General features: G+C 38.4%; 21 protein-coding genes across 28 annotated transcripts in view; 10 read left to right on the forward strand and 11 right to left on the reverse strand.

The window, feature by feature from the left end:
- cfap97 (cilia and flagella associated protein 97) overlaps positions 1-6,324 on the reverse strand; it is an 8,715-nt gene extending 2,391 nt beyond the window's left edge. For both annotated transcript variants that reach the window (XM_005457021.4, XM_005457020.4), the window contains exons 1-3: positions 6,119-6,324; positions 3,571-4,504; positions 2,238-2,518 (exon numbers count right to left, since the gene is read on the reverse strand). In XM_005457021.4, the coding sequence (XP_005457078.1) occupies positions 2,238-2,518; positions 3,571-4,483 (1,194 nt within the window). In that variant the 5' untranslated portion in view covers positions 4,484-4,504; positions 6,119-6,324. The remainder of the gene's footprint in view (positions 1-2,237; positions 2,519-3,570; positions 4,505-6,118) is intronic.
- Positions 6,325-8,088: 1,764 nt separating this feature from the next.
- On the reverse strand, positions 8,089-14,118 carry ufsp2 (ufm1-specific peptidase 2). Of its 2 annotated transcripts, none has more exons than XM_003452247.5 (12): positions 13,982-14,118; positions 13,698-13,779; positions 12,816-12,999; positions 11,979-12,045; positions 11,377-11,531; positions 11,087-11,279; positions 10,687-10,833; positions 10,425-10,589; positions 10,180-10,304; positions 10,022-10,098; positions 9,284-9,408; positions 8,089-9,188 (listed from the first exon to the last, which is right to left on the reverse strand). In XM_003452247.5, exons 1-12 carry the CDS (start codon positions 13,982-13,984, stop codon positions 9,102-9,104), a joined length of 1,410 nt encoding a protein of 469 aa, XP_003452295.1. In that variant the 5' UTR covers positions 13,985-14,118; the 3' UTR covers positions 8,089-9,101. The 2 variants fall into 2 exon arrangements, 1 of the variants encoding a protein (XP_003452295.1); XR_266784.4 differs by having other exon boundaries at positions 8,420-9,188; positions 10,022-10,094.
- Positions 14,119-22,898: 8,780 nt separating this feature from the next.
- On the forward strand, positions 22,899-33,510 carry gucy1a1 (guanylate cyclase 1 soluble subunit alpha 1). The gene is made up of 8 exons (XM_003452248.5): positions 22,899-23,381; positions 23,684-23,751; positions 24,514-24,602; positions 24,708-25,423; positions 26,667-27,152; positions 29,145-29,288; positions 30,946-31,100; positions 31,824-33,510. The coding sequence occupies exons 1-8, from the start codon at positions 23,142-23,144 to the stop codon at positions 31,960-31,962; spliced, it is 2,037 nt and encodes a 678-aa protein (XP_003452296.1). The 5' UTR covers positions 22,899-23,141; the 3' UTR covers positions 31,963-33,510.
- An 847-nt stretch (positions 33,511-34,357) lies between these two features.
- Positions 34,358-53,719, forward strand: gucy1b1 (guanylate cyclase 1 soluble subunit beta 1). Its single transcript, XM_005457022.4, has 13 exons — positions 34,358-34,491; positions 34,820-34,893; positions 37,376-37,476; positions 37,598-37,716; positions 41,049-41,246; positions 42,320-42,550; positions 42,715-42,831; positions 44,977-45,110; positions 46,819-47,016; positions 48,195-48,432; positions 49,091-49,231; positions 51,622-51,776; positions 52,010-53,719. The coding sequence occupies exons 1-13, from the start codon at positions 34,489-34,491 to the stop codon at positions 52,134-52,136; spliced, it is 1,836 nt and encodes a 611-aa protein (XP_005457079.1). The 5' UTR covers positions 34,358-34,488; the 3' UTR covers positions 52,137-53,719.
- Positions 53,720-57,907: 4,188 nt separating this feature from the next.
- On the forward strand, positions 57,908-59,048 carry fabp2 (fatty acid binding protein 2, intestinal). Its single transcript, XM_003452249.4, has 4 exons — positions 57,908-58,042; positions 58,237-58,409; positions 58,635-58,742; positions 58,869-59,048. Exons 1-4 carry the CDS (start codon positions 57,976-57,978, stop codon positions 58,917-58,919), a joined length of 399 nt encoding a protein of 132 aa, XP_003452297.1. The 5' UTR covers positions 57,908-57,975; the 3' UTR covers positions 58,920-59,048.
- A 97-nt stretch (positions 59,049-59,145) lies between these two features.
- On the reverse strand, positions 59,146-85,391 carry usp53b (ubiquitin specific peptidase 53b). Of its 2 annotated transcripts, none has more exons than XM_013275769.3 (17): positions 85,092-85,391; positions 83,918-84,120; positions 83,208-83,368; positions 83,007-83,099; positions 82,730-82,864; positions 82,205-82,318; positions 81,901-81,983; positions 80,177-80,282; positions 78,843-78,989; positions 78,392-78,541; positions 78,120-78,288; positions 68,601-68,723; positions 67,737-68,460; positions 65,417-65,478; positions 64,019-64,097; positions 62,410-63,251; positions 59,146-62,282 (listed from the first exon to the last, which is right to left on the reverse strand). In XM_013275769.3, the coding sequence occupies exons 2-17, from the start codon at positions 84,009-84,011 to the stop codon at positions 62,206-62,208; spliced, it is 3,159 nt and encodes a 1,052-aa protein (XP_013131223.1). In that variant the 5' UTR covers positions 84,012-84,120; positions 85,092-85,391; the 3' UTR covers positions 59,146-62,205. The 2 variants fall into 2 exon arrangements, with proteins under 2 accessions (XP_013131223.1, XP_005457080.1); XM_005457023.4 differs by having other exon boundaries at positions 62,431-63,251; positions 85,092-85,390.
- Positions 85,392-88,913: 3,522 nt separating this feature from the next.
- On the reverse strand, positions 88,914-93,150 carry myoz2b (myozenin 2b). Of its 2 annotated transcripts, XM_003452250.5 has the most exons (6): positions 92,996-93,150; positions 91,921-92,037; positions 90,866-91,032; positions 90,406-90,499; positions 89,544-89,706; positions 88,914-89,461 (listed from the first exon to the last, which is right to left on the reverse strand). In XM_003452250.5, the coding sequence occupies exons 2-6, from the start codon at positions 92,000-92,002 to the stop codon at positions 89,236-89,238; spliced, it is 732 nt and encodes a 243-aa protein (XP_003452298.1). In that variant the 5' UTR covers positions 92,003-92,037; positions 92,996-93,150; the 3' UTR covers positions 88,914-89,235. The 2 variants fall into 2 exon arrangements, with proteins under 2 accessions (XP_003452298.1, XP_003452299.1); XM_003452251.4 differs by lacking the exon at positions 91,921-92,037 and having other exon boundaries at positions 92,996-93,122.
- An 882-nt stretch (positions 93,151-94,032) lies between these two features.
- synpo2b (synaptopodin 2b) lies at positions 94,033-103,668 on the reverse strand. Its single transcript, XM_005457031.2, has 3 exons — positions 102,984-103,668; positions 100,070-102,144; positions 94,033-95,354 (listed from the first exon to the last, which is right to left on the reverse strand). The coding sequence occupies exons 1-3, from the start codon at positions 103,651-103,653 to the stop codon at positions 94,845-94,847; spliced, it is 3,255 nt and encodes a 1,084-aa protein (XP_005457088.1). The 5' UTR covers positions 103,654-103,668; the 3' UTR covers positions 94,033-94,844.
- Positions 103,669-111,049: 7,381 nt separating this feature from the next.
- On the forward strand, positions 111,050-115,605 carry LOC100700121 (solute carrier family 22 member 7). The gene is made up of 10 exons (XM_003452294.5): positions 111,050-111,477; positions 111,721-111,824; positions 113,021-113,175; positions 113,313-113,481; positions 113,573-113,696; positions 113,821-113,930; positions 114,410-114,624; positions 114,808-114,916; positions 115,003-115,209; positions 115,421-115,605. The coding sequence occupies exons 1-10, from the start codon at positions 111,097-111,099 to the stop codon at positions 115,449-115,451; spliced, it is 1,605 nt and encodes a 534-aa protein (XP_003452342.2). The 5' UTR covers positions 111,050-111,096; the 3' UTR covers positions 115,452-115,605.
- A 66-nt stretch (positions 115,606-115,671) lies between these two features.
- LOC100700394 (solute carrier family 22 member 7) lies at positions 115,672-126,891 on the forward strand. 3 transcript variants are annotated; one of them, XM_019359952.2, is made up of 11 exons: positions 118,814-118,886; positions 119,091-119,316; positions 119,408-119,511; positions 120,812-120,966; positions 121,147-121,315; positions 121,427-121,550; positions 121,642-121,751; positions 122,713-122,927; positions 125,922-126,030; positions 126,119-126,325; positions 126,436-126,891. In XM_019359952.2, the coding sequence occupies exons 2-11, from the start codon at positions 119,191-119,193 to the stop codon at positions 126,509-126,511; spliced, it is 1,395 nt and encodes a 464-aa protein (XP_019215497.1). In that variant the 5' UTR covers positions 118,814-118,886; positions 119,091-119,190; the 3' UTR covers positions 126,512-126,891. The 3 variants fall into 3 exon arrangements, with proteins under 3 accessions (XP_025764144.1, XP_019215497.1, XP_019215496.1); XM_025908359.1 differs by lacking the exons at positions 118,814-118,886; positions 119,091-119,316 and adding an exon at positions 115,672-115,932; XM_019359951.1 differs by having other exon boundaries at positions 118,868-119,316.
- A 1,846-nt stretch (positions 126,892-128,737) lies between these two features.
- Positions 128,738-133,340, forward strand: LOC102078086 (solute carrier family 22 member 7). Its single transcript, XM_019359949.2, has 9 exons — positions 128,738-129,269; positions 129,387-129,490; positions 129,561-129,715; positions 130,433-130,601; positions 131,545-131,668; positions 131,883-131,992; positions 132,091-132,305; positions 132,638-132,746; positions 132,821-133,340. Exons 1-9 carry the CDS (start codon positions 128,889-128,891, stop codon positions 133,029-133,031), a joined length of 1,578 nt encoding a protein of 525 aa, XP_019215494.1. The 5' UTR covers positions 128,738-128,888; the 3' UTR covers positions 133,032-133,340.
- Positions 133,341-133,589: 249 nt separating this feature from the next.
- Positions 133,590-138,833, reverse strand: LOC109202510 (pre-mRNA-splicing factor ATP-dependent RNA helicase DHX15). Its single transcript, XM_025907868.1, has 9 exons — positions 138,827-138,833; positions 138,428-138,609; positions 138,111-138,260; positions 137,300-137,408; positions 137,014-137,205; positions 135,418-135,540; positions 134,504-134,694; positions 134,171-134,340; positions 133,590-134,071 (listed from the first exon to the last, which is right to left on the reverse strand). Exons 1-9 carry the CDS (start codon positions 138,831-138,833, stop codon positions 133,954-133,956), a joined length of 1,242 nt encoding a protein of 413 aa, XP_025763653.1. The 3' UTR covers positions 133,590-133,953.
- Positions 138,834-139,342: 509 nt separating this feature from the next.
- On the forward strand, positions 139,343-140,340 carry LOC109202456 (solute carrier family 22 member 7-like). The gene is made up of 3 exons (XM_019359950.2): positions 139,343-139,479; positions 139,568-139,774; positions 139,885-140,340. The coding sequence occupies exons 1-3, from the start codon at positions 139,373-139,375 to the stop codon at positions 139,958-139,960; spliced, it is 390 nt and encodes a 129-aa protein (XP_019215495.1). The 5' UTR covers positions 139,343-139,372; the 3' UTR covers positions 139,961-140,340.
- A 1,837-nt stretch (positions 140,341-142,177) lies between these two features.
- LOC106098904 (solute carrier family 22 member 7) lies at positions 142,178-147,271 on the forward strand. Its single transcript, XM_019359948.2, has 9 exons — positions 142,178-142,704; positions 142,822-142,925; positions 142,996-143,150; positions 143,865-144,033; positions 144,980-145,103; positions 145,318-145,427; positions 145,531-145,745; positions 146,414-146,522; positions 146,634-147,271. Exons 1-9 carry the CDS (start codon positions 142,324-142,326, stop codon positions 146,842-146,844), a joined length of 1,578 nt encoding a protein of 525 aa, XP_019215493.1. The 5' UTR covers positions 142,178-142,323; the 3' UTR covers positions 146,845-147,271.
- A 137-nt stretch (positions 147,272-147,408) lies between these two features.
- Positions 147,409-157,471, reverse strand: LOC100706682 (pre-mRNA-splicing factor ATP-dependent RNA helicase DHX15). The gene is made up of 14 exons (XM_003454188.5): positions 157,288-157,471; positions 154,991-155,333; positions 154,622-154,815; positions 154,362-154,521; positions 153,272-153,490; positions 152,994-153,161; positions 152,253-152,339; positions 151,927-152,076; positions 151,118-151,226; positions 150,832-151,023; positions 149,235-149,357; positions 148,324-148,514; positions 147,991-148,160; positions 147,409-147,891 (listed from the first exon to the last, which is right to left on the reverse strand). The coding sequence occupies exons 1-14, from the start codon at positions 157,350-157,352 to the stop codon at positions 147,774-147,776; spliced, it is 2,289 nt and encodes a 762-aa protein (XP_003454236.1). The 5' UTR covers positions 157,353-157,471; the 3' UTR covers positions 147,409-147,773.
- Positions 157,472-159,088: 1,617 nt separating this feature from the next.
- On the forward strand, positions 159,089-160,617 carry LOC100706952 (superoxide dismutase 3). The gene is made up of 2 exons (XM_003454189.4): positions 159,089-159,239; positions 159,782-160,617. The coding sequence occupies exons 1-2, from the start codon at positions 159,220-159,222 to the stop codon at positions 160,413-160,415; spliced, it is 654 nt and encodes a 217-aa protein (XP_003454237.1). The 5' UTR covers positions 159,089-159,219; the 3' UTR covers positions 160,416-160,617.
- On the reverse strand, positions 160,139-170,117 carry LOC100691566 (coiled-coil domain-containing protein 149). Of its 2 annotated transcripts, XM_003454219.5 has the most exons (13): positions 169,925-170,117; positions 168,582-168,743; positions 168,429-168,467; positions 167,142-167,249; positions 166,808-166,924; positions 165,469-165,641; positions 164,716-164,788; positions 164,526-164,610; positions 164,232-164,379; positions 163,663-163,739; positions 163,512-163,547; positions 163,272-163,346; positions 160,139-163,176 (listed from the first exon to the last, which is right to left on the reverse strand). In XM_003454219.5, the coding sequence occupies exons 1-13, from the start codon at positions 169,973-169,975 to the stop codon at positions 162,632-162,634; spliced, it is 1,689 nt and encodes a 562-aa protein (XP_003454267.1). In that variant the 5' UTR covers positions 169,976-170,117; the 3' UTR covers positions 160,139-162,631. The 2 variants fall into 2 exon arrangements, with proteins under 2 accessions (XP_003454267.1, XP_005458764.1); XM_005458707.4 differs by lacking the exon at positions 163,512-163,547 and having other exon boundaries at positions 169,925-170,116.
- Positions 170,118-171,197: 1,080 nt separating this feature from the next.
- LOC100691835 (leucine-rich repeat LGI family member 2) lies at positions 171,198-177,225 on the reverse strand. Its single transcript, XM_003454220.4, has 8 exons — positions 176,718-177,225; positions 176,472-176,543; positions 176,196-176,267; positions 175,913-175,984; positions 175,709-175,780; positions 175,230-175,399; positions 174,617-174,781; positions 171,198-173,606 (listed from the first exon to the last, which is right to left on the reverse strand). The coding sequence occupies exons 1-8, from the start codon at positions 176,888-176,890 to the stop codon at positions 172,771-172,773; spliced, it is 1,632 nt and encodes a 543-aa protein (XP_003454268.1). The 5' UTR covers positions 176,891-177,225; the 3' UTR covers positions 171,198-172,770.
- Positions 177,226-184,848: 7,623 nt separating this feature from the next.
- On the forward strand, positions 184,849-197,855 carry LOC102077005 (uncharacterized protein C4orf54 homolog). Its single transcript, XM_005458708.3, has 2 exons — positions 184,849-189,271; positions 193,665-197,855. Exon 1 carries the CDS (start codon positions 184,965-184,967, stop codon positions 189,249-189,251), a length of 4,287 nt encoding a protein of 1,428 aa, XP_005458765.1. The 5' UTR covers positions 184,849-184,964; the 3' UTR covers positions 189,252-189,271; positions 193,665-197,855.
- A 7,704-nt stretch (positions 197,856-205,559) lies between these two features.
- On the reverse strand, positions 205,560-219,862 carry mttp (microsomal triglyceride transfer protein). Its single transcript, XM_005458713.4, has 18 exons — positions 219,802-219,862; positions 218,400-218,587; positions 218,076-218,219; positions 215,577-215,684; positions 215,371-215,487; positions 215,134-215,273; positions 214,903-215,053; positions 214,137-214,294; positions 213,068-213,236; positions 212,769-212,876; positions 212,405-212,617; positions 212,115-212,326; positions 211,908-212,005; positions 211,632-211,753; positions 211,316-211,543; positions 210,035-210,159; positions 206,804-206,974; positions 205,560-206,716 (listed from the first exon to the last, which is right to left on the reverse strand). Exons 1-18 carry the CDS (start codon positions 219,860-219,862, stop codon positions 206,569-206,571), a joined length of 2,661 nt encoding a protein of 886 aa, XP_005458770.1. The 3' UTR covers positions 205,560-206,568.
- Positions 219,863-225,522: 5,660 nt separating this feature from the next.
- On the reverse strand, positions 225,523-236,750 carry LOC100707215 (tetraspanin-5). Its single transcript, XM_005458711.4, has 10 exons — positions 236,309-236,750; positions 233,712-233,762; positions 231,622-231,768; positions 231,355-231,525; positions 231,115-231,240; positions 229,672-229,719; positions 228,936-229,052; positions 228,779-228,840; positions 227,174-227,222; positions 225,523-227,087 (listed from the first exon to the last, which is right to left on the reverse strand). The coding sequence occupies exons 1-9, from the start codon at positions 236,390-236,392 to the stop codon at positions 227,210-227,212; spliced, it is 819 nt and encodes a 272-aa protein (XP_005458768.1). The 5' UTR covers positions 236,393-236,750; the 3' UTR covers positions 225,523-227,087; positions 227,174-227,209.
- Between the last annotated feature and the right edge of the window lie 1,331 nt (positions 236,751-238,081).

Consider the following 238,081-nt stretch of genomic DNA (forward strand, 5'->3'; position numbering starts at 1 on the left):
AAGTCACTATTTTATTAAATAAGTCAAACTTACCAGTCAACAATTTACCAGTTGCTGTGCACCAGGACTTTGCGGAAGGTACACAGCAACCCCAACAAAACAGCATGAGGCAAATCAGTGTAGACAAGTGGCTAAATGTCATGCATGCACTCCCATACGCAGGGTCTGCTGTAATCTCTCAGTGAGCAAAATGTCCATATGAAGCAATGTGATGAGGAAAAAGCTCAAGCATCACCAGACCGTCGTGCTGAAGATCAAAAGTCTTCCAGAGGGCATGAAAAGGCAGTACAGGCTTCTAAATACTGCCAGAATTGCCACCTACTATATTTCTAATGTTTGCATTACAGGAGACATCTTCAATGAAAATCTACCCATTGTATTATTATTATCATTATTATTATTACTATTATTGATTAATACTATTATTATTATATCATTTCTTTGAAAGAATACTAAGTGTAGAGTGTAACTGACCAATTCAAATACATAGAAGTGCTACTACTTGTGGTGTCTTACATGTGTGATGTGTGGGGCGTATACACTGATCACACGGGCAGATTCAATTACTAATCTCTAAGAATAGAGAAGGCGAAAAGCACTCCTGACGCAGAGAGATGGGCTCAAGAGAGAGGACAGTCTGTCCTTAAAACCACAGAAACATTCCGCCTCATAGGAGCAACAGCAGGGATTAAATTAAAATATCGAATCATTACTACAGGAAAAGATGAGTAAAAAATATAAGGAGTCAGGTTTTCACTTAGTAACACCAGTGCCTTCCTGGCTACCAATAATTAATACATCTTTACTTCCCCATCTCCTCTTTTGAACCTCTGCTGCACTTAGATATAAAAAATGTGGTCATGTCAGGTCAATATATGGGATGAGAGACTAAAGCTGCAGAGATTGAACTCTGTCAAATGTCAGTCTGTGGCACTGCTGCTGGCTGCCACCTGCTGCCATCTGTCCAAGTCTTTCCATGTACGTTTGCAGAGGTGGCACTCTTGGACTGACGATAATTCAAATCAAAACACATCTCTATTCTTTATTCTCTCTATTCTGTTTTCTACTTAAAGTATTTGTGAGGAAACATCTTTTTTTCATAAAATGTTTTCATTATGTTTCTTCAATGGTTTACTAAAGGGAGTTACCGACTTGAGTAACAAGTCTAGTAACAAGTCTAGTGGAAAAAGTCAACTTCTATAGTTACATGTTGTATTTACAGTCTTTTTAAGAATTTAAAATACAGTAAGAAAAGATTGTTTTTAGAGTAGGAACCCAAAAACACTTTGGACGTCCCCTAACAAAAAATAATGCCAGTGTTTAAAGATTAAATCACTCTGCCTCTATCTAGCAAACTAAAAGTCATTTTTATTCTATTAATTTCACATCCATAGACATTTAGATTCAACAAGAAAAAAAAACAAACAACTCTTTTTCTTTAAACTGTAAAGTTTTAACTTGAATTAGTAAACCTCAAAACCAGTCCTATGGTTTCTATTTGGCACTTATCAGACTTATATCTCTCTGCTCTTTTCCATATCCACTCATGTTAATAATTATCTTTCTTAGTTTTGAGAACTTCTGTGAGGTGTTGTTCTTTTCAGTCTTTCTACTCAAAACCATATGGAAGAAAGTTGCTTTCAAACATGGGCATTTTGAGATATTTGAAAAACAAGCTAATACAAATACTGAATAAATAGCACATATAACAAAAGAAAATACATTTTTTTATCCTTTCTAAAAGTTTGGTGAAAAAAAAAAACCCCATGAAAACAATGTAATAACATGGCTCTAATGGCTAATGCTGCTGTGCAATTGAAAGTCAATTTAAAAATATGTTGCACTAGCAAAAGTTAATTGAGGGTTAGGGTAACCCTAACCCTATTGAGGGAAGAACACTTGGATATTTTAATTTTAGTTTAGATAAATATAATTATATGATTGAAAACTGGCATTTCTTTCTACAGATTATAAGTACACTGCAAGGACACAGGAGTAATTTAGCATACAAGTTTTCCCCAACATTACATAGTTGGGGGGGGAATCATCCAATTCAATACATTGCTGGATGAAGAGTTGTACGCCTCTCTTCTGTTGTTTGCAAAAGACAAAGACACACAGGCAAATAAATTTCTTACCCAGTTTATCACAAATGTTTCTCTTGCTATTAAGACCACCTAATATAAAAAAATTAAGCAAATCAAGGATTGAGTTTTGACCCAAGAAGTGAAACTTACCAGGTTCTCCCGCTCAATCCGTTGCTGTTCTCGTTGCCTGTTCACTGCACTGTGAGTGAGGCGAATTCGAGGAGAGTTACTTGCCCCGTGGCTTTTCTTCACTGGTGCGCTTCCCAATCTGGGACCTGGAGAGAGGCGAGACAGCTCGCGAAGTAGTCGCTGATTCTCTAAATCAATGCGCCGGACCTCCTCATTGCTGAAGGAGTAATTTTTCCTGTTTCTCCCTCCAGGATAGTGGAAGACCAGTTTTCTTCCTAGCTGACTTTCTAAATTGAGAGAGCCTGAAAGGAAAAACAAACAGTTGTATCATAATTATAGTTTCACATTTTGTGCTAGTGGTGGAAAATGCTCTGTTGTACTGATGCTCAGGTCAAGCATCAGTACAACAGAACATCCTCTGCAAGTAGCTAAAAATGAATCTTTTTCAACTTGTTTTGGGGTCTTTTTTTTTTTTTAGGTTTTAGCATTTTTCTTGTGAATTTCTCTATATAAATAAAATTGTACTTACTTCTACTGCTTATGTAACATTTAGTTCTCTGATATGGAAAACTGAATTTTTGAAGAGCCATAGTCTTGAACTACATTTCTGCGACCTCCATCATGTACATTTTGAACAGTCACGAATAAGCGAGGTGGAATCTTTTTGTGCACTTTATTTCTTTGTCAATTTTTAAAAGAGCTTGCTCTGTAATATAAAGAACACTCTGTGCAAACCCCTTCTGAGCTACATTTTGAAAGACGGCAGTATGTTGAAACCAAAAGAGAAAACCTTGAAAAAGATTTTTATGTGAAGCAGAATTCAACAAAAACTCACAAATCTTTGTGTGGACAACTGTTTTTATACATGTTACAATTACTTTGGGGGAAAAAAGCTGATTTACTGAACTCACGGAGGAGAAATAAACTTCTGTTTTACAGAGAGAGAGAAGCTGATATAATGCTTACACTACACTTACCAGATAAAATCTTTAGTGAAATGCATGTTTATGCAACAGTTCCTATTTTTCAGGTTTGGGGCTGAAGTGTTTTTTATAGTTAGACTGCAATTTTAAGTGTAACAAATTTTCATGTCATTTTCACCACATCAATGGACCTTTTTCATAGCCGCTATTCTGAAATGTGTTTGCAGGTTAATTATGGCCTTGTCCCTAGTAATGCATGCTGTCTCACTGGAATGGGTGTGGCGTTATAAAGGAAATGTTACCATAATACCTTTTATCTATTTATGCTTCTATGACATGTCAAAACGACTGCTGTGAAAAGAGGCCTAGGCCATAACTCCATGTGGGCTTAGAAATACAAGTATTATAACGTAAAGCTCAACGGTACTCACACTCATCTACATCCTGATCTGAGTCGTCATCTTGTATGTTTCTAAGACCACTGGAGGGCACACTCTCCCGCGCCTGCTCCTCTTTATGACTTTCTTCTTCAACCTCTGTGACATTCAAGTCCAGTGACTGGAGAGGACTGGTGTCAGGTGAGGAGAGTGGGGTCACATCTGTCACTGTATCATCTGAGTCTGCCGTATGGAGAACAGGCAAGTCCCGAGGCCTTGCTGAGCCTACTCTGGTCCTTCTTATTCCTGGACATGAAGAAGAAGTTGCACTTGGTTTCGGGGGGGCAGGGGACTCTAAGCTGCTCTGGTGACTGCTACTGCTATAGGAGCCCTCAGAGTCTGCATCTGCACTGGTCTCAGTCGATGAAAGAGAAGGACTCTCAGACCTTCTCAGAGGAGCTGAAGGACTTTGGTTGCGCAAATTTCTTATTACTTTTTTAGAAGACTGTTTATTTCTCCTTTCAGAGCTGGCACTGAATGGTAATGCTTCTCCTTTGGTCTCTTTTGGACTCTGGATGTAAACATCTGTATTATCTACCTCTTTGGCTTTAGCCAGTAAAGCCATGAAGGTTCTACTGGACCTTTTAGGTTGTAAATTGGTGCAATCTTCACTATCACTGCTTTCACTGCTGACTTTATCTGATGTACTGGAAAAAGACGATCTACTGCTCCTATTACTGGTCTCCGCTTGCTTTAGATGTTTTCTTGTCTGATCAGTCCTTGATGACAGATCGCCATGATAATTCTCTCTGTGTTTTGCATGTAACTTGTCATGTGCTTTTGAGATCTTCTTCTCAGCCTTCAAGCCTTTCTCCACCTTATGTTCTGCATTTGCGCTGCTTTCAGCACAATCGCTGTCGAAAAACGAGTGATCCACTTCACCTTCCAGTTCACTGGGGTTGAACATGGCAATTTCCCCTCTGCACACCTGTAAGGATGTAATATGAGACACTTAAATAATTATTTGTTTTTTAACCCATTTATTTAACATAACAGCTAACTTAGCAAAACCTGCTAGAGTGACTGCTTTCAAAGACTGAAATGAGTGGCCAGGTGTCCCTCTTTATGTTGGATTGCACAGCATTTTTATCCTTTGTGTCCTGTCCCACATATCAAGACAATGTTCCACATTTTACCTGGTTCTAGCTTACAAACATCCTCACAAGAAACGTGGTTTAAACAGACATGTGCAAACAGGGATCCATACTGAAATACAAAATAAAAGTTTAACATTTTTTTTTTAAGTTTTTTGCAATATAAAACAGGTAACACTGCATAAATCCAAGAAAACCACAACAAGAACAATAAGAAAGTCCAGTGAACTCAGTTAAAACACACGATGGAGAAATGTTGATTTGCACAAGTTACAGAACTTGAATCCATTTCTAAACAATGGCAGATCATCACTTCAAACTGCTGTATGATCATCAAGTGAAAGGAAATTGTGTGAGGATGTTTATTATCAACCCAGGAAACAGCAAAGCTCGAGCCTGCCATGAACTGGAAACTGTTTGACCACCAGTGCCACTGGTGGTCGAACTACAGTGAAGAGTTTTACATCACCATGTACTGAGGGGGCGCCAATGAAAAAAGACGCCCCTGTTCCAAAATCGAAACCTTCAAGTTCTTCAAGGCTTTCTTATTCAAAATTTGTGGACCATGCTTAAAAGTCATGGTCGAATACAGGAAACCAACCAGTTTAAATGAACTCTACTACTTCTGCCAAAAAGAGTGGCCAAATACAAAACCAGAATTATACCAGAAAGTTGCTGATGACTACCAAAGGTGTGTGCTCAGGGCACAACTTGCTAAGGGACACTTAACCAAATATTAGTGGGGGTGCATGTATACTTTTGACTTTGTGTGGATTAGAGAATCTACATTTAATTAAAACTTATGCACCCAATACTAGAGTAATTAAAGATGTAGCTTTATAATCATTCTACCCTGGAAAAAGAACAGTCCACAAAAATTAATTAAAAGCCCCAAATTAACAAGATATTCAGGCCCATGATCTGTATGTGATCCTTTGTGTCAGATACAGTAACGGTAGGTCAATAAAAGACATCTGCATAGTTTGTGGCTGTGTGTTTTTGTTGAGGTTAGATAGTAAATCTTATACTATCTTGTAGCTTTAGCAAGCTTTGTCACATATAAATCAAATCTTTGCCCCATATTTCGCTTGTCGGTCCCCCTAGAGTAGCCTCTTCAATACTTTTCCTCAGTGCAAAGACCGGATTTCATTTAGCTTCAAGTGGCATAACAGCAAACTGTTGTGAAATCTATCCATCAGTGTGCAGCAAGCTTCAACCACTAACACTATTGGTTATCTGTTTACCTACACTTTCAACCTCCATTACTACAATAATATAACAATGTATGTAATAAAGTGTGGTGAGTATAATGCTTTCACGTGTGTTTTAAACCATAAACAACACACGTCAAGCCTTGCAGTTAACTAACGTTAACAGTAACATAGCTAACTTGTCCAATTCGTTTGGTTTAACTAACTTAAGCTCCAAGAATACCTTAGTTATCTTACCTAACGAAAGAAGGCACGAAAGACCGTTTGCAAGTTTCTTCTTCAGAAAGAATGTCAGGAATCTGAATAAATACAGAGCAAACCTGCAGTAAAAAACACATTTAGCGTTAGCAGGCTATAGCTTGAATAACACGGTGCCTGGTAACTACGCGACGTCACTTCCTGGCAACGGTCGCCTTAGGAGATCTCTGCAGTAGTTAAGAGAAGCAGTCCACTCCAGCCTTTTATCGCTATGAGGGCTATTAGAGTTTGATTTATTTAATAAAGACAATCACAGCAAAAATTCAGACGTGGATTTGCTAAATCCGATTATTTCAATCAAAGTAAGTTAAACTGATTACAACAAAATTTATTTTTTGGTACTGAATCTAACAAAAACGCTTTGTGTTATATTTGAAAGTATTTAGGATAAATTTCAATTAACGTACAATTTGCAAACTGCTTTCTTGTTGAGTAATTTTAGGAAAAGTTCATTTTTATTATACTACACTGTATATTGTTTTCTCATGATTTTGAGTGATAGAAAACATTAACAAGATAACTGATGCAACTGATACGCTGGGACAACAGAGAATACAACATATATATGTATGTACTTGAATTTTAATCACCTTTATTCTGATTTGTATTCTTTATTTGTGTTTTTGTTACTTTAGGTGTCACTTGTATTTCTTTTAGCATGTCTACTTAATAAAATATGACTTAATACAATGATGGCACTCCATGATTTTCACCTTTTTTCTTGAGGTTATAAGTTTTGTTCTTTATACACAATAAAATTTACTTTACTTCCAGCAATCTGTCCACCCAACCTACTGTTTTATGCAGAAAACAAACAAACAAAAAAGGAGTTGCCCTGTATAGTTTGTTTTTATCTTTGTGCACACATTTCTAACCTACTCAAGGAACACATCAAGAAACAGATACTGGAGACAAACAGAGGGGAGGTCATTAAGTTTCTCCTGTGGATCCATTATGCCACAGTAACTGCTCCCCATAGGGCATCTCCATTACCAAGAAGGGGATTATCTGGAGGCGCGTCCCCTGAAATCACAATTTGTCATGGTTTTACTCTTAATAACATAATTAGACCAAGAAGTGACACACACCAATGAAATGCCGATGTCCTGGGACAATAGCACTTGGGGGAATCTGTTGTATAAACCTGTGACTGGTCATTGTCATATAATTTACATGCCAATGCAGGATGGGTCGAAATGAGGATTGAATAAGGGGGTTTTCTTTATTTGTCCCATACTCAGACAATGAAGGCATAAGTAACTGCAAATGTAGTATGAAAAAGATGAAAAAAGTTCATAAATCTCTGTTTTCTTTGAAAGAAAACCACTCATTTGACTGTGACGCCTGGCTAATATTGGAACCTCAGTTACAGAGAAGGACCGTTTTCCACAAATAACTTTTTCATTAACCATTTTTTTAAACCCAAGACACGAATACCTATATATCCTACAAACTGAGAGTTCGTTTCAGTGAAATGTACTCTATTCATTAAAAATAGAATTAATTTATTTCTGTTTCAACTGTAAGTTGTTTCCAAATGAATACAGAATACATATCCGCACAATGTGATGTAAGGTTTGTTCTTTAGTCGTCTTATGTAGGAAACCAACTAATTATTTATCATATAAACAATAATATTGTGGCACAGATTCAACAAGGTGCTGGCAATACTCCTAAAAGATTTGGGTCCATATCCTGGAAGCATTGATCAGAAGATGGTTACCCTGAGGTCATAAAGGGATGGACATGGTCAGCAGCAATACTTGGGATATAAAAAAAAAAAAACAAACAAACAAAAAAAAAAACCCCACACCATTACACCACCAGCAGCCTGAACTATTGATACAAAGCAGGATGGATCCATGATTTTATACTATTTACACCAAATTCTTACCCTGCCATCCAAATGTTGCAGTAGACATCAAACTCTTCAAACAACATTCTTATAATCTTCTTTTTTCCAATTTGGGTGAGCCTGCACGAATTGTAGTTTCCTGTTCGTAATTGACAAAAGTAGCACCCAGTGTAGTCTTCTGCTGTTGCACTCCACCTGTTACAAAGTCCAATACATAAAAGATGCTCTTCTGCATATCTTGGTTGTCAACTTGAAGCAGTTTGATCATTCTCTTCTGCCATCAACAACATACTTTCACTCTGAGAACTGCTGCTCACTGGATAATTTTTCTTTTTCCAGACAGTTCACAGTCATCTATAGAGTTTACAGAGAAGGACCAACTTGTCTGGCTCTAACAATCATGGCATAAAATCACTTAAATCACCTTTCCTCCCCATGTTGATGCTCAGTTTGAATTTAAACAGGTTGTCCTCACCATGTCTACTTGCCTAAATTCATTGAATTGTTGCTATGTAACTTGATTAGATATTTGTAATAACAAGCGGTTAAACAGGTATACCTAATAAAGTGACCAATGAGTGCATTGCCCCTTATGGCTTACAAAAACAACAAGAGTAAAAAAAAAAAAATAGTTATAACATTTATAGGTTTTCTGTTCAATTAAATTGTTTAATAAATATAGTTTTTCATCTCAGATTGGAACATTTTAGCAAGGACTCCATCTTTCATGGTAGGTTCATATGTCCACCAGGAACAAAAGACAATGAGAAAACTGTTTGATCTTACTTCATTTCAAACAGCTAATGTATATAACTGAGCATAATTGATATAATTGATGAGTCTTTGTTATATTAAACCATGTCAAACAATGAAAGCACAGTAAACAACTATTTTCTTATTTCAGTACAAACATTACTTCCAACTGTAGCTGCAAGTTAATCATTTATGCAGGACTCAATCAAAACCAAAGCAGTTTACATAACAACACATTTTACTTCAGTTTGCAAAAGTTGACACGTGTTCATAAAGAAGGCGAGTTAGAGTGCTCCTCCATATTTCTGAAGATGATTCACTGAAACGAGACCCATCTAGAAGGCTGAGGGGAGCTCAGATGACCTTCGGCCTCTGAGGCAGACACAGATTATAATACGCAGTTTGATCCCAAAAGTCAGGCCCTTTCCAACCACACCAGCCCTGGAAATATAACAGCCACACCAATATCAGCACCGTGTGTGGGAACCCGCTTTTCAGACTGACAATTGCTGGCAGTGTGAATGCTTTTCTGTTACCTTGTCTGTGATAACCTGCAAGTCCTCTGCTCCAGTGTAATGAGGATCTAGGATGAGGTAGCGGATCTGCCCTGTGGTCTCACTCCAAGCCACACCCAGGATAGTGTGAGCTAAAACGCCTCCTCCTGCAACACAGAGCAAACAGCAATGCAAGTTTGAACAAGCTTTGTCTATGTTAGCCATCAACAGCACAAGCTTCTGAAAATAATCAGCTCCTCCTTTTCCAAATCCATAATCAATAGAGTACAATTCATATTTTTGGGCCAATTAGTAAAATTCTTAAAATGTCGATTGTACACACAAATCCTGGGAATGATAGCAGGCTCTGGTTTTCTTTGAGTTTTTGTGGTGATGTGACTTTAAAAAAAAAAAAATGTTTTAATGTTGCTATGTGGTGTTTATAGTGAGTTTTATGTTGTCATTCACTGACTGACAGCAAAATTCATGACAAATTTCCACTACTTTGCAATGGACATGAAGTTTATTGATTCTGATTTTGAATATGATGAACTCTCTTCTTTACCAAATCCAAAATCAATAAGTTGCCAATTAAAACAAAACAAAACTGGGAATGATAGTGGGCTTCTGCTTCTCTTCAAGTTTTTGCGGTGAGGTAACATTTCTATATTTGGATAATGAATTGTAAAAATAAGGCTTATCATAAACAATATCAAGAATATTAAGTTTCTGCGAGGTCATATAATTAATGTAACTATAACAGTTTGAAAGTGAGCTGACCAATCATGACTGGAGTTCCTTCAGTGAGGAAGTGGTTGGCCAGTTCTCGGCCTTTGGATGCCAGCTCAGCTCCCTGACTACAGAGAAGGCAGATTAGTTGTCAGATATATTAAAATTATCCACAAACACATAATCATTCACAAGAAATGCAATCCCACCTCACAAACAGAATCTTGGAAGTGAGCCCGAGCAAATGACTCAGAACAGCCTGAACCTCAATGGATCCAATCCACTGACGTGACCCCACGAAGGATGCCTGCTTGTCTCCAACATCCACTAAAGCCTGGAAAGCAGAGAACCAGGCAGCTTGGACATGTCTGATAACATTTAAAAAAAAAGAAAAAAAAAAGAGAGGAAATGTGGACATATCTTGTACTCGAATCATATTTTATAGGGCAACTACCTGCTGGATCTCCTTGTGAGTGGGCACAGGCCGCTCTACGTAACCCTGCTGCCGGAACCAAGAGCAGATAGTCTGCAGGGAGCGATAAGCACAGCCCCAGCCATTGTCATCTACACGGTTCTGCATGTAGTGGTGATAGCTGTAGATCCCCTGGACCAAGTACACCTTGAGAAAACAAAAAAAAAAAATCTTGCTATGTTCATCTATTTCTCCAAAAGAGCAGAATACTATTAAGGATTTAAAAATAAGTAATCAAATATACCTTTCCATTGTCCAGAGTCGGGTGTGTGAGAGCCAGATGAGGGTTTCGGAGATAACCATCTTTGTAGGGCTCATTGGGAAAGTGGTAAGCGTTGGCTCTTCTGAAGTAAGGCCTGTCATCTGGTAGGTCAAACTGCTGATGCAGCTCCTATTCAGACAAAATAAAGAAAGAGAGAAAAAGATGTATAAAGTTTCAAGGAAAGGTGATTCTTTTTTTTTCTTTTTTTTTTTCTCAAACAAGAAAGTACAAGTTGAACTCCTTGGTATTAATATATCTACGATTATGTGGTTCTTACTTTACTTTACCAAAAAGTTGATTCTGTTCATCTGGATGTAGCGCTACAACCAGATGAACAGAATCAACTTCTTGGAATTTCCTGAGCACATATTAAGACACTAACCTTACGTTGTGTTACTAGTTGGCTATCGGGCACTCCTGCTGGATAAACAACAGTCACCAGTCCTTTTGGTTCTGGAAGGAGGAAGTGGACCGGTTCAGGAACAAGTAATGTCATTCCCTTCATGTTCTGAAGGGTCACTTTCTCCATCTCACACAACTGATGAGTTAGCGCCTCAATTAGCTGCTCACAGGCACTGCAATACCAGAATAAAAAGACAAAAAGTAATATTACTGTAAAAGACAAGCTTTGGTTAGTGGTATAAAACCAGATGTTTTGTATATAAGACATACTCTTTGATTGTATCGCTGCTGCCAGTGCGGACAACACAGTCTAGTGGAAGAGTCACACTCACAAAGTGGGATTTCAGAACTGTTTTGGTGAGGATGGGGGCTGAGAGGGGGCCTGGCTTTGTCACCTCCGTCATCAGACGAAGGTTTATGACACTCTGCAAGGGAATAAGAGTAAATTTATATTCACAGGTAAACACAAACACCATAAAGACAACTAGACATAAAAAAAAACAAAAAACGTTATGATGAGAGCTGAAACAATTAGTCAGTGTGTGTGTGGTTCAAGTCGCATCTGCAGTGAGCAGCAGGTTGACAAAGACCGAGCATGCCTGGCCTGTGGCAGCAGGACTGAGCCTGCTCTACTGTGTCAGCACTTTCATCATATATCGTCACTGTGAAATGGACTATTGTGATTAGACTGGATCAAAGCATCACGCGGGGCTCAGGAAACATTCCCATTTTCTTCTTTCTTTTATAAACAAAAATTGGTCAGATAATTTGAAGAAAAAAAAAAAAAAATCACTGTCCAACTGATTATAGTCTTTAATACGGCTCCACTTTATTCACAGAACACAAAATATCGCTAATTATTCGATACGTACCGCCAGCGAACTTTTTTTGCTTTTCTTTTTTGATGATTTTTTCCCAGAAGTCTCTTGTTCATCTGCCCTGAAATAAAAAACAAAACAAAAACCCCACACTTTTTAATATAGCCCAATAAAAGACAAAGAAACAGCAATGACAATAAAAGAGGTCCAGGACAGTATAAGGACACACACAAACACACATTTAAAAAACAAAACAGAGACTAAAACAGATGAGGACAAATCACAGTGCCAAACACATCAATGCATTTATTCCTAGAAAGTTTGTGTATTATGGAGTGCATAAAATGTATCACATGACCACAGATGTCTGAAATTTTACATAATATCTGAAATTTGCTGTGGGTGGCTGCAGCTCAGGAGATAGAGTCTACTCTGAAGGTACCTGGTGGTTCGATACCTGGCTGCTCCAGTTTGCATGCCAAACTATCCTCGGGCAAGATACTCATACTAAATGTTCTGCTTCAGCTTTGCATTATTTTTTTTTTTTTTACCTTCATCTATTCTGCTTTAGATTTTTTTCATGGTGCCATTAAAAGATGCAGATCAATACGTCACTAAAGACTGTATTCCTGTTGGTTAGTTGGTAGCAACAGTTTTATTGTGTGGTAGTCGTCATAAAATTTCTGACATTTTTTTTATAATTACGTCCCAAATTATCTGTGGTCCACAACTCTGAACATCTCTCACGGTGCAACAAGGGACCACTGTTCATGAGCCACAATCAAAGATATTGTCACAATTCTTGCATGTTGATCAGCCTTCTTCTTACAAAATAAGATGAAGAATCTATACAAGAGTGAAATAAGGTAGTGTAATAATGACTGTACTTACTGTATCCATTGATGCATATCTTCACATGGTGTACTTGGAGTTATTTCTTCAGGTGTGGCATAAGCATCTTTGTTTGGCCATATAATAACAGGACTGTCGCTAACTGCCAGAACACAGGATTCAGATTTCACCTGGGAGCGAAGCGTCTCAAACGTTCTCGAGATGGCATTTCGCACCAGCTGCTCTGTAAGAAGAAAATAGTGTTTCTCTTTAACATTACTACAGTGTTAGGGTAATAGATTTGTATGGTTTGAGTTTTGGAATTTGTATTTGATCATTTACTGCCACTCTGTTACGGAATTTCCTGTGTGTAGTACACTAAACAGCCACAGATGTAGACATTTTACTTTAGTTAACTAAATTTCTTCTAAATGAGGACAAGTAATGTTTTGGGGTTTTGTCTTAGGAGGTCATCATTACATCAAGCATGTATATTGAAATTATATTCCTGGAAAAATGGCATTTTCTATAATCCACACAGGATCAAATATATAGATAGACCCACACTAATATCTGGTTAAGTGTCTCTTAGAGAGTTGCATCGTGGTAGCCAGCAACAAAATTCTGGCATAATTCTGACTAGATATTTGGTCACTCTTCTTGGCAGAATTGGTAGAGTTCATTTAAACTGGTTTGTTTCCTGGCACGGACGCAGATTTTAAGCATAATCCACAAATTTTAAATAGTCCTTCAGTTGAGCTTGAAGGTACTGATTTTGGAGCAGGGACTTCTTTCTCAGTCTAAGGTGATGTAAAACTCTCTTCACTCATGACAATCATGCGCAAGCTGAGTGGATGTAAAGCACTGACCACGACTGCAGATGTTTTAACTTTACAGGTGTGTACATTTAGACATACTGTGGAAAAACGTTTCTGAACATACCATCTGTGCTGTCCAGCTGACATCTGAACTCCAGCAGACCTTTGACACGAAGAATAGTCGCAGACTCGGAGTCAACAACGACCTGATATCACACAGAACGACAGAAAGTCAGCAGCTGGTTGGGAGATCATCTGACAATCGCAATTGCAATTACTCTTCTAGCGTTACTGGCTAACTGCTAAGCCACGAACTGAGGAACCCACGAGAAAGACTTACTCGTGGGTCTGAATACAGAGGAATACAGACACGACTTCGCTTCGATAATTTAATTTCAGTAACCTTACCATTTTGGAGTTCTCAGCCTAGCAAAGGAACTACACAGTTTATTATCTGTTGTTTCTAAGCACTGGGGGCTGACATGTCTACTAAAGCAAAAGTTCAACGTGTCTCTGGTTGGGGCTTTCTATTGGGCCACACTGGCACCTCCCATTTATGGTGCATTTACAGTAACTCGTAAATTCGGGAACGGTCTCTGGATAGTTCGTCATACACGTCTTCACAATATTCCGTTTTCTTTTATCAGTTTTTTTTTTTTTCATTTTAAATTTAAGACGGTTTTAAATGTATTTTATATTACCACCTATTTCATCTTGAGAACCGAGGAAAAATGCATCTTCTAGAACTTTTGTTGTGATTTCCTGACTCTTAAAAGAGCCCACCCAAACAGATTAGATACCATTGGAAAACCCAGGATGTCCTCCATTAAGCACATAGGGATTTAGGGTAGCTCAAAGAAGTCAAAAGATACAAAGCAAAAACAAATGTCCATTACAGAGGACATGGATGGATATGTTGGGTCTCAGGAGGCTATACACATGGATGTACTTCAAACATTTGTACTTGTCCCCTGAGAGAATCGGCGTTACTTTGTGCTGAACATTGGGATTGGGGGGGGGGTCAAGATCTCTGTCTAAATAAATAAATAAATCTGGGTAAATTCCCAGATTGCTGGTAATACCGGAAATGAGTAAAGAAAATCAACAGCCTATTTATGCAAGATAATTCATAATTTTAGTGAGAGGGTTATATTGGTTGGGTCTGATTATTTGGGGGGGTCATAACCCTCCTAACCCCCCTGGAAATTACACCCCTGCCCGAGAGTCACATTTACTGCATGGAGTTTTGTAGCTCTTCAGATAAACAAGCATATACTCAATAGTTTACCAAAAAATATTAAAAAACAAACACCCAACATTAGTCCATCTGCATCTGGGGTGAAATTAGCCAATAAGTAAAGTAAGGGACTCTTTGGTTCTCCCTTAGAGAATGCAAAATCTTGTGCTTAGTCTCTAATGCACACCTTATTCTATCGAATTAGTCTTGCCTCACCGCCCATGTTTTCCTTCTTATGCAACATTTGACACAATGTGTCAATATTCTTCTTATTATTAATTTTGTTGAGATATTTATTTTGTGTGTGTGTGTGTGTGTGTGTGTTCGGGGGAGGGTATTAAAAAAAGGAAGAAGTGTTTTGAAACACTATAAGTGCTCACAGTTATGACACACAGAAAAGGTTAAAATGTGTTTCTTGGTGCATTGCCAGTTTACCTCAGGATATTCATAAGAGCTATGTGAGTTAAGCCAGCAGTGTAAGTGTAGACAAGGCTTTTGATATTTTAAGTTGCTGTTATGCAGGCTTAAGTCATAAATTGTTCCAAACATCACCACCAAAGCCCTTCTAGTCAAAGACAGATAAATTAAATCAGCATCAAGGCTCTGCTTGCAGATAAATCAGATTTACACTCTCTGATTTATAAAACATAAAGGACAACTTTTGAGCCTAAGAATTATAAATTACAAGAATATCTGTAAAAAGGAGGATCTACTGAAAAATTATTCCCATTACAGGCCTTTTCCACCTCATTTTAAATCGTATTAGCTATTCTTAGCTGCTATGTCAAAGTCAAATAGCACAAATACTACATGCCAGGAAGTGGGGTTGAAAATGAGGACAGCTTCAGGTCACTGATGTTTTGTCCTAACAATGCCTCTGGATAAAATCAAGTTTGTTAGGATTACTGGAAAAAGGAACTGAAATGGTTCCTCTTGTACACACATGCAAAGTCAGTTGTCTACATCTAACAGAGTGTCAGATAAAATAAAATAAACACACCTAACAGGTGCAGTGCGGTGAAAAAGTATTTGCCCCCTTCCTTCTTTCTTTCTTTCTTTTTCTTTTTTGCATATTTGTCACTCTTACATGTTTCAGAGCATCAAATTCTAATATTAGACAGAATCATGAATTAACTGTAATTGACCACATTTTTTGACACTGATTTTAATTCCACCGGCCATACTCAGGTTACTCTGGTCACTGTTGAATAAAGAAATTACTTACTTAGAACCTGTCTGACAGAGTGAAGCAGGCTAATAGATCTCAAAAGGCGACACACCATAACAAGAAACATCTATCAGTCTGAGCTACAAAGCCATTGTAACTCTTTGGGATGCCAGTGAGAGCTGAAAACCACTGCTGACCAAAAGGAACACAAAGGCCTGTCTCACATTTGCCAAAAATTATATATTTTGATTGATCCCCAAGACACTTGGGAAATATTCTGTGGACTGACGAGACAGAGGCTGAACTTTTTGGAAGGTTTGAGTTACATCTGCCTAAAATTAACAGCATTTCATAAAACGAACATCACACCAACAGTCAAACATGGTGCTGGACCTTAAACAGGCCATATATGCTTGAAAACCTTCCCATGTGGTCAAAATAAAACAATTCTGGAAAGAAGAGAGAGTAATGACTTTTTTTCACACAGAGCCAGGTAGGTTTGGATAACCTTTTGCTCTGAATAAACAAAACATTTTGCATTTTGTAAATGTTATCTTTGTCTAATATTAATATTTCTTTGATCTAAAACATTTCTAAAATATTCAATATTTCTTCAATATATACACTAAAGTGCTGGAACACAACATTACCACAGTATTGTACTCCAAGTACCTACATTATTCAACAAGTCTTTGTGCCTAAATGTGGCAATCTGCTCCAGGATGTACCTTCTTATCAAACTGAGTGTGCATTGTAACAGTGTGAAGTCATGGCTCTTGAGTTCCCGTGGACTTAGTGTGCTGAGGAAGATTTGTAATGAGATTAACTATCTTCGTTTGTATCATAAACAGAGCATTAAGATCTTTTCAAGAGTGTGAGCGAGGACTGATTATATGGCAGGCATTCACATTACAAATGCACATTCATCATAGGTCCATAGGCAGAGTTTATATTTGGAGTCTTTTGTTTATGTGAAAAAGTGACAGATGTGCTGGGATGTAAAAAAAAAAAAAAAAAACATAGCAAAAAAACCCAACTTCAATATATATAAAGATTTTTTTGCAGCTGTGATGGAACATATAACTATTTTCAGGGCAGCCCATTTTGGCTTTCTAATGAGAGTCATTTCAGTATCAGCAGCGTGATTTTTTTGCTTATTCTTTTTGCCAAGTGGCTGGTGATTGTACTCGAGGCATGAAGGTTTAAAGCTATATTTTTACAAAATAGAAGCACAAATCTGTCTTGTGCACCTATGTGAACAACGACAGAGAGGAAAATTGATATTATACAAAAAAAAAATCCCCCAAAACAAAACAACTGTAAAACATCCACTATCTTCAGATTAATGTTGGAACATTCACTTGTACCAAATAGCCACTGAACGGAGATTAGGGAGGTTTTATTGACCACTTTGAACAAGAGGAATGATTACAGCAAGAATCTCATGTTTCAGTGCTTCTATGAGAACTTGGTAGTTATTTTAAGGCCCACTTTAAAAAAAAATCCTTTAAGTAATCTTAAAGCCTCACAAGATACTTTTTTTTTCAAGTAATGTCAAGTAGAGAAACATCTGGATTATGTTGTGCTCAGAGGTTTCACAGATGAAAGAAACAACGTTTGGCTTCTGTGTGCTTTCTCAGAGCTGAAAGATTAATCTAGTTCATGAAAACCTTCTAATTTGTCTGTATCGGGCAATGTATGCACTATACAGTAAATACTTTACGTAACTATAATTACATTTTCCAGCCTGGCTTTAGATTATCTGGCATTTAAGGCAACTAGTTGATTTTCTTTCCCAAACCCCATCAGATAATGTCAGAAATAATTTGAGCATTGTGGTTTCTCTCTGCTTTCAAACATTTGTCACCTGCATGGAACACGACTAAAGTCCAAACAGTTATAAATGACAGAATATTACATCTTATTGGCTTTCCCACAAATGTTAGGGAATGCCAGGGGTAATTAACAATAACAAGTGGAAGAGAGCATCGCATGAAAACCTCCTTTTGCTGCAGGATATCAAATGAGCTTCGCTTCACTTGATTGGTCTCCTATTGAGGCATGAGGTTTGCACGCTCATCTCCAGTCATTCCTCAACACTAACAGGCTCACCGCAGGGCAACATCTGAGGGACAAATAGATGCAGGCAACAGTCGAGGAAAAGGAAAGCATACTTTTCTGTTCCTTATGCTGCATTAAAAAAAGTACATATATGTAAATAATTTAATCACAGATATTATATTTATGGATTTTCACTTCATGCTGTGTCCCAGAAATGGTGATATTTGTTTAACTTTTTAGCATAAAAGTTTAATGAGGCCAATAACAGAATAAAAACATAATTTCTCAATAGAATATTCCAGTATATTACCTGATTCATTCAAGGGCACATAAATGGATTTCCCTATATTTATGCTTTGCCTGAATGTACTTGGATCAGCTGGATGTTATGTTAATGTCTCCAAACATGCCTGTTACCAACAGTGACGCTGCAGAGTGCCCTCTGGTGGACAAACTATACAGCATCAATTCTTATAATATGGTTGAAGGGTGTTTCTCCCATCTCTTCTTTACTCTTTAGAATTTTCATTTATTCCCTGTCATAAATTATATTGATGCATCAACACATAGCTAATATCTGGTGTAAATATTGGCTTGCCAATAATCAGCTTCAATATGCAGTAAGGCTAAAATGTAATTATGCTGCCTAATGGCTTTCACATTTGCTGCTATTACAGTTTGTTGATAAAAATGTTTCTTATTTCCACTTGTATGACTTCAGGCTTTAACAGTGCAGCCATAGATGGAAATATCAGAGGATTTCATGCACGGAAACCAGATTCCACAGAATGGAGGAGCTGGACTTTCTTCCCTCTTTTTCCAACCTCTTCTAGGTATTTTTGTTTTATTCTATTAACTGATATCCTAATGACATCATAGAGCCCTGCATGAGCTCTCTCTCCACCTTCCCCAAATTTCTAGCACAGACAACCAGAAGTAGCTGTGAGATCAAGCTCGGCTCAGTTCTGTGATCATTGAGAGGATGAATGAGATGTTGAAGATATTGTGTCATCTCTTATTAGCACCTCTTCTTTCTCTGAATTTGGATCCTCAGTCATAACAACTGCACTTAGACAGAGAACCATTTTCCACTTTCCCCTGTCGCCAAGGTGTTACTTGAGAACAAACAGAGCGAGAAACAGTCCTGCCTGCTGTGTCAGTCAGCGCTTCTCATTTTATCTGAAAGATGTGTTGAAACCTGGTGGTTACTCCCTCAGTGCAAACAGGGCTCCTCTGAAAGAACACACTGATAAGACACAGAGTAAAACAAAGCCGAGATTAACACTGAAACTTTTCAGCCAATCATGACAAAGATGTTTGTTCATGCCAGCGCAGCTGGTGCTCTCTCCACTGGGTCCTTGTGAGAGGCAGCAGCAGCTGTCACCTCTGAGGTAGCAGATGGGTCACTAAGACCCGGGGAAAAAGATCTGCTTCAAGATGTTGCCCTCCAACCCCATATCAGTGCCCCGAGAGGCAAACGCAAACGAGCAATTCACTGGCTGGATAGCTGTGATAGAGGCAATATTATTAACCTAAAGTGAATTAGAAATCGTTGCTTTGGACTTGTTGTAAAGCATGATCTTGTTTCAAGCTAAAAATGTCTGAAAAAAATCACACAAAAGCTGCTTCATGTTAAAATGTTATTCAATTGGTCTCCATTAGAGCTGCCTTTAAGTAAATTTGCTCATAAAGAAAAATACAGTGTTTGAAATGTTTGCCAACTTTTATGAGCCAGCCTTTGAATGGAGTGGTTTTACTCACCTCAAAGCAGTTTTACACAACAGCCTTTATTCTGGCATTCATACAGCAACTTTAACAGAAGGTTAATTATCTTTCCCAAAATATCTTCATCATGAAGATGGAGGAGCTTGGGATAGAAAAAACAAAAACAAAACAAAATTAGGATCTGAGCCACATCCTGAGTCCTGTGGCTCAGGAGACTCATCAGAACCCCACAACTGGATGCAATAATTTTAAAGTTTAAAGTCATTGAAAGTCTTTAGAAACTCCAGATGTAATTAAAAACATTTGTAACTGTAGAGGTCTAAAGGATCAGAAAGTCATAATTTTTAAGAAGTGTTCATTACAGTACCACCAAACCAATGCCTTCAGTAGTTTTAAAGATAGTATGGACATTTAGGACTGTGTGGTTTCAAAATGTTATATTTTATTCGTGAATAAATTAATGATCAATGTTTGGATCTTTGTTAAATGACAGATTTCAGTGTATCCATGACCAAGATTGGGTGACTTACAATTTTTTTGTTTTTTTTGTTTTTGTTTTACAGTTATAATAAAACAAAATCAATTGTTTGAATTAAAAACTTTTAAAATGTGGGCAGATTCAGTGACAGTGTAAACTGAACTACTACATGTACCTGTGGCCATCAAACTCTATGGCTCCTCCCTATGACTAGTCATGATTACAGACTGAAACCTGGATTATTCCACTTTCCATTTTCATTTATATGAGGGAAATAACTTTAATCAACTTTGGAGTATTGATTTACCATATTTTATTAATTTTTTATGCATGTTTATTTTATTTTTCTGCATTTCACATTCTGATTTTGTTTGAGTAAAATGAAAAAAATTAAAGTGATTTACTTTAAAAAGTTGAATAATGATATTTCTGTTCATTACCACCTTTCTGTATTGACTGATAGTAAATGCTACAATGTTAAAAAGATTGACTTTACTTTGTATTAATAGTATTTAACCTTCACACAAGCATGATACTGTGACTCTTAGGGTTAAGAGACACCAATACACAAAGCAAAAATTAACAAAGTGCATTAAGTATACTAATTATGCAAGAGATAAAGAGAAAAATACTCAAATTTGTCAACTTTAGTGGCAGTAAAACCTAAAACATCAGTAAAAGTGATTGTCCAGGGGTTTTAATGGCACTGATTTGCAGCCCGAAGAAGCTGCTTTCAGGTTAGTTAAAATCATCTTAAAATTCACTGACTTTAATTATAAATGACTTATATTTATGACCTGAGATATGAAAAAAAAAAAAATTTTATTTACTAATTTATTTTTATTTTATTTATTTATTTTATTGCATGGCCAGATTTAGCTAATAAGCCAATGTCTCCCTGTATCACTAACCTAAGCTTTCCTTCACAGCATCTATGCTCTTGTCATTTCAGTTAAAGTACTATAAAACTATCACATGTAACATAACATGCACATAGTTTTTTGTTTGTTTTTTTTTTTTAATCTTTCCTCCTCTCCCCTTAGGTTGCAAAGAACTGTTACATTAGTTACTCTAAAGGGGCTCCTGCCCTGCGGCCTGATGAAAGGGCTCCTCCTTTAATCTCTAACCTATAAACCTTTTGTTTTATATGGTACCAACATCTTTGGTCTTGACCTTAAAAGAGGCTCAGGGTTACATAAGAGAGATTCCCTGTGAGAAACAAGAAAAGTCCCATGTGACAATACTATTCATTATTTAAACTCTCGAAATTGATTTATGGTGTTCTAGTGAAATTGCTCTTTTCGGACCAAACATGGCCAACAAGCCTGAGTGTAGCCTCGTCGTAGCCAACAAAATCTATTTTTTTCCACAAATTTTTTTTTTTTTATAAACGATCATCTAACATGTCCAATCCTTTATGCGCCTTTACCCTGACCTTCAATAGAACAGACCTACTTCAGCTCACACAGAGTAACATCTTCCGTGGAAATGTGATCTCATGTTGCGCAGACTTCATATATTTACAAGACTGAAGCACATTTGTGTTTCTGTAAATGTGCCAGTGTTAGACAGCTGCTTCATGAAACCCTTGAGTTATCTGTGGTTGATGTAGCCTCGAGCAGAGATGAGGAGCACTCACTTGTTTTTAACATTAGTCCCCTTCAGCCAAAATGGATGACTTGGCATCAGTTAAGTTATCTGTACAGCTTTATAAAACGTGTAAAGGCATGGGTTTGAGTAAAATAAGGGGACCATCTTTAAATCATTGTGCTGCTCATAAAGCGTGGAGACATAGTGCTTTTCATACAGTCATCAGCTTAAACTAACTTTTGGTTCAATAGTTTGTGTAACGATTGCAAGTTGCGGCACTACAAAATGTTTAAAAAGACTTAAGACCCTGTAAGAGTTGCAGTAGTGACATTCACTCTGTCAAAACAGACCAATCAGAAATTTACTGGACAAAATGTACAAATGGTTTTTAAAGCACTGTTTGTGAATCAAGCTTCAATTCTCTTCAAGGATCTGACAAGACAGCTGTGGAAAGTGTTCTCGGTGAGGAGCTTTAATGCGTTATGCATGATCCTGATCGTGTTATTTATTTATTGATTGATTGATTGATTGATTGAATGTTGGATAGAAAACTATTCAAAGAATTAATTTGTGCAACATCTTTAAGATACAAAATGTTTAGGAAGGCTTAAGTCATGGGCTGCTTGGTTTGAAAAGACTATTGACTGTACTGGCCTGATCCTTATCATAATTAGAGTACAGCCGATGTGAGTGTTTGCGCTCATAGGTAGGATTGTTCGTACAGGAAATACTGGTGAGATTTTGGAATGTATTAAATATGTGCACATGGCACGAGAGACAAATACATTATTAGAGTGAGCTATGCGAGATTTCTAATGCCATATAAGATAATTAAATGTAAAATGAACACCCTTCAGCGCATAGCGGGGATATAACAGAAGTGTGGTTAACCTTATAGGTTACTAGTTTTATTTGATGGTTCCCCGTCGGGCTAAAGTGAAAAAAAAAATCTTTTGCATGCGACGAGTCGTCTGGAAATAATTTCTCATTGCTGATAGGTTGCTTGGCTACACCATCCCCACTTGCGCATGGATTGGCTTAGTGCTCTTGCCCCCCCCTCTAGTTTCTCATTGGCTTTTGGTAATGATAGTTCCCTGCCATCATTTGCCCATGCTGTTTTCAATAAATATTGTATGTGGTCTCTGGCTTTGGTGCTGATCATGTGAATCGGCGGGTTGAGAGGAGGAAGGCATCCTGAATGAGCACATCAGATGATGGAATTTCTCCCAGAGACCACAACTGCTCGTCCACAACTGTCTCCCTCCGAAATTAGATAAGAGAGAAGCGCCAGGAGGTTACAGTCGAGAAGATGTTCTGCGCCAAGCTGAAAGAGCTGAAGATATCCGGAGAGTGTCCGTTCTCTGCCAGCGCCAAAAATAATGAGCTCGGAGACTTTGAGGAGCGCTCAACTGAGACGGCGGATTTACTGCCTGTTTCCAAGGACGTGCATGGAAAAACAGGTGAGGGTGTACCTCGAAAGAAGACAAGCAGAGCCAAAGTTAACCTGCATACACTTGGGGATAGCATCCGAAAACTGGCATGTCCCGAGGTGAGTTATAAATGCATTTCTCATTCACCTCATGCATCTTCTGCAGTGTTTTACTTAGACCTGTGGCAAAAACAAAAAACAAAACAACTATTACTGCATTTGTCGCATCTATTTTTTTTAATTTATTTATTTTTTTTACCGTTTTTATTTTTTGCCTTAACGCATAGACTCCATGCCCCTGTATCCGTTTGAGACAATGAAACAGATAAATCTAATGCTATAAATATTAGAGCCTCTGTAATTGACGTTTAAGTCTTGCCAGACGCTGACCTTTAACTTGCTTTGGACACTCTGTGATACAGTTTGAAAGGCTGCACATTGCCCTCCAACGAATGATGACACTATCAGATCACAGCAGGGACTCTGAAAGGTAACTGGTGTTTTTAATTTCAGCCGCCACCAACACATCAATAAAAACACTGCTCATCCTATCAGTCTCAGTCTGTGAATTATAGGTCTATCCCACAACTTTCACCACAGCATGTATTCCTCATGATAAAAATAGTGAGGGTGAGATGTGTGATTTCTTACAAAATACCTTCTGGCACGCTCACTACGAGACTGATACAAAGAGTTGTGATAGAGACTACGGCTGCTATGGATACCTGGAGAAAAAGAGAAAACCCTTCCAAATGAAGGGCACATTAGACTGCTATAGAAAATGTCACATGCACAGTGACACTAATGCATATTTTCTCAGCAGGGTCACGGTCTGATGAGAAGCTAAAACGATCAGTGCATTAACCAATTAGCTGAAAATTAATTTGGAACTATTTTTGGTGATTTTTTCCCTCATTGTTAATGCATGTGTGCTGATTGTTACCTTGCCACAGCCTCAAATGCAAGGTTTTGCAGTCTTTGTGGTCACATATGTGGATATAGAAATATAAATATGGAAAAAATATCTTTGGCTGTTTGTTCAGACAAAGAAGCATGTAGAAAAATGTCACCTAGGAAGTCATAGCAGACATTTTCCATTTTGTCTGGGATGTTATAGACAGATGAGAAGGAAAATCAATAGTTAAAATGATCTTGTGGAGAATTCCAGCCGAAGTCTGATGTATCTCAGTGACTGTCTACTGAAAGTGTGTTTTTTATGTGTGTCTGACTTTGATATTTGTTGACTTTCCAGTCTAGCAATTTCCTGTACACATCGCCAGAGCTGTAGCAGTGAACCAGAGCATTTATTAGAGATGATGAACATTCATTCTGTCAAAACAGGTAAAGACAAATCTGAATCTTACTGGCCAAAACATGCTAATTTTTTTTTTTTTTTTTAAGCACTGGTTGTGAATCAGATCCCTATCCTCTTCATGTATCTGACAGGAATCCCGATGGAAGCTTTGAAAATTGCTCTTGGTGAGGAGATCTTCAATATGTGTTACGAAGAGGACAGCCACATTTTGACGGTGGTGGGGGGAGCACTCCACGACTTCCTCAACAGCTTCAATGTCTTGTTGAAACAGAGCAGCATGCTGCCCAACACGGATAGAGGGGATTGTGTAAACGAACCTTCGGTGCTCTGCTTAGACAAAGATCCGGGCCTGCTTACTGTCTACTTCTTCAACCCTTGCACGACCACTGAGCTCTTTTTCCCAGGAGTCATCAAAGCTGCTGCCCGCCTGTTGTACAACACCACTGTGGATGTGCTGATGGACCCCCAACATGGCAGAGACACCATCTTGCAATCCAGCCCGCAGCCCAGCCTCCTGTACACAGTTGTAGTTAAAGATGCGAAAAATCTGAGCCCCAGTCCTTTGCGGGCTACCTCAGCTGGGACCCTTCCTACCTCTCTCTTTTCCACTATCTTCCCTTTCCATCTGATACTTGACCAGGATCTGGTTCTGGTGCAAGTAGGACACGGGCTCAGGAAGAGACTGATCAGGAAGGATTTACTCAGACGGTTTAGTACCTTCCAAGACCACTTCTCTATTGTGTCCCCCCAGATCAAATGTACCTTTCAGGGTATCCTCACTATGCTAAATGCACAGTTTATCATTCGGATAAAGCATGGAGTCGCCACCACAGATAACACAGGAAAGGTATGTTGGCACATCTGTGAAATTCCTTGAACAGTGACTAGATAGACTAGAGAGGCTGAAAACATTTTCCCATCATCACCTACATGTTTAAGGGACTTGGGTAGAAGAGGGGGAAAAATGGGCTGCTTATAAGCATCGTAGCTTATTAGTGGTGTACTTGGTTGCACTCGGCCTGAGGTAGAGATCAACATTATACCCCCAGTGGAGATCAGAAGGAAATGTCAAACCATTTTATCCATCAAAGCCACAGCCACGCTCATGCTATTTTTGTAAGGGTGCACAGCCATCGGTCGCAATGACAGGTACTCGGGAGTAAATGTTGTATGCTATAATGAAACTCATTCAAAGATACTTCCACTTAATACCATGCGGTGCTTGTCCTCCAGTGGCAGATTTACAGCTAGTGAACTGAGTCCAATTAAAACAGGTAGAAATCAACGAGTGGGCGAGCCAGAAAGTTTTGCGGCCTCTTGCATCTTGGGTCAGCAATTTGTTACTTTTATTCCAGTCAGTGGAGATGGCACATTAACATAACTTGAATTATCTGATACGTTTAAAAAGGAAAAAAGGCTCCACAAATCAAATTTTGATGTTTATTTATTCAAACAAATATTTAATAATTTATAGTAGAGGGAATAAAAAACTTGAGAAATCACAAGCATTCAGTGCCTTTGTTGGGAAACTGGTCTGTCTATGAAAAATAAAGAATAAGCTGTCATTTAGGGGAGAAAAATTTTAGCGATTTTCAGACACGATGAATTAAATTGGAAAATTGAAAGACGGTGTCAGATCTCTTCAAAGGCAAACAAACAAAAACACACAAACCATACTAACAGCAAAGGTTGTTATTTAAACAACCCACATTTTTATCTCTTGAAGTCTTGACTGTGAGACAGATTGACCAATTGACCGGCTTACATTCCCTACATAAATAAACCTTTCAGCTTTGTTTAAAACTGTGGCTGATTGCAGCTGTATGCAGCTGTCATTTTATTTTACTGGAATATTTACATCTCTTGAGGGAATGAATTGTGTATAAATTTGAAAAAACAGTTTCCATGGATAAAGAACTAATATATTTATTTTTTTTCATTTTGGCTGTGGGAAATCTGTACTTAAAGAAAAAAATGGCATCCTACAATACAAATGTACACAATATTTGAGCTGTAAGGATCTCATAGCTTTAATAACAATTTTGTTAAACATTTCTAAATGTTTCTCATCATTTTTCTTTTCCTTTTAGCACATGGACCTTAAAGGTCAGATGATTTACGTTTCAGAGTCAAACGCCATCTTGTTCTTGGGATCGCCATGCGTGGACAAGCTGGAGGAGCTGACAGGTCGCGGCCTCTATCTGTCAGACATCCCTATTCATAACGCTCTCCGTGATGTAGTCCTGGTTGGCGAGCAGGCCAAAGCACAGGATGGTTTGAAGAAGCGGTTGGGGAAGGCCAAGGCAGCCTTGGAGCATGCACATCAAGCTCTGGAGGAGGAAAAGAAGAAGACAGTGGATCTCCTCTTCTCGATCTTTCCCGGCACTGTGGCACAGCAGCTGTGGCAGGGTGAAACCGTCCAAGCCAAGAAGTTTGACCATGTTACGATGCTCTTCTCTGATATTGTGGGCTTCACAGCTGTTTGTTCAATCTGTACGCCCATGCAAGTGATCACCATGCTCAATGAGCTATACACCAGGTTTGACCACCAATGTGGAGAGCTCGATGTTTATAAGGTAGGTAAATATATACTGCTGAGCTGAGCATTTTTTTTTTTTTACAGTGAACATTCACACATGCTTCATGTCTGCACTGAGAATTAATTCAGAATAAATAGCGAACTAAATTTTTACTTAAATGTAGGGAAACCACTTAGGTGTAAGTGTTATCAATGCTGGATCATTGTCAAGCTTTCATATTTGTTATGGAAAAGTAAGTGACATGGTACAACATTAAGCAAGGCTCAACATCAAGATTGAACATCCTAGCATTTTTTTAAATAACAAAAAATGCAGCTTTAAAGAAAGTCACAATATTTTGCAACATTTTATGGCAAAAATTTCAGATATATAGATAAATGGTAAATGGCCTGTATTTGTATAGCGCTTTACTAGTCCCTAAGGACCCCAAAGCGCTTTACACTACATTCAGTCATCCAGCCATTCACACACACATTCACACATTGGTGATGGCAAGTGACTTCTTTCTTTATGCATAGCCACAACAACAATTGTTATTTTATTAATTAATTTGTTGGTTCATTAATTTTTATGTAAGTAAACTTGATCTTGCTAGGAATGTAAGTGTGCAAGTAGTCAGTTTCTGTCTTATGTAAATTATTAAAATCCTTTTCATAACTCCCGCGTAAATTAAGGTGGACATAACCTTTGTGTCCCCCGTGACCATACAGCTGTGCCTGCAGCTTGAATAACTTAGATGTAATCATACACTAAAATAATATACACATACTATTCACACAAGACTCAAAGACAAAGGACTGCCCCTGTAACTCATTTGGTAGAAGAAGAGCCTACTGAAGCTCTTTCTGCAACATCCTGGGCCACCAGGATAAGTATAATATACATACATTTATATATAAATATATGTATATAAATAGGAGGTTACCAAATGCATTAAATGCTTTCACAACATTTTGAACAAAGTAATACAATTTTGTGTACAAAGGACTGTAACTCAACCAGCTACCCAAGTGTCTTGCATAGGCTGCTAATCTGCAGGGAGGCTGGATAATGTAATCAAACTGTCGTGGAAGCATAACAGAGAGAGGAGCGCGTTTGACAAATATCTCGTAAAACGCTAGGAAGTCAGAGGTTCCTTGAGGACCCTGTTTCCACTCCACATGTGTGAGCCTAAAAATAGTTTTACTTTGTTCCAGCCACATAGCAGCCGAGTGCTCTCCAGTTCAGCTTTACACAGAATAGAAGAAGAATGGGAAAAAGCTGAACTTCTCATAAAGCAGTACAGTATTACAGTTTAAGTTTTATTACACTTACTTGTTTTAGACTGTCTTCTGCTGCACGATGGAGGCAAATTGTTGCAGACTGTTTGATGAATACATTTCCATTACATTACATTTATCACTCCGTCTAAGGCTCATTGCCTTCATGTCAAATGTATTCTTAACAGTTAAATATCATAGTCTCAGATTTAAAAAAACATACGGTCCATATTTTCATGTGATCACACCAACCATAACACCATTGACCAAGTTACAAGAATATCACATTTATATATCAGATTAAGATGGCTCATATTGAAACACTTACTAATGCATTAGAAATGAAAAGAAAGGACTGGTGAGTAAAGTAAGGGTGGGCTACTCCTGCTACTTCTTACCCATTATTCATGGGTCAGACCACACACATCTTTAAAGTTTAAAACTACACACCTAAACACATTCACAGCTATCACATAGCTATTGCTTTAACAAAACGTGCCTGCTTACACATAGATAAACACACACACACGCGCACACACACACACACACACACACACACTGTTAGTGCTACAATAGATGGCTTCAGGTCAACATATAATAGTACGCACCAATGTCGCGGCTCATAGCATAAACGTGATGTGCCACTTTAAATGCAGAATAAAGCTCTTGACTTTGAGTAGGAGAAGACATAAAAAGCACCTAAAACATTGTATGCTGTTTTATATTTGTCTTTGTAGAAATAATTTTAACAATCTTCCGGTTTATTCAGGTGGAGACCATTGGTGATGCATACTGTGTAGCTGGTGGCTTGCACAGGGAGAGTGACACTCATGCTGTTCAAATTGCACTCATGGCTTTAAAGATGATGGAGCTTTCAAATGATGTTATGACGCCAACGGGAGAACCAATACAGGTGAGGGCCAAGCACTAATTACTGTACAACTCTTTATTCAATCAGATTATGTAACTTCCAACAGTGTCAGAGTGTTTTTATTTGAAGAGTTTTCAGAACAAGAAAAAGAGAACTATTGCTACGTTGTTGCTGTTACAAAACGATGTTTATTATAATTTGAAAATAAAGCAGATAATGATTTCACACAGTAAGTAATGCTTTAATGGCTTCCTGCACTTTTACACTGTTGTCACTTTTACTCGTGGCTTTCCAGTAATCGTCCTTATCTGCAGAGAACTTGGCACAATTAACGAACAATGACATTGACAGCCGCTACTGTAACTGTATCAGTGAGTCAGACAATATAGGGTTTTTTCAACATGAGTCTAACCTATCAAAACAAGAATCTGAATCACAAAAGGAAAGTGTAACATCTTTAATTATTTAGAATTTTCACGTACTTTACAGAAGGAGTTTATGTATCAAGCTAGCTTGATTTCTATAACAGAAAAGTGTATTCATGTGTTTCGTCTGGATATGCTACAAAGCATGAAAAAACAGGTAATAGGTAATGCATTTCTATATATTGTGTAAATGCATTATTAATTGAATAGCCTCAGATTTCAGCTAATCCAGCTAATTTGGTTGCATATTAAATTACTGAAGAAGTAAATGTGAATTATTCATCCTTAACTGATTAGCTCTATTGACCTTGAACTAAAAACCTAAATAGATACATATCTTGATCGAATGGCATTGATTCAGGATTCATTCTGCATTAATTTATGTATTAAATATCCGAAATAAAATAAGTTAAGCATTACTTAATTTGTACTCTTCATAAGATGTTACAAACTGCACGACACATTACAGCACAGACTGTATTACACAGAAAGAATTGTATTCATAAAAAGTGAGCTGTCTTAGATATTTGACTTAATACTCTGATATGTAATCATGCATGTCTGATGATGATAAAACTATGTGGTGTTTTTGCCTTAAAAAGTCTTATTTGAATATAATTGGCCTAACAGTTGTCAGAATCAGCCAAACCAAACATGTGTAAAGTCATGTCATTAACTTCCATGAATGCCAGAAATGCCATTCAGGATGTTTCCTCAGTGGTTACTTGGGAAGGTTTTAATCCCTCTGAAAACACCAAAACATTATTCTGTAGCAAAACTATACCCATACAATACTGAGAAAATTTAATGCTGACGAATTAGATTTTTTTTCTAACCTTTCTCTGACTTTAATGTCAGATTTCTTACTTTTTCATGTCAAAATTTTTCAAAAAGGAAGAAGTCAGAGAAAACAAATCATGATCCCATAATGAATGTATACATCCATCTCTCTCTCTCTCTCTCTCTCTCTCTCTCTCTCTCTCTCTCTTTCTCTCTCTCTCTCTCTCTATATATATTTTTTTCTTCTCTTTCAGGGGCCCTAATCCCCATCTACCAATATTTGTAAATCTCACTTTAATTTAATTAAAATTAAATTGGTTTCTTGGAAGGTCTCAACATTTGTTTCTGCATTCAGATGTTACTTTCACCATAGGTGATGAGCATAGCAGCATGAGAATAATTTCAGGAATGGGTGTCATCGTGCACACAACTGCGTGCATGTGTAAGACAAGACAAGCTGAAGCTTGAACTAAAACATCTCATTTTCTTCCTAGATGCGTATCGGCCTCCACACCGGTTCAGTACTCGCTGGTGTAGTTGGGGTTAAGATGCCTCGCTACTGCCTTTTTGGGAACAATGTCACATTGGCCAACAAGTTTGAATCGTGCAGCCAACCTAGAAAAATCAACATCAGCCCGACGACCCACAGGTGATGTAACTCTGCAACTTGGGAACAAGAAGTAGCTCATAGTCACATGTCACTGTCTCAAAATATATAATCTGAAAAATAAGCTTCAAAAACAACTTTCCACCAAGCTAAATATTGTATGTTAAAGTGCCCATATTATGTATTTGTGCATGTAAAAGCTTTGCAGGTTCAAGTAAGTCCATCCCAAAAGGAGGTATTATCTACTACTGAAAATGCTACCCTTTAACTGCTTGAAATATCTTGTTTATCATCCAGACAGTTCTGCTGTGATTTATCTACATCACCAGGTAACACAATGACAATTCCCTCCTACAGACGGACCCACAAACAAAAAGACTGACCCGCTACCTTGCTGGCAGCTCTTACAGGGCCACGCTGCTACTCATAGACTTATGACAGGTGACCGCTGCCTCATTTTTATGAGACAGACTGACCAATCAGAGCAGACTAGCTATTACTGGAGCTAAAGAAAAGCCTTTCAGAACAGAACAATAACTGTTCAAAGTAAACCTATTCAGGCAGAACCCCCAAAATAAAATTGCATACCTCGCTTTCTGCACAGTATAATTTGTTTCCACAAGTGGTTGTTGCAGATAACAAAAAACCCAAAGTGCTCTTGACAGGAAACTTAACATTTGGATGAGCACTGTGTTTCCTCTTGTGTCAAATAATTCGCCACGTTGTTTTGAGATCCATCTTTTATCTGTGTGCTCTTTGTCCCAGATTGCTGAAGGGTCGACCAGAGTTCGTGTTTGTTCCCAGGAGCAGACAGGAGCTTCCGGCCAACTTTCCAGACGACATCCCTGGAGTTTGTTACTTTTTAGAGGCGTCCGTCAAAACTTCAAAACTGAATATGAAATGAAGTCATGCGACAGATCCTAAAAACTTTAGCTATGGAGTAATATAAACCTATCTAGTGAACACAGTGCAACTACCTTGTATATCTTGGTTTTGGTTGAGTCGATGTCGATGATAGTGTCTACGAGTCAAACTCTTGCAGTTGCTTAATTACAGAGATGTCAGTTTACTGTCAAACACGAGTCTTGTCTCTGTACAATTATCCATTTGTACAGTTGTTGTAGAAACTCACTTCATCTTTCTTCCAGAATGAGTCATCTGCGCAAACTGATATGATTTAAAAGTAGCTTTCATTTCTAGCTCCTGCCAGAGATATAGAAGTGCTGTCAAGAGAAGACTTTGGGACTGTTGTTCTAAGACTGTTGTTTGTAAACATAGTATAAAATGTATAGTAAAAGCACCAAAAACCATACAAATTTTTAAAAAGAGTTTTAAATCTTGTAAAATGTGGCCATGTTACAAAAATACATTTTGATATGATGACCTGTAAATGTCTGACTACCCAGACTATGTACCTGGTAAAGCAATGTGTCCCAGAATTACATACAAATAATAAAAATAAATACATAAAAATATATTCTTCAATAACATATAACACAAACAATTAAACTATGTTAAGAGTTTAGGTTTAAACCTTTGAACCAATGAAGCAATGCCGAGCAGATCAAGGTGCCTTATGCAAGCTCTACAGGCAGGATCATATGTTGGTTTACAAATAAATGCTTTTATTTATTTATTTTTTATTTTTTAGTAAAACACAACCAATAATTTCTTTCCGAGTCAGACAAAAAACATATACACTGTTTTTTAGGTGTGCCGTGTAACATAAAGCATTCCTAACTCTCAGTATCAACATAAGTAATGTTTGTGCATATTTTTAGTCTTTTTCCACACCCCACATTTATACTATATTTATTACATGAGTTTCATAGCACTCCTTTGCTACAGAGGGAATATGACACAGCGAGAGTACAATGAATGTCACCCATAATGATGTGCTTTAACCATTATTGTAATGTAATCAAAGTGCAATAAATATTGACATTAACAGTTTTAAATGAATGACTCTGTAGCACATTGCATTGTATGAATAATTGTCATCTTAAGCTTTTGACATATATATGATGCAGTACATGCATTGAAAAGTAACTAGAGGCATTTACTCAATTACTTCTTTTCTGTATCATTTCAGGCACTTTTATTTTACTTGACTGTTTTTAGTTAAAATTTCAGAGTAGAACAATTTACTTTTTACTCCAGTACATTTATATGATAACTTCACACTAATTAATTCCAAGGCAGAAACACATATGAGCTTCCTAAATTTGGGATTACAAAAACCATTTCTTATTATTCAGATTCATGCCCATTTAAATATTGGAATTGTGAAACTGTTGGCTAATACGTATGTTTTAAATAAGACGTTGTCTGATAGCTGATGCTTATACCGCTGATTTTTGTTTATTTTTTTATGTTGCTATTAATCCCTGTTGTGTAAACAAAGAAATTATTATAATAAATAACTATTAAAGTCTTTCAGTCCATTATCATACTGTCTTGAAAGAGAATACATTTTGTTCTATTACTGACCAAACTGCATGTGGGCACTGCATTGATAAATAAAAAATAAATAAACATCCAACCAATGCCATCGGTGTCCTGCTAGTTCCAGTGTTGGGTTGATAAATTGCTGCATCACCGCTTAATGAAATATGAAATATAATGACTTTATAACATTTTTAAACTTTATGTGACCAGCTACAGCATTAAAATGCTGCATGAAGAGCAACAGAAATGTTAGGTGCACATGTAAAGTGAGGACCATTTTAAAAATAAGACCATGAAAGAAATGAATCTGGATGTGTGTGTAGCTGCAGAAAGAATGAACACAACCCTGATGTGTGCTAGACAGGTTAAAATACTAACACCTTTATAAAATACAGAGTTATTAGGAAGTATTTTGCTATAGGCAAAACTTATTATTCTTAATCTTAATATTAATAATGTTAATATTTCTTTACTTATAGCCTTTGTTTAGTAGAAACATTAATGCATGACCTTTATTTTGAAAAAGAAAAGTAGGTCTGTTTTAAAGATATTTATATATAGTTGTGGTTCCAGGTGTATCACCTGGGTACTTCTACTCCTAATATCAATAATAAAGCCTGTTATCCCGTATAGTTTTTCAAAATGACGATTTTAGGTAAGTGTAAATGACAAACTGTCAACATGTGTATCAGAATATATTACCAGGGCATTACGGTTGAACGCTCTTAGCAGAAACTATGTACGGAGAGTGCAGGTTGACCAGCATCACTTGGGCAAGAGCAGCTTCATTGCCATTGGTCAAAGTCTGCTTACGTAACGCCATTGCCGATCTGTTATTGGACAGTCTAGCTGTCAGTAAGAAGCTGACTGAAAAACGGGAGCTGGACCCAGAGACAGTCAGCATCTGTACCAAACGATGAAGATTTTGCTGGATTCTAATAATTTTGCTCAAAAATAAAGAAAACGAGAAACAGCGGACATCATGGTAAGTGTTTAGCATTAATATTTCCGATTGTGTTTGAATACTAATTAAATAAGCAGCATTTTCCACCCGAAACGGTGTATTTGCGGTTGTCGTTTCCTGTTGGAATACCGCTATGTAGCGTTTTTTACAATAATATCCATGATTATCCTCCTATTAAAATATATTAACAGGTGGACAGAACGTACATGAGCATAAAAGTTCATAAAAGGTTTAAGAATATTGAATGTAATAAGCATATTTAAATTTATACATATATTTTTTTTTTAAGAAAATTGCGTTCGTTCCATGAAATATAACTCACGTTGCTCGTGTTTTTGAAAATTTACAGTATGGTTTTGTGAATCACGCCCTGGAGCTCCTCGTTTTGAGGAATTACGGTCCGGAAGTGTGGGAAGACATCAAGTGAGTTTCAGGATGTGTTTACTATTCAGCCATGTTGGTATCAAAGGTTACACTGTAGCAACTCAGACCACAACAAGGACACAGGCCAGGCCTAATGTATACTGTACAGCCAGCAGCATACACTGCCACAGTGTTACCAGCAGAACAGATTAACTTGATTAACCTCCACCCTCTGTAGGCTCATGTAGGTTCAACACCAAAAGTAGTTGACAAAATGTCATTATATTATTTTTTTTAAAAATTTGTTATTTTTTCCCCATTATGGTTGTAATTGTAACAAGTCCTGCAATAAATATGCAGTACAGACCTGAAAAAACTTGTTTGATGAAGTAACCTACTGAGAAATGCAAAAACTTGTCATTCTCCATTCAAAATCTTGCTTATGTAAAAATATGCATAAATAATCACCAATATCAAGTAAATTCAAGTACTAATTATGTATAATATTTGTCTATATTTGAATATGTTATCTAATTGCTACCTATATGTGGTTATATTTAAAGTAAAAATGTAATCTTACTTTTTTCATAGAACTGGTTGAGCTCTGGAACTATAATCATAATTGCTGTTTACTGTTTAGATTATCCACTTCACTAGTGGAGTTTAACATGTTTTTTAAATAATTCCTCTTCTCTAAATCCATCTGCCATTTCTTGCTTTAAATAAGCATTTCTTATCAGGTTCTTCTATTCAGGCCTAGTAAGTTCACTTTAATTATAATTAAAATGTTATTAGTCACTGAATAAAAAGTCTTTTTTACCAGAATGTAACTAAGTGAATGTGTTAATTCTGTTAATTTTTTTTTTTTTTTTTTTTGCAGAAAAAGCTGCAATATCTTTTTGTGATGTTTTTATATTTTTTCAAAGAAAAACTGCAAGTACACCCCCTTTGGACAAAACATGATGACTTAACAGTTGGAGAATCACTAAAGATGCAACTGGAAACATTGCAAAAGATCAGCATTAACCAGACAGTACAACCGCGCAGTGTCACATCAAAAGACAGGAAACTTTATTGCTAAACAGTAACCAAATAAACAATAAGCAGAAGACATTCTGCAATAACAACAACAATAACAACAGAATAAATAAAGATAAAAATAAAACCAGTATAAAAATAACTATAAACTATAAGTATAAAAGAGTGTTCTTTTGTCATGTCTAGAAAGTGAAGATGCAAAGTAGTGGATGGAGTTGGCAAACAACACTATGATAACATTGTGAACAAACTGATAAGTGGGACTCGACCAGCTCTAATATGACAATATGACAATCTGATTGGTGCTGCTGTGAACATAGTGGCTTTAGCTGACAAATGAAAGTGCTGTTTGCAGGTTTCTGCCAGTGAAACCTTGTTTAAGAAAGAGACGCAGTGTTTGATTTAGTGGGATTTGAAACTAAAGCATTCGAGCTGATACTGAGAGCAATATCAAGTAAGCTTATTATCTCATTTTAGACTGAGGTGGTTTTCGAGGCAGTTGCCTCTTAATATGTTTAATATGGACACTAAAGATTGACAAGGATACAGCACTAAAACTAACGAATCCTTTGTTTATTCATATAGAGTAAAGTATAATTCAAATGTGCTCCAATTGCCAAAACCCCGTAAAATAAAATATTTTACACTATATGAGGTTTAGGTTTAATCAACTTTAGGTTTAGTCTTAATGAGTCCTTTCCCCAGAATAATGGCCATTTTTTTCAGCTGTTGAAATATTTGGCTTAAAGTGAAGTTTATTTTTCATCTGTAGTCTTCTATGCCCTATGCATGACCCTGTGAGCAGCAGCTGCCTTTTGTAAATGTTTTCAGAGTGGTCATTTTCCAGCCACCACAAAAAAACATGCTGCAGCACAGCATGTTACGGCTCAGGGTTATATGTTACATCTCCAAATGTAACTCACTGTTACTCAGTGCTCAATTTATCAGGTTCCGTCATGTGCTTTTTTAAAGGTTTTCACGAACTGAGTTATTTATATCCGAATTCTTACTTTTTAAAAGCTCGGTATGTTTTTCCAGCTGTGACACATTATGATAAAATTGTGGTTGCTGGTCAGGTCTGTAAATCATTCTTGTTTACTCAGTTAAATTTTTGCAATCAGAAACTCATTAAGCTTTCTGACAATTTTGTGAAAATTGGATTTTCTAAGATATAAATAGCAAAATGTACTCAGGAGCTTGGAGTGCATTGTATCAAAGGACCTGCAGTAGATCTAAACCTGATTAGCTATCTCTGCTTGTTCAGCAGTGCAATTCACACAAGGATTTCAAAGCAATATCAAAAGGTTTTTTTTAAATGTTTCCAGCTGAATATATATCAAGAAAGACGACCAAACCGTTGGTGTCGAGTTGTTGGTGTAAACAGAAAAGCAATTGCAAAAAAAGCCAAAGCTATTGGTTCCCTGAACAAGTTGCCTACGAGACTGTTTACTTCTGCTGTGACATTTGCTGTAGCTTGTGAGTAACAGCTTCCCTTTGTTTTCAGGAGGGAGGCTCAGCTTGATATTGAGGGCCAGTTCCTCGTTAGAATCATATATGAGGATGCCAAAACATATGATCTCGTTGCAGCTGCAAGCAAAGTTCTTAGTAAGTAACAGCACGACTTTAAATCCATGGATATGAAAAAAATTTAATTTGATGTAGAATACAAATGATGCTTTAGCAGACATTTGCCCGATTTTAATAAGCTTTTTGTTTTGTTTTGCAGAAGTTGATGCGGGAGAAATCTTGCAGATGTTTGGCAAGATGTTTTTTGAATTTTGCCAGGAGTCAGGATATGACACCATCTTACGCGTGCTGGGCTCAAACGTTCGTGAATTCCTGCAGGTAGATTCTTTCCCTTTGCCTTTAGGAGCGAACTACAGATGAAAGGAGGTTTTATTCATCACACTGAGTTTTAACCTGTGAAAACATTTGTATGATATTTTCTGCTGAGTTTTGGAGGGTTCTTAGGCCGGAGATTTGAGGCTTTTTAACAGAAAGCCAGACTTAACACACTGTGGCTGTAGAGTTTGAAAGACACAAAAATTTACTGAGCACAAAATATGTTATGTTGTAATATATCATTTTTTTTTAGCTTAAAGTTCAGCTGGATATGTTACGTTGCATAAATCAGCTTTGGGTGTCCCGTGAAAACACCGGCTTGTTGTAAATCGGTCGTTTCATACTGATAAATACCGTTTGTTCGGGGAGTAGGCGAGATTTGTAAGATTCCACTTTTGCAGTAAATTTAAAAAATAATGTTATACTGTAAAACAAAGAAGAATTTCACATTGTGCAGCTGCATTCTGCTGCTAGAAATCAGCAAACGTAAAGGCCTCAAGTTAAGTAAACACTTATAGCACAGTACTCTGCAAAAGTCTTGGGCCATCCCTCAGTTCTGTATATTGTAATAGTAAAATAGGAAACAGGTGTAGCAATTTATTGAAAGATGTGCAAACATAAATGGAAATACTGTATAAATACAACTTGAAAGTTAGTATTTGCTATGACCAGGTTTATTTTTTAACACAGCCTGAACTCTCTGAGGCAGCCAGTCTTAAAAAAGTAGTCTTCAGTAATAGTTATTTAGGCTTTTTGAAGGACATTCAAAACTCTTCTTTGAAAGTTAGAAGCCTTTTGTTTCATGGCACAGCATCCATCACAGATCACTGTAGACAGTCACTGTGTAAGCCCTGTTGCCACTGATTTTCAGTTCTTTCTCCCTGTTTTCATTCCTTAACAATGACTTCTTAACAGGCTCCCTTCCAGTGACACTTCAGCGAACAGTAGATTGACATCTCTCAGGTCCTGTGTCAGGTCTTTAATAAATTGTTTCCTATTTCTGAAAGACATGGCTTTCAGATAACATTCAACTGCTGTAGATAATTTTTAGGTCTGCCATTTCTTCTTTTGTCCTCGACTTGTCCAGTTTTTTGAGATACCCCAAGTTTTCAGCTTAGCTTGAATCCCCTTGATGGAGCAAAAATACTATTTTATAGCTGTTGTTTTTTTTTGTGGTTTTTGGTTTTTTATCCAAAAAAGTAACTTTAAAGCTAGGGCTGCAATGATTCGTCAGCGTAATCAATCAAGTCGACTATAAAAATTTGTCAACGCGGAATTTTATTTTCACGTCATATACTAATACCACCTAAATGTGTTTTTGTAACTGCAATACACTACAGGAAGCCATGGGGGCAGTATCGTCGGTATCGTCTGCCAAGACTGCACTCAGTACTGGCGAAGAATAACGTAGTGCGACCCGCTAAACAGGAGGATAAAAGAAAATGGAAGCAAAGATTAAAAAAAAAAGTGAACACATTTCACATAAAACAAACAAAGTTAAATGCAGACTGTGCAAAACAGAGCTTTCCTTCCACTACAGCACTACTGCAGTGCACGTCAAAAATGATTGTGGGAATTTAAGCTGTTATAAATGACTTGTTGACCAAAAACTGTTACAAATAGGTCAATCATATCTCTCATGAAGAATATCAAGTAATTTAGAGCCAGAAATAACATTTCTAATACAAAGTAGATGCTGCAATCAGTTTTTGGCAAAGTGACTTTTATATATCCGTTATTTATCCTGGTAAAAAGTGTCATTGACATTAAAAACGTGGTTTTCAAGCGAGATCTAGCCAAGAGGGCAGCTGAAATTGTTAGATATATAACATCACAGTTCTATAAACTTACTTGAAGAGACCTGTTCACTACAGTCTATTTACTAATATATGTAAAGATATTAGATGCAAAAAAACACCCAAAGTTAAGTTAGTGCATCGTGTTGTTTCCATGTTTATGTGAATGTTTGTACAGTGATGCTTATGTTAGCTTACCTATTGGAAACTTCTCAGGATGATGGTTGCTCTTGTTTAAATACTAGTAACACTTTAATTTGTATTATTTCATATTTTTATTTATTTTATTTTTATTCTGACAGTCCTATTGAGTAATGTTAAAAATACATTTGATTATTTTCAAATTTATATGTTTCCTGGGTCATTATTTTAATTTGCTGTGGGACGAGACCACAGGGTGACATTCACAGGTGTGCAGACTAGAGCAGGTGAGCTTAGAACAGGAGGTTTGCCCAGGAAATGGAGATAAGACTTATCGACTAATTGAAGAAAAATTGGCAGATTAGTCGACTACCAAAATAATCTTTAGTTGCAGTCCTATTTGAAACACCTTCAGAAAGCCTGAGGAACTATCAGTCAAGACCACTTTAAAATTTACAAGAAAGTCTGGCTGCCCGGGAGCAAAATATAAAGAAATGAAGGTTGGCTCGAGTGTTTTGCACAGCACTGTTCTTTAATAAAAGGAACAATTTCTCACTGTGCAGCCGCATTCTGTTGTCAGAAATCAGCAAACTTAAGCAATGCCAGTATTCCTTTAAAAGACTTCAAAACCTCTAGAAAGAGTAGATATTTCAGTGAAACAGTGATGCTCTAATTATAGTTTAGGCTGTGTGAAGTCAGATACTTAAAAGAAAGCAAGGTCAAAGCGAAAACAGTCGCTGGGTTATTAGATTTCAGTTTATTACAGTAGGAAGGGTAACAGTGCTGTGTACAACAGGATGATAGAAGACATCATCCACGAGCTTTCCATCCCATGTTCAGTTATTACTAAAATGTATAATCAGCTGTGACAAAATATGCTGATAATAATACTTCTCAGTAAATTGGTGTGCTAGGATGATTATGATGTAGTGCCCTTCATTTTGCATTAAGTTTGTTAGGATTTTTTAATCATATTCATTCAGATTAAGTCGCACTCTGTGAAACAAGCCTATTTTCACCCTGCATAGAAACGAGCCTATCCCTTCATAGTTTGTAAGACATCTGTTTGTACAGCTGGTTCTTGCATGAGGCCCGCAGTCTGCATTTTCACAAAAAACAAGTAGAGGAGGAGCAGCACTTCAAAGGGCAGAAGCAAATCGTGATCTGGGGGAGTGCAGCTTCTTTGTGTAGGTGTATATGTGTTTTCTTTTTAGTAGTGATCACATGATGCGAAGTTAAAGACAACTTACTGCTGTCATATGTGGTCTAATGAGGTTTTATGGTGAACACCCAGCTGAGCTTTTAATTTTTTTATTCACCTTTTGAACTTCTTCTATTTGCACAACATAGAGGGTCGTGTTACAATCGACATATGTTTTCTTTGATTTGAATTTTCAGAATCTGGATGCTCTCCACGATCACCTGGGCACCATTTATCCCGGGATGAGGGCTCCCTCGTTTCGCTGCACCGATGCAGAGAAAGGAAACAATCTGATTCTTCACTATTACTCGGAGAGAGAAGGCCTGCAAGACATAGTGATTGGCATCATTAAAACCGTCGCTCAGCAAATCCACGGAACAGAGATAGAGATGAAGGTCTCCTTTGTTGTTTTTGTTACCTTTTTGTGCACCGTGAAACCCTCGGCTCTTTGGCTCACTCTGTCACTGCTAATGAACGGATATGACTTCTTCTCGCTCCCCTTTAATTTATGGTACAATATTCAAAGGAGCTCTTGTGTCCCTGCGTTGCATTGTGTCAGAATGTGTAAGTCTGTGTCACACAATATAAGTGGCGAGGCTGTAACGTGAAGATTAAACAACAGAAACTTCTCAAATACCCAAATAGGAACGCTGTGACAGCTGCAGTTGAGTAGTGAGTTTTTGGATAATGTCTGTGAGTCACAGGATATTTTTAGATCTAAGATATAGAGTCTCTAGCATAGAGACGGTGGGAATCTTTCAAGGAGTTTTATTCTTGCTCCTCATTTTTTTTAAACTTTTCTCTCACTGTGGCTGAACCAAAAATGACTTCTGATGAGGGAATAGAAGTACAAGCCACATTTAAAATGTTAACCAGGCTAATCTCAGTAGCACTAAATTAAAATTTTCTAACAAACCGGCATTAAAAACTGTTACACTTATTTTTTTTAATTGTAGGCCACCCAAAGCCTCAGCCTTAACCTGTACCAAAATCTGCAGCACGTTATTCCCCTCAGACGTCTACTGTGTTTAGATTGAGCTTTTCCTCTTCATTCAGTCGGTGACATTTTCTACCAAACTTAATCATATTGTACAGACAGGATAATATCTTTCAGCAATTCTATAATGAAAGCACAGAAAATGGCAGACGCTCCAAATGTGACACACAATTTCTGGAAATATTAGCCAGTGTTGCTGTGGCAACAGGGTGCAGAGACACCAGGTTGACGTCAGCATGCCTTATGCCCATAAAGCCACAGGACTCTGTCATTATTACCCGCCTAATTCTATATAATAAATGCGAAATTAACATTGGTATTATTGGTATTAGGTTTATGAAATGAAAATTGCAACGTTAAGGTTCAGATTTCTCTTTAAGGCCATCATAGTGATCTAATGATGTGCAACAAAGTTAGTCTTGCATCAGTGTCGTCAATATGTTATCAATTGATTAACTTCACGTGCTGCAGATGATCCAACCCAAAAGTGAGGAGTGTGACCACATCAAATTTCTGATTGAGGAGAAGGAGTCTGAGGAAGAGGCGTTCTACGAAGATCTCGATGGCTTTGAAGAGAACGGCACGCAGGAGACTCGAATCAGCCCGTACACATTTTGCAAGGCCTTCCCATTCCACCTCATGTTTGACAAGGACCTGATGCTCACACAGTGTGGGAACGCCATTTACCGAGTCCTGCCACAGGTCTGCATTCACATTCAGTTTTCCCAAACTCAGAATTTCAAGAAATTAGCAAATAATTATGTTTTAAATATTTGTTTTTTTCTTTTATTATCAATAATAATGCTGTAGTTTAATATAAAGAATAAATTCCATGTTACTAACATATGGATATTTTTATCATATAGCTCCAGCCGGGTACCTGTATCCTTCCTTCAGTTTTTTCTTTGGTACGTCCTCACATTGACTTCAGCTTTCATGGCATCCTTTCCCACATCAACACTGTCTTCGTTCTTCGTAGCAAGGTATGTATGAGACACAACGCCGTGTTTGTAAGAGTGCTTTTGGCTTTTATGTATTAGTTTAGCAGAGGAAATAGATCAATAAAATACATGAAAGTCTAATTAATTAAAATGCGGTTTGAAGGAATGTGTTAACACTGTGTTAATATTCATAAGGTCACTGATATTTTTAGAAGCTCAATAAAATTTGATGCTGTGGAGCTCAATGAAAAAAAATATAAAGGAGAAGAAAATTGTTGCCATGCAGGGAGCACTGAGCATATAAACAAATATATAGATATAAATAAAAATGTAAATAGAAATAACATGTAAATTCGAGAGTAAAGAGTGAGTATACCATGTCTATATTCTAAGGTTTTAGGTATCAGAACATAACTAAGATAATATGGTCCCTAGCCAGGTTTAGTTGTTGGGTAAATACAACCTCAGATAAATAACATCACCTGACCTTTTACATATATTATTTATTTACAAAAAACTAAACCAGAATGCAGAAATAGTGTGATAAAGTAAGTGTACCCGTGCTGCTTTCATAGTAATTAAGAGGGTTAAGTAGCAGTCAGGTACTGATGATCAAATTCACTTGATTAATTGTTTGTCAGCAAATGAGAGCAAAAGTAGAAGTTGTGGCTCTTTGCTGTTATGGAGCATTCAGGTGTGTGTTAACATAGTGCCCAGCAGGAAAGTCATTAGAAATGATCTCAGAGAAGCAAATGCTGTTGCTCATAACTCTGGGAAGGGATTTCTGGTCATTTCCAAACACTCTAAAAACCATCATTTAGCAGTGAGAAAGATTATTCACAAGTGGAAAACATTCAAGACAGTTCCCAATCTTCCCAGGAGTGGACTTTCCAGCTTATTCACCCTGAGGTCAGACCATGGAATGCTCAGAGAAACTGCAGAAAAAACCAAGAGCTACAACTCAAACTCTACCGGCTTCAGTTTGCATGTTTAATGTTAAAGTTCATGACAGGTCAGTTAGAAAAAGACTGAATAAGTACGAGTTGTCTGGAAGGGTTGCCAAGAGAAAGCCTCTTCTCTCTGAAGAGAAATGACTTTTAGCTTAAATATGCAAAGTTGCATCTGTACAAACCACAAGACCTCTGGAACAATGTCCATCTCCAAGTTAGGTGAAAACCAACAAAACACCTAAATCACCAACTGCCAAACATGGTGGTGATGATTGGGGCTTGTTTTGTAGCCATAGGATCTTGGCACCTTTGAGGCACCATTGGGTCGACCATGAACTCCTCTGTAATCCGAAGTATTCTAGAATCAAATGTGAGTCAGCCTGCCCAACAGCTCAAGCTTGCAACCTCAAATAATGATCCACACAGCAGCAAATCTACATCAGAGTGGCTGAAAAAGAAAAGAATGAAGATGTTGCAATGACCCAGTAAAGGTCTAAGTCTAGACCCCAATCTGACTGAAATGCTATTATTGGATCTTAAGAGAGCTGTCCATAAATGAATCTAAATCTACCACATCATTGAGTGTACTTATTTGTCACTCACTGTTTTATATCAGTTTTTGTTAAATCAGTGATGACAAAATTTATAGAGGCTATACAGTTACTGTACAGTTTTATAATGCTTATGTTTATGCATAGAGCAGAGGGTCATGCAGCACAGTTAGAAATATACCTTTGTTGATTTTCAGAATAGACAAAAAGTTGTGGGAGAAACGGAGAAAAGACTGAGCAGAAAGGTGAAGCTAATTTTATGAGCACAGAGGTCAGTGTGAAGTCAAATGAAAAGTCACAAGGTAAAGATAGAGCAAGAATAGAAAATAGTTTCAAATTTAAAATTTGTGTGGTCTGGTTTCTCATGGGATGGTAGCTGCAGGGCCCGGCCGTTATACTCAGCTAGATTAGATTAATTGTGACAAGACTGATCCTCGACGCTCTGCCACTCTTGGGGCATAAGCTACATGGCTACGTAAGCCCTGACAACAAAAGAAGAGTTTACATTTTTTTTCTTTACACAATAAAATCAAAATTAATTTCATGTAATGAGTGCTGAAAAATGTAACATTTACAATGAAAAGCCAGATTTTAAAATAAAGTGCAAGCTAAACTGACACTCAGTTTGGAAGCAGATTTTGAGACGAACGCATGAAATATTCATAAGAGGGATGTAATCCTGACAGGAGGGCCTGCTGAATGTGGAGACTGTAGAGAATGAGGACGAGCTGACGGGGGTGGAGATCAGCTGTCTGAGACTGAAAGGACAGATGATTTATTTGCCAGAGGCTGAGAACATCCTTTTTCTTTGCTCACCCAGGTAAGCCATCAGTTGCAGAAGCCTTGACTGAATATGCACACCAGGAAAATTTTACTTTTACCCACAGAATGAGAATGCTCAGATTTCAGGTGAAGACATCTTGAAATCTAAAGGTCCAAGGTTTTGACTTATAGCAGAGTATAATCTATCTCTGTAAATGCAGAAATACGACAAACCAATATTTGAAATGAAGCAGATTTTTTTTAAAGGAAGTGTTTTGTTCACTATTAACTGCTCGTATGCATGAAGGTTACTTACAATGTGCTTTTCTTTCTGTGTTTTTTGTTTCCAACCAAAATATACGAAACTAATTTCCATTTTTAAACCTGTAATACTACATGATAGTGTTGGAAAAAACTATACAGTTCTGCAAATTACAGTGAGCTGAGACAAACCAGGATATATAGTCTAACCATAATCTAACACAGCTAATATAACACAGGTGAAGTGGATGCTACTTTGAATCAGAGCTGCTGTCAGAAGGAGTCTATTACAGCGTTAATGGTGGTACTCTGTCTAAGTCCTCCTCCAGATATTCACTGATGATATACTGTTGGACATCTGTATTAATGTTTTTCGTTGTGCATTTAGCATTTCTTATCTGCAGCTGGCGATGCTTATGCTGATGCTAGATGCACTGAGACAAATTAGGTCCCTTCAAACAGCCAGAGTGTTTAAACGCCAAAGTTAACTGGAGAATCTGAGAATAATGGACATAGTGGTCATATGCAAACATTAAAGATTGCAAAAATCACACTTCAGGCAAAAAAAGAAGTTCACCAGAGTCATCAAAAACATCAGTTAGCAAAAACCAAGGGGACAATTATGTGTTTTCACTGTGCTGTATGGGCTCATGAAGTTTAGCAATGCTATATATGGTGGTTTGACACCCCTGGTCTAGATGACTACAAGGCTTATCTTTTAACAGTGTATATTGTAGCATAGTAAGTATTATGAGTAAAATGTCTGTGTAGTTAATTAGAGCAAGAAAATGATTGATGAAAAGTAGAAGAGATATCAACAGAAGATCTCTTTTGGATTTACTTGTAATTTAGATCTGTTATAATTTCACTAATGAAAATGAGGTTATTTTTTCCATGTAGTTACACACTCTGTTAATCAAGCAATTACCCAGAATACTCAGAAGTGTTTTCCTCTTGGCCTTTTGGAAATGACAATGGGCAGGTAGATCGCCAGAGTGTGACCTCCGTTATCCTCTGTAGCTCTTACGTAACCAGTCAGAAATGTTTGGTAAACTGTTCCATCCAGGAGATGGCAGGGTTAAAATGATCTTGTCCCCTTACATTGAAGGCAGTTTGCAGATTTTGGGTTGAGTGTTTTCACTAAAGGTTGTTGCCTTGGAGGACATTCACTGCTACTGAATGAAAACGAGATGCATCCTGACCAGAAAAGATCTGAACAGCACAGCGTCTGACCTCACCAGACAAAAAGCAGCTTTTATCTGGAAACATTACAGTACTCTCAGCCCTCACAAGAGGATGATGATTTCACTGCTCATGCCTCATTTTTTATGCCCTGTATAATTTATAACACCTCTTGATATGAACAAGAACAGCAAGTTTTTTTTTCTACCAAAGACACAAATCAGACGTTTCTAGCACTTTCACTCTGCAAAAATCTCTCATAATTTATGACTCTCACTTTTTTTGCCCTCTCTTTGTTGACCTGTTCCTACTTTTCTGGTTAGTGTTATGAACTTGGACGATCTTACACGGAGGGGACTCTACCTAAGTGACATCCCGCTGCATGACGCCACGCGCGACCTGGTGCTGCTGGGCGAGCAGTTTCGTGAGGAGTACAAACTGACCCAAGAGCTGGAAATCTTGACGGATCGCCTCCAGCACACACTCCGAGCCCTGGAGGACGAAAAGAAAAAGACAGATAGGTTTGACTGTTTTTGTATTTTCATTAAAGTAGTCTTTAATTTAGGCTAAACCAAGTACAGTGTGGGGTCAGATACCACCAATTCTCAATCAGTTTTTTCACATTATAATGTAGCTATTATATGCAGCTTTCCCCCATGCTGTCTCGCTCCCTCATTTTTTCAGTTTATTTCAACAAAGGAAAGTATTAAATGTTGTCATTTACATTTTCTAATTATGTCATCATCTGTAGGTTGTATGTAGTATCCAAATTCACTACTATAAATCTGTAATAGCACTGTCATGATTCATTTGCTAGGAAAAAAATGATTAAAAAAAAAGATTGTTTATTATCAGTCTTGAGTAGGGAGATAAAGAGAAGCCTTAACCAGTTTTCCCTTTTAAGGGCAAACCACTGACAATACAGAAAGACACAGGTCTCAGTACAATAAAGTTGCATTAAGGATGTATGATAGCAGGGCAAGCAGGGGCTGATATTTACCTAAGCTTCTCTTCAGTCCCTGTCAGAAAAAGGCCTGCCATTGTATTTTGTCACAGCAGTGGGTGACAGCTGGAGATGAGCACAAGGGTGGAGTGTGATCTTTATTAAGAGCGCTGTAGCAGTTTATCTTCTCTTAGGAAAAGACTTTCACTCTCCCACTGGATTCCCACGTTATTATTCTGACCATTCTCTGGACTCAGACTGCCTCGGGCTCCAGACATTGATTTGAATTCATGGCTTCTCTAAATTTTAAGAGAACTGCTGCTGCACTGTTGTTGCCTTTTTAGATGCTACATCACTCTTTATTTTTGCTTCTTTTTAACTTAGAGGTACAAGGCTGTGCATAAAATATTAACTATTTTAGATTTAAATATATGTATTTACGTACACGGTGTATAGATATATATATATATATACAATTTTTTCATGAATACATTTTAGAGTTTGCCATCTCTATGCATCATTCATCCTAAGATTATGATGCATCAAGGAATGTATTTTGCTTTTAAGAGGCAGCCATGATCTAACCAGTTACCATAGAAACACCACCCTCCTTTCTGAAAGCAGCTTCCATAGCAAAATGACCAAAAGGTGGTGTCTGTGCAAACAAAATGCTGATCCAAAGGACGGACTTCAGCCCGGCGTCCCCAGCACCACCGTGCTCTCGCTCAGAATGTTCATTTCTCTTCTCCTACTCAGATTGCTCTATTCTGTCCTGCCGCCATCTGTTGCCAATGAGCTGCGACACAAACGCCCGGTGCCGGCAAAGCGCTATGACAACGTGACCATCCTCTTTAGTGGCATTGTCGGTTTCAACGCTTTCTGCAGCAAGCACGCCTCAGCCGAAGGAGCCATCAAGATCGTCAACCTGCTCAACGATGTTTACACACGCTTTGACATTTTGACAGACTCTCGGAAGAACCCTTATGTATACAAGGTCAGAAGCAGGAACTTTACCATCATGTAATATTGCATACTGGTGTAAATTTGTGGTCAATAAAAAGGCCAGAAAGGAGGAAGTTTTGCTTCTACTCTGGAGGTCTGGTTCTGCAGCTTTAATGCACTAAGCTGCTGAATAATATTATGCAATTATGCACATGCAACTCAGTTACAGGGTATTTATATCAGTTAACTTAGGGTAGTACCAACTTCTAAACAGGGTGTAGTTTTACAATGGCACTGCACCATTTTATAGGCCTCGTGCAACAGATTTACTCTCCAGGCTTTCAGACAAGAATGCACTTTAAGAAGTCAAACAGTCCTCTTCCACGAGATTGGCTTCAGGCACTGGGTCACCAAAAAAAGTAATATTTACTCTACAAGCTGAATGGCTAGGTGGTCCAGGGGTTTTAACAGGGCTTAAAGAGTCCCTGAATGTCTTAAAGCTGATGTAAGTGTTTGAGTGTTTATCTCAGGGTGTTTCAGTTTATTTCTGGCTGCACAGCACATTGGAACACCCCCCAACCCCCGTTGCACAGTGGGAACAAGTCATTCTACATAAAGCAAAAGTAAATAGAAGCAGAAAAGAAAAAAGAAGTCATGACATCACTCATGTGGAGAATAAGAAAATGTTTTGGTTTATTTTCTTTATACAGGTGGAAACAGTCGGTGATAAGTACATGACGGTTAGTGGCCTGCCCGAGCCGTGCACACACCACGCAAAGTCGATCTGCCACCTTGCTCTCGACATGATGGAGATTGCTGGACAAGTGAAAGTGGATGATGAACCAGTGCAGGTGTGAGATGAATCTCAGGTTTCAGAATAAAACATTTCTGCATATTATACTTCATTATCTGTGTGGAATTGAATTGCCACTAAATGTGAGCTGAGCAACTTTTTATACTGTACTTTTGCTTGACCCTAAATAATACATGTTGCTGCTGAGAAAATTAGCAGGATATATTTATTTTTCTATAGTTTTAGCTGCTTCCCACACTGATAGATTATAGGCGTGCCTGTAGAGATCTCCTCAAACACTCTTGCCCACCATGTTACAAAAATTGTGAGGTGTGTAACTGGCCTAAACCACACCAGAGCGCAGCAAAGCTGTCACTTTTGTTGTGCCTTAAGGCAGTAATGGCGAGTGTAATCTTTAGGTCTCGCTCACTGATCACAATTATCAACGATGAATCATCACAAGTGAATCAAAGTGTGTTTATGATTTGATTTTAAAACAATTGTTTTTAATAAGAATAATTTCTCCCGAATTTGGGAAGTTAATGCATGTGATAGGAAAGATTCCCTGTATTAGTCCTGGTTTGATTGAGTAGCAAAGGAAAATGTGAAGGTGTAGGAAACATTACCTCCACCCGCTGAAGCTCAGTGTGGCTGTAGTATATTTCTGTCTAGTCTAAAGCCGGTTCAGATGTCGTTCAAATTTATTTGTGGTGGCAGAGAATCAACACACTCAGTCACTCACTGTGGACAGTTTACTGTGGACCTGTCAGCTCCAAGACTTTTATAGTTAACAAAAGCAAAATTAAAAACTAACACTAGATGTGGAAAAAAAACCTCAAATTAAAAATAGACTTTTGAAAAACAACTGAAATGAACTTTGAAAACTAAACTACAAAGTGGATATAGAGGAAACGTGCTTAGTTTGAGAGTTTGAGAGTTTGGAAAAAATCTTATTATAACTTTGATGGATGTGTTTATTGAGACTTTGGATGACTATGAGACTGTAAGTCAAGTGCTTTCAAAAAATTATGTGTTTTTATTATAACACCTGTACTGATTTTCTTAGATCTTGCCTCTGAGACGTCTTCCATACATGAATTAATTAAGTAAAAAGACTAAAATATACTATTATAAACTGAAAAAAAAAATGAAACTGGAAAAAAACACTCTGGAAACTAACTAAAACTAAACTTAATTTTTAAAAAAAGTACAAATGAAATGAAATAGAGAAATTAATTAGAAAATGCAAAACTATAACTCCATTCCATTTTTACATACAGGCTGTAACAGTTAAGAACGTAACAGTGCACAGAGGATTTAAAAAAAAAAAAAATTAAATAGACCAAAAAACGGACTAACTGGAAAATAATGTCATTGCATGTATTTCATCTTGTCTCTCTAACATGTCTGTTATATAGCTGTTGGATTATCTCTGTGTGGTGATGCGCGCTGAGTGTCTAACTGTTTTCCTTCACATTTAATTATTTTTCAGCTTCTAAGCGCTCCATCTGTTATTTTGGCACAGATGATTTTTTGGAGCACTGTCGGCTTTCTAATATTAGTTTGAAAATTCTCATATTAGAGTGCCATATTAATGTGTCAGGCATTTACTCTATTAAACTTAATATATAAACACATTTTTATTTTAGAATAATTATACCTGCGCATCTGGGAATGTATTTTCGTGCTGAAGTAATGAGCAATGAGAAGTTGTTTAAGTGAGTGCTGGAGATTGTTATTGTATCAATGACTGTTGAGACTTAACTTTGGAAAATCGTGTCTGGTTAACAAAAGACTGTTTATTTTCAGACATGGCACTGGCTAAAGAGGGGCCTGGCTTAGTAGCAGAAACAGACTCAAATCATTTCACGATCCTGCGGCTTAAAATAGATTCTCATTTGTCCCAAACACTCCTGGCATGTTCATGCTCTGATGGCAGCATGTGCTGAAGTGCCTATAAGATTAAGTGTATATATTAGTCTCTTGATTGCCGAGGATTTCTTTTGGAACTGTTTACTGCAAATTTGAAACTACAAGGAAATTTAAATTTTGTGCATGGAGACATCCCAGGCAAAGTCAACCTTATATTTACCAACCAAATGTCAGTCGATGGCTTTAAGAATCTGTGCCAACACACAACTTGCAATTTATTTCTATAAAGCATAAATTATTCATTCAAGTCCTCGAGTTATCATGTACACGGGATTTAAAGTAGGAAATTTTGTTTACATAGTTATTAAGTAAATAAATAAGGTGTGTTGTGTGCTGTTTTACAAATAAATGTACAGCAAATAACTAATGATCTGTGCTGCAGAGATGTATTTAAAGTTAAGTTTGCAAATTTAACAAGAAACAGGAATGTCTTTAGATAACTGCAGCATTTATTTTGCTTTGGTTAAAGTGTAAACATGCACTTCGATCACATGTTTTCTTCTCTTTTCTTTCCAGATTACCATTGGGATCCACACAGGAGAGGTGGTGACTGGGGTCATTGGGCAGAGGATGCCCAGATATTGCCTTTTTGGAAATACAGTCAACCTCACAAGCCGTACAGAGACGACTGGTGAAAAAGGAAAAATAAACGTATCTGAATATACGTACCGGTGAGCAGCAGCGTCTCCTTATTTTTCAGGATCAGTTGTACTGCTAGAATTTTTTTTATTCTTTTGAAGTGATAAATTAGAGAGCTTTCCAACAATATAAAGTGGAACTTTTAAGAAAATACCAATTAATAGACATAAAACATGAAGTATATACAAGGAAAAACAAACCTAGTTACTGTGGATGTGAGCATGGCAAGTGTGCAGCTTGTGTGATATGTAGCGTTGTATTGCAGGTGTTTGCAGTCTGCCGAGAATGCCGACCCTCAGTTTCATCTGGAGTATCGGGGCCCGGTCACCATGAAAGGAAAGAAGGAGCCAATGAAGGTGTGGTTTCTTTCCAGGAAGCCCACAGACGGTTAAGGATCATCGAAGGATTGCATTAATGCGGTCATGTCCCGTCACATTTTGACACAGGGACGGGTTGGATCAGGTGACACATATGCAGATATTTTTATTATGATGAAACACAGTTGTCTATCCGAACACCCGCCTCTCTCTACGTACCCATGGTCTGCCATTACCTCACTACATTTTATAGCTGTGCAGCGTTTCATCGAGAGGTCCGTGATACAGTATTTGGTGCAGTCAAGTTTGCTACGTTTGATACATACAAAGTGGTGTATTAGACTACACACTAAAGGTTTTAATAAACAAAACAGTTTCCATTTATTGATTTTTTTTATTTCAGTTTCCATTTTTGTCTGCCGTGTTTGTGTAGTGTGAAGCGTGCCAAAAAAAGACAATTTATAGCCAAATTAAGTAATTTCAGAATATACTTTATTTTATTATCATCATATTAAATTTTACAGTTATAGAATATATGAATTGTAAGAAAAATTTGACTAATTAGTTTAATGAAAATGACAGTAGAGCTTACATTATTGTCCTTGTTCACCAAATGTGAGAATTTATAGTTTTACACTGAATATATTACACTGGCTTCAAGATTATTATAACTCGATATTATTATATATATAAAATACTGATGTCAAATCTTTGTCATAAAAACTACTGTGCCAACTACATTCATATACAGTATTACATTACAAAGACTTGCTTGTATTTTTAAGAGCCACAAATCATAAAGCATTTGAGCCATTAGTTCTTTTCATGTACCCATCACTTAACTATTAAAATACCCTTAGTATTAAAAGCACTTAACACTATTTTATATATTTATGTTACCTCTGTACACATTGCACAATCACTTCATGTCTGCTTAAATGATATTGAATGCTATTTTCAGTTCTACTGTATGTTACTGAGATAGAGCTACATATTTATTGTGTCATGTTATTTTGTATTTATTCCTTTTTTGAGAAAAGAACTGTTATTACTTTTAGAAATGAAAAAAAGAAAACATATGGTAAATTTAGCTATGTATGACACTACTTTGTGCCTCCATCACATGTTGGATTAATCTCACTTGAGTATATGTACTGTACGGTTTTTCAACATATTTTCCAAATTCACTATTAATAAACTAAACACAGTGTCCTCCGAGGTTTAATGTGTGACAACAAACAGGTGCCTCTTGTGTTATAAGAGTGCATTTCTGTGCTTGTAGGACATCTTGTTTTATCTGGTGTTTATTTTGGAGGTAACTAATAAATAATGTGGACTAGTGTGGATTACTTGATATAGATATTTTATTTTGTACTGCATAGATTTTTTATATATCAATCAGGAGATTTAGACTGAACCATGTAGCTGTTTAAGTATTTTATGGTCTTTATTTTTGACCAAAGGCTGAAGTATGGCACACAAAAAAATAGTCTTACAAGTATGTTTATGTTTTTTTTTTTTACAAGCGCTCCCTCTAGTGGTGTTTCAGAAAATTGCAGCCCTTTTCTGTGGTAATGGACACATACAGTACTGTGCAAAAGTCTTGAGCCACCCCTTTTCTTTAAAATATTTTGCTTTTTGAAGGTCTTTAATTCAGACAGTGGCTGCTTTTCACTCATTTTCAGTCCAGTCCTTGTACCTGAACGTTTTCAGAGGAATGCTTTTTTTTTCGATTTGTCAACGCTGAGCTATGAATCATTCAAGCATAAAAAAGCACCTAACTCAAGCGACGAACCACTGTGGTGTTTTGTTTTGTTTTTTTTACAAATTGCATCTTTAGGGATTTTATTACAAGCAGCCTTTTGCAGCCAGTGTGGTAACACACTGCCATTGTAGTAAAAGCATACCTGGATAGAAAAACACACAATAGAACATTATTAGTCACAGATTAGCCTCTCCATAGTCTGGATCTCAACATTACTGACACAGTGTGGGATCACCTCGAGAAAGAACAAAATAAAGTGGACTTTCATTCACATTAGAAGTGTACAAACTCAGTTTTTGCCTTATATACAGCATTTCCATGTATGTTTTCACGTTTCAATAACTCACTGCAATCGCTGTTTCCCATTTCCCAACAAAAGCTATAAAGGAATGGCTCAAGACATTTACACATTACTCTACCTTCAAAATCAGGTAAATTGTTTTATGTGTCTCTTGTCCTGCTTATCCATTCAGAATAAACTTTCTATTGCGATACAATACAAAAAAAATTTGGTCAAGACAATTTTCTTTAAATAACCAAATGTGAATTTTGCTTAAAATGAGATTCTTACTCTCATATGTAAGAGGCTGATGGGGTCTTGGGCTGGCAGGCAGAGAATGTGGACACCCAAGTTTCTGAATGTGATAACTCGAAAATGAAGCAATGTAGGTGTTTCAAATTGATACCACGTGTATGTACTAAAAATCTCAGATGTAAATGCAATAACTTGACATGATGTAGGATTTTGAAATTGATACCATAGGTATCAATAGGCATCCTGTCTATGGTGTACCCAACCTCTCGCCCTAAGGTAGCTGGGATAGACTCCAGCCCTCCCCCTGCAACCCTGATAAGGATAAGCAGAAGAGAATGGATGGACGAATGGATGAGCGGTACCACTGGCATAGGCAAGTATCTTTCAAATTACAGGTATCGTCCTTAAATCTAATTTAGAATGTGGACCTATCAACCAATCCCTTGATGAATACCAAATGGGCCCAACCTTAAAATATATAGTCTTGTTGAATGAAATGCTCTTAATTATCTTTAAAAGCCTCAACAAAATGACGGGAGCTTGCTACCTACAGCTAACCCCAGTGTTTAGGTGCACCTTGTTCTCCTAGAAAATTTTAGAGACTGTGGAAAACTCTAAATAACTATTCAAAGACACATTTACCATGTTGCTTCTATGGTTGTTTTCAAGCAATGCAACAGAAGCTAATACTAGCAGCTAATGGTAAAGTAAGGGAGATTAGGGAGTAAACCTGTAGCTAAAAAGTCTGTGTAGGTTCTCAGTCATCCAGGCCATTCCAGTCTAAGGAGACTGAAAATGTGGCAACTGGACTTGTTTAAGGTTTTTTTTTTCAAGATGTTTTACCTCTCATCCAAAGAGCCAGTTGTGTTTAATTAGATACCAGATATTGGAAAAAGGTAAACTGGATTTTCATTTCACTTTCCTGAGGTAATATAGCATTTTAATGTTTCACCCAGTGACCACAGCTGTAGTAAATAGTTACAATGACTCCCTCATCAAATGGAGCACTAAGGAACTTAAACAGAGGCATCATCTGCATCAGTTCTACTATAGACTGTGATCAGCGTTAAGGGGTCTGGCCATGACAACAGTCTGGTCAGTGAGCCACTCTGGAGAATTAATAAGCTGTTAAGAGTCTTGCTCAAGTCTCTTTCACTGTTATTAAAGAGTGAGGGACAAGTGCTCTTATCTTCTGTACCCAAATTTATCTTGCTAGGTCAAGGACCAGCATGGAACCGCATTATCACGAGCTTGCTTGTAAACTTCTGGTAGCACAACAAATGTTAAACAGTTAGGTCCATAAAGTTTTGGAGTTAATGACCCAATGTTTGGAATTTTGCCTTCGTACACCAAAACAGTGGATTTTAAATCAAACAAGACCCTCAGCTTTAATCCCAAGGGTTTCGCATGAATTGTTTAGGAACACAGAACTAATTTTTAAAGGCTCAAAATTCATTGAACAAACAAACATCAAGATTTAAAGTTCAAGATTGTTTTTCATATTTCAATGAAAATCCTTTACAGTCAATGACTGCCTGAAGTCCCGACCATATGGTCATCACCAAATGCTATGCTTACCCTCTTGAGATGCTCTGCCAGGCATTTACTGCAGCCCCATTCAGTTACACCCTATTGTAAATCCTCGGTAGTTACATTAATGAAACCGTCTTATGATTGTAGACTTTGACAAATACATGCGAAGTTCCTAGAGGGTGTTCTTGGTTAGACCTCTTCCATGGTCTTCCAGGCCATTTGATCTTGCTGCAAGTGCATTTCTCCTAATTTTTTTTTATATCTTTCTGATATATTTATTTAGGTTTTAAGCCTACTGATGGCCTTCTTCACCTACATTTCTTTAAGCCTCATATCAATTCTGCCAGTGCAACAATAACTAAAATAAGCTCAACACTTGGAATCAACTCCAGATCTTTTGCCTGCTTAGTTTGTCATGGGATAATGAGTAAACAGCCCATGTCTGACCATAAAAACTCCTTGGCAATCAATTGTCCAATTACATTACATATTGATTGCCTGATTTAAAAGTCACTGTGGTAAAGTACGCAGACAAAATTATGAAAAATGCGTCACTGTCCAAAAACCTACGCACCTGACTGTACTTGGATGGATTTGAAAAAGACGGTAAGTTTGTTATCAGCATTTGTTTAGTATTTACTAAAATGGAGTTCACCGAATCACTAATTCAACCCTTTCAGTCTATGGTCTCATTTGTCACGTGCTTTTACGACTTATACTACAACCTGCACAAACCTCAAATGATATAATTATGTTATAAAGAGTGTCCACCAGACTTGATCAACTATGGCTCCAGCTCACCTGTGAATTTCATCACAGCAGTCTTGGTAGAAAGGTCTTTTGTCTGATAAGATGCAGTATTATTGAGGTGGGAGTGAAGGTCAGGCAAAGGTCTCTTGTGACACATAGAATGACAAGAAACTTTGATGAGAGAGAAGACATGCTCTACATGTTTTATTCATCCCATTCATCCACTTGGTTAGGTATAGGTTAAAATATTTTTAATGCATATTTTAGCATTTGTTTTCTTTCTGTTAAACTTAAATATTTCAATTTTAATAGTGCAGTTAGTTGTGGGTTAGTTAATAGTTTCATGTTTTTGATGCCCTGAAATTAAATTAAATTAAATTAAATTAAATTAAATTAAATTAAATTAAATTAAATTAAATTAAATTAAATTAAATTAAATTAAATTTCCGTGGTAATTTAATTACATAAAATTACTAGATGGTGGTAGACAAGCAGAAAAAGACGACCGTAGTGATAGATGTAGCGATACCAAATGATATATATATCATTTATATCATTATATTATGTAGATATATATATATATATATATATATCATTATATAATATATATAACCTTATATAAGGTTATATACATGGTTTTATGATGGTTTAATGACTCAAAAAAAATATTTTTTTCTTTTGTTTTGTATAACATTAACTTTAGATGTCAAAGGTCTGGTTTATTAGCAATGGGCAATTAAGGACAAAGGTATCCCATATAATCAAGTATAATGATCACCTCTGTATTGGAAGAAAGAAATTACAACTAGTACACCGATGCAGTATCTTGGATGAATGATAAGATTAAACCTGCATTAGCTACATACAGATTTGTAAGAGTGCACATGTGCAATGGATCTGTAGTAATAGTAAAACAGATTTACAGTTTTAAAGTAAAAAAATTCAAATATATTCCTCTTGTACCAAATAGTGCAGGCTTAAATGGTGCAGTTCTGCACTGAATATGATTAGTGGTTAAGCTGTGACCAACACTTTTGGCAAACAGATTCAGGATGACGTGGCTATTAACCATTCAAAATTGTTGTATAGAGCGCTTTGAGTGCTCCAGTACAGTAGAGAAGCGCTCTATAAGCTTGAGTCCATTTACCATTTAACTATTCACTGTCACACAGTTAGGATATTACCTTGGAAAAAAAATTATGAGCTTTAAACGGCCACATCAGCAATCAGATAGATGACGAGATAGGAGGGTGTGTGGTTTAAAAGGAGCGGCAGAGTTTGAAAAGGGCACTCCTTGCTGCAGAGTCCTCCAGCTCACCCTCACCGCCACCATGACTTTCAACGGCACTTGGAAAGTTACTCGAAATGAGAACTATGACAAATTCATGGAAAAAATGGGTGAGTGCTGGAGCTGTCTTGTAAATCTTCATTTTTTTCTTAAATAAAGATGCATTAATGCCTAAGTATAATCTTTGCACCAAACTGATAGTCATGCATTTTTTTGTGACTGCATTATAAGTGATTAGCCTTTAGACAGGAAAAACGTCCTGACATTGTTCAATCTATTGTGACCTTATTGTGTCTATCCACAGGAGTTAACATGGTGAAGAGGAAGCTGGCTGCTCACGACAACCTCAAGATTACCATCACGCAGGAGGGAGACAAGTTTAACGTCAAGGAGAGCAGCACTTTCCGAAGCATCGAAATTGACTTTACTCTCGGAGTTACCTTTGAGTACGCCCTTGCAGACGGAACAGAACTATCAGTAAGTTAAAGTGGCTCCTGGTTTCACTCACTTTAGACTTTCAACCTTTGAGTCCCTGTTAGCTAAATCAACAATCCATACATCAAGCGTCGACTTTGCCCTTTGTTCACTACCGCAACCATAAAACTGTCAAACAGCCAAGTCAGCTTTGGACTTCTGCACAATATCCCCTCCTTGCCTGTTCTCTATTTCATTAATTTCCTCATCATTGGTTTCAACTCTCAGGGTGCGTGGACCTTGGAGGGAGACACGTTGAAGGGAATTTTCAAGAGAAAGGACAACGGAAAAGAGCTGACGACAACCAGAATAGTTCAAGGAGATGAACTCATACAGGCAAGACAGAGTTCCTACAAATGCATAAAAAATAGAGATTATACATTCAGAAATATAAATACTTATCCCGACATAGAAACTGTGAAGTTAAATAACAACTGTATTTGATTAATCTTTCTTCAACAGAGTTACAGCTACGAAGGTGTGGATGCAAAGAGGATTTTCAAGAGGAGTTAGACCAAATCCATCTAAAGAACCGAAGTGAAATATTTTCAGGGTTGCATACAGTTTTGTGTCAAGTCATCAACAACATGTAATTCATCATATTTTGATAGCTGCATTAATAAAGTCACAACTGCCTATTAATTTGTGTGCTTGTTTCCTCTGCTTTTCCTCTGTCCAAATGATATTCTGTGGAAGCTCGTGCAAAGTTAAACACACACACACACGGTCAAGTGGCTAATTTAGTAGTGATACAATAATTGAAACTTTATTCAACAATGAATAAAAATAAATATATATTATCTACAAAAATATAAAGTGTAGACAGGTTTGACATGTTTCTTTACACTGACTTGTACAGTCATGAAGCATTCGCTGAAATGTCAATAAATCAACTCAGCAGAGCAAATGCACAGGGCCAAAACCAAACAGACGGCAGGATTCAGGGAGGTATCCCGAGCCTACTTATCAGGCCTCATTATCTTATAACTTCTTATAACTGATAAGATCAGTGACATGATGCGGAAAGCTTTTCTTTGTTTTGTGGTTTTACAGCATAATTAAGTTGCTCCATTGTACGGGTAGCCCGAAATAAAAGAAACAGATTGATGCAATGCCAACTGTGACATTAAGTGACACAGGAGAAAACCAGTCTCATCAAGCAGGCCTTGAGAGCAAATTCAAACTTTAACCGAAGACTACAAACTGTGGATGCAAGACATAATTGCATTTGCACAATTGCAGCAAATACTGTTAGTTTAACAGAGGGAATCGTTTTTGAACTGCTGAGTTTGCTGCCTGCAGCAGTGATTGTTGCATCGAAGTCTGAAGGAGCCGCTAAGAACCCCAATCCAACCTATAAATAACATTTTCACATACAGGAGTGTCAAATACGTCACCGGTAGCATTGCCTGCTCCAAAGTTTTATCGCAACATCGCCTATTTTCCTTCATTCATCATTTTTATTCTCTAAATGTGGTTCACTCACAAAGAACAAAACAACAACAACAAAAAAACTGAATTCACTCAAAGTGTCAAGGCACTGTTGATACAACTGAAGACACAATGTTCAGAATGTAAAATTAAACTTGTGAGGAAACAAGAGAAGAGTTATCTTTTTTTAAGATGAAGGAAAAAATAAAAGACATAATCATTATGAAGAAAAAACACTTTACAGGTGAATCAACGTTAAGGTAATCTGGTTATTATTCTTGGACTGAGCTTCAGTTTATCGGTAATTTAGATATTTAGTTACTTTTTCCATTAAATATATAGGAAGTCTTAAAAATAGCAGGGATTTATAATTACTACAGCACAATCAAGTTGTTTAAAGGCAGTCTAGTGTATATCATTGTGTACTGTATCAGTGAGAGATAGACTGGACTGCCTGTGAAGTCCAAGTCTTGTTTTTCTTATATTTAAACAGTGTAAGTAAACCATGACAAATACAAGTAGAAACACACAAAAATCGAAATGACCAACACAAATTGCAAATGTCTGTCGGGTCAAACACGGCATACATACACAGCTAAATGTGTTCAGTGGGAGGAGTAAATACCTGGACAAAGGTTGCTGTGATAAAGATGTAAGGTGAAAAAAATATGTGTATATGGCATGATGGTTATAAAGAGACTTGGCAATCTAGTGAGTTGAAAAAAATATATATATATTGAGATTTGAAAAATGTGCATATAAAAAAAGGATCTAAAAACACCAAAACCTGCTCTTAAAGTAATTTTTTTTAAAGTGAATGCATAGTATGTCTCGGACAGTTTGTTTTCCAGCACATTGTTTGCATCATACATTTAGATTCAAAAACGTATGCATAACATAATATTATGTATTCTAGTGTGAGCAAGAGAACAACATTCAAGTGTTTAAAAGGTTACAAATTGCTATTTGATGACTTTGTTTTATTACAATTGAATAAAATCAAACAGAATGTTATGTTTGCTGGAGACAGTCCAGGATTATCATGCTCATGCTCAGGCTGTACAAACAGCTAGTATGACTCTGTAAAGGCCACATGCAGGTTTCAGAATATTAGTCTTACTATGAACAAGGATACTTGTGTTATGTTAAGTAGTATGCTTAATAATTATGTCAGTTATATCAATTACATTGGCATTATTATGAAAATACCTGGAAATACAGACCTGCATTTAAATCTGCCTACTTTAAGAGGAAGACTGGGAAAAAATGGTTTTGACATCACTGGGAATTACAAAAAAAGGTTACAAGAATCAGCACTGAAGACAAGAAAACACAAAAAGGTTGCACGACTGTAAATGGTGGTTACTAAATAGCCCGAAGGTTGCCCTATAGACTGAATGACAATGCCAATAAAACCAACCACTAAACCAAGTTACACATTTTTTTCAAGGATGACATAAACTTGACCTTTACTGGGGGGGTTTTCTCAAGTAAATGAACAATCGATCATCTTTTCCAGTACACTTTTTTTTTTTTTTTTTAGCAAAAGACTGACTGGTACAGGGCAGCCCACAGTCATTCATTAACAGAATAATGTTGTAAAATAACTGCTAACTGATAACACTTAGAACACCTCAGTAAATAAATAAGAGTCATTGTTACAGTGTCTGTCCTCTGGTGACCTAAAGCCTCCAAAATGTGCATAAAACTCTTGAGGTGCTCAGAAATCATGAATAACTTTTCCAATCTTACTCCTTTGACGGGGTAATTAGATTAACTGCCTTTAACCTGCTGTCGATGAGGCCAACCTTTGATTTTATTGTGTTGTGTAGAATGACATCATAATCAGATAATGTATCTTTAGCATATCTTTTCATGTTAGCATGCTCTCATTTGTGATCACACTCCATTCTTTTACCGTACAGACCACAGCACATCATCTGTGATTCACCTTAATCTCTTTTGCCTTACCCTAAATATATTTGTATAGTTTAATTTCTGCAGCACTAGTGCACAAATAAAATATGTGCACTAAAATACAAATATTTTAAAACAGACATACGGTGATAAAAAGAATAATCTAACCCTAAAAAAATTCTTAGTGCAAACTGAAAACAGGGTTTGGTTGAAACTAAATCTTTGTGCAGCAACGCTACAAAACAAAGGAAGATACACGTGAAAGTTGATAATCCGTCAAGTCATACACAACAGCATTTAGAAATAGGTTTTATTTATGTGACAGGCTTGCATAAATAAGTTCCTCTCGGTTTGGAGATGCCGTGGCTTCCTGACATATTTCCATTCTGTAAACTCTTTGGCATCCAGTTAATACTGCCCATCCATGTAAACAAAACTTACCAAGTTACACTCATAAAAAACCACGTTCATCCAGTCCTTTGGCTGTCACTGGGTTCCATTTTGCAGTGGGTTTATTGCTATTATGGCCTGTGAAGGAAAAAAAAAAAGAGTTTCCTTTAAAAAAAAAACTTGTTTTTACGACAGTCATGTGTCACTGACACACCAACAAAGAAAACAATACGATATTGTCATTTTGTCCTTTCCAGTAACTTACTGGTTTTGTTTGGAGGCTTACTTGTTTCTGGTCTGGCTTTTGGCACATCTTGTGAATGTGTATCACTGTTATCTCTCCGCTCACTCGCAACCGCTGTCCGTGGCACCGTGGCAGAGAGGACAAGAGGCCTCTGGTTGTGGTACTTGAGACGGTATGTTTCCGTCATGCAGTTATCCACATTGAAGTATGTTGTCAGAGAAACCTCTTGAGCAGGCACTGCCTGTTCCATCCTGCATCCAGCTGCTCTTTCCTCGCTTTCACACGATGATGGGGTACTCCTTTCTGGGTCGGACCCCGACTTGGAGCTTGCATCTGAGAAGGTTCGGAGGCCCGACATGTCGGGCTTTCTGTGAGGACTGACGTAAGATGCGGGCGAAAGACGAGGACTTGATGGAAAAGGTTCTTGGAGCATCCTGGGACGAAACACTGGGTGGCCTGTTTCTCCTTGGTGAGGTGTCCGTTGGCTGGGTCGAAGGTGAGGCAACCCTGTTGTACCAAGCTGACGCTGGCTGTTCAGTTGAAGAGGTTCTGCCGTCACATTGCTGGGAGGGTGGTATGGCAGGCTTATATGGGGACACTGAGAATCAGAGGCTGTGGCCTCGCTGTTACTGGAGAGGTAAGTGCTTTCTCTGTCCTCTGGCTCAGAGAGAGCAAGATCATCAGAGCTGTTCCATTCTGAGCTGCTGGTTTTTGTAATGTGCCTCAGGTTTGTACTTTCTCCAGTGTGCCCTCTACAGTTTGTCATCTCCTGCTGCTCACTCTGCCTGCTATCCGAGCCAGACGAGTTCCTCTCAGAAGACCCTGCTTTTCTGGAGGTACTAGACGTGTACTTTGATTTCCGTCTACAGAAAAAGGAAATTAATTAAGATGTAAAAACTTAAAATTCATGTATATTGTCTTAAAGCATTTTTGCTATATATTATTGCTATATTACATTTCAGTGTAATAACTTGGATTTATGCAAAACAACACACGTTGGGGTGCAAACTGAAGCAGCGCAAGTTTCCGACAACTTTTCAAACATCCAAGATCTACAACTCGTTGGCTGGCCTAATCACCGTAATCCAAACTACTCTGACATGTCACATGTATTTTTTTTAAAGACATATTATACAACTGTACTTTTTCTCAAGTATCACTGATTTTCACTGAATGAAATGTCCAGGAATGTTCAGGAAGGAAGCTCAGCATCTGGTCTGGTTTGCTTTTTTTGTCAGCTGAATTTTGGGGAGGAGAAATTAAAGTTTCCATGACAGCGGTGCTGCAAAACATCTTCCGGTAGTTATGCACACATCTATTTTTGATGTGGAGGGCACTGATTGCAGGAACATAAGTTTCCAGAGGTACATTGTGTTTTAGAATCGCAGTGTTGACTTTCTGGCTCCATCCTTTTTAGGTCTCCTCTTCCATTTCGCGTAGCTCTCTGTCTGTGTTCTCAGTTTATACTAATTATGCAATTTATTAATTTATCCAATATGACCCATTACACACTATAACCACAGTGCGAGTCATCCCTATATATACAGGTGGATTAAGTCCATCAACTTGAATTATTTTTTAAAAACTGAAGCCATTTTTATGTAATTCAAGAGAAACAACAAGAAACTACCTTGAACATGGACTGCTCTTTTGATGTGAATGTGAAACTTGATCATGGTTCTTTCCCTGAGGTTTAGGTTGATGTTTGCCTATAAAACAAAACAAAACAAAAAACAGGATCAAAACAAAGCAGTAAACTGAATAAAACAGGAAAGATCCAAAAAAGATAAATCCATTTTTTATATATATATTTTTTAATTATTACACAAGAAGAGCTATACAAATATTAAGACATGGAAAATCACAGGCTACTAAGAAACAATGAGAGGAAGTACCAGAAGAAACAAAGAAAAAAACCCAACAAATTTATGTAGTGAGACTTCTTTTTTCCTCAGACAGTGCACACAATCATGCACTGTTGCATATGTTAAAAAGCAAAGCCAATCGAAACTCTAAACTAAGAAGGCAGCTGGGAGAAAATCATCTATGTCTGACTCTAAGGCTGTTGTCCTCTCAGGACACAAGGTGGCAGCAGCAGCAAGTTAATCTCACAAGACTTTCTCACAGCTGGATGAATCAGTCAGCAAGCTCCCTCCATGCACCAGCGCAGCAAGAGGCAGTGTGGTGCTGAATTCCTTCCCTTTAAAAATAGATGTGTTATTTTTTTCTTTGCTGTTGCCCAGGAGAGGTCCATGCAAGGATAAAAGCTCTAGCTGTTGGTTGGAAACACTGGCTCTGAATGCACATAGCCTCGATTAAGTATTGAGTGCAGCACACTCCTAAGTACAGCATGCAACAGAAAGATATTTATGACAATGCCAGCAGCCACGTCCAGCTGTGCTATCTGAACAAGCTTTGTGGGATTATCATCAGATTAATGCCTGTGCAGGACTGACTGGGTGAAGAGGTTAAATAAGCCAGTCCAAACTCAGAAATCAACATAGCCTATACAAGACAGCTTGCAGAAAGAAAGAAAGAAAGATGAACTTTTGAAAGTTCTTTACACACAGATCTAATCTAAGTTTATTTTTTCCTCGTAAATCTTTTCATGTAAGTATTGCAAATATGTTAAAAAACATAACTGAGACCAAAGTCCTGTTTCAAACGTCACATTATATTACTTTCATTTTTTTACATGTTATCCTTTTTTTGCTTCCAAATCTACATTTAAAACATCCACATCATGTTTTTAAAGCACATATGACTTTGTTTTTGGGGGGAAAATTACATCCACCCACAACTTTGGTTTCCGTGCATACCTGTTATATAAAGTGGACTTGTTACATAGACTATGGCTGTTACAAACAAGTACATGCATGTTAACATTTTACCAAAAACTGAAAATTACTAATAGCAGGTTACAATTACGCACTGTGCTGTGGTTACTTCACACACTGCATTTATTACCAGCTAATTCTTTTACTGTGCCAGGAAAACCTGAGGAAGCCTTTAAAATCGTGGAGCTTACCGTTGTGTGGAGGTGAGGACATTATACTAGATTTTGCATCGCCTCCTTTTTGGTGCTGCTGGCTGAAAATAAAAGACAGCAACTGAGTGTGTTTTCAAGTGTAATACATAGCCAGCATAAAAACAAACAAACCCTGAAGCATCAAACTTTTACTCTTTTTCTGGCAAATAATGCACATCAATCCAGAAAATACCAGTAGTATGGCAGGACCAAAGACATATTCAAGGTCTACTGAGACTCTAATGCTCCAAAAAAGTCATTTTAAGACTAGAATTGACTTTAGATGGAATTGACTGTTTAATTGTTGTTTTGAATCTTGTCTAGTTGACCCAATATATCGTCGAGCCTGTAAAAACGTATGATTGTTTTTAATTCTTACATTACATTCAAACTTTCATGTAGTTCTCAAGCTGTGCCATGTATTGTTCTACAAAATGACAAAAAAATGTGCATAAAAAGGCTGAAAACAGTAGTAGTCCATGGTACCCTTTCCTTTAAAGTTAAGTGTTTTTATTTTCAGCAGACATCTAAGGTAAATAACCAACCACTGAAAATGTCTACCGTTATTACCAAGTTAAAGCTGATTATTAATAGCTACATTCCTTCAGACCATTACAAAAATAATGCTTTGATGAGTACCACCATCATTGATAACAGTCATGATATTTCAAGGATACCTTTGTAATATGATAGTGACTAAATGCGGTACTCAATAGGCTGTAAAAAATGCAGCTTTTATTAAAAAAATTATTATTCATAAAGATGCTTATTATATTATGAATCCTCCCATAAACCATACTCACTGATTTTTAAACCATAGGCAAAGACTTACAAACTGCAAATCGAACAATTATGGAGACATTTTTCATAATATTAATTTACAAAAACCAGATGATTTCCTACCTTAAATACCTTTTACTCAATATAATTACATGCTTAAATACAAGTATTTTAATAGTTTGCTTTTACTTGCATGAGGCATGTTCATATTTTAATATCTCCGTGTACAGACTGCAAATTTAGAGAGCATTTACACATGCATTTCTTTTTAAACTTTCTTTCTAAACATTTCTTTTTAAGTCCTTTTTAACCATACAATTTTGGGTTGAATGCGACCTTTAAACAATCAATATTTATGTCAAATAAAGTTATTAACTGATGGATGATTTGAAGCTTCCAGGTTTGCTTATGTATTGTATATATGTGCATTTCTGTGTCTGCTGCTGGCGTCCTCCACACACTCACCCTTTAAAGTGTACATGGGAATAGAGTATTAAAATAAACTTCCCTTTTTTAGATTCTGGGAAACTTTTATAAATATAAAATGTCAGAGAATAAAAAAAAATAATGGAAAATGTCCTGTGTCCTGTCAAAGGTTTTTAAGGTGTCTCTTTTATAATTATGGCGCTCACTGTGGATCCAAATGGATTTAGCTAGACCTACTCCAGCTGGACTCAGTCCAGGTACACTGCAGTGAGCGGCGTCCATCTCAGTCTATGGAGAAAAAGCTTTTTTGTCCACAACACAAAACGTGACCAGTGGACAAGTGGAAAAAAATTAGCAAGCGGCGGAATATATCCAGCTCTCTTAAAATAACCATAGATGCAAAAGGAAAAAAAGAGTGCGCGTGACTATGAAGCAAAAATGTGCAGAGCAGCATTTTTAAAACACATAAGCTAAAAAGATGGACAACACAAGTTTGTTTGTTTTTTCTGTTTACATTGTAACGCCAATTGTGTGTTTTTCATAATAGTTAACAAATAGAAATGCTAGTTATTGTCACTGACAAAGAACTTAACATATTCTCAAGACTAATAAAGGTTATCTTATCTTATCTTATCTTATCTTATGTCTATTAATGAAGGTTTTTATCCATAGTGTATTATTGCCACGGTAACGAGCTGAATCGAGAAGAAATCGTCTTATTAGATTCACACATGGTACACATTTCGCAGTGCAGGATGAGTTATAAACTTCTTTTGGTTTTCCAGGAAAAGATAGGCCTTAAAATACATTTTTAACATATACAAAACTACTTTTTGTCATTGTTAATATAGACTTATTGGTGCTTTTAGAAAAAGATATCTGAAAATGTGATTTCTGGGCCAAAGTGTTCTAGGTCATCAAAATGTTCTTTTATCACATGTACTATTTTAATGAGAAAATTCATAACAAAAGATTCACTTAAATCTTACTCTATTTCAAGAGATCTTATGATGTTGCCTATTTAATAAACTATTTATGTACACGGCATGCTGGCGATTTGCCGCAGGTAAAATTAAAATGACAGTATCTGTCATAGTCATCACCTGAGTCTTACCTTTGCAGCGGTACCTCCGCTGTTGATCTCTGGTCTTTAACAGCAAAGCCATCGACCCCAGGAGAATCAGGATTGGTGGAGCCACTGCTGAGTCTATCACTGCTCTCATAGCCAGACTCTGTCCTTTGAATGGTCCAGGTATCACTACGCAGAAGAGTCTTTGGGCCCCCCTTTAGTTTGCTGCCCCTCTGGTAGTTTGCTCTGCTTTCTGACTCTACAGAGCTGTGGCTCTCAGTCTCAAGCCGCTGCTCGTCCTCATAAATCGTCATTAAACATTTCTGTTTCCGATCCTCTCTGGTTCGGGCATATTCCCGCTCACGATCTCGGCTTTGTTCTGGGTGCACCCTCTCGTGCGACGGAGGCTTACTGCACCGCGGGCTGTCATGTTGCTGCTGACGCCGCTGCTCTAGTTCATTCAATACTGTGTCCACGTTTAACACCTCCCGAATAGGTCTCCAAGTAGACTTAGACTTATTGCGACTTCCTCCACTCCCACCTTTTTCCCATTGTTCATGGGTGCCATCCTGGTCATTGTGACCTGGGAAATTATTAGTTTTCCGACTATGTCCACCACTCTGTGCACCAAAGGACTGTCCATGTGGCTCCTGAGATCCTCTGCTTGAATGGTTTAATGGCTTCTCATTACGTGGATAACTTTTTGATTTTTCCACAGGAGGCCCTGGACCATTCTCTGGTGGAGATGAAGGTCTTGCATGCGTCATATCTAAGAACAGTGAACACAGATTATTTGCAGAATATCTCATGTAAAGCCCATGCAGTCTGCAAATTTGTCTTTGTCCTCCCAGATTTACACTGTTACCCTTATAACTAGAGAACATGTGCTATGTGCACACAGCCCTCTACCTTTGTTTTGTGATGGTTCAGTTCTTCGATGACCTCTGTCTTTTTTTGATGTTTCACCTGGCCTCTGCAAATTCTCCATGAAAGTTTCCTGAAATTTGTTAGGACTGCCAAGAGGATGTTTTACTGTTGAGGAAAATAAATTAATCAAATGACAGGACTGTGGTTTCTCTGCAACACAGAAATTATACTGTTTTTGACAAATAATTTGGAATATTTCTGGCTCTCGAACAACTAAAAGAGTGTTAAATAATTACTCTGAGCCATAAACTACCTTTAGCAGGGTTAGTTCCCATGGCCCATATTTAAAAGAAAGAAAGAAAGAAATAACAACTAAAATGAAAAACTTTAAAGATTTGTATATATTTTAACTCAAGACTACAGTCTATACAAAAGACATTATTATGCTTTTGACCAACAGTATGTATGAGGTAACCACAACTCTCCAGCATCACAAATATTTTGGCAAAGAGACAATAAGAGTACCTTACTCAAATGTGCATTCGCACTTTGAGTAGGGTGCTCTATCTTTTTATTTCTGCCAGGATGTTGGGGATGTAGCCACTGGCCAGTGACTACAGATGTTTCTCATGTGGTCACATTGATCGAACGTCCATATTGGTCATGAAACAACCACCGACAGCGGGAGAAAAATGTAAATCCCTGAACTGGTTAACAAGTGGTTTCTGGATTTTGCCGGCTATTACTAGGTGAAACTGGTCACAAGAGAGTGCTGCTTGTCAATTGTTTGATTGTTACCAAATGGCCACAGTCGCCTGTGGTTTGCATGGAAAATGTCTGCATTGTCTGCAAGCACTCACAAGCTACTAATCTACTGCAGTCTACATGCTCCAGAAGATGCAACATTGATTTTGAAGGCAAATGTTTCAATACAGCTCCAAGAGTAGCCGGGGAACATCTGCCAGTGTGTCAGTGTGCTCAATGCAAACTATGGGTAACCAAAGCAATCTTAAAAAGGTTTTTGCCAATTACTCAGGAAATACACATGGTTGCTAGGTGGTTACAGACCAGTTTTTAGACCTGCGTGATTTAGGCCTGTGGGCTATTCACTTAATCTATGATCGTCATCATGACAGTCACATGTCCAAAGTGGGCAGACAAGTCAACATGACGTAATTAGCAGTCATGTATCTGCAAAACCTCAATATCATTTTTTGATCTATTATCCATAAGATGTGAAATCCTGTGCAAACAATTATTCAACAGCAACTGGACAAACTGTCTGGTTAAACAAAAACTGGTTGCCTTATGGTCTTAGTACACCCTGAATCTCATGATAAGACAGCAGTGTTAATCTGTTTGCACAATTAGTGGCTGTAAATTCATCCATGGGCTATGATTTACTCATAGAAATGACTCCTTTTGCATTTTTTCCTATGCCATATAATTATAAGAATTAGTTATGAATCAAGTAAACGGTATTGCATGAGAAAAATGTTAGAAGGGCTACTTTCATTATTAAATCATAGTCCATATAAAGTACACAGTAGATGCACCATTCTGCCGTTGCTTCTTGCCAATGGGGAAAGAGACAAAACAAAGAACAGATGCTGCATCATTAACTTTGGTAAAATACACAACTGCTGCCATGGCTGCCCACCCTGTGGTGTTTCTTTGCCTTTTGTAGCAAATGGGTCACTGTGAGAAACAGTGCTGATGTGAACTGCGAACATCTGGCTTTTTAATGAGCATGATCACCTAACAGCTTCCACTGTCTTTTACTTTTGTAACTCAGCTCTTCTCTTAGTTACTTTGCTTTTTGCAGCACTGTCTCTTTCTTTGTATGTGTACAGCGCTTTAAGCAGAGGCTTAATTTTTATTTTTTATTATAAGATCTACATTAAAACATAATACAATTATTACACTACAAATATTTATAATGCGGTGAAGGAAATATTCTGAGGATTATCTGAAACGTGAGGTGAAATATTGCATAATACTGTGTGCATGCAAAGCTGGATGTTACAAAAGTGGTGAGTAAGAGCAGTGAGTAAACTGTCATATACTGTTCATGCAGCCCAATGTTGGCATTGAAGGACTTCGACTGTTCCAAGCATACTATACAGTATATGCAGCAAAGTGCTGTTTAATTTAATAAAGCAACTTTTATCTTGTGTCTTGAAATGATAGAGCAAATTTGTAATGAAAGCATTAAACCACAAAACATTTCTTGGTTTGCTGCTTTAGTTTGAATGAGCATAAAGTACTGTACAGGACTGAAAACTCACTCCTAAAAACTGCACATCAAATTAACAGGACAACAGACAAAATATGATCACATTCAATGAAAGGATAATAAAAAAAAAAACTGAGCCATCTGAGTGTGAAGCAAATGCATCAACGACTTACTTTGAATGTCATAAAAACAAAAATCCTGTCCCATGCCAAAATATCTGGGCTCCACATTAAAGCAAAAGAATCCATCTAAACAGGAATGGTGCCATTGCCAAAACCCCAAGCTTATAAATTAATGGAGGCAAATGTTGGAAATGTCCATGGGAGGAGTGAGAACTGTGGAGCAGGGGCATGAGTGCGTTTGGCCACAGGAGCGGGGATTAGGGAGCGAGGCGTGGGTGGTAATCTGCGTGCAACAGAGGCATCATCCTCATGTCAAGCTCAAGCCAGCACATAGACCAGGACAATCTTTCCGCCTGGGGTTTAACGGCATCACCCCGACGCAAACCATAACTGTAATTTGTGATTGAATGAAATCACCACTGTCATAGATACTGTTAAATTTTACCTGATGATACTTTCACAAAGACAATTCAAATGCTGAAACAGACTAGGCTTTTTGGAAAAGAAATTACTAACAAATTGAAATGGATCAGCATTCTGATCCCTATCATGCTCTCTTATGTCGCAGCTTCATTTCACTTTAAGTTCCCGGACAAGCCAAGGGTAATCTCTGTGATTGCAGCCTGGTGGACACTAAACCCTATTGTTGCACAAAACTCATTGTGTAAGTGTAAGGTTTGCTTAGATAAATCATACGCACACAGCAAAAAACACACTGCAGTTTTTTAATCTAAGCTAACAGAGAGAGTACACTGCATTTTACTCTGAAAATAACACTGAGCTCAACATTATGTAACTAAAGCAAAATTCAAAGAAACAAAATTCCTTTAGCTGGCTAAAAATATTACGTATTACTATGTCAGAGGATTATTTTACTCCTTGCTGTATGTCCAGGTAGCTTTTAGAAAGCTAATGTTAGCTGTCTGTTAGCAAGCTACTGTAGTTAGTTAAGGCATTTGCAAACATAATAACATGAACTAGAAAGCGAAAATTTCAGAAGAAATTTTATGTGTGCCTATGCCGCTGCTAATCTGTGTAGTTTTCCATTCATACGGCTACAGACAGCAAAACTCAGAAGAGCAGCCATTCTCCACCATGAATTATGGTAAAAACAAACACCGCTCGCGCCTCACAGATGACAGCTTACAGTTTTGGGTAAAGATGAGGTCACTTTGTACAGCCCCGATTTGCAGACGCTGTGCACACAGGTTCATAAGCAGAAGTCCCTCTGTACCACGGCAGACCCCGACAATGTTTGCACGAACACACTTTGAACCAGTACGTTATGGACCACTTTTCACACATGGTTGGTGTACCCTCCCAGCCAGCTGTAGCTTTTCAACTCACAGCCCGACACACACCCAAAAAACAGCCGAGAGAGCACAGACTACGCCCGAGAGGTGTGATTGCAGATGCCCCTCAGGTGGGTCCACCTCCCCTGCAGCGGCACTGCAGACCACGCCCCGCCACACATATCAAACACGTAAAATAAATATTTATGCACTTTTGCATTCACTTTTTGTTTTTTGTTATTTTTACACAGTGTTCTGAATGATGAACAATGGTCTACAGCCAATCTTGTGTATTATTATACAAACTTTGGTTGTAAGATTCAGATAACTATTTAATAAAAGCTAAATATTTTATACAGGGAGTGCAGAATTATTAGGCAAATGAGTATTTTGTCCACATCATCCCCTTCATGCATGTTGTCTTACTCCAAGCTGTATAGGCTCGAAAGCCTACTACCAATTAAGCATATTAGGTGATGTGCATCTCTGTAATGAGAAGGGGTATGGTCTAATGACATCAACACCCTATATCAGGTGTGCATAATTATTAGGCAACTTCCTTTCCTTTGGCAAAATGGGTCAAAAGAAGGACTTGACAGGCTCAGAAAAGTCAAAAATAGTGAGATATCTTGCAGAGGCATGCAGCAGTCTTAAAATTGCAAAGCTTCTGAAGCGTGATCATCGAACAATCAAGCGTTTCATTCAAAATAGTCAACAGGGTCGCAAGAAGCGTGTGGAAAAACCAAGGCGCAAAATAACTGCCCATGAACTGAGAAAAGTCAAGCGTGCAGCTGCCAAGATGCCACTTGCCACCAGTTTGGCCATATTTCAGAGCTGCAACATCACTGGAGTGCCCAAAAGCACAAGGTGTGCAATACTCAGAGACATGGCCAAGGTAAGAAAGGCTGAAAGACGACCACCACTGAACAAGACACACAAGCTGAAACGTCAAGACTGGGCCAAGAAATATCTCAAGACTGATTTTTCTAAGGTTTTATGGACTGATGAAATGAGAGTGAGTCTTGATGGGCCAGATGGATGGGCCCGTGGCTGGATTGGTAAAGGGCAGAGAGCTCCAGTCCCACTCAGACGCCAGCAAGGTGGAGGTGGAGTACTGGTTTGGGCTGGTATCATCAAAGGTGAGCTTGTGGGGCCTTTTCGGGTTGAGGATGGAGTCAAGCTCAACTCCCAGTCCTACTGCAAGTTTCTGGAAGACACCTTCTTCAAGCAGTGGTACAGGAAGAAGTCTGCATCCTTCAAGAAAAACATGATTTTCATGCAGGACAATGCTCCATCACACGCGTCCAAGTACTCCACAGCGTGGCTGGCAAGAAAGGGTTTAAAAGAAGAAAAACTAATGAAATGGCCTCCTTGTTCACCTGATCTGAACCCCATTGAGAACCTGTGGTCCATCATCAAATGTGAGATTTACAAGGAGGGAAAACAGTACACCTCTCTGAACAGTGTCTGGGAGGCTGTGGTTGCTGCTGCACGCAATGTTGATGGTGAACAGATCAAAACACTGACAGAATCCATGGATGGCAGGCTTTTGAGTGTCCTTGCAAAGAAAGGTGGCTATATTGGTCGCTGATTTGTTTTTGTTTTGTTTTTGAATGTCAGAAATGTATATTTGTGAATGTGGAGATGTTATATTGGTTTCACTGATAAAAATAAATAATTGAAATGGGTATATATTTGTTTTTTGTTAAGTTGCCTAATAATTATGCACAGTAATAGTCACCTGCACACACAGATATCCCCCTAAAATAGCTAAAACTAAACACAAACTAAAAACTACTTCCGAAAACATTCAGCTTTGATATTAATGTGTTTTTTGGGTTCACTGAGAACATGGTTGTTGTTCAATAATAAAATTATTCCTCAAAAATACAACTTGCCTAATAATTCTGCACTCCCTGTATGAGAGTAAGAAAGAAAAGTATATCTTTGTGTCCACCTTTCTCTGTTAATGCCCTACCTGGCCCCCTGGCAAAAGCTTTGCTAGATCCGCCCCTGCACAGTTACCAGCTGTCAGCTAAATAAAAAAAGGAGCTTGGTGTTTATTTCTCTCAGAAACAGTTCATAACTTCCCTTCAACTCATTCATGTCACCTAAAAAAAAGGTAAACCTGTTTCTCCATCACCAGTTCAGCTCTGATGATTCAGTAAGGTCATCTCCTGGTTTCGACCAGCCGCTTCTACAGCTGTGGCTCCAGCAAACATCAGCTGATACTAGAAATTAAAATCAAATGAATTCTAACAACAGCTGATCAAGCTTAAACGTGCTGCTGTTGTTTAGCGCGATAAACAAACAAGAGAGAAAAGCCGATCATTGATCAGTTTCATGACTGAAGTTTGAACAGGCGAGAGAATGACAGGGGAGGCTGTCATAAAGTTCAACATCAGTGACTTAGCGCGCACACAGCTGTATAGAAACTCCATCGTGCTAGCTACCACGCAGTACGAGTTATTATAACTGATTGTAAAAAGTCAGCACAACGAAAATAAACTACACCTAAACTCGGTTTATATCTGACCCAAATAGAGTGCAGGTCATAACTTCTTACCTGAAATTCAGTTCACCTCACGCTCCGACCGGCAGCCGCCTGCTTCTCCTGCCTTCGGTTTCCCTGATCCACGATCTACCACCGGTCGATCGGCGGTCGCCTCGCCGCCTCGTTCCCCGCATGTTCTTTCTGACACACACCGGTGGATAGCTGCCCTCGGTTGTAGCTCCGCGTCAGCGACTACCAAACAACTCAGTTATTTTTTCCACATCGACCAGCATCTGGACAATCCACCGCCTTTCACTGTTTGTACCGTTACTAAAAAAAAAACCCTCATCGGCTCATAAAAACGAAAAATAAGTCCAGCTATGACCCTGAGTCAAAAAGACAGCCAGCTCGGGTTAGCTAGCTACCTGTCTAGCTCTTTGCAGGCACCGAAAACATCAGAGCTAATATGGGATGTCTTGGTAACACGAGCAGATATTTGAAGTTTACATCGGGCCAATCCACCACCTTTCACTGTTTATACCGTTACTAAAATGAATAAATAAATAAATCATCGGTCCATATAAACGAAAAATAAGTCCAGCTAAAACACATACTGTCGGCGAGCGACCGGGTGCTGACACGAGTTTCACCCGCCTCAATATAAGCCAAGCCTGGGTGCTTTTTCACGAAGGGTCGCTAGCGGTGCTAGCTAACTATGCTAGCGGCGCTAGCTAGCTAGCCGGCTATCAGCAACACATAAGAGAACTGCTGCTAAATAAACTACACCTAAACTCGGTTTATATCTGACCCAAATAGAGTGCAGGTCATAACTTCTTACCTGAAATTCAGTTCACCTCACGCTCCTGCCTTCGCTTTCCCTGATCCACGATTGACCTCCGCGTTAGCAAACACCGGTCGATCGGCGGTCGCGGCATGTCCTTTCTGTCATACACCGGTGGATAGCTGCCCACTGTTGTAGCTCCGCTTTATAGCACCACCAAACAACTCAGTTATTTTTTCCACATCCAGCTGTAACTCCGATTCTGTGCGAGCATTTGCGAGAGACCGGGGAGGTGAAACGACAGAGAGAGTCCCCTCGCTATCCATTTGCAGCCAAGTGCGGCAGCTAGCTAGGTAGCCGGCTAGCTGTCAGGCAGGACCAACGTTGTCAGAGCACTGTCGCTAAATATGGGATGTCTTGATAAAACAAGCAGATATTTGAAGTTTACACACCTACATTCTCGCCTGAAAATATCTTAAAAGTTTATTTTGTGACCTAGAAACACGAATAAAAGACATATAAAACGAAGTGGTGGCCGCCATTGTTCACTCTGTAGAGGCGTGCTATGAATTGTGGGATATGGAGTTTTCAACACAAGGATAAATCTTTTCGGCTGTACTACTCCCGGTATACCACTAGAGAGAGCCAAGACACCACAAATGAAGTCTGTTTATTTGGCGCCAAAAGATGAATTGGCCTAAATTTGTACTAAAATATTAATATTTAAAAAACTATAAAAGTCATAAACACCAAAAGTCACAACATAATAGTCCAGCTCCAGCCGCACAAAATGATCTAACATATGTAATCCTAATGTCAAAACTGTTTGGCAGAGGAGCGCGGGAAAATTTTCACTAAAATATTAATATTTAAAAAACTATAAAATTCAACTGCGGGGCGTGATACGTGCCGAAATTTAGGCGGAAGATGGAGAATAATAATAATAAGAATAAGAATAATAAATCCGACGAATAGTAATATGTGTGCCTCTTTCCATAGGCACACATAATCATAGTTTTTTTTTAAAAAAACAATCCAGAGTCCACTATTAGCGAGTTACATATGTGTTACCTCACTTCAAAAAAATAGCCTCACACTTCCATTTGAATATCACTGATAAAATACACGATGCTAAAATAGACATAGGTCACATCAAGTGTCAGGATCCCACAATTTTTCTATTCTTTCTTGTTTATACAAAAAAAACTGTGCATCCCACTCCACAGCATCTATTAGGCACTTATTAAATTAATCAGATAGAGTTGATATGGAGGCGTCTTTACACAATCAGAACTCAGTGTAGAGCCATGAATTGTTGTCTCCTTCTGTATGGGTGGGAATTAACTTCACTCTATGCTATATGAGAGGACATTTGAGTTTGTGAATGTGTGCGCACATGTGTGAAATTTCACATACCCCTTTTATAGTGTGAAGAATCAGTTAAGACTCACCCGGATATTAGCTGCCTAATATTACCTCATTCTTTTCACACTAGTGTTTCAGTAAAACCACCATTCCTTTTTGGAAAGTTTGTATGTCTAATCTGAGGTCACAAAAAGTTGTATGGTCATTTATCATGAATCTCCTGTTCCACCACGCGCTTTACTAGATTGAGATCTGGTGACTGTGGAGGTTATTTGAGTACAGTGAACTTAATTTACTGTTCAAGAAGCCAGTTTTCAATGATTTGAGCTTTGGGACATGGAATGTAGTGGAGGTAGCCATAAGAGGATGGGTACAGTGATGGGTACATTTGGTGCTAAGGGGTTCAAAAAGTGTGCCTACACCATTACACCACCACAATGATGGTTCACTGCTTTCATGTCATTTACACCAAATTCTGAGCCTACCATCTGAATGTTGCAGCAGAAATCAAGACTCATTAGATCAGGCAAAATGTTTTACATTTTCTATTGTCCAATTTTGGTGAACCTGTGCAAACTGAACCCTTGAGCTCCTGTTCTTAGATTTTTAGATACTTTTCTGCATACCTTGGTTGAAACTTGTGATTATTTCACCGACTGATGTCTTCCTGTTAGCTTGAAACAGTCCTCTGACATCAACAGGGCATTTTGTCCCAGAGAAGAGCTGCTCACTGTGAATTTTCTTTTATTTGTCATTTTATGTAAACAGCAGTTTTGTACTTGAGGAAGTAAAATTTATTGTAAATAAAAATTATGTCAGTAACATTTAATGCTTTGATTAATTACAGGTAGTAATCAGGATTTAACTGCAGATTATCCCTAATCTGACTCGGGGTAGGCCATTAATTAATCTCACGAATTTACTGACAGTATTTGCCAACAGTCCAATAATCATTAATACATTATTTAGTTTCTCAAGTTAGTAAATGCAGGATAACTGATTTTAGGCATTAATGTATAACCAAACGATCTTGATGTAGAAAAATGAAGGGATGAACTGAAAGTAGGTCTATACTATTCAAACCATAAATACAAGCATTTCTGAGGCAGAGTTGAACATGTTTAGAATGGGAAGAAATAGTTGACAGTAGAAAGACATCACCTAATATATATTGTGGATTATCCCCCTTATATATATATGTGTGTATATATATATATTTACATATAATTATATATCTATGAGAAGTTATAATAAGTGGAAGGCTGTCTTACTGTTCATGTCACCGTTTACTTGGGCTTTGTAGCGGGGACACATGGTGGTCTGCCTTGGTGCATCTTCATTAGATACAGGACTGCCCTCGGGGTTGGTGTAAAATAAAAGAAGCGGCTGGAAATGTCCTCTAATACATTTAGAAGCAACATCTTTCCATTTGGACCCAATCTGAAAAAAAAAAGTGAAAATAACTGAGTAAGAGCATGTAACACAGTAGAAGGTAATACACTTTTGAAAAAAGGTAAGGCGGATTAATGGCAGACATCCTAACCTCTTTCACAGTAGCATCATCGAAAAACATCCATTTTGAAGATTTGGTGTGATAGGCAAAAGCTGAGTAATGTTTACTCGCAAAACAGATCATCCCCACCAGATGTAGCTCACTCCGTTTAGCATTTTCATCAGTGACTCGGTTGAAAAGCTGAAAGAGAGCAAATTGAAGTTTGATGGTTTTGGGCCAGATTCTAAATCCTATGAAAATATCAGTTATTTCTGTGACTTCCATGGCCAGTTTAAAGATTACAGCATGCTGACCTTCATTTATATGATATTAAATGATAAAATTGGCAAATATCTTTTGATATGTACATTTGTAACAAGACTTTTAACACACTGGACAAAAGTACAAAAAGTACAATGTTTTTTTATCTATAATAATCTAATGGATTTCCATTTGTTATCAGGTTACTGGTAACTCCATTCAGCCTTTGACTTGGTCTTACCCCACACAGGTTCAAACGTGGGCTAAGGGACCTAATGACATCATCTGTAAGATCAGACTGCTCGGCGTCCCATACGAATCCAATCGTCACAATCTCTGGACAGTTCATTAGGACGCGACGGATCTTGATGCTCTGACCACAGTTACTCTGCATAACAAATAATGCATTTAAGGATAAAAACAACTGGGCATAGCAATTTTTCATTGTCCAGTAAAGTCCAGTAAAACTATATAATCTTTCTATTAGAAAAAAAATGTATGTTAGCATTTAAGATATGCAGTAATGGGGAAATGTGACTTTTTAATGGGCTACTAGTTTAGGCAAATATGCTGTCATTTCTAACTCTGAGAAAAACCCACTCTATTGGATGTTTTGTAATGAGTTTTTTAGTGATAAAGTTGTAAAGTTGTAATAAAGTTGTTTATAACAGACTTTACCAAAATTGCAAAATACTTTAAAACAGCAAACAATAAAAACAAAGATGCAGACACTGGTAAGGGAAATGGCAAAGTTCTTCACTCAAAATAATAAAGGCATTAAATAAACAAGACAAGAATGAATAAATAAGACGCACGATAAAAAAAAATGAAATGACTGTGTGTAAATAAAACACTTACAATGTGGCTGAAAGTTTTGAATTGTTTTACAATTTGATTGAGGCTAGCTGTTCTGCTTATATAACCCTCACTGAACACATCTCACTGTTGGAAACCAACATAAAAAAGCAAACATGAACTTTTCTTACTAACTTCTTTTAAGCAAATTTCCCCAAATGTCAGAGTCATAGGTTGTGTCTTTTTGAGGTATAAACAAAAAGATGAAATAAACTGAAACGAAATTAAAGTGACTTAAATATCATCATTAGAATATTGCAAAGGCATAAAGCAGCCAGAGAGCATGGGAAGAGTACGGGTTTAAGGGAACACAGCACTGTGCTTTAACTGATGCACACTGAAAAGGAAGACAGCGGTAGCAAATACAGATGAGAGAAAAACAGTGGATAAGCCCTTACCGCTATTTATATCCTAACACTAGTCTGGCATCGTCTCCTTCCGGTCGCTTCAAGTGCAGTGTCACAGCAGAAAGCACAGAGTGTACTCTGCACAGTTGCAACAGTCATTTTTGTGTCCATTTTAAAGTATCATACTATCTGTTAAACTGAATGCCTAAATTATTCATTTATAGCTGCGTCAAACAAATCAGCATTTGCTAAAGGTTAAATTAAGACAGATGTTCTTACTAAATAGCAAAACAGGGAAAAGGTACTGAGCCACCAATTTTCTAAGAAATATTACCACAGTAAAAGGAAAAGTGACAGCAAATATGGAACATACCGGGCAGCTTCGGAGGTCACCTGTGTTGTTTGCTGCCTGCAGCAATTCTCCAAACATGTCTGACCTTAGCCGCTCGCTCTTCCCCAACATGCGATCAACCTGTTGGCTGGGTGCAAAAACAGAAAATGCATCAACTAATATTTTGTTCCCATCCGATGTATAACATTAAATACCAAAAAGTGTGAATCAGAAAATGTGATCCAAACAATAAATCTGATACAAATTCTGTATTTAAGCAGATAATAAAAATAATTTATGCTATTTATTATTGAGGTTGTGCATTTTATTATTTTTTGTCTTTGTAAGGTAGAGTGTGCAAAGCCCAGGAAACACCTACTGATAAAATGCAATAGACTACAGCTAAAAATCCCCTCTGGACAAATTTGAAGAAATATGAAAATACCTTTCCATTAAAAAACTGTGCAAACTGTGACTGTGCAATTATTTAGCAGGTAACAAACCATCTAATACATCTCTGAAAGAGTAATTGACTCTGCAAACAATTTAAAAATTCACAAATCCTGCATGAATGTACACACTTAATATTTAATGTTGTTGAAATGGGAGGTTCACCAACCTCTGAAAGTGAGTAAAGCAAATATGGATCAAGACATATTAAGTTTTGTTATCATTAGTATATGAGTACTGATTTTTTTGACAACCCTAGACAAGGTCAGTCACTACTAAACATTTTTTATCTTTATGGATCAACAGTTTGACGTGGGCAGCATTAGAGTTGTGGCCACCAGGTGTATATATTCATTCACTAGGTGTATATAATTAGCAGGGTGTTATTTAGCATCCATTTTGGGGTCTTAAGAAACAAAAAGATTAACACAGAAAATTTCAAACAGGGATAAAGTGATTGTAAAAATTCTTGGGCAATGTTTGAAATTTAGCTAATATCAAGTTAATGCAGATGTCGATATCTATACATTTTTATGCATTTATTCCCCAATAGGTGGAAAAGAAGCGAATTAATTTTCTAAACAACTATTACTTTAATAAATAACGATTTTAAGTCTTTCAGCTTTTCATCTCACCATCTTTTAAAATGAATGTGGCAATATGAGTGAGCTAAGCTGTTCAACCTTTATTGCTATATGTCTTCTATCCATCACGTTTTGTTCCATAACGATTTAAAAGCACAAAAACATTTATAATATATTAATTTCAATTTAATAACGCTAGCTTGGAAATAAATGAATGCAAAGACACTATTATTGATTTCTCACACCATTAAGATGGTGTGAGAAATTGATGGAAGTTTGTTTCTGCCACTGAAAGTCAAACTTTTTGGTTATTATCTTTAAATTTCAACTTAATAATTCGAAATTATGGTTAGGGTTAGGTCTGAGACTCAGTAATTCAAAATGCTGAAAAAATAAGAAAATAAATTATTACGTTTCAATTTAGAGATAATAAGCTAGAATTTCTTTTTTGTCAGGTGCAGGAGAAAAAAGTCAGAAACAATCTTCAACATATTTGAACTAAAAATTGTGACTATAATAAACCACAATAGACTTGCTGATAATGACCAGCCTTGGATTTGTAATGTGATGACTTGATTAAAACTTGTAACCATCATAAAATCAGGTGATTTTAGTATTTTAGCATTGGTAGTATTTTGACATTTAAATTGGGTTTACTGCTTTGGCCTGATTTATTTAATTTCTAATCAATCAATATCAATATCAATATTTTTTTATCAATCGAGTACTTACCATAAAGCAGTAGTGGAGACATAATGTACTAATTCTGTGAATGGGTGTGGGTCTGACGATGCACCACAACAGCGACACACAAACTGCAAAACAAAAGCTGTGCATCATTCTACTGTTTCAAGTTTACAGTCTAGCATGTTAGATGCATATTTCTAACAAGAAACCAGCTGTATGACTCTTTTTATTATTTCAATTTATTCATTTAAAACTGACCAACTTAAAATTATGCCCTTCTTTTGCACAAGGCAACGCTATTGTGTAGTTTTTTTTAATAACACATAGTAGTTTTTACAAGATTACTCACTTGCTCATAAAGCATCATTGCAAACTTCTGATGGGTGATGCAGGATTTGGATGAGCATGAATCAGTCGCCGTGTCTGAAACTATGTGTAAATGAATTCGCTCCAAGATGTTCTCCTATTATGTATGAGAGCAGATACAGAGGCAACGATCAATACAAAGAACACAGCACAGGTGCGTAATTGTAAACACAAAAGTTGACGCAGCAAATGAGAACCACTGAGTAACACTTCACGTAAGCGTGTATTTAATACTCCTCAAAAACGTAACTATGGTGATCATGTACCAACATTTGGACCAAAAATAATAAAGGATGATAATTTGCAAGCAGGTGATAACATTTTTTCTCAAAAAACTCTTAAAGTTAAACAGTTTTGATGTTTAATTTAAAAAAAAAAAATCCCCAACCAAAAAACTGACAGTCTTTTAATGTTCCTATTTCTTCTTTCTTTTCTTCAGTAACACAGTAATACTCTTTAACACTCAGTTAGTGTGGAAAGGCAAGCTGAATGCACGGTGTCAACGTACAAAGCACTCAGCAGCATCATCCATCAGCCCAAGCTGGAAGCGTTGCTCATCCTTAAAAGTTTCAGCAAGGGCGTTACGCAAGCTGTCGGAGGGAAGCACCCGCTCTCTGCTCTGCTGAAACTGGCTGAATATACTCTGAAAAAAACATCATTAGTTGCATAATTAATTATTAGTTTGCAATGCAGATATTGCATGTATGATCAGACAAGAATTTAATCATGGACAAAACTAATTTAAAAAGAAGAACAATGACTTAATGAATTAACACTAAATGTACCTTTAAAGCGCAGAAAATGCAGGCATCACCGAGACAAAAGTGACCTGAGAGCTGCCTCAGACTTCTCCTGAAAATGTCCAGCTGCCAAAGCACCTGTGGGGGTCCAATCAACCACACACACGTGTTCAAACAAGGACATAAACTGAAAAAGAGTGTTAGAGTTACCCAGAAATCTAAACCTAATTAAAACACGGTGCGCACCTGAACAGCGCTGTTTAAGAAGCAGCTATTCTGGCCGGGCTCATTCAGCAGGCCTTTGGTGAGTGCGAGGGACAGCATGCTCCCAGGCTGGTAGGATTTCTTCAGGCCTCCTCCAGGTTTTTTGAACATCTTCACCCATGCCATGGAATTATTGCCTGCAGCTAAAGGAAAAGAATAACTTTTTAAATTAAAACTTCCCAAAGTTATTCTCTCTATACAAATCAACTTTTGACTTACTTTTTGTTCTTATTACCAAGCAATGATGCAACTCTAAGCTATACTTTTTAATAGGTAATCAGTAATTAACAAAATACTAGATCAATTTAGCACCATCTACATTCTTATCTCCTTATACTTTGTTCATCTGCCTTTGTCCCATGTACTTATAGTTGGTGCTCAGTAGGTTTAAATATAATATATTATAATAGATATTATATTTTGTTGTATTTTTTTGGTGGTAGTGTTGTAAATAAAAAAAGTACCTTGAAAAAGAAACAACTGATGTCAACTCAAAACACACCACCACCCAGATTTCTGTCAATTTAAATGCAGTTGCAGCTAAACTCTAGTATACCTACAGTAATAATATTTATTGCATACTGTAATGGAGGCCCTGCTTGAAAATTCAGTTAATCTTGGACACAGTGTTCATTACATCACTAATGCAAATGACTGATTTGGTCAGACGCCAGATGAATCCTGTGAACTACCTTCTCCAGAGTTGGGGGGAGACTTGCTGCAGTTGGACATGTTGGGACGAGGGAGATAGTGAGTTGGTCTGGCCATGGGCTCCAACCATTTCATCCCCACGCGCCTCCTGAGCGGTTTGTGGAAAGCATTGTCAGCATCAGCCACAAGGCAGCCTCAGACATGTGCTGCCCGACATTGAGTGCTACTGGACAAAGTCTGTGGACTGAGGAAGGGGGAGAAAAGGTGTAATATTTTTAACAGGCTGAAATATTGCCAAATACTGAGAAAATATTTTATTATGGAATTCTTTAAGCTTAAACACTAAATAAAATACAGATATAAGATAAAATAAACAACAATCCAGAGACACTTTCTTGTATCTTACTTACATGATCCGACTTTACTCCTTTCATGTCTCTGGAATAGTTTAATTTCTTATGACTATAGTATGAAATTACAATGAATGGCTACAGAAGGAAAGTAGTAAATAACACTGTGGTTGTACATTTTAAAAAGACAAAACATTTCACTTTAAAGCTACATCCATACATGCATAAAAAAATCAAAACACAAATAAATGAATCGTGACTTGTGCAAGATCCCTCATTTACATGTCTATACACAGGCGAATAAGTTATTATTTTAAATAGTATATTATTGGTAAATGCTATTGTAAAAGTGACATAGCCAATATGAAATGCATGCTGAAACAACATTGATTCCAGGACATTAATTTCATCCTGAAGTCAATGTTTGGTAACAAACTCAACAGTGTCATCATATATTCTAACGTTTCAGTGGCCACATGTGTTTGTTGCAACCCTCTCTGACACCATGTGATGCCTGTATAGGCCTATACGTGTACATAAGCACCCATCTTTTCTGTCGGGTTCATGAAGAGGGCATGCATCCTCCTTCACTGAACGGGATTTGTTGACCTGATCCTTGGTCCTGTGTTTCCCTGCGATAACAACCTACCCACACTACACCCACCACCCAGAAAAATAAATAAATAAATAAATAAATAAATAAATAAAGCTTCGACGTTCCCACAGTAGAGACACGTTGCCAGTGTTACACAGTCTTACGCTGTAGATTTTACTGTATATGGGAGCAGCTCCCGGTCTGCCACTGTATCATTATGCCGCAACTTGCATTCATGCAGTGGGAAAACAAGCGCTCTTCCACACTCACCTTAAAGGGGAGTCGGATATCGGATAGTTGTCTCTCCTCTGCGCTGAAGGCGCAGAGCGGTCCAGCTGTCAACGCAAAAAAAAAACCCCAAACAGCCCACGATTGGTCGGTGAATCCTGCAAATAAAACTGCCCAGAAATGACTGCAGATAGGTCCACGTAACGCTGTGCAGCATTCCCAACCCCTCCGACACGCACACGAGCGGCAGCCCGAGCCCCTGCTTCCCTGCTTGATAGCGCACTCAACGCAGGACAGTGTTATTTCACTGGAATTAGTCCCCCCCCCCCCCCCTCCCCCGCGCCCTTTTTTTTTTTTTTTTTTTTTTTTTTTTTGTAAAACGGGGCCGATGATGGCCTGTACCAGAATGTCCGACGCGGATTAGTGATGTTTTGAGACTTGAGAGGTCAAACTCCGCCCCTAGTGTAGCCTCAAGTGCACTGCTGCTGTATTGCAATCTTCAATCCCTGCATGGCAAACTGTGTGCTGGCGGAAGGTCAGACTTCCAACTTGTCATGATGATGATGAGAGAAGACATCACATGACTGCACTGGTTTCATAATCATGCAGCACTGTGGGGACTAACCCCTGCCTGCGCTGTGCAGCACAGGCTCTCATTCAAGTAAATTAAAAAAAAAAAAAAGAGTAGCATGTCTTTGCTGCTGTTTTATGTCTTTGTTTGGAGTCCAGGTGAAATCCCAAATGCGTAAATATTCCACAGGTGTCTTTTCAAGCAACGCCAGATAAAGGACTCCGTCCCCGTTCTTATAAAATATAAGCTGGCGGAGAAAACTGCGCCCAATATTGAACATTTTGTCAAAGGGGCTTTGGAGAAATTGTAAACCCACAGTCTCTATCTGTGTAAGTGTAATGCTGCAGTAAACAGCACATGCAGTCGCTAAAAGAAATCGGGGCAGATGGAGGGCCTGGCAGGGGAAAAACTGCCCAGCTGAGCAGGTTATAAGTGTACACAGGAAGACTCAAAGAGACTGATGGTGCATGTAAGCTGGAGTCAGCAAAAGTGCCACTAATTGGTTGTGTCTTTCCCACATAGGTTACAGTGCATCTTTCCTGCACAGGAGAAAGTTTTGGCGCTTAACTGTAAAGCAAACTAAAGGAGAAAAAAACTGACTTAAAATCTTGCCAAGTGCTCATGCTGTTTTCCTACTCTGAATATTTACATTTGTGTATGTGAGTGTATACATGTTTGTGTGTGCGCGCTTGTGTATCCACAGCATGAGGTGCCAGCCTGTGGAAAAACAAGTGAATCACTGTTTATGAGCTGTTACACTGAGGAGTCCTTGTTGATTCTGAGTCCAAGAATGAAATCTGTTCAGGAATATTAAACAGGCACTTTGTCCTGTGGCTCGCAGTCACACGCAGAACTATCCCAGTGACTCACTGTAACGCTCACTGTAAGAATCGACACCTTCGGCAGTGATATTTCAAGTTTGACCCTGGATGCTGTGACGCAAATCAGGCATTACTACTTTTTACACATGATCCTGAATATATTTAGCTCCATAGTCCTAAACAGATATATAGATAGAGTTGTGCAATCTTATCTGAAAATACCTTTAAGACATTATGTGTATTCTTCCAGTGAAATAAATTCTGCTGTTAGTCTTTTCCAACATTAGCACTGAAACCTCCCATGGGAGACATGAAAAAGTGTTATTTATAAATACATCTGAAAAAACCCAACAACATAGGCTTCAAATTTATCCTGCTGAATGTTAGTTTGCTGATTTCGGCTCAGATGTGCAGTCAAACACATCTTAAATGTTCTTAAGGTTATTTTTGGAGTTGGATGAACCTATTTTTCTTTCTTTTCCTGTTTTCTGCATGTGGTGTTATAACACAGCCTTCCTGCAGCTCTTAACTCTGTAGCATTGCCACCACAATGAGTGGTTATTAGAGGGAGTTGCGTTTTTGCAATACTTGTAGTTTTTTCCCATGACAGTCAGGTTTTGAGAAACATAAAGACTGGTCAGCTGAACCAGATTTATAATTTCTAATCAACGTCACGCATGCTTACACGTGTGTAACACTTTTTGCTTTGTTTGTACATGTACATACATGCTCAACCATGACAACAAAACATCACTTTTATTTAAAACACAAAACATGCACAGCGTGTGTCATTTCAGGAATGAAACAAGATTTCAAAACTTGCTTTAACAAATTCATTAGACCACCATCCAATCTAATTACCATTACCAAAACCATTTTTATGTTTCTTAATAATTACTGTTGTTATCCATTGATTTTCAATTTTATTGTTTTACAAAAGAAATCACAGTTATTTGCTTGCATTTCTGGACAGAAACATTTTAGTGGTTGAATGTTATCTTTGATTAATGTGTGAGCTCTCATAGAAATCCAGTGATATAAAAATGTGAAATCACAATTTTTTAGTTGTAAACAAGTTTTTGATAGACTTCTAAAATATTTGTATTTTCTTGTTTTTTTATAAGAAGTGGTCTAATAACTTTGTTAAGCACTGTAAGTAAAAGATTCTGATGGGATGAACTGCTCGCACATCATTCTGCAGAGACCATTCGACCTTCTCTGGAGTTCTGAGATTTTAGAGAAACCTTGTGTGATGTTTCTTCTTGTTTTCTCACCTCGCTCTCTTCCATATATTTTGCAGTTGTCTGGAAGACACCGCTTGTTTCTGTTTCTTTTCCACTTTGAAATTAATTAATAGCACACAATAATATTCTTTGGAGTAGTTAATAACTATAGAATAAATAAGGAATAATGGTACATGTCTGATTCTTTGGCTCAGTATCAAACACCTGTACAGTGATTCATTGCATTACTATATGTATTTGTACAGTATATGTTACGATGCTGTAAAGTTACAACTTCTGTCTCTTCTTTCTATGATGAGAAACAATAAAACACAACAAATACATTTTTTCCTTTAGTGTTTTTTGTTTTTTCCCTTCAGGCAAGGTAGATATAACTATGTGTGTGTGTGTGTGTGTGTGTGTGTGTGTAAGAGAGAAGAAAAGTGTAACTTTTATACAGTAGTTACAATCACAGAAAAAAATATGGAATTCAAACAGCTTAAATATTTTTATACATACACTCAGTACTTTTTTTTGGATGAAACTTTTGGATGAATTTGGATTAGACCTCAGTTTATTTATAACTGTTGATTTATAATTGTTTCCCTAGTGGATTTTTTTTTTTTTAAATCTAAATTTACACTCACTCTGGCCTTTAAACAATGCTCAACTGATACTAAGGAACCCAAAGTATGACAACAAATCTCCCACCATTACCATTCTGATCCTAACCCTGGTCCTCATAGTGTTCACACCAAATTCTGACCCTACTATTCACATGTGGAAGCAGACTCATACGTACCTTGGATGCAACTTGTGACTATTTGAGTTATCGTTGCTTCCTATCATCTTGAAGCAGTCTGTCCATTCTCCCTTGACCTCTGGCATCAGCAAGTTATTTTTCCCAGAGAACTGATAGATATTTTCTCATTTCTGGACAGTTCGCTGTGAACCCTAGAGATGGTTGTGTGGGAAAATCTCAGTAGATCGTCAGTTTCTGAAATACTCAGACCAGCTCATATGGCACCAATAACCATGTCACGTTCAAAGTCACCTTTCTTCTCCATTCTGTTGCTCAGTTTGAACTTCACCAGGTTGTCTTCACCATGTCTATGTGCTCATGTGTGACGAGTCGCTGCCATGTGATTGGCTATTTAGATATTTGTGTTAAAAAACAAATGAACAGGTGTACCTAACAAGAAGAATTATGAATATTACCTAAATAACTTGTTGCATGGCCATTTTTTTCTTGCACCACCAATAAATATATTTTTTTTATTTACAATTTATATTCATCACTTCATTCATTTTTCAAAATCTTTGTAATTTACAGATATATTTTCAGTATCTCTAGAGACTCCAGAACATGTAGGGGTACATTCCTTTTACTATTTACATTGTTTTCTTTGACACATGTCTTTAAAGACAGTAAACATTCTAGTTAAAAGGGTGTCAAACACATGAAACCCTCTCTGTCCATTAAAATCTCTTTAAAAAAAAATCAGTGTTACTAATTGGCTGTTTTCTTGTCACAGGCAGCACCAAGCTGGCATCATTTTGCATGAAATCATCTACAGGTCATCAGACTCTGGCACTGAGATGGGCTCCAGGGTAATAGTGGGTAAAATCAGATGGGTGCCCTCAGATATCCATCCTTGGGCTGTCCTGTTGAAGGTGGGTCGCTTCAACCCCGCGTCCTGGAGCTCTGGGTATCTGGGGGGGTTCAGATCCACCTCAGGTAGTTTAAATGTGATTCCTCTGGAAACTTTCTCAAATCCACCAAAAGGAGTGGCAACCCTGTAATTAAGATCAGTTTATGAATGTCAGTCTTTGTTGTGCTCAGCTCTAATTCATTAAAACAGACTTGTAGTTTTCTCACCGGTTGAAGCATTTGTATTCAGGAAGCTCTGGCCGTGGGTCTGCAGCCGGCATTTTTAGTTTGAGAGTTTCAGCGAGGGAAGGGTCACGGAGCAGGGCCTCCTCCCATGGGGAGTGATAGGACTTGTGCGTAGCTGTGGGATTTAACTTCTCAGTAGTCGTTACTGTGAAGGAGGAAACCAGAATCAGTCAAGGGCGATCATAATCTGGGCTATTGTTTGAACAGAATGATCTGTCAGCCTGCTTTGCTTTTACGTGTTAACTCTGAGCTTTTTTCTTGAGCCTTAACTTTTTAGAGTGGACAGGTTTATGAATAGATACTGTGCTTAGACAACACTTAACACAGGCACACTGAGTTGTCCATCAATATGATCTGAGGGCTTAAAAATAGCACATAGTTGAAGCGTGTGCTCATCATGTAATGTGTCGACATGAGATGATATTGTGCTCAAGGGTTTTTAGAGGAGGCACAGGACTCTGTTTGCTATCAAAATAATAAAATTAAATAACGCTTTTAAAGCTGCCCATAATTAATCATAGTTACATTTAGTACATGGTGTCCTGTTCTGGAAATCGGTTGCCATAAGATAAGACCAGCTGTTATGAATCTATGATACCAGTTGTTATTATTATGACATCATTACATAATCAGTAGCTTTTATTTGACTGTGCAGTCTTATCGACTGAATTTCAGACTCATGTACAGCGGAGGAAATGTAAAACAGAGGAATCCATCTCAAAACTACATCTTTGATTATGATTGTTTTATTTATTAATTTTTTTGCATTACCATATTTAGATCCTTATTTAATTCACTGTTGGATAAAACAAGAACAGCCTCACTTACTAAGCTGAATAATTACCTGAATCTTTTTTTTCAGCATTAGCAATATTTCCATTGGCTGGCGGCTCCACTTTTATTTCCACAGTGTGTGTATTCACGTTCAAAATATCATTCTGCAAAACAGAATAAAGTGCATCACTGGGTTAAGATATCAGTTGTGTAGCTACATGTTGAACTGCTAACATCTATTGCTGCTTTTTGTGTCACGCACATTAACACACACCAACATGCACTGAAATAAAGGGAAGCAGCTCCTCAGTAAAGTGCCCGAGCAGCCTCTCAGAAGACTTGCCCGCAGGATGCAAAAGGCACGAGGCACATGTCTCTGTTATCATCCATGTCTTACTACACTCTTTGTTAAGAGCAAATATCCTGATAAATGTGTGCAGGCACCTTTACAGATTTTCTTTAAACCAAATCCCGGAACTTCAGAGAGAGATAATGAATAAAATGTAAGTAAAACAAACAAGTCGACTTACACTGAGCAGCGCATTTGCTTCGTTTTGAATACTTTCAAACGTGTATTTGTCAGATCTTCTCTGGCGCATTTTGAAAAGCCGAGAACCTCTGTTGGAAAGCAGAGATAACTCCTCCAACATGATGTCTTTAGGAGTGCTGAGCTTCTTTCCAAGGTCCATAACGTAACCTGCCCAACAACAAAGTTGAAAAGACGGGAAAAAAAGCAGTCTGTTGTGTAGTTAAATGTATTCATTACATTTTGCATAATAGTGATGAGGCAATACTTGATATTTGATATTTCAGTATTTTACTGTATGTACTTTAAGTTTCAACTTTGAATTTTAATTTTCACTGATAACTGATGTTTTGCTATAAATGAGGGAGTGCAGGCAAAGGTTCCTGGTTTATGTCAATGCCACAATAAAAACTACATTCATGAGTACATAAATAACAATATTAGTTTGTATCTATGTTAGATGCATATTCCTGCAGACATCTGTGTACTAAAGTGGGAATGGGTGGGATTAACAGTGGCCACTATCTCGTTTTCCCATAAACCCGTCCAGTAGATCATTGCAGCACTGGTTTTAAAGGTGAAAATGTGGGACCAAAAGTATAAATATACACAACGTAATGTCATGCAGTATCAGTTTATCGGCCTGGCTAGGATTAGGCAAGCTCATAAGATAACATTATATGAGTCACAAAATGTATAATTTCAATTCTGTGAGCTCTGCCATGGAAAACGAGTGGTCCCCATTGTGCTTGTACTTGTACAATAGTTTTGGCTGTACGTGATGCTCCGTCATCCACGTGTACAGACAGAATGTACCCCAGCTGTCACAGACCTTCACGTTTCCCAAGCAGCAGTTGGCCCTCACAACCTCCCTCCCCTCTGACACCCACCCAAAAATAGACCTTTGGAAATGACAAAGACATAGCCACCATAGGTATAAATCATCCCATTAGCTGATTTATGGCAGTCACTGGAGAGCAGCCTTGACATTTTGAACTCTGATAACAACGAATTTTCTCTTGTGTTTTTGTCTGCCGAGCCTCAGCTCTAATATCATACCGCTGGTACCCTGGACCTCTCGGCATATAGCTGTGGCACACTTCTTCCTCTCTCCAGCAGGCATTGTACAGAATTGTGACATTGTGGCTTTGGCGAGATGGGAAGAACTCAGGAGGACTGGAAACACATACAGGACACAGGATATAGTTGTTCTGCCAGAATCATAAAGTTTTATTTTTTGCTCATAGGTTGATGAGTTTATAAATATAAGGCCACGTATGAAATGGAGAGTATTTAAAGATCTCTAAATAAAACTCAGAATATATTCATTCAGTGTTCGTTCTGTTCCTGTTTTGGTACATAATAAAATTCACAGACATGAGACGTGTATAGTTTTTGAGTCTCTAACGTCTGTGTCCCATTTGCTGTTTGCATATCGATGATTTGAACAGTATACTGCACGTCATTTTATAATAAACTCTGAAGGTCTCACATTTAAAGATTACAGCATATTGCATAACCTATAAAGCTCCATTGTACATCCATTAGTGCCATACACGCAATTCTTAAATCTCTGGTGGTCACTGCACCAGTTTTTCAGTATGTGAGCTAACATTAGTGGCATCCCTTTTAATGCTGCGTAAAGGTCAAGGATGAATATGTGTCCTAAGTTTGCATGCGTAGCTGGACACAATCATTGTCCCGCAGAGCCAAATAAAACTGCTCAAACATGAGACCAAAAATATTTTTCTCTGTAGCTCGTGTTTTGTGTATTTTTAGGTTTACTTTGTTGTTAAATTCAGAATGAGATCAAAGATGGTACAGCTCTAAAAATACTTTTTAGAAACTCTGAAATGTTGAATAACTCCGCTGTGCCCTATGCTGTTGACTTTGGAAGAACTGTATTAAAACAAAATGTTAAAAGTAAAAAGAAAGACGATCAATGGGATTCGCAATGCAAAAATATAGCCAATGCTCTGATAAACTCATAAACACACATGCAGCCATTTAGAAAACATAAATGTTAGATGGTGTCAAATTTAATTTTCCAAGAAGTGCTGTGTTAATGTTATTACAGCATAATTAAAAATACATCACATATTCACAAAATAAGCTTGATAAGGCTTGTCCATACCTGTGATGGTCGTCCTGTATCCTTGAAGAGGAGACACGGAGGCTCAGGGGTCAACCTACAGTAGGTAGTTTGATCTTCCCTGATCTTCACACTCCTGGACACTAAAGCCAAACTGTGAGTGTGTCTCTGGGTCTGTTGTGACTGGAATGCAGCTTACATCAATAGGCTAAATTTAACCTGCCAAACACTCAAAACCAATCTCAAACACCATGGGGCAAGGATCGCTATCATAGAGAGAGGGGGGAGGATGGACAGCACACACACACCCACTCAGTGAGATTTTGTTTGGTGCATCTCCTGTCTCTCGACGCCTTATATTCGACATGTCTCTGTGGGCTGACATAGCCTCTGAGGTACCATGCCTTCATGTTAGGGAAGCTGTTAATGCTGCGTGTGCACTTCTGTCTCCAAACTGAGTTGTGTTACTATCATTATGTGTAATTACTGACTCTGGATAATGATAAACAGATAAGAGAGGGGAGTTAAAGGGGTGATGGTGTTTTGCCAAGAAGGGTTTTATATCAAAGTCATTATTCTGGCAGTTGAAGCTGTTGCAGTGCTGCAGATATACTGACCGTTAAATCTTTTGCAAAGTCTGTGAAGTTTAAAATAGGAATAAGGCTGAAACCCTGACAACTCTGTATTTTAACCCTTTAAAGCCTGAACCATGAAATAATTGCCAGAAAATTCTAATCTAAAAATGGAGAGTTTATTGAACCATCTGACAAAATTGTTTAAAAAATTAATTACATTTTGTTTTCCATATATAAATTTGTATCATATTTGCTAGATCTGGCTTTAAAAAAAAAAATGCTTAAAAATGTATCTTGCAATTTATACCATTTTTTCAGGGGGAAAACCAGCATCAGCTGCGTGTGATATTATCCTATAATCTGAACTTAAAAAGGCAAAACAGAGAAATGAAAAATACTATATCTATTCTTCAAGAGTCAAATTTTACAATAAAAGATTGATATCAGAAACTACAATCTTCTCAGAAATGAATTAAATTCAAATAACGACACTTAAAGTGTGTTTTTAATCTGTTTTATTTCTTGTGTTTCAAAAGTGAAAACAATGACATTGTACATGGTAAGAGCCCAACTTTAAATTTGCACACGTCACGTGGAAACTCTGGCACTCAAGGACAGCATCTGCTTCTGTTAACACTTAAACACCACACAGTGTCTGATCAAAGGTGGGAAACTTTGTGAATTTATTCATGCATGCAGGATTCATTCCTATTAAAAGATCAACAAAATAAAAGCAAATAAGCCAACACACAGTTTGTCACTTTAAATAACACTTTCCTTAAGGCACACACACTGATTGTAAGCTTACTACTTTTCTGGCAATGCATGGCAAAAGATAAAATAGGAACCATATGACATCTGAAAAACACACAAGTCAATAAAAAGTGAATGAAATAATTGGAAATGTTCACTTGTGTAATTGCCACTGCATTACTACTGAGAAAAAATCTGATTATTATAGGATGAGTGATATAATACTGTTTGGATGACACTCTGGTGGCACAATAGCAAAATTTCCCATGGAAGCTGAGCTCATATCTCACACAATCGTCACAGTACGTTCTTGCTTTAAACCAAATGATTTTTTCATGCAGTCAACATAATTATCCATCCTGTCATAAATGCAAAACCAACATAACAAATGGCTTAAACTGTGCCAAAGCCTTACCCTCATTTTTCGACATACAGTACTCCATCTCCTAGTGACAAATACAATTCTCTGCATTTCATGTTTCCTATACTCTGAAGGAAAATCTGTGCCTTACAATGTTAATATCGTTTATTACTTCTCTTTCTCTGATATCTGACTTCATCTATTAACTTCGCTGAAATGCACTGTACACAGGAGAGCACTTTGTTGGACTGAAGCCTTGTGCCATTTGCCCAATACTGGCCCTAAGAGGCTGGGCAGGTCTGAAGGGAGGCCCATAGAAGGCTGGTTTCTCAGGTGAGAATGTCCTGCTCTTGGTAAGAATGTGAAAAGCTGGGGTCTCATGATGATAATGACTCTTACTGACAGGTGCAGGATCAAGAGACACCCTGCGTTTCCATTCTTCTGGAGGCTCTGGCAGAGATCCCCGGTGCTTTGCAGCTTTGGCATTAGTAGCTGCAGATGAGGGGAGAAACAAAAAGGCGTCATCCACAGAGCCAATAGGGCTTCTTGATGCTGCCTCCCATGGTGTAAGTGGTTTGCGGACTTTTTCTTGGAATGATGTTTGCCTCTGTATTGGCAGTACCCCGGGTGTGCTCACTGGTGACAGATGTCCAGGAGAAGGCATTGAATTCAGTCTCTGAGGCAGGCTCAGCGAACGACTTCTACCAAATCCCTAAAAGAAAAGCACAAACTTGTTGGCTGGAGTAACAGCAGTATGCAGACTCTGCTGCCACCCTCTGGCTTCTCTGAAACCTGGAGAGCTAATATTTTTGAAGTGTATTCATATTTTAAGTTTAATAAAATGTGCGGTACTCTTCTCTAAAATAAAAAAAGACTGCACTACTTCATGTGCAAAAAGAAACACTGTAAAAAATATCTTCTTTTTTTCAGTTTTAATTGTTTTTCAATTTTATTTTGAAAGCCTTTAATGCTTTCCAATTCCAAATTAAATATGGCAAAACAATATCCAAATCCAGGGACTTAAGCTAGATTTGGAAACATAATAAAAGCCCTTATTTTACTGGTCCAAAAACACTGAAAATACTGTGTTGAACGCAGTGGTGGTTGTTCCTATGTAGAGCTTACTGAATAAAGATTATCCTTGAATTGTCCTATGACAAAACATTACCATTATGTGAATGTTTGAGCCCTAAGAGTGTTAGGTATTGAAACTATTAGTTTCGATGCTAGAGGTGGGAATACTATCAAATGCCTCAAATAAAGAACATCATGTAGGATTGAGTTGCACCAGTTACCCTGGTATAAAAGTCTAAATAAGGACTTAGACCTCTGATATTTCTTAAGTCACTACCTTTGCTCGAAATTAGGAACCCCGTTTTTGTGATTCACTTGAGTTGACCTATAACGCTGTCTTTCATTGTTGTATATTTGATATTGTTGTGGCTTCACTCTAGCTGTTCTGTTCTGAGTCGTTTTAAACCTTTATATTTCTTGCGTCTGTCCTTGCTTAGAAAAGTGTTTTAACAGCCCATGAGAGCACTTTGTACTTCGTGGGTGATGCCTCAACAGAAATTGTTTACTCAATATTGCCTGTAGAGGCTAAAGAAAGCGATGCATGTATTTGATGTTGCACACCTGTGGTAAGTGTAGCTATAATTGCTCTGCTGGTATATTTGTGTCTCTGCACACAAAAGAAGGAATACATTGATGCATTTGAAATCTTGTTCATGTTAATGTCTTTATCTCTGTGAAATAAATAAAATAAAGATCCTTTATTACTTTACCAAATCCATCTTGACTGCCAGTTCTTTGATTTTGATTTTGATTTTTTATGTCATTTTTTTGTCATTTTATTTCATTTTCCTTTTTACACTTCCACAGAGCAAGGGCAGATGGAGGGCAGAAGTAGTGTTGATGTTTTGGGGTTTTTTGTTTTTTTTTTCATTTTTTCCATCTTGTTTTGATTGATTAAATATGCCTTACATTGTCTTTTGAAAAGTGCAGATTCCACATTACAAAGCAATTTCAGATTTGTAGAATATTTTGAGGTTTTATTTTTTTTTTCTGTGAATCCTGTTAAAATGTTTTAGTAAAAACAAATGGACATGGAAAATATCAATATCAGTAGCAAACTGACAATTTCCCTTGTGTGAAAGTCATTTATCTGAATTTTAGGAATTATTCAGACTAAATGAAGAAGATTTCCGAACTTACCTGCTGCTGGTTCAAGCACCTTGAAACAAGTACAGTGTTAATGCCATTGAAAAGACAGGGAAAAAAAACTTGGAACTACTGGAACTATTTCCTCTGCCTCTAGAATTTGCATAAGAATTGCAATTTTTTTTAATTACTTATTTTATGTTTTTATTTTATTTTTTTTTAGTTTGAACAAGTATTTATGTTATGGGTCTATTTCTAAAGGCACTCTAAGAGCATTTTTAATGCAATAAAAACAAACAAAACATTTAGCTACATGTAAGTATTTCAAAATTTCCATTTACTAACTTTTCTGGAAAAAAAAAACAACAACTTGAAACTGAGAAAATAACTTGAAATTTTAAGTTATGAAATCAAAATTTTGAGATGATAACCTGTAATTTTGACTATAATTTTTTTTTTTTTGAAAAAAAGTAAAACTACTTTGTTTTTGCTTTTTTCAGTGGCAGAAACAAACTTCTATACGGCTCCCATCAGATTAAAGGTAGACAGAGTCATGCTGTAAACTGTGTGACTGGATAACTCTCTAACTCTCTTTTTCATTGTCACAAACTCCTGAAGTCAATTGAATGTAGCATTTTTCATATTGCCTGTAATCTGCATACTATAGTATTTAGCAAGTTTGCGAGCTTATCCCAATACACTTTCCCTCTCACACACACAGGACAAGGAAAAAGAAAATTCTTAAGAGAAAGAAATGTAAACTTAAATGTGCAATTTTACATGTGACCTGTAGAGGTCCACAGAATTGGGATGAGCTTGGAAGCACTTTAAAAACATCAATATTTTTCAGTATGTAAACGAACTTATATACAACAGCTGCTACTAAAAACTGTTTGATTCTGAACCTTGTATAGCAAGGATCTTTAAAAATCTGCAATAGCACTATATTTTAAGTTCATACTTTAATAAACTACTTACTTTATATACTTTAATACTATTATCATGTGCCACTGTCTACGTGTGTTAGATTAGTGTTACTAATATGACGATATTTGAATTAATAAGACATCGTATGTTAGAAGGTCGTGTTTGCTTTTCATGATCTTTTATTTATCCAGGTAAAAGTCTCATTGAGATTAAAATTTCTTTTCCAAGTGAGACTTGGCCAAGAGGACAAATGTATATTTTTCATGCATATCATCTGATGCCTGGGCCACTATTTAGTCCAATTTCATAAATAACTATTTTACATGTTATCTTTTTTTTACTTGTATTTTAAGCTGACTTGTGAATAAACTAAACTGAATTTAATTTAATTGAACTGGTAACTATAATAAAGGTGTTTGTTGCATAATTATGGCTGTAACTAGACTAAGTGAGAGAGAGGGAGTGATGTCAGTCAAATGTTATTTCTACATGAAATAAGCAAAAACAGTTTATTAATGTGTATAGTTTCTCAATAGAAAAAAGGGAACACTAAAAAGGTAAGGAAATGTTTTGTGATTGCTGTATCTTTGAATACGTTATCATTCCAGTGATAAAAAGTTAGGGGTATATGAAACCGCTGAAAATGCTCAAAGCTTTAGTTAATTCTACTCTGTCTCTAGTTATACATTTGAAAAAAATGCCTCTTTGCTGTATACAGATAATATATTATTTATCATGACGGAAGCTAATGACTTGCTGTCCATGAATGTTTAGAATAGCAAAATTGAATTCTGCTTCCAAAAGTGTGCAAAAAATATTTTTGGGGCTGAGATTATAGTTCCAGACTTTCAACATTCAGAGCTTAAGATGGAAAAGCTGTGACACACAAATACAGTTAAGTTTGAAAGATGAGGCCGTGATTGCTAAAAGTGCAACAAGATTGAGCCACTTATGTGCGAAAGTGTGAGGCAGTGAGAAAGACAAAGGAGAAAGGAAATAGGGAAATTGTTCACAACACACATATGAAATACACAAGTAGGAGGAAAGAGAAATTTAATAGCATGATAGTGCCGAGTACAAGAAGTGCAAACACTGACATGTCAGAAAGATGAAGGGATAAAGATTTGCAGTAGATGGTTTCATGAAACCGTAGCAGAACATTCAAATTTCTATGATATTTTGCTCATTTTTTCCATCAAGGATGAGAATATAGAATTTCTGATGAAATTTCTGACAGTTGAATAACTGGCCATAATGAAAAATATCCACATAAAAACATTTTTAGAACATTTTAGTCATCAGGTCACAACCAAAATTAATGCTTTTTGCTGCTCTAATACCATCAAAGTCTGGAATGAGGCTGAAGCAAATGCAAATTGTTTCCCCAAACACACAAAAGTATTATAAGTATAAGTTGTACAAGTCAGTTATCATTATCTTGAATAAAAGATGAAACAATCTAATTTGATAAGGGTAAACTTATCTAGATAGATAGATAGATAGATAGATAGATAGATAGATATAATAAACATTATGTGTTTGTTTTGTATTGTCTGGGGTTTTATGGGTTACAATCTCAACATACAAATTTGCAGGTGATATATTTGCTTAAAAAACAAAAACAAAAAAAACTAGATATTGTGGCAGAACAGGCCTCTCTGCACACATTATTGCACATGACATAGCACATCACGAGAATCTACATTATTTTGTTTTGCTTTTCCTTTTTTCTCCAATTGTCAGGGGCATTATGTCATGTGCTAATGTGTTTATTTGTTGTACTTTATGTTGAATTTATCTCTCACAGTTTTAAAAGAGCTTAACTGTATCTTGAGTTGTTTCCTTACATTGCCAGCTAAACAGATCTCTATAGCTGCAAATTATTCCAGTTGAGGCCTACATTTAGTGCAAAAGACTCTATATTTCCACCTGTTAAGACACATTAGAGGCTGCCAAGTTGCAGATAACTATGTAATTACTGTCTCAGTCAGTGTTGACTATACCAAAAGAAGACCATATACAGTATAAGAATTAATGTAGCATGGCTACAGGCTTCCAGTGCTTGCTTGTCACCACTGGCTTCTTAGCAGAAAATTTTGGCCAAGGAGCCAATTGACGTGCGCCTCTAGCAATAAGAGATGCAGGAGAGAAAGCTGAAGCTATGCTGTCAGCAGCAGATGGCTGCTGGGAGGATGTGCTTGCAGGTCTGGCGCTGTGTGCTGGCTTTTTGGTTAAGTGATGGGCTGCAGGTGCTGCAGTGTGCTTTTCATCCACGTGCTTGTCAGTTGCAAGAGGTTCAGCCAATCTTGTGTTTTGGGCAGAAGAACTTTGGGAACTTACCGATCCAGGTGACTTAGTTGGGACTTCTGCCTTGCTTTCAACAGCAAGCTCAGAGGAATTATAAGGAGAAGTGGCAGAGGCAACTCTAAGTTTAAGGTTTTTGGTAACCTCAAACTTTGACACTGGGGCTGGTTTGGGACTGGGGCTGGGGCTGGGGGTGGGGCTTTTGGTTCCAGGGACCACATTATATTTGAACAGTGATGAGTTCAACTGATAAGGCTGATGTTTCATTATATCTAAAGAGTTGAGTTGCTTGGGAGCTGATTTAGATTTCTCTTTGGTCTTGACTTTTGGGCTTGTGGAAGGGGGTTGTTTGGCTGCAGCATAGAAAGGAGAAAGAAGGGGATTGTAGGATAATGGAGGCGGGGCACGAATATTCGATGAATACCTCCAAGAGTTGGGGAGGGACGAGGTCGGGGAGGGGGATCTGGTTTTGTTTGCTTGCACTGTTTCAGCATCAACAACGAACTTCTCCATACGGGACTGTCTTTTGGCAAACAATTCTGCACCTTTTCCAGTCATAGCTGGACCATCACCAGCCCGACTGGTACCTCTGTCTGAGACCCGACCCTTTGGAGAAAACTGTGGTGCTTTTGACAAGTGGATATATGACTTCCCTGCTTGTGGTGGGCAAGAGGCAATTGAGTGTGAAGTGCTGTCTGCCTTGTTCTTTGAGCGTGAAGTTGGATACTGTGGTCTGTAAGTAGGACTGTGGGCCTGCATACTCACAGGGGATCGTTGCTGCTGTTGACTCCAGCTATTTGTGGTTGGCTGCAGATGAAGCTGAGAAGAGCTGTCCGGAGCCCAGGCATTAGTAGGTGTTTGAAGTGTTGCCTGAGTTTGATCTGGTGCCCAGCGGTTGGCCATCTGTTGAAGCTGAGCCCAGTCTTGTCGCTGTAAGTAATTCTGACTATGAGGACCCACGGGACTGTGCGAAGGTTGTGAAACCGGACTTCTTGGCGGAATATTGGGCTCGCTGGAGGGGCTCCTTCTCATCCACGGTGGACAGTTTGGGTTGATGGTGGGTTTTGGGGCTACTGGAGGGGGATTCTTGAGTTTTATTGTTCTGGGTTGCATGAAATTACAAGCTTCAGCACCTAGACTAAAACAGTCCTCCTCCGACTCAATATAAGACCTCCTTTCCCCCTTGTTTTGAGTGTGAAGATCTGAATATTGTGCCGGCACAGATGACTGTTTATTAGTGGCTTTCCGTTTTGATTCTGGTAGGATGCCAGTTTTGATGGCTGGCACAGATATTCGCTCATCTCTTGAGGCTATGATGTCTCCAGTTGGAGACCAAACCTGTGGGTTAGTGTTAATAGGCACAGGTACTTTAAATCTTGTTTCATGTTTCTTTGTAACTGGAACAACACTCCCAGGTATGGGGGTAGAACTTGGGCTATCTTGAAATCCTAGAAAAGGCCTTGCAGTTCTGTTTGGTACCAAGGGTTTTGGCACATTGGACACATGGTTCATGTCCTGGAAATCTTCTTGGTATTCTCCATGCTGCTTGAGATTTGCATTCATATAACTCTGATCTGCCTGATCAGCATGCACGTACATTTCCTTAGTGTTGTAAATATTCTGTGCTTGTCCACATTCAGGTTCTGTTAATACTTCCACAGGTAATCCTTTACTCCTCAGTTTTTCATGCTCGGACACAATTTCATCTATTCGTTTGCGCCGCTGAGCAAACATCAAAACTCCCTTCCCTTTTGTCTCTGGTAGAGCATCCATTTCTCGAACACTTCCCCAATTCAGACTCAAATTGTGCTGCTGCTGATAAAGAGAATACTGCTCCTCTAACTCTGAATCACTGGTGGCCACAAAGTTATACCCGGCTGATCTAACTTCTTCAGTCCCCTCCTCTATTTGGTCTTCACTGTCAACCTTGTTGTCACCAGTTCCGTAACTCACAAGCGTAAATTTCTTGACTCTCTGCCGGCGTTTTTTGAACAGCAGGGCTCCCTTATTTTGGGGGTTTGGTGCATCGGTTAGAAGCCGAGCAATTCTCTTGCATTTAGACTTGGTCTCCTTGACATGCCTTTCTGACTGGCTCTCACTGCGACTGAGCCCTGAGACAAAGAAAAAAATGGAGGGAGGGACAGAAAGAGAATGAGGGTGAGAGGAGAAGGAGGAGGAGGAAGGAGAGAGATTAAAACAAGAACTGAAGCATAAAACATAGGGAAATGTGGATTGTAATGTTTTTAGTTTACACGGTACTTAATTGGTCAATTTTCAGTAAAGTAAAAAAAACTATGGGACTGATAATGCCATTAGTATAAGCAACTAATGCAAGCATGACAGGTAAGACACAATTTCAGATCCCCCTGCTGAAGCAAGCACACTAATAAAAGCATCATATTTACTTACAGCTAACTTAGGGGGCATCCATAAGGCAAGAAAAGTGAGGAGCTCATTTTCCACTGCAGTCAAGGCTTACGATCGGAAAAGGGATCGGGTGACAGGCCAGGGTGACACATGCTGGTGTCTGTCAAATTTGTTTCTGCCAGCCTCATCATATGGTCATATTTTATTCTTATCCTGCTCTGACTAATAAAGCCATGGGTATTCTCCCTGTAAGTCCACTTCAAATAGACCCTGTGTTACAGCATGAAAAAACAGCAGCACCCATTGTGCTTTGTCAAAGTTATTTATCAATTAAGTTAGGTCTTTTGATTCACATACCAACTACAGTAAATACAGCCAAAGGTAACTTTTTAAAAACTTTATTCACTGACTGTAACGTGTGCCTCAGCTGGCTGAATTTAAAGTAACCAAAGTATATCTTAACTGTTCACAAATCTTGTTAAATCAATTTAAATCTTGGACAAAAACAACCCTTCTGCTGCTGTGCAGTTTGCAGTACTACCTTGACTGACACATAAAAGGAGGGTAGAAGATCGATACTTACGTGTGTACCTTGCCCTCTGCCTGTCTGGTCTGCACAGATCTGTGTCAGACTCCGAGTTCCACTTCTCTGCCTGCTCAGCACCCTCATCTGAAATTCCAAAGGAGACAGAAGCAGGAGGTGCTTCACTGCTCCCTCCTTCCTCTGAAGATTCAAGCTTGCTGTTTCCAGTCTCCGGGCCTTTTCTATTACTGGCTCCCATGGGCTGTCCTGTGGTCAGGGTCAAGGCCATGGTCATATCAGCAGCACAGCCAAGAGAGGAGAAAGAAGACTGGGAATGTGGCCGTGATATCTTGCCAGCATGATCCTCTGAGTCTGTGCACTCTGGATGCAGGGATGTTTGTGAGGTTTGGATGTGAGGAGACTCTCTCGACTCACTAAGGTAGATGTCATCCTCTTCCTGATATGAAACTTCTTCTTCACTTCCACTAAGTTCAGGCGGGGACTGTTGCTCACCTGCAGATTCCCATTCTTGAAGGTGTTCTGGGGAGTCAGGGTCATACTTGGAGATATAAGTACTTTCTGGCTCTAACGGGTACTCTGCTTCGCTGACTTCATCTTCATTGTGGGACTCTACTACAGACCCAGACACATAAATCTCCTGGGAACCATCTGAACCTGACCAGGGGGCCAAGTTACCACTCTGCTCCTGGTCTTCCGTTTCTGGTTCCATCTCTAGTAGTGTTTCACAATATCCCAGGTTTCACCAGCAATACCTTCATTAAGACAAGGACAAACAACTTAAGGCTAATTAATCTTTTCCCTTTAGGTATATATATCTCAATATAACAAACTATTTCAGCACACATATAACTATATAGCATGCCCCTGAAGGTCAACCCTTGGCTACAATTCATGTTTTCTGTTCAGCTCAAGAGATTTTTAGCATTCAGTGACCTTTGTGACATTAGTGGTTACCATGTTATTTCCTAAATTATTCCTATCCCCAATAGGAAGTGCAGCTCTGCTTTGGCAGTTTCAACAGGGCTGCCATTGCTGTAAATGGAATGGTATGTATTATCATGAGGGAAACAGCATTCACATCCAAGAGCATAAGCAAAACAATTGGTGGCTGTTTTCCGTACTTGTGTTTATACAGAGATTTCTTTTCCCTCTGCTGCCGTCATCTGTCACAACAACCGAAATCTCTGTCAGCCTCTCCATGTAAGAACTAAATCCAAGACACCAGTCCTCCTTCCCTTCCTTCAAAGACATTGTTTATTTTGTCACATGCTTTTTTTGTTTGTTTGTTAGCTTGTTTTTTGGTAATCAGTTGTTATATCACAACTGAGAAAATGACTATGAAGAAAAATCTGTCCTTTTCAAAACAGCTGTAAAAGACAGTCAGAGCAGGGCTCAGACAGGGGGAGAGCTGTTTGTAGAGCAGGAGGGAGCACTAAAAATAGTTTTTTACTGAGAATATAAATCTTTTATTGTAAATTAAAACATTTCCTGACATCCACCAAGAGGTGGCACTCTAACACTGTGACTCAACATCCATACTCTTCAATAAGCCTTTGTTTATTCAAATTAAAGTCAGTACGAGCTGTAGAAACTTCACACTGTGTAGTCCCACGCTGTACACTATGCATCCAGTAAGTGGCGTGTTCATCTAAAACAAACAAACAAACAAAAACCACCCAGGTTCATTCATAATAATCTCGTTACCATATATGTCACTATAAGGAACCCAACTTTCTCTTATATACAGGAAGAGTTTATATGAAAGGGTATAAGGCTATAGAGTACTGCTTTGTTTATGTACATTTAAGTGGACCAGGCAAACCAGAGTTTTTGCCATTATTAAAATATGGTGTTAGAGGAGATAGATGTCTTGCTTAGTACAAGAGATGGTTCTCCCAGGAGGATAAGGTCAGTAAATCTTACATCAGTCAGTTAATATTACCATAATGACCCAAGGATGACACCAGAGAAAAAATTATGTAGTCTCCAAAAAGAATTAACTCTTTAATCTTTTTTGGTTTTGTGGGTTCTTTGCTTGTTTGTTTTTCAAACACTTCTCTACACTTTTGATTTTAAATAAATGTATATTTTGGTTTGATAGCAGCTGTGGAGAAATGATCAGGTCATCACTAAAAAAACATCAGTATCAAAAGATAATAAATGTCCAACTCAAAGCCTTTTGGAGCTGGCTAAGAGGACAGGTAAGTCTATTACCTGATCTATTACCGGGGCGATCGTGGCTCAAGAGTTGGGAGTTCGCCTTGTAATCGGAAGGTTGCCGGTTCGAGCCCCGGCTTGGACAGTCTCGGTCGTTGTGTCCTTGGGCAAGACACTTCACCCGTTGCCTACTGGTGGTGGTCAGAGGGCCCGGTGGCGCCAGTGTTCGGCAGCCTCGCCTCTGTCAGTGTGCCCCAGGGTGGCTGTGGCTACTATGTAGCTTGCCATCACCAGTGTGTGAATGTGTGTGTGAATGGGTGGATGTCTGGATATGTAAAGCGCTTTGGGGTCCTTAGGGACTAGAAAGCGCTATATAAATACAGGCCATTTACCATGTGATAATGACTATGACATTAGCCTAAAGCTGTGTTTGCATATGGTGTTTCAACTTTAACTCATTTTCATAGTGATGTGACAGAGATCATATCTTTTGATTTTTCAGTTGATTAGCTTTGAATTGCTTTAAACATATTTCAAGTACACCCTCTCCTATGAAGACAATACAAGCTGAAAATTGATGATTCACTACTGTCATTAATTATTACTTTTTCTTGGGTATTTGCATGTGTTAGGGGGGACCTTTATCGTTTCTTCTGTTTACTATAACATTTTATTGCTTGTGGTTGCTAGTAAGTACAAATGGAAATTCTGGAGGAGGCCCCAAAACATGCTGGAAATTATGTTTCCCAAATGGCTTGGGAACACCTCTGTGACCGACTCGATGAGCTAAGGGAGGTGGCTATGGAGAAGGGAGGTCTGGGTATCTCTGTTTAAACAGCCGCCTCCATGACTCAGACCTGAAGCAGAAAAAAGGCAGACAGATGGATGGAACTGCACCATCCATCCATCCACAACTGGTTCTATCAGAGTTTAGTTTAGTTTTCAGATACAGTACACATACACTAATCATTGCTTTAAACTTACTTAAACTTTAAACTTACTTACTTTGTAAGTTTAAAGCAATTGTTTAAAAACCAAAAATTGGGTGCACAAGCTTGAATTTATTTTGTTTTTTCTCCAATTCATACAGGCTCAAATATATACATATACTCACTTAAATCTGCTTTAACCTTGACATGACCAAGGCCTCCTAAATTCTCAGCAGTCATCAAGATTGATGACAACTTGTAGTTTCTCTTTGCCAGCATAAAAGCTGCAAGCAGGAATTCAGTGAAGGTCTGGGAAGGGATTGTAGCTTTACATTTACTTCAAACAGTTGTACATTAGTACCAATTATTCAGATGTGTCTACACTTTGCCAACTTCTCTAAGAGGACCCAAACTGTCACCTTCAGATGAGACGAAATTGATTCAGATGTTCAGGAAAAACCTAGCAACAACCAAGACTGAAGCGTGCCATGAACTGGAAACTGCTGGAACACCAGTGTCACTGTTCACATGTTTTACATCGCCATGGACTGAAAGTGTGCCATCCAAGAAACACCCCCTGTTCCAAAATCAACACCTTCAATCTCAACTGAGATTTATTTTAGCTGCCCACCTGGATGAGCCAGAGGCTTTCTGGAGAAAAGCTTTATGATCCAATGAGACAAAGACTGAGCTATTTGTTCACACTGACAAGAGGAATAATTGGATGAGTAAAGGTGAGGCTTTCAAACCTAAGAACACTGTACAAGCTTTCAGGCATGGTGGTGGTAGCATCAAGCTCTGGGACTGTTTTGCTGCCGGTGGTAATGGTGCATTGCATAAAGTGGATGAAACAATGAAGAATAAATACCTGCAATTTCTTCAACTTCACCTTAAATCAACTTGCATGAAAACTGGAACCTTGGAATGATAAAGCAAGATAACATTAGGGTCTGCAATGACTTTCCCAAGGCCCTGACTTTAAACTCCCTTTTTTGTCCATGATTGAAAGCTGGCTCTGCAAATACGACTGGTCAAATATCGAGCTAGAACAGTTCAAAGAAATCATTAAAAGCCCCAAATTATTACAACTTTCATGCTCATAATGAGTGGATGTAAACCTCTGACCACATATGCAGCTGCGGGATTACTAAAACTGAAAGACCTCTTGCACACTAGCCACGTTTTGTACAAACACTGTCGCATGCCACTGGCTTATCTTCACACTTGGTTCCACTCTACCACCAGCAAATCTGACTGTGCTGCAGCAGGGGTTTCTTTTTCCAAGTATGGCAGTAACCTCAGTCTGTTGACTTATTGCCATGGAAACAGAGAGTCAGCATCCTTGACAAAGGAGTGAACTCTTGTTCTGAAGGGCAACCCCCATGAGGACTGAGCTCTAGCGGATTAGATGTTTCCATGTTCTTACATAATTAGACAGTGTAAGCTCAACCATAAGAAACATGTGGACACATTTTCAGCAGTCTCTGCACACAAAGTTTTATTGCTCATTCCAGGGGCCTTGTGACAGAACAAAACCCACAGAACCCACAAAAATCAAAATCAACCTGAAAATATATATTTATTAATTCAAATATATATTTTAAACTCATGCCACTGCATTTAGGAAACTGTAGGTTTCTCGAGCAGTTTCTGGTGCAGAAAAGCACAGAAATTCAAGCAAAAGGTAAAACACTTCATGACATGATAATAAATTACACTTTTTGTATTGTTATCAATAGAGATGTTAATCAAAGTCAAAGCTAAAAATGAAATGAATGAAATCGAATCAGTAAGAGTTAAACATCTGTAAGAGACCCTAAAAGAAGATAATTTGCCAAACATCAGGTACTTACATTAAACATCTCTGCACTTGATATCCAGCACAGGCATCTTCACATCCGGTCTGTTAAAACAAAATGATCCTGAGTGTTATCCCACTAACTGCTCATATGTAGCCTTGGTCATTCATGTATGCAGCTGTATTTAAAGAGGGAGAAGAAGAGGTGTTCCTAACCCATCCCCATGTGCCACCTACACAGTTCAGCTGATGCAGGGGCAGTGAGTTGATAATGAACATGTCCTTTGAGAAGCTTCAAAACATTTTTAGATTCATTTGAAACAAGCTTTGAATTTAGTATCTGTGTTTGGTTTTGATTAATTACATAATTAAAATACTTCACCACTTGAAAGAAACTAACTGCAATAATAGTAACAGACTCTTATATTCAGATTCGAGCAGATATATACTACATAGTGCTTTAAAATACCTATACCTTTATGGTGATTTGCTCATCATAATGTACCTTTAATTAGGGTTAATATAATTAAAAAATTTGGAGGAAACTTGCTTATCTCAGCAGAATGGTAAACCGGTTATGTAAGACTGCTGTTCTCTTTGAGGGGATGACCGTAAATGGAATTCAGTCTGGTTTTGAAAGTGCGGTTTGCTGAAGTAAAGTGAAAAGGGATAACGTATCACTCGGTTAATCTTTAAGAAAACAATGTTTATTATTAGGAGTAAAAAAAAACATATTAAGGTCTTAAACTCTGTTGGAAAGCAATTCTGGTATCACAGTATCTTTTTTTGTGTTTGTTTTTTGTTTATTTTACAGTCATGGTGACAGTTTCTCCATATATACTGTCATGTGGGAAAAAAAGAGTTTTAACACAAAACTATGTAGCCCTGTGAAGTTATCATGTTAAATGTTTTGGAAGGGTTGCCAAGAGAAAGCCTCTTCTTTCTAAAAAAAAATAAAAAAAAAAAATGGGGCAGCAGGAAAAGGGGTTACAGACATTTTTATATGCAGTCCCCATTTTGGGAGGCTCAAACAAATTGGACAAACTACTGTAATATAAATTTAAATATAAGACTTTTTAAAAAATACTTGGATACTGAAAATTCTTTACAGTTGTTTGTGGGCTTTTCTGCCCACAGTTTTGTATTTAATAACTGAAACACATCCTCTGTTCGATTGATATCAGATGAGTAACTTGGTCATTGAAGAGTATATCTTTGCCTTGAGAAACTCTTAAGTTGCTTTTGCAGTTTGCTCTGGGTGATTGTCCATTTGCACAGTGAAGCACTGTCCAAGCAGTTTTGCAGCATTTGGCTGAATCTGATCAGAAAGTATACCCCAGCACACATCACCAATATTCTTGCTACTTCTATCAGCAGTAACATCATCATGTGACCCATTGCCTCCACCACGTTTGACCATGATGATGTTGCATATTTTGTGCTCCATTGTATTTTTTCTTCGCATCATTAGCATTAACTTTAGCAATGACACAACTACTTCCTTGAATTAAAACCGAAAGTCTGCATTCTCCCTCTTTTAAAATCCACTGCGGTGGTATGTAGAGGAAAATTTACAAAAAAATGTTTTCCTAGTGTGTCACACTCACTTATGGTTCATTTTTGTGCTACTCAGCATACTCTTTGTTTCTTGTCTCCATTAAAACACAAACACTGAAGTCTTATGTGTCACTTGGTGTCACGGTTAGCGCTGGCAGACCGTGGGGATGTGGGGAAAGGAGGACCTAAATGCTGGACTCTGTGTGGTGAACAGTGCGTTTATTTACAGTGCAGTAAATATTCACACAAACAATCCCCATGCACTCCCCTGACTCCCGTGCCGTGTCTTCCTTAAATAGCTCCCCCGACGAGCCTGATCAGCAGCAGGTGTGTGGCAATGGTCTTCAGGTGTGGCCAGCCCCCTTGCAGGGCCAAACCCACCAGGCCTGAAGGTACCTGTCACTTGGCCTACAGGAAACAGCTGCACATACACGCACACCTGCCTACATACAAATGTGGACACAGAACAGCAGCACAGTGCAGCTAAAACACATATAATATAATAAGAGTTCATACTGCACGGTGGCACGGTGGTTAGCACTGTTGCCGCACAGCAAGAAGGTCCTGAGTTCAATTCCACCATCAGGCCGGGGTCTTTCTGTGTGGAGTTTGCATGTTCTCCCCGTGTTTGCATGGGTTCTCTCTGGGTACTCTGGCTTCCTCCCACCGTCCAAAGACATGCAGCTTGTGGGGATAGGTTAATTGGATAATCCAAATTACCACTAGGTGTAAATGTACGAATGGTTGTCTGTCCCTGTGCGTTAGCCCTGCGACAGACTGGCGACCTGTCCAGGGCGTACCCCGCTGTCCAGTGGGAGGACGTGCTGAGCTTGGCAGACATCTGTAAATGACTTTAACTAACATCGTCATTGTGCCAAGGGAAGCCACCTCAGTGCTATGTTTCCATAGCACAGCTTTGCCAAATATTAAACCATATCTATCTGCAAAAGGTTTGTTAATGATAAAATCAGTTTAGTTTTTTGTGGGGGGTTTTGTATTGAAAAATGTTGTAATTATGTTGGTTCTGTTGTAAAGGGAGCTCTTGCTTCTGTCTGCCAAATTTTCAGAAATGCTTTTATTTGTTATGTTCTCATCCAAGTTTTTATTGTGCAGATTGTAGCAGATTGGTTTAGTCTTCCTATAGTTCATCTCATCTTTGTGGCTGTTTATCTTGGTGCAGTTGCTACATGAAGAAATCCTGCGTGACTGTATATTTCTCTGGGCTGTGTACATGATACAGTGCTAAAATGTTAAGTTGCCTGTGGGTGTGATGTGTTTGTTATTAAATTTAAGTCCTGCCAGAGCTGATGTCTTAGAACTTTACATTTGTAAAATAAAACATTACAAAACCATCTGATTCCTTTGCATGTTGCACTGCAGCTGCATTGTGGGATAAGAGTGCTTTCTTGAGAACTGAGATCAATTTTAGATCACATTCTTGCTTTCTCTACTATGAGTGCTAATTTTCAATTATAAATCCTGACTATTAGAGCATTTGAATAAACATATCAGCCTTATAACTGATCAAAGCAAAGCCAGTGTTTGATTGAGTAACTGGGTACAGTTAAGTTACATTATTAATACATTCTTTTGGTATTCATTTTAATTATTAACATTGTGCTGGTGAATGTGTCCTTTATAGTGAGTGATACTCTACTTCACTTGACTTTTAGAGCATTTGTCCTCCAGGAGATACAGGAAGCACAGCAAAATGAAATTTGACAACATTCTTGCAGAAATCAATGGATTTGGAAAATTCCAAATTGCTCTATTCTTGATTCAGATCCTGTCTCGAATTACTCTGCCATGTCACTTTCTGCTGAATAATTTCATGGCAGCTGTTCCTTCGCATCACTGCAACATCGATGCTCTGGATAATGGAGCTGTCTTTGGAAATTTAACTTTAGATCAGAAATTAGCCGTTGGTATTCCAGCAGAGCGGGATGGGACTCCAAGCTCCTGTCAGATGTTTTCAGAGCCCCAATATGAATATCTGTCAAGCTCAAACAGTAGCAAAGGCTCACTTACAGTTCAGTGTCAAAACGGATGGGTGTATGACAAAAGCACCTTCAAATCTACTTTGGCAACAGAGGTATGTGAGAATCAGTTATGTTGATCAGAGACATTTTACACAGTCATTTGGATTTTTTTTATGAGAACAAATTTTCTTTTGCTAACATTAAGGATATAATTTTCTATCCAGTTTATTATCTACAGAAAATAATCCAACTAGCTAAATGTAATTTCCCAGGCATCATTCATTTAATTATTATTTATTTTCCAGAAGATGCTGGTGTAAAATCACATATTGTAATATTTTAACGATTATTTGCAGTGGGATCTCGTGTGCAGCAGAAAAGGTATGAACAAGGCAACTGCAACCATTTTCTTTATTGGTGTTATGGTTGGAGCCCCAGTTTTTGGGTTTCTCAGTGACAGGTAAGGGTTAAATGGTTAAAAATACTAGTTCTTCTCATTTACACTGTACATTGTGAAATATTTTAAACCATTTATGTAATAATTTTGATGATTAAGGCTTAAATCTCATGAAAATCACTTATCCAGTAAGTCTGAGAAAATTAGTATTAAATCAGTATAAACACAGTGCATTTCTCGAATTATTTCAGTACAGAGATTCACAATGAGTCGACTGAGGCTGTTTCAAGTGCATTTAGAAAATGATTTTCAGATTTCATCTGTAAATCAATGAATCTGAAGAAAAATTGGAGGAGCTCAGATTTCAAGATGTTTGAAGTCCTTAGTCTGTTGATTTGAGACGCTGTATCATTGGCTCGTGCTGGTGGTGCTTGGTCATCTGCAAGCAGATTTTAGAGTACTGCATGCTTCCTTCTACTGAGAAGTTTTATAGAGATGCCCATTTTCTTTTTTCCAGCAGGACATAGACACTGCACCTGCTACGCACTTTGATTGGGCAACCAATTTACTGATTGATCTGAACCCCACATATAATCTGTGAGGTACTGTCAAGAGGAAGTTGAGAAATACTCAATTCAAAAACACTAAAGCAAAGTAATCTAAACTTCAATAACATCTCAGTAATGCCACAAGCCGATCACGTCCATGCCAAAAGTTGGGCATTCCTGTCTTGTCAGTCCTTTTTTGTGGTTGGTAGTAAATATGAGATACTAGATTCATCATTTTCATTAGATAATAAGCTATAATATCACACATTTTTAAAAAAAGAAAGAAAGAAAAGAGGAAGACCTGAAATATTTCCCATCACCTGTAATGGATATAGAACATGGTTGATTTAATTCAAAAATTTTCCTGCTTTAAATGAAATTATATTCCATAATATTCCAGTTTTTTTTTTTTAATGTACTAGTATAGTGGACAAAATGACCAGAAATTTATTATTTTCTTTTTATTTTCCAGGTCTGACTTGTTTCAATCTCTACCAGTACCAATGCCAACAGACATTATATATATATATATATATGGATAGATAGATAGATAGATAGATAGATAGATAGATAGATAGATAGATAGATAGATAGATAGATAGACATAGACATAGACATAGATATAGATATATATAGATATATAGATATATAACAGAAAAAAAATAACAATGAGAAAAAATAAAATAAGATGCTTTTTCTGTTCATGACCAGGTTTGGGCGACGTCCTCTTCTGCTCGTGTCTTATCTGTCATCCTTGATATTTGCAGTGCTGAGTGCATTCTCCACCTCGTATGTAATGTTTGTCATCTTGAGATTTTTTACGGGCATGTCACTCGCAGGAATAAGCATCATCTCCATTGTTTTGAGTAAGCAGGATATTGTTAAAACTATGCTAACCTATGACTGAGACATTATAGCCTGGTTCATGTTTACAGGCATATTCTGTTTCTCTTTCAAGAATTTGCACAATTTTTTTTTTTGACCTGTGCTAATGTTTCTGCAGATGTTGAATGGTTTAGCATTGAACACAGGACTTTCTCTGGTGTGATCATAAGCCTGGATTGGACAATTGGGAACTGGATCCTGGTTGGCATTGCATATTTTGTAAACGAGTGGAGGAAGCTGATTCTAGCAGTTACCTCCCCCCTGATTCTGTCTATCATTGCTTGGAGGTATTTAAGTTTTATTTGCTGACTTTGCAAGATATCCTTAATCTCATTGGATTTTGATCAGATGCTAAACTCACCATGTTTGTTGATTTAGGTGGCTTCCAGAGTCTGCTAGGTGGCTTGTAGCCAAAGGAAAGACAGATGCTGCTCATCATTACATAATGAAATGTGCCAAGATGAACAACAGATCCAAGTGCATGTCCACCATCACACCAGCGGTACATCTCAAAATGTTTTTGTTTCTTTTGTTTTTTTATTAGCCGACAGTCTTACTGTAAAATAAGACAAAAAGGGTTCTTTGTAAATGAACATTCACATTATGTTTCCCTGGCTTTCTCACAGACATTACTGGAATCTGCAGAAACTGAACATGGCGCTAAGAAGTACACTTTTGTAGATCTTTTCAGAACTCCAAATATTAGAAAACTTGCTATAAACTCAGGAATGCTATGGTAAGTTTCGGTTTAATGGTTTGGTGTTAGGAGATAGTCAACTTTCTGGGAAAAGGCAAATTGATTTCTTCCGGATATTCATCATATGTGTGCATTTTCTACCAAAAGCACTTTAAAAAGAAATAACTGACTTTTCTCTGTGTGTGTGTTTGTGTGTGTATTTTTGCTATCTTAAGTGACAGTTATGGGTGGATTATTAAATAGACAAATGGGCCAAATTGTATTTGGGACAAAGATGTTAAAGCCTTTGAGCTATCTCACAGATATAAAGCAATTGTTATTTTTATAGCTATCATTTTTGACACTGGGAAATTTACACAGCTTTTGATTTTGTTCTAGCATATAGTGTGAAAAATCCTGTCATGTGATATGATATTTAAATGAGAGTTGCAATCATGTTTGGGGTTTTTTGAGGAAATTTGTATTTACCCCTTTATTTATCAGCCTAAGTTTAAGTGTTTCTTCTCCCCCTTTTCTAGGTTTGGTGTTGCATTTACATACTATGGAATAAGTCTGAATATCACAGGATTTGGACTGAACCCATACCTAACACAGTTCATATTTGCATCCATTGAAATGCCCATGAAGATTGGCGTCTATTACTTCCTGGAGAAAGTTGGGAGAAAGCATGGCCAGATGGGTTCCATGCTATTAACTGGTCTCTGTCTCTTCATCAACATCTTTGTTCCAAAAGGTCATTTCTCTTACATTTCTCGTACATCTAGCAGTTTATTTCTGTCACCGAGAGTTGATATGAATGAATGCGTTCATTTCTGGTGGTAAGCAGGATCGCTCTTTAGAAATTATAAGATACAGCATTGGTCTTTGGTGGATGTGTTCTCTCACCTGAAAATTTTCTTTATCCTGTTCTCCTTAGATAAATGGACTGTTCGTACTGTTGTGGCAGTTCTTGGAAAATCTATGTCAGAGGCCTCGTTCACTATCATGTATCTTTACACAACTGAGCTTTACCCTACGGTCGTACGGTTAGTCCACAAAAAACTTTTTTCTGCCTCGTTTTGATTATTCGTATGAAAGGTTTGCATTAACCTCAGTGGTTTGATCTTTTTAGACAAAATGGCTTAGGCTACACCTCATTTCTGGCACGACTGGGCGTGTCCATTTCTCCACTCATTGTACTATTGGAAGATCTGTGGCATCTCCTCCCTGCAGCCACTTACTGTGCAGTGGCAGTTGGAACTGGTTTAGTTGCTTCACTTCTGCCCGAAACATTAAACACCCGACTGCCAGAGTTCATCGAAGATATTGAGAAACCAAGGTAGAGAGAAGAGAGTGTTAAAGCATCACAGCATGTAATTCAGTATCCAAACTAAAGCTAAAGGATTAACCATTAACAGAAACTCCCCACGAAACAATAATCCAGTAAACTGCAGTTTACTGTTTATCAAAGTCCAAAATACACATTACATTCTGTCCTGTTGTCTGCATGTAAGGTCAAATGACTAACTGAAGTCTTATTTATATTGCAGGAGACAGTCACCAAGGAAGGAGATTCAGTAAGGAAAACACAGTCATCAATAAAAAGACTGTTATAATGACTGGATCATTATAACACTGATTAACTGATTTTTAAATAGTAAAGTTACCATGTTACAACTTCAAAGATCACCATCGTTGAAATGCTCAACGAGTGTCAATAAACATAATGTTAACACCACTATTACTCACTTGATTTTTGTTTTTGTTTTTTCATTTTTGTAATGAGACAGCTCGTAGCAAAATGCTTTCTAGTCTTGTCATGTTTCACTGTATACGACACATTTCATTAGCAAATGAAAAGATAGGCTGGTATTGATAGTGAATCGATGGTGATGCTTACTTTACTTTATTAAGTTTATTTACTTCCACGGGCATGCTTTTTTTTTTTTTTTAATTTGGATATTTCCATCCTACCATCCTCAGTATGAAGTAAATGTTTGGCCTGTTAGGTGCACACAAGTTATTGGTTTCCACCACCTTCAAATCTACTCTGGCTACAGAGGTGAGGTTCAATATTTCCATTTAAAAAGCAGGAAATGAATACCAGTCCTAAATCAGCTAAAGTTCTTCTTTTGGCCATCCTTCCTTCTTAGTGGGATCTGGTTTGTGATAAGACACACACAGCTACCATTGTCTTCTTTGGGGTCATGGTTGGAGCAGCAGTTTTTGACCATCTTACTGACAAAATAGGTTGAAGATGGACTCGAGGTGGGTTGTTCCTGGTGACTGGGATGTTTGCATTCTGCAGCATGTTTATCCATCCAGTTATATGATCCTTTCAAGTACCTTTGATGAAATTAAGAAGTATTATTTTTAGTTTTCTATTATTATTATTATATTTTTGTTTTGTTTTTGCTTCTGTTTAGCTTTATTGGTTGTCTAAATATATTCTAATATTAGGTCATTTTTCAGGTCATGTGTGTTTTGGAAGTCATGTAGGTATTGCAATATCCAGCTCAATACACAAACAGTACATAAGTTGATGTGAACAAACTAACAAAGAATAGAGATAAAATTATGTGTTAGTACACAGCATCATTTCATACTCATTTTAATTCATGTCTAGTCCAGTTCCTTTTATTATATCAGTGCTGTTACATCATTTTTTCATACTTTTTAGATACATGCAATAACCTTGCAAAAACTTTAGGTAAAAAACGACATACATTTCCATAGTTTATTTCTAAGAAGAATGAAGTACATTTCAAAGCAACCTTAACTCTGCTCTACTTAGATGCTACATTTTAAACCACACTTGTTAGAATTATAGTTTCTATGTTATACAGCTTTTTGTCAGTTCATCTACAGAACTGAAGAAGACTCTCCAGGTGGGTAAAGTCTGCACATAAGCATATTAGGTCATGATAGGTGCACTGCTACAAATGCCTACATGCCTAAGAATTATCTGTATGTCACAAGTAATTTGTGTTATCACAAACTATTCATTGTCAGCTGGCCTTAGATTGTAACCAGTCATTCTCATTATAATTAATAACATGACTTCACGTCTGTATATGTGTGCAAGTGTCATTTTGGCAACTTTCACTGATCGAGTTGCTGAATAATTCATCAGTCTAGAAGAAAGAGGCCTACAAGCAGCTGGAAGCAAACAAAATGTCAGCTCTGTATCAAGTTTTGTCAAAAGCATATATGTAATTTTAGACCTTCTGTTCTGTGAGTTTGTTGAGAAGGGTTAGGGAATGTATGTATACCTATATACAAGCCCTGGTATCTGTCAATTTGTAAAAATATGAGCTAATCAAAAAAACAAAAAAAACGAGGCATTAAATAATGCAGATTTGAGGGCTTTTTAAATGAAAATTCTAGTTTGGCTTTATATCATTTAGGAAAAATATGATTTGTGGATATAAAAATTATATAATCACAAATATTAGCATTGCTGTGTTTGGTAATTAAACTATGTCTCAATAAATGACTGAAACATTAATGAGCCTTTGTTTCATATATCTCTGTTCACATTAAATTAAGAGGTCTCTTAGGCATCCTCTCTTGTAATTTCTTTCAATAATCTTCAGGAATAGTTCTCCAGGCTTCCTGAAGGACATTTCAAGGCTTTTCCTTGGATGTTGGCTTCATTCTGTTTCATTCTCTGTTAATTCAATTCAATATAGTGTTATTTATATAGTGCCAAATCACAACAACAGTTGCAACAAGGCATCTTATACTGTAAGGTAAAGACCCTACAATAATACAAAGAAAAGAGAAAAAAACAAAACAATAATCATATGACCCCCTGTTGATGAGCAAGCGATTTGACAACAGTAGGAAGGAAAAACTCCCTTTTAACAGAAAGAAAAACATCAAACAGTTGATTAAGACAGGAAATAAGGCATGCTGTGGGAAGAAGGCAGAGATTAATAATAATTCATGATTAAATGCAGAGTGGCATATAACACAGAAAAAAGGTGAGTGAAGAAGAAACACTTCATCATGGGAATCTCCCAGCAGCCTAAACCTATTCCACCGTAACTAAGGGAGGATCCAGGGTCATCTGATCCAGCCCTAACTATATGCTTTAGCAAAAAGGAAAGTTTTAAGCCTAATGTTAAAAGTGGAGATAGTGTCTGTCTCCCAAATCCAAACTGGGAGCTAGTTCCATAGAAGAACCTGAAAAAAAGCCTGAAAACTGAAGGCTCTGCCTTCCATTCTACCTTTAAATACTGTAGGAACCACAAGTAAGCCTGCAGTCTAATGGGGTGAAACAGTACCACGAGGTCATTAAGATGTGATGGGGCAAGATTATTCAAGACCTAGTATGTGAGGAGCAGGATTTTAAATTAAATTCTGGATTTAACAGGGAGCCAATGACTCAAGTCAATATAGCAAAAATATGCTTTCTCTTTCTAGCCCCTGTCGGTACTCTTCCTTCGGTTTGGATCAACTGAAGTGTTTATCAGGACATCCTGATAATAACGAATTACAGTAGTCCAGTCTAGAAATAACAAATGTACGAACTAGTTTTTCAGGGTCACTCTGAGACAGCATGTTTCTAATTTTAGAGCTATTGTGCAAAGAAATGTGCTCCGCTCACATCATTTTTTCTCCTGATCCAAACAAATTCACTTCTTAACTTTAAATTCTGGTTAAGAAATAGAAATTTTCTTAAAAGCTAGATCAACAGACATAAAGATGTTACAGGTATTGACCAAAAGGGAAAAAATAGAATGACATTTTCCCCACTGGAAATTTCTTGTATTAAACTCAGCCAATACACATTTCTTTAAACTTTGGACCTCGGTACTTTATCACTAAAGTTACAGCTTTCTTTGAAAATTATTTATTTACTTCTATGGTTCACTGAGTTCAGTTTATTTTTTTCATACTGCCTAACAACAAATTAACACATTGAACATCAGCTGACCATTAACCAAGAACACTTAATGGAATAAAAGCAGCTTGTGGCTCACTATGAAAATATATTTTGTGCTCCCGAAGGTATTTGCTTCAGGTTATTCTCTAGTTTGTGTCTCTTTTGTTTTCCAAGATGAAGTTTGACAATGTGCTGGCAGAGATCAATGGCTTTGGAAGATTCCAACTAAGAACAATTTTCTTGTTAGTAATTCCACGGCTGACTTTACCATTTAACTTCCTGCTGAATAATTTTATTACATTTATTCCCTCTCACCACTGTGACATCAGGTCTCAGAATAATGGAGGTGTTTTCAGGAATTTATCTTTGGAAGAGAGGCTCAATGTTAGCATTCCTTTTGAGCAGGATGGGAGTTTGAGCTCCTGTCGGATGTTTGCAGAGCCTCAGTATCAACTGCTGTCAAACTCTTCCAACTTAACCTACATACCCACAGTGCCATGCCAGAATGGTTGGATATATGACACCACCATCTTCAGATCTACTCTGGCTACAGAGGTGAGGATCAATATTTCCATTTAAAAAGCAGGAAATTAATACCAGTCCTGAATTAGCCAATGTTTTCCTTTTGTCTCTGTTCCCTTTATAGTGGGATCTGGTTTGTGACAAGAAAAAAATGAACAGAGCCACAGCCACCATCTTCTTTGTGGGGGTCATGTTAGGATCAGGAATATTTGGCTTCCTTAGTGACAGGTGAGTCCACGTCATCACCTTTAAAATCGAGCACAAATACACTGAATAATAAAATCAACTATGCTTAACATTTTCTTGTACAAGTACAACTATGGTGACAAGTCTGTATTGATCTGGGTGTGCATTGCCAAATATTACAATGAGTCCTAGATAGTAAAGAACAAAGTTGTATTGCCAAAAGTAATCATTCACAGGTACTTTGCAAGTAGGGTGGAGTAAGCCCCTCTATTAGGTGAACAGTGCAGAACATTACTGAGGTCCTTTATCTAGAGTACTGTTTATATTTAAAACAACCTTCTTTGAAATACTTCAGGTCACAGGGATTTCACTTTTTTCTTTATAAGAAATATTTCAGTTATGTAAAAGTACACTACACTGACAAGGCATTAAGCCCACCCAAACATTACCCATACAGGAACTGCCCAAAAAGCAAAGCCGTAAAGTTCCAGCTCCAGGTTGATGCTGGAGAAAGTTTGGAGCTTTGCAGTTCTTCTATCAGTAGTGTCCCTTTTTTCATGTGCTATGGCCCTCAGCACTTGGTGCTCTGGAACCTTATGCGATGTGTGGTCACTTCACGGTTGACTTGTTGCAACAGTGGCATCCCATTACGTCACACTCAAAATCAAAGAGGTCTTCTGAATGACCCATTCATTCACAAATGTTTGAAAAGGCAGACAGCATGGCTAGGTCTGCCTTTTTGATACATCTGTGACAATGGGACCAGAATTATTTTAACTTTTTTTATTTTCTCAGTAATTTTTATTTTATTTCATTTTGACATTTAGTTTTTAATTCAATGTATTTTCAGTTCATTTCTAGAGAGGATTTTTTTTTTGTTTCAGTTTAGTTTGCCTTGTTGAAAAATGTTGAGTTTTAGTCTTTTTCATTATTACTATATGGATGGTACAAGCCAAAGGCAAGATTTAGGATAGCCATTACAGGTAGTACAATTAAAATGACACAATTTTTTGAAAGCAGTTGACTCACAGTCTGGTAGACATTTAGAGTCTTAATAAAAAATGTCCATCGATACCTCATTGGTATGTAATAATAGTTTTGCCAAATTAACAAATACTAAAACAAATATTATTTGCTTACTTCCCTCCTTTATTTTATTTTAGTTATTTTTCCAAGTGCACAGGATTTTGGTTTTTTTTTTATTTTAGTTAGTTAAAAAAAACATTCAACTTCAAAAATAAAGAGAAAACAAAGTGTTCTTAACAGTTGTTAACAGTTGTTTCATTTAATTAAGTGTTCCGTAGATTCTTTGACTGTCATTTTTTTTTAATTTGTTTTACAGGTTTGGCCGGAAAAAAACACTTCTGTTGTCATACATGGCAACTTCCATTTTTGGGATAGCGACCGCTTTGTCCTATAATTTCCTAATGTTTGCTACAATGAGATTTTGTACTGGACTCGGACTCTCAGGAATAAGTATAAACTCCTTCGTCCTCTGTGAGTTGCCTGTCATTCTCATCGAACAAAAAATACATTAAACAACACACTGACACAATTACATTTTTTTGAGATGATGCCCATACAGGTGTGCTTTGCTCAAAATCCTTATTTTTATCAGTAATCTCAATCAGTGTCATTATTAATAAATAAAAAAATACATAAAATTCATCCAAATAGGTCTTGAATGGGTGGACATCAGGCATCGGACTACAGTGGCTGTTTTAATGAGCTTGGACTGGAGTGTTGGTTGTGTTATTCTACCTGGAGTGGCCTATTTGATCAATGATTGGAGATTCCTGACTGCTGCTGTAATCTCCCCACTGTTTCCAGCTATGCTCTGTTGGCGGTAAAGACAAATTAATATTATTATTCAGTTTTCATGCAGGGAAAACTAGTTCCTGTCTTTTTAAAAGTGTTTAAAAGACCTTCTCAACCTTCTCATCGCTCTTTCTCATAGGTGGCTCCCCGAGTCTGCCAGGTGGCTGATGAGTAATGGAAAAACAGATGACGCTCATTTTTACCTGAGTAAATGTGCAACAGTTAACAGCAGAGAGGAGGTCATGGCTGACTTAAAACCTGAGGTACAACATTTTCATAATCAGCTAACTTCAAGACAGAACTGTGCACTTCACAGCTCCTTTCTTTGAATAAAGTTTCCTTTTTACTCTACAGGTTCTGTCGACAGTAATACTTGTAGAAGATGAAAACAGAAAGTATTCCTATTTGGACCTCGTGAAGACCCCCAAAATGAGAAGGCGGGCTCTACTTTGTGGCATTGTGTGGTATTTATCTTGAACATTTAAAACATATTACGTAAGTGTATAAACTATTTCCTCATTAGTACTCATTTGATGGTTAAAACTGTGGACAAAGGTTTCCATGTCCGTGATTGGGAGGTTCATTGAATAATTATTAATAACCGAGAAATGCATATTTGATCTTCAACCTGAGAAGATCCTCCTTTAAAATTTGGAGAGAGCTGTCTATATCCATGATAGGGATACACCAGTATGTTTATTCAGTCCAAAAATTAAAACTATGCCCAGTTAGGCCCACTTAACAATGCAGTGTCTCTTAGCTACAACCAGTAAACTTGGTTGAAATGGTGGCATTATCCCCCAAGGTTAAAATCACTGGCCGTTATGATGGCAAAAACGGAACTGTAGAAGGCCAGATGTTGATGTTGCTTTCTTCTTCTCTGAGATGCATTTAGAAAAAGTAAAAAATATCACCACCATAATTTTGTATTAAGGAAATTTAGCTGTTTTTCATGACATTTGATGGACAGCTACATTGAGAACATCTATTCCAACGACAACACTGCATCTAAATTATTTCTGGAGTCTTCATTTTTGAGCAATTCAGCTCTTGAAGTTATTAAACCTCAGCCTAGTTGGTTAGCTCAGTGGCAGAAGCACTGTGCCCCCACCCCCACCCCTCCTTACCTCCTCCACCTTTTGCTGGAAAGTCTAACAAGGACATCCAGGCAACCTTCAAAAGGTCAACAGCAAAATTGCGTTGAAAACATTGGCCCAAATCTCATGTCTAAACAATTATTTAACTGACTAGAACAAACTGTCAAGAACAGGTTATTCAGCATCATGTTTGCTGAACCCTAACACTGTTTCGATAAAAATGGGTTTACTGTTATCCATGTCAGATACCAGGTAGCTAATGAGAAACTACTGCTCTTTGGGGCAACTGTTTAACTTTAAAATAACAAAAGTGTGGTCTTGCTCGCAGGTTTGGAGTGGCCTTCGCTTATTATGGAATCAGCTTGAATATCAGCGGATTTGGTGTGAACATTTATCTCACACAGTTCATCTATGGGGTCATAGAGATTCCAGCCAAAGGATTCGTCTTTTTCACCGTAGACAAAATAGGTCGAAGGTGGAATCAAGCCGGGATGCTCATTTTGACTGGGCTGCTTATATTCAGCAGTGTGTTTATCCATGCAGGTATATGATCCATTCAAATGTGTAGATGTATTCATTTTAGTTTATTAGTTTACTTTCTAGTATTATATTATTTGTCAAGGGCAAATGTTATGAAGTCAGGAACTTCTGAAGGCACACAGCCATATAAACATCCCAGTCTGGAGAAACACATGCACCAAGCCATGATTATTTGACTGACAAAGACTACACATAGTTCACTTTTGTTCTGGAGTAGTTTTAAATGATTCAAGCTGCTAGTTCATCAAAATCCCTTGTACTAGTCTTGGTGCAGTCCAGTTCATCCAGTGTCTGAAGTAAACCATGTTAGCTCCTCTTCAATGTAGTTCTTCCCGTGAAACAGTTTTCTTTAAACAGTACAGGGTGGGCCATTTATATGGATACACCGTAATAACATGGGAATGGTTGGTGATATTAAAGTCTTGTTTGTGGCACATTAGTATATGTGAGGGGGAAAACTCCTCAAGATGGGTGGTGATCATGGTGGCCATTTAGAAGTTGGCCATCTTGGATACAACTTTTGTTTTTTCAATAGGAAGAGGGCCATGTGACACATCAAACTTATTGGTAATGTCACAAGAAAAACAATGGTGTGCTTGGTTTCAACGTAACTTTATTCTTTCATGAGTTATTTACAAGTTTCTGACCACTTATAAAATGTGTTCAATGTGCTGCCCATTGTGTTGGATTGTCAATGCAACCCTCTTCTCCCACTCTTCACACACTGATAGCAACACCGCAGGAGAAATGCCAGCACAGGCATCCAGTTTCCGTAGTTTCAGGTGCTGCACATCTCGTATCTTCACACCATAGACAATTGCCTTCAGATGACCCCAAAGATAAAAGTCTAAGGGGGTCAGATCGGGAGACCTTGGGGGCCATTCAACTGGTCCACAACGACCAATCCACTTTCCAGGAAACTGTTCATCTAGGAATGCTCGGACCTGGCACCCATAATGTGGTGGTGCACCATCTTGCTGGAAAAACTCAGGGAACGTGCCAGCTTCAGTGCATAAAGAGGGAAACACATCATCATGTAGCAATTTCAAATATCCAGTGGCCTTGAGGTTTCCATTGATGAAGAATGGACCCACTATCGTTGTACCCCATATGCCACACCAAACCATCACTTTTGTTGTTCCAACAGTCTTGGAGGGATCCATCCAATGTGGGTTAGTGTCAGACCAATAGCGGTGGTTTTGTTTGTTAACTTCACCATTCACATAAAAGTTTGCCTCATCACTGAACAAAATCTTCTGCATGAACTGAGGGTCCTGTTCCAATTTTTATTTTGCCCATTCTGCAAATTCTGTGCGCCGATCTGGGTCATCCTCGTTGAGATGCTGCAGTAGCTGGAGTTTGTAAGGGTGCCATTTGTGAGTAGCTAATATCCGCCGAAGGGATGTTCAACTAATGCCACTCTCCAGTGACATGCAGCGAGTGCTACGCTGTGAGCTCTTGCTGAATGAAGCTAGGACAGCCACTGATGTTTCTTCATTGGTGACAGTTTTCTTGCGTCCACATTTTGGCAAATCCAACACTGAACCAATTTCACAAAACTTAGTTTGCTAACTGTAGCATGGGAGATGGGTGGTCTCGTAGGGTGACTTGCATTGAAATCTGCTGCAATGACCCGGTTACTGCGTTCACCAGATATCAACACAATTTCGATCCGCTCCTCACGTGTTAACCTCTTCGACATGTCAATGGCTGTGAACAAAGAGAAACTTGTAAATAACTCATGAAAGAATAAAGTTACGTTGAAACCAAGCACACCATTGTTTTTCTTGTGACATTACCAATAAGTTTGATGTGTCACATGGCCCTCTTCCTATTGAAAAAACAAAAGTTGTATCCAAGATGGCCGACTTCTAAATGGCCACCATGGTCACCACCCATCTTTTTTTTCTTTTTTTCTTTTTTTTTTAACCTGTCCCGTTTGGTTCTTTTGCCATCAGAATTATTGTCTAAAGGCGAAGAAAGATGCCCAACGGATTTACTTTACCAAATTGACCATCCCAGCCTTGCCGTAATGGTCCATTTGATTCACCTTTTATTGTTTATTTTATTTTCACTTGCTGAATACGGGACAGACTTGACTGGGGGAAGGAAAGGGGAGAAAGAAAGAGGGAAAGAAAAACAGCGGGGAAGAGGGACGGGGAAAAGGGGCAAAAAACCAAAAACCAACAGAATAAGCAGACAAAAAATACATATATCGATCACCTGGATCACCTGTTGAGAAAGAAAGAAGAAAGCAAGCAGAAGAAAACGAGAGTAATAAACATCATCACAATGATCTATGGGAATATGACAGTAAATACTAAATATTAAACATTATTGTGCAGCACGTAAGATCGACAGCGCACAGTGTGCTTTGAGGTAGGAGCCAAAAAGGGTGTAGTTTGTGTGTGTGATCACCCGTGTGTACACCTGTGAGCATGGACGCGCTTGTTTTTTTTTTTAAAAGGTTCCTTCATGTAATGATCGGCTAGAGGGTGTGGGGGGCCACTGCCCCGTCCTCCAGGGCATGACACCACCCATCTTGAGGAGTTTGCCCCCTCACATATACTAATGTGCCACAAACAGGACTTTAATATCACCAACCATTCCCATGTTATTACGGTGTATCCATATAAATGGCCCACCGTGTAGATTGTTGAATTAGTAATTACCCCCGTCTCTGACATAGTAAATTAGAAACAAAACATCTAAGATGTTCAGTGTTTAGTCTGAAGGTTGAACTTTTAGCTCATTATAATTAGTTGAATATGTGATGACCCCATTATCTGTATGAGCTGTTAAATTTGAGCATCTGCCATTAAAAGTAAGGAAAATCCTAATAGGTCTGCTTTCAGTTCACAGCAACAGTATCAGCTGCAGCTTTAAACAACTGCAAGATTAAATGTCTTTATACATTTCTAGTATTTAATCTTCTAATAAATTCAGTGAAAAGTCTTAACTAGAACACAAGGTGAAATTTCTGCGTTTTCTTTTCAGATATGGGGAATCTTCGGACAGCTGTGGGAGCTTTGGGCAAGATGTTTTCAGAGGGCTCTTTTACAATAGTTTTTCTGTACACAACGGAGCTTTATCCCACAGTAATGAGGTCAGTAAAATGCACATTGTCTTTTATTTTGCTGCCTGATAATCAGAGCACAACATTTGTTGTATTTTTTCTTCTTTTTGTAATTCAGGCAAAATGGATTGGGATACTGTTCCTTTATGGCCCGTGTAGGTGTTGCTGTATCCCCCTTGATCATGCTCCTTGAAGACGTGTGGGTGAATCTGCCAAGTTTTGTTTTTTCCCTGGTGGCTTTAGGCGCCGGACTGTCAGCTTCTTTGCTCCCTGAGACGAACAATGTGCGTCTACCGGAGACTATCGAGGACGTGGAACAGACAAGGTACTGGGCTTTAATGTCAAAAAATCATCCAAACATGAGACATTATAAACATTCTAAAATGTATATAAAATTATATACATTATAAAATGAAAATATCTTTTGTATTTCAGAAGACGATCAGTCTCCGCCTCTGATGAGAAATCTCCTGCCTATGCGTTTTTGTCATTGCAATCAAAATCCCCATAGGACTGCACTAAGTCAACACAGCAACTTGATGGGAGCAAACAGTTTAAACATATGTAAAAACAGTGTCTTTTACACATGTTCAATGCATGTTGAATATGAAGTCTTTTTACCTCCTCATGGCGGAAATATCCAAATTTAGCTGTAGTAGTATTCTTCTTTGTTGTTGCAGAGGGTACAAATGATGCATGTGCCTAACTACATACCGCTGTGTAGCTATAAATCTATAAAAACACAAATATCTCAGTATGTTGAGTATGTTAGGAAACTAGAGCTAATGAAGAAGCATGGTTTGTTAGATTCAGTTATTATTTTATTTTTTTTGCTCTAAATCTGATTGTCTTGTGAGTCATGTGTCTGTGTTCTTTAGTAAAAATAAATCTAAATAAATCTTGAAACCCTATTTCAAATACTGTATGACATATTTGTGTTTGAGGTGTTGATTTTATGCACGATAAATGAGGAGATCCACAGTTATTATAAGTGAAGAATAGAATAGAATGCCTTTATTGTCACTATACAGTTGCACAATGAGATACAGAGCATCTCCTACTCAGTGCAAACATGCTGGGGGGGGGACAGTATTAACAGAGGGAAAAAGATATATATATATATATATATACATATATATATATATATATATATATGTATATATATATATATATATATATATATATATATACATATATATATATGTATATACATATATATATATATTTATATATATATATATATTTATATATATATATATATATTTTATATATATATATATATTTATATATATATATATATATATTTATATATATATATATATATATACAATGTACAAATATACAAGCCGGTTTTTTAAAAAAAAAGTAATATGTAATAAATAGTGTTGTGTATATACAGTTGGGTTATTGGACATAGAATTGGTATTGCACAGTGGTGGTCCATAGAGGAAGTGGGGAAAAAAAAAATCTATCTATAGGTGCAAGAGCGAGTGTGGTAACTTGCTGTAAACAGAGGCAAACTGATACATGATAGCTGCCATGAATCCTGTGGTTTAAAATACAATAAGAATAACCACATTTCTATTCCTCTGACAAACTGCCCTTTGACCTTAAAGGTCCTCATATAAGAAAAACACATCAGTCCTACAGCACTAAATAATAAAAACACACAAGATTTACAATTTCCTCATTCCTCAATGTATGGACAAAAGTGTGTCTTTTGCCACAACTCTTAATCTTTGAATTCAGATGTTTTCACCAGTTGCCACAGGTGTGGAAAATCAAGAACCTAGCCATGTGGTCTGTCTTTAAAAACATGACCATGTGGTCTTTCCTCCTAGATTTTCCACGATCAGCTGTAAGCGGCATTATTGTAAAGTGGAAGCGTTTATGAACCACAGTAACTCACAGCCATAAAGTGGCAGACCATGTAAATTTACAGAGCAGGGTCGCCAAGTTGGCATAAAAATCACCTGCACTCTGTGATTGACTCAGTAACTGCCGAGCTCCAAACCTCCACTGGCATTATCATCAGCACAAAAATTGCATACTGGGAGCTTGGTGGCATGGGGTTCCATTTCCAAGCAGCTCCTGTATGTGGCCCACATTTGCCACATTTTGAATTTACTTCAAATCATCTTAAAAGTTTCAGATATCACCAGCAAGAACTGGTCATACCATACAGTGTAGTTAGTAATTTATTAGGTGACATTTTGGTCTCAAAAATATATATGCTATTATTTGGCGTGCCTTCAACAGATCACAGTATTACCTCATAGAACTTTAGTCTAAGCGCATTGATCAGTCCTAACTGCTGCTGGTCCCTTACAAAATAAGAAGCAGAGATGCTATCCAAAAAAAGAAAGATGAAATGATGTAATAGAGCTTGATGTCTTTGAAATGACTAAGGCTTTCCAGCAGCTTTTTTCATTTATTTCTATTGTTTTTGCTCATGTCCTGTTGTAACATGACTCTTTTATGGCATTGAACCCTGTCTCGCATTTTTGTAACAGCAACAGTCATTTTCTTTTCATTGCTACTTTTGGTGTTTTGTTATATTATTTAAAGGAAGTAAATAAAAAGTGTTCAAAAACCACTACATGTAAACTGCCCTTTGCCGATGTTTGCCCATGAATTTCCACTGTGAATTGCAGTTTCTTGGTTATTGTTGAGTCATTCCGCTGTGTCAACAATGGAGACCCTGCAGTAGACTAGTGGAAGCAGGAAGGCAGGTAAAACATTGACTTATTACAGCTAGTCCAGAAGCCCTTAAAATAGTCAAACAAACAGAGATTTGCTACTTTCCGATATAGGCTACAAGCAACTGAGGACTTTCCTTTTCTTTTTAACCCTAAAGGAAGACATTTCGCTCACAGCAGGAGGCCACAATGAAGTTTGAGAATGTTCTTGCTGATATTAACGGATTTGGAAGATTTCAGATAATGATCATTGTGATCAGTTTCATCGGTCGCTTCACTCTGCCTTGCCACTTCATGCTCAACAATTTCATTGCAGCTGTTCCCTCTCATCACTGTGACATCAGCTCTCTGGATGATGGGGGTATTTTTATGAATTTATCCCAGACAGAGAGGCTTCTTGTTACTATTCCAGTTCAGCAGGATGGGACTCCAAGCTCCTGTCAGATGTTCCAGGAGCCTCAATATCATCTGCTGGTTAACACTTCCCACATCACTGATGCGCATACAGTGCCGTGCCAGAACGGATGGGTGTACGACAACACTACTTTCAAGTCTACTCTGACCTCAGAGGTGATTCTTTTGTACTTTTTTTTCCTATTGTGAAATAAATTAAAATGTATTTGTTCCTAATTATTAAATAATCCCACAACCAAATGAGGAATAGCATCTTTTTTTTCTTTGTACAAGTGGGACTTGGTGTGTGATAGAAGAGGGAAAAACAAAGCAACTGCTACCATCTTCTTTGTTGGAGTCATGTTTGGAGCGATGGCCTTTGGCAGTCTGAGTGACAGGTATCAGTGATTAGGCAGTGTTCCAGCTACTAAAAAAAACAAATGTTGAGACTTTCTGATTTTTCCATAGGTATGGCAGAAGGATCATGCTGCTGGTATCATACGTGTCTGGGATGGTGTTTGCTGTTGCAAGCGCCTTTTCTACTTCCTACGTGATGTTCACGGTGCTGAGGTTCCTCACTGGCTTCTGCATCACAGGCATCGTCATCGTTTCAGCAGTCCTCAGTAATTATTTCATTTCATCATCTAAACATACACTGTATCCGTTCTTATATCATCTTCACTTCAGAAGCCACAGAGGAGAAAATATATGAATATGTACTATTTCAATGCCATGTTGACTGCTGTGAGCACACTGAAGCTTTAATGAGCATGGGACACAATTTGTTCTTGTATTTTGATTCATTCATTGGGATATTTAAAATTATTTACCATGCATGACATAAATGTAATCACCCCCAAAAAAATCTTAAATCTATTTGTTTTTCTAGAGCAGAGGAGCTTTGCACACATTGATTACACGTAACAGGTCATGATGGCAGGCAGTGTTTAGTCAGTAGTCCTGTGAACTTTTGACTTGCAGTTCGAGTAGCGCAGTATGCTCAGTAATGTCATTTAAAAGGGAAAAAAAAGATCAAAATCAGCTGCTGCAGACGCCTGTTCAGCTTCGACTCGGCGGGGTGGGGTGGGGGGACGCAGAGAGAGCACAATGTATTGCAAATTTTTGCACAAAAGACAGAAACGCTTTCCCAAATTAGAATATTACATTGCATTATAGAGGCACCCACTCTCTTTTGGCTTGTGTGCACGCAACAACATCTTTTTAGGTCATTTAAATGTTCTTTAAATTGTGTCCCCTCTAAGGCTGCTGGTAGGCACCATACTAAAGGCTTTCTTTAATTAAGCTACATAAGAAATGAATCGACTGCTTGTTTATTTCAGGTGTGGAGTGGGTGGACATTGAACACAGGAAGATTGCGGGAGTGATCGACAGCTTATCCTGGACGTTTGGAAATATAGTGTTTTCACTTATTGCCTATTTTGTGAATGATTGGAGGAGGCTGATAATCAGTGTTACATTACCTTTAATCTTGGCTATCTTCACTTGGAGGTATGACTAAGGCATGTCATCAAACAGAGGCTCATTTCAATATACTTTAATCGCGTTCACCTGGAAGTCTGTGACTGGTTAACATCCGGCATCGATCTAGTCATGCATGAGTTGAAGGACAAACACAGATTAAAAATATTATGCGCACCGATCTAATAACATAATACTAATGTTATAATAGTAAAATTTTAAGCATCCCAATTTCTGCCTTTTACAACAAAACTTAATTTAGAAAATTTAAGCATTAAAACAATTTGATGATTCCTCCTTAACTAAACACTAGCTTGCTACTGCATATATGAAACAAAAAATGGCGTGCATATCCTTGCTTGTCCTTGTCCTGATAGATTAGTTATGAAATTAGTTATGAAATTTTAACAAAACTCTGGGATTGTGGCCTTCGAAGGAAGTGATTTTGGGTAAGTGTAGACACTTGATCTTGAAGGAAGAATAATTAACTGAATACAAAGACTATGTATCTGATGCTTTAGAAAACTTGGGACTCAAGGATAAACTGAATAGATCTTGGCGGTCAAAGGTCAAGCTCCCTGAAACCTCACAAGTGAAGTTTGATCTCCTGAAAACTGTGACGAAACTTGACAAAAATTTAAAATGAAGTGGTGTGATGACCACAGGGACAGTAAACTGATAACTTTTGGCTGAACCATAATTCTTTATAGTCTGTGACATTTAGATTCTGAATGTATGGTTTCTTCTTCTTATCATCCATGTTTGAACCATTGTCTGTTGTCATGGCTTCTGCAATCTGTTTTGTTAAAACCAGCTTCATTGGTCAACTATTAGCTCAAAATCTTCTATCAAGTCTTCACTATGTCTCTCAATCTGAACAGATATTTGAGATTTTTTATTTTAAATGCTGCATTGCAATAGGCCTACATATGGGTTAAAAATGATAATACAAATAATTCCCCCCTAACATTAGGTGGATGCCAGAGTCGGCTAGGTGGCTGATTGCCAATGGAAAGCTGGAGCAAGCTCAGATGTATTTGAAAAAATGTGCCAACATGAATCGGAGAGAAGAGTCGATCCACACACTTAAAATAGAGGTTTGTAAGCTCCAGATGATGAAGTCAAGGGAGCCAAGTAGAATCCATTATGGTGTTATTATAGGCACTAATTATACACAAAGAAGGTGAACAAAGAAACTAAAGAATACAGTGTATCCTTATTTAAATGTAATCGTAGGTTTTGTTCTGATCTTCACAGCATCGTTGCAAATGGGAGCTTGCCCTCAAATGACTCTGCTTTGAATTCTTTCAGACACTATCCACCATTGTTACAACGGAGAAACGAGATCAAACCTACTCTTACCTCGACCTGATTCGGACACCTGAGATGAGGAAACTGGCCCTGCGCACTGGTATATCATGGTCTGCATTCCCAGGACTTTACAATGTATTGAATCTTGTGTATAAATTGTAAACCAACAGATTGTTCACTAACGAGCCGCTTCCTTCTCCGTCCCTAGGTTTTGCGTTGCAACTACATTTTACGGCATCAGCTTCAAGATCACCGGTTTTGGGCTCAACATCTATCTCACTCAGTTTACCTATGCATTAATTGAACTTCCTGCCAAACTGGCAGTCCTCTGCTTGCTGGAAAAGATAGGCAGGCGACGCACTATGGTGGGAACTTTGCTGCTGGCTGCCATTTGTCTTGGAATCAATATTGTGATACCAAAAGGTAGGCACTTATTGATCACAGGCTTGATATAAGATTTGGGTTGTTTTAAAAAAAATCTTTTTCAAGAAGAGACTGCAGTCACTATCAACTTAGGGAATGGTGGTAATGTTGTATGTTTTACATCTTTGAAATAAACTACAACTAAACACGTCTCATGGAGTGATAAATCGAAAGAAAATGGAAAATCAAAAAGAAATGAGGGATCACTCAATACTGTTGCACAGTATTTTAAATCTTTTTTTTTCCTTTTTGTACCACTGTTTGCACCGTTACACTAACACACTCTTTGTGTTCAAATTTGGCGGTAATCATGATTCTGATGTTCTTTGTAGAAATGTCAGTCGCCACGACTGTGGTAGCCATCATTGGAAAAGGGTTTTCTTCAGCATCCTTTACCACTCTAGTGCTATACAGCTCTGAGCTGTACCCAACTGTAGTAAGGTAACTCTACACGCCTAATTCCAATCTTTTGTTTTTGAATAAACTCTTCGGGACTAATATGTTTATGTTTTCAGGCAGAACGGTATGGGTTACAACTCGTTCATGGCTCGGTTTGGCGTAGCTATGGCTCCTATGATCCTCTTACTGGATGGCGTCTGGACGGAGCTGCCACAGGTCGTCTTGTGCTTTGTGGCTGTACTCGGGGGAATAGTGGCAAGGACGCTTTCAGAGACCCGCAACAGGTGCCTGCCAGAGACCATAGAGGACATTGAACAGAAGCAGTAGTAAAGAATCACTGACGTGAACTCGTTTGGCCCATCAGATATTCTACAGCCAAAGTGCAGTCTATTCTGTGAACCCAAGTGCAGTTTACTCTAGAAACTGCATAACTTTAAAGGATTTCAAATAACCAAATCAATTAATTACACTACCACTGCTACTATGATTGCATAAAGCAGCAGTTTCCTTAAAATGCGCACAACTTCTAAATTTTTCTGTTTTAGTCCTACTAATGTCCACTTTGAGAACCATTTCCAGGTGAGAAATTATTGTTACAGTGTTATATTTCCAATAAACTGAGTTTCATTAAATCTGTTACATTTTACCTTCCTTTTGTTCTTAAAAAATATATTGTGGCTGAGTCGAAGTCCAGCAAACCATTTAGAAATTCTGGGAAAATCCAATAAAGTCATGTTATGCATAAACACATAATGCTGCACTGAAGTAGATCATTCTTTTTTAAACAGCAGGTGTTCAAGTACTGATTCACTTTACCCAAGACTCATTTCCATATTTAGTAAACCAAAAGCATCTAGACAAAAGCACAAAAACCACGGATCAAACTGTCTTTCGGATAACAGACTTTACTAATTAATTTATACAGAGAAATGAAGTCAAAGCTCATTGTTTTAAAGAAACAAAGCAAGCACAAATGTTTATGACTCAGCAGTTTCCTAAACAAAATTCAACCACATCTAAATAACACGTTTGTTATTCCGTTTGAGTAGTTACGACCGGGTCTAACCACTGTTGTTGACATTTTATCTGACGTTACACGTAGTTACAGAATTAACATTGATGGGGGGGGCAAAGAAAATATTTAAAAAAATAATCAAAAAGTCAAATTTGAAACATTAAAGATACAATGAGAGAAAAATCTAAAACTAAAGTAAGCAGTTGTTTTTCCAGGACACTTGTTGGCTGTTGTTCAGTACTGGGAATACTCTTTGCTCTCTAGTTTGGCAATGATTCGCTCCAGCTGTCGCTTAGCTTCACATTGTGGGAAGTTACTCATTTCGTAGTATTGAGGTGCAATCTTCACCAGCCTGTAACAGAGACAGGAGAACACGGATGACCCCGTCACTCAGCTAACGCAACACATGTAAAAACAGCTTTTAGTGAGATCTTATTGTCTGTACACGTACCACTCTGGCTTGATGTCTGTGCATGTGCGGATGTAGTTCTTGGTGGTGAGGACAAACTCGTTGTAGAGCACCCACTCTGGTTTGTGGTCCAGGACTGTAGATGGGTGCAGCTGGACCACTTGGTTGTCTTTCACTGTGAGGTAATGGCCTGTGCGCTCCAAATGAGCCACCTGCAGGGAGGTTCACAGGAATAATTTAAAAATGATAACAGTAAAATCCTTTTCAGTTCAAAGAGAATACTAAGCCCACTAACAGGCTGATAGCAGACTTCAGTTTACTGCTACCAAAGCTCCTTCCTCTTCCTCCTCCTCCGAATCTATTAGGTCTGCTCACCTGCATGAAGAAGCCGGTGCAGAGCGCCCGTCGGATGTTGATGTAGTAATCTCTGCTTGTGAACTCTGTGCTCCGACGAGGCAGGTTGAAGCGGTCCATGATCCTGGACAGCTGCTGCCGCACATTGTCGGCAGACATCAGCGAGCGGTAGTTGACAAAGTTGTCATAGCACCACTGGTTAGACTCATGGTCTGGAAAAAGGCGTGAGAGACATTCAAGTCTAAGGTGCTAACTAAATCATCAAAATTTTACTAATCCCAAAAAAAGTTGTTAATAAAAAATAGATCATGGCTCTTTATCTTTAAAATATGTTAGATGAAACATGTTTTCAAGCATAAATGTCTACAAATCATGTACTGAATTTGTCATTTTAAACAGAAATGATGCATGAGGACACAAAAACGCATATTCCTGTCACCTCAGTGGCTCTCAATAGGTTATATATTTGAGTCTTGTCATACAACACATCAAACCTCTCTGTTGCATACTAGCCTGTATGTAACAGAGAGGTTCCCAGGAACATTCACAGTGAGATCCCTGAAGCTTTGGAATAAACTGCCTGAGGAAATCTGGTCAGCAGAGTCAGTGCTGTCTTTGAAATCTCTGCTCATGTTGGTTATCCAGAAGCCACCTGTGACTGTTTTAACAAATCTCATTGTATTCATCTATTGTATTTCTCTGTACGAATGCTCACCTATCATATAACATTCAACCATTCTACTGCTCCATTACAAAAACATCTTTCTCCAGCACGTTTTCTTTAGCTTTAAAAAGCCACATGTTGCATTTTTATCTTATTCTGCTGGTCACAAAGTGTGTGTATTAAAAAAACACAAAAAAAACCCACAAAACAAATTAATGCAGGTTTAACTTCATCATGCAGAAATCCAAATAAAACGTGGACTGATGCTCACTTTGTTTGAAGGCGTGATAGACGTTGAGCAGCGTCAAGTGGTCTCCGTCAATGTGAGCAAACCTCATCTTGGACTCGTCTGCTGCCTTCTTAGCCTCCGTAGGACGGACAAAACACTGTGGGACTAAACAAGGTTGGTATGGGCCCCAACAAAGCCGCCCATAGGGATGAGTCAAACATTCACAGAAAAATGCAGCAAAGCCTATGATGCTAGGGCACTCGACACTGCTTGGGACAGGGCAGGACCACAAGCTCTATAAGAGGGAGCTGCAGTCTTTTCTCATGGTCATTCCCAACTGTAATGGTTATTAGCTCGTAGAGAGGAGTCATTTAACCACATCTGTAAAACAAGAGTTTTCACACAGCTGCAGAGTGTTAGGGACACCAACAAAGTTGAACCTTTCCAGAACTCACAGATCTTACTTTAGCTACATGAGTGTTAGGCCTTTTAGTAGGTGGAAGACTGAAACACATCTGAGCTAAATGTTACTCTACAATACAACATTAATTTTAAAAGTGTTGCTTCAAAAAAGATAATTCAATAGATATGAAAAACTTCCAAGTGGTGCCTGCCCTATCCACTTTCTTTAATGATGAAAAACTCACTTTCTATTAACAAAACAAAAACCTGAGATTTAAAGTTAAGAGTTAATATATGAAGTCGTATTGACCTACATGTGGCAAAAAAACAAAACAAAAACATGAGTATATATTGTCTTTTTCCAGCTGAATCATTATTTACATTCTTTCCTTATTTGTACTAAAATCAAAAATAAGTGTGACTAACACCGGCATGAAATGTGTCATATGTGTATTGACAAAAATCTGAAATATCAGCTTGTTCAGTTGTCATAATCCTGGACAAGGTACTACAAACGATCTGCACTTGTTTTCTGAGAACTTTGTAAACATTAATTCAGTGCTTAGTTGTTAAATCTTAAAAGGGGCAAATTTGTGCCCCCAGATCTCTTTTTTTGTCTCTACAAGAGCAGCTTTGCATGAGTCAGTTTATTATTCATTCTTTACCCCTCAATTCTGATGGGGGCTGATGTCCTCACAGCCAGAGCTACGTGGCTTAGATACTCATATTAACGATATCTGCTCTCATTGACATCAAACAAAGCCAGGAGTAGGGGAAAAAACCTCAGAAATCAAGAGGAAATCATTTAGAGCAGTCTGAAGTTCAAGATTGTGTCTCACAAGGTTTGTTCACACAAATGTGGATCTCTGCTTTTAAAACTTTAGCCTATTCAATATGAGCATCCCTCAGTTTAACAGTACATTTTATACATGAGACAGAATAGGAAAAAGGATAATAGCACCTCTTTAAAAGCTTTCTATACATCCCATCATTATTCAGTAAATGTATTATGCAAGACTTATATAAGACTTGGTGGGCCCCATGGGATATTCTGTGTTTTAAGTGGGTCGCAGCATTCTTGACTTTGGGAATGGCTGGCTTAGAGGAGTAGAAAATGTGCACAAACTGGACGTAAATTGGGATTATTTTTAACACTACCTGTAATCAGAAGTGTTAACCCAAAGAGACTTGGCCTACAACAGGCAAGTAAGACGTCAGCCCAGTCCTGGGCATTACCTGACAACATGGCAGTAATGGAAAGGATCTCGTTGGAGCAGTTAAACTCGCAGCTTGCAATGACCATCTTTGCCAGTTGGGGGTCCAGAGGAAATTCTGCCATCATGGATCCTAGCTCTGTCAGGTCACCATCATCATTGAGAGCTGCCAGGTAGTTCAGCAGCTCAAGGGCCCTCATCAACGTCTCAGGAGCTGCATGGAGGAGAGACAGTGAGATCAGCTAGCCACGGCTAACTAGCATAAAAGGACCATTTACAGTTTACAATAAGACTGCAGGCTGACTTACCAGGTGGATCCATGAAGTCAAAGTGGACGAGGTCATCAATACCCAGCTTTTTAAGCTGAAGCACTACAGATCCCAAGTTTGAGCGAAGAATCTCAGGGTATGTGTTATCCTAAAAAGGGACGATAATAAAGTCAAATATAATGGATGTTGTTATCCTGAAGAAGGAGCGAGCAGCACAAAGATGAACCTCATGCGGTGAAGTGAGGGGATATGAGGGGCCAACAAGGGCATAGGTCTTAGTATAATGTCTGAGAGGCTTTGTCACACAACATGAGAAACCTATATACAAGGGCAAACTGTGGAGAAGACATAACGCTGAATTTATACAGCAGATTGTTCACTTCGGGCAGCAAAGAGTTTAAATCTTTGTGCTTGACTGATCACCATTCAAGCAATCTGCATGATCTACAAATGATCATGAATGTGAAGTGACTTCTGCAGTATTTACGCTGTATAAAATCTTACTTCTTTAGACTGCTGCATCCATATGAAGGCAGCAGTCTGATGGCATGCCTCTAATTTAGGAAAGTTTACTACAATATAACTTTATTTCAATATTACAGGAATTAGGCTAGTGCAGCATAACTCAGTATTCGGTATAAAGTTTCCTTTCATTTGCTGAGCTGTTGTCATTTTGGGCTTCTGTGACTCACGCCGCCACTTCTTTGCAGTAACCTCCAAAACAAAATTTCAGGTGCATTTGAAAATCTGTGTGTCCCAGGCCCCTCCTGTGAAGGACATACAAGGTCCTTCACAGTTTATTATGCCTTTATCCAAACCTCGACAACAACAACAACAAAAAATCACTTGCCTGCATCTCTGTTTTGTAGGCCTTCTCTGTGTAGAGACGGAAGCATTTCCCTGGACGTGTTCTTCCAGCTCGTCCTGCCCTCTGCTGGGCAGAAGCTTTACTGATGGCTGTGACGAGCAGAGACTCCACTCTGATTCGAGGATTGTACACCTAGACACACGTGGCAAAGCATGTTTAGGTACAACAACTCTCATGACAGATTACTACAATGTGACAAAAAAAACAAACAAAATCATAAACATCTCCATTTACACCAACATCACTTAAGACCAAACTAATAATAAAGCTGTGCAATCAGGTCAGTCACTTTTGTCTACCTTTTGTTTGGCAAATCCAGGGTCAATGACAAACACCACGCCATCAATTGTTAGAGAAGTCTCAGCGATGTTTGTCGACACCACAACCTGAGGGAAGAAGCAAAGTGATGTAAAATATTTGAAACCTGATAGGTGAGAATCTGTTTGTTTAAAAGGGATTTCTGCTGCACACAAAAGCAAAACTCATCCATTATATTTAGGCCACAACACAGTATTGACACTTTTTCTTTGCCACAAATGGCCTAAATGTGCATTTTTCTTAAAGACATAAGCTCCAACTTTAACTTGGCTGTGTCTTATCAATTTACTGTAGGAGCCAAATTACTTTTTGGAATGAATATTTTTTATTTAAATTAGTCTTTTTATCTTCTGTTATATATTATCCCTGGTCTGAGCTACTGTGCATGATCAGAATTCATTTTCTTTTCTTTCCATTTGTAATACATACAGGCCACTGCCCCGTCCTCCAGGGCATGACACCACCCATCTTGAGGAGTTTGCCCCTTCACATATACTAATGTGCCACAAACAGGACTTTAATATCACCAACCATTCCCATGTTATTACGGTGTATCCATATAAATGGCCCACCGTGTAGATTGTTGAATTAGTAATTACCCCCGTCTCTGACATAGTAAATTAGAAACAAAACATCTAAGATGTTCAGTGTTTAGTCTGAAGGTTGAACTTTTAGCTCATTATAATTAGTTGAATATGTGATGACCCCATTATCTGTATGAGCTGTTAAATTTGAGCATCTGCCATTAAAAGTAAGGAAAATCCTAATAGGTCTGCTTTCAGTTCACAGCAACAGTATCAGCTGCAGCTTTAAACAACTGCAAGATTAAATGTCTTTATACATTTCTAGTATTTAATCTTCTAATAAATTCAGTGAAAAGTCTTAACTAGAACACAAGGTGAAATTTCCGCGTTTTCTTTTCAGATATGGGGAATCTTCGGACAGCTGTGGGAGCTTTGGGCAAGATGTTTTCAGAGGGCTCTTTTACAATAGTTTTTCTGTACACAACGGAGCTTTATCCCACAGTAATGAGGTCAGTAAAATGCACATTGTCTTTTATTTTGCTGCCTGATAATCAGAGCACAACATTTGTTGTATTTTTTCTTCTTTTTGTAATTCAGGCAAAATGGATTGGGATACTGTTCCTTTATGGCCCGTGTAGGTGTTGCTGTATCCCCCTTGATCATGCTCCTTGAAGACGTGTGGGTGAATCTGCCAAGTTTTGTTTTTTCCCTGGTGGCTTTAGGCGCCGGACTGTCAGCTTCTTTGCTCCCTGAGACGAACAATGTGCGTCTACCGGAGACTATCGAGGACGTGGAACAGACAAGGTACTGGGCTTTAATGTCAAAAAATCATCCAAACATGAGACATTATAAACATTCTAAAATGTATATAAAATTATATACATTATAAAATGAAAATATCTTTTGTATTTCAGAAGACGATCAGTCTCCGCCTCTGATGAGAAATCTCCTGCCTATGCGTTTTTGTCATTGCAATCAAAATCCCCATAGGACTGCACTAAGTCAACACAGCAACTTGATGGGAGCAAACAGTTTAAACATATGTAAAAACAGTGTCTTTTACACATGTTCAATGCATGTTGAATATGAAGTCTTTTTACCTCCTCATGGCGGAAATATCCAAATTTAGCTGTAGTAGTATTCTTCTTTGTTGTTGCAGAGGGTACAAATGATGCATGTGCCTAACTACATACCGCTGTGTAGCTATAAATCTATAAAAACACAAATATCTCAGTATGTTGAGTATGTTAGGAAACTAGAGCTAATGAAGAAGCATGGTTTGTTAGATTCAGTTATTATTTTATTTTTTTTGCTCTAAATCTGATTGTCTTGTGAGTCATGTGTCTGTGTTCTTTAGTAAAAATAAATCTAAATAAATCTTGAAACCCTATTTCAAATACTGTATGACATATTTGTGTTTGAGGTGTTGATTTTATGCACGATAAATGAGGAGATCCACAGTTATTATAAGTGAAGAATAGAATAGAATGCCTTTATTGTCACTATACAGTTGCACAATGAGATACAGAGCATCTCCTACTCAGTGCAAACATGCTGGGGGGGGGGGGGGGGGGGGGGGGGGGGGACAGTATTAACAGAGGGAAAAAGATATATATATATATATATATACATATATATATATATATATATACATATATATATACATATATATATATATATATACATATATATATATATATATATATATATATATATATATATATATATATATATATATAAATATATATACATATATATATATACATATATATATATATATATATATATATATACAATGTACAAATATACAAGCCGGTTTTTTAAAAAAAAGTAATATGTAATAAATAGTGTTGTGTATATACAGTTGGGTTATTGGACATAGAATTGGTATTGCACAGTGGTGGTCCATAGAGGAAGTGGGGAAAGAAAAAATCTATCTATAGGTGCAAGAGCGAGTGTGGTAACTTGCTGTAAACAGAGGCAAACTGATACATGATAGCTGCCATGAATCCTGTGGTTTAAAATACAATAAGAATAACCACATTTCTATTCCTCTGACAAACTGCCCTTTGACCTTAAAGGTCCTCATATAAGAAAAACACATCAGTCCTACAGCACTAAATAATAAAAACACACAAGATTTACAATTTCCTCATTCCTCAATGTATGGACAAAAGTGTGTCTTTTGCCACAACTCTTAATCTTTGAATTCAGATGTTTTCACCAGTTGCCACAGGTGTGGAAAATCAAGAACCTAGCCATGTGGTCTGTCTTTAAAAACATGACCATGTGGTCTTTCCTCCTAGATTTTCCACGATCAGCTGTAAGCGGCATTATTGTAAAGTGGAAGCGTTTATGAACCACAGTAACTCACAGCCATAAAGTGGCAGACCATGTAAATTTACAGAGCAGGGTCGCCAAGTTGGCATAAAAATCACCTGCACTCTGTGATTGACTCAGTAACTGCCGAGCTCCAAACCTCCACTGGCATTATCATCAGCACAAAAATTGCATACTGGGAGCTTGGTGGCATGGGGTTCCATTTCCAAGCAGCTCCTGTATGTGGCCCACATTTGCCACATTTTGAATTTACTTCAAATCATCTTAAAAGTTTCAGATATCACCAGCAAGAACTGGTCATACCATACAGTGTAGTTAGTAATTTATTAGGTGACATTTTGGTCTCAAAAATATATATGCTATTATTTGGCGTGCCTTCAACAGATCACAGTATTACCTCATAGAACTTTAGTCTAAGCGCATTGATCAGTCCTAACTGCTGCTGGTCCCTTACAAAATAAGAAGCAGAGATGCTATCCAAAAAAAGAAAGATGAAATGATGTAATAGAGCTTGATGTCTTTGAAATGACTAAGGCTTTCCAGCAGCTTTTTTCATTTATTTCTATTGTTTTTGCTCATGTCCTGTTGTAACATGACTCTTTTATGGCATTGAACCCTGTCTCGCATTTTTGTAACAGCAACAGTCATTTTCTTTTCATTGCTACTTTTGGTGTTTTGTTATATTATTTAAAGGAAGTAAATAAAAAGTGTTCAAAAACCACTACATGTAAACTGCCCTTTGCCGATGTTTGCCCATGAATTTCCACTGTGAATTGCAGTTTCTTGGTTATTGTTGAGTCATTCCGCTGTGTCAACAATGGAGACCCTGCAGTAGACTAGTGGAAGCAGGAAGGCAGGTAAAACATTGACTTATTACAGCTAGTCCAGAAGCCCTTAAAATAGTCAAACAAACAGAGATTTGCTACTTTCCGATATAGGCTACAAGCAACTGAGGACTTTCCTTTTCTTTTTAACCCTAAAGGAAGACATTTCGCTCACAGCAGGAGGCCACAATGAAGTTTGAGAATGTTCTTGCTGATATTAACGGATTTGGAAGATTTCAGATAATGATCATTGTGATCAGTTTCATCGGTCGCTTCACTCTGCCTTGCCACTTCATGCTCAACAATTTCATTGCAGCTGTTCCCTCTCATCACTGTGACATCAGCTCTCTGGATGATGGGGGTATTTTTATGAATTTATCCCAGACAGAGAGGCTTCTTGTTACTATTCCAGTTCAGCAGGATGGGACTCCAAGCTCCTGTCAGATGTTCCAGGAGCCTCAATATCATCTGCTGGTTAACACTTCCCACATCACTGATGCGCATACAGTGCCGTGCCAGAACGGATGGGTGTACGACAACACTACTTTCAAGTCTACTCTGACCTCAGAGGTGATTCTTTTGTACTTTTTTTTCCTATTGTGAAATAAATTAAAATGTATTTGTTCCTAATTATTAAATAATCCCACAACCAAATGAGGAATAGCATCTTTTTTTTCTTTGTACAAGTGGGACTTGGTGTGTGATAGAAGAGGGAAAAACAAAGCAACTGCTACCATCTTCTTTGTTGGAGTCATGTTTGGAGCGATGGCCTTTGGCAGTCTGAGTGACAGGTATCAGTGATTAGGCAGTGTTCCAGCTACTAAAAAAAACAAATGTTGAGACTTTCTGATTTTTCCATAGGTATGGCAGAAGGATCATGCTGCTGGTATCATACGTGTCTGGGATGGTGTTTGCTGTTGCAAGCGCCTTTTCTACTTCCTACGTGATGTTCACGGTGCTGAGGTTCCTCACTGGCTTCTGCATCACAGGCATCGTCATCGTTTCAGCAGTCCTCAGTAATTATTTCATTTCATCATCTAAACATACACTGTATCCGTTCTTATATCATCTTCACTTCAGAAGCCACAGAGGAGAAAATATATGAATATGTACTATTTCAATGCCATGTTGACTGCTGTGAGCACACTGAAGCTTTAATGAGCATGGGACACAATTTGTTCTTGTACTTTGATTCATTCGTTGGGATATTTCAAATTATTTACCATGCATGACATAAATGTAAACCCCCCCCTAAAAAAAAATCTTAAATCTATTTGTTTTTCTAGAGCAGAGGAGCTTTGCACACACTGATTACACGTAACAGGTCATGATGGCAGGCAGTGTTTAGTCAGTAGTCCTGTGAACTTTTGACTTGCAGTTCGAGTAGCGCAGTATGCTTAGTAATGTCATTTAAAAGGGAAAAAAAAGATCAAAATGAGCTGCTGCAGATGTCTGTTCAGCTTGTACTCGGTGCGGGGGGGACGCAGAGAGAGCACAATGTATTGCAAATTTTTGCATAAAATACAGAAATGCTTTCCCAAATTAGAATATTACATTGCATTATAGAGGCACTCACTCTCTTTTGGCTTGTGTGCACGCAACAACATTTTTTTAGCTCAAGTAAAAGTTCTTTAAATTGTGTCCCCTCTAAGGCTGCTGGTAGGCACCATACTAAAGGCTTTCTTTAATTAAGCTACATAAGAAATGAATCGACTGCTTGTTTATTTCAGGTGTGGAGTGGGTGGACATTGAACACAGGAAGATTGTGGGAGTGATCGACAGCTTGTCCTGGACGTTTGGAAATATAGTGTTTTCACTTATTGCCTATTTTGTGAATGATTGGAGGAGGCTGATAATCAGTGTTACATTACCTTTAATCTTGGCCATCTTCACTTGGAGGTATGACTAAGGCATGTCATCAAACAGAGGCTCATTTCAATATACTTTAATCGCGTTCACCTGGAAGTCTGTGACTGGTTAACATCCAGCATCAATCTAGTCATGCATGAGTTGAAGGACAAACACAGATTAAAAATATTATGCGCACCGATCTAATAACATAATACTAATGTTGTAATAGTAAAATTTTAAGCACCCCAATTTCTGCCTTTTACAACAAAACTTAATTTAGAAAATTTAAGCATTAAAACAATTTGATGATTCCTCCTTAACTAAACACTAGCTTGCTACTGCATATATGAAACAAAAAATGGCGTGCATATCCTTGCTTGTCCTTGTCCTGATAGATTAGTTATGAAATTAGTTATGAAATTTTAACAAAACTCTGGGATTGTGGCCTTCGAAGGAAGTGATTTTGGGTAAGTGTAGACACTTGATCTTGAAGGAAGAATAATTAACTGAATACAAAGACTACGTATCTGATGCTTTACAAAACTTGGGACTCAAGGATAAACTGAATAGATCCTGGTGGTCAAAGGTCAAGCTCCCTGAAACCTCACAAGTGAAGTTTGATCTCCTGAAAACTGTGACAAAACTTGACAAAAATTTAAAATGAAGTGGTGTGATGACCACAGGGACAGTGAACTGATAACTTTTGGCCGAACCATAATTCTTTATAGTCTGTGACATTTAGATTCTGAATGTATGGTTTCTTATTATTATCATCCATGTTTGAACCATTGTCTGTTGTCATGGCTTCTGCAATCTGTTTTGTTAAAACCAGCTTCATTGGTCAACTATTAGCTCAAAATCTTCTATCAAGTCTTCACTATGTCTCTCAATCTGAACAGATATTTGAGATTTGTTTTTATTTTAAATGCTGCATTGCAATAGGCCTACATATGGGTTAAAAATGATAATAATAATAATTCCCCCCTAACATTAGGTGGATGCCAGAGTCGGCTAGGTGGCTGATTGCCAATGGAAAGCTGGAGCAAGCTCATATGTATTTGAAAAAATGTGCCAACATGAATCGGAGAGAAGAGTCGATCCACACACTTAAAACAGAGGTTTGTAAGCTCCAGATGATGAAGTCAAGGGAGCCAAGTAGAATCCATTATGGTGTTATTATAGGCACTAATTATACACAAAGAAGGTGAGCAAAGAAACTAAAGAATACAGTGTATCCTTATTTAAATGTAATCGTAGGTTTTGTTCTGATCTTCACAGCATCGTTGCAAATGGGAGCTTGCCCTCAAATGACTCTGCTTTGAATTCTTTCAGACACTATCCACCATTGTTACAACGGAGAAACGAGATCGAACCTACTCTTACCTCGACCTGATTCGGACACCTGAGATGAGGAAACTGGCCATGCGTACTGGTATATTATGGTCTGCATTTCCAGGGCTTTACAATGTATTGCATCTTGTGTAGAAATTGTAAGCCAACAGATTGTTCACTAATTTAATGAGCCACTTCCTTCTCTGTCCCTAGGTTTTGCATTGCAACTACATTTTACGGCATCAGCTTCAAGATCACCGGTTTCGGGCTCAACATCTATCTCACTCAGTTTACCTATGCATTAATTGAACTTCCTGCCAAACTGGCAGTCCTCTACTTGCTGGAAAAGATAGGCAGGCGACACACTGTGGTGGGAACTTTGCTGCTGGCTGCCATTTGTCTTGGAATCAATATTGTGATACCAAAAGGTAGGCACTTATTGATCACAGGCTTGATATAAGATTTGGGTTGTTTAAAAAAAAAAATCTTTTTCAAGAAGAGACTGCAGTCACTATCAACTTAGGGAATGGTGGTAATGTTGTATGTTTTACATCTTTGAAATAAACTACAACTAACCCCCCCTTGCTGTTTGTTCCCATTTCTTTAATTGGCTTTATGAAAAACACCAAAGAAAACACAGCCTTAAATTGTATCATTTCCTCAGCAAGATGACTCCCAAATCAGTGTAAAACTTGGCATATCTCAGCATGGTGTGCAGTGGGTCCTTAAAAGAAATTTGAGGAAACTGAACAAGTGGAGGACAAAAGAAGCACAAGAACAGAATGTCATGTCCTTAAGATAGCCAAGACCTTTTACAGGACCTGAAAGATTTATGTCAGTCTACCGAAGCCTGATCCAAAACGGTCTTAGTGGAAGGGTGGATATCAAGAAGCCATTGTGCACCGAAAACACGTCTCATGGAGTGATAACTCGAAAGAAAATGGAAAATCAAAAAGAAATGAGGGATCACTCAATACAGTTGCACAGTATTTTAAATCTTTTTTTTCGTTTTTGTACCACTGTTTGCACCGTTACACTAACACACTCTCTTTGTGTTCAAATTTGGCGGTAATCATGATTCTGATGTTCTTTGTAGAAATGTCAGTCGCCACGACTGTGGTAGCCATCATTGGAAAAGGGTTTTCTTCAGCATCCTTTGCCACTCTAGTGCTATACAGCTCTGAGCTGTACCCAACTGTAGTAAGGTAACTCTACAAGCCTAATTCCAAACTTTTGTTTTTGAATAAACTCTTCAGGACATCGCTTTTTCTGCAAGGTCTTCTGTTTGATTAAGACTAATATGTTTATGTTTTCAGGCAGAACGGTATGGGTTACAACTCGTTCATGGCTCGGTTTGGCGTAGCTGTGGCTCCTATGATCCTCTTACTGGATGACGTCTGGACGGAGCTGCCACAGGTCGTTTTGTGCTTTGTGGCTGTACTCGGGGGAATAGTGGCAAGGACACTTTCAGAGACCCGCAACAGGTGCCTGCCAGAGACCATAGAGGACATTGAACAGAAGCAGTAGTAAAGAATCGCTGACGTGAACTCGTTTGGCCCATCAGATATTCTACAGCCAAAGTGCAGTCCATTCTGTGAACTCAAGTGCAGTTTACTCTAGAAACTGCATAACTTTAAAGGATTTCAAATAACCAAATCAATTAATTACACTACCACTAGCACTGCTACTATGACTGCATAAAGCAGCAGTTTCCTTAAAATGCGCACAACTTTTACATTTTTCTGTTTTAGTCCTACTAATGTCCACTTTGAGAACCATTTCCAGGTGAGAAATTATTGTTACAGTGTTATATTTCCAATAAACTGAGTTTCATTAAATCTGTTACATTTTACCTTCCTTTTGTTCTTAAAAAATATATTGTGGCTGAGTCGAAGTCCAGCAAACCGTTTAGAAATTCAGGGAAAATCCAATAAAGTCATGTTATGCATAAACACATAATGCTGCACTGAAGTAGATCATTCTTTTTTAAACAGCAGGTGTTCAAGTACTGATTCACTTTACCCAAGACTCATTTCCATATTTAGTAAACCAAAAGCATCTAGACAAAAGCACAAAAACCACGGATCAAACTGTCTTTCGGATAACAGACTTTACTAATTAATTTATACAGAGAAATGAAGTCAAAGCTCATTGTTTTAAAGAAACAAAGCAAGCACAAATGTTTATGACTCAGCAGTTTCCTAAACAAAATTCAACCACATCTAAATAACACGTTTGTTATTCCGTTTGAGTAGTTACGACCGGGTCTAACCACTGTTGTTGACATTTTATCTGACGTTACACGTAGTTACAGAATTAACATTGATGGGGGGGGGCAAAGAAAATATTTAAAAAAATAATCAAAAAGTCAAATTTGAAACATTAAAGATACAATGAGAGAAAGATCTAAAACTAAAGTAAGCAGTTGTTTTTCCAGGACACTTGTTGGCTGTTGTTCAGTACTGGGAATACTCTTTGCTCTCTAGTTTGGCAATGATTCGCTCCAGCTGTCGCTTAGCTTCACATTGTGGGAAGTTACTCATTTCGTAGTATTGAGGTGCAATCTTCACCAGCCTGTAACAGAGACAGGAGAACATGGATGACCCCGTCACTCAGCTAACGCAACACATGTAAAAACAGCTTTTAGTGAGATCTTATTGTCTGTACACGTACCACTCTGGCTTGATGTCTGTGCATGTGCGGATGTAGTTCTTGGTGGTGAGGACAAACTCGTTGTAGAGCACCCACTCTGGTTTGTGGTCCAGGACTGTAGATGGGTGCAGCTGGACCACTTGGTTGTCTTTCACTGTGAGGTAATGGCCTGTGCGCTCCAAATGAGCCACCTGCAGGGAGGTTCAAAAGAATAATTTAAAAATGATAACAGTAAAATCCTTTTCAGTTCAAAGAGAATACTAAGCCCACTAACAGGCTGATAGCAGACTTCAGTTTACTGCTACCAAAGCTCCTTCCTCTTCCTCCTCCTCCGAATCTATTAGGTCTGCTCACCTGCATGAAGAAGCCGGTGCAGAGCGCCCGTCGGATGTTGATGTAGTAATCTCTGCTTGTGAACTCTGTGCTCCGACGAGGCAGGTTGAAGCGGTCCATGATCCTGGACAGCTGCTGCCGCACATTGTCGGCAGACATCAGCGAGCGGTAGTTGACAAAGTTGTCATAGCACCACTGGTTAGACTCATGGTCTGGAAAAAGGCATGAGAGACATTCAAGTCTAAGGTGCTAACTAGATCATCAAAATTTTACTAATCCCAAAAAAAGTTGTTAATAAAAAATAGATCATGGCTCTTTATCTTTAAAATATGTTAGATGAAACATGTTTTCAAGCATAAATGTCTACAAATCATGTACTGAATTTGTCCTTTTAAACAGAAATGATGCATGAGGACACAAAAACGCATATTCCTGTCACCTCAGTGGCTCTCAATAGGTTATACATTTGAGTCTTGTCACACAACACATCAAACCTCTCTGTTGCATACTAGCCTGTATGTAACAGAGGTTCCCAGGAACATTCAGTGAGATCCCTGAAGCTTTGGAATAAACTGCCTGAGGAAATCTGGTCAGCAGAGTCAGTGCTGTCTTTGAAATCTCTGCTCATGTTGGTTATCCAGAAGCCACCTGTGACTGTTTTAACAAATCTCATTGTATTCATCTATTGTATTTCTCTGTACGAATGCTCACCTATCATATAACATTCAACCATTCTACTGCTCCATTACAAAAACATCTTTCTCCAGCACGTTTTCTTTAGCTTTAAAGAGCCGCATGTTGCATTTTTATCTTATTCTGCTGATCACAAAGTGTGTGTATTAAAAAAACACAAAAAAAAACACACAAAACAAATTAATGCAGGTTTAACTTCATCATGCAAAAATCCAAATAAAACGTGGACTGATGCTCACTTTGTTTGAAGGCGTGATAGACGTTGAGCAGCGTCAAGTGGTCTCCGTCAATGTGAGCAAACCTCATCTTGGACTCGTCTGCTGCCTTCTTAGCCTCCGTAGGACGGACAAAACACTGTGGGACTAAACAAGGTTGGTATGGGCCCCAACAAAGCCGCCCATAGGGATGAGTCAAACATTCACAGAAAAATGCAGCAAAGCCTATGATGCTAGGGCACTCGACACTGCTTGGGACAGGGCAGGACCACAAGCTCTATAAGAGGGAGCTGCAGTCTTTTCTCATGGTCATTCCCAACTGTAATGGTTATTAGCTCGTAGAGAGGAGTCATTTAACCACATCTGTAAAACAAGAGTTTTCACACAGCTGCAGAGTGTTAGGGACACCAACAAAGTTGAACCTTTCCAGAACTCACAGATCTTACTTTAGCTACATGAGTGTTAGGCCTTTTAGTAGGTGGAAGACTGAAACACATCTGAGCTAAATGTTACTCTACAATACAACATTAATTTTAAAAGTGTTGCTTCAAAAAAGATAATTCAATAGATATGAAAAACTTCCAAGTGGTGCCTGCCCTATCCACTTTCTTTAATGATGAAAAACTCACTTTCTATTAACAAAACAAAAACCTGAGATTTAAAGTTAAGAGTTAATATATGAAGTCGTATTGACCTACATGTGGCAAAAAAACAAAACAAAAACATGAGTATATATTGTCTTTTTCCAGCTGAATCATTATTTACATTCTTTCCTTATTTGTACTAAAATCAAAAATAAGTGTGACTAACACCGGCATGAAATGTGTCATATGTGTATTGACAAAAATCTGAAATATCAGCTTGTTCAGTTGTCATAATCCTGGACAAGGTACTACAAACGATCTGCACTTGTTTTCTGAGAACTTTGTAAACATTAATTCAGCGCTTAGTTGTTAAATCTTAAAAGGGGCAAATTTGTGCCCCCAGATCTCTTTTTTTGTCTCTACAAGAGCAGCTTTGCATGAGTCAGTTTATTATTCATTCTTTACCCCTCAATTCTGATGGGGGCTGATGTCCTCACAGCCAGAGCTACGTGGCTTAGATAATCATATTAACGATATCTGCTCTCATTGACATCAAACAAAGCCAGGAGTAGGGGAAAAAACCTCAGAAATCAAGAGGAAATCATTTAGAGCAGTCTGAAGTTCAAGATTGTGTCTCACAAGGTTTGTTCACACAAATGTGGATCTCTGCTTTTAAAACTTTAGCCTATTCAATATGAGCATCCCTCAGTTTAACAGTACATTTTATACATGAGACAGAATAGGAAAAAGGATAATAGCACCTCTTTAAAAAGCTTTCTATACATCCCATCATTATTCAGTAAATGTATTATGCAAGACTTATATAAGACTTGGTGGGCCCCATGGGATATTCTGTGTTTTAAGTGGGTCGCAGCATTCTTGACTTTGGGAATGGCTGGCTTAGAGGAGTAGAAAATGTGCACAAACTGGACGTAAATTGGGATTATTTTTAACACTACCTGTAATCAGAAGTGTTAACCCAAAGAGACTTGGCCTACAACAGGCAAGTAAGACGTCAGCCCAGTCCTGGGCATTACCTGACAACATGGCAGTAATGGAAAGGATCTCGTTGGAGCAGTTAAACTCGCAGCTTGCAATGACCATCTTTGCCAGTTGGGGGTCCAGAGGAAATTCTGCCATCATGGAGCCCAGCTCTGTCAGGTCACCATCATCATTGAGAGCTGCCAGGTAGTTCAGCAGCTCAAGGGCCCTCATCAACGTCTCAGGAGCTGCATGGAGGAGAGACAGTGAGATCAGCTAGCCACGGCTAACTAGCATAAAAGGACCATTTACAGTTCACAATAAGACTGCAGGCTGACTTACCAGGTGGATCCATGAAGTCAAAGTGGACGAGGTCATCAATACCCAGCTTTTTAAGCTGAAGCACTACAGATCCCAAGTTTGAGCGAAGAATCTCAGGGTATGTGTTATCCTAAAAAGGGACGATAATAAAGTCAAATATAATGGATGTTGTTATCCTGAAGGAGCGAGCAGCACAAAGATGAACCTCATGCGGTGAAGTGAGGGGATATGAGGGGCTAACAAGGGCATAGGTCTTAGTATAATGTCTGAGAGGCTTTGTCACACAACATGAGAAACCTATATACAAGGGCAAACTGTGGAGAAGACATAACGCTGAATTTATACAGCAGATTGTTCACTTCAAGGGCAGCAAAGAGTTTAAATCTTTGTGCTTGACTGATCACCATTCAAGCAATCTGCATGATCTACAAATGATCATGAATATGAAGTGACTTCTGCAGTATTTACGCTGTATAAAATCTTACTTCTTTAGACTGCTGCATCCATAAAAAGGCAGCAGTCTGATGGCATGCCTCTTAGGAAAGTTTACTACAATATAACTTTATTTCAATATTACAGGAATTAGGCTAGTCCAGCATAACTCAGTATTCGGTATAAAGTTTCCTTTCATTTGCTGAGCTGTTGTCATTTTGGGCTTCTGTGACTCACGCCGCCACTTCTCTGCAGTAACCTCCAAAACAAAATTTCAGGTGCATTTGAAAATCTGTGTGTCCCAGGCCCCTCCTGTGAAGGACATGCAAGGTCCTTCACAGTTTATTATGCCTTTATCCAAACCTCAACGACAACAACAACAACAAAAAATCACTTGCCTGCATCTCTGTTTTGTAGGCCTTCTCTGTGTAGAGACGGAAGCATTTCCCTGGACGTGTTCTTCCAGCTCGTCCTGCCCTCTGCTGGGCAGAAGCTTTACTGATGGCTGTGACGAGCAGAGACTCCACTCTGATTCGAGGATTGTACACCTAGACACACGTGGCAAAGCATGTTTAGGTACAACAACTCTCATGACAGATTACTACAATGTGACGAAAAAACAAAACAAAATCATAAACATCTCCATTTACACCAACATCACTTAAGACCAAACTAATAATAAAGCTGTGCAATCAGTGCAATCAGGTCAGTCACTTTTGTCTACCTTTTGTTTGGCAAATCCAGGGTCAATGACAAACACCACGCCATCAATTGTTAGAGAAGTCTCAGCGATGTTTGTCGACACCACAACCTGAGGGAAGAAGCAAAGTGATGTAAAATATTTGAAACCTGATAGGTGAGAATCTGTTTGTTTGTTTAAAAGGGATTTCTGCTGCACACAAAAGCAAAACTCATCCATTATATTTAGGCCACAACACAGTATTGACACTTTTTCTTTGCCACAAATGGCCTAAATGTGCATTTTTCTTAAAGACATAAGCTCCAACTTTAACTTGGCTGTGTCTTATCAATTTACTGTAGGAGCCAAATTACTTTTTGGAATGAATATTTTTTATTTAAATTAGTCTTTTTATCTTCTGTTATATATTATCCCTGGTCTGAGCTACTGTGCATGATCAGAATTCATTTTCTTTTCTTTCCATTTGTAATACATACAAAGTTACATTCGTGTCCCAGAATCAGACTTCAGGAATACTTTAGTGCCCCCTAGTGTCAGTCAAAAAAAAACCTACATCTTACAATGCAGGCTATTGTGATATTAAAGACAACTATGTAAATGACATGAAACTGCAACAACTTTAAAACTGATTTAAAAATGAATGTTATTGGTCATCATTACTCTCCACTAGCCTTAAAAACCATCTGCAAATGTAATATCTTCAGTAAATTTACAGGAAATGCATTTTAAGACCTTAATCTCCTTGACTTTATTTCAAACTTGTACCTTTCTTCCTATTGCACCATTTGGCTTCCTTGGAGGAGGCGGCTCAAAGATTCTTTGTTGCTGCTGTGGAGGCAACGTGGAATACAGTGGAATGATTTTGATGTCTCCAACCTCAGGACCCAGGTCATCTACCTCACGCTTGATCCGTTTGCATGCCTCATCAATTTCCTGAAAGAAAAAAAAAAAAGTATTATAACTTTGCATTTTGAATCAGTGGAGAGTGTGCTGCTTCAAACTAATGTCTACTGGAACTGTAACCTGAGCATTATGAGCTTTACCTCTTGACCAGTGAGGAAGAGAAGACAGTCACCTTCATCTTCCTCACACATATGAATCTGGATGACAGTGCGGATTGCCGCCTCAAGGTAGTCCCGCTCTGGCTCCGGAGTGTAAAAGATCTCAACAGGATGTGTACGTCCAGGAATAGTCAGAAGAGGACAGCTGTCAAAGTACACCTGGAACTTCCCAGCATCTAGTGTGGCACTCATGACAATCACCTGCACACAAAGTTTATATGTGGGTATATAAAATACTTAAATCTTACAGACATGTGCAATGGTATCATCTCTGTATGACATTAGTTGCATCTTAATGTTATTACATGGTAACAAAAGATGGAGCTTTTATGAAAATTCCTATGTATGCAATCATCCTTCTCTATACATTAAATATCCCATCTGCACTTTCTTCTGTCATTCACACAACTTCAGATCACACCAGAAATCTCCAAAAGTGGAGGTTTTAGTCTACCCCAGGTTTCTTTTTTGTTTTTGTTTTTTTAAATTGACCAGATTCTCCACACTGTCCCAATTTCTGACTTCCTGTCTCTTTTGGTCTTTGTCTCTGGTTGGAATTCTAACCAGCGTCTTTAGTGGCCACATCCAATCCAGTTTTGTGTACAAAATTACATTTTCTGGGGATAACTAGAGTGATAACAAATTACAACCATGGCAAGCATCAAAAACCACCTCCAGTAGACACTGCTTAATTTAACATGGCTAATGACCATTGACATGCTCCATTAGTGATATTTCCTACTGAACTGTCCATTTCCTACTGATGCATGAATGGCTAAACAAATCCTGCTGCTCTTTGCGCTTTTTAACTTTACTACTGGAACATACTCAACTTGTGAGTGGTGTCACTCCTAACTCCAACATCCAACTTCTGAGGCAACTAGAAAGAAGCATAATTCACCTGGCACACCTGCTTTTGTTTTCCTTACAATTTTTTTTTTTAATATTCTGAGTAGAAATTAAATTTTGTTTTTAAATCAGCTAGATTAGTTTTTTTTTATTAAGGAAGCACCTGTTTTTAAAGACATAAATACATTAAAATTATATCCCACTTGGGTGAAGAGAAAAATACCTTCAGATCTGATCTCTGACGAACCACTTCTTTCAGTACTCCCATCAGGATGTCTGTGGCCAGAGTTCTCTCGTGAGCCTCATCCAGAATGATCACACCATATCGCTCCAGTAGTGGGTCATTCATGGCCTCTCTTAACAACATACCGTCTGTCATGTACCTGAAGAAACAACAATGCTTTGTTAGGCTGGGCTGCTCTGTGCCGGTGAAAAGCAGATTCTCTGAATCAAACCACCTCATTCACTCACAGCACCACTTACTTTAATATAGTCTTGGCGGAGCTACAATCCTCAAATCGGATGGAGTAGCCAACTTCCTGTCCAAGCATGACGTCCATTTCGTCCGCCACCCTCTGAGCCACACTCATGGCTGCTACTCTCCTGGGCTGAGTACAGGCTACAGCCCGCTTAGGACCAGGCAAGCCTCTAACCATATCCACACACCACTGTGGGATCTGTAAATTGAATCAAAGGTTGCAGAGAATCTAATAAAAGCAATTCAAGAGAATATCATTTTTTTTTTTAATGATATGCATTTACACTGTGCCATCACACTGTTGGCTTCTTTCAGCAAGGGCAGCACAAAATTACTGACACATAAGAGACACACCAATCTGCTTGACTTCATACCTGTGTTGTCTTGCCGGAGCCAGTCTCTCCAACAAGCACAAAGCTTTGATGACGTGTGATGATGTCAGTGAAGCTTTCCTTGTACTCCCACACTGGAAGCTGTAGCCTCTTCTTCAGGATCTCATAGTAGCGGGGAGTATGGGGCAGGCTGGTGAATGGGTTGATCTGCTGGTTTAGGACCATTTGCTTGAGCGGTGGTAAGCCTGGAGCAGCGGGTGTGCTGTTAGATGGGGCACTAGATGGCTTTGGTTCTCTGTCCCGGTCTCTGTCCCGATCACGGTCTCTGTCTCGGTCCCTGTCCCTCGAACGGTCTTCGCGGTCTCTGTCACGGTCCCGGTCTCGTCTGTCAACATTAGAACAGCACATCATTGTCAACATTCTAATTGTAAAAGAAATAATCAGGCTACAGTTTGCCATCTCAGGCCAATGAGAGTAAAGTTGGGACATTGTCCCATGTTCCCATATTCAAGCATGCTTGATGCATTCAACATGTTTAAACTGTGTACTGACCTTTTCACCACTTTAATTGATAGGCACTAAATGGCAACCTATTGCAAATTTATTTGCCATAGTGAGCCTCCATCTCACCCTATCCCTTGCATCCTCCTCTATTGCACCCACTACACTACCCATGGATGTAGTGAAGTCCTCCTTCACTACATCCATGAACCTCGTCTGGGGTCTTCCTCGTTTCCTCCTGCTTGGAAACATCATACTCAACATCATTTGTGCAATATATACTATCCCTCCTCTGTCTGCCTCTCTAACTTTGTCTCCAAACTGCTTAACCTGAGCTGTCCCTCTAATGCACTATCTATTCTGGTCACACTTAATAAAAACCTGACATCACCAGCTCAGCCACCTACCTTTCTGTCAGTGCCACCATCTCCAAATCAGAGTCATAGCAGGTCACACAACTGTCTCATAAACATCCCCTTTCACTCTTGCTGCCATCCTTCTGTCTCACACCACCCCTGACACTGGTCTCCACTCGCACCACTCTACCTGCACTCTCTTCTTCACGTTTCTTTTCCTCAGTTCATAGCTATTTAAACTCATCCATCTTCACCATCTCTACTACTTGTAACTCCACCTTTCCACTTGTCTCCCTCTCATTCACACACAATGTATTCTGTCTTAGTTCTACTGACTTTCATTCTTTTTCTCTCCAGACTCTCCTCCACCTGCTCTCTCTGCAGATCCATCCTCTGTTATCATAGTGCACAGAGGATCCTGCCTGAACTCATCTGTCAGTCTGTCCATCACCATGGCAATCAAGCAGGGGCTCAGAACCGATCCCTGGTGTAATCCCACGCCCACCTTGAACCCATCTGTCACTCCTTTGCATTCTTCATCGCTGTCTTGATACTTCTGATTTTGTGTTGTGATATTTTAATGTTGTAAAATGAACCTGACACTAGTCTGATTAAATTATGATCTTATAGCAGTGCCACTTCTAAACTACCTGACGTTTATTTTTGCATTTAAATAGATACTGACATATCTGCAGTTCCAGTGGGTGCACACTGTCAGTTTAATAAGTACACATAGTTACAGCAAATGTTTCAAAGCATTTGATGTGATATTAGAAGGCTTTAAAGTTTATATGTTTATTTATTTTCATACAAATTGTTTACTATTGATGGGTCACAATATACTTATTTGCAAACTGTCAATATTTAGCCTACTTTTACTGGTAGTTTGAACAGTCAATCTCAATGAAATCCTGCAAATTTAAAAAGAATTGCCACAATTTCTTTTGCATCTGTAAGTCTGTTTTGGAGGTTTTCACTGAGATAAACACACACGAGCACAACGTAAAACACGTGAGTGCTAAGAGACGCTAAAGTTCCTGCTAGCTTACTCGGCACCAAGGACAATTTTAGTTCGCAGCTAGTATTGTACAACATTAGATGACTATTTTAAGAACCAAATCACAGTCTTTTAAATCGCAGCCACGGCTGGCTAGCTGAACCAACACGGGTTAGATAAGCAGCTATGTTAACGTTAGCCAAACACACGTGCCGCCGCTACAATGAAGGTAACGTTGATGTTTCGTTTGTTAGCACAACGTCTACGGTATTTTTTAAATCCAAGTAGTTAGCACGTTTCTGTTCGCGCTGCACGATCATTCAGGTGCTATCAAGAAACAGCGAATAAAGCAGAGCTACAGCACGAGCAGCTTAGGGTTATATTTTCTCAGCTCCTGTCTTCCATCCATGGTGACCGAGAGCGGCAGCTAGCAGTTAGCTTATACCCGACTAGTTTGAGAGCGATAACTGTGGGACTTCACTCACCCGTCAGACCTCTTCTTACTGGAGGAGTAGTCATCACCCAAATCCAAACGATGTCTTTTTGACATCTTAAAGGTAAAATGTGGCTTTTTGTGAAACAATTAACGCGGGCACAGTTCTACCCGGCAGGTTATATTTCCTGATTCCTGTGCTGCAAGTTCTCCGACCGGAGTGTTTTCTTCTTTTCGTATTTGTGTAACAGATTTCAGCAAGCGCCACCTGCTGTTGTGGAGTGCTCACTGGTGTTTTCACGGCAAGTTCTTTCAAATGGATTTTCACTTATTATCAAAGCTCTATATAGTCATATAACCAGATAATACTTTTTATTTTCTATTGGATTTCCAAGAAATTTGGCACATTAAAAAACAAGCAAATAAAAAACACGTTTTTTGTCCATTTGTTTGAGCTACCGGCCCTTAAACAAATGAATTTGATAATCGTACCACACAGAAAATCAGGCACATCTATTTATTATTACGCAAACAGATGTTTTAGAAGTGGTGGTAGGGGCTTATAGTGTGTCACTGGGGGAAAATTCTAGGCCTAATCTATTACAGTTAACAAAATGATAATTTTTTTTACTGTTCATATGGACATAACGTTTTCAGTGGGAGAAACATTTTGTCACTCATCCACTGAAACCTTATAAACAGTACAGATTTACTTACCTGGATGATTGAGCATGCATGAAAATATTTTTTTTACTCTACTTTAAAGTCATGTGAAAGGTTTTCCCATGGGTTCTATAAAGTCCTGTAAAAAAAAAAAAAAAGACAAAGAAATAGTATACACTACATTTAATTCGCTTGTAGAACCTTCTTTAGCTGCATTTGGCTTTATCAGTGTCATTTATCACTGTGGAGGAATTATGGCCCACTCTGCTTTGCAGAGTGCTTCATTTCATTGAGGTTTGCATTCATTGGTTCATGCACAGCTCTCATAACGCCCCACCACATCGCCCATTGCAACACTATGATTCTTTAATTTTTCAGACACTCTGCTGTAGATTTGCAGGTCTCCTTGGGTTCATTGTCCTGTTGCATGATCAGTTTTTTTGGCTAAGATGGGCTAACATTTGACTACTGAATACTTTGGTATACAGAGGACTTTATGGTCAACTGACTGTAAGGTGCCCAGGCCCTGTGGCTGCAAACTAGTGCAAATCATCACCCCTCATCACCCCTGAAGTGTTTGTGCTGATATGCTATGTTTGGTTTTCAGCAAATGTGGCACTTTGCACAATTGCATTATCTCCACTCTGGTCCAATCTGTCCAAAGGACATTGTTCTACAGGAGTTGTGGTTTGTTCAGCTTTGTAAAACTAAATTGTGCTGTCATGTTTTTCCTGGAAAGAAGACACTTTGTCCTTGACACCCTTCCAAACAAGCCATACTTGTTCAGGCTTTTTCTATTTGTACTGGCATGAATGTAAACATTTAACATGCTAACTGCTCTTGTTTTATTTAGCTATTTATTTTTTAATACATTTATGAACTTATGTATACATTGTTACCCACAAACCGAACGGTAATGTAACGATTCTCATCTTTCACCTTTTCACAAAAGTAAAACATCCTTACTTCCACGTCTACTCAAAAGCCTTTTTTTCCGACTTTGTCAAAGTAAATCAACAATAAACTACCTAACTACCGATATATATATATTGCTGTTTTTCATGAGATTATTGTTCTGAAATCAACCATGTTTTTGTTAGTCTCAACTGTGGGGTTGAATATTTCGAGGTTTACTCATCAAATGATCAAAAGACGTGTCCAGTCCCTTGCTCCACCCTCGCCAAACAGCAACGCCCACCCGCTCACAAGACTTTATACAACATTGTTTGGAAACGCTTTGCATCCTCACCCTGCAGACTGCAGCGCTCGGCTTGTGAAAACAGTTACGTTTAATTTACAGCCTTTTCTGCGCCTTTTACAGATGACCATGCATCGATACGCGTAAGTGGACTTTGTTTGGCACTGTGTACTTAACTTTATTTGCATTCCTGCGACATTTAGTCTGTCTAGTTAACCACTTGTACTTCTGGGCGATGTTGTGTGCGCCTAAAAACATCGTCAGAAACCATTAACTGATATGCTTTTGAGTGCCACTTTGTTCTCAGACTTAGAAACACTGAAGTTTTACATTAAAGTAAATTAAAGTACACCTTATACCTAGATGCAGATGAAGATTTTAAATAAAAATTATGTAAAATTGTCCTATGATATAAGAGAGCTTCGTTTAAACCCTGTGTAGAGTTGAGCTTCAGCAGTTACATAACATGCCAGTCATAATAATTACATAATTATAGCTTCCCCAGTGTGGATTCTTAACAATAGCAATATTTCTGAATGTACTGCTGTATTGTGAAATGCAATAGCAGGACATTTTTTTTTTACCAAGGTGAACAATCTAGATATTGCCTTAATTGGTCTATAGTCACTAACTGTCCTTCATGCCAGAGGGGTCTTGTCCTAATATTTTTTTTAATATCTTACAGGACAGTGGGTATACTGGAAGCTGCTTTGTTGGTTTTGCTGGCAGGCTGTCAACAATGTGTCTTAGCATCCAGCGACACATTGGCTCCAGAGGTCTTGCAGAACAACGGCACCCTGTATGCAGTCTGCAAGGTGAGACCCAGCACCTCTCTCCCGGAGGACCTGCCCAAAGTGTATGGCCATGTGCTGTTCAAGCAGGATCATCCTCAGGAGAAAGTCAAGGTCCTCCTCCGGTTTAGTGGCTTCCCCAGGGATGGCAGTCCGGAGCCCAGAGCAGTGCACATCCATCAATATGGAGACCTGAGCCGGGGATGTGACTCCACCGGTGGCCACTACAATCCATATGGTGTAAATCACCCTAACCACCCTGGAGACTTTGGAAACTTTGAGCCTCAGCAAGGGAAGATTAATACAATGCTAGAATCTGATGCAACACTGTTTGGAAGCCTGTCTGTGTTTGGGAGAGCAGTGGTAATTCATGAAAAGATAGACGACTTAGGGCGCGGTGGAGACGCTGGGAGCCTGCTGCATGGAAACGCAGGCCGAAGGCTCGCATGCTGCATTATTGGGGTTTCGTCCCCCAATCTCTGGAATATGAACTTAAAGCAGTACTCCAGGCAGCTGAGGAGGAATTAACGTACAGTAGCGTGCTATACTGTACTTCCAGTTTGATACCAAGAAAAAAATAACGAGGTGGTTAAACCCACATCCTGCCAAAATGCAGAGTAGCTTCTTAGAAGTATTAGAAACATGCTTTAATAATAATTACTACAAATTAGCATAATTATGGTGTTCAATATTAGTAATGGTAAAGTTGGTTCGTTGGAGTATCAACAAACCAAATATATGATTGGACTGCTTTTCCTTTCGCTCCATCATCAGATTCACCTCCCAGCTTATCCTGGTCTTTAAGTTGTGACCAAAATTATTGAAATAAATTTCAGTACCATCAGCCTCAGCTGTGCTGTCTTTGTAGCTCTAAGTTAGCTAGTCGTAGCTGTGGTCTTGTGTAAAAAAAAATAAATACAGAATACATACAAATACAATGGTTTTTAAAGTCAAAAACAAAAAGTAAATTACACAAATTTTCTGATTAAAAAAAAATAAAATCAAGATATCAGTGTGTTATATTTCAGGAGCTTCGAGAAATGACTCTTGTAATTATCAAATGTCTGTCAATAAATGAAGTCGGATCAAAGAAACAACTGAGACTGTCTTTATTCACTCAGTAGCATGCTGTCATATAGCATTTAACACATATTTGAAAGAATAAAAGGAAGGAAATCTTTATTTCCAACATATAAGTAACAAATGTTAATAAATATTAAAAAATGGGTATGAAATAAAGAAAGCCATTATATTAAACTCCACAGACTGACATCCCATAAAATACTGACCATTTCCTGTTCGAAAAGGAGTGGAAGGAAGCAAATGCTTTCCAATTCCCACTTCCTGTTTAAATGATATTTCTGTTTTTGGTTATAGAGCATAATATATACCTGTATCTATAAATAAATATACCTATACAACAATCTAAAAATATTTTTATATCTTTATGCACAGTATAACCATCATATCACCACACATTATTCAACCCAAATATCCAGGCAGAGTTTAATACTTAATACTCTGCTTCCATATACTGCTTTATAAGTGGTTTTTTTCCATGTATAATTTCTTAAAACTGATTTATATTTGTGCACATTTTCAGAACCCTTCTCCATATTATTCCACAAATTCACTGCACAGGTTAATTTGAACAAGCTCTTCTTTGTTGTCCATCCTTTTTTTTTTTTTTTAGCTCTCCTCTCAGATCATAACCCCATTTTTTATTATACTTTCTGATAACATATTGGTTGTTCTGTACATTACCTGCCATTTCATAATATTTGATGTGATAAAATAAAGCACCACTAGAACATGTAGTCTCTGAACGTTAACCATTTGAGTTAGCTTTTACATTGTTGACATATCACATCATCATACGGTCTCATGAACTCCGTGTTGTCATATGCGGCTTTGCTACACGGCTGATTATACGCTGCGAATGTTAAGTAAAGCATAAGGTGGGTTTGCGCTTGGTTCACATAGGGCACGTCGTGTTTAGAACAAGCGTACTGTACTTCCTGACATCTTTGTCAAATTGCTTTCATCCTCGTGATGACTGAATGAAATCATGCCAGGGCTGAATCTTGACAGTAAGGAGCCGGTTCATGACCTAACAAAGGTCATTATAAAGATCATCATTAACTCCTTTTTATTATGTGATTTAATCAGCAAAATAATTCTCACGCCTAAAGCAGACAACTCTGTAAATGTTACCTTCAAAAGCAGAAAGAAACCTTTAAGTATAACACATACAGCACTGATGCATGCATCTTTTTTGCTACTTATTTAATAAGGAGAAATCACTGTTTTGCCACATTAGATATGCAGACTACATGAAACGTGTGAGTGAATGAATGAGCCATGTTTTAAAAATCTAATAGAAACTCTCACAGGAGTGAATATTATTACTCCTGTGAGTATGGTTTGGGGGATGACGAATCACAGGTGTCCAGTTACTTTTGGTCACATTGACATCAGTTCCAAAAGGTGGTGCAGAACTCGGACAATGGAGCGAGTGAAAGCAGAGAAACATTAGAGCATCTGAAGAGTATCGTTAATACTCTTCAGTTTGGTAGGAGTCACTGTTGATTCATTCGCACTCATCTGAAATCTAATATGCTGTTTTCCAAAGATTAGTTTACCAGTTTTTTTTATTTTTGAATTATTCAAAAAATAATTAAAGAGCTTTGTGGATTTTGTACATACTTTAATTAGTTTTGTCTTTTTCTTAATGCTGTGCGACATCACACCTCCTCCTGACTACTGCAAACATCCGCGGTAGTCAGGACGTCCTCCTGCTGCTCTTGGGAGGCTGTAGTAGACACAGTAGTAGATGATGTAATGTGACTATTTCTCTCTATTACATTACACTCTGTTTCAACACTTTCCCCCCCTACAGTGCATTCATAGGACTCCTCCTCTCCTCCAGCTGTTGGGACTGAGTTCTCTGAGAGTTGCTGTGAGTGGCCGGGGTCTGAGGGATCAGGTCTGTTCAAGTATTTCACATCAGCACTGGAGTCACTCAGACCCTCCTCTTCTGTTGTGAAACTGGTAAAAACTGCAGTGCTTTGTGATTGGCCACTTTCCTGGCACTCCTCACTAGCTGGCGTTTCTGTTTGAGGCCTTGAGGACTCTTGCTCGTCCAACTGTGGTGAGCAGTTTTGGTTCGAGGCCTCGACACACGATGATGGTGTTGGTGCGTCATCTTGAAAATCTGACGCAGCTGGTGTTACACTGTCTTCTGGGGAGCTCTCGTGCTCAGCTAGTTTGTTTTCTGACCTCTTGTCACCTTTAAGAACAAATCAGAAAAACAACATTCAAGAAATGCAGCTCCTATTTTGACTGCTGTTGACCAATAGAGGAATAATTGCACTGAATAATCACCGTTCTGTCCCGGAGAATCAGACGGATCGGTCAAATCAACTTGCTGCGTGTTCAGGATGATGGCGTCTCTTCCCCCTGTTATCACATAACAGTCAAAGTAAGCTTTCAGAAAAGTGGTTTACATAAACAGCTACTTAAAAAATGTTGGATTAGATAGCGATAAGCAGTGTTGGTAGATATGAGAAGAAGATTAAGTTGAGAGTTTATGACGTAGATGACATTGTTTTTGGAGAAACATACTTCCGCATATTCCCAGAGACACATTATAAGTCAGGCCTCCAGGTAGCAAGAAGCAAAAGGGCAGAAAAAGGAAGAGGAATTATTGTAAAAACAGTATTCTTAGCACAGATTAGAGTGATATGCACGTGTCTCAGTAGACAATTATAATAACCTGGAAGGCTCCATAATCCGGACATCTCCAGTGTTTTTAGTTTCTTCTCCAGCTCGGCTACTCGATTTCCAAGAATCCTAATGGGAAAAAAGGATATTGCAGTTGACCCATCATTACATCAAGAAGTGAATTGGCTAAAAATCTACAGCTGGGGTGTCAAATAAAAGGCCTGGGGGGCAGAATCAGCCTGGCAAAGACTCAGTTTGGAGCTTTGGAAAATGTGAAGGAGGGCATACATTTTGGACTATTAACTTCATTTTCATAAAGTTTGCAGGCTTTACTACTAACAAAGACTCCTCCAAGGCCATTTATACTAAACCAAGGTAAAGAACAAAACAAAACAAAGTTTTCTGTGACTTAACAATAACGTTCTGCAGGACAGTCTGGGCAACGGCACGCCAGAGCTTTCTCTGTAATTTTACACATTTATTTCTTACAATTTAAGCTCAACAACTCATGCTGACAGATTTCTTTCATTTACTACAGGAGCATTTATTTATAATGCAGTTTGACACCCGTGATCTATGGAGCACATAATAAGAGTGCGAGTGAAGTCTGAATTTTAGTACTTGTTGATTTGGCGCTGGTGCTGAATCACCATGTTTTTCTCGTGGATGGTTTCCAGCAGAGCTGTGGCGAGAGATTTGAGGTCTGAGATGGACTGAGGAGTCACCGGCAAACTGCAGCCGTTTTCTTCAGACAGCAGTAGTTCCTTCACTGCAAGCACGTCAAGAGCCACGGTTAAAAGAAACAGCAGTCCTCATTTCCCGTGAGACACCGAATAAAACTGAACTCACACATTTAAAGGGTAATATGTGCATAATAGAAAGTGTAGATGTTTGAACTAGCATGATTCCTCTGACCTTGTTTAGCAGAAAGCACCCCAGTCAGAGCACTGCTGTTGGGCTTTCCACTGATTTTAGAGGTCTTCCTACACTCCAGGGCACTCTGACATCAGCAGGAAACAGTTTAGAGAAAAGAAAGAGTTAAAAAAAAAAAAAAGATAACATACAATAAATATATATGAAATTACAGAAAAAAAACTGCAGCTACCTTGTACTTCAGCAAATTTGTCTTGAGCAAGTTCACCTCTTCTTGAAGTTGATTAAGTCGCTCATGCAAATACCTGAAATGTTGGAAACCGCAAATGCTGTTCAGTTTAACCTGTTTTAACAGTAGAGAAGAGTTTCAACTGCAACTCAGGAAATTTTCATCTAAATTCTGTATATAAGATAACCTTTATAAGATAAGATAACCTTTATTAGTCCCACACGTGGGAAATTTGTTATATAGATCAGGCACAGCATTATGACCCCATTTGTCCCTGGACTCTCATTATTTGTCCAGCACAACCCACAGATGCTTGATTGGATTGAGATCTGGGGAATATGGAGACCAAGTCAACACTTTAAACTTGTTGTTGTGATCCTCAAACCTCAAACCATTCCTGAACTATTTTTGCTTTGTGTCAGGGTGCATCATCCTGGTGAAAGAGGCCAGAGCCTTCAGGGAATACCCTGAACTATCCTTATGCTTGCGTATTTTTCCTGCTTCCAACACATCAACTCTGTGGACGAAATGTTCACTTGCTTCCTAATATGTCCCACTCACTAACAGGTACCACGATGAAGAGATAATTAGCCTTGTTCATTTGATCTGTCATAATGTTAGGTCTGATCAGTGTACGTAACTATATATTGCAAGACAGCATGTGTACATGAACAGACTTTTGAAAATCACTGCTTCAACATGCCAGCCAATCACAGAGGTACTACTTAAAATGATCTTTTTAAAAGAGCAACAAACCTGTTCTCCATGCAGAGCGCGTCGATGTCTAAGATGCGGACATCATCATTCCCCACTATGTGGTTCATCTCCACATTGAGACGATGAGCCTTCTGTTGAAACACGTCCCGCTCTGCTCGAACATCCTGCAGCTCGTCCGTGAGCGACTTCACGCTGTTCTCCAGCACCTCGTTCTGCACCCAAACAAGATTCAAGAAGTATAACAATTTGATCTAGCAATACAAGTTTCTTCTTGTCAAATATATATCATCTTATCATTAAAAGTGGAACTCTAACTAATGCGAGGACCTCCTTGAAACTCCAAATTTTATTATTATTTCCTGAAATTAATCCATTGTTGAAGGATTTGACGTACTCAAAAAACAAATTAAATTTTGCACAACCAGCAGAATTGCTTAAAGTTGACAACAGTTTTGCTTGTGGCTATGCCTAAAAGGTTACTAGCACCCCTTTCCTGCATTTTTGTGTTCTCTTTTCCCCATTTACAGTTGTTGTACACTAAATAATGCCGATCCTACAGAATCAATCAAACTGGCTTTTTATTTGGTCAGTCTAATCAAAATGATAAGTAATGTGAATTTTGATATTTTGTCAGCCATTTCATCTATAACTCAGACGAACATCATCAGATTTCCCCCAAGCTTTACGTTTTTGCTAAGAGAAGAGGTCTGCAAGCAAATATTCAGTTACAATCCTAGCGCCACCTTCTGGCAACACGAAATCTGACTTAAGGGACAGATTCAATCCAATTTGGATGAAATTTACATGTTGTGCTTGACATATATTTACATCTATCTGAAGTATAATTACTGGTTGTTCTGCAATGTCACATAGCAGACATAGAAAGGGAACCGCAACCTTGCTGCACAGCATCTAATAAGTGTCACAGCTTAAAGAAATCTAATTGCCCCCAGTGTTAGCAGCTTTAATATTCACCTACATTTTTGACTATTTAAAGAAAACTGCTAATCGGTTCCATTTTTTTCCTGCACAGCACTTTTATTTCTCATGTGATATTTTAAACTATCATACTTTTTTAATCATATTCGTCTGATACTGAAATGGTGACCTTGTGACAGCTAACAAAGGGTGAAAGCACTGGGTTAGATTTCACTGAAATGGAAACAGGCTTCATGTGATTGCTTTTAAAATAAATAAAAAAAATACTTACAAATAAAATAAAAATAAATATAAACTTTCTTTTTCTAATGCAAGAATCAATTAGAACTATTAAATGCCAGTATATAATGTATATAATAAATGTAAATGTATATCATAAAAAAGTAAACCATTATGTGAATATCAGCTGAATAGTCACAATCAAGCAGGGGGCTCTCACCTGCTCTCTCGCCCTTTCTAACTGTTTGACCAGATCTTCTCGCTCATGCGCGGGAAAGTGTCGGGCGCCGACCTCTTCGTCTCCCAGCCTCTGTTTGGTGATGGTCATCCGTAGAAGCTGTGACAGCACAAAGTAAGAAAAGTCTCAACTAAGCTACAATTATACACCTTTGGTGTGTTTGTACAGTACAATTTGAAACCTGCCCTTAAAATAAACAACACTCATCCACTTGATCGGTTACTTAGACTGACAAATAAATGTACAAAGGTATGTTGGAAATGTATTTATGAATAATGAGAGGCAAAGATTCAGCAAATATACATTAGAAACATACCTTGTTATCACCCTGAGCTTCCAGTAGTCGCTGTTTCAGCTCCTTCACCTCCTCAGACAGCTGAGAGTTTCGCTCTCTGGAGTCTCTCAGTAGCTGGGCTAAATTCACCTGATCATGAAGTAAATACAGAGACATGTTAGCCCCATGTGTCAAGTTGATTTGTGAACATATATATATATAGAATAGAAGTCTTCCAGGTACAGCGTCCACCAGATAATGTACTTGAAAAAATTAGCTTCTATCATTCCAATTTGAAACATTAGGTTCAAACAAGCAAACGTAAAATTCTTAAAAAGTTTGTGGTTAAATATGTTTCCCAAATCTTTTTCCTCATCTGTGTAATCTTTGAGAGAAAACAGGTTAAATTCTTTTAAGGTTTTATTTTCTTGTTCTTCTTGTTTTTTCAGTTTTTATTGTTTATATTAAGCACACTGAGTTTGAATGTAAAGAAATACACCATAAAAATAAAATTGTCATTATATTTTTTTTTTTAAATCTGTGATTCATTCAGTGGTGACTTTGTTACTGTGTCATTAACTACCAGTTTTATATCAGAGAGCAACTTGTGAGAACATTGTGTGTGTCATGCTATGACACATTATGATAACTAGTACACACCCATGCTCCAGCACTGTTACCATCCTTTTAGAAGGTGCTCTACTGTAGGCGCATAAACACTAAAACTGGGTGATTTGAGCTTGTTGCTAAGTGGTTTCTAGGTAACACGATGAATATATAATACATAACTCAACTTTTGTTGATATAAATCAGATGTTACTGTTGTAAAAATAAAATGATACAATGACTTTATAAAGTTTTAGAGGAACATAGATAGAAATGGATCATTTTAGGATGTTGGCACTTCATGCTAGGAAGCATGATGAGATCATAATATCCGATACGCATAATAAGTTTGTGGACAAACAGACAGACAGAGACCTGGTGTATTATTCTAAGATAAAGCTGCTGTAATTGTTAAACAAAGAGCGCCGTGGAGATGTTAGTAGTTGGCAATAAATATTAGTAGTAAAGCTTTAAGCATCCCATCCAAAGAGATAGTCAAACAACCTCAGTGTGACTCTAGGAATACATGCAGTGGTTTTTACTGATTACAGCCTGTGATTAGTAAAAACTGTATTTAGAACAGACTCCATCAGAACTGTCTCCAACTTGTGACCACATTACTGACTCTGCTGAAAGTCTCCAGCATCTCTGTGAAATGCAAGTGTATCAAAGTACAGTTAAGTCAGTTCTGCGTGCAGTAATTAGCATTTTTAAATCTCTTACTTGATTCCTTTTCTCTGGAGGCAGAGAAGGATCTCCATCCTGTCAGCGACACAAAGACAAAGGAAGTTGTCATTAGATGCCACAAAGTTTAATAGCAGTAGTTTTTATCCTCTGCTCTGATGCATCTTTCAAAACGGCGTCAGATCAGCTTACAATGAGTTCTCTGTACTTCTTCTTTAGTCCCTGGTGTCGCTCACGAAGCTGGTTGGCCATCAGTTTGTACTGATCCCTCTCCTGCTGACAGGTGTCCAGCTCTTTAGACAGAATCAGAAGAGCTTCTTTCTTACTCTCCAACTTCCGCTTACAAACCAGGAACTGCAGAGAAAGAAAGGTTTTGATGAAAAAAAAAAAGGTTCTGGCATGTAGTCAATATAACATTATTTGATTATTTGAGAGCTGAGGAGTTCTCTAGTCATCATTAAAGATCAAATGCACTGTGAAATATGTAAAAAAAACAAACAAAAAAAACCCCACATATATACTACTATAGTGACACGAAAACTTTTTCTGATGGTAAAAAATAGCAATGGTTTGCGTTGCAGCTCCTTGTTATTTTAACTACTTGTCCATCTGATGTTTTTGGTTAAACATTTTCATATGCAGAAGAGCATCTCTGAATGCACAATACATCAGATCTTGAAGCAGATGGGCTACAGTCGCAGAAGACCACACAGGGTGCTACTCCTGTCAACTAAGAACAGGAACCCGAGGCTACAATGCCCTCTGACCCGTTGTGAAAACTAGTTTCTTGAGCAGGAGTTCACTGTACTCAAATGGTCTCCACATTCACCGGATTTAAGTCAAATAGAGAGAGATGGTGGGACAGGAGCTTTACATCATGGATGTGTGATGCTAGCATGTAAATATGGACCAAAATGTATCCAGTACTCTGTCGAATCAGTGTCATGAAGAATTAAGGCACTTCTGAAAGGGGGTTCAACCCAGTGCAGGGTGTATCTAATAAAGTGGCTAATGAGTGTATGTCTGCGAGGTATTGCACAACCAAAGCTGTGGACAAAAATAGTAGCATAAACTAGGATAAAACTACTCCAGTAGCTTAAATACAAAGCAGTTCAACACTGACTGCACTCAACTGAAATACTCGAGCAAACGCGTTTATATGCAGCCATCTGAACGTGTTTCTTCATTAAAGCTGCAACTTGCGGTGTGGTGCAAGTCAGTAACTTTACAAGGTAAAGGGCTCTGCAGGCACAAGGAAACTAATCTGCTTCCTCATACATGTGCAGTCCTTGCAGGTAAGAGAAACCACAGCAGCTGAGATTTAATCCCGTGAGCTCGGATTAATCTGGACACAAGTGTTTCAGTGGATCCGAACAAGCGATAGCAGAGAGAACTCAAACACAGTGAAACGATCATGTGCGTCACAGTATTTTAGCCGGACAGGACACCTGTCCCACAGTTAGTGTGCGTCAGTGAAGGCTTTTTTTTAACGCTCTTTCCTCATTCTCGTCCTCTCTGCGTCTTCGCAGTCTCACCTCACTGACCAGCCCCTGCCAGTCACTTTCGCTCCTCCTGGACGGATCCATCGCGTCCTGCAGCGGAACAAAGGTTACCCAAGCGGAGTGAGTTTCACAGAAGCATCACCCCTCTGCTTCTGCAGAAATCAGAGCCAAAACCGATTAAAGTGATCGAGAAACGCGATTTGCATCACTTCCGTCCGTGTCGACGTCAGAAAAGCGTCACGACGCATTTACAGAACCTCGTAAAACAGAAAGAGACTAGAACAAAATAGCCTGTTTATTATAGTAATCACCCCTAAACAAGTAAGATAGCGTGACAAATGATGTATTAGGCAATAAATTTCCGTCTATTTTTAAAATAGTCAATAAGAATTGGGGTAAAAATTCTGTTTTGTTTGTTTGTTTGTTTTTTATAGATTAACTGCCAAATCATGAAAAAAGATGGTTTTACTGTATTAAAATGAAGGCAGACATTAACAACGTCAGCATACAGCTGATCTCTATATTTTATTTCAAAATGTGTCATCTTATCAGATGTCGATCAAGATTTTATTATTGTTGTTGTTGTTGTTGTTGATGATGATGATTTTGATGATGATGATGCTGTAAGACTAAAACTAACTGCACTGTTGAACTGAATAAATATGCAACAGCCATTTGATCTTCCTGTGTCCCAAAATTCTACCATACAGGTCAAATCAACAGTATTTTTGATTTCATTTACTGTGGAAAACCTTTAAATTACTTTTTCTTTTTCTTTGTTAAATGTGACTAAACCTTTTTATACTAGTGCTGTTGTTGTTATGTGGTGGTTTGGTGTGGGTTATACCCTTTTTTTTTGACGTTGTATTTGTGACACTCTTGTGTAAAGCACAAACCCCTGAGATTGGTCAGCGAATAATCATTTATACAGTTGATAGCATGCTATAGACAAGTAGAGAGCAATTTAAGTCAAGGTTATAAGAGGAACCTCAGTCATATCAATGCACACTGAGTAATAACAATAGCAGATTATAATGATGCTCTCTATGATCACCTTAATTTTCTGTAATGGTCTAAATCACTACTACTAGGAAAAACTGTCCTACACTATCACGATACTTTATCCATCTTCTTGTTTCCTAAAATCAACAAAACATTAGATTCTGTCTTTGTCCTAGTTGCTAATCAAAAAACACGGACAGTACATTCAGTTTTAGACATGCTGTCTGCAGCACTTTATCTTTGCTTTAATGGTTTCATGTCTACATCAGCAAAACATGGTGGAAAAACAATTTAATATAACATGTGTGGTTAAATGTTCTTTAATGCATTTCCACAAACTGTTCTTACATGAAAAACATGATTATTTTTCAGCATTACTTTTTGATGACATGGGAAAAAATATGTGTACATCACTGTTGGTAGTGCATTAGGAGTGATTAAAGGACAAACTTGTTATCAAAGCTATCAAAACACATTGATTATACTAGTTGTCATTTTGTCATTTTTATCTAACTGTCAATTTTCAAAAATCAGGCTCTAATATTGTTTAATGTGTGAAAAAAAATCTTTACAATAAATGACAAATATCAAACGTTCTGTAAAGAAAAGGGCACACTTGTTTTTTGACTGAATGAAAATGCCTCCTACAAAGGCTATAAAGGTACATAGTAGCACACAATAGATATTATGGTTATTATTCCGTATTAACACTTAGTATCATACATTTTGCATAGGAATCAAAAATAAATTATGTATGTTGTGTTGCTATTAAATAGGCACTCAGTAGCATAGTCATAAAGTAGCTTGATATAAATCTATTGGAGTTAGGTTTAAGCTAGTAATATTTATCTAATACATTCCTCTGTGTTTTCAGGTAAGGAAGAAAACTGTGCATCATGCACTTTTATCTTTGCAGTCATAATGTTTACTGCAATGAAATGGCTTCAAAATTTCTGATGGCTTCTCAGAGAAAGTGTCCATTTTCTTACTCGCCATGACTTTCTGACTAACATTCAGCATTTTACTTCCAAGCGTGAACCCACAAAAATGCACACTTTTTTCAAACACCAAAATTTTGAGGGCTACATGTCACAGTTTTTGTAATTTTTTGAAACTACAAAAACCGTGACATCTGTGCAATACCGATGTCTATAACGGTGGCCATTTTTTCCTTCAGACATGGCAGATTAAACAGAGTATACAACGCCATACAACATGATTTGCTTTTGCCAGTGTTCACTTTGACGTGACATAGAAAGTTTGTTTTGTTCGCACAACTAAACCATCAGCTGTAGGGTGTAAATGGTCAAACTTCGCGCTAACTTCCTGTGTGGGGCGGGAGGGTAATACTCTGTTATATCTTTGGCTAGTGTGGACAGTGTCTGGCTTGTTGGCTTGACAGAATTATGATAAAAGCCAAGCCTTTTTAAGGATGTATTGGTATTGCCATAACATTTTCTTAATGCAGTTGCATTGTTATATTATATTTCTGTCAGCCTTTAGTTACTTTGGTCTAACATTACCTTACCTTCATAATTTTCTGAATCCATACACATGATTTGCAGAAAACTTGACTAAATTTAGTTTCAAACCAAGAACAATAAATCTAGTTGCATAAGTACAATACACAGCATTTGACACTTCTTTGACAGCATACACACATTATGAAGTAACTAACCAACATGCAGTGCTTAACAAATTTATTTGACCACCACCATGAGGTTAGCTGTCCTAAATTAACCGTACTGGTAATTGCCAAGTCATTTTTTTAATGTTTCTGCAATGTTAAATCCGCCAGCATTTACAAGCTCTTTAATTAATGGTCTCATAATTTTTTTAAGCACTGTATATTGTGATCAGTACTGCTTTTGTAGTTATTATAAGCTTAAATCTACAAATATATGCTCAAAGACCATTGATTTCCCCTTGAAGCTGGAGGAGAAAATAAAACTCCTTCGGTCAGTGGTCACCACAGTAAATGACCGGGGTGACTGCACGTAAATGTCCTTGAACTTGTGAAATGTTTTTGTCTCTGCATCCCAGAGGTAGATCTGTGTGAAAGAGTAATCGCTGCCAAGAGCAAGATAGTGCCTGTCTGCGAAGGTGAACGGCTGGAGGATCATCGCCCCTCGAGAGGGAAGAGGCAGCACGTCAATGAACTGCTTGTTGGTCCACTTGAGGACTTTGGAGTCACCGATGTAGCAAGCCATGGCCAGATACAAGTCACCCTCTACCCGGAAAGCTTTGACAGCCACTACATCATCAACATTTGTGATTTCACTATGAAGTATAAACTTTAAGGTACTCTTGTTCCACAGGTAGATGATTGGTGACTGAGAGCGACTGGCTAAGATCAGGTAGGACTTCCCGTCCACCTCAACATACTCAGCATCTGTATCACGAAACCATTCATGGAGAAACTGGTAGGAGTAGAAACCAGTTTCATTGCGTTCTGGTTGGTCAGTCCACTTGTAGAGAGTAGACATGCCTGCCTTGGAGCTGTCCACAATCACAAAGTACCAGTGACCTTCCATCTGAAAGACTTCAATATCATTTGGCTTCGAGATGTTGAACACCTCAATAGTTTGAAAGTTGATGAATTTGTTTTGTTGACCATCAAACTTGTAAATGTGGGAACCCCCAAAGAGCTGGGTGACTATTATTAGGACATGGTTTTCAATTAGGACCGACTTGCATCCAACAACAGACTTCCCTGTGAAGAAAAGTTGGTCATTAGTAATACAACACAGAAAATGAAAGTATTAGTTGAAAATTAACGCACTCTGAAGGATCTGTGATTTCTATCTGTGAATTCTATGATTTCTATAATGACAGTATTAAAATCATTGTGATCAAGCATGAAAAGACCAAAGTTCAGACCAAGACAAGACCAATGACAAAATTGTGTTTTTGTTTCTTTCAGCTTTTGATGAATGTAAAGGACTTTAGGGATTCTGACCTCACTTTTTTTTTATACAACTAGTGTTTAGTTATCAGCTAACTTTAGCACCAGGCTCCCCTGGTTACCTTCTTTCTTTTTATGCAGGAGGTTGCTGGGAGATAATGTTTGATCAGACACTTCCTGTCTTACTGCAATAAAGTGTTCAGTGAGGATCAGTGGGGTGCACGGTTAAAAGCTTCACACAGAGTTGGTGGAAGAACTGTATCTGATTACCCACATGTAACAGAGACTACAGCTGCTGGGGGAATTTACTTTTATATACCAAAAAAGTATTTTGCACAAAAATATTATTTAAATGTTCTTCTGTAAAGTTGGGTATTTTAAATATATGGCAACTGTCTCAAATTTTCAGATCAAGTCTCAGTTGGCCATTTGATTATCTACTGTTACTTCATTTTTCAGACCTGGAGGATGCCAGTTAGTCAATATCCATCCATCCATCCATCCATCCATGGATGATCTGAGAAGGTCGGAGTACCCGGAGAGAAACCACACAGATATGGGGAGAACATGCAAACTCTCCACATAAAGGTCCCAACCAGACGGGGGATTGGAACCCTTGCTGTGAAGCACCAGTGCTAACCACCATGCTGCTCAATTTATGAATACAAAATACACAAAACCCTGTGAATGCCAGTGGAGGATTTGGATGTGCAGTTAAAATGTATACAGGACCATTCATTGATCTATTTTGGTCTTTTCATGAAATCTACTGACACTGAAAAAAAATAACATTACCAGCTTCATGGATGTTATCAAACCTGTTATATTATCAAATTTTCTGAAGTTCAGTTCAATGTGATCCCACTCCATGACTACGCAGCTGTTGGAGTTTGGGGCGGCCATCGCTACAAAGATGTCGTCTTTGAAGGAGAAGATGTCCGCTGACATGGACTGAATGGGGATGGACTGATGACGCAAAAAGTCTGTGAGATGCAGACAAAAACAGAAACTGCTGGTTTGCTGATTAAGTGAAAACACAGAAATTTACATACTCGCAGCTTCAGTTACATTTCAGTGCTTTGAGAAGCCTCATTCGTATTCATATTGTATGTTTTTTACCAGTCATTTGCAGTGACCATAAGGTTTTGGACAACCCTCAGCAACTGCTGTGTGGATTGTTGTGAGATTTGGAACAGGCATTTGGCTCTCAGTTTCATTCTTATGTCTGCAAATATAAACGTATTGTGAGTTTTTTTGTTTGTTTTTTTGCAAAGGTTATGCAGCATGCGTGGATATGTGGATGTTTTCAGGAGGAAACATGTTAGCAAACCTTGAATCTGTTTCTTTTTGAGAGCAAATGATTAATTATTCAACTCTTTTATTGATTTTAGCATGACAGAAATGCCTTTCATCATGCCCTTGTTATTTCACCTGTGGAAATACATTCGCCTGGTGGAATAGGAAGGTCATTGAGGCGCTTGCTCTTCATGTCACTGGGGCCTGCGCACAAGACATCTGATACTGTGGCATTTGTGTTTTTCAGCCATGTCATCAGCCACTTGTTCTCACAGCCACACTGGAAAGAGTTGCCTCGCAGATCTCTGATGCATCACAGAGGGAATGATCAACAACAAAGGGTTAAGACAAGAGAAAAAAATGACAAAGGACTGGAAAACAAAATAGATAGATAGATAGATAGATAGATAGATAGATAGATAGATAGATAGATAGATAGAGAGAGAGAGAGAGAGAGAGAGAGAGAGAGATATCATACCACTTGGAGGATTTAATGCTGAACACTGCCAAGTGCAGTCTGAGTCAGCTTCAGTTAGAAAAACACACACTCTCTCTCTGGCTCTCTCTTAAACACACCCACATACACACTGCTGACACAACAACTGCTTACTCACATTTCCAGCAACGAATCCAAGTCAAAAAAGAGACCCCTCGGCAGAAACCTTATCTTGTTATTTGCAAGTGAGCTAAACCAGAAACAAAGAATGGGAATGAAACAATCCCCACAATTCTGTTTTTGTTTTGTTTTTTCACTTTAAATGTGAAATGTTGCGGTTGCAGTTGTCATGATTAGGAGAGAAGATGACAGCAAAACTTACAGATAAGTCAGCCCTCGTAGACCACGAAAGGCATTTTTGGTGATGGTTTCTATCTTGTTCCCTTCAATGAACCTGTTCCATGAATAATAACAGAACAGATTTATCATTGATGAGAGTCAGATAAATTTATTTTGTCATGTCTGAAATGCACATGTGCACTATTTATTATTTTTTTGATTTTCTGCTCCACTGGTGGGGGGCATTGGGTATTGGGATAAGTTTAAAAGTTGTTGGTGACTGAGATTTTTTTAGATTATGAAAGCAGTTGTTTAATAATACTCACAAATATTCTAGATGAGGCAGACCAGAGAAAGCATCATCTTTGATTGCGGTCAAAGAATTTGCATTAAGAAGCCTGTAAAGGTAAAAAACAACAACAAAAAAACTTTACAACTTAAAATATTAAAACTTTCCTTTAAACAAACACCTCTTAGTTGTTTGATTCCCAGTATAAAGCAACCAAAAACAACTTAACCAATAATAAATCCGTGTGCTTTATTTGTTTGGGTGTGACTGCTCTAAGACGTCAATAATCACCAAGTAATCAGTGGGTACTTACAGCAGCTGAAGAGAAGGCATAAGTGAAAACATCCCCTCTGTAATTTCCGCAATTGATCCATTAACCATGCTTCTGTTGAGTGAAAGACATTAGGGACATGTTAACAGTCTGTACCAGACACGTCAGGCACGAAATCCCACTACAGGCAGTCAATTATTCTTCTGAATGCGGTATTAATATTTATAAATCTTGTGATTCACTGAAGGATTTTAATAATCCTCTTCATAGCCAAAGAAATGTACTTACAGGGAGTTGATCTCTTTCGGTATAGTGTGGGGGATCTGTGAAGTGCCGACGCAGATGATGGTCTCCTTTGTGCAGGAGCATCCTGAAGGGCATTTGAAATTCTTTTTCGATTCAGCTGCAACATAAAAGCACAGGAGCGCGAATCCGGCCAGCCACTGCTTAGCAAGTGTCATGATGCTTCGTACACATTAAAAACAGCGACTGAACGCGAGGTCTGAGCGTGTCGTTTGTGTATCCGCTGGGCGACATCAGAATGCAGCACTACAGTGGAAAGCCCTGACACAGGCTGATACGGCTGCAGCTGCGTCCTGGAGGGCTGCTGCTTTGGTGTCGGACGTCAGTGATCAGAGGCGATTTGTAGCGAAAGACTTCACAGCAGAGTTTGTGTATATGTGCATTTAATAAGTACTCGACTTAAAGACGCATTCAAAGTGGGGCAATCAATAGAAAACACAAACAGACCTCGGTTTTTCAGCACCATGGAGAGCATTAATACTGTCATAATAGTTGCCCGCGTCTGTCGTGGATTTCATCACGTGACACATTCTGCATAACTATGCAGAAAGTACCAATGAAAATAGCCCAATAAAGTCCCTCCACATACCAGGAAGAGATTTAATTGCACTTTTTAACCTGGTAGTTGAATTTTCCTCTCAGCTGTAGTTACCAACTGGTACAGAGGCATTTCAGAGGCTCAATTCATTTTCTATATTAAAAAAGAAACAGAAAAGTCATCAGTTCACCAAATGCACTCTTCTGGTGATTGTTTTATTATTATCATTATTATTATTATTATTATTATTCTCATAAGCTTTGTTTAAAAAGATAAAGTCTGAGACTAAAAGTCTGTTTTTAATAATAAGCTAACTAAAAAAATACAAAAACACAAAAATGAGGGTAAAATTAAAAGAAGTCACAGTAACAAATGGAAGTTTGTTTATCATATTAAAATTAACTAAACTCCACCCGGAGCAAAGGCAAGTGACTTTATACCTAATTTTTGCTAATATAGTTCTGATTCTGGAGAGCAAAGGGGTGAAAAAAAACCAAAACGTCAGGACATGAACCAGTTTATGAATTTCAGCCCTCTAACTGTTCAAGATTACTCTATGTGATTTTCTCCAAGTACGTCATGGTGGATTTGAGATATTATTTGGATCATGTTAGTTTGTAGGAGCTTTTTTTTTCATTTGCGTTATTTTAAGTTTTCTTCTTTGTTGTTTTTTTTTTTTCTTGGAGTACTTTCATGTCCCCATGTAATCCTATTATTTGCTTTGTTAGTTGTTTTTAAGTTACTTAGGTGAGTCTCTGGTTGTCAGTGACTTTTCCCACATATCTTGAGTGCTAATAAGGTAAGTAAGACTTACAGACCCCTGTCATGTTGCACACACAATGCTTGACCTTTAATATTAAGTTTGTAGGACAAAAGGCAGTACAAAGCTTTAACATGAGAAGACACATTTTTTAATCATGTTTCCTTTTTTCAGAAATAAACAAAGTGTGATTTGCCTAAGGGTAACCAAACTTTTGTTTACCAGTCAGTAGTGTAGTGTGTCAGTGCAGAAAGTGCACCACTAGAGGGAAGCTGCTGATAAAGAAAGAGGAACCACACTGCGGCAACTGTTTTGCTAACATGGAGGGAAAGCAGCTGTCGTCCTGCTATAGTTGTTCTGTTTAATTTTTGATATTTTAACATCCAAAATCTAATAGAAAGTGTTAATTTTATTTGGGTTGGTGAAGCAAAAACTGACACAGTATCAGGTTTGTAAAGTTTGTTCATTCATTCTTGTTTCTGTCTTGAGTGAAAATGACTTCGAGGTTTTCAAAATGAGTTTTTTAATAGAAGGTTTTGAGAATTTCTGAGAACTGTGATTGCCCCGAGTCTTTATTTACTATTTCCTGATGATTTTATCATATTCTTCTCCTCCTTTTTTCTTTACAACCATCTGATTTAAAATATACAGACTTTATTAGGTACACCTGTTCTTCTGCTCCTTAACACAAATATCTAATCAGCAGCAGCTCAATGCATTTAGGTATGCAGACGTGGTCAAGATGACCTGCTGAAGTTTAAAACAAACATCAGAATGGGGAAGAAAGGTGATTTGAGAGCCTTTGAACAACTCATTACAACCAAGGTATGTAGAAAAGCATTTCTGAAGACAGAACACTTCAAGTCCTGAAGCAGATGAATATGCCACATACTGAGGCTGCAAGTTACACTGCATCACCAAAACTGGGAAACACAAGATTGAAAAAAGATTGCCCCATTTGATAGTGTTGTTGCTGACCATGTCCATCCACAGGTACCCATCTTCTGATGGCTTTCAGCAGGATGACATGTCATGCTATAAAGCTCAGATCATCTAAACTTGGTTTGCTAAACATAAGAATGAGTTCACAGTCACCAGATCTCAATCCAGTAAAGCACCTGTAGGATGTGGTGGTAGTGGGATGCTATCAGGTCAATATGGACCAAAATATTTGCAGAATGTTTAAAGCACCATGTTGTATCTATGACCAGAAGAGTTCATCCAAGGTGTACCTAATTAAATGACTGGTGAGTGTATATCTGCTGTCCTAAAGATACTCTAATGCTTAAATTGTTAAATGTATAGTTAAATACATTTAACATATTAAACTGATTGTAGGCTTATTATACCAGTTATTAGGTTTAGGGGCTAATTGCCATGTCACATATTGCTTTTTTACTTTAATAAATGAAATCATAATTTCAAAATTGCATTCTTTGTCTGTTATTAAATGTCTGATGATCTGAAACATGCAAGGATGACAAAAAACAACGAAATCAGGAAAGGGACAAATACTTTTTGACAAAACTGTATTTAATGAAGTAATAATAGTCATTACATCATTACATTAAGAGACATAAACCAAGATTGTCCATCGTATGCAGCTACTTATAAGAATTTATTATGATTTTTATGATTACAGACACTGCTCTTCACAAGTTTTTTCAGACGCAGGTTTGTGTCATTATTCATTTAAAGGAGCACAACAATAGGGCTGTAAGTTGTCCCACCAGGTCCTAACAAGGGGCTGACCTTTGCTGGTAGCCTAGCAGTCTGGCAGCATGAGTGAAACCGAATAGCCATAGCCAGAAGGGAGCAACCGTACATGTCTGCCATTGCTGGCATAATTCACGACAGCTCTGACTCTTGCATTGCTGTTTTTAGGCTAGAGTACTCCTAAACACTCAGGACCACCAGATGATACAGAGCAAACATCTCTTAGTTATTTCTTTCTAAACAGTGATTAAGATGGAATTAGAGAACTGGAAATACAAGTTGAGAGATGCATTTTTATATTTCATTTATTTTTACATGTGTTTTAATCTACACAAACATGAAGGGGTGTCTGAGTTTTGGGAACCCCGACACACTAAAAACATCATTATTTGTTCATATTTTAGATATCTCTGCAACTTGAATACAACAAATTGCACTTTTTTCCATTTGGTAACTAAAACAGCTTTGTCTTCTTCTGTCCTCGTTCACAGGTGTGTAACTGGTTGTGTCAGATGAAGGATGAAGGATGAAACATTTTCTGACAGACACAAAGATATCACAGAAATGAATAACTTTTTCTCTTTTGACTCATATCAGGCAAAATGCCACTTTCAATCAGGGGAGTGAACAGATTTTGATCCTGAAGAGAAGAAAGTGGGACAAAGTAATAAATGCATATATTGAGAGACAGCAGAGATAGTCCTGTTAATGTGGGATTTGTTTTTGTGTTGTTTTCTCTCTACTGACATCCAATCTTACAATCAAAAAGATTTTGTAAAGAAAATTAGTACCACTTCATAATGTCTCCTTATAAAAAAAAGTATGTCGGTAGTTAATAACTACTGTCAACATTTTTTTTTAATGTAGTAAATACTAAAACAAGTTTTAAAATACCTTTGATGTTAATAATGTTGTTACAATGCATTGCTGAATATACATAACAATGGCATGTAAATCACTTTTAGTCCAGAAGCTCTGGAATACCAACAGCTGCATGTAGAATGTAAAATGCAATTATTTGCAAAGCAATGACAACAATAACAAATGACAAACATGAAATTTTGTGAGTGAGGAAAATATATATATATATTTATAGAAAAAAAATATAATATATTTTAACATCCCTTTATTAGTCTGCAGCAACTTTCTCCTCTATCATATTCAAAAGTCTTTTTTATTTATTTTTATTAATTATCGTTATTTTTATTTATTTATTATTTTCATACCTTACTATTTTTCAGCCAGGGTTTTATTGAACTGATAACATTACTAAAAAATAACCAAATAGCTTGTTTTCTATTGTTATGCCTTTATAATAAAGTACTTTAATAGGAAGTGGGTGATATATGTTGGAAAGTGTTTTTTAAAATATGTTTTGTGATCACCTTTTTTCATTTTTAGATGAATATGTCACTTTCCCCAATTGTGATATTTTTACCTTTCTTTTCTTTTCTTTTCTTTTCTTTTCTTTTCTTTTCTTTTCTTTTCTTTTCTTCTCTTCTCTTCTCTGTTTCTTTTCCTCCTTTGAGAGTCAAATCTCTTTTGTGGGAGACCTGGCCAAGAAGGTACACCATTACAAAGTCACATAAAATATAAACTCAAATAAAACAAAGATGGGAGAAATGAAGCAAATGTAATTTACCCAGTAAGACTTTGTAAGTAAAAGTTACATACCACTGCTGTTTCCTTGGGTTTCAAGAGGGCCAGTAAACCAATTAAGAAGTCACTCAGTGACTTGTACTGAACAATGAGTTTGATATAAAACATAAAGAACTGTGATACTCAGAGTCTTGAATGAAATGTAGAAGAGAGAGGACGCATGTAAGTGATGTCACCATAATGAGGAAGGTAACCCATACAAGTTTTTTCTTAACTGCTAAATTAAGGCAGGCCATATTTTGATAATAAACCCAGTATAGCCTTTACCTTGATTGCTAGTGAAGGGAATTCTATCATTCACCTGAGATCTGGAAGTTATATTTAGGTATTTAGATACTGGTAAACACACTCATTGAACCCATTCACCGGGAATGACACTGTCAGAGTGATCACTTTTCCTCTTTAAGTAAACTGTCAATATCACTGGTTTAGGGTAACTCTCTAATCCATAACATCCTCTAAACTAACTTCCATACAACACTTGCAAATCCAAAGGTGACCTTTGAACCTTTGAACCATGAAACCTTTGAAGGATAGGGAACTTAACCTAGAGAAGTGCGGTGTCTGGCTGGGGACTGCTTCACAGCAGGTGTTCAGGCTCTCTGACTTCTAATGTTCCCACTTAGAAGCTGCAGAGGGCTCAGGAGTGAGTATCAGAAGGTCACCAGTACTGCCGCATGGTACCTAAAACATAAACATGTCACGACAGCATGCTGTGTACCAGTTTGTGTTAAATATGAGCAATATACATCACACAAATTCTCATGTTTAAAATGGATTTTGTGTGAGAGTGATGTCGTGGTTGTGCCACATCTATTTTAGTAAATGATCTGTAGTTCTCTTTTACATCTGGCAGTCGCGGACCTACTGTCACATCAGGGAGCTGTAAGGTTAATCTACCAGTAAAGCTTAAATGCTTTCAGTGCTCCTAAACATATTAAAAAAAATGATGTTTATTAGAAACTTCTTCATTTTGTGTGTAATTAGATATTTAAAGTAGAATTTAAAACATTGCTTTAATTATCTCCAGTTCCACACTGGTGAACACAAACAGTCATAGAAATGGAAATGTTTAGCTCAAGTCATTAATTTAGGTAAGAAATTACAAAAAGAAAAAAATCTTACTATGACAGTACCTTAAAAAAAATCAAAAGAAAGTAGAGGATCTAGATAAGGATGTGAAAAAAGCATTTGGATGATTAAATACTGGATATTGATGTAAATCAACAAACAGTTTACATTGCAGTATTATAGTGCAAATATTATATTCTACACATCACAGTGTTGTACTATCTGTACAGTATAGACTGCTACTATATTAATGTAGAGTGAGGCTTTGTTCAGCTTATCTTTCCCTGTGAAATGGTTCTTGTCAGTGCGGTGCACGTATTGGGTATCAATCCTCTCTGTTCTGCATCAACATTTGAGGTGCGAGGGTGAAAATTAGGCTCGAAAAAAGTCTTCGCATGGACCGTTCAAAGCTTTGATTAATGGTGCTCATGATTTAGCACCTGCTGTTTTAATGTGGCCAGTGTAAGAAACTGATCTCAACTTGCTTGCGTGAGCGGTGTCCCCATTTTAAATAGCTACCTAAATTTATCAGCTTTGTGGAGTTCACTTCAACCTGCGTGTGTTGTGAAATGCTTAATAGCTCACATTTGAGTTATATGAAGGGGGGCGAGGAAGCGGTGGGGGTTGGGGCAGTCATATGTCTCACGGGATGACATTCATTACCCTTGTTTAGTGTAATGAATGTGAAATTATGGATTATTTTCATTTTTTATTTCTCTTTCTTTTGCGCTAATGAATTGTGACCCTTAATCCATTCATCTATTAGGTGAATGTGTCAACAACAGCAATGGGAGAAGATCTCAGTTTACCTATAGGCTACTTGTACTCTAGACCCCTGATGAGTAATATTTATTTTGCTGTTCCATTCTGTCTTAATAGGGTAATATTTTACTAATATCACCAGTTGAGGTGAAGCTATACTACTTTATATACAATTATATTTTACTCCAGGTGTTCCCAATCGGACGCCAGTGTAAAGCATAGTCCATGGAATCCCAAAATGCACTTTAGTACACCCCTTAAATAAATATGCTAAAGTTGTTTTCACCGCTGCCCTACACCACATTAGTGGCACTGAGAGCAGAAGTGGGATTTGAGGGTGACAAAAGCTTTATGCCGGTGGCCTCTGTCCTTGATATTGCTGTCAGTGTGCCCTCCACATGCAGCAACTGTCGGCCCACCCCCTCCTAGCTGCATACCACCAAACTGGGGCCGAGTCCAGAAACAACACTTGTGTCTTCAACACTTAGGCAGACCTCTCATAACTATATTATTATTATTATTATTATTATTATTATTATTATTATTATTATTATTATTATTATTAGGCAAGACATAAGGATTCTGTATTGTCTCTGCTAGCAAATAATCATCATGAAAATATTCCTTCATGCATTTTACCCAAACTTTTTGCCAAGCCCCAAATGGCTCTGGGTGTGATGTGGAATGAGCTCAACACGTGTAAAAAAAAAAATGTCGTTCTCCACCAGCTGATGGTGAAAGTTTCTCTCCATCATGTTCACAGCTGTTTCGGTGAGTGGGTTAAGCACTGAGCACATTCACGTGTCCACAAATGTTACATCTGGTATTCATGCTACAGCAACTTTTGTTTTCCTTTCTCTAGATTATTTGCTTTTTATTTCAACGCACTTACATTTTCATGCACGAACATGGATATGGTTTTTTATGGTTTGACAAACGTTTTCCTGGTTTTTATATCTTCTTTTAGCTTTTGATGGGGCAGCCTTCTTTCCTTACTGGGTATAAATCTTGCTTCAATTCTTTATGTTTGACCACACTTTGAATATCTTGCTATATTTCATGGTCTTATATTTATGCACAATTAGAAAACAAAGTGTAACTGTTGTTGGAAAGAAAATAATACTAATGTTGAAAATGACTTGTTTAAAATGTGCCACTTTTTCATTTAAAAAAAATACTACTTTCCAAAACCAAATCTTCCCCTTTAAAAATATTTTATGGTTTCAGGACAGATAAGTAAATAATAAAAAAATAGAAATGTATAATAATAATAATAATAATAATAATAATAATAATAATAATAATAATAATAATAAATTACATTTAAAAAATACACCTACTTTTTGTTAATGAGTCAAATGTAAAGAATATTGAGCAATGCTTGTATTGTTTATGTAAGTGAAACTAATAACTTAATGGACTCTGGAGGAGCTGTTCTTCGAGAAAAGGTGCTGAAAATGAACTTTTTGGATGTTAATTTCAGAAGACCGATCTGTTGCTACAAAAATAAAGTAGCTGCTCGAGCCTGAGAGAGACCATTAGAGAAACCATCGTGGGACTTTCCTCTCTCTCTCTCTCTCTCTCTTTCCTACCCCCCCTCGCTCTCTCTCTTTCTCTCTCTCTCTTGGCTCTCTGTCCCCCTCCGTCCCTCCAGCCTGCAGAGTTTTCCGTCCTGTGTCAGGATAACATCGTAAACGAGGACCACCTGACGGTAAGACCGGACTAAATGGAAGCAGCGGAGAAAACTCTCACTTACCAAGATGACACCGGACTTCACAGGAAGCTGCTCACAGATGACAAGGATAAGGACAAGACCGGCGGTAAGGACCACGCCACCGAGACAAACAGCGACGAGTCCAATTATGTGGATCTGGACGTAAAACCTGACTGTCCCAAAACGGTTAAAGTGACTTTCACGGGTGTAGGGAACCAGCTGTCTGTTATCAAATGCGACAGTTCAAAACAGGGGGAGCAGGAACGAAAGAGTAAAATCATTTCGAGCAAGGACAAGCAGGACACCGTCCCCGGGCTCGGATCGGGTGAGCCCCGGTCGGAAACTCTGACCAAACTTCCCAACACTGATCAGGACTCCGAGAATGAGAATCAGCGCCAGGCCGAGCTCAACCCGAGTGACTGCAGCGACCATGTGTGCAGTGAAAGTGATGAGCTCCGGTACACGGACATGTATCTGAACAGCAAGACAGAGTCCGATGACGGCGCCAGCGCCGTGCTGTCCGACCATTGCGGCTCCGACACCGTGGAGGACGAGTCCCACTATATCACCACACACGAAATCCAGCTGACCGAGCTCGACCACGACGTAGATTACGATTTAGGCCGCGGGACCTGTTGGGAGTTTGAAGACGACAACCTGGTCTATTCCTTTGTGGATTACGCCTCTTTTGAAAGCGATGATACTCAGGAGGGCACTCTGATACTAGAGGGCAGGGGCCAGGCGAAAGTGCAGTCAAATCTCGGTGAAACAGTTGTCAGCACTGAGCAGGAGGAGAGCGATCTTTGTGATTCGGACAAATGCGCCAGCTCGGACGAAAGCGTGTGTAAAAATCCAAGTGAAGACCTTAGTGCGGGGAAAATCCACCTGTCGATAAAAACCTCCTCTAGAGCAGTAAACGACCCAGTTAATGTATTTGACAACAGCTTCTCTGGGTACACGAAACACTGTGGAGACAAGAGCAATTTCTCTTTTGTGAGCCCTGGCGCCAGTGCGGGGCCCCTGTGCGACAGAGCCCCATATTTCATCCCTGCTCCGGGCCGTCAGCACCTTGCAACCAAACTGAGACGGAAAGATATTAATGAGTATTCCAGCGGAGCGTCCAGCTCGATCAGTGAGCTGGATGACGCTGATAAAGAGGTGCGTAATTTAACCGCCAAGTCTTTCCGGAGCCTGGCATGTCCATACTTCGATGCTATTAATCTTAGCACCTCTAGTGAATCTTCTGTCTCGGAATATGGCCTCAATAAGTGGTCGGCTTATGTAGACTGGAATTACGGAAACATAACGCGAGGCAGAGAGCGCAGCGTAATTGCGCACAAGACTTCCAGGGCAACGCTGGAAATGAATAAGACCGTGGAAAGTAAGAAGCATGGTAAGTCTGTTACCGGCACGAAAACCCCGCAAAACAAAACATACGCGTTAAATAAAAGAATAACTTCACAGCAAGCATCATCTTCCAGCAAAAAGATCCAAGTGAAAGACCACGTTCAGCCAGTGCAGCGCGGTGTCACGTTGAATTTCCGCTGTAATGTTGAATCACATGAAACAGCCGATTCAAAGTGCCCCAAAAAGGCACGACCCAATGGGGCTGCCGGGGCTGTGCTGGCCAGGTCTGGGTGTGAGATGCAGTATCATCACACAGATAACCTAGGAGATACCCACAAAAGGGCAATTTTTGCATCAAGTCTTTTGAAAAATGTGATTTCCAAAAAGATGCAATTTGAGCAGGAGCGCAAAATGGAGAGGGGTGAAATCTGTGACACATCCCCCTGTTTTCAGATAAAAGATCCAGAGGTGATGAGAGAAAGGAGTCCGGGACGGGGCCTACAAAGGCAAACATCAGAATCGGGCTCAGGATTCACTGTGAATTCTGCTGATGATCAGCGTCCGGAGGTTGGCAGAGAGAGTTCCTGTGGTGATGGAGAGGAAACAAAAGGCAGCAAAGCACCAGATGATTCAGAAAAGGGACAGGATGAACTCCAAAAGGATCCAACCATCCACAGTGAAAGCACTTCATCTAAATCATTAAAAGAAGATGATCCAGAACCTGTAAAACAGGCCGAACCTCCATCTGTAAGCGGCACACAGACTGCAGCAAAGGAAGGATTAGACACCAGCAGCATGCTGTCAAAACTTCTTTTTGTTCCAAGTTGCCAGCTACACTCAAAGGAGAGGAACTTTTCAGATTTACTAAGACACGCACCTGACTCTGTCACACCTGCTGCTTCACAGAAAAGTGAAAAGGAGCTGAAAGCGAGTAATAATGGAAACAAAGAAGAAAATGAGAAGGGAGGGAAGAAACCCGAGATAAAAATATGTCTGAGAAGCGTGAAAGAAAATAAAGGCTGCACGCTGAATATTGCCAATCTCCTAACCCCTAAAATAAGTTACAATGTCAACACGTTCAGGACAGCAGATGATACCAGAGTCCCCATTTTGTCAGCAGCCGACAGGGTTCCAAATTTCACTGTTAGAGACATAAGAGACACCAAATGCAAGCTTCAAACACCAATATATCACGTAAGGGATGTACGCAAGTTGGTAAAAAGCTCATATCGCTTTGTTTCCTTGAATAATAGTGGCAGTAAATGTTCCACAGCAGCTGATAAACTCGAGGAAAAGGCAAAAACAGAGCCTGTTAAACATTTATTACCGTCTCCTATTGTGATCAAATGCAACTCTGTTAAAACAAATGTCAAGTCAGAGAAAACTGCAGCACAGAAACAAGCAGCAACATCTGAAAATCCCCAGAGTGAAACTGTACCTTCTGCTTGTGTGGCTAACAGGGCACCACCAGTCGTAACCAAGCAGGGGTGCCCTGACCAATCAGACATTCAAACAACTCAACTGGTGAAACAGAGGCAGGAGAAGTTTGCAGGTGAGACGGCAGAAAGGAGAAATGAGGCAGCAGCTCCAAAACAGGATGCAGTGGAGAAAATAAAAGCTGCTGTAAAAACGATGGAGCAGCTTTATTTTTTTGACAAGAATGAGTGGAAGCGCAAGAGTCAGGCTCCACGCCCCATCACAGATAGCCATGTGCTGTCGCTTATTGCCAGGGAGGAGCAGGGAGCAGACGTGCCAGAGGCGGCAAGCACCGAAAGGACTCCTCAGCCAGAAATGGGGAGGCTGCATGAAGACAAAAGAGCCCTCAACGTCATCCATGTTCCATATGACAGTGATGCTTTTAAAACACAACAAAGCAAAACATTTACTAACAAAAGCGTCCTCCATTTTGGCAGCAAGGCTTGCGTCAGTGTTAACTCAGACAGCAGCTCTGCGGTTCAAGTGCCACCAACTGTGAAAAGCTCCAAAACTCCAGCGGCTCCACTGTCGGTGAAAATAGAGAAGCCAAAACATTGCCAGGTGGAGAATGGAAAGGTCAAAATCAGCCCCACTAATCCTTCTGTTACACAGGGCTGCTCAGACTCTGAGAACTATTTAACCATACCAGGGATGGCCTACACAAATGAAATCAAACTTTCGAACCCAGAGCACGATTCGAAGGAGGGCAATTCAAATAACAGTAAAGTCAATGCAGCTGACCTCAAGGCACCTGAGCAGAAAACTTCTCCGTTAATCATGGAGTACCCAGGCACGAGCATCTACCATCACTCAACAGCAGCAACAGGGCCTCAGAAACAACAGCAGGTGCTCTGTTTCTCTCCCTACCTCCCAAATGTGTCGCCTACACCTTCTACTGGAGAGCCAGCACAACAAACCCAGCGCAAGATGCTTGTGGACCCCACAACTGGACATTATTACTTGGTGGACACTCCCATTAAAGCCACCTCTAAGAGACTGTTTGACCCTGAAACAGGTCAGTATGTGGATGTACCCATGCCTCATTCACCTGTGGCACCTGTAACCCCGATGCCTCTTTCTGTGTCTCCCATGGCACTTAACCCAGGAGGATATGCCCCCACCTACATGATCTACCCAGGCTTCATCTCCTCACCCACTTTAGCAGCCCAGACGGTATTGCCACAGTCCCCATGTCATTCTGAAGATGCAGGTGGAGAAAATATCAAAAAGACCAGAAGTCCTCAGCCAGAAAGTAAGACAGCAGGCACAGAGAGTGCGTATTACAGTTCAACAGGAGAAACTTCACAGGCGCAGCTGCAGTTACCTGTGAGTTTGGGACTTTTGACCACCAGGGGAAGTGGCGGGAGCTCAGAGAGAAAGCCAGTCATCAGCATCACAACGCAGCAAGGTCCAAGAATCATTGCCCCTCCCTCCTTTGATGGCACAACGATGAGCTTCGTAGTGGAGCATCGGTGACCAAGAGAACGTCTCGTGATGTAAGTTTTTCACCTGCTCATTCAGACTGGCAGCTTGTATGACTCAGTATTTACCTGATTTCACCTCACTCCAGCCGCTCTTCTTGCCTGCGTCTGAGTGAAACAAAAAGCATCCTGTAAATTTTGAATCTATTCTGTTGGAAGCAGATAAAAGATATTTATTTTTTTGTAAGTTTTGCTCAGAATCTTAATATCAATATGACTGCTCAAAATCTCCTGTGTGTGATCTCATAATGTATATTTGCAGTCAATTCCTGATTAGAAACAAAGGGTGGAAGGAATAATAGTGCATTTAAATAAATAGCATTTAAAAACAGCAAACACACACAAACACACACACACACACACACACACAAAGCAAAATGTTTTCCCAATCTGAAAAAAGAGCGATAAAAAGCAAAAACAATTGGATTTGAAATTTCTGTAGAACAATATTTTTTTTTCTGAAATATGGAAAAATAATTGCTCAGTACACTCAGCACATAAATCTAGCTTTTCAGGCAAATTCTCATTAAGATTTGTCCTGATCATGATCTATAATACTTTTTGATATACATGTATTGCTCATCTACAGTGCTTTTTGGTGTACAAAGCCCCACCTCGGATTTAGGCAGGGGCAAAAGACTGGAAAAGTTGTACAAAGGCTAAAATAAAAATACCTCCAAATTGAATTGCTTAATTAGTAACAGGGTTTTAAGCATGTAAAGTGTTGACTGGACACAGTTAAACAACAGATATTCTTGAGGGTATTGGTGGTGTTGGAGGTTGGGTGAGGGGTTGGCTTTGGCACCTATAAAGGCCCAATTAATGCTAACTGATACATACAGATCTTCAAGCAGCATATGCTGTCAAGGCTTTGTTTATTTCATTAATAATTGTAAACCAGGCTGTGCACATATTTGGAAACTAACTGAGGCCAAAAACCGTCTAGGAGATGGTTTTGTAACAAGCAAGAATGGGAAAACGTTTGGCTTTCAAAACTGCAGAAATTGCTTCAGCACTTTTCAAACACCTGTTAAAAGACGATACCATAGAAGACAGTGAGAGATATGCCCTGAACCAACATTTCAGAAGCATGTTGCTGGCATCATATTCAAAATAAGCACGTATTTAAAACACATTTTTCAGTTTTAATATATGATAAGGTGCCTCTGCACTTATTTCAAATTAATAAAGATATCATTGTGAACCAATTTGTTCTGGTTCAGCACTTAACCTAATTACGCCACCACCAAATAATATAAGGTTTATGCAGCAGCCACATTAAATAGAGGGTTAGGGTAATCACCAAGATCTTTCTTAGGTTACTGTAATGGTTAATCTGCCAGCGTATTTAAGGTCTTTATTTAAAATGATAACTTTAATGCTCAAATCTAATTATTGTTGTTTAATTATGATTTTTCAAACGTACTATTTTACAAAAAAGCTGAAAAAATACACATTAAAAAGCACTTTTTTTTTTTTTTTTTAATTCAGACACCAAAGACAGAGAAGTCCAGTGTGCTCAAATCTGGATATAAAAACATTAATTCTGTTCAGTGAATTCAGTAATTTTTAGTCTTAAGCAAGGTTTTGACAGATTACTGAAATATTTGTGTTTTGTTGTTTTTATTGCATGTGAATAATACATTTCTTAAGCGCTGCACATTTTGCAAGTGCCTCTTTACAAATGTGGTTGTAGCCAAATTCAGTACATAAAATCTCAACAGAGTTTAATGCTGTCACTTTCAAGGAATCTCCTGAAGTCCGTACCAAGACTTATAGAGTTTCACATTCCGAGGGTGCTCGTGTGTTAAATTCAGATGACCTCACCAACTCGTGTTTTTTCATTATTTTGTGCCATAAATGTGGTCAAAGCAGCAGTCCAGCTTGGATGCTATAACAGTGACATGTTAATAGACACGCAGCAGCTTCATGACAGGTAACCCGAGTCCACTGAGCTCGGCTGGACTTGCAGTGAGATTGGATTTTCAGCCATGGCTCAGAGCTTTTCTCTGCATTACACATCGTCGGGCTATTTTGATAGTGTGAGACGACTTTGTTTACATGGTTTATTCTCAGGGTTGGAAAGTGTCACAGGAAACTATTCCAGTTAGTGACACCTCACATCAAGTTATTCTTAATCTGTTATAAATGTTTTAATTACTCGTATAACTTTACAGTTTATTAGTGTGTTCGTTCCTTGTTTGTGACATTTCACAAATCCAACAAATATCTTGAGAAATAATCAGTTCACAGATTACAAAATAATTAACTCCTAGGTGCAAAATGTTTATTATGCAGTGAAGGTGGACACAATGTAGCCAATATAATGTTAATTTATTTTAAGCAAGTAAGCCAAGCAGTGGGTTCAGAGAGATACATGGACTTGGGGAGGCTAAAATAATCTGATCGCTAATTTCACAGAATAATTGACTATGTAGTTTAAATGTAAAGCTTATGCAAATCAGGAAATAATTGTAAATAATTTTATATAATAAACAAAAACCTGAGTTCACAGTACTGCGAAATTCACATTAAAAAAAGAGATCTTTGTGGTGGTAAATGGTACTGCAGCATATTTTCCTTACAAATAGTTTAAGTTTTATTTGCAATGGTTTTAAAGTTTTCACTTCAAAAGTTTTACAGTAATAGAATAATAAGGAGTTATATTTGTAGTTCACCAATAAATTGTGATAAACTACAGACTACAGTCAGTAGTTGTCTTAGATTTCTTTTTCAAAATAATACAAGGTTTCTGAAATATGGCTGGATACAGAAACTTCTGTCTGAAAATACATTATGCATCATTTTAAAGATAAAGAAAGAAAGAAAGAAAAAAATAAGTAAATAATCTGAAGTAAGTAGTATAAGCATCACAAAGCTTCAAAACCATGGACAGGAAATCTTGGTTCTATGGACCCGGTGTCACAGCAATGTTAAGAAATACCACATTAATCTCAGCCTTATATTTTCACATTTATGTAACTTCAAAGCAAAGGCACATTCATCACGCAAATTACTAAGTTTATATCGAATTCAAGTGAAGTCTCACATTCCCCTAAATTTGAAAAATATTTCAGTTCACTGACAAACAAATTCATTCTAACACTCAAAACTACTAAAACAAACGCACAATATTTAACATTGTTTTGTGTCTAACTTACACTCCAACCTTACTTCTCAGGCCATTTTAAACTGCATACATTTTGACCTGTAACACCAGCTATGACTTTGTACCATTGAACCACGGACCTAAATACTGATCTAAATTTGAACTTTGGAACTTACTAATTACTAATGATGCGATTGTAGCTATGAATTAAAATTGAATAATTTGAATTCATTAATATAATCAGAAAAAGTTCAGAATAGTAAGTAAGATCAAAGAGATATAAATGCAGGAAGCAATTTTTTTTTTTTTATTTGGTTGGTTGACACTTTTTAAGAAAATCCTAAAGAGCTCTACAACAGAGGTGTAGTAGTAACGAATAAACAGCTTGTCAAAAGGTCACACAATGTGTTATGTTTGTGCTATGCTTGTTTTATCAGCAGATGTTTATGGGAACACAGGTTGACAGGTTACCAAGGCAATAATTTGAGTTGACAAACATCAACAGCAGTTCTCCAAATGAACAATTAAGAAGGGCATAAAAAAAAACCCACCAGCAAAACAGACAAAATATAAATGCAAAATTATAAAAAGAAATCTTTTTAGTGTCATATTCTTTCTTTTCTTTTACATATACACATTTACAACTAGCCACAGTCCATTCTCAGCTAATGTGTCAGAGCAATAATACATCCCCATGAGCATGAGGGATTCATGTCAGCTGGGTGCGTGTCAGGCAGAGGCCTAGCACGGGGTTGAGTAGTTGTGTGAAGGGAAACCAGGGCGTGTGCATGTGTGTCTGCGTACGTGTGTGTGTAACTGGTGTCGGTGGGGCAGAGGGACATGTGTGGGGGGGATTGCTGGGATAGTGATGCAGGAGGAAAAGGTCAGGCAATGCAAAGTATTTGTTGTGCTGATGCAGGGAGAGGACAGCTGCTCGGAGAGATCAGATGCTGTTGCAGCTCCAGCTTGGAGGCGATTCTGCGGGACTCTGATGGGGTCAACTTTTTATAGCCCCCTCCCCCTCTGCCTATTCCTAAATGGGGAGAAGGAGGTGGAGGGCACTGCTGTCCTTCTATGTAAACAAATCTAGTAGCGTGCCCTCAGCAGTGATTTGGCCGAATCTGATCAGCTGGTTAAGGTTGAGGAAATCTGAAGAGTGAATGCGTTTCAGTGGCTCGTAAAAGTGGCTCTTTCACAAACTGCACCACACAGTAACTTTTCTCCTCTATGTTTTCAACTTGTTTCCACTGCATCCATCTGACTTTAACACCCACGTTTTGTCTTCTTTATCACCTTTAGATGTTTCTGCTGAGGATTCTGCCTTCAGTCACTGTAAGTTCAGTTTTCACCTGTCACCCACCCCGTGATCTACTCCCAGGACAACTTCCACCACCATCGTCTGCCCCCAGTTCTGTGTTGTTTAAACTTGCAGCAGACATTACTGTATACGCACTGCAGTGCTACATAGGGTCAGCTCAACATTTTTGCCACGCTGTCCTGCTGAAGTTCTGATGTGAATCGGCTTGTAATACTTTCCATTCAGCTGCTGTCTAGATCTGTTGAAATGCTGTTTGTGCCCTGCAGCATGCCTATTCAAAAGGAAACAAGGCAAGTCTTCGCTTCCTGCTCAGTGTTATTCATTACTGGCCAAAAGCAACTGGTTTACTGATATTTTACTGTCGCCAAGTATTTTAAGCAAGACTATGTAACTTTTGAAAAAACATATTTAACCTAAAAAAGGTTTAATATGTGCAAAATAAAATTCAACTTTATTAAAGTCCGCATACCCAGGATTTGTTTTCTATAACCTCTTGTGATCATTACACTGTACCTGACCTTACTGAGTGTGTGTGCAATTCATTAACACTACTGTGTAAGGATGTCACAGGTCCCTGTGCTTTTATCAGAAAAGTAAAACAAGAAGTAAAGATGTGCCTGACAAGAGCACATGTTGGTTGTCTGCTGCAGTTGATGCTTGGTCACACTCATTCTAAGCGTATGACAACAGCTAGGTATTGTACATTGCGGTCTTGTAGCCACTTTATCCCAGTGGGCAAATGCAGTGCAGCACTAGAGACAAATATGAGATTCTAGTGTATCAGCAGGTATCAAAAGAGGTGCTTTGCATTTGCTGTTTTCATCTGCACACATCAGTTGATCGGTAGGACGGAGGATGTCTTACTCAGGTCCTGGGCATTGTAGGGATTATTTGACTGACAGTCCTGAATGCCATGTGAATGTTGGGGACAGTGCAGGTAGCAAGTGGTGGGTCCCATTTTTATTTATTTTTTGGGTATCACAATGCTACATAAAGTTTACATCATTTTGCGTTAAAGCTTCTAACTTTAGGTCCATCCTGTTAGTGTATCAGGGCCATTTTAAAGAGGTCAACCACTGAGCAACTTCTAGCCACAGCAAAGGCTCTGACTTCCTGTGGACACTGGGGATGCTTAGTAGCCAGGTAACATGTAGAAGATCCTGAGACCACAGTACACAGATCTTCTTTGGAATTCTGAGTGAATTAATACTCCAAGTGTCTTCATCCATGAGAGGATGGACAGAGAGGTTGAAAGCACATATTAGTACCACATCAGCAGTAATGCAGTGTGGAGTGGAAGCGCTGAAGTGAAAGCTGAGCCTGGCATCAAACTTCTCGACTTACTGGTGGATCTGCTTTCTAACCCTAACCATTAGTCATTGGAAGAATGAGGTTGTAGATGCAAGCATCTGAAACAAATTTCATTCGCAGGGTGATGCAAAGAGAGGGTGATCTGAGACATTTGAAAGAGGCTCTGCTCTTCAGACATCTGATTTCTCTGGAGGTATTCCAGACAGATCCAACTGGAAAGAGATCACAGCACAGAGTCAGAATACCCTGGAGGGATTACATAGGATGTGGCTAGGGAGAAAGACATATGGGCAACTTTGTTTAGCCTGCTGTCACCAAGATCAGCCACAGAAAATGAATGTATGGGCTCCAGTAAAATAATTAACAAGATAACATAGATACCAAGCAAGTCAATTCTGTATCATATGTTATTCATTTTCACACTTAAAAGTTTAGGTTTGTAATCTTATTTAACCAAGAAAAATAGCCAGATGGGTGTAATGATGATGGTATCTTTCATTCAAGTGACTTTGTACTGCTTTCCTTCATTTGATGTTTGGGCCACAGTGGTTGCTGTTCAGTGGAGGCTGCATAGTCTTGGTTTTAATAAACAAACAAAACATTTTTGCTGTACATCATATGATCCACATTTTACACAGGGACCATTTGTCTGCACTTAATTAAAATAAACACGACAGATTAAGACCTCACTATCAGTATATATTTTTATTCTTTTGCAGTAAGTTCAGTCAAAAAAGGAAATCATTTATTGTTGGATTTAAAATAAATATATTGTAAAGAATTCCCAAGTAAATATATGTTAAAGAATAATCGGCTGGCATTACTATGTGCCGTGTTACAACTCACCAACATATTTTTCACATGCACAGCAGCATTTCCATGTTTTTGAGCAGTCCATGCTCATGTATGTCTTGAAGTCTATATAACCGTCCTGTCATGACTCACGAAATGATGCTCAAACCAGCTGCATAACTGATATATTGTATGAAGTGGTCTGCATTTATATTTTTAAAGCATGCTCAGGAGAAGAGTAATACACTATGTGTGTATGTCAGATGAAACAAAGCTGGGACTCTGGTTTATTAGTTTATTAGTTTACTTAGGTAACTAAGTAGCGTTGGGCCTAATGCGTCAGAGCCAGCTGGGACATTTAGAGGATGACTTCCTCTATTTGCTTTGGTTCAGTTTACACTTTTGTGTACTGAGATGGGAGCTGATGTGTGTCTGTGTCTGTGTTTGTGCCTGTGAGTTATGTGTGGCATTTGAGCATTATGTGAGTACAACGAGAAGTTATGTTACTTCGCTGCAGACGTGAGCATAGACTGGTCATGTGTTTGGTTTGAGTGTTTTTGCATAGCATACGTAGAAATGCCAGTTTAAATCTAAATCAATCACTGAGCAAATATGTTCAAATATTTTTATTTGAATATTTTTTTCTTTTTTCTTACCTGTTTCCATTTGAATATGCAGGGGCATCATGTGTCATCGTGCTTGATTTTACTCAGTTATACAAGCATACATGTAGTAATACTGCAACATGTAGTTTGCTATTTTTATCACGTTTCCTAGTTACACAAATTAAAGGTATCTGGACATGCTGGACAGTCTATGTACCTTAATGTAAAATGCAATTTTTGCAACTTTTATTCTTATGAATTGATTTCATTATAACTGATTCATGTGCACGAGCTGCTCTTTGGAGCATGTTAATGTTGCCCAATTTAATTCATTTTGAGGTAAATGTAACTGAGATATGTAACTGTAACTAATAACACTTCCTTTAAAATTCTAGGTTTGCTATTGAATGAAATCAGTTTACTCCATTGTAAAATGAGAGCAGTGCAAATAAAGCAACTAATGCTACTGAACATTTATTTATTTTAAATTTGTACAAAATGGCAGAAATGACCTAAGAGATGAAGAAAAAAACATTTTTAAATAAATAAATAACACATTTTTTATTTTGAAGTAAAAAAACGATAACACTGCCTCCCAGTTTTGAACTTTTATGTGTTTCCCCAGGTGTCCAAGGTGATATTTTCCTAAGTCTAGATGATTTTATTTTTACCACATTAACATATCATTTTTAAACCCTGTGAAATTTAAATAAGTAATATATTACAAATTGCAGGCTCCAGTAAACCAGCTATTCTAATGTTGTTATGAATGTAAAGCATAATTTCTCCCATGCATTTTATGAACATCATGTATGATTTTTATCTGTGAATAATAATAATGTACTTAATGCACCTGTCATCAACATTGTCAGCAATGAATGGCTGTAAACACTGGTGGTAGCAGCACAATGTAGATTTGTTTAATTTTGTTAAAATCTGATTTTATTTGAAAATGACATTTTTCATGTTTTCAGGTGAATTTTGCCCAATATTGCACTGTAACGTAGAGATAATGTAATTTCTTTGAAAACTTTCTTGAAAATGTTTGTCAAACAACAAACAAACACAACACCTGCTGATTTTGAGGTTTAATGTAAGAAAGTGATTGCATCAATGCTTGATTTTGTATTAAATAAGAGGGATATGGTGAAGTGACGGTGGTTCGAGATAAGTGCAAAGACTGTGTGAACGGTTAAAGAAAAGGGGCACACGTTTCAATGAAATGTCCTCTAATGTGATACAGCTGTGTATTACGCACAGCCTTTTCTATGCATGATGTCAACTGTGTTGCGAGGCTGCCCCAGAAACAGGAAGAGGTCAGGACGACAGCTGAGAGATACCTTGAAAAGAGAAGTGAGTGCTGTGTTTGCACTTACAGCTTGGAAAGTATAGGAACACGATTAGTGACTGTTATGTAGACTGACAAGCCTACATATGTTTGCAATAAATTCAAAATACAAGCTACTGAACATGTGTGTGTCCATTTTAATCACTTTAAGGCCTCCTTGTGTTTGAATGAAATGCATTTACTGCCACTTTCAAAACAGCTGCGCTAATATCAAACATTTGTTTAACTTAATAAATTAATGTTTATTCAGTTAAGCTTTGATAGGTGGTATCGTCAACAAGGAAATGATGTGAATAAACAGATTATGGTTATTCATCAAGGTACTCTAAAGTGAAACCCAATACACGTTTTTTTTGTATTTTAGTTTTACAGCAAGAAGCAGCTTTATTAGTGAATAATTACTCATTCATTAATGCTTTGAGCCACCACCAAAACAATGTTAGGATATCATATTGTGTAAAATCCATGTGCCTAGTAAGACAGTCAATGCATGTAGAAGCGAGCATGGTAATGGCAATAATTGATCTGAACATGATTAATAATAAATAAATCAAATAAAGGCTATTATGATTGGAACTTACATTTTCCTTCTGAATGTTATTGAAAAGTAAATGAGGTAAATAGGAGCAATAAAAAATGTGCCACTGCAAAGTGATATATATACTTTCTTTTATTTTTTTATTTTACTTTCTTTTATTTTCCCTGTGCGTTTACCATAGTTGTACACTCAGTTTCACTGACCTAATTACTGTAAAGTTTCACCACTGAGCAAAAAAAAAAGAAAAAAAAGAAAAAGAAAAACGAGGGTGAAAGGCAGTCAAACAGATTTATGCCAACATAAGTACACATTTGGCATCTAGCAGCGTGCGAGGTTAGCTTTCGGGTGACACTGAAACATCACCCGGCCAGGCTTAAGTTTAACCTGACAGTTTGCTGCTGTGTTTACTTGGTTGCCATGGATGCAGGGAGACTGGCAGACACTGGTTTGCACCCAGCTGTTCTCAGTGGTTTCTAAAGAATCTACATTAAGGACCAGTTGTTGTCCTCGGATGCCAGCAGGGGCTCTGATGGCACAGTTGTACCACAGGAAAACACAAGATTTATTAGCTCACCTGGATCACCGAGTGTGAGTTGCACTTAAGCCACTAAGGTATATCATCACTGCAAAACAATGATCTATCAAAGGTCCATGCTAATGCTGGTACAGCCTTCACAGATAGGAACATAGCCTGGACTCTTCATTTTAAAGCCTTAACGTCATCATTTTTGATTGCTCGGGCCTTCTGGAACCAGAAGGGACCCTGTTTGTACAACTATTATCAGCTAAGACTAGCATGCCGTCTTTACATAATGCACCCCCGCATGCAAAACACCCAGACATGCATCTGCTAATTACTGCTGCTAATAACCATCTGCTCTGTGAGTGGGAAGACAGAGGTACTTTACAGCTGTAAATGAAAACACTGCAAATTACAATGCGTGTTTGTACTGTGGCTGTACCTCCAACTTAAACAAAGTCATGAAAGATCACGGTAGAGTAAAAGCTTTTTCCAGGAAGCAGCAAAAGAAACAAAGAGAGGAGGAAAGAAATCCCCCAGACAGACCCATGAAAACCATGAAATTCTCCCTGAATGAACCCAGAGTTTACATTTTGTCCCTTTCTTGTTTAGAAACATAAGAACCAGCTCATCATCACTTAATGTCTAACTCATTTTTTTACAGCACATTTTTTTGAGGACAAATTTTCCAGAAAAACACCGCGTGTTCAGTGTTTATATATTTTACAGATTAAGTTTGGAATTTTGTGTTGCTTTTTTGCAATGCGCTTGGTGTGTAAGGGCCGTTAGGGGTTGCTACCTGGGAATATGAAGAAAACATCAATTCTTTATATGCTCTAAAGGATCAAATAATGTTATATGAAGAGTATGCCGTCTTGAATTGATGAATGAATTTAGTTCTTTATTCTGTACTTTAGGTGCTGTTGGCAGCATATGTCCTGAGTAGGGCGGTTTAAAAAATTAATACTTGGATACTAACATTTACATTTACATTTGTAGCAGGTGTCTTTGCCTCTTTCAGCTGTTAGCACCTGCAGACACAGCTCCTCCCCCCACTAGCAGCTGAACATGTGGATAGTAGAACAACAAACTTGGCAAAGCATCTTAAAGACTGACACCCTGGAAGAATTTTGTGAAGTGAGTATAGCTCCTATTTCAACAACATGTAAGCATTAAACAGTTATAAATATTAATCTGGCTGGCACACACATTAATGTTAGCAATTTAACGATTAGCAGGTACTCACATTAGCTGTCTGCTATCATTGTCATGGCTGGACGGTCCCCAATGGCCGACCTGCCTGTGTGTGTTTTCCAGAATATTCCCACCAGACATGGATCCAGCGGATGCAGCCCCGGTCCAGCGAGAGATCTCGGTCCAAGGAGGAAGGAATGAGCTGAACTGCGACAGGTAGTTCTTGACCTTAAAGGTATGTTGCTCACCGCACCCGGAGTCATGGCTAATGTTCAGTCTCCTGATCCGTCACTTAGCGCTGCCGCTGCCTGTCCTCTGCCTCCTTCTCCACCCTCTCTGCAGCATCAACACTCGTTACCTGTACCAGAGAAATTTGATGGGGAGTTAAGTAAAAGCAGAGGGTTTCTCACACAGTGCTCGCTAATTTTCAGGCAGCAGACCCAAGCATATGCTACTTATGAATCAAAAATTGCTTTTATGGTTGCAATAATGACAGGTCGAGCATTACAGTGGGCATTGTGTTCAACCCACAATCTCATACCATGACTTTTTGTGCAAATTTCGCTCTGTGTTTGACAAGGGATCCAATCCAGACAGCGCTGCGCACCATATGTACACCCTGAAGCAGGGAAAGAAGAGTGTGGCAGATTTTTCGGTGGACTTCTGGATCCTGGTGGAGGAGACTGGTTGGAAAGAGAACGCGCTCCGTGGAGCCTTCCTCAATTACCTCAATGACAACATCAAACGTGAGTTAGCCACAAAAGAACTGCCCAAAACGTTAAGTGCACTGATAAATATGTGTATCCGACTCGACGACCACATGAGGGAATTTGGAAAGCGGTCTGGTGAGGGGCGACGGGCCATGGGGGGCTTCGGCACACCTACCGATCTTCCCCCCCTCGAGTGGTGGAATCCGGAGGAAGAAATGTCAGAGGAGGGAGAGGCGCCCATGCAACTGGGTTGGACCAGATTCGGCTCCTCCAATCGGAAGAGAGACCAGCGTGGGGGTGAGTGCTTCAAGTGTGGAAAGAAGGGACATTTTGCAGACAAGTGCTACACACCAGTAAAACAGTCCGCCCGTCAGTAAGTGTGGGGATACTGACGGGCACTACCGCTAACACTGTTCCTCACCTAAGTTTTTCGGCAAAGCTAATCTTTCAGTCTCTGACTCACCCATGCAGTGCTTTGATTGACTCTGGCGCAGAACAAAGTTTCCTGGACAAGACACTAGCCAGTGAGCTAGGCCTCTCGGTGGTGCCCCTACCAGAGACACTTCAAGTAGCTGGACTCAATGGTAGCATGCTAGCTACAGTCACAAACCACACCGAGGACATCACTTTCTCCCTCTCCGGTAACCACACCGAACAAATCCGTTTTTTTGCCTTCAAAGCCCCCGACACCCCATTGATGTTGGGCTGTCCTTGGCTAAAACATCATAATCCACAGATTGATTGGGAGAGGGGTAGAATCATGGGTTGGAGTGCTTTGTGCCATGAACAGTTTTTGCGTTCTGCTATGCCTAATAAAATGCCCGTTGGCCCTACTGAACCTGACTTTTCCCCAGACCTGTCAGCAGTTCCGGAGGAGTATCATGATTTAGCTCCAGTTTTTTGCAAAGAAAAGGCTCGATCCCTTCCCCCTCACCGTCCTTACGACTGTGGGATTGATTTGATCACAGGCGCCCCCTTGCCCACCAGTCGTCTGCATAGTATCTCCAAACCTGAGCGCAGGACAATGGAGCACTATATCACAGACTCCCTGGCTGCCGGCATCATCCGGCCATCCACATCTCCCTTGGGCACTGGATTTTTCTTTGTAGAGAAGAAGGATAAGTCTCTTCATCCCTGCATTGATTTTCGTGGCCTGAATAAAATCACCATAAAAAACAAGTATCCCCTTCTGTTGCTTGCCTCTAAGTTTGAACTCCTTCAGGGGGCGACCATCTTCTCTAAACTTGATCTTCGCAATGCTTACCATCTGGTGCGGATCCGTGAAGGGGATGAGTGGAAGACTGCGTTTAATACTCACCTGGGACATTTAGAGTATTTGGTGATGCCCTTCGGGCTCACTAACGCCCCTGCAGTGTTTCAGGCCCTGATTAAAGATGTGTTATGAGACTTTTTTAATCGTTTCGTTTTTGTCTATCTAGATGACATCCTCATCTTCTACCGGAACCAGGCAGAGCACGTCAAGAATGTGAGGCTTGTGCTGCAGCGCTTGCTGGAGAATCAGCTGTTCATCAAGGCGGAAAAATTTGAGTTTCACGTCCAAACTGTTTCCTTCCTGGGGTTCATCATCGAGCAGGAGCAATTGAAAGCAGACTCTGCTAAGGTAAAAGCTGTTGTGGAATGGCCAGAGCCCAAGACCCGTAAGGAGTTACAGAACTTCCTTGGATTTGCTCATTTCTACAAACGTTTTATCAAGGACTTCAGTAAGATTGCTCTGCCTCTGACAAAACTTACCTCACCTAAACTCTCATTTCAGTGGTCCTCGAGCGCCCAGCAGGCATTCACCCAACTAAAGTCTCTGTTTTCTTCAGCTCTGGTGTTGGTGCAGGCTGACATTAACCGTCATTTTTTCGTTGAGGTGGATGCTTCAGACTCTGGGGTCGGCGCCATCCTCTCCCAACAGGTTAATGGCAAATTACATCCATGTGCTTTCTTTTCCCAGCGCCTGTCTCCAGCTGAACGGAATTACGATGTTGGGGACCGGGAGCTCCTCGACATCAAGTTGGCCCTGGAGGAGTGGCGGCACTGGCTGGAGGGCAGCAAGCACCCGGTGGTGGTTTGGACAGATCATAAGATCGTAGCATATCTCCAAGCTGCTAAACGTCTCAACGCTCGGCAAGCCAGGTGGGCTCTGTTCTTTACACGTTTTAATCTCACTATTACTTACAGGCCCAGCTCTCTCTTGTTCCTGCATTGGCCCGAAGCAAGGTCATCCACTGGGCCCACTCCGCCAAGTTAGCCTGCCACCCTGGTAAGAACCGCACCATCGCTTTGCTCCGACGCCAGTTTTGGTGGCCTTCTCTGTTTCAGGATATCCAGGAGTATGTGGCGGCCTGCGCCGTTCGTGCCCGGAACAAGGCACCTAACCTGCCTCCCGCTGGCCTCCTGCAACCGCTGCCAGTCCCTAGATGCCCCTGGTCGCACATCGCCCTGGACTTCATCACTGGTCTCATCATCAGGTAACACAGTCATCCTAACCATCGTTGATCGTTTTTTCAAAGCTGCCCATTTCGTTGCTCTGCCCAAGCCTCCGTCTGCCCTGGAAAATGCCCAGCTTCTCACGCAGGATGTTCTTCGCCTTCACTGCATCCCTCTGGACATTGTCCAGAGTGTGGAAGGAGTTCTGCACATTCCTTTAAGAACTGAATCTAAGAAACTTGCTCCACAGTTTATTGGTCCTTTTCCAGTACAGGCGACCTAATCCCTGTTACTGTTTGTCTGACTCTGCCTCATAACATGAAGGTGCATAATGTTTTTCATGTCTCCCAGGTGAGGCCAGTCCGGACCAGCCCTTTGTGAGCGCCCTCCAGGCCCCATCACCCGCCCGGGTTATCGACGGCGCTCTGGCGTATTCCATTACACGTATAATGGATGACAGGCACCGCCGTAGGGGCTTTCAATTTTTGGTGGATTGGGATGGGTACGGTCTGGAAGAGCGTTCTTGGGTGCCGCAGTCTGTAATTCTGGATGATGGCATGGTGAGAGAATTCCGCCGCAGGCACCCTGACAAGTTTGGTAGGTCGCCGGGTGGCTCCCATTAGAGGGGGGTACTGTCATGGTTGGCCGGTCCCCGCCGGCCGACCTGCCTGTGTGTGTTTTCCGTGTGTTGTCCTCCTTTTTTTCTCCCTCTCCGTCTCCGGGGGTTTGTTTACAGAAGTTGTCTTCAGACGCCGGGTGGCATCCGACCCGGAAGCACCTCATCACGGGAGTCGCCACACTGGCAACTGATACGGTGCTCAGCTGTTCCCAATTATCCGCCATCTTATGAGGGCTATTTAACTGCGGAGTCAGGCGACACTCGGCGTGGGAATATTTCCCAAGCCTGGTAGTAGCTTTGAGTGTCTTGTTATATGAGGACTGTGAAGAGAAGTGAACTTACCTTCGTTGTACTTATCTCCTTAGGATTAAGGACGGAGAGGAGATTGCTGGGAAGGAAGTCACGAGCACAGATTCACTTTGGAGGAAGACACGGACGCACTATCACACATGTTTGGGACACGGGGAGGAACACACAGAGGATGGCTTGCACATTGAACTGTTATTTGAATCCTTTTTCACTGTAAATAAACACACTATCTATTCATTCCACAAGCTCCGCTTTTGGGTCCCTCATTCTACTCACCGTGACAATCATTGAGGTAGCGACAAGTGGCTGTGCCTAATAACAAAATGACAATGTTAATGGGAGCAAACATTATCAGTCTTGCCCATCTATAACATTAATGTAGTGTTAATTTAACATGATAACACAATTATTTGCATCTAAAAAGTCTTATTTTTCTTTTAAAGTTCCACACTGAAGCTGAGCAAAGTCCACCAGCACAGAAACAGTGGCATCTTCCCTCACCAACTCTATCTAATCAGCAATAAAAACATGGTGCCAAGTCACCAGCACAGGAAATAAATTGGGCTTTGGCTGAATACATCTAGATGAACCAGAATTGCTATAATCTTTATTTTAACAAAATTATGCCTCTTAATAGAGTCAAATATTTCCTTGTGGTATCTAAAACTGCAAATATTTTCCTGGGTGTCAGTATCAAGTTTTAAATTCTAGTGTCGTTACAGCCCTAGCCCAGTACTATAGCTACATTCCTCCTCATTTAACATCTTTGAATCAATTTCATTCCGCTTATCTAATTTTTTAAAAATGGATATATAAATAGAGTTTTTTTAAATGGTAGTATCATGCTTACTTAAGTAGCATAACTCTAAAGGTGTGTTTAATCAGGTGGCCGCAAACTTGATGACAAGCCCTGGGGCAGTGTTGTATTCATTTTTGTAATGATGAGGAGACTAATAAGACAAAATATTAAAGAACAGTCAATACTGAGCTCGGTTTTTGTTATGCAAGCTCAGTGGTGTTAACATGTAGGCTTTCTGAAAATATAAGTAGGTGATGTTACTTGAGGGTCTTTATCAAATTTAGCCAAATTTTGTGTAAGTTAGATTTTTATTTATCATGCAGTACCAACAGAGGAAATGAAGCAGTCCCACATTTATTCTGAAGCAACCGCAGCAAACAGAAAACTGGGAGTGCTGCAGATGTTACAGCTCCCAAAGAGCACTGGATTTTGAATACAGATTAACGTATTGAACTCTGAGTCAGTATTGGATAGCATAAAGAAACAGAAGACTACTTAAATTAACTAACTGCTGCTAGTTCTCCAAGATACCTAGAACTACATACTAGTTGCCAAATACTCAAGGAAGCTAAAGTTAATTTATGAAAAAGTTGCAATATTATTTTAGATTGTGCTTTCAACTGACAAGACAGTCCTATTTTATTTCTATTTGTGTTACTTTCCATGAACATAAGGACAAAAATTAAAACATAAAATAGTTTTTAGAAGCATCCTGAGTTTATTTTTGTCTCTAAAATGTTTGCGCAGCACTGTACATGCATACATTCAATCGCTTTCATGGGGTAAGTAGACAAATATAGCGACTTTAACATGTAAAACTGGTGGAGCACGGGCACAACAGATCAGAAATGTTGTGCATTATGTAAATTTGCTTCACTGAAAACTGAGTCAAAAAGCAACATATTTTCAGTGTGTACACTTTTTGTCAACCAATCTGTTTCCTTAACATGGAATCAAGTTCATGCTGTACCCAAACATTTTCAGACAAACATCAATTATATTCCTATACAAAAAAAAATAAAAATAAATTATGGTAATGGATTCACTTTTATGGATTCAGTTTTCATCTGATAATTCATAAAGTAATGACAAGGCTAACAAATCTGTTAACTTTGTAGGAGCAACTTAAATCTTCAACAAGATTGTAAAAGACTGAATTAATTGAGAGCATTACCCTGAAGTTATTTCAAGCCTGTCAAGGGTTATACAGTGATGTAAAACAATAAACTGCTCCTCTTTAAAATACATTTAATTTAAAAAAAAAAGAAAAGAAAAGAAGAATTGGTTCAGGAAAAGAGCACATGTGTTCTGAGTTAAATTGCGCTCTGAAGTCTGATATTTACACGTTCCTCTTTGCTGTAACTGTGTTGGAGAAGATTACAGTGGCACTATTCATGCTGAGTATTTCACATCATATAAAACATACATCTTGTATGTGCCCATCATAAATACATTTTCAAATAAATCCATAAAAACACAAAGAAAGGATCCCTGATTGGAAACAAAAGGTTGAATTACAATGACTTAAATACTCACAGGAATGTAAACATTGCATGTGTTGTTAATAAAAAAAAATGCACCACTTTTCTTTTCTTATGGTCTTTTACTGCTTTTTCACAACCTGCTTTGTCACACCAGAGGTGTGGCTGCTGTCCCTGAATGCAGTGAAGCACTTGGGCATTTTGAAATCTGACGGCTTCTTTTTTACCAGTTGGAGTCGAAAACCCTCTTGCACATGTTCGAGTTCTCCTGGTGAAGAGGGAATTCGGAACCAGGAACGAGTGTCTTTTTGCTTTTGCGAGATACAACACTCTTCCCTGATGGCAGGCTCTCATACTTGGTCAGGTATTCACTGAAGGAAGAGCATTACAAAAAAAAAAGTTAAGTAATATAAGAGATTATTCAAAGATGGCAACAATTCTTTTTTTTTCTTTAATACCTGACTGGGAAGGTAGATTTGTCCATCTGCATGCACACCAGGAAGGGGTATTCTGAGAACTGGACGGTGGTGATGAAGTCCAGTGATGCCTCTGTATCAAAGCTGACCTCCACACCTGCTCTTAAAAAGTCCATGTCCACAGTAACGTTGCCAGTGATGACTAATGCTCCTCTGAAAACACAGCCAAATCAAAACAATGTGTTCAACAGACAATGCTGGGACTCTGGGCTTTGCAAGTCTGAAGTGGGAATTTGGATGGACTTTCTTATTTTATTTTATTTTTACTACTTTCTACATTGTAGATACATACTGAAGACATCTAATATATGAAGCAAGATATATAGAATTATGTAGCAAAGGGAAATCCTTAAAGGTCTCCATGATCCTTAAGGGAGATCCTTAAAGTAGCCACCCCCTGCTTTGTTGAAAGCACTGCAAACCCTTGGCCTTCTCTCAGTGAGCTTCAGGATGTAGTCACCTGAAATGGTTTCACTTCACAGGTGTGCCTTGTTCATTTGTGGAATTTCTTGCCTTCTTAATGGGGTTGGGACAATTAGTTGTGTTGTGCAGAAGCCAGGTTGGTACACAGCTGATTGTCCCAATTTGACAACTTTTAGAATTCATATTATGGCAAGAACCAATCAGTTAAGTAAAGAGAAACGACAGTCCATCATTACTTTAAGAACTGAAGCTCAGTCAGTCCAGAAAATTACCAAAACTTTGAATGTGTCCTCAGGCGCAGTCACCGCACCCCATCTCTACATCAGCTGTTCAGAGGAGTCAGGGCTTTATGGTCAAATAGCTGCTAAGAAACCACTACTAAGGAAAAGCAACAAGTAGAACAGATTTGTTTGGGCCAAGAAACACAAGGAATGGACATTAGACCGTTCGAAATCTGTGCTTTGGTCTGGTGAGTATTTGTGCGACGTAGAAAAAGTGAACGGATGGTATCTAGATGCAAGGTTCCCACTGTGAAGCATGGAGGAGGAGGTGTGATGATGTAGGGGTGCTTTGCTGGTGACATTATTCAAAATTGAAGGCACACTGAATCAGCATGGCTACCACAGCATCCTGCAGCGACATGCCATCTGGTTTGTGTTAAGTTGGACCATCATTTATTTACAAAAGGACAATGACTTCAAACACACCTCCAGGCTGTGTAAGGGCTATTTGACGAAGAAGGAGAGGGATGTAGTGCTGCACCAGATGGTCTGTCCTCCACAGTCACCTGACCTTAACTCAATCGAGATGGTTTGGGATGAGATGGACCCAAAAGGGTCAACCAGTGCTCAGCATCTCTGGGAACTCCTTCAAGACTGTTGGAAAACCATTTCAGGTGACTACCTTATGAAGCTCATCGAGAGAATGCCAAGAGCGTGCAAAGCAGTAATCAAAGCAAAGGGTGGCTATTTTGAAGAATTGAAAAAATAAAATGTGTTTTGAGTTATTTCACATTTTTTTGTTTACTGAAATTGAAATTTCATATATGTTCCTTCATAATTTCGATGCCTCAAGTGAGAATCTACAATGTAAATAGTCATGAAAATAAAGAAAAACCATTAAATCAGAACATGTGTCCAAACTTTTTACTGGTAGTGTATGTGCAATGATTTCTGTGTAAACTTCTTCTCTGCATCAGAAAATATTTTCCTTGTAGAAAAAGTAAAAAAAAATCATATAAAATTTCAGTGTCATAAGGCAGGGCAGGAAAACTCTTTGAGCCCCACTCCATGGAATGGAAAACTTTAAACCACAGTAGTTGCAATGTGCAAAGTTTGCAGTGACAGTAGGAGAGACCTGACCTCGTTTAGTGGGGCCCCCATCTGACTCCACTCCCTCCCACTGGAAGTGGAGTGCATGATTCTGTTTAAACAAACCTAATGACAGCGAGGAAAACCATTTAGTAAAAAAAGCAGTTAACCTTCTGAGAGTGAAAAAATAGCGAAACTTTGGTGAGTGTAGCTGATAATTAAATATAATGCTAAATAACTAAAAGCTGTCTAGTCTATCATTTACTGTTTGGCAGAGGTGCTTCTATTACATAACTTCCACTAGCATCTCAATATTTTATTTTCTCTACTTTGACTTTAACGTTCGTGAAATTTGTTAGTTAGATTAGCCACCTCTGTTGGCCATGACACGTCACAGTCGAGTGAGAATTGTTTTCTTCATGTCAGATTATTTATAACACAGTGGTGATGAATGCTTGTTGGAGGTGAACCCTGTGAACAGACTATAGAACCACCAGTGACTATAATCTGCTTCTCCTTCTAACATGCTATCAACGCACTGGTCATACCACCAGTATAAGCCTACTTCTTGGTGTGGTTTATCACATGAATGAGGATAAAGTGAACAGAAGTCAAGCAAGTTTCAGTTAAGAAGACAGTCACAGAGGGGAAAGGTACATACATAAGCCCAATCCCAATGTCTATCCTAATGCCTGGGCACTAAATAGTCAAAACTTTGCTCATGTAGACATGGTGAGATGCCAATGTGGCTTGTTCTGTTTCTATAGATAGTCTGCCACTCTATTATCAGAGTGGAAGAGGTACAGCTATGCTGATCCATTCACCTGCCTCTGCCATTCCCCTGCACACAAACAGTCCTGAAGTCCAACTTCAAGTTGCGAACACCTCTCCAAACAATGGTCTACAAACCAAGGCATTGTTTCTGACATCATCATCACAGTGAATCACTCTGAAGCTTCTCTTTATTCACTTAATTAATTAATTAACCAGCTCTGGGACTCAAGTTTAAACATACGCAGGCCATGAGCACTGATGTGCAGCCCATCAAACCACATGTGAATATTAAAAATCTGTAGCATTACTCTTTCATCACCGGATGCCGAGAGCTACCTGATACCAACCTGATGATGTGCAGTTACTGTTGTGCATTGACTGTAATGTTTTTAAAATAGAGAACCAGACAGACCTGATGTCATAGCCACACAACCCTACCAGTGAGACAGGAGTGAAGCACAATACTGGAGCAAATCCAAAGTGCAGATGGAACAAATGAATCAGGCAACACTTATAGACCGTCTAAAGTTCATGTAAATCCAACATCAACAGAAATCTATTTGCAGTGGAGTGATGTGGTTTAGAATCGACGTTCAGTTGCAGAGAGTGTTTTCTAAGAACTGTCTGTCTATCAAAAGGCTCTTTGTGCTGTGTTGTATGCTGTTTTATGGTAAAAGTTGTTTATTTCAATGTTTTGGGGATGTACCTGTTGTTGACGCTGGTCTTGGACTCTCTGTACCACAGACTGATCTCCATGCCTCCAGAAATGTCAATGGCGAGACCTCCTTGAAACTCCGCACTTGCCTTCAGACCAGACTGGAGCTGGATGACCTGAAGGACAACAAATAAGAGGAAATCCCACAATGGATGCTTAATTGAAATTAAGATAGTTTGCAAAAAAAAAAAAAAAAAAAGAAATGTGAGTCTTTCTAGATATTAAGTGCTGTAAGCATGTGGAAATTAACCCTAGGAAAACAAGAAAATTGTTTTCTAGTTTAAACTTCATATCACATTTATTCTTTGTGTATATTAGGCCAGAAAATGAGAAAAAAATACACCAAACCATATTAACTCTAAGTCTTCATCACATTTTGACAAACATATAATTATATATCTGAATTATATATCAGTCATGAATGAGAATGAATCACTTCTACTACCCAAACTAACAATAGTTTATTAAGTCGACAACATAAATACTCATAAGCTGAAAAAAATAAAATGATCAATGATTGAATTCAGTCCAAAACAGAAAATAATAATGATCAACTTAGCTTTTGTATACACAGAAATATTCTAGATTTAAATCTTCTTTTGTAGGAACTAATGAGCTTGTCACAGCCACAGACAGGAAGTAACCCTGAAGTCAGAATCGATTCCATGTATTTCCACCGAAAAGCTAATACTACAGGTCCAAAAGGGATAGAGTAACACAAACCTTATGTGATATGAAAGTAAAATTTAAAAAAGCACTGTTTTTAAAATAGCACCTGTTTCACAATACCTCATCCTTGTATCAGCTTCACACATTTAGACCCTATTCGCACTTGCGTCATTCACCTCAACAGCTGGAGTTATTAAGTGTGACCCGTTCCTCTCTGTGTCTGTGTACACATACTCGTTGCATCTGACCAAGTGAAAAAGACGTGTGTTGCCCAGCATGACTCATGTGAGCTTTTTCTGCCCTGCCTCCTCTATGCTTTCTTAACATTTACGTTAAGTTTGACTTCAGCGTTAAGCCTCTCCAGCCTCCGTCTCCAGTGTCAAAGTCTGCTTATTGCACTCTTAGTCATCCACGTGGCAACATGATGTAGCAACAATGACGGCACTTCTGACTTCACACAGAGTGTACACGTGTATATTTTTAAGTTGTGATCAGTGCTGCTTTTCCTTGAACAGAGTGAACTACAATCTGCAAATCTGACACTGTTTTTGAAGGAGAGGAAAGACTTCTGGGAACAGCTGATGAGTGTGATTGGGATCTTACCTCAGAATGATCCGAGAGCAGGATGAGACCCTTCACGACATTCATGGGGTCTCCGGTCATGGAGAACATTTTAGACATGAGGTCACTGTAACCCTTGAAGAAGGTGACGGGTCGCAGCTGGATGTCAAAAAGCAGAGCCGACATCCCGGCAAATGACTCCAGGTCTTCCTCCCCCTCATCAGGTGTGGCAGCAATCAGAGACTCCAGACCCTGGGCCTCGATCGCCACCTGGAAGAGAAATGTTCCCATTTATCTCAGTAATTCGCTCTATTTTTGAGGATTCTGTGATTTTATGAAACTCTTTGAGTTGGTTCACCTGTAATCCATGTAGCATTGCTTCGTTAGTAGCACCAAAAATATTCATGTTGCTTCTTCTGAGGATCCCAGAGCCTGAATATAAGATGTCCAAACTGTATGTGGAGGTCAGATCGGAGGACTCTGTAGGGAGCAAGACATTAGAAGTACTCAGTTAGTATGCATGTAACTGTGTTTGCTTAAAAAAATAGTCAAAGATGGATTTTTTCTTTAATTAAGATGACTTACTTTTTATATTTCATCACAATTAAAAAATATGTAATTTTTTGTCACTTACGAGCCATGAATCCTGAAAATGCAGATGATGATCCAACCTTTGCAAAGCGGTCATAGTTATGAGAAATCATGTCCTTCATAGCATGCCGTAGCACTTTGCTGAAAAAAATTGGGAAACATATTTAACAGTTTTAACATATCGTCATCATGTAACTGTCAAGTCCTTTTGAGCTATGATGCACAGACAGGTTATTTTCCTGTAACACACCTGGCAGGCATCTGGAAGCGGAGGATGTCCTGGATCTTTGACAGCATGTACTTGTTCATTTCATGTGGCAGGTTTCCGATGGACAGAAGCAGATTCTTCACCTCCATGTATGTGGGGTTGCTACTGAGAATGACGTCAGCAGCGGCAGCTCTCACATTTTTCTCATAGATGCGGCGATTCTGGTGATAAACCCTGTTGACTGTTTGCTTGACCTAAAAAAAAAAGATTAGCTGGCAGGAAAGTATTTTGGTGTGTAATTATTTAACCACAGAGTAACATTCGATTCGTACCTCACTGGTCATGAGATTCACATCATATCTCTGCAGGGCAGTGAGGGCAATGGTGCTATAGGCTCCCACTTCTGATTCAGCATATTTTGTGAAGATAGGAATGGCCTCAGGCAGGAGAGAGTTTTTTAGGGCCAAAAGGTACATCTGGACCTCCGACTCAACCGTCGTGCTGTCGGGACCGTTCAATATCATCTTCTTGACCTGCTCCACGGTCTGAGGGACAAAGATGTAGCAGAAAAATCATCAGTTAGCTGTTGATTATTTTTATTGCATTTGTAGTATATTCCAGTATGTAGGGTACACTTTCTGGTCCTTAAGAAATGCTGGGTTTTGTTCAGTGTCACTTCTTCTTTAGATGACTCACAGGTAACTTGCAGCCTCCTTTCTGGCACAGTTTGTGGACCAAGGCTCCCATAATGATCACCACAGATTCTTTGATGTCAGTACTGCCGATCTTCCCTTTAGAAATATCCTGAAAGGGAAATGTTCCTTATAACAATTTGCTGAAAACTCTGACTGCTGGCAGGTAACTTAAGCAAAATTATTCTTTGTTTACAACCAACTGGGAGTGAATCCTGCATTATTATCTTATTACCTAGAGGTCACCTGTTTCTTACGATACGTTCTAAGTGGGAGAAATTCTTACACTTTGCTTTAACTCACCAGCAGGGCCTGGAGCATTCTCTCATTGGGATGTGAAGCAAAGCCACATGCATAGAGAAACCTCTCCTGCAGAACCAAACCTTTGGCATCAGTGAAGTTAAGGAATTCCAGCATGGCATCCAGGGATTCAGAGGTCTGGGAGGATGTTACAGCATCAACAACCTGAGGTCTGATACCAGCAGAAAGAAGTTAAACAGAGCAGTTAATAAAGAGGAAATAAGATGCAAAAAAAAAAAAAGAAAGATGAGCCAGATGCTTTCAAAAGATTAGGCACTGGAAATCGTGTGGCGACTTTTTTAAACTACATGAGTGATGTTGAGGCAGGAGGTGCCACAGTCTTCCCTGACTTTGGAGCAGCAATCTGGCCTAGAAAGGGAACATCGGTGTTCTGGTTTAATTTGTTCAGGAGCGGAGAGGGAGACTATAGGACCAGACATGCAGCCTGTCCTGTCCTAGTAGGAAGCAAATGGGTCTCAAATAAGTGGATTCATGAGCGAGGTCAAGAGTTCAGAAGACCCTGTGGCCTGACAGAAGTGGACTGAAACTGACTTTACTCCTACACAGCACCCCGTGCTATCTTGCATAGATAGAGCGCTTTAGGTTGAAGTTGTAAAATGTTGCTTTTTTTGTTTCTTTCTTTGGGTTTTGTTTGGGCAGCACGGTGGCACAGTGGTTAGCACTGTTGCCGCACAGCAAGAAGGTCCTGAATTCAATTCCACCATCAGGCCGGGGTCTTTCTGTGTAGAGTTTGCATGTTCTCCCCGTGTTTGCGTGGGTTCTCTCCGGGTACTCCGGCTTCCTCCCACCGTCCAAAGACATGCAGCTTGTGGGGATAGGTTAATTGGATAATTCAAATTGCCACTAGGTGTGAATGTGAGTGCGAATGGTTGTCTGTTCCTGTGTGTTGGCCCTGCGACAGACTGGCGACCTGTCCAGGGTGTACCCCGCCTCTCGCCCTATGACAGCTGGGATAGGCTCCAGCGCCCCCGCGACCCTGAAAAGGATAAGCGGAAGCAAATGGATGGAGCGAATGGATGGAAAAAAAAGATGGAGCAAGGCTCTCACTTACAGAGACGTCTTGCTGGCACTCTTCAGCACTTTGAGGATCTCGTCCTTGGGCGCCTTCCTAATGGTCTGGATGAGGGCCAGGAAGCTCCGAGGAGCCCTGGCTTTGGACAGGCTCTCTGGCTCCAGCTGCTTCTTCTCAGCCTGCCAATGTTCGAAAAGCTAAGAGGAAGAACACAGGGGAGAGGGGATTAGAACACAGATCATCTTCACTTAGTAATTCACCAAGACTGTACTATTACAAGTCATTTTGTTTTAATGACTTGAACAGCTCAACTTGAAACCACTTTTCCTATTCAGAACAAGGTTTAAATGCATGGAAAGTGCTCCTGGAGAGGAAACACTAGTACAATACCTTTCCCTGTCCTGTTAGTACAAATTTAAAGAGACATGTTATTTATGTGAATAGAAATGCATAATAGTGAATTAATTCTCAGAGCCAGATAAGATATATTAGCTACACATGGGTCATAATAATATAACAAAAGAAATGAAAAAAGATGAAATATTCAGATCAATTACATTTTATTTACAGTATATAGCACCAAATCAAAACAACAGTTGCCTGAAGGCATTTTACAGGGAGAGAGCCCCAACAATCAGGCGACTCCTCTTATAAGGGGAGAGGAAGGAACAACTGCCTTTTGACAGGAAGAACCCTCTGGCAGAACCAGGGTCAGGGAGGAGCCGCCATCATCAACTATAGCATCCATGAGAACAAAGCTGTGTGACAGTGAAGATTTGGTGCCTGTAAGTAAACAGTTACTCACCGATGGGCAGCCTTTGCACTCAGATTTGACCTTCTCAGCCGCAATACCAACAGCTGCCAGTTTGGTATCCATTGACTTGACAACCGCAGCAGCATCTTTCCCAGCAGCCTCCAGTGGTCCTGCCTCTGTACCAACCAATTTCAGGCTTTGCCTGGCACAGAAGGAAGTACAATTTGAAGTGTGCAGTTATAAAACATGGAAGCTCAGATGAATTCCAGTCAGAGTACTTACTTGGACACGACTTTAGCTGCAACAGATCTGCGAGCATTAACAGCCAGGGAGTGTGTTTCTTCAGCCTCAGCTGAGCGTATGAAACCATTTTCAAGTGTGAACACTGTAACAGAACTGGCCTTCCTACTCACACCCAGGACCTGGAGGGGGCGGGATTCAGAAATACTTCAGAAATCAGCTTGCAAAAGTTAATGTTTAGTATGGTTAGAGTTGGAGTTGTTCTGGATATTGACTGACCTTACTGTGAGTGGTAAATCCAGTCTCTTCTGTCTTACATGTCTCTAGATTCTTGGTTCTTGTTACTTGACCTTTTACTGCCTTGTACTCAACAGTACACCTCCCAGACACATCATTCTGTTGAAACAGACAGCTTGTTTTTATTAGTAACGTGCATGGATGTAAGTTAAAAATGATTGTGAAATGGTGATTAGTTTGTTACTAACCTCTACAACCTTCCCAGTACTGAGCTGCACTTGCAGCAGGCTGGCCAGGCCTCGTTTTAGATTCTTGACTGTTGCAGGTTCTGACCGGTAGGAATAAAATGCTTTTGCCTACAGTGTAGATGTAAAAAGAAAGCAACATGTCAGAGCAGAATTTTATGCTCTCAAACAATGCATATCAAACTGCACCAGCAGTTAAAATAGCAACTGAGGCAAACAACCTTCTGTTTTGTGCATGCTGCAACTGACAATGGCTTTACAGGTGTCAGTTTTCCTTTGCACACTCGTGTACAGAAACATGTGTGCATAGTTGTGACATCAGGGACTATTTACATTACGTGCAGGCAGAAGCGCTGTTCTTAGAAGTGCAGATAAAAAAATTTAAAAACTTAGAATGACTTTAGCATTAGCACATAAAATAATTAAAAGAGCTGAAGGAGAAATAGTATAATGAGATGTTATAATACATTTTCAAATCATTCTAGTTTAAAATATATCACACATCATACATCTACTTTCAACATAAACAAACATACTAGAAGTCTGGAAGTTACTTGAAAGTTGAGTATGTTGAATCAATTGAAAAGGAAAAATGTCAGGTCTTTGAGGGGCACACTGAGCGATCCAGGCTGTTTTTAAATCACCTCAAATGTATTATTGATGTTGTAGATACATGCAACACATGGCACACGGTGCTCTCAGATATGTTGTGAATCACGTGGCTGTATCACTCTCAGGCTTTTTGGTAAACAGACTTGAAATGATTTAGATCAGCCTGACCATATATTTAAATTTATCACACCACAAATTTCTCCAATGAGGCTTCAGTTTGGCTCAATAATGGACTTTGACTCTTAGTCATGAGTTTAGGGATCAGCCAGTTACATCACCCTACAGTGTCTCCTTTACAGTATGTAATTTATTTGTGGCCCCCAACCACAATATCAGATAGGACCACCATAAATAGCCACTCCACCGCTACTCTGTGTATTTTTCCTGCCACAGCTTGCCATCAGTAAAAATAAACTAACAACACCAAGGGAGACACTCTTCTATCGTATTTCAGACACACTTAAAACTTTACTCCAAACTGGATCTGAGGTGATATTTTAGTTAACATGTGTGAGGCTTTCTTGAATCCTGTTATAGAAGTTACAGATCAGTACAAGACACAAATTTAAATATGTTCGGATGAAGTATGGCATCCATGTCTACCAGTGAAGGCAATGTCTGAAACCAGTATGAACAACACACAAAAATCTCTTCACTGACTGCACCACACACTGGGTGTGAGAAATAACTGCATCACTATTTTTTTTTTTTTTTTTTTTTTGCTTTTTTTAAAGAGGTCCTTCAAAATGTTTTAATGTGTTAATGGTGTAATTTTTTTCAAAATGAAAAATGCAAAAATACTAGAATTTAAAAAATAAATTATTACAAATATGTTAAAACATATGAAAAGTTCAAAGAATTGTTACAAATTATTATCAGCAAAAAAATCAAAAATAAATATGAACATATTATAAAATATTAAAATTAAAAATGTAAAAGTTATAAAGATATAAAAAATATTGAAAAGAGCAAATATAATCATGCCAGATAGTTACATAAAAAAAACTTTTAGTTTTGTTTTGTCTGCAAATTTTATATTTTGGATTGTCTCAGTTTTCACATATTAAAAAATGTGTTAAAAACAAATCAAAATTTAAAACATTTGAAAAATACAGAAAAAACCCCACAAAAATCATTTTTTAATTATATTATCATCTATCTTTTCTATTTGTCTATCTAGTCAGGTTTTTCTAGATGAGCAGTTTTTATATATTTTGTATAATTTATTTCATTGACATTTAACTTTCAACCTTTTTTGCAGGTTGCTCTCTCTTCTTATCTGTAGAACACACTGCTTCAAACAAGTTATCTCATTGGATTATTGCAGGTCTTTGTATTATACTGTATTGCATTGCAGTGTATACATTTTAATACATTGTTAAATTTGACAATTATTCAAATGAAAACTGGTTACAAAGTCTTATTAGATTTGTTTTAACAAACTGGCAACATGAAAGTTCAACCAGTCTCATTACGCTTCATGAGCCTTGCAATTTATGTGCTCGTCTAAAGTATAAAGCTTTGAAACCGACATATAATAATTATTAAAGTTTTAAGCCCAAAGTCCCTGTTTTAGTCAGGCCCCATCATTCATTCATTTATTGACCCTTTGAACCAGCTGACCTTTGCACATGCACACACACATCTGTCTGGTATTTCCGCTGCCAGCATCATCACTTCAGTATAATGAAAGTATGCTCATTAACTCTCTGATGACAGCAACAATGCTGTGAGTTCTGCAAGGACAGCACTGACTTTCTATCACTGCCTATATCAGCATGCCTTCCATTTAAAAGAAAAGAAGAAAATAATGATTGTCATTTCAGAAATGCTGACAATTACATTAGATCAGAGATTCCTTTAAAGGTACAACAGTGGCAGTTTTCTTACCTTTCCATTTTTTAGATGCACCAAGAAAGGCTTTGTTAGAGCTGCTAGTTTATTTTTTCCCAAAATACTTTTGGTTGTGGATCCATGTAGGATGTTCTTTTTCTCTGATCTGGGCGACACAGGCTCTATCCTCAAATTTGAGATCTGTTAAAGAGAGATTGATTAATTATAACAAAAAGCTGGCATCCTTTTCTTTTCTTCTTTTTTTATCACAAGTTAGCTTGAGTAAGACTTTTTATTCAAATGAATTTGGAGTTAACATTAAATTAATGTACGACATAATCGCATCATGTCCTCTCTCAGCATAGATTCGGGTCAACATACCGCCAGTTGAATCAGCTGGTCATCCTTGTTGGTCTGATCTCTCCAAACCAGGTTAACATTCACATCACTTGAGATCTTGTAGCCAGCACTGCCCTCTTTTGACCCTCTGACTCTGTCTACCAGAACCTCAGTGGTGTAGCTGAATTTGTACAGCTGGTTGTTGTTCAGTCGAGGTCCAGCAGCAGCACCTGAAGAAACACAGGAAGCACAGCTGGTGAACAAACATCGGGTTACGATCATCTATGAAAAGACTTTTAGCTCAGACAATGTGTCATTATTATGATTATGATTACTATTATTATCATGAGAGTGAAATAGTAATCCACCACTTCAAAAATCAAGTGTTTGTCATTTTTAAGAGAATACAGCTGTGTGTAGTTAAATCATTGAAGCTCCAAATTCTAACATTTGAGGAATAGTTGCTGATAAGCTGATAGTGTTTCTCAGAAAATCACATCAATAACACAACAGCTCAAGTTTGTAGAAAGTCTAAGACATAATTTGGTCATTTATTTCATTTGAAAAGTTTCTGCTTAGTAGAAAACTTTAAATGCCATCAAATCAATGGCTTTTAGAGTGATTATTAAAACACTTAGAGGAAGTGATGTGCAGATTTGAAAGTTTAGAGCTTTTAATTTAACTTCAGAGCAATGTGGAGATGAACTGAGGTGCTGCATACACTGCCACTTATATCAAAGTAACATGTTCATATTAACAAAATATATTTTGCAACAAATTCCCTGTTATAAATGGACATACTGAGATGGGATGCCTCTCTTTGCTCAAACAAATGCATAGTGGGTACATTTGTAGAGCTGTTGTGATTCAATCAGCGGTCATTTAACTGGGTGTGCTCCAAGTGAGAGAAGATAAAACTCTCTCCCGGGCTCTATTAGTGACACCCTTTATGAGATTTCTCCACAGGGGAAGACAGACTGACGTGTCAGTATTTGATTTCATCATGGGTCACTGTGCACCCTGAAGCTGATTCGATCAGTTCGTGGATCTTTTTGTTCCCTGGGAAACCTCATAGGATTTTTCAGAGAGATATGTTATGTCTCCTTTACGTCTTATCAGCTGGTGATTTCAACAAACAGCACTATATTGGAAGCCACTCCACAAATGAATGAATGTGGTGGCTGTTTTCCTGCCAGCATTCATTCATTTTTGTGCCTTTGAAAGTTTCAGCGTCTCAGAGGCAAAAAGCAAGGAACAACTTAGAAAGCCCATCAGTAACTTACAAACATTTCTTTTCTGTAGAAAACAGCAAAGCGCCAGAGTTTTGACCATTTCCTACAAATTAAGATATCCATCTTCTAGTTCCAAATAAACTCAATCAGGCTTCACTTTAGCTTTCCTCTAAACATCCCCAAAGTCCCCTCAGAAAAACGCATCAACTCACCTTTGGCAGAAGCTGAGACAGATGAGGCTGCACAAATCAAGAACACAACAAAAGTCAGCATTGTGTGTCCTCTCTCTGCAGCCAGATGAATTTAAAAATAGGAGTCAGTGGATGAGGTGGCACCACAGGGCCAAAAAAAAGAAAGCAAAGTAGCTCCAAGCTTCTTCTGCTTTGTTTTATCGGAGCGGAGGGCAGACTCCAAACTCCACGCTCAAGTACTAAGTACGAGATAACCAGCAAATCATTAACCTCAGCAGCACAGGTTTGACAGGAACATCTGCTATCCACAGACGCAGCCATGTGTCCCCTTTTTAATGCGGCGGTGCAGCGTCTGAGTCTGCGCGAGGGCTTAATCAATGAGACGGGGTTATCTGATTGACTCAAGTCATCAAGTAAGTGAGACATGCCGTCTGATTTATTTCAGCTCCCCAGTTTATTCCCCTCACTGATCAGCAGAGTAAAGTTACTTTAAAAAATAAAAGTGCGAAAATATCAGAATGAGCCCGACAATGAGTTTAAGAGAACGAGGGAGAGGTCCTCGCGTTAAACACCTTTCACCTCATTTCATCTGCAGTGAACAGTCAAGACTTTGTCGTCGAGTCTTGGTTGGAGGAAATGGGCAGTCTGTCGGAGAAACCAGCCCCGTAGCTCAGATTACAGCATCTCAGTGTGGGCTGTAAAAACGCAAATTTCTGCTGTGGGCCCGAATATTTCGTGTGTGGGTTATTGCAGCGATATATAACTGTACATGTGTAGTTTCCCTTGTGCAGATGCATTCATTGGTGCAAATCTCAGTCTGTTTAATGAAAGCCGCTGTTGATTAAGGACCTACCAATTGGAATGGCTCCTGTAGGCCAGACTGTGTTTCAGCTGAGATCCGTTTAGATATTTACTGTTTATTTGGCTGTTTGTTTCCTAGCAGAGCCTGAACACTAAAAAAAAATATCGGTTGAATTAAAAAAATAATAGTTTCTAGTCATTGTATGAAAACACATCTAACACTTTGTGACTGTAAAGGGTTTTTTCTTTTAATTTTACAGCCTTGTTGTCTCCTGAACTTTCTCTTTATTGACAATAATAATAATAATAATAATAATAATAATAACAACAACAACAGGTTAATAAAAGTAATTTTATCACATATATCAATGTCAGAAGAAAAAAACTTCATAATCAAAAAAGCAAAACTCAAAATGAAAAATTAGCGCATTATTTGCTTGGCAGATGTGTTGTTGTGGAGAGAAAATGCAAGTATGAAAAATGTCCTTGTAGAAAATCATGCTGTGAAACAAGCCATGCCATTGTTATAACATTTACTACGTGGCTCCATTGGTAGTGGTTTACACATCTGCTAACAAGTCAAAGATCCCAGGTTTAATTCTGGAGACACACATCAGCAGGAGGTGGGTGCACAGTCACCCATATTTATTGTATTAATAAAAATAAAATAAAATCTGTCATGCGGAGCTACCTGCTGTGGTGACCTCTTGTGAATAAGGGAGCAGCTGGAAGTAGCCTTACAGAGATGAACCCCAAAATGTCTTTTTTTTAACCAGTAATAATAAAATATCTCATGGCTATTTTCAAATAAACAAGTGAATCCTGTTGCATCAACGCTGGATGCAGCAGTTCCAGTGTAGCAGTGGGGATGATGGTGATGATGATCAGTATGATGTATGATTTCTGTAAAATTAGATTTAAAAAATTACCTCTTTTTATTTCATAATTTACTGATAACAAACTCCAACAACTGGAAAGTAAATACTGTGAACTCTAGTCAGCAGCCAAAAAAGCTGTTAGGCTTTTCTGGTGGACTCAACATCTGTCACAGATTATCTGCAGATAAGTGAGAAGGATGTGTGTTATGGCCTGTGGCATACTGGCTAAAAGCAACAGTACAAACACATGTACAGAACAAACAAAACGAGTTCAGATACCTTAGATAAAGCAGGAAAAATTACAATAACAAGACCAAATAGGGCGGCTCTTTCAGACACAGATTTGACTAATGTCTTAATATCTCTTAATATTGCATACATATTCATTGTTAAAATTTAAACCTACACATTATTTAAATGTATTGGCTTGTTTTTCAAGTGAAAAAAAAATGATGTCTTGCCATAAGAATCCATCTATTTTCTTCAACTTATCCGGTTCAGTGTTGTGGGGATGGCTATCCCAGCAGTTATAGGGCAAGAGACAGGGTAAAACCTTGTACTGGTCACCAGTTTACTGCAGGAACAGCACAGAGAGACAGACCCTTCATGCTAATATTCACACCTATGAATTTTGACTTGCCAGTTAACCTAACCTGTGTGTGTTTTAGGATGGGGAGAACATGTAAACTCCAAACAGAAAGTCCCCAGCAAACTGGTGGATTCAAATACATCCACTTTCAACAGGTCAGCAGTCTATCATAGTGCTAACACAGAGATTTATAATCACATGTATGGGAATCACGAGTAAACCTAACAAGTATGTCTTTACTCTGTGGTAGGGAGCAGCGTACCCAGGGTGAACCCACGCAGAGAAAACAAGAACATGCAAACTCTGATTGATGCAAGATATTTTTATTAATAACAAACAGCAATTCCACTTATAGTTGTTACAGCTGGAGTTTATAGTTTCAGTTGCTGCATTTTTATGACATAGACATGAGTTTTAATTATTCAGTGACTTCTTTCACAACAAATTTCAGATGCTGGTGTCCTCACAATGCATAAAGGAGTTACGATTATGGTATTCATAGAAGAAGAATTATAGCCTTAGCATTTTTCTATCCACCAAGATTAGTTTAACGATTTATTGGTCAAAAACTGACAAAAAAGTCTTATAACTTAAAAAGTATTATTGCTACAAGTGTGGTGTGTATTGTCAATATACAGAAAGTACCATATAAAGATTTAAATTGTCATGTGATTTGACATCTGACCTCTCCTTCAAGGTCAAAATGATGATACGATAGAGAGTTATTTAAAGCTACGTTTCTTACTGCCATTGTTTATAGTGATAATTTCCAGGCTTATAGGAACGATATATGGGGATTCTAAATGTCACATTACTCTGGAGCTCTGACCTTTTCTTCAAGGTCAGATAAGGTCAAACTTTCACAAAATAAATATACTGTAATCTTTATATAAGTTATTCAATTCCAATTATTTACAAATCAATACCTCTTTTCCATCGCCCACTCCTACATAACATTAATCTAAAAAATCAAACAACATTCAAGTAAAAGTAAATACTGCCCAGAGTCTGAGCTGCCTTGGTGGAGGTTTGCTTTCTCAGTGTGCTTCTTGGAAATCTGGATTTAAAAAAACAAGAAACAAACTCCAAACAATGCCATTAGATTGGCACTCATAATCAAAGTACAGAAGAGTGAACACGTTTGAGAGGAAAACTGATTACTATTAACTGATTAGTGGGCACGTGTCAACCTTTTTTTCTCTTTACAGCCTGAAAAGGATCAAAAATCACACTGAGGCAGATAACACCCAATATATGCCAAAGGTCAGTTCCTGATAACTCAGAAAACAGATACTGCATGCTGGTTATCTGCGATATGTTGATAGAAAAATAAGTGTATGTGTGTGTGGTTCTAATCTAATTAACACATGTACCATTGCTCTCACTAACTATTCTGAAGGCTAACTTCATTATTGAATACACACCTAATTTGAGCATTTGTAATAGCTAAAATTTAATCATAAATAATTGCTGAGTAGCACAACTGAGAACACATAATGTACTGGTTACCGCTGGCTAGTGAACAACAATGACAGCAGCTAAGCGACATTGCAGTGTATGTTTTTTATGACAGTTAAATCAAGTTACATCAAACAAGTTTTACAGGATCCAAGAATTTTATTTTTAAAAGCCATATCTCATAGTTAAACTTTATTTTTCAGATATTATCCAAAATCAAACTTTATATTGAATTTTAAATGGTATGTTGTTACCTCCATGTGTTGACTTAATGGATTACAGGACATAATCAATAGTTTCAACTACATGTTGAACTGAGTGAGCTAAAACACTGAAAGGATCTCTTCTACCATGAACTCAAATTTTCTTTAAGGTCATTTAAAAGATGACTACTTAACTGTTTAATTCCAGCAGAACCTGAAACATGTCATGCTGTGTTGTCATACTCACCAGCTACCTTATTAGGTACCCCTTTTCAGCTTCTTGTTAATACAAATGTCTAATCAGCCAATCACACGGCAACTTTTAGGCATGTTGACATTGGTCAAGATGACCAGCTGAAGTTCAAACTGAGCATCAGAATGGGGAACCAAAAGTGAAATTTCTGGCACAACTTCACCTACTTCAAAGCTGTGTGAAAAAGATCAGCAACACATTAATAATTTATGATGCATTTTTTAAGCTTCAACATCATCAGAATGGGGACAAAGAAGCAATTTAAGTGACTCTGAACGTGGCATGGTTGATGGTGTCAGACAGGCTGATCTGAGTATTTCAGAAACTGTTGATACACTGGAATTTCTCCACACAACCATCTCTGGGAGTTTACAGAGAACGGTCTGAAACAGAGAAAATGAGCAGCAGTTCTCTGCATGAAGATGCCTTGTTGGAGGAGAATCACCCAACTGCTTCTAGCTGATAGGAAGGTAACAGTAGCTCAAATAACCACTTGTTGCAACCAAGGTCTGCAGAAGAACATCTCTGAACACACAACCTTTTAAATCTTGAAGCAGCTACAGCAGCAGAAGACCACACCAGGTGCCACTCCTGTCAGCAAACATCAGAAAACTGAGGCTACAATTCACAGATTCACCAAAATTGAACAACAGATGACTTGAAAAGCAGTTTTGATTCGGATCAGAATTTCTTGACAAACGTTTGTCCTTTTAGTATCAGCTAAACATATGTTGTTGCTGACCATGTCTATCCCTTTATGACCACAGTGTTTCTATCTTCTGATGGCTGCTTCCAGCAGGATAACACACATTATCACAAAGCTCAGATCATCTCAAACTGGTTTGCTGAACATGACAATGAGTTCATTGTACTCAAACGGCCTCCATAGTCAACAGAGCTCAATCCGAAAAAGTACCTTTGGAAGGTGGTGGGACAGGAACTTTACATCATGTATACAGCTGACAAATCTGCATCAACTGTGTGATGCTATCATGTTAATATGGACTAAAACCTCTGAGGACCTGAGCACCTTACTGATTCTGTGCCACAAAGAATTAAAGCAGCTGAAGGTCCAACCTGGTACAAGCAAGGTGTAACTAATAAAGTAACTGGTGAGTCATTTTCTTGACACAAGCCACAGCAGTGCTTTTGCTATTTTTTCTTTCCCACCCATATCAGGCTCACTTCTCTGCTAACATTATGACCTCAGTGAGGTAATAATCCTGTGGTTGTCGACCCCAGCATATGTTTTAATATCATTATTATTATTATTGCTTGAGTGTACCGCGCCTTTAGTCTCAGTATATGAAAAGCGTACGGAAATTAAACCTAAAACATGTGAAACTCACAGTTGGAGACCAGTTGGAGGGTTACAGTGGAAAAAAGGTCCAGCATAATATTTTGTTTTAAACACAAGATGGAGGTAGTGAGTTGTCAGTCACCCAGTCACACTGGAGTACAATTCCTCTGCAGCGCTACCATTAATTTTAGTCTGAGGTAAGTGTGGTATCAGTGTAACATATAATCCAGACAAAGTATACACAGAAATAGACAAAATAATACAAAGAACAACATTTATTCAGATGTATTTACATCTCATCACAATCCAGTCATTTACAAGAATCAGGAGTACATGTGAAAGAAAAGTGTGGTTATAATCGGGAGTATGTAGAAATCGTAAATATGGCACTAAGTGGTAAGTAGACAGATATCTGACACCATTTTGGCATTCTAACATTTTCTCAGTATAAGATTATACATTTGGTAGAAACCAGAAATACATTGATTAATATCATTTTGTCATCAGCTGCAGAGGAAAAGTTCACAGGTTCATATTTCCTTTACATTAAATGGCTTTTTTTACTCTGTTAAGAGAAAACTTTGTGTTATTGTTTGATATCGCTGAATTTTAAAAAAAAAATGCTGATGACAGAGCTTGCGCGCTCTACTTTCAAGTACTTTGCGTCTGTAGATTAAATCATTTATTTCTACGTTCAATTAAGTGCCAACAAGCAGTAAAAAAAAAGCTTATGCCTATTTTCCAGTGAACATTTCTGTATAAAGTCAGAAATTTAAAAAAAAAAGAAAAGATCTAACAAATGAGGGTTTTCACGATTTCAACACACTGGCCACAACTAAAAGTTAAGGAAAATTAATGACGGTATGACAGAAAACTAATGGACAAAAAGATTATGTGCAAAGAAGATAACTACACTAAAAATGTCCCCAAACCCATTTTCAAGGTGACACTTATGAAGTACCATGGTTACATAAGCATTTCATGGAAAGTGCTCCCTCCAGTGGCTGCTGCTTGACCAGATAACAGTCTGTCATGACAAAAAGCCGAACAGCTGAAATGAGCTTCATTATCCTCTGTCCTCTGTGAAGATTAAAGTGCTTAAGGCTGAGTTTTGATTAGATGCCACATTGTTGGGTTTCTCTCAGTATATGTATTACATTATTTTGTCACTCTTTCCAAGAAAAGCAAGTTTACAAAGCCGAACACATCCATCACGTCTCTTCGTGACACTACACGGTGACTACATCCCCCATAAGTCAAACTGCAATCTGTAACAGTGTCCACATCTAAAGTTCGTTCTCTTAAGTAGACTCCATCAAACATTCAACAAAGTGCTAACCAGCCGATTCACTCAAAATTACTATTTTACAAATACTTTAAAATACTTAACACAGTTAGAAGCCGATGTCCTATCAGGAGACAAAAGGCATGCAGTGCATTTCCAGAATCACTTTTATCTTCGTACACACCCTTTACATGCAGCTGTTAAAAAACTGCAGCTGTGAGACATATAAAACCACAGACCATATTCTAAATGAAGCACTACCTCAGAGAAACGCCATCTCCGTTGTTTATCCGAGCAAAACACATTTCCTTCCTGGCTTCCTCAACACAGCCTTTACTGTAACTGTAGCTTATACTGAAATATTGCATTGTTTTTGTATGTATAGTAGTACATTTCAGAGGGGGAGTGCTTCATTTAAAATACAGCAACTCTAAAAATAATTCTAAATTTACTATTTACATATGAGCAAGACTCTTCATACTGCACATTTTAGCTGATTAAAGTACTTCCCTTCAACGCTGGCATCCGAGCTGCAGAGTCCTGTAAAAATTTAAAAAAATAAAATAATAAAAAACATCGGAGGGGATCGATAATTTATACTGCTATATTGACCTGAAAGCGCTTACCTTGTACATCTTGCCTTTGAAAACTCTCTGGAGGTCTTAGGTAAACAAACTGCACAAAAACAGGAAGCAGATATATGAATCGGAACAATAAAAACACCAAGACAATAAAAAGCACAAGCAAAATAAGCTTTGTTTGCAACACTGAGAAGCAGAGGGTTAGTTAATACCAGATGCTCATTTTGTGAATTATGATCCCATATAGAATGAAAGAAATAAACAAGATGGCGACAGTGAAAACGCTGACTAAATAGTCAACCTTCGAAACAGGAGTTTGCGAAGCAGCGGGTGATGGTGGTATCTAAAGGTTTGTGTGGGTGCAGCACATTTTCAAGTTTCCAATTAAGTGGATGTTTTTTAAGTTTTAGAATAACTGGTGCAGCTTGTTTCCTTACATTACACTTGCCGTTAGCAATAACGATGTAATACAGATGAGGCTGTTTGTGATTCTTTTTGTTTTTAAGTTTAAGATGTTTGCAACAACCTTTAATTTTTTCATCAGGGCACCTTTCTAGCCTGATGGTGGTGCTTTGCAGAAAGTCCCTGAATAACCAAAGTTACCACAAAGCAACTCAGTATGTGACAATTCACACAGTAATCTCACTTAGAAGCAAAGAAATCAACCTGCTTGTGTTAAAACAGGCAATTACAACTTCAGGATTTCATTTGTGGACCTGGAATGTGTTTTCAAAACTTTGTTACATTTATTATTTTATTACATAATTATTTCATTCTGAACCATAATACACCCAAAGCCAACTCTACAGCCGCCATCTATTGATGATTATAAGTTATTGACATGGCACACATACTTGACATGACACACATAATGCATTTTAGATTAAAATAATTCATGACAGCAGGAGTTATTCTGTTAAAACTTTTTTTAGTTCGAAAACATTTTCGGTGCATAACAATATGTAGTAAAAACGGATACGGAAAGCTTTTGCAAGGCTTGTTGCAATTTGTGCGATTCATCTTTCCATATTTAGTGGTGACTAAATAAAATTTCGTTGCAGATACAAATTATTGTGACCACTGAGTTGCGTATGTTGAACATGACACATAAAAGCAAAGATACGCTACGATCATTATAGTCAGGTACAACTGTCATTTTAAAGAGGACTAAAAAAAATTTCAATGATAATAAACAAAAGAATTATAGTATAGTTTAAAGCAAAATACTCTGTTGTGCTTTTTTTATTTTTAAGTGTTAATATAGTCCAAATTTGTAAATACCAATAGCTATAAAGCTTTTCAAGTAATTAAAGCTATTGTGCAACTGTCCAATAATTTGTATGTTCTTCCATGTCAGGGTGTTGCAACTATAATCATGAGACTTATATTGTGACGGTTTACATACAAAAGTAATAACAGTGAAAAGGATATTTCATAATACAGAAGCAGGCCTGCCCATGGGGTCTTTACGGTTGTCTGAAGAGGTTTTTAGTGCTCTCTTAAATATGGAACCACTAAATTTAACTCATGTAGGTTAATATGTTAAGTTGAATTACAAAATAAACCCCTACAAGCCATGAACTGATTTACAAAAATTATGCACTCAGACACAAAATTTTACACGTCACCCTGATGACCCTTGCTACCTACCAACTCTCTCTCACAGCCTCGATGTCGCTCACGAGATTTTGCGCTAAACAGATGCCAAAAATCTGAAAAAAACAAAAACAAAAAAGGAAAACAAATTGTTAGGTAATGGAAAAAATAATTACAAAAGCTCAGATGTTTAGGACAAACTGATCCCCACCTGCAGTAATGCAATCCCAATAAATATGCCTGCCACCACTGTCAGGTTATCTTGAAGCCACTTCTCAAACTGTGGTACGCAGCCTTTGATGTAGATGAATGACCTCTGGTCAGAGTCCTGTCAAAACAATTACAAGTCAAACCAATACTACAGCATGATAATCAAGTTCATCTGAAATATATTTGCTTTTATTCTGCTCCGCGACACTTAACAACACAGTTATTTTTAATAGCACATGATTCCCCTTTTCATTTTGCGGTTTCCCCTAAAGCCCTCCACAGCGAAATGCCTCTGATCCAGTGTTACGTAGTCGTTAACACACACTCGGCTCACTGTTTTCCTCCTCTGACTCTTGTTAAAACTGCTTCACTCTGGCTCACATTTAAAGTCAAGAAAACAAACAGAGCCTTTTTTCCTTACATTACGCTGGCCACGCAGTAAGGCCAAAGCTAATGACGGGCGGGGGAGGGGATTTCAATTCCCATTGCATTGCTGCTGCATGAGTAATGCCACAAGGCCCAAAGTGTTGATGGAGAGCCAGCTGCTGTATTTTCACTAGTGAGGAGTTGAGAAACATACTGAAAGAGGAATATTGTGTCCAGGGTGGAGCAACTGATGACCTCATATAGCCATATAAACCTGTCTGAGGCAAAATAAGCCAGAGAAATTCATAGGTTCTACTCTTTTCTATTCCTCTAGTCTCGGTGATAAATTTAAGTTTCCGTTTGTAGCTCACCGGTTTTGCTCGGATGTCGTATCCACACTGAGTGTTAATGACATCCTCCTGTGAAAAGAAGATACACATGCATTTTTAGATTAGCTAGAGATTCTAGACTGGCCTTTACTGTGAAAAACAATAAAACATCCATACACATTAAAAACTGTAAAACTAGATGATCGTGAATAAAACTCGCCAGTCCATGGTTATACAGTTACTGTGAAGATTTTTGCATATAAACCAAGGATTTGTTTATGTTTGCTTGCCTATTATATTCTACTTGTGAAGACTAAACGACTCCAAGTTTGGTGTGCAAGGATGCGTCTGCCTTTCTGGTCAGGTTAACCTTTAAAAGACTGTGTGGGACCACAGCTGCAGAAACTTGGACTACAGTAACATTTAACTCCCCGAAGTCAAATTTTGTTCTCTTAAACTTCTGAAAACAACAAATAAAAACTTTAGCGGGCAGATCATTAAGATAAAATGTGTAAAACACCGCTGACAAAGGGAAATGTTTGAGAGTAAACTCTGGTGGAAATCTTTTCCTTAATGGTCAGCCAAAATGAAAGGACTTTGCTGGGTCTGACGTCACAAACAGAGGGGGAAAAACGGATTGCTTAACAGAGGTTTCTGGTAAACCTTTGCCTTTTCCCTAGATCCACAGAGCAGAGGAAAAAGTCTAAAAGAAGTCAAACTTCCGGCAGCACTTGTAGAAACACTAAAAGCATTTCAGCTTTGGGACACCATTTTTTATGGCATTTAAAGGTACTAACAAAAATATTTTTTAAAATTCACCTTTTATTTTAAATTAATACTTTTTGATGGAAAGCTAGCAGTAAAAAAACTTTCAACTGATTTGAAACTGGCTGATAAAGACCTGACCTGAAATATAACCACAAAAGACACCTGCTGCACAACCCAACAAACGCAATTAAAATTAAAAAACTGAAAGTGTTTTGATATGGTAGACACATTAAGAGCACACGGTGCCTTTGGAAAAAAACAACTTTTTAAAATCCAAGTGTTTCCTTTTTTTCCCCTTCTAGAGAATGACCTTGGTGGGACAGCGTGTCCTTGGATTGTCAAATAAAACCCTTCCTGAGTCTGTTTTGCTGAAGCAAAGTGCTGTCACTGCTGTGCACAGTAAGCAGCAGTTAAGAGTATTTTTCTGCCAAAAAATGCCTCAGTCTAGATTCCCACCCATCCGCTTTCAGACTCTGACTTGCCGTCAGGGCCTGATATAACTAAACACAGCGTCCTGAGCGTCCTGTTGGATGCGAGCCATCGTCGCTGATAGCGTCACCCCTTCTTCTGGAGGACACAGATAACGAGCTGTCTGTGACAAGAAAGCCCTTTACAACTTCCCCTCAAGTCTTGGAGTTTCAGCATGTTAAAAACTATTTTAAACTCTAACACAAGACACAAAATCACCCACAGACTTCTTGTGATAGAGAGACATACCGCTGGATCTTTGGTGCAGCAGGAAAAGGGCACTCCACATTTCTCACGACTCGGGTTTGAATCAGTACAGTTGAAGTAGATGTTCAAATTCCAGTCATCAGCTCCAAAAGCTCCACAACACTCCCACTACAATAACATATATCACACATACAAGGTCACACGAAAGTAAACAGATATCTCTAACACAAGGTAAAAATACTAGAAGGAAATCGGTGACACAAATAAAGAAACGTTGCTTACATATTCCTGGGTGAAGTCGATCAGGTTCTGCAGATCAATGTCGTCTCTGTAGGCCCGAATGTTGTTATTAATGAAAAAATTGAGCTGGTCCTTGATCCAGTCTTTGAAGACAAAAGCCAGGACTCCAGCAGTCAGCTCAAGAAAGAAAATGATGCCCAGGAACACGGAGAACTGTAAAACATGAGAATTTTCTGAATCTAATAAATGTTATGAAACCAAGAAATATAAAGAATTATAGATATCTGAGTAAGCCTTTAACAAACATACAAACTTGAGCAGGAAAGAGTTTTCCCGCAGCGCTCCGATGCAACCAGCAAACCCGAGAATGAACATCACACCGCCCACCACAAGGAAGAGCCAGACAGGGTCAAAGCCCCCCAGGTCAGTGATGGATGAGATGTTGGACAGAACACCCTGGGAGCAAAGCACATGAGGTCAAAATCAACTGAAAAAACACTGAAATATCACCACGTTCCTAACACTATTCCTAAGTAAAGTAATAATTTTGTAAGCATGTTTAAAACCCAAAATTCATAATGTACAATCCAAACCAATGTAAGCAGTTATTTAAAAGAATTTAATAATAAAATTGTCAATTGTTTTTGATTTTTGGGAACAAGCTAATTTACTCTTGCTCAGAGCCAGCGAGTTGAAAATATGTTTTACTTAGCTTAGCTTATCTTAGATTATCATAGCTTCCTGGATCTGTACAAAGCTAACCAACCTAACCTAACCTTTCTGCAGTGACGAAACAAACGAGCTCTAGCATGTAAACCAGTGAACTATAGATATGCTATTACAGTTGTGTCAGAAGTTTACATGCACCCATCATTAGCATGAATTGGTAGTGTTGGTCTTTTATTGCTTTCTTTGAACTGCTCTTTTACCAGGGTAGAATGATTGTATAGCAAAGTCGAGGCCTATTAACTCGGTAGTGATCATGATTGACCACAACTAGATCACAACTTTATCAGCATAAAAATGATTTGTTTGACAGCACTCACTGAATTCTCCAATACAACAACGTAAAAATCGAAGGAATTTAAATTGGGTAGAACTCTTGAAGTCATTTCTAAACAACTTCGCATTTCAAGACTATCAATTCAAACAATTCTATGTAAGTATAAGTTATTTGAATGTGTCACCACATCCACAGGTTCCAGCTAAAGTCTGGAAGAAGATCCAAACTGTCACACTCGGATGAAAGGTAATTGGTTAGGATGTTCAAAAATTAAGGTTCAAGCCTGCTATGAACTGGAAACTGCTGAAACACCAGCATCACTGTCTACAGTCAAGCGAGTGTTTCATCACAGAAAGAAGCCCCTAGTCCAAAATCAACACTCTCAAGCTTGACTGAAATTTGCAGCTTCTGACAAGTCAACAGGGTAATGATCCCAAACACATCAAAACTGGTTTTGGGATAGATAAAGCAGGCTAACATTAAGCTTCTGGAGTGGCCTTCCCAAAGCCCGACCTCAACCCTTTAGGTATTTATGGACTAAGCTTAAAAGCCAGGTCCATGCCAGGAGAAAAAAAAACCAATTTAAATGAACTTTACCAATTCTGCCAAGGTCAAATATTCAGCCAGAATTATGACAGAAGCTTGTTGATGGCTACTAAGGGACATTTGACCAGATATTATTAATATGTATATATTTGACCCTGCATGTATACTTTTGACCCTGTGTGGATTAGAGAAAATCCAAATAAAATTTAAACCTGTGCCATAAATTTTGTTTTCTGAAGATTAAAGGTAAATACTGTACAGTAATTCTGTGCTGGAAAAAGAACACATTCAAGCCCGTGATGCGTGTATAAATACCTCTCACCACAGCTGTATGTAGATTTTCTTACCTCTAGATAGAGCCTGGCTAGCTGTTTCTTTGTTTTTGTCTAAAGCTAACAGTCTAATTTAACCTACACTTTTTTCACCATACATCTGACATTATATTAATCTTAAAGTTAATCAACTCATTATAATAATTTAGCAGTTAACAAATAATTAAATAATATTAGTTGTAGTCACGTATATAGGATGAAGGAACAATCAAGATCTTCAAATGTACTTTGGTGAAACTGCTCTCAGTAGACTGTCTGCTTTTTGCACTTTCAGTACACAATGAACAAATCTGTGAAATGCATCAGATCAATTCATAGCCCATTGTTCATGAGTCCCACAGGAAAGCACAGCATTCCTTTCTGATTCAGTAAAGCCACTGTGACCATTCCTTGCACACAGTCGAGTATAAACCACAACGGTATTCCGGGTTTATGGAATATTTGCAGATACCTGTAAGTGAAAAGCTTCACAGAAATAAGTCCTGCAACTTGTTATTACACATTATTACACGACTAACCTTTTCACTCCATGCCCACAAACCAATGGCAAGAAACGCCACTCCAAGGAACTGACAGAGGCGGAAAAGAGAGAAACAAGAGAACAGGATTATTTTGCTGTGACTGCGACATGTAGTCATCACACAGACGCACACTGACAGAAACCACAGAGAGATTTTCCTGGCAGTGGTCCATTACTAAATATTTCTCATCCCAGTCTGCAGGATCAGCAGGAGGCTTCCACATTAGAAAGCATCTTTAAACAGCTTGACTGTACATAACTGTACGCCGCAGTGTAGGAGCAGTAATCGGGATTATTATTACTATGACAATATTATGATTTAATATTTTTTGGTATTTGGTGTTTACAAGACTTTTTAAATCTTTTGCTGATTACTTTAATATGTTTTTAATAAACACCTTATTTAATTGTCACATTTCCATGCCTTTTGTTACTTTCAAATTCACTTGCAATGAGTTTTGGTTTCTATTTGAAATAACTTTTTTACATCCTACTCAGCACAATGCACTTTAAAAAAAAAAGCATAGAGACAAACTCGGTAAAAAATATTTACACTTCAGTGTCTACTGTGATACATATTCACTGACAAACCATGACAAGAGAAACTTGAGAAAAACAGTACACTTTATAAGCCACTTTATTTGTGAGGATTTCAACAACAATCATTTTGTTGTTGGTCCAAAATTTTATCCAGGAACACCTTCAGTAATACAATAAAAACCCCACTAACCTACCAGGACTTTAACAAGCACTAAAATAAAGGTGAGAAAATTAGGTTTTTAAATAACTGCTTTTAACTGAAGTCTTTTGTTGAATTAGACCCATTTATTCACCAGATAGAAGCACTAAGGACTTTTTTCAGATTAAAGATAATGAACTTTACAGACCATCTCAAGTATTTGTTTGTGAGACAGCTGTTAAGGCAGGGGAACAGCTGTTTGTGACATAAGTAGCTTCTACTGATGATACCTGAATGACACAAAGCTCAAAGGGGCCGATTGCTGTACAGTTGGCTGAGAGCTTTTCCACAGCCCAAAAGGCCTTTGTCTCTATCAGTCCACAATACGTGAAGAACCACTGGGCACACCAATGCCATTCATGGCTTAAGTAGCATGTGATGAATTTAGGGTAATTTTTAGCTTCTTTGTTTTATTTAATTTTTTTATGTCAGCAAGCGGAAGTCAAAATTGGGCCGAAAGTCCCACACTCCCACACTGCAATGACTTACCAGGACACTTGAATTGTTACTAATATCATCAGAGATGTTGTCAGCATCTGTGCTTTCCCCACAATAACAAAACAAAATCCCTGCTGTTAAAAAGGCCTTATATGGCCAACGGTGCATATCAGTAGGACTGCTGCAATTTACTGTATCAGACAAAAGCAGACATCCCCATCTGGTTATTTAATCCATCCAAAGAACATGCCGTATATGATGCTGTGGAGCAAGCAGTTCATTTGTTGGCACCAAATATGATAATGAACAAAAGTATCAGGCAGCACCGGGGCTCAGTGGTTAGCACTAATGCCTCGAGGCCGGACGGTCCTGGGTTCAAACGCAGGTATGGCCCTTCTGAGTGGTCTGTGCATGTTTTAGCCAGGAGCTCCTGTTATCCAAAAAGGTTAATGCTGCATAGCTCTGCCCGATACACCCTCAAAAACAAAATTCTTACTCTCAACGTTTTCTTGAGCGTTTAGCATCACTACATTATGTGAAGTTTTATTCTACTATTTGGACCAAACTGTTTATTGACTGACAGTTAAAAAAATATGATAGAACAATCAGTGATGAGCATAATGTCCCTGCTGTCCCTTATTCGAACCAGGCCACGCTATTTCATACATCACTTATAAGTTAGGCATTGTTTTCTGCGACCAGACCCCTAAATCCACTGATTATTCTGCTTACTTTAATGCAAGTACTGAAGAGGCAGCCAATATCAAACAATTAACACTTGGACTCACTGACAGCGTTTTTGCTTTAAATTAGCTAAAACAATGAATCGATCAAAACAGTCACTGGTTAAATCGATTAATCGCTGCGGTTCTACGAGAGCAATGCTCTGTTAATAACTTAACTAAGCAATAGTAAAGCCTACCCCACCTTCTCTCATCAACAACCTGTGAAAAAGCACCCATGCAGGTTATTGTTTCAAGCCAGGAACTGGCGGCCCACGGTGACTGTGGGTTTAAAAGACGGAATGTTTGTTTTTTTCCCTGCGGTTTCACTCATGCATAGAAAAGGTGACTGCTGTTTTCTCAACCTAAACATCACCACAAAAAAAGAAGAAAAAAAGGCCCCAGCTGAAGGCTACGGTCACGTAAACACGCGATGATGCCGAGAGAGAGAGCTGCTCTCACTGATGGAGGACACACGAAAACAAAGCGGGCTGATGGGTGACAGGGAGCAAGTGCACAGGAGCAAGAAAGAGAAAGTGGAAGCGAATCGAAACCCAGGAAAACACAAAACACCACAACAAACGCATACGCACACATAAATGCACCTCACAGCTACTGATTGGGAACAAAGACGTGTCAGCGTGTTAAACTGACGATGGCAGGCCTGAAGTCGCAAACAGCAGACGGGGGACTTACCCAGAATATAATGTTGAATCCGAAAATGAAATACTTGATGCAGCAGCTCACTTCGTGAGCCTTGAAATGCTTTCCTGACATCATCTGGATAGATTTTTTTTTTCTTCACCGCCTCTGCAACGAGCAGGAATCACATCTGCAGCTGTTCTATGTTTGGCAGCCGGGATCCTCTGGAAACACCCTTTAATTATTTTTTTACGGGCTCAACACATGCCGCCGTTTCTAGCGTATAATTATTAACACCATCCTTGATTTTTTGCGGATAAAAGTCGCAGATGAAGCCGTCGGGGAGCGTTCTTCTGTCGGCGTCCCTCTACAGATCTCAGCTTTTACCTTTTGTGGATCCTCAGAGGTGTAACGCTGAAATAAATCACACTGAAGTCAACCAGATTAAAACCGACGGTCTCCTATCTGACCCGTAATCTAGACATGGCTGTTATTTGATTGCCGTGTCTGGGAACCAATGGTTTCCTTTTGTGATCTGAGAAGGCGGGACTTCCTCCATGAGAGGGTCTCTAGCCCCATTACAGTGGCAGATAGTACTGGTTACGAGGTGGTTAATCATTTATAGCGTAATTTATTACCCATTAACTAAATACGTGTATGATATACGACAGGAATACATAAGTAAACTTCATCACAGCCATAAGGCTATAAATAGTAATTCAAGTTGACGTGGAATAAATAATAATCCATCCATTTATGCAGTTTTTTTAGGCTGCAGGGTATTAAATCAATCACTAAGTCAAAGACTAATAAATATGGACATCTCAGCTGATGTTAAATATTAAAATTAATCTATTTTTGAGACAGGATTGAGTTGCTTCACAACACTTTATTACAGGTCGTTTTGTAATGCAAACTTCATGCTTTTACTAACAAGAATTGAAATTGACATTGTAAAGAGTATAATTACAATTGTAGTTACATAAAATATAAATTAGGGGTGTTTCATAGCCTTCCTTTAGTTACTTGAAGGTTTTTAATGAATATTTAAGATTTCATGTTTTTAACACCTTACCTCACAGTGTCTTTTCCAAAGACTTGTTTAGTCCTGATGAAGAAAGAACTCCAGAGAACACCCAAAATAAAGCAGGCTGGATCTCATGTTTCACTCTTGTGTTTAAATGTCAGCAAAGAAAAACAAAAAAAAGATCCAGTTTAATGAGACACAAACTGCCTAGATGAGATGCTTCTTTATTGTTTATTTTAAAAACACACTGAAATTTTCTGCTTTCTTAGGCTTAATCTTTATAAGGTGGATGTGATGTTTATGCCTTTTGGAGGGTGTAATTGTCCCTGCTTTATATTTTATTTACAGTGTTCTTTTGAACTTGTTATTTTGCTGTTGTAAACATCAGTACCTTCTTAGAAATTACATTTAACTTTACAGTTGATCAGTGTGGCATACTGTTAAAATACGTTAGGCCTTTATTAAAACGTACATGTGGATTAGGGCAAATATGCATGGGGCCATGTGAAAAAATAAGCATCCTCATGATTCAGTAGCTTGTACAACCACCTGTAGCAGTAATAAATGTGACTTTATCAGTCTCTCACAGCATTGTGGAGGAATTGTGTCCCACTCTTCTTTACAGCGTTGCTTCAGTTCATGGAAACTTGCAGGTATCGACTTGTGCACCGCTCACTTAAGGTCCCACCTCACTGTTACAGTCAGGCTCAGGTCTGGGCTTTGACTGGGCCATTGCAGTGCCTGGATTCTTTTCTTTTTCAGCTATTGTGTTATAGATTTGCTGCTGTGCTCAGGATCAT

This window comes from Oreochromis niloticus, linkage group LG6 (genome assembly GCF_001858045.2).
Source record: "Oreochromis niloticus isolate F11D_XX linkage group LG6, O_niloticus_UMD_NMBU, whole genome shotgun sequence".
Classification (NCBI taxonomy): Eukaryota; Metazoa; Chordata; class Actinopteri; order Cichliformes; family Cichlidae; genus Oreochromis; species Oreochromis niloticus.

What these genes read in the sequence shown, in the direction of transcription:
- fabp2 (XM_003452249.4), top strand. Translation starts at nt 57,976, where the DNA reads ATGACTTTCAACGGCACTTGGAAAGTTACTCGAAATGAGAACTATGAC. An exon ending in CAAATTCATGGAAAAAATGG is followed by an intron (nt 58,043 to 58,236) that starts GTGAGTGCTGGA and finishes GTCTATCCACAG; the next exon opens with GAGTTAACATGGTGAAGAGG. An exon ending in AAGGAGATGAACTCATACAG is followed by an intron (nt 58,743 to 58,868) that starts GCAAGACAGAGT and finishes TTTCTTCAACAG; the next exon opens with AGTTACAGCTACGAAGGTGT.
- LOC100706682 (XM_003454188.5), bottom strand. Translation starts at nt 157,352, where the DNA reads ATGTCAAAAAGACATCGTTTGGATTTGGGTGATGACTACTCCTCCAGT. An exon ending in GTCAGAGATCAGATCTGAAG is followed by an intron (nt 153,491 to 154,361) that starts GTATTTTTCTCT and finishes CTTTGTGTGCAG; the next exon opens with GTGATTGTCATGAGTGCCAC. An exon ending in CCTACAAAACAGAGATGCAG is followed by an intron (nt 151,227 to 151,926) that starts GCAAGTGATTTT and finishes GTCCCTTTTTAG; the next exon opens with GATAACACATACCCTGAGAT.
- synpo2b (XM_005457031.2), bottom strand. Translation starts at nt 103,653, where the DNA reads ATGGAACCAGAAACGGAAGACCAGGAGCAGAGTGGTAACTTGGCCCCC. An exon ending in GCAGAGGGCAAGGTACACAC is followed by an intron (nt 102,145 to 102,983) that starts GTAAGTATCGAT and finishes TCTTTGTCTCAG; the next exon opens with GGCTCAGTCGCAGTGAGAGC. An exon ending in CAACTAAGTCACCTGGATCG is followed by an intron (nt 95,355 to 100,069) that starts GTAAGTTCCCAA and finishes CTTTTCTTTTAG; the next exon opens with GGATTTGGTAGAAGTCGTTC.
- LOC100706952 (XM_003454189.4), top strand. Translation starts at nt 159,220, where the DNA reads ATGACCATGCATCGATACGC. An exon ending in ATGACCATGCATCGATACGC is followed by an intron (nt 159,240 to 159,781) that starts GTAAGTGGACTT and finishes AATATCTTACAG; the next exon opens with GACAGTGGGTATACTGGAAG.
- LOC100707215 (XM_005458711.4), bottom strand. Translation starts at nt 236,392, where the DNA reads ATGATGTCAGGAAAGCATTTCAAGGCTCACGAAGTGAGCTGCTGCATC. An exon ending in GATTCAACATTATATTCTGG is followed by an intron (nt 233,763 to 236,308) that starts GTAAGTCCCCCG and finishes CGCCTCTGTCAG; the next exon opens with TTCCTTGGAGTGGCGTTTCT. An exon ending in TGTGGGCATGGAGTGAAAAG is followed by an intron (nt 231,769 to 233,711) that starts GTTAGTCGTGTA and finishes CTTTGCTCCCAG; the next exon opens with GGTGTTCTGTCCAACATCTC.
- gucy1a1 (XM_003452248.5), top strand. Translation starts at nt 23,142, where the DNA reads ATGTTCTGCGCCAAGCTGAAAGAGCTGAAGATATCCGGAGAGTGTCCG. An exon ending in CACAGCAGGGACTCTGAAAG is followed by an intron (nt 23,752 to 24,513) that starts GTAACTGGTGTT and finishes TTGACTTTCCAG; the next exon opens with TCTAGCAATTTCCTGTACAC. An exon ending in CAACGGGAGAACCAATACAG is followed by an intron (nt 29,289 to 30,945) that starts GTGAGGGCCAAG and finishes TTTTCTTCCTAG; the next exon opens with ATGCGTATCGGCCTCCACAC.
- LOC102078086 (XM_019359949.2), top strand. Translation starts at nt 128,889, where the DNA reads ATGAAGTTTGAGAATGTTCTTGCTGATATTAACGGATTTGGAAGATTT. An exon ending in TTGGCTATCTTCACTTGGAG is followed by an intron (nt 130,602 to 131,544) that starts GTATGACTAAGG and finishes CCCTAACATTAG; the next exon opens with GTGGATGCCAGAGTCGGCTA. An exon ending in CTGTACCCAACTGTAGTAAG is followed by an intron (nt 132,747 to 132,820) that starts GTAACTCTACAC and finishes TTATGTTTTCAG; the next exon opens with GCAGAACGGTATGGGTTACA.
- LOC100691566 (XM_003454219.5), bottom strand. Translation starts at nt 169,975, where the DNA reads ATGGATCCGTCCAGGAGGAGCGAAAGTGACTGGCAGGGGCTGGTCAGT. An exon ending in AGAAGTACAGAGAACTCATT is followed by an intron (nt 168,468 to 168,581) that starts GTAAGCTGATCT and finishes TGTCGCTGACAG; the next exon opens with GATGGAGATCCTTCTCTGCC. An exon ending in CTCCAGAGAAAAGGAATCAA is followed by an intron (nt 167,250 to 168,428) that starts GTAAGAGATTTA and finishes CTTCATGATCAG; the next exon opens with GTGAATTTAGCCCAGCTACT.
- mttp (XM_005458713.4), bottom strand. Translation starts at nt 219,862, where the DNA reads ATGCTGACTTTTGTTGTGTTCTTGATTTGTGCAGCCTCATCTGTCTCA. An exon ending in AGTGCAAAGGCTGCCCATCG is followed by an intron (nt 214,295 to 214,902) that starts GTGAGTAACTGT and finishes TCTTCCTCTTAG; the next exon opens with CTTTTCGAACATTGGCAGGC. An exon ending in AAGACCAGCGTCAACAACAG is followed by an intron (nt 206,975 to 210,034) that starts GTACATCCCCAA and finishes CTGTGTTTTCAG; the next exon opens with AGGAGCATTAGTCATCACTG.
- myoz2b (XM_003452250.5), bottom strand. Translation starts at nt 92,002, where the DNA reads ATGTCACAATTCTGTACAATGCCTGCTGGAGAGAGGAAGAAGTGTGCC. An exon ending in TGCTGAAAAAAAAGATTCAG is followed by an intron (nt 89,707 to 90,405) that starts GTAATTATTCAG and finishes CCTCCTTCACAG; the next exon opens with TAACGACTACTGAGAAGTTA. An exon ending in GAATACAAATGCTTCAACCG is followed by an intron (nt 89,462 to 89,543) that starts GTGAGAAAACTA and finishes TCTTAATTACAG; the next exon opens with GGTTGCCACTCCTTTTGGTG.
- usp53b (XM_013275769.3), bottom strand. Translation starts at nt 84,011, where the DNA reads ATGAAATGGTTGGAGCCCATGGCCAGACCAACTCACTATCTCCCTCGT. An exon ending in GCATTTTCTGCGCTTTAAAG is followed by an intron (nt 82,865 to 83,006) that starts GTACATTTAGTG and finishes TGTTTTTTTCAG; the next exon opens with AGTATATTCAGCCAGTTTCA. An exon ending in AGTAAACGGTGACATGAACA is followed by an intron (nt 68,724 to 78,119) that starts GTAAGACAGCCT and finishes TTTCCTCAACAG; the next exon opens with TAAAACATCCTCTTGGCAGT.
- LOC106098904 (XM_019359948.2), top strand. Translation starts at nt 142,324, where the DNA reads ATGAAGTTTGAGAATGTTCTTGCTGATATTAACGGATTTGGAAGATTT. An exon ending in CATCGTTTCAGCAGTCCTCA is followed by an intron (nt 143,151 to 143,864) that starts GTAATTATTTCA and finishes TGTTTATTTCAG; the next exon opens with GTGTGGAGTGGGTGGACATT. An exon ending in TCCACACACTTAAAACAGAG is followed by an intron (nt 145,104 to 145,317) that starts GTTTGTAAGCTC and finishes GAATTCTTTCAG; the next exon opens with ACACTATCCACCATTGTTAC.
- LOC102077005 (XM_005458708.3), top strand. Translation starts at nt 184,965, where the DNA reads ATGGAAGCAGCGGAGAAAACTCTCACTTACCAAGATGACACCGGACTT.
- LOC100691835 (XM_003454220.4), bottom strand. Translation starts at nt 176,890, where the DNA reads ATGACACTTGCTAAGCAGTGGCTGGCCGGATTCGCGCTCCTGTGCTTT. An exon ending in CCGAAAGAGATCAACTCCCT is followed by an intron (nt 176,544 to 176,717) that starts GTAAGTACATTT and finishes TTCACTCAACAG; the next exon opens with AAGCATGGTTAATGGATCAA. An exon ending in CTACGAGGGCTGACTTATCT is followed by an intron (nt 175,781 to 175,912) that starts GTAAGTTTTGCT and finishes TTTCTGGTTTAG; the next exon opens with CTCACTTGCAAATAACAAGA.
- LOC109202456 (XM_019359950.2), top strand. Translation starts at nt 139,373, where the DNA reads ATGGGGAATCTTCGGACAGCTGTGGGAGCTTTGGGCAAGATGTTTTCA. An exon ending in CTTTATCCCACAGTAATGAG is followed by an intron (nt 139,480 to 139,567) that starts GTCAGTAAAATG and finishes TTTGTAATTCAG; the next exon opens with GCAAAATGGATTGGGATACT. An exon ending in GAGGACGTGGAACAGACAAG is followed by an intron (nt 139,775 to 139,884) that starts GTACTGGGCTTT and finishes TTTGTATTTCAG; the next exon opens with AAGACGATCAGTCTCCGCCT.
- LOC109202510 (XM_025907868.1), bottom strand. An exon ending in CCTACAAAACAGAGATGCAG is followed by an intron (nt 137,409 to 138,110) that starts GCAAGTGATTTT and finishes GTCCCTTTTTAG; the next exon opens with GATAACACATACCCTGAGAT. An exon ending in CATTACTGCCATGTTGTCAG is followed by an intron (nt 135,541 to 137,013) that starts GTAATGCCCAGG and finishes AACCTTGTTTAG; the next exon opens with TCCCACAGTGTTTTGTCCGT.
- ufsp2 (XM_003452247.5), bottom strand. An exon ending in TCAGCTGGACAGCACAGATG is followed by an intron (nt 13,000 to 13,697) that starts GTATGTTCAGAA and finishes TTCTTCTTACAG; the next exon opens with AGCAGCTGGTGCGAAATGCC. An exon ending in TGCAGGTTATCACAGACAAG is followed by an intron (nt 9,189 to 9,283) that starts GTAACAGAAAAG and finishes TTATATTTCCAG; the next exon opens with GGCTGGTGTGGTTGGAAAGG.
- gucy1b1 (XM_005457022.4), top strand. An exon ending in ACGTTCGTGAATTCCTGCAG is followed by an intron (nt 37,717 to 41,048) that starts GTAGATTCTTTC and finishes TTGAATTTTCAG; the next exon opens with AATCTGGATGCTCTCCACGA. An exon ending in TGGATGATGAACCAGTGCAG is followed by an intron (nt 49,232 to 51,621) that starts GTGTGAGATGAA and finishes TTTTCTTTCCAG; the next exon opens with ATTACCATTGGGATCCACAC.
- LOC100700121 (XM_003452294.5), top strand. Translation starts at nt 111,097, where the DNA reads ATGAAATTTGACAACATTCTTGCAGAAATCAATGGATTTGGAAAATTC. An exon ending in AATCTACTTTGGCAACAGAG is followed by an intron (nt 111,478 to 111,720) that starts GTATGTGAGAAT and finishes GATTATTTGCAG; the next exon opens with TGGGATCTCGTGTGCAGCAG. An exon ending in CATCATCTCCATTGTTTTGA is followed by an intron (nt 113,176 to 113,312) that starts GTAAGCAGGATA and finishes ATGTTTCTGCAG; the next exon opens with ATGTTGAATGGTTTAGCATT.
- LOC100700394 (XM_019359951.1), top strand. Translation starts at nt 118,936, where the DNA reads ATGAAGTTTGACAATGTGCTGGCAGAGATCAATGGCTTTGGAAGATTC. An exon ending in CCAGCTATGCTCTGTTGGCG is followed by an intron (nt 121,316 to 121,426) that starts GTAAAGACAAAT and finishes TCTTTCTCATAG; the next exon opens with GTGGCTCCCCGAGTCTGCCA. An exon ending in CTACTTTGTGGCATTGTGTG is followed by an intron (nt 121,752 to 122,712) that starts GTATTTATCTTG and finishes TCTTGCTCGCAG; the next exon opens with GTTTGGAGTGGCCTTCGCTT.